The sequence below is a fragment of the Ahaetulla prasina genome, chromosome 2 (genome assembly GCF_028640845.1).
Source record: "Ahaetulla prasina isolate Xishuangbanna chromosome 2, ASM2864084v1, whole genome shotgun sequence".
NCBI classification, from domain to species: domain Eukaryota; kingdom Metazoa; phylum Chordata; class Lepidosauria; order Squamata; family Colubridae; genus Ahaetulla; species Ahaetulla prasina.
The window spans coordinates 165,198,161-165,421,067 of NC_080540.1; the positions used below are offsets into that span (position 1 = coordinate 165,198,161).

A 222,907-nucleotide genomic window follows, 5' to 3' on the forward strand; every position below is an offset into this window, starting at 1 on the left:
TTGAGGAGAAATGCCAAAGGATATTTCTCATTTTCATTGCCTCATTTCATGCTTCTTGCTCAGAAGTGAGGAAGCATTGTTAATCCCAAAGCACATTCCATGCTGCTGCTGAAGACGTATTGGAAGGAGATTTCTTGGAGAAACAAGTAGCTCAGAAAGGTTATTTGCAGAAGCCATGGAATGCTCTGGTCCTTTGAGATGCTTTCCTTAAAATCCTTGCTTTCTCTGACAAGCATCTTTTCTTCCAGACATTTCTCATGCCTACCCATTAGACCAGAGGAAATATTTTTGGGAAAGTCTGAGGTTAGTTTGCAAAGTCATTTTTGACTTGTGTTTCTCAAAAAGACAGCAGGGGAGAGGAGACAGTTTTGCACTTGATGAAAAGTTTAATTGCCACCTGAACTCCTTGGTTGGTCCACCTTTCAATCAAATATTATTTGTAGAATTTTTTTACCCCTTGGGCGGGGTATAGGAGAAGGGCATTGTGGAGGCTTTAAACCAGGGGTCTCCAATCTTAGTAACTTTAAGGTTTGTGGACTTCAACTCCCAGAGTTCCTCAGCCAGCAATGCTTCAAGTTGAAGTCCACAAGCCTTAAAGTTACTAAGGTTGGAGACCCCTGCTTTAAACAAAGAAATGTGTGCCTGTGTGAAAAACGGGGAAAGGAGAATAGGAGCTCACATGCCTGACTCTCCAGTGGAAGTCCAATATTTCCAATAAAGATAGTCCTCAACTTATAACCACAAATGGGACCAGATTTTCCACTGCTAAGCAAGATGGTTGTTAAGAGAGTCGCATTCGATTTTATAAACTTTTTTTTTTTTGCCATGGCTATTAAGTGAATAACTTCAGTTGTTTTGTGAATCATCCTGTTGTCCCATTCTGAATCCGGCTTCCACATTGACTTTGCTTGTTGAAGGCTGACTGGGAAAGTCACAAATAGTTATCACATGATTTCTAGAATGGATGATGTTACCTAGTTTGGATAATTCTCATATTTTGGGGAGTATAAGACGCACCTTTTTCCCCAAAAAAAGAGGGTGAAAATCTGGGTGCATCTTATACTCCAAATGTAGCCCCACCCAGCTTCTCAAATGGAGGTTTCAGAGGCTGAAAGAAGCTTTAGTAAAAAAGCTCCAAAACAGAGCTTCAAAAAAGACGCTCCCAAACAGAGCTTCAGAGGCTTTTTTTCTGAAGTTCTGTTTTGGAGGCTTTCAGAGGCAGGAAAAAAAAGCAAGGCACAGAGCTCACAACCAAGGAACCTGTTGCTAAAATTCACCTCTGGGAACAGCTGATTGGGAGTATTCCGGGAGGTCAGTCCACCTGCCAATCAGCTTTTTTCTTATTTTTCTCCCCAAAAACTAAGGTGTGTCTTATACTCCGGTGCGTCTTATTCTCCGAAAAATACAGTAAATGTCTGCAAGAAAATAACCCAGCTCAGAGAGCATCAAGGTCCCCCTGAGTAATCTCACGACCCTGAGATACCACAACTGGCATAAATACATGCTGGTTGTCAAGCACTCAAATTTTGATCATATGACTATGGAAATGCTGCAATAAGTGTCAGTGGGGGGAAGTGTAAGTCATTTTTTCAGTGCTGTTGTAACTTTGAACAGTTGCTAAATAAATTGTTGTAAGTCAAGGACTACCTGTATAGAAGAAAGGAAGGATGAAAATACTTTGCTGCGTCATTGGTGGCAGAAGAATTGTTGTTGCTTGGGCAGGGGATTGGACTAGATGACCTGCAAGGTCCCTTCCAACTCTGTTAATCCGGTACAGAGCAATGGTGAAATCTGAACAAGTTTGCTACTGGTTCGCTGGATGTGCATGTGCGCTGCTCACTGAAAGCATGCTCACGCATGGTGCATGCCAAACACATGCTGTGTGTGCATGCAAAGTACACACCAAAAGGAGGCTTGGGAAGGTAAGTAGAACAGCATGGGAGGGATCAGCTCTGCTGCACGATTTAGATTTACTAGAAAGTAGGATTTCCTGCTTTCTAGCAACTTTAAATTGCGAGGCACAGCTGATCATCAGAAATACCGGTTTGGAGGAACCAGTAGCTTTTTTTTTACTACCGGTTCACTCGAACCAGTAGTTTTTATCACTATCAGTTTGCCTGAACCGGTGCGAACCAGTAGCATTTCACCACTGGTACAGAGCTATATATTTCTTGGTACATCCGTGTTAAGTTTTTCAGCTTTTATCCATAAAATGCTAAATATTTATCCCAGTCTTCTGCAAGCGTAAGTGGCTTCAGATAGCACAAGTGATCCAGCTACATAGGAAAGAAAGTAGAACAGGAGGTTTAGTATGGTGTATTATTTATATTTTTTAAATATTAATAGTCTGCACAAATTAAGATTTAAGGAAAATTAATTCACTATATGGGGAAAATGCTGTCCAGTTATGGATAGGCCAGACAGACCAGAATGTTTTTCTTTCTCACATTTTTGAAGTTTAGGACAGGGGTTCCCAACCTGAAGGCTGCGGCTCACTACCAGACCGTGGCTTATTCGCAACCAGGCTGTGTTAGTCCAGCCCAGCTCACACAAGCAGCAGGCGCGCCAGTGCTCACAGTCCTACTTGCGCAAATGGGGGTGCCGGTGTTTGCAGCCCATCACTCCCACGAGCGGTGGGCACTCACACAAATGAAGCTGTGCGTGCCTGCCCCTTGCACAAAACCATTAGCCTTCCCCCACTCTTCCCCTATGCTGTGCTGCCAACCCAGAAAGGTTGGGGAATGCTGGTTTAGGGAAACTAGAGTTAGGGCATAATATTTACTGACAGCTCTTGGTGGCTAATTTCCCTTACTATAGTGTTCTTCATGTAAGATAGAGTACCAACCAGGGGTGAAATGCTCCCGGTTTGGACTGGATCGCCCGATCCGATAGCAATGGCAATGGGTGGTTTGGAGAACCGGTAGCAAAAATCCCTGCCCCACCCCACCCCAGCTGAGCCGCGTGATCATCAAAGGTTTTTTTTTTACTTTTACTTCTGAAAAAATGCTTTTAAAAGTAAAAAATAAATAAATCAGGAGTAGGAATGGCCCACGTAAACTCATCATGGCTCATGGCTCTTCCTTTGAATCACTAAGACAGGGGTGTCAAATTCAGGCCCAGGGGCCAGATTGGGCCTGCAGGATGCTTAGATCCGGCCTGCAGGGCCACCCTGGAAACAGTGAAAGACTGGCCCATAGTGCCTCTGCCAGTGAAAATGGAGGTCGTGAGGGCTACGGGCAGCCCTCCCGAGCTCCGTTTTCACTGGCAGAGGATTGCAGGAGGCTGTTGTGGGTGAAAATGGAGCTCAGGAGCCTGTTTTCACTGGCAGAGTGCTCAGGTCACCACAGATGCCCCCGACATGAGTGATGTTGGGCTTGCCCATCTTCACCCTGGCCATGCCCACTCGGGGCCCCGAGGTCAAACACAACCCTGATGCGGCCTTCAATGAAATCGAGTTTGACTTCCTGCACTAGGATGAGAACTCATCAGGCTAAGGGAGGATCATCTGCTATGATTGGATCTTAGACCCAGTATCTAAACATACTGATCACGGCCATCTCACAATACCTTGCTTTGAGACCTGTTTAAAAAGGTCCCTGTGGGGGTTCTAGGCAGCAGAGTCAGTATCTCTACGTAGCTGCACACTTTAGTCACAATGAAACTGCTACTTGGAATTGGTAAAGAAACGGGAACGCAGAGGGAAGTGATTTGGTCCAATTTGCCAACTTGTCTTGGTCCACCATGTGAATAATTCTTAACAGTTTCTAATTCTTGTACATTTTGCCTTTCTTAAAGTGACAATTATAAGAGGCCATCTGAAAAGTTGGCAACTTTATTCTTAAATAATAACACAAATACAGTAAACACCTCCTGTTCGTTCCAAATATCAGCTTGATCTCCTCTTCCTTTGAATCACTAAGAATTCCAAGTCTTATTTTATAGAACAGAATAGTATTTTTTTTATTGGCCAAGTGCGATTGGACACACAAGGAATTTGTCTTGGTGCATACGCTCTCAGGGTACATAAAAAGAAAAGATACATTAGTTAAGAATCATAAGATACAACACTTAATTGTATTTATTGGGGTCCAGCAAGCCATTTATCAGTATTTTTGAGACTTTTCTCTTTGTTTGAGTTTTGAGCCTGCTTTACACACTTCTCCAAAGCAACTTTGTCATTCAGAAATAGTATACAGAAAGGGTGGTGCCTTGCCAGAACACTCAAAGCAGTCAGTCAGCTAGACATCTGCTTCCTGTTCCTTATATGAAGGTGAACTCAACAGAAGCCTTACTATCTCTCTCAGGCCTGGACCGGACTGGGGATGAAAGGAAAGAGAGGTCAAATTTCATTCTGGAAAGGTTCCATTGATAGCTTTCAGCTCTGGGTTTCCATCTCTGGTCTCATGAATGGTGCACGCACATACACACACACACAAAATATTTATCTGTCTTTGTGTATACACACATGGGTTGTTCCACTCACTCACACACATATAATGGTGATTTAGTGCCGGGGTCTCCAACCTTGGTCCCTTTAAGACTTGTGGACTTTAACTTCCAGAGAGACTCTGGGAGTTGAAGTCCACAAGTCTTAAAGGGACCAAGACTGGAGACCACTGATTGAATGGATTTATTAATATTCCCCAGCAATTCCCTTCACCAAAAACCCGGAACTGTTCCAATTAAGTCCAGTCAAATGCAGGCCAATGCTAGTCCAAAGTTTCCCAAACAAGACAAACCCACCAGTCAAAATTAAATCCGCAACACAAGAGGATTCATGAGGCAAGAAAAGTCCAGAGTTCCCAAGGCACGATCCAAAGTCAAGGCACGGTGTTGATCCAAAGTCAAGGGAGGAATTACAACGACCAGGAAACATGCAGGTAGGAAATGAACACTAGAGGGCTCTGTCATATCTAAAGGATGTCCTCCTGCATCTACAGTTATGAGGGGAAAAAATTAAGTCATAAATTATTAGATTTAACGAACTAAACCTTAAGGCCCTTTTCTGCTGCTATTATTATTATGGCAAAAAAACGGCTCCTTTGACAGAGATTATACTTTAGATGTGACAATTTCACATCAATTTCAATTATCTGCAGGGCCTACACAATGCTTTGATGTCAAAGCCGAGGAGGCATTTGATGATCTGAGAAGATTTCATATAATGCCATGAACTATTTGTTTTGGGAAGCAAGCCAGATTTTTTTTCCCACTACCTCCCCATTTCCAAATAAGCAAGGGAATGAATGAATGAATGAATGAACACAGACACACAAACAAAGAGAGACACACAGAAAGAAAGACACACAGACAGAGAGAGAGATGCACATGCATAAACACACATACACATAGAGAGAGAATCGTTTTGGAATTTTCAAACTGTACGATTCTGAGGAAAGTTTTGTCTCCCTCTGTCAAGCAACAGAGACCAATAGCATTAAATTTTAGGAGGAAACAAGACAGATGTTTAACGATCATTTAATAGGGAAAATCCCTTTCAGAAAAAAAGTTCTGTTGTTATCTAAGATTATTCCTTTTCCCTTTTTATATAGAATGGAAAGACTTTTTAATTACTTAAAATTAATATTACATAAAGGATAACTTACAGACATGTGTGCACACACACAATTTGTTTATATGTTACCTTATGTTGTAATATAGTCCAAAATTCACTTTACGAAGTCCAACAATCCATCTCCATCAATGTCCAGTTAAGGCAATGCAGACTTTTTTCCTGCTGCAAAGATTGGGATTCAGAACCATTTTGCCCTATTTAACATTTGCCCAAGTTAACATTGTTCATTCCATTTTATTCCCTTCTCTACCGAGAGCCACAATGAGGGAGTACTTTTTCTGGGAGCAGTCAAGCATTGTAAAATTGCTAGCAAACTATTTGGACAATGACCCACATTGTAATATTTGAACAAGGGACAGGATTATTTTTCTCATTCAAATAAACCAGTCACCTAGAAACTATTAATATTATATATATGAAAATTTATGCATGTCTACTATTACCAAGATATGTAAAGTATACATTGAGATAAGTGTTCCATTAAAGGGATGGTCGAATATATACATGTCCATACTTGAATACACAAAAGATTTTACTGTATCTGGCTATTTTCAACAGCACATCAATTATTTGAAGTTAAAATTATCCTGTCCACTTTCCTTAACCATTCTAAATAGCCCGATAACTGAATACAAGTAATTCAATAATTTTAAAGCAATAAATATATTTCTGAAAACCAAATTAGTACTTAAAAATATTTCGTACTGCAGAAACCAGTAAAATAATTTAACAATAGTAATCTAAATAATTGTAAACAGTATATAGCTGTTTAGGCACTAACATTTTTTTGCTATTTTTCTCCCTGTAGTTCCCTAACCCATGGATGGTCATAAAATAAGTGAGAGATGTTCCACAGTGAAGCACAAAAACAAAACTCAAAGATAAATGTAATTCTTATGTTCCCATAATGTTGTCTTCTGTATCTCAAAACTGGATAGCAAAGAGTTTGCTAATACAGGTAGTCCTCGATTTACAACCACAATTGAGCCCAACATTTCTGTTGTTAAATGAGACATTTGTTAAGGGAGTTTTGCGGCATTTTACAACCTTTCTTACCACAGTTGTTAAGTGAATCACTGCAGTTGATAAGTTAGCAACACGGTTGTTAAGTGAATCACTTTTCCCCACTGACTTTGCTTGTCAAAAAGTTGCAAAAGGTGATTCCATGACCTGGGACAAAGCAATGGTCACAAGTATGAACCAGGTGCCAAGCATCTGAATTTTAATCACATGACCATGGGCTGCTACAAAGGTCATAAATGTGAAAAATGGTCATAAGGCACTTGTTGTAGTTTTGAATCTCACTAAATGAACTGCCGTAAATTGAGGACTACCTGTACCGACATTCAGTCAATTGATCAGTTAAATGATAGAGGAGGCATCAACTAAAATGGATTTACTGGGTTGACAGTCATACCTTAAATCAAGCAGGTTGAATCTTGCAGTCTCCTGTCAGTGGGCGGTGGGGGAGCAGGAGGCTCTGAAAAATCCAACAGGTGTGCACCTGGGCCTCTGTGTCAGATGTGATATTCTTCCACATCTTTTCCTGACTCTGGGCTTTTAATTATTAGTGATGAGCAGATATTTCTTCTGGCATAACTTAGCCCTGTGCACCTGGGCCAAAAATTCCTGTGTTGAAGCTACAATATGTTGGCCAGGGAGGTAGAAATTAAATTAACAGCCTGAGCTGACAAATGATAATAAGAGGGGAAATTGGCCTGGTTTGCTTTAATGCCTTTAGAGCAGTGATGGCGAACTTTCGGCGTTCTCGCGTGCTGGAAGTGACAGGCGAAACTGTCCCATGCCGAATGCACGGCCTCGCCGGCTCCTGACGCGTTTCTGTGCTCAAACACACACCGGTCAGCTGGCCGTCGCACGCGCGGTGCTGGCGACCCTGGAAATGCGGCGGTCCATCGCGCATGCGTGACCCGCCAACTCAGAAGGCCAGGTGCCGGCTCACGAATGCGCGATAGACCGCCACGCTTCCTGGGTCCGCCGGCACCGCACGTGCGACAGCCAGCTGACCGGCGCGCATTTGAGCTCAGGAACACGATGGGGAGCTGGCGAGGCCACGCATTCAGCATGGGATGGTTTCGCATGCCGCTTCCGGCACGCATGCCATAGGTTCGCCAACATAGCTTTACAGCAACATGAAGTCATCAAGTGGAAGCCCCATCTACAACATAGATGGGGCTTCCACATAGATGGGGCTATATCTACAACTTCTAGATCCGGGCTGTTAAACTTGCGGCGCTGGCCATGCCCATGCCCGGTTTCGCGAAAGGGAAAAAAGTCCCAATATTTCACGTGATGCTGCCATGACGATGTGAGTTTGACACCTCTGATATAGATAAAGTACAGGCAGTCTTCAACTTACGACTACAATTGAGCCCAACACTTTTATTGCTAAGTGAATTTTGCCCCATTTTACAACCTTTCTTGCCACAGTTGTTAAATGAATCACTGCAGTTGTTAAGTTAGTATCATAGTCATTAAGTGAATCTGGCTTTCCCATTGACTTTGCTTGTCAGAAAGTTGCAAAAGATGATCACATCACCTTGGGAAACAGCAATGTTCCCCAAGGTCCAAGGAACAAATACAAGTCCGTTGCCAAGTGTCAGAATTTTGATCGCATGAACATGGAGATTCTGCAGTGGTTGTAAGTGTGAAAAACGGTCATAACTCACATTTTTTTTACTTTGAACAGTCCCTAAATGAACTGTTGTAAGTCAAGGACTACCTGTAAGTCTGTTTATCAATGAATCACAGGGTTTCCCAGCTTGGTCTTCCAATGTAAGCTCAAGCATTTATTCCCTTCAAGGTTCTTACCCCACAGGCTGTGAATCTAGAATCTAACCTTATAGATAAGATAAATGCTGAAGAATGCAAAATGATAAATCAAAGATGAAGGCTCTTTAAATCTTTAATGTGAGGTCTATGACAATGAATGGATTTGTAAATTAGTTTGATATGCACCCTATTTGAATTCTTTCCAGTTTAGATTGTCAGTAATATCTGATTTAAATGTCCCAGCGTTCCACACAATCTATACAGAATTGCACATGTATTTCTTTTGATATTCAAGCTGAAATCTGAAACACATCATTTGAAAAGGAAACCAAGTTCAATTCAATTAAACTTTGCTTACTAAAAAGCAGTATTCTGAAATCAAATCAGCTGTGCTAAAATCAAAGCAGAACATTTATTTTTATTTATTTATTTATTTTGTCACACAGTATATATAAGCATAAGCATGAAATAATTATACAATATATAAGCATATATATAAGTATGTAATAACTATATTAATCAGATATAACGAAAGGAAACAATAGGATAGGAACGGTAGGCACGCTTGTGCTCTTATGCACGCCCCTTACAGACCTCTTAGGAATGGGGTGAGGTCAATAGTAGACAGTTTTTGGTTGAAGCTTTGGGGATTTTGGGAAGAGACCACAGAGTCAGGTAGTTTTTAGTTTAGTTTTAGTTTTATTTAGATTTTTATACCGCCCTTCTCCCGAAGGACTCAGGGCGGTGTACAGCCAAGTAATAAAACCATACAATATACACATTAAAACAAAAAACTTAAAACCAAGCACAATTATATAAATGGCCGAAATTTAAAACAGTCAATTTTAAAACCCTAAAATTCATACATAGCCCCAATAAAATTTAATAAAACTTTTAAGCCAGTCCCGCTTGAATAAATAAATGTGTGTGATCTCAGAACCATTGAACTATATCTTTCAAAGATCCTGGAGCACAGGGGAGCTGCCAGAGGACTGGAAAAGAGCTGATGTAGTTCCCATCTTCAAAAAAGGAAAAAAAACAGATCCAGGAAACTACAGACCTATCAGTCTGACCTCAATACCGGGGAAGATTCTGGAAAAGATAATCAAGCAACGAATCACCGAACACCTAGAAGCAAACAAAGTAATAACCAAAAGCCAACATGGGTTTGTCAGAAACAGATCATGCCAGACTAATCTTATCGCATTCTTTGACAAAATGACAAAATTAGTAGACCAGAGGAATGCTGTCGATATAATTTACTTGGACTTCAGTAAAGCATTTGATAAAGTAGACCATAACCTACTACTAGATAAAGTAGAAAATGTGGGTTAGACAGCACCACCACCAGATGGATTCGTAACTGGCTGACCAACCGCACTCAACGTGTAGTCCTCAACGGAACTACATCCACATGGAGGAAGTATGCAGTGGAGTACCCCAAGGCTCTGTTTTAGGCCCAGTACTCTTCAACATCTTCATCAATGACTTGGACGAGGGATAGATGGGGAACTCATTAAATTTGCAGATGACACCAAGCTGGCAGGAATAGCCAACACTCCAGAAGATAGGCTCAAGTTACAGAAAGATCTTGACAGACTTGAACATTGGGCGCTATCTAACAAAATGAAAGTCAACAGTGAAAAAGTAAGGTTCTACATTTAGGCCAAAAAACCAAAATGCACCAGTACCGTATATGTGGTACCTTGCTCAATAGTAGTACCTGTGAGAGGGATCTTGGAGTCCTAGTGGATAACCATTTAGATATGAGCCAGCAGTGTGCAGCAGCTGTTAAAAAAGCCAACACAGTTCTGGGCTGCATAAACAGAGGGATAGAATCAAGATCACGTGAAGTGTTAGTACCACTTTATAATGCCTTGGTAAGGCCACACTTGGAATATTGCATCCAGTTTTGGTCGCCACGATGTAAAAAAGATGTTGAGACTCTAGAAAAAGTGCAGAGAAGAGCAACAAAGATGATTAGGGGACTGGAGGATAAAACATATGAAGAACGGTTGCAGGAACTGGGTATGTCTAATTTAACAAAAAGAAGGACTAGGGGAGACATGATAGCTGTGTTCCAATATCTTAGGGGCTGCCACAAAGAAGAGGGAGTCAGGCTGTTCACCAAAGCACCTGAGGGTAGAACAAGAAGCAATGGGTGGAAACTGGTCAAAGAAAGAAGCAACTTAGAACTAAGGAGAAATTTCCTGACAGTTAGAACAATTAATAAGTGGAACGACTTGCCTTCAGAAGTTGTGAATGCTCCAACACTGGAAATTTTTAAGAAAATGTTGGATAACCATCTGACTGAGATGGTGTAGGGTTTCCTGCCTGGGCAGGGGGTTGGACTAGAAGGCCTCCAAGGTCCCTTCCAACTCTGATGTTATGTTATGTTATGTTATGTTTTCAGCTCACGGCGAAAGGTCCGAAGATCAGGCAATTGGCGTAAACCAGGGGGAAGTTCGTTCCAAAGAGTAGGAGCTCCAACAGAGAAGGCCCTACCCCTGGGGGCCGCCAGCCGACATTGTTTGGTGGACGGCACCCTGAGTAGACCCTCTCTGTGTGAGCGTACGGGTCGGTGGGAGGCATAAGGTAACAGCAGGTGGTCCCGTAAGTACCCGGGTCCTAAGCCATGGAGCGCTTTAAAGGTGGTAACCAAAATCTTAAAGCGCACCCGAAAGACCACAGGAAGATTAGCCAAGATCAACTCGATCTGGGCTGTCAAAATCATGGCCTATAGGCCGGATACATCACACGCTGGTCAGACCCACACCCAGTTTAGCGAAGGAGGAAAATCACAATATGTCACATGACACCGCCGTGACAACGCAAGTTTGATACCGCTAAACTAGATGTTGCTGTCAAGCTGGGTAGGATTGTTGCGCAGACTATTCTATAAAATGTTTGCCTTCTGCTTTTAACATCCTGACTTTTCTCAGACCAAGAAATAGTAAGCACAATCATCTACTTTGCACTCTGGCTGCTGTTAAGTAAAACCATAGTATAATAGCTAAATTGAGTTTATTATAGATTTTTGTTGTATCTGTTTCTTTGCTAGTTTGGACGATTGCTGATTGTGTCTCAGAGATCTGAAGAGGCTACTAAAAATTGCTAAAAATGTTGCTTCTTAGCATACAAAGTGCTGCCTTGAGGGTCGATAGAAACAACCTAGCAGGGCATGAGTAAGTAGAGACAGTCTTTTTAGGTTCTAGCAAGGCTACCAATGTTGGTTTGGGAATATTTCTAATCTTTTGTTCTTATAATTGTCAGAAATTAGATCTTCAGAAATGGGTAGGTGAAGGTTTTCATAGCATGCAAAATAGGACTGCCACAGAGGCAACTACATAGGAACCTATGGGGGCAATTAAAAAAGTACAAAATTTCATCCCAGGTTAAGAAAAGTGTCATATCTAAGGGTTTTGGAATTTTTAATGGTTCTTGTAAGATTTCTCTTTGTAAATAAAAATTATAAAGCAACTGACTGAACAAAATCAAATAAAATTGAAGTCAAGGTAGGTCTCCTAATAGAATGAGGAATTTAAACTCAGAATCCAAGGTGTAAACGCATTCTATTTCAGCTCTTTTCATGCAGCAAAGATTAGGCAGTGAGCAGGCAATTGATGAAGAAGTTGCTAGTTGGTTGCAAAATGTGGATCTGTCACCTTACTGCAAGGAAACACAGAGGGTATTTAAAGTGGGTTTGTCTTAATGACAGGTTAAAAAAAGAGATAAAAATAGGATTCACAAATCCTCCCCCCTCCACACACACGTATTATCAAAATCTACTGTTGCATTCAGTGAGCACTGAGTTATTTCCAAGCCTCAGTGGAATAGCTTCCCTGTTTAAATTCAGTGGGGTGAGCAGAATTCATCCATTTCTGAGGTAAAAAGATGAGGGATCTCTGCCATTGGTTAATTGATGGGGCACATTTTTAGCATTCATGGCCAAACAAGGGCAAAGCTCACTGGCTCTTTTTACAACTGAGAGTATGAGTTATTTTTGGGGAAGGTTCATAACCACGCTGTGGCCATCTTTGCTACAAGCACACACTGTGGCTTTTCATGAGCATTGAAAATTTAGGAGCCTTCTTCAAAGAAATCCCTGATGCATTAATGAGCATCAAAATTACAATAGTCTTTTTTGTCTTGTGGCAACAATCATAAGAGATGATTGAAAGTTTTTGGTATGGAAATATTAGAGAAGGTGTCAAGTTACTGAAGTTTATACTTGTTTGGAGTCATCTTTTATATATGTTTATTTCTTTTAATTTTTTATATTTCTTTGTACTTCTCTTTTTCTCTTTATTTTTTAACTTTTCTTAGTTTGTGTTTGTCTTTAATCTTTGTATTTGTAAACTCTAATAATTATTATGAAAAAGAATATTATTAATCAAATTTATATGGCTGCCGATCTCATGGAAAACGATACCATACATACAACATTCTAATAAAATGATAAATATAAGAAAATTGTTACATAAAACCATTATAAATATTTTTTAAAATGTTTATTAATCAAATTTGGTATACATTTAAACTACTTTGTGTAAATGAAGAAATTTCTTTAAAAGTTTTGTCTGCTCCGATAGGTTTGCATTTGCAACTTATTTCTCAGTCTCTTTCATTTTGTTGTCTCTAGGAGCACTTTGTCCTGCTGGGTGACTTTAGGGCAGTCGCATGCTCTCTCAGCCCAACACAGGGTTGTTGTTTTGCGGGAAAAAGGAGGAAGAAGGGGTGTTGGTTCACCATCTTGAATTATTTGCAAAAATAATAAAGATGGGATACAAAATAAATAAAATAATAAACGAATTATCTCCAAGCTACAAAGAGTCATGTATTGATGTATTGCAAATTTAACTGATCTTAAGGTTCAGGAACGCCTTTGAATTAGTAGAATTCTACTTTGGAGTATTAATTCATAAATCACATAATTTTGTGTCCATTATGAACTCTGGAGCCCAGATTCTGCTTGGGGAGGAAATGGCAGGGAAGAAACATCCACTTTCCCATTCACATATGATCAGTTCCAAAGGCAGCTGCTTCTTTACAAAGAAATATAGGGACACACTAGTTTTTCAGCTATTGGTCAAAAAGCATCTGGTGAGAGCAAAGTGAGGATTGAATATTGTTCATTTAACTGCTGTTCTATTAAAAATGCAACACTTCCCAAGGATGCTTTGGACACTACATACAACTGTTTTGTATGATTTGAAAAAAAGTTTAGTCACAAAACTAGATCGATGCATCAAGGAAGGAATTGGAGAATTTGCCTTAAAATTCTGTATAGAATAGAATAGAATAGAATTTTTTATTGGCCAAGAGTGATTGGACACACAAGGACTTTGTCTTGGTGCATATGCTCTCAGTGTACATAAAAGAAAAGATACCTTCATCAAGAATCTTAAGGTACAACACTTAATGATAGTCATAGGGTACAAATAAGCAATCAGGAAACAATATCAGTATAAATTGTGTTGTGTATGATCCCATTGGTGGGAAATTCCGGCGGGAGATTCCAGCGGGAAAACATTTGAATTCTATTGGTGGCCAACTGATCCAGGTGTGTATATAAGGAGAGCATCCTGCCTGTATCTTTTGCTGAAGTCTCACACTAAATAAAAAGAGCTGTTGTTACGACTCCGGTCTCGGTCTCCTCACTCAGCCAACTTAACAGTAAGGATACAAGCAACAAAGTTACAGTCATACAGTCATAAGTGGAAGGAGATGGGTGATGGGAAATAATGAGAAGATTAATAGTAATGCAGATTTAGTAAATAGTTTGACAGTGTTGAGGGAATTATTTGTTTAACAAAGTGATGGCGTTCGAGAAAAAACTGTTCTTGTGTCTAGTTGTTCTGGTGTGCAGTGCTCTATAGTGTCGTTTTGAGGGTAGGATTTGAAATAGTTTATGTCCAGGATGCGAGGGGTCTATAAATATTTTCACAGCCCTCTTTTTGATTCGTACAGTATACAGGTCCTCAATGAAAGGCAGGTTGGTAGCAATTATTTTTTCTGCAGTTCTAATTATCCTCTGAAGTCTGTCTTGTTGGGTTGCAGAACCAAACCAGACAGTTATAGAGGTGCAGATGACAGACTCAATAATTCCTCTGAAGAACTGGATCAGCAGCTCCTTGGTGTTGTATGGTGCTGTATGGTGTTTGGTCTATTGGTTAAGGGCACCTGGCTGGAAAGCAGGAAACTAATCCCACCTTAGCCATGAAAGTCACCTGGGTGGTAGATATGCTAGATTCGTTCACTGCCTTGAGGTATTTGTGAAAGTAATAAATGCAGGATGAAAGTAAGTAGAAAAACAGAAATGTATCCTAATATTTGAACACTAACTCAACAAGTTACTACATTCCAGAGCTCAGGGTTAATTAATAGAGAAATTGGCCTAACCAATTTGAGGCAATAGTCAACAGTACACGTACTGATATCCCTTCCATCTGGTGAATGAATGCCTGCCAAGCATTTGTGATTTACTTGTAGGGAAATATAATACAATATGCCATTTTCTTCCAGTTTATGCCACTCAAAGATACTATTACATAAAATTCAATGCAATTTGAACCAACTCCCTCAGTCTAGGAATTGAAATTAAAGCATCCCAGACAAATGGCAGCACAGCTTTGTTTGAACACATCCATGAAAGCATGCTCACTACTTCCAATGAGCAATTTATTCCATTATTAAGACATTCATAGGCTTAAGAATCTTTTTCTAAGAATGTTGTAATATGCTTTCCTATAACTTTAATCAATTATTCTGCATGGAAAAAAACTTATAAATGGCATCCTTTCAGTTATTCTCTAGAACCAAAAATGTTTCCTTTTATGTTGAATCTCTAATATATGAGATTTAACTAAGGAGATAAATGTATCCTGATTTGTTTTTTCTTTCTCCTTTTCCTATTCATTCATCTGTCCATACACACACACACACACACACACAAGCACAAACCCTGAATTGATGGGTGCCAATTTTGTAATTGCTTATGTTTGACTGGGTCAACAGATATAACTTAAAACATTTATTTATAAAACATATATATATATATATAAAACTGTCCATCTTCTAAGAAACTCTGGGCAGCTTCTAATCTAATGTTAAAACAAAGAGAAAATCATATAAAACTATAAAACTAAAGTGATTAAAACATTAAAAACAACGAAGACCTGGCGTCAAGTCAAATTTCTAATGTCCAATCTTATCCCAGTGCTTGGGGGGAAAGCCAGGTTTTAAAGCTTTACAGAAGGGTGTAGGTCTGCCCAACTTAGGTAGCAATGTCTAAGGGAGTCTAGGAGCTCGCCCACCCTATCTGATCTGGTAGAATGGGTAGATGTCCTTAGGATAACGTGGTCCTGTGCCATTTAGGGCTTTAAAGGTGATGACTAGCACCTTGTATTGCACCCAGAATGAAACTGGAAGCCAGGGCAGCTCCATAACAAAGGTACTATGTGGACAAACCCATTACCGTGTACACTGCTGCATTTTGGACCAGTTGACGTTTGGAGGTGCCTGGATTTGACAATTACCTTCTTTGCAGGTTTTTTTTACCCCTAAACCAGGGATGAAATCCAGCAGGTTCTGAAGAACTGGTAGTGGAAATTTTGAGTAGTTCAGAGAACCAGCAAATACCACCTCTGGCTGGCCCCAGAGTAGGGTGGCAATGGAGATTTTGCAGTATCCTTCCCCCAGGAGTGGGGATTTTGCAGTATCCTTTTCCTGGAGTGGGGTGGGAATGGGGATTTTGCAGTATCCTTTCCCTGGAGTGGGATGGGAATGGGGATTTTGCAGTATCCTTCCCCTGCCACATCCACCAAGCCACGCCCACAGAACCAGTAGTAAAAAAATTTGGATTTCACCACTGCCCTGAACCCCTTCATAGGCACAAAATATGGAGTAAAAAATTATCCTTCCAGGCTTATTATTTTATTTTGGAGGGGGGGGGGATGAACTATTTTAACTGGTAAAAAACGACACTAAGCACAACACCGCTGACCAAAACTACACTGCAAGATAGGTAGTTATTTCATCGTTTTCAGAGTTGAGGCAGAAAGCTTGTATTTTGGACTTAAGTCCTATCGGATCTGGGCTACAACTTCGGAATGACTGTTCATAACCTATGAATCAGAATAACCGATGACTATTCCGAAGAAGCCCAAAGACACAAAACCTAGCTGGTCGCCCGGATAGCTGGCAAAGCCTGTCCTAGGTTCTCCGTTGGTTTGTCTAGTCCTGTTTAGGTCCTATTTCCCTCCCTCTTCGGAAATTTCCTCCATTTGGGAACTCCCCACCCCCACCCCCTATCCCCCCTCTCCCCGCAATCATCTGCCAAGAAAAAGGCGCTTGACAAAACGCCGCACAAACTCTCTGCCACTTGGGTTCTCTCCGCCTGCCAAGCTTCAAGCCACGTGCGCCGCGAAATCAGAGCCTGGCCAGCTAAGCTGCGCGCGCAGATGGACACTGTCCGTCCCGTCTGAGCCAATAGCTCCACCCTCTGCGCTCTTCCTTTGCTACTGTAGATCGCTTTGGGTATTACGTCTGAACCTGAGAATGGGTCTCTTCGGCCGGGACACGTCTCCCGGGACATGGGAGAAGGACTTAACGCTGGAGAAGGCGGCTCGCTATCAAAAGGCTTCTGGGCTGCCACCTAAACTTAGTTCGTCAAATATAAGCCTTGCTACATTTAGTGGGACTCACTTAACTGTTGAATAAGGCCAGTGGTGGGATTCAAATAATTTAACAATCGGTTTTCTGCCCTAATGATTTCTTCCAACAACCAATTTGCCAAACTGCTCAGAAAGTTAACAACCGGTTCTCCCGAAGGGATGCGAACTGGCTGAATCCCACCACTGAGTAAGGCTCACGCCCGGCTTTAGCAGCCAACTTTTCCTCCCGAGAGAGATCTTGGGCACTTTCGGTGGCATTTAAGTTTGATCGTCTTTTCTCTCCTTGGAAATGGCGATGCAGTAATGGGAAGGGGGACCAGGCAGAGCTTGGGACAGCGAGTGTCGTAGGGTGCGGCGGGGACGGGGGTGGGGTGGAGGGCGATCGCTCTCATTAGCCATTACGTTTCTCATACCCTCCTCCGAAAGGGAAAAAGGGTCAGGAAGGGAGAAATTGGATGAAATGAGGGGGAGGGGGTTTATTCTGCCTATTTGGTGGTTCGCGCCCACTCAGGTTCAGGAAACGTCACTCGTCATCTCAGCCATCGGGGTGTGAGGTAGTCAAAACTCAGACCACCTTCCCATGCCTTATGCACCAAGAAAAATTCCTTGTGTGTCCAATCACACTTGGCCAATAAAAAATTCTATTCTATTCTATTCTATTCTATTCTATTCTATTCTATTCTATTCTATTCTATTCCAATATTCTATTCTATTCCATTCCATTCCATTCCAGTATTTCTATTCTATTCTATTCTATTCTATTCTATTCTATTCTATTCTATTCTATTCTATTCTTCTATTCTATTCTATTCTATTCTATTCTATTCTATTCTATTCCATTCCATTCCATTCCATTCCATTCTATTCCATTCCATTCCATTCCATTCCATTCCAATATTTCTATTCTATTCTATTCTATTCTATTCTATTCTATTCTATTCTATTCTATTCTATTCTATTCCCCCAGAGCCCATTCAGAGTTGAGCTGGGTCATTAATGCTCTGTTGCCACCGTCTCCCTTTCGTTCACGTTAAGTGGCGGAGAGAGTGGCCCTAGAAAAACAACAACGGGGAAAATACATGGAAGATTCCTTGGGCCAAGCTGGGGAAAACGATTCGCGGGCTGAGGACTTAAACGGGACATCCGCCTTAAAAGTGGCGGGGTATATCTAGTAAGCCAGGGAAACAGTGATGTCGAAGAATCTTGAAAGGGGGAAGAAAAGGGAATGTGGCGGACTGGTTCTTGGGAAAAGAAGGCGACAGGTGGGGAGGGCAGAGCGCTCTCCGTCCGGACCTGACTGATGCTGCGCGTGTATTGTATAGGCAAGTTGCTTTAAGAATCCGGGTAAAGTAAAGTAGTCAGTCTCAATTCCCGATTTGTAGAAAAATCGGATGCAAGAAAAGTGGGAGACTCTGGAGAAATGGAAGTCACGCCGACCACGGTCGTCTTTCCCTTCTACCCCCAAAACTGAGCCGCTGCGCTCCCAGCCAGATTCCCAGCTCTGGGGCTCCGCGCGCTCTTCTCCGAAGTTGCTCCTTTGAGAGTGAGAGATGGACGGGGCTGATGATGGAGATTCGTATGAGGTCTGCCAGCCGCCGAAGCGGGAGGGGGAGATGGTATGAGTATGCATGTATATAGAGCGGGGCTGGAGAGGGAAGAGGGCCACCGACAGACCCCTCCCTCTTGTCTGGTTGCCACCCGTTTTGGCTGCAGGAGTTGGACTTGAGAAGATCGATCAGGAGGAGGGGTCTCTAACTTGGGGACAAGGCTGAAAGCTCAGGTTACAGCTCAGCTGGGGGCCAGGGGAGGACTAAGACCTGGGCATATACACGGGCTGCTAGAAGGCAAAGGGGAGCATCAGCCGCGGTGCTTCAGCCCAGAGCCCTCGGCATTAGCCGGGTTTCTGCTGGGCCTTTTGCTACTTTGGATTCTCTTGCTGTGTTTTTTTTTTAAAGACCGCGGAGGATCGACTGCATGAAGGCTCGGTAGCCACTGGGGAAACTACCACCACTTACTATCATCATCACCTCCTCCTCCTCCTTCTTTCTCATCCACACAAAGGTCCTGCATGTCTAACATTTAGACATGTTCAGCTTTCTGGATTCAAGGACTCTAGTGCTCCTGGCAGCTACTCAAGTAATTTTATTAGCAGTTGTCAATTGTCAGAATGAGGATATACGTAAGTTACACCTTTCTTTCTCTTTTTTCTGTCCAGAAAGCAGCGGAAAAGCCAAATTGATGGGGAACAATAAATTAGGAGAGGGAGGGGGAAAAAATCAGGAGAACAAGCAAACTTTTTGTTTTTGTTTTAAATTCACTTGTGGGTTTGTACAATTCAACTTCCTCCTTTGAGTTAATCTCCCTCCATCTCGTTCTTGCACTTGGTTTCTCTTCTTTCGGCTCCTCAAATTCTTTCCTGCTGCAGGGAGATGCTGTTCCACATCCTCATAATTAGTCTGAAATCCCAATCTGTTCTTTGTAATGCTTGGTTACTCAAAAACAAGAGCTGCACTCGGCACAATCTAATTCAAGTGCTGTACCATTTCTTCTCTGGGCCTTCCAAACAGTGGGGTGAGCTGGGGATAAGGTTTTATTATTATTATTATTATTATAAGTGTTTAAAGTGTTATATGCCTTTGTCTAAAGATCTCCAGAAAACAGTATGGTAAAAAAGTCATAATCTCAACTCACAGAGGATAAATGACCCCTCCAACCTCTTGTTGGTGGAATGAAAGGGTTAACTGAATGATTTGTATAGGGGCTCATTGGGGGGGGGGATCCAGACAAAAGAGAACATACCAGGAAGATTCGAGGAGTGGGGGAATCACAAAAAAAGATCTTTATCCATAAGATCTAGTGTCTCTCTCCCCTAGTTCAGTTAGTGATGTGGAGTAAGGTGCAGATGGAGTTCCTGGGGAATTTGATAGCTAACAGATTTTTTTTTTTTGGTAGCTGAAGGAGCAGAAGGAAAAATTTCCCCAACTCAAAAGAGGCCACCTGAGGGGTACAAAACATTCCAGAGGCACATCAGTCCATTTATTCTACTCTCACTCTTCACCCCCCTCCCCCCACACACTTAGAGGCATGGGAATCCTTCCTGTGTATTAGGGAATTGTGTATAACCATCCCCATCCCCCCACTTCTTCTCCCAAAGTTTTTATCAACTTTCCCTCCCAATCATTAAAAAATTAGAGCCAAGTTCTCCCTTTTCGGCTGCTCACTAAGAGAACCTTTGCCGGTCGCAGTATTTTATTCAAGAGTGGGAAACTTGAATAGGTGGTAACAATTCCTCCCTTCCTATATTTTGGGCAGGTTTTCCTCTGTTTGGATTCCATCCTTTCCTCTGTAATGCTCCAGTAATGCTATCATGGAAGTGGGGTGGAATTTCCTTTTTCCCCGCTCCTTATCTCAGACTTTGCTTTCTCCCAGTGCAAAATTTCAGAGAAAGAGTCTAATTCTTTTTACTATTAATATGCTATAATCTCTGCAGTTAGGTCTTCTGGGTTGGTAAGAGAAACCAGCCTTGCATTGATTTGTCTCAGGGTAGTTCAAGAAAGGGAACTGACATAGGTTCCTAGCCCTGCTGATCAAAAGGTATTGAGAGTCTGTTCTCTGCTCCTAAGAACCGTAAGAAACAAACTAGAAAAATATGGGAGGGCTACCAATGGAAAAGAGTAGAACTGTGTTAGCTTATGGTGACCAAAAAAACAAAACAAAACAAAACACCAAGCAAACACCAGGAGTCAGGAGTTGCACTTTTTCTGACTAACACCAAGGCACAAGCTTTCAGGGCAATTGCACACTGAAAGTAGCTTGGAAACACTTGGGAGATGATTTGTAATTCCCAATCACAATCGGGTGCTCTTTCTTGATTAGTCAGCTGGTTGTGCAGAGTGGTAAGTGTAGTCTTTCTAAGCTTAGTATCTTTTGTCACATCTTTTGCCATGATTAAAGCACCATGGCTTGGAGATTCAGAAACATGCAGGAGAAGCAAAGTGTTCATCAGCAAATACTATTTAATTGTGGGGTGGGTTGTTTTTTTTTAAATTTTCATAGTCTCATGAAGGGGAAAGTTTTTAATCCAGGTGCTTATTTGGAGAATATCATTTTCTTTTTCTTTTATACACTGATCCCCGCCCCCCCAAAGTGTTCTCCCAGGTTAGGGTGTAAACTGAATCCTTGCTCTATACAGGTTTATTTGCCTTGAGCAGCAATAGCTTCCAGATGCTGAAATGCTGCCCATATTTATTTAAAGTAGTCCCTACCGGAGCAATGTGAATTGCACTCTGTGTGCATTTGAGAAAAGGTCCATTCATGAGTGGAGGGTCCCTTGGGCTCCAACTGGCTCTGCTGACTTGTGCACAATAGCCCCCCTGTCATATCACTGCTGCTGTCAGGCCTTTGCTAAGAAGTTAAAGAAAAGGGGAGGAGGGGAGGGAAGAGATACAACTGCAAATGAGGTGCATTTTTAATGTACTTTTTTCTGATCTCTTCCCTATGAAGTACATTTTCTGTTTCACTAGCCTAAGTGAAGAGTGTCAGAGAGAGAGAGAGAGAGAGAGAGAGAGAGTTAATCTGATGTTTAAATTAAGAGCACCAAAGTCTTCCTCTACCTTCTGGTATGAACTCTCCTATCACTCTCCATCTGCCATATCCTTCACCGATCTGACTTTAGTTTGGTCTTCTGTTGCCTAATAAACACACACACACACACACACACACACACACACCTGGATTTTTAATTAGAAAAACATGTTTTACTCTTCCTTAGAGTTATCAAGAATTAACTCAGGTCACTACTGTTTGCTTAGATGCAGGTTCAAAGGGACTGGAGCAAATTGGGTGGCCTCTAATATCCTCCCTTCCCCATTATAGCCAAGAATTAGTCTTAGGGATTGCAAAGTGAATTAGTTATGTGGCCCAATATAACTGTCCTAAATCCTAAACCTCTTCCGCCAGAAATGCTATCAGTTCAGCCAAGCAACTCGTCAAACCACCATGAAAGGAGACTATGCTTGTTTATAAGAGAGAGTTTGCTAAGCGAAAAGGTCTGCTGAGTGAGGACTGAGGGAACTCTAGATCAGCAGTAGAGAGAGAGGGGGGAGCAACTACTATAACTGAGTTAAGACTTAGAATAAACATAACTTATACATCTGTGATTAGGTCTTAGATTTGCCGGGTATTTTTTATGAAGTTGGTATCACTGTACCCAAGAGGTAATATATAGCAAGCAAAATACGTTTGGTGTGGCAGGAAGTAATCAAGACAATGCAGGACCAATCTTGGGCAAGCAATCACTACTTTAGTGGTTATCCTGGAAGTAACTAATACTCTAGTAATATCTTATAGGAATCTATTACCCTAATTACCCTATAACTATCACTGGGTAATACATACTGTTGCGTACAAGTAAGCATTATCCTGCAGCCGAGGTAACTAAAGCCGTAGTCTTTATCTCACAAATACCTACTACTGGTACCCTAGTTATTACTTTGCAAGTAATTATTATCCTGGCTCTTACCTTGCAGGTAGCTATTACCCAAGCCATTACTTCACAAGTAAGCATTGTCTTGCCTCATGGGTAGCTATAGCATCCTAGCACACCTCACATAACTGATGGTCAGGATAAATGAAAAAGGTGACAAGCTAAATGTCTTGAGCCCACACACCTGGTAGGAAGGAACCCTAAAATATACTATATTTATTCAGCACCGCTAAAGATCACAACTGGGGTCCTATCTAGGATTTTGAGTAATACAATTCCAGAAGGGGTTTTCAGAGGAAGACAAAAATGATGATACAAGTATTTGCAAGACATTTCCTAAGAAGATATGCTGAAGGACCTTGGGATGTTCAGGCTGGAGAAACAAACTGAGGAGAGACACAATAACCGTGTTCAGGTACATAAAGGGAAACTAAAGGAAAGGGATCAAGACTGTTTTCCACAGCTATAGAAACTAGAACCAGGGATAATAGCCTAGAAATAAACAAAATGCTGCTACCTAGATTTGTTTTAAATATTTCCTGACAGTAAAATAACGTTTGTATCAGTGGAACAGTTTACCTGAGGGTTCTGGATTCTCCATCTCTGGTTTTTTTTATTATTATTATTATTATTTATTGAATTTCTAGACCGCCCTTCTCCCGAAGGACTCAGGGCGGTGTACAGCCAGGCTAAAAACATACACAATATACAATATTAAAAACTAAATTAAGAAACTTATTACACAATTGGCCGACAAATTAAAATAATTAAAATCTAAAAACCCCAATTTTAATTGTTGTTCCTGCATATTGCTAAAGATTGGACAGATGATCCTCATGATCCTTTCAGGTCTACCACTCCTAAGATTCTTTAATAATCCCTCCATGGGCCCGTGATTTTTGGAGTTTACATAGACTCCCAAGCCATGAATGTTATCATCATTGTTGTGAGGAACCTGAGATAGATTTACGGATGCTACTTATGTGGAGGTGGGGGGGTGAGATTGGGAGCAGCTAACTGAAGGCCTTTATCCTCTATTTGTGAAGAACAAAATGCCCTCATAACCTGTGGGAAGTTGATGAGATGTTCTTGAAGGGGGCTGGTTGGGAATAATGGAGGCCAATGTTGGATCACTGGGACAAATGCTGCTATTTCTTTCGCTCTTGGTTTTCTGCTGCATTTGTCTCTTAACCTGCTTTCTCCTTTCCCTTTCCTTCTGGCACAGAGGAGGCAGGCAGCTGTGTACAGGATGGGCAGAGATATAGTGATAAAGATGTGTGGAAACCCGAACCGTGCCAGATCTGTGTTTGTGACACTGGCACTGTCCTCTGCGATGATATTCTCTGCGAAGAAATGAGAGACTGTCTCAGGCCTGAGATACCCTTCGGAGAATGTTGCCCTATATGTCCAACTGATCAGCCCACCGCCAGTGGTTGTAATTTATTTATTTCTATTTCATATAAATAAATTACTTGAGAGATGATAGCACCAAAACAGAAAGATGAATAAGAGCCATGGATGTGACTCTCAGATGTTTTCGCATCCATGAAAGGCCATGGCTGCAAAAAGGCTACTTCTCACAATTCCTCAAACTGGGTTTATGACGTAGAAGAGATGGATTAATTGAACCATGAATGTATGACAAAAGAAGATGGGCAGCGTTGTTGATCAACTATTAACTTGTCTAAGGCAGCCGACACATTTATTAAAAGTGCAGGCATTTTAGAGCTAGACACATATCTAGAAATTTCAAAAGTTTTTCTCAGCAAGTAGAAGGTTTTTAACAACCATTGAACCAACTTTTTCTTTTGTATTTACTGTTGCTTTAAAACATCAAAGAAGTGGGAAGAAGCTTTATAATGCTAAATATGTCTTCCACTACACAATGTTGAACTGTGATTTCCGTGTCAGAATTTATAGGGTGACCTAGACAATGGGAGGGTTTTTAAATAGTCCTATAGAAATGGAAAAGACTAATCAAGTATTGATATCTGGTATTATCAGATGGCAAAATCTTTTCCATGGGATTTTTGAAGGACAGGGAATCTCATTCTCAATATCTAAATTTAATGATGTACAGAAATCACAGCTTGTGGCTACCCTTAAAAAAGTGATGCTGATGCTAAATGCATATCTATATAGTGCTTTATTGAAATACAATATTTTATTTGTACCCATGTTCAATAAAATTAAAGGAGTATATAAGCAGTTAACCTGTACATCCTATTAATGCCAATGTGTATTTGGCACACATTTTCTAAACAGTACCCATTGCCTTATGCTTTAACAGCTTTCACTTAGTATGTCAATCAAATTTGTGTAAAAAAATTATAAGGGCCAAGTATGACCAAAATTATAAGGGCCAACTGTCTTTCAGCTTTCCCGCTTTGATCAGCATTCCTGCTGAAGGCTAGTGTTGTTTGAAAGGAGGTAAAATGCTCTAGTAATTTTGGAGTTACTGAGCACATCAACGAAGAGAGAGAAGTAGATAGCAGTTCTCCTTTTGGTGAAATGTGTTTATGGTCACAGCAAAAAAACATGCGTATTTCAGCCTTGAGGGTATGCTAAAAAAAAGGGTAAGCTAAAAAAAAATGCCTAGATACTAGTTTTGATTGGATGATCACAGCTGCCATTTTTTACTTTTTGCACTCAACAGACACACACAAATAGAGAGAGAGAGACACACACACACACCCCTGCCTAGCAGATAGCTCTGGCTCCTCCCATATGTTATATCTCTCTGGAGCCTTAAAGTCCCTTCAGGAATTCCTGGTTCATTAATTGAGGGGTGCGGGGAGAGGCCTCAAGCATCAAGAGGTTAACCTTTCCCCTTGTGTGAACTTTACAAAAATGACCTAACTTTCATACCTCAAGATTAGGAGATGATTTATATGGCATCCCTGCTTCACCCTTGTGCTGCCTTAGGGTCCTGTTTTCCAGAGCAATGTCAGGAAAACACCCACCATTTTTCAGTTTCAAAAATAGCAAGTTTTTTTTAAAAAAGTCTTTAACAGTAGATGAGGAATTGTAACTAGAAGTGGCCTTTTTTAACCCTTTCCCCTCTTCTGGCTGTCTGAGGCTCCTCTAATTAAAAGGGAAGCATCAGAAGCAAAATTAACAGGGAGACTGCCAGAAGAAGTAAAAGGGTTGAGACCTGCAAAAGTTAACCCTGTTTTTTCTGTGCATTGTTTTTTGCAATTAAGCTGATTGTGGCTTTTAACCTCTGTGTTTTGCCTCATGCATCTGTTTTTTGTTTTTTTTTAAAGCCTATACTTCTCCCTCAAAGCTATTGTTTGCTTATTTGATTTATTTAACCATGTTTAATGGCGGTGACTTTTCACTGATTTTTTTTTTTAATATTTCATTGGGAAGTTGCTTGTAAACAAGCCATATTTTGGGAATTTGCAACTTCCTTCAATCTCAGTTCCTTCCTTCCAGCCTATGCGAATTTATTTGGAAGAAAGTCCTAAATGGACAGTCTTAAAACAGGGAACATTGCTTTGATAAAACTGGACTGCAATTCCTGCAGGCAAAGTGGAATTGAAGTTAGCCAGCCTGCTTTAGCATGGCTTGCAGTGAATTATTCAGAATACTATTATTCTCTCTACACTCCCTTGTTTTGTTACTTTGCATCAGCCCTTACATTCCCAGTGTAAAAAAATAAAAAATAGATCCTACGCCCGTTGTATTCCTGGGACATCAGCATCTCCCACAGAACAGTGATTTGAAACAGGGCAAGCACCGAATTAAGAAAGTTCTCCTGTGTTTCCTTGTCCCAATTACAGGTTAGCCTATGTTCGTCTTCCGTGTTGTCACATGCTTCATGAATGAACAGACTGAGGACATTTGTGAAAATGTTCATATATAGTTCTATTTTCAAAATAGTTCTGATGTTTTCTTCTTTTCTCTCTCTCTCTCTGTCTTCTTCATTCTTAACAGGGCAACCTGGTCCCAAGGTGAGACAACTGAATGCTATTAATGACCGCCATTGTCTGTTAGCACCCCAAGGTTTGCCAACTATGTTAGAGGCGCAACAGGGACTTGCATCATTGGTTGCTGTTCAGTTGGCAGCTTTATTAATTTAAAACATGTCATTCATAACCTTTGTCAAGCTGCTTAAAAAAGAAGTGTAGAAGTATTACTTATCACTCGGTCCCAGTAGTGAAATCCAATTTTTTTTACTACCGGTTCTATGGGCGTGGCTTGGTGGGCGTGGCAGGGAAAGGATACTGCAAAATCCCCATTCCCTCCCCACTCCAGGGGAAGAATACCGCAAAATCCCCATTTCCACTCCATTCAAGGGGAAGGATGCTACAAAATCCCCATCCCGACCCCACTCTGGGACCAGCCAGAGGTGGTATTTAGTGGTTCTCCAAACTACTCAAAATTTTCACTACCGGTTCTCCAGAACCTGTCAGAACCTGCTGGATTTCATCCCTGCCAGGTCCCCTAAAAGCTAATTTCTGCAGAATGAGATGCTATAAAAAGCACTGTTCTGGTTACACGTTCTTTGGGGTTTGACTTCAGCCTGAGGGAGAAGACAGCTCTTCAGAACCAAATGATGCAATAGATGGTTATCATGAATTATGACAGAATCTGGCTATGAACCTGAATGGCAATCTGACAGCCTCCAACTGAAATTGATGAAATAATTGCTTTGCTCCAACCAAATGAATATTTTACTGACTTTACTAAGTCTGTTCATGTTTTAGGTAAAGTTATGCATACCGTAGTTGTAAAATTGGAGGTTAGATACTCTCTAACACATTGAAACCTACAGTTCCCACAGGCTATCTGTTGCTGTAGTGTTAGAAAGTTAAGAATGTAGACACAGAATTCAAGATGTGGGAATTGACTGGCTTGGGATGTTTGGTTTGGTTCCCCCTCCCCAATTTTACATGTTTTGTATCTGGCAGGGTCAAAAGGGAGAACCTGGTGATATCAAGGATGTAAGTTTCAAATTTAATGCATCCCTTTCTAATTTTTTTTAAAAGCCTAGCTGTACAAAATATACCTTTGACTGAACTGATTTTCTGTCTGTTTTCTTCTTTTTCTTCTTTCTCTTTTGGTCTAGGTTGTAGGACCGAGAGGCCCTCCTGGACCACAGGTAGTGGCGTCTTCTGCTATCTTGTTTACATGTATTGAAAAAGAGGTTTTTAAGAAATGGGTTGTGAATGCTTTCATTACCTTCTGCAGGGACCTTCAGGTGAACAAGGACCAAGGGGAGAACGTGGAGATAAAGGAGAAAAGGTAAAACCAGCTATACCTGTGCAATGTTTAATGAACTAAACAGGCTGCAAGCCTATTTATACTTACCTCAGAGTAAGTTCTGAGCAAATTGAGTTTGCATCCAAATCAGGGTGTGTAGTTGTAGAATACCATTGTCTATGTCAAAGTAGTAATTTTTTGCAGAAGTAACTCATCAAACCCTCAAGGCAGGTCCACCAACATTAGATCTTACAGTTTGTATTAAAATCATAATCATCACAAGAAGCATGGAAGAAGATCACTTAAGACATGATTAGATGTAAAATGCGGGATTAATAACCTGACCGAATGAACTTCTAGACACCTCCCTTACCTGGAAAATTGTTGAATTTACTCAACCAGCCCAAGGCATTTAGTTGCATGTAGTTGAGCCTCTCCCATATGTACATCACTGCATTCAGCATCCAAGTTGAACTGACAATTGAATTCTACTTCAGTGCTTATAGTGCGATAACATTCTTTAGTGTAAACAGTTTGGGGGGCACAGGATAAGCTGCCTTAGGAATTGCAGGGCGCCTGGTATTGGGATGTTACTTGCTCTCCAAAACTTATCACTGGAGATAATTACCTATGGCTATTCTGCAATAGAACAGGCTTCCAAATTACTGGTAGTAGACTTGTATGGATAATACAGTATCTGGACAATGCCATTTTCCACTTAATATCCTTCCATTCCCAATGCTTTCATTCTCCTTACAAAATCTATTGGTGTATTTGTGTGAGAGATACATGACAATATAGCCATCAAATGTTTTGACTGGTAAGGTGAGGACTAAGCTTCTGGAAGTATTTTTCCTCTTGTAGCCTTTGCATTTAGCTGGATAATAATATATAGTTTCAATACTTTTTAAGCCAAATAGTGTAGGTTAGAATTCAATTGTAGAGTAATGAAATGGGAAAATTTGTGATCATCGTTTTATTCCTCTATGAAACTTAACTGGCTGAATTCGAGCCAGTTGCTATCTGTATACTTTACAGGTTTTTTTGTAAAGAGTATGAAAGGCATTTTAAATCTAAGATCAAAATGTTTCCCAATATTATTAAGAACGAAGAGGCACAATCTAATGGCATGGTATCCTATCCTATCCCATGCCAATTAAAATTAGGATTGACACACTAAAATTTAATTTAGTTATAAACAATAAACAACTTTTAATGCAATGGAACTTCCTTTTGTGTAGTTTTGAGTTATAACATTACTGTATTAATAATTATGAAATAAACTGCATTAGAAGTACTGGTTTTTAAAAATGATGTATAAGTGACATGTTAACGGGACATAAGAGTGGACAGTTTGATATTCATGGAAGATCTTCCTTCCTTCCTTCTTTCCTTCCATCTGTCCATCCATCCATCCATCCATCCATCCGTCCATCCATAGGGTGTTCCGGGTCCACGTGGCAGAGATGGTGAACCTGGTACACCTGGCAATCCAGGGCCCGCTGGACCCCCAGGACCTCCAGGCCCCCATGGCCTTGGTGGAGTGAGTATTCTTGAATTTAGGAAAAGTTTTAATCTCACAGCTTCTGCATATGAATGTTAACGCAAGTCATGTAAATACCTCTTTCACTGGGTCGCCTCTTGAGAATTCTTAATGGAGAAGTCTTAATTCAGAATAACATGTATAATGTGTTGCCTACATTTCAAATACCCCAAACAGCAAGTAACACTCGTGATTATTTTTTAATCAACTAACAAGGCCTTTGACCCACTCCCATTGCTTTGCTCTGTGAGTCTCTCTGCATGAAAGGATAACGTTCCCTTGTGTTGAAAAGCTCCCTGCATTGCTTGAAGGGGGGAAAAAAGCACCATCATAATCTATAAATAATACAAACAAAATTCCTCGCAGCATAGCTACTTCATCATTACTAAGTTTATTTTTCTGCGGGCTGCTGCAAAGAAGCATTGGTTTTTATGGAAGAACGCATTCTTAATTTTTGCCGGGTCAACAGAGGGGCACAACAGGGCGAGCCATTGTTCTTTGTAAATTCAGAGTGTGCCCCATGACCCAGAATCCTTTGTAACACTGGAGTCTTCGATGGGCTTCCTCAGCAGGCTGACTGAAGTGGGAAGAATTCCCTTCAAGAAGAAAACTTTAGAGACCAAATGCCTTTGTCAGTATAGTTTGGACCAATAGCCCAGCAGTGAATTAGATATGCCCTAACTGACTGATTTCAGTAGGCATAATTGCCTCTGTGTTTCGTTGTGTTACTAAGGTCCAACTGATAATACAAATGGCCTCTTATAACTGTGGGATCTGCTGACTTTGCTTACATTAACAGAGAAATTGCAAAACATCTCTACTTAATCTAGTAATTATCCTCTAGCTCAGGGGTCTCCAACCATGGCAACTTTAAGACTTGTGGACTTCAACTCCCAGAATTCCTCAGCCAGCTTTGCTCTAGCTCCTTTACAGGGAAATATTTAAAAGTATAAAGGCTAATCCTTGAATAAGAAAGCATAGAAAGATCTAATTGTTTTTACTTGGGGGGGAGGTTTTAGAATGATCAGGTGAGTGATGGCTAGGGACAAAAACATTTCCGCCATGGGGGTTTGTATAAAATCATTTATTAGAATCAATCACATGCTTTAATTTCTTTCGCTGTGAGTCATGGATTTTTATTTGCAGTGCCAAAACATGACCAGTGAGAGAAATGTTGAATAGCATTTCTGTAGAATATGTACCAAGTTCTTACTCCGTATCTGCAGTAATTATTTCAACTTTGGATATACTTTATTACACCATTCATAGGATACATTCACAAGGTCATATTCTTTTAGTCCAAATTAATATACTTTAACAACTAACTTCCACTTATCAGTAAACACTGACAATTCAGCACAGAAGATGCATTGAAAAGAACTGTAATTGTTTCCAAGCTATTCTTTTGTATAGGGTATGAGTAGTTCTTAGAATGAGAACTACTCACCTTGATGTTACCTCTTAGGATGTGAAATTTAGGATTGCTTTTCTGCTCACCCCTAAATGGTGACAGATTTTTCTTTGAAAATATACTTAGCAAAATCCATATTAAAGTTACACTTAAATTATTCTAAGCGCCTTTCTATAACTTTGACATCTTTCTACAACTTTCTATAACTCTGACATCAATACAATTGAACGTGTCCAGAAATATTTTACAAGAAGAGTTCTCCATTCCTCTGAAAACAACAAAATACCTTATCCCACTAGACTTGAAATTCTAGGCTTAGAAAACTTGGAACTCCGTCGCTTTCGACAAGACCTAAGTTTAACTCACAGAATCATCTATTGTAATGTCCTTCCTGTCAAAGACTACTTCAGCTTTAATTGCAATAATACAAGGGCAACCAATAGATTTAAACTTAATGTAAACCGCTTTAATCTAGATTGCAGAAAATATGACTTCTGCAACAGAATCATCAGTGCTTGGAATACTTTACCTGACTCTGTGGTCTCTTCCCATAATCCTAATAGCTTTAACCAAAAACTTTCTACTATTGACCTCACCCCATTCCTAAGAGGACCATAAGGGGCGTGCATAAGCGCACAAACGTGCCTACCGTTCCTGTCCTATTGTTCTTCTTTTCTTCTTCCTATATATGTTTATATGTGTATATACTATATAATCTTTTTGTATGATGTTGTGACAAAATAAATAAATAAAATAAATAAACTTGAGATTCATTTATTTATTTTACATTACAAACACCATGACTTCAAAAGTAGTTAAAAATCTCTTGTATTTATAAATAACTCTTGAAAAGTTGAGTACTATTACTTTTATTTCTGTCACTACAGAGTTTCTATTCATATCCAATAAATGTTAAAGCGCTTTTGTAGTAGAATAATCAATTGCCAAATAAAATCCCCCTTTTTTCTCTACCTGAAATTCTTTCCAGAAATACCTCCCAATAAAATATCTGCATGAGTTGCAGGGAGAGAGAAAAATGGTAAAAGAGAGCAAGCTTATCCAATTTCCCCCCCTCTGTAACACGGCAAAGACTGCCCATCAGATATAAAAGAAAGGTCTATGCTTTTAAAAGATCTTCTTATATTTCATATCGTACAAGTGTTCTCCATTTAATCACATCATATTCCGCATCTCACTGAAACTATGTTCCTTTTGTCTTTTGCAGAACTTTGCTGCTCAGATGGCTGGTGGATTTGATGAGAAAGCAGGCGGTGGGGGTGCTCAGATGGGAGTGATGCAAGGACCTATGGTAAGGATTAGTAGAGTGTATACATTCCTTGTGGCGCGTTACTTGGAACCCTGACACCTTGAATATTTGCACTACTCTACTGGTTTTATAAGGGACGCGGTGGCTCAGGGGCTAGGATGTTGAGCTTGTCGATCGAAAGGTCGGCAGCTCAGCGGTTCGAATCCCTAATGCTGCTGTATAATGGGGTGAGCTCCCATTACTTGTCCCAGCTTCTGCCAACCTAGCAGTTTTGAAAGCATGTAAAAATGCAAGTAGAAAAAATAGGGACCACCTTTGGTGGGAAGGTAACAGCGTTCCGTGTGCCTTTGGTGTTGAGTCATGCCGGCCACATGACCACAGAGACGTCTTCGGACAGCGCTGGCTCTTCGGTTTTGAAACGGAGATGAGCACCGCCCCCTAGAGTCGGCAACGACTAGCACGTATGTGTGAGGGAACCTTTACCTTTACCTTTACCTTACTGGTTTTATATCAGCTTATGGGTCTTGGCCTAATATCCTCCAAAGAATCTAGTCACAGGGGTGCAAACTGGCGGTCCATGGGCCGGATGCATCACGCACAGGCCATGCACACCCGTGAAGAGGAGAAACATCATGTGACGGCACTGTGATGCGGCGAGTTTGATACCCGTGATCTATAGAGTTGATTTTAGTGAGACTGAGAAAGTTGAGTCATGATGATGCACAAGGCAAGTTTGGTAGGCTGTAGCAACCTAATTTGAATTAAGAGTTCACAACAGTTTTGCATATGCAAATGCATTTGATCCAAAGCTTACATTTAATATAAAACAATTCAAAAATATTTTAATGTATATTTTGGTGAGAAATACGTTATTGGCTATTTTACATGCAAAAACGGAACAAACAAAAATAAACTTTCTAGGTGGGAAGTAATCACTGCTTTAATAAGGTGATCTACAGTGACTTCAAAATTGATTTTTAATAATTTGATTTTCAAAATGATGACTTTTCTGTAGAAAACAGATCATGTGCTTCTTATTGGGCTTAGCGGTGTCACTTGAGCCTATGATTTCATTGACAAATCATATTGAAAGGGGTGCAAATTGGATGTAATATTGCCCAAAAGTTTTTTTTTCCAATCTGAGGTTCCTTAAGAGCTAAATATTTCTTAATTGGGGGGGGAGGAAAGAGCTGGGTATCTAATCAAGCTTCATCTACCCTAAAAATGTGGCTGCAGCTTTTGAGTTTCATAGTTAATTTTAGACCTGCTCATCTAAAAGACTGTCTTAATGGCTGTTTTGGAGTTATGTGGATACAGGATTTTGAGGGTCCAAAAACAGAACCAGTCTGCTGAAAGAAATAGGTTCCTTGATGAGCCAGGAGTGTTTTTCCGCTTCTCATCTTTATGATCCATGTAAATATTGATAGTTATGGGGTGTTGGTTCGCTACAAAAGTTGGAACCTTAGCAAATATTTTAATTTGCCATTCTCTGGACAGTGTGAAGCATTTGCTAGGAGATATAGTATCTAACAGTATACTTTGAGCAACTTGGCATATTAAATGCCTATTTTTATATTAGAAATTATGCATTTTGACAAACTTAAAAAAGATCAGGAAAATTGGTTGGCTATTACAGTATCAGCAATGGCTGTGTTGGTCATTATATACAAATTATTTAATTAATTATTTTAATTTTAATTTTCACAATGATACAGTGTATGCAGATCTACAAAGTAGATAGATATATTAATTTCCTTCTTTTAAGAAGACATCAAGAGTACTATATGCTTGTTTTATTATTATTTAATTTTATTATCCTTTTGTTTTAAGCAAAACCTCAGAAAAAATATAAATATAGGTAATTAATGGGGTTGTGCAATTTTTACTCAATTTGACAGTAAAGATTCCAAGTAGTGTATTAAATTGATTTTATGCTATCAAAAAGAAATATAAGTCATATTATGGTATGAGCTTTAACCTTAAAATTTTTCAATATATTCTTCAGATGGCCTTAATTTGAGGAATTATTTATACATATATGATTCCTCCATCTTCTCAGTCAGTTTGCTTTACAACACTGCTTGTGTTTCTTTTGAAAATAAGATATGTCTCTGTCACATACTTTATCTAGATTATATCAGCCATTAAGAAATGGTTGATTAACTTTCATGGTGCAATCTAATAAATCAAGAATGGTTTTTAATCTCTTGATTGAAAATAAGATTATACTTCCTCTCCATTTATTTCTTTAAATCAAAAGTATCCTACAAATTAGCAAGCATTTTTAAAAAGTCTAAAGACCACGTTACTCAAAGGAGTTACACTCCTAGTTTAATAACCAGTCAACTAGCACAGGATCAGGGCAAAATTTGAGGTTTTGAAGTGATTCCATGAAAGTCATAGTAACACCAATTTTCCTAATAATCCTAGCAAAAATTGGTTCATTGTCAGGGTGCTATTCTATATTGCTTGGAAAGAATTACATGGACATAGGACCAATTGAACCTGTTGTTTGAAGAGCAAAGACAGAAGGGTGATCTCAGAATCTCCCTTCAGTTCCTGTGGAAACCTCTTCAGGCCTTCCATTTTCTGCCTTGGGAGCCTTCAGACAGAAGTGCCCTGCTGATTTTTTAAAAAAGATTTTCTTAGTTTGCATTATCAAATTACTCAAGAACCTGAGCAGATTGTTGTAATGTGGAAGTGGTTTTAGAAAATAGCCGTAGGCCTCTGTATTTTTTTTTAATTTTTGCCAAAAGTTCTTGAGGGCAGGTGCCAAAATCTTTGAAACAGACGATTATAGATAGGGAAGTAATAGAGACGGTTGTTTCAGGAATTCCCTCAGTGTTTCCCTTGGACCAAGGGCTGAAGTTATGCAGAGACAGACAGCAGCTACTGTTCTTCAGGATCCACAAAACTTCCAGCAGGAAATTTCTGCTATCCAGCATTTCTTGGCAAGCTGTAAATGAAATTCTGTCTTTGTCAACATGGACTGTTTCCAAGAGAAGCCATGTTTGTGTGTGTGTCTGTGTGTCTGTGTGTCTGTGTGTGTGTATGAGCGCATGCTTCTTTTTGCCTCAGCATGCCTTCCCTAAATAAAAATAGTTCTGTGTGATACAGAGGGAGAAAGAGAGAATTAAAGGAACCAACATTATAGCAATAGCCATGAGATTAGACCTACTCTCAGTCAGGCTCAACTCTGCTCTTGTGCTTCAATTATAAAACATAACAATATTAATATGATTGTTCCCCCCCCCTTTTTTTATTGTTATATAGGGACCAATGGGACCGCGGGGTCCTCCAGGACCATCAGGATCTCCTGTGAGTATAGAATTTGATACTTTCCTTAGATGACCTTGTATGTCCTGAAAATAATACAGTAGAAAAACAGAAAGATTGTTCTACCTTGAGATGGTCACTGATAGTGTTTCTACCACCATTTTTCAGGGCCCTCAAGGATTTCAAGGCAGCCCTGGAGAACCCGGAGAACCTGGCGCTGGGGTGAGTATCCAGGAAGCAGGGTTGTCTTAACCAAAGACAAAACGTGCATGACATTTTCAGCACAAAAAACTGACATATCACTGTATTTTAACTGCCACGTCTGCCTGCGGAGATTTCCCTTGAACCTTCAGCCCATAGGAGAACTGACTGAAATACCCAGTCTAAGAATTCATAAAAGGTATGAACACTGTGGAAAGATAAAAGCACTGTGCCTTCTTCAGTGTTATATACTGTATAGCACACTGAGAAAGTTGGGGATCTTGTTTAGGAGGAAAAAAATGGTATCCTTGATTGAATATGATGGTTGTGTGATACAGGTAGTCCTTGACTTTAAGACCAAATTGAGTCCAAAACCTCTGTTGCCAAGAGAAAGGCATTGTTACTTGAGTTTTGCCCCATTTTACAACCTTTCTTGCCACAGTTGTTAAGTGTATCGTTGCAGTTGTTAAATTAATAACATGATAGTTAAATGAATCTGGCTTCTCCATCGAATTTACTTGTCAGAAGGTCACAAGAGGTGATCACATGACCTGGGACGTTGCAACCGTCAGAAATATGGATCCATCAAGCGAAGGGAAGATAAGAAATCTGTCTTTTTTAAACACAGCTCAGTAAAACCCCTTATTACCTTAATAGTAACACAAGGAACAATGAATACTCTCAGGAAGAAATGGTCTTTTTCTCCTGTGTATATTTCCTCTCAGTCCTTTCCCTCAGAGCAATCTTCTCTAATGGCACTAATTTTAATCCTGGGTTCAAAAGAGAGGAATGGGAACAATAACAGAGCATAGGGTGGTCGCATCTTGAGGAGAGAGAATTGGGGATAACCATCCCAACTTCTTAGTTTGTTACTTTGCCTCACTTTAGCACTATGAAGCCAACAATTCCATTATGGAGGGTTTGGGGAGGTGGATATGCTATTTAAAGAGCAGAGGCTTATTACAGATTTACAGGACCTTAGCCCAATCAGCCAGATATTATGAGCCTTGGGACTTTTTAATCACATTGTCCACATTGATCTATTTGAATATTATAACCAGCATTCTTAGCCCAGTTTACATTCCTTAACTTGGTTTTCCTCTATTTCCAAATCTCAATAAAAGTTTATGCATTTTAGCAGTTACGTGTTCATGATTTGTACAGAATTCATTTTCAGATTTATCACATTCTGTTCCTAGTAACTTTATATTAAACCACTCTGCATTGTGCATATGGGAACCATTAAAATGAAAACTATCTGACTCTCTTTATATGTTAACCATTACTCTTTGGTTAGAGAGAAAGAACCATGTTTCTTGAGCTGAAATATTGAAAGCTCATCTTCAGAATAATTATAAGAAGCCTATGATCCATTTGGACCAGAGGTTCTATTTTTATTTGGGTTTTTTTATAGCATCACAAATTTCCCTTATTGTTATTGGTCCCTTCATTGTTCATCTTCAGGCATTTGTTGACTTGATAGATCTTGTTTCTTAAAGTATTCCTTTGTCCTTGCAAATGAAATTTCTTCTCTCTTAGATAGCATTGTATAGTATTATACTGATGAAAATTTCTTTCAATATTTATACTATTGATCACCGTAATTTTCTCTTTCTGTGATTTTAATTTTTTCCCCTTTTCTTTTCTCAGACATTTTGCTGAGTCAAAATTCCTTTTTGTAACAACATTCTATTTTATTTTCCCCTCTCTCTCACAATTAACATAGAAAGCTGACACTGTAGGAGTTTAATTTTCTGTGGGATTTTTCTCTCTCTCCAGAGATCTCATTAGTTTATTCTCTTTTATCTTTATATTTAGAATTATTGTATATTTACTTGTCTCTTTTTTGTTCAGTTTATTACTCTGTTGTATAAATTATTCTTCCATAAAGGCTTTGCAGTTTTTGATTTTTCTGAATCGAAAGTTTTATTTCTTGTACGGTTCTTTATTATATTTTTATACCTGGATATTATTTACTGGGCACCATATTTTAAACAGTTATGCTTTTTTAATTGCCCCAGTAATTAAAATAGGCATCTACAACTTTATCAATTAAACTATTGAGCTATGGGCTATGGCAGTATTTATCAATTAAACTATTGTGCTATGGCAGTATGACATACAGGTTATCTGAAAGTTGTGGGCATTTCCACACAATATATTTGCAACCCTTCTAGATTAGCTTGACTTCTAGGCAATTCCATGTCTTTGGCAGGTGAGCCGATTTGCGGTTGGTTTCAACTAGACTGTACAAAAGGAACCATTCTAAGGCCAGTTTCCAGATGGAAATGCTTGGTACTGAGGACAGGCCATTCCCGCTTTGGAGTGTACTTTTGCCACCAGCTCCATTGAGCTCTTGAGTTTTAGATAGCCCAGAATACCCTGTGAAGAGAATATTGGCTGAACAATTTCCTTGATCTCATAGTTTGCCCAAAATGAATAGGATGAAAATGACGAGACTTGAACATTCCAACTGCCTATAAAGACCTTCAGTCTGTTAGGTTCTTCTTTCCTTCCTTTAAAGAGGTGAATGGACTTTTTAAATTTTTTTGTAATTATGGTTGTTAAACCTGTAGCTGTTTGGGTAGGAGCAGCTATTTTCTTTCCATATTCTCAACATTTCTAAGATGGCAGAATTCAAATACAATTTTCAAGTCATGTACAGATCATTTAGAGCAGCGATCACCAACTGGTGGTCCATGGACCACTGGTGGTCTGTGAGAACATTTTAGTGGTCCGCAGAAACATTATTTGTGGTTTTTATATTGCACTAAATCAGGGGTTCTCAAACTACGGTCTCTGGGACGGATATGTACAATGAACGTTTGTATTGCTGCAGAGAGTCTCCCTCTTTGGGGTCTTTTTGTGTGGGTCAGAGGGGGGGCAGAAATTCTTGGGGTCTGCTTCAGCCTCCTGGTGCAAGGCTTTGGGCGAAGGCTGGAGGGAAGTGCTGCTAGTGGCGAAGAGCCAGAGGACCTTGTTCCAGTGGGACTGCATCATGGCCTGGAACTGGCTGACTATCTCAGCTCTCTGAGCCTCCAGGCGCTGGTACCTGGCCTTGCACTCCCGCAGGTCTTCCCTTTGCTTGGAAAGCCTATGCTCCTAGTCCTCAGTGAGATGCTTCTGCTGAGCCTCCTTCTCAGTCAGATCCAATTTGAACTGAGCTGTTTTGCCAATTCTTTCTTATGGTAGCTGCTTAGCTCCAGCAACTGCTTCCTACTAGGGCCCTAAGGAGCCTGGGCAGGCAGACAAGGAGAGGCTAGGAGGAGAGGGGCAAGTAGAGGCCGGTGAAGTGCGCCCCTCAATGTGAGTGACTTCAAGTTGACAATGCCCACCCAATGACATGACCACCTAGCCAGATCATATTAGTGGTGCACGGGATTTAAAATAATGAATTTAGTGGTCCCTGAGGTCCAAAAGGTTGGTGACCCCGATTTAGAGGGATCAGAGATGGGAAGTCACAGCAGTATGGAAGGGTCTTTTAGGCATTACCTTGTCTCATCTGGCTTTTTAAAAATCACTTCCCTAGTTTGTGATTGTGGGTTTACTATTTAAAGAATGCCTGAACAAATCCAAGAGGTGTCAATTCTTGAGACCTAAGGTTTGCTGTCAATGGTCACGTATATTCAAAGAAGTCGCAGGAAGCTTATGTATAAACATCAGTGAGCCTATATGAACACAAAGTAAATTTCCCACATGGACTGATCCAGGCTCAGATTAGTGGTAGGAAAGAAATTGTTGATCCAGGTGGAAATGGCTAAGGAGTCTTTTTTCTTTGGATCAAGGTGAGGAAGATATCAATAGAGAAGAAGCTAGGAATAGAAGATGAGGATTTGTGGTTTAAGTCTGGCATAAATACATTGGCACACCGTGAAACTACTTTACATTGTCGTTGTCAGTTGCCTCTGTGAATAAGATGATTTTGAAGGTTCATGCAGGATGTTGATGGAATTCTACATTAATAGCTGCTGAGATGGAATTGCTTGGGGGAAAAAAATTATTTATTTATTTTGTCACAACAGTATACACAAGCATCAAGATAAAATAACTACATATCATATGCATATATATGAGCAAAAGTATGCAATAACTATATTAATTTGATAAAATGAAAGGAAATAATAGGACAGGAACGGTAGGCACTTTTGTGCTCTTATGCACGCCCCTTATAGTCCTCTTAGGAATGGGGTGAGGTCTATGTTAGACAGTTTTTGTTTAAAGCTTTTGGGATTTTGAGAAGAGACCACAGAGTCAGGAAGTGTGTTCCAAGTGTTAATAACTCTGTTACAGAAATCATATTTTCTGCAATCAACATTGGAGTGGTTAACATCAAGCTTAAATCTATTGTGTGCTCGTGTATTGTTGCAATTGAAGCTGAAGTAGTCTTCGACTGGAAGGACATTGTAATAGATGATTCTATGAGTTAAACACAGGTCTTGTCGGAGGCGGTGGAGTTCTAAGTTTTCTAAACCCAGGATTTCAAGTCTGGTGGTATAAGATACTTTGTTGTTTTCAGAGGAGTGGAGAACTCTTCTTGTAAAATATTTCTGAACACGTTCAATTGTATTGATGTCAGAATTGTGGTATGGGTTCCAGACAGTCGAGCTGTATTCAAGAATTGGTCTAGCAAATGTTTTATATGCTCTGGTTAGTAGTGTAGTGTTTTTGGAGAAGAAGCTACGCCAGATTAGGTTTACATCTCTATTTATAACAAATTATAAATGTGTTCTCATTTCTTTAGGAAGACTATAAAATCCTGCAAATTATTGAGGGCAATTTATAGTTTTGTTTTGCATGTGAAAACAATTTCAGGATATGATGAAGCTTAATATGGATCTGCTTCTGGGAATGGAAGTCCCATGTAGCATTTTTGCTGCAAGCTGTCAATCAGAAAGAGCTCTGGGACATCAAAAAAAGCTTCAGAGGCCCATACTTTGGCCTTATTGATTTTAGAAACATAATTTCAACTTTTATTTGTTTGCTTAAGATAACTTTTTCAGGAACATACCGGATTTGCGGGTTCTTAATCTTTAATCTTTGTAGTTATTATTTCATTGCCGAGAAATTAGAGATGCTTTATGTGTGAACAATCTTCAATGGATTTTTATTGAAGTTTGGACTTGACTTGTAACTATATAAATATTACATATACTATAATATACTGTATACTTTATACTGTGCCTTATACTAGTTGCCTTAATATGTGATTAAATTTGCTTATTAAAATGTCCCCCGATAACTAACTGAAGGAAATATCAATTCAAAGCAGAACTAAGAAAGGTTATGAAAACCATGCAAGCTGCAATCCTATTCCTAAAATGATCCTTATTTATTATTATTATGATTGATTGCACAGTCAGCCAGGTGTTTAAACTGGATTTGGTATTTTTATCTATCTGTTGAGAGAATGAGGTGGCTGGATGGAGTCACTGAAGCAGCAGGCATGAACTTAAATGGACTCCAGAGGATGGTAAAAGATAGGAAGGCCTGGAGGAACGTTGTCCGTGGGGTCGCGATGGGTCGGACACGACTTTGCAACTAACAACAACAACATCTATCTGTTGAGTCCTTCCCAAGCATCTGGTATAGGCAGATGTTGATGTTTGAGGGTGTTGGTGGTGTAACCGAAGAACCATTCACCAGTGGGTTCAGAATATGACTGATCATCCTTAATCTGTTGGTGCACCTCTACAACGTTACATCTTTCTATCTACCAGGCATTAATTTAAAATGTTGCTTTGTCTTCCATGAATTTGGCTATTCCCCTTTTAAAGTTAATTTGTGGTCATTACAACTCCTGAGCTATGCATTGTCTACATACTAATCTTTATCTGTCTTGAATCTCCCACTGTTGGCTTTTAATGAATAATCCCAGGTCCTGTAATATAGCAAATAATTTTTTTTTTCCTTTTCCACACAAAGACTCCTCTATGGTATCCCTCTTATTAAGCAGTTGTACTGTGATAAACTAAAATGCTGGGGACCATAGAAGATTCCTCATTTAATACACATGGTAGATACATTTTCGCTTGGTATTGAAAAAGCTGTTTTCAAGGAAATCAGTGTTTAAACCCCTAAGTAGGAAGAAATAACATGAGGACTTTGGGAAGTCCTCAGATGAGGCAGAATTTGAACCCCATTTATGGTGGGTTTAATATACAAGGAACCAGGCTATGTGTCATGACCCACTCCCACTCCAACGAACGAGTCACGGAAGTCCGTAACAAACTTGGCAATGAAGCCTTTGCAGCTTGCCAAGTTCCTTCGAGGTTTATCAGGGCAGGCAGGAGTCCAAGTTGTGACTTCAGCGAAAGAGTCCGATATCAGCAAACTAGATAAGACTTTGCTTGACTCAAGGTTGGAATGCCAAAAGCAGGTCCTTTATATAGGCTGTGGGGTGTAGCTCCATGACTCAGCATTTATCCAGGCCTGCCCCACCCTTCCTTCTGCTGGCATCGCCTCTTAGATCTCCGGAAGCAAGGGTCCTCCTACTCTGAATTGTCTTCAGCTGGATCTGCTGTCAGTGGCTGGGAAAGGGAGGGGTCAGAGGGAGTAGGCCCGAGTAATTGCAGCACCTGGCTGGCTTCCTGCTCTGAAGGCTGAGCCAAAGGAACACACGCTGTATGAGTGAGGTTTATCAGGCTTGTCCTTTCACTCCTGGAATTCTCTCCGAGCATGGGGCCAAGGCCGGGGGCTGGAGGCATGACAGGCTGTTCATCTTCATTATCAGACTCAGAATCTGATAAAAGGCCCGGTTGGAGATGGGAGGGGCCCAGCTGAGGAAAGGAGGGAGGACGAGTCACAACACCATGTCTCCCACTGTCTCATTTGTTGCTCAATGCCATACCAAGTCTAGGGTGTTTCATTACAACCCTTTATTTCATATTTCATTCTTCTCAATTATATTTTTCCTTCTAGGGTCCAATGGGTCCCCGTGGGCCACCTGGATTACCCGGAAAACCAGGAGATGATGTGAGTATTATTTTCTTAAACATCCCAATATTGGGATCAGCATAGGTCAGGGATAGTCAACCTTTTTATACCTACCGCCTACTTTTGTATCTCTGTTAGTAGTAAAATTTTCTAACCGCCCACCAGTTCCACAGTAATGCGCTGTGTATCGTCATCTGCGGATGCCTCTCACGCATCGAGGATTGGGTTGGGGGGGGCGGCAGCTATCAGCTCTGCTTGTCTGTTACAGCTGGGTGGTGTGGGGGGAGATGCGCGAGCTATTCTGCGACGAGGCTTTTTGTTTGCAATCACATTATAGCGCCATTTAGTTTCGCTTACATAACATGAACTAAACTTATGCTTGGACGATACAAATAGTATACTTTCAGAAATTTAAATTGTCAGGGGGAATTTTATGAAAACCTAATGAAAATGTTTTTAAATAATGCTATGAAATTTTTTTTAAAAGTCAATTAAATTAAAAAAAAGGAAAGTGCTTCAGTATCAGACAAAATCCTTACCGCCCACCATGAAAGCTGGAACGCCCACTAGTGGGCGGTAGGGACCAGGTTGACTACCACTGGTGTAGGTGAATCAGCTTAGGACTAGGTGAAGGAGGAGTTTGCTAGAAACGTTAGGTTAAAATGTTTATTTAAAGACTTTATCTTGGTGTTTATATCAATTACCCTACTCCAATATATCATTTGTTCTCAGAAGGGAGATATGGATTCTAATATAATTTTGCTGAAAAGGAAGGCATTTGTAGAGTTTGACAGAAGCTAAGGTCTACAGAGGTATACCATTTAAAAGAAAGAATGAATTGTTGCATCACAACCCACTGAGAACAGAAATGCAGAATGACAGAACTGGAAGGGACCTTGGAGGTCTTCTGGTCCGACCCCCTGCTCAAACAGGAGACCCTCTACTATTCTGGACCAATGGCTGTCCAATCTTAATAACCTCCAGTGTTGGAGCATCCACAACTTCTGCAACCAAGCCATTCCACTGATTAGTTGTTCTCACTGTCAGGAAATCTCCCATTTTTTTCTAGGCAGGATCCATTACCTTTTATCTTGCCTTCAGGTGTTTTGGAGAAAAGATCAGCCCCTTCTTCTCTGTGACAGCCTTTCAAATATTGGAAGACTGCTATCATGCCACCCCTTGACCTTGTCTTCGTTAGACTAAACATATCCAGTTCCCCTAACCCAGGGGTGTCCAAAGTTTTTTTGGTGAGGGCCAAATACAGAAAAATAAGCAAAGGCCCGGGCCACACCATTGAACGGGGGGGGGGGATTTTTTTCGTACCAGTTCTGTGGGCGTGGCTTATTTTGGGGTGTGGCTTGGTGGTCATGTGACTGGTGGGCGTGGCTAACTGCTCATGTGACTGAGTGGATGTGGCTATGGGCATAGAAACTACTCAGAGGGCTAAAAAAAGTAATTTTTGACCAGTCCTCACACTTATGACCATCCTCACATTTATGCCCATTGCAGCATTTTTAACAACCATATCACTCATTTCACAACTGCTTCTCTTCACCACGGTTACAAGATAGGGTGCAAAATGTAAAGATAGTTGTAGGTGTGAGGACCAGTCAAAAGTGTGAGGACAGGTCAAAAATAACTTTTTCAGCCCTCTGAGTAGTCCTTATGCACAAAATGCTGCAACAGGCATAAATGATGACCGGTCATAAGTGTGAGGACTGGTCAAAAGTGTGAGAACCTGTCAGAAATCACTTTTTTCAGCCGTCTGGGTAGTCCCTATGCACAGTTTAGGCTTAAGTATACTATATGTGTGTGAGTTATATATATGTGCGTGTGTATCTCTATGTTTGTGTACGTGTGTGTTTGTGTTATGTTGATTTTAATGTAATATTTTTAAATATAATTATTCAGAAAGGCATGCGGCTGGACAACAAACAGTATATAAGCCTAGAACATTCATTTGTGTCCCGGTCAAGACACAAGAGGTGACATATTGACACATGATTACTGTGTGTATTTCTAACAGAGATCAAGAACTCTGTGTAGGACCAAACACAGTCTGATGTAGTCTGATGCCAAACTACACCCTCAATTTGCTGTGTCTGAGTCAAGACGGGCTTTTACGTCCACCCTGTTGCAAGCTGCGGACGTTGTGTTTTACAGGAATATGAAATGGGGGGGGGGTTACTTTCTGCAGTCACACAACCGCTTACCACGCAAAGACAATTTTGCCTGAGTTTTCCCGCTATCAGCCCTGTGTCAGCCTTACAAAAACCCATGTTCAGAGACCCTGGTGTGACCTCAGAAGGTGGCTTCTGTAGACCAAGAGTAAGAAGACACCTTCAGTGGCACCTCAATTGATCCAGTCACAAAATTGCACTACGGACTACTGTTTTATACTTTTTGATTATACTTTTCTTTGCAAATGTCAGCAAGGTGATTGATAAAGGAAGTAACGTACAATACTTTTTTTCTTGATTTTCTTGACCGCGCGCCCAAGTGGGTCTCTCCAGGCCGCTTTAGAGCGACCCTGGTCTGCGTGGGAAGGCGTCCCTGGCCACCTGGGCCACGTGACAGCTCCAGGCGGCAATCCGCGTCCCGTGTCATCTTTTTGCCTACGGGAAAACTTTTTTTCCTTGCTGCCTCTTGCGCGGCGCGTTCTTGACTGGCGGGGAAAAGTGGCGCGGGCTGCTAGCTGCCCACCCCCCTTCAGTCCCCATCCCCACCTCAAGCAAATCCTTTTGTTCTTCCACGCCGCGTCTCCCCAACTCCTTCCTTGCCTTGCTTAAGTCACCTCGCTCGCGGAGGCTCCGACCCGCCTCCCTTCCTCCCTGCCGGCTCCCACCCACCCCCTCCGGACGAGGCTGCTCCCAGTCTTGGTCCTGCGGGCGTCCCTTCCTCCTCCTCCTCTGCCCCTTCCTCCAATTCCCCCGAAGTCTCCCAACTCCGCGCAGGGATGCCCGCGGCCGAACTCACAGGTCAGATGCGGCGGGCTGGTACTGCTGGCTCCGGCCGAGGATGGTGTACCCAAGCTTGGCCCATCTCTCCTCATCCTCTGCCCATCCGGCACCGGCGAAGGGCGAGGGGGCGGCCCGCGGGAGGCAGGCGGGATGCCAGGTACTCAGCCGCGGCCGACACCGGCTCGCCTTCGCTGCTGCTTCGCGGCTAATGGAGCCGTTGGCAGCCGCTCCGGCTTTGCGCAGGGAGGGAGTTGCCAGGCTGTAACGGAGCCTAATGCGGGCGGCTGAAGCACGCCCGCCCGCCCGAGTGGGGTGGGGTGGGGGGCGGGGAGGTGGGTGGGTGAGGGCCGCGCCAGCCAGCCAGCCAGCGAGCATGTGGAGCCCGCGTGGGAATGCCAATCGCCCGCCCTGCGCGCAGACCCGACCCAGGCCGAGCGGTTGTGTAAGGAGCTTGCGGGGTCCGGGGGTCCCGCACAGGGGAGTGGGGCCCCTGCCCTGACCTTGCCCTGCTTGGGGAAGGGGGGGCAGGGCTGGCCAGCGTGTTCAGGGGATGCTAACGGGGTTTTACAGAGTTGAGCTCAAGCGCCATGTGCGGGCCATATTCAATTATATTTTCAGAATTTGCTGCGGGCCAATAAAAACTGACCCGCGGGCCGCAGTTGGCCCGCGGGCCATAGTTTGGACACCCCTGCCCTAACCGTTCATTAACAGAGAATGTTTACTGGCTGATCAGCTGTTGAGAAGAAAAAAACAACCCAGAAAGCTAATAGCGAGACAAGAATTAAGTGAAAAGGGACATGACTGTCCCCCACTCCCAGCCAGGAATCCCCCACATAGCACTATTTTGTTCCAGGTTCTGTTTGTCCATCATATGTACAGTACATACACAGGTACACTCATACTATGGAATTGACATTTAGAATGCCCCAATTGCGTGACCCTGAAATAGACAATTCCATGGCACTGATCTGCTTCTGAACATACAATATACATATATATATTTAAGAATGAACTGTTAAGCATATACAAAGGGAAAATATCCAGCCGAAACATTGAAGTGATGAGGGTCTAAATTTAGTTCTTTTTCATTTAAAAATGATACCTTATCTAATTTTGGGGCTCTTGAGACGGAGGAAGAAAAGTCAAGGGTTGTCTGATTCTTCTGTATTTCTCTTTATGCAAGGAAAAACATATCCCGTATTTTTAAAAATAAAGATTTTCTTTCTGTTTGCAATATTTTGACAATAGAATGCTGGACTTTATCATAGATCAGGCCCAGCCAAGCAGAGTCTTATCCACTTTTTTGGTGATATATTTTGTGTAAATGGGATCCTTCCTAATTAAAATTGCATCCATTTTGTTTTGTTTTTTTCAGGGTGAAGCTGGCAAACCTGGCAAATCAGGAGAGCGTGGCTTACCTGGACCTCAGGTATGGCTGTGTCCTCCATATCAGTATAGATAGTTAGATTCAGAAACCACAATCCTCCAATTTTATCTTACAGGTTATAAGAGGCACAGTATAAAATTATAGTCTTTGGAGCCAAAGTGTCTTTATTTTCTCTTCCTGGTGACAGGCTGAAAATTGCAACCTTCATGATGCTAAGTGGGCAGTACTAACACCCTGATTTTTGGGTACCTTTACTGCAGCACTGTAATTCTGTATATCCTAAAGTGAAAAGGACTGATGTTAAATCAGGATGCTAAAAGGAGGAAGTAAATAACAGAGAGCTAGTAAAATATTCCTACCTTCCCTTTAATGATGAAAATAATCAGATTGAGAAACAAACGAAGGATTATAAAGGCCCTTTTTTTGACAGACTTTGTTTTCTTCTATTATGATAAACATCTGTGGGTTCAACTGATCTAGGCTCTATGTAAATGACTATTGAATTAGAAACCCAGTTTTTCCTTTAGCTTTTGTAGATATTGTACTTTTATGAAGTTAGTAGCAATGTAGGAATCGTTGCATGTGTGTTTTAGAAAAGGTGTCTATTTTTTTTAACCAATTAATTTCTCATTTAAATTTAGGGTGCTCGAGGTTTCCCTGGGACCCCAGGTCTTCCTGGTGTCAAAGGTCACAGAGTAAGTTTGCATTTTGCAGATAAGCATTTTAAATTTTAATTTAATTCTGAATTGATCCCTATGTTTCTCTCTCTTTCTCTCTCTCTCTCTTCTAGGGATATCCTGGTTTAGATGGCTCTAAAGGTGAAGCTGGTGCTCCAGGTGCTAAGGTAGGACCAAGAACTCCCAACCTAAGATATGATTGGTGAAAACCCTACTATTTTTTAGCATATTGTTAAGCTTACATTTATTTATGCATTTAATTCATTTCCCTCCCATTCCCAAATATTAAATTATAACTTATCAATTCCTACTTTTTAAAAGGGAAGCTTCAATTACGTTGAATCCAATGGTTGCAGGCAGGAAAAGCAATATTAACCATTCCTAGATTGAAATTCATTTGATAGAAAAACAAGTTCTGCTGCCATTTTGCTTTTAGATTTTTTTCCCCCAAGGAAGTTCCATGAAAGGAAGCATATAAGGTTATTATAGAAGGGAGAAACACTCCCTGTTAAAAGGGAGTGATGCTGTTTTCTACTGATACAGATATCAGTTCACCAGATATGGCTAGTTTTACAAATCAGACACTATAAACAATGAGACTGGTAATCAACCTCTACTTCTATAAAAACATTTTTAAAAGAAATTTTACATTTGTTTTCACTTTTTAAACTATCCAGAAAAAACTGTTATTGGAAAACAGTTAAATCATGATTATATTACTTATGCCATATTGATACACTGCGTACTTATACTGTAGATGTATTACGGTATTTTATGGCCACCAGTTGGTGTTCCTTTTGCTAACCTCTGTGATGTCACTTACACATTGCATTATGATATCTCTAGCCATCCTATTCATCTTAATTGGTAGTGTATATTAAGACACCTGCATTATGAAGGAATATGCAGGAGGATTCCCAGGACACATAGGTCCTACTTTATACTGTGATAATCAGACAATCAATCAATCAATCAATCAATCAATCAATCAGAATAGAGCTGGAAGGGACCTTGGAGATCTTCCAGTCCAACCCCCTGCTCAAGCGGGAGACCCTATCATTTCAGACAAGTGATTTGTCCAGTTTCTTCTTAAACACCTCCAGTGATGAAGCACTCACAACTTCTGAAGGCAAGCTGTTCCACTGATTAATATTTCGAACAGTTGATACTTTTGAACAGTTGACAGTTGATACTCGTTTAATTGCTTATGCAAAATAACTGTCAGGCTCCAAAACCCAAGAAAAACATGCTGAGTTTCTTCTAAGCAGTTTCCCTTATAGTTCCTCATCTGCAGAAATCTCACCAAACTAAAGGAAACTATTTGCATCATCAAAAATATATTCTGAGAACTTCAAGGGAGGAGGAACTGTCTTGACCTCTTACCTCCCAACCCAACTATCTAAATTTTGCTCCTCTGGAATATAGAATCTCCCTCCAGGGAATCCAGAGCCCATTCCACCTCAGTAACTTCCAATTCTAGAAAACTGGAGTTCTTTTGCAGCAAGATAATTCACCTCAGGTAGCCCTTGTTTAGCAACTGCCTGATTTAACTACCATCCACAGTTCTGACTGTGATGAAAAAGTGACTTTGAAACCAGTGTTCACATTTACGATCTTAGCAAAGGAAAGCAAAGGAAAGCTGAAGTAAGATAAGCACCGCGTTGGTTTCACTTAGCAATTACTTTGCTTAATGACTGAGTTGCAGAACCCAATTATGATCACTAAAGAAAACTCCCTGTACTCCCTGAAGAGTGATTAAGTGTCATAAAAAGATGACTAACTTGGTACCAAGCTTTTGGTACCAAGCTGGAACTGATTCACCTCTTACAGAATCTAATAGCTATAGGGCATCCTCTAATGAAGATGTGTTGAAATGCCCAGCCATCAGTTAGCTATTGATGTGTTTTCCATGCTTGTGAATTGCCCTCTAGTGTTCCCTGGATGTGAAAGATAGTAATGATTTTGCAGCTGAGGCCAACCACGATGTCCCAATCTGTTTTACCTTGGACTGTTTGATGACACAGATGTCTAGTTTACCATTGTTTCTTTTTTCTCTAGGGTGAAGCTGGATCTTCTGGGGAGAATGGTTCTCCTGGTCCTATGGTGAGGATCTATTGCTCAGTTATTTTTAATCGTTATCACAACATCAACATTGTAGGTTGGCCATTGTCCATGTCTGATTATCCATATAGAGCAGGGATGTCAAACTCGCGGCCCGTGGGCTGGATGTGTCACAAGCTGGCCCCACCCCCACCCGGTTTAGCAAAGGGGAAAAAAAGTCCTGATATGTCACGTGACCAGTGGTGGGTTTCAAATTTTTTTACTACCAGTTCTGTGGGTGTGGCTTGGTGGGCGTGGCGTGGCTTGGTGGGTGTGGCTTGGTGGGCATGGCAGGGGAAGGTTACTGCAAAATCTCCATTTCCTCCCAATCAGCTGGGACTTGGGAGGCAGAGACTAGATGGGGGCGGAGCCAGTCAGAATTTTTACTTCCAGTTCTCCGAACTATTCAAAATTTCCACTACCGGTTCTCCAGAACTGGTCAGAACCTGCTGAAACCCACCTCTGCACCTGACCCTGCAAGTTTGACACCCTGATATAGAGCATACTTTGTCTATCTACATATCCCTTCTTTGCATCCCCATAGGTTAATGCAAACAAACTACATTTACATTTTGAGTTCCATGAAATCTAGATGACACAGGTTAGAATTCTCATGTAAAGTAGTTTCCTATCCATGTTTCCTTAGTCACCGCATATGTGTACTCATGCACAGTATCATTTGTGGAAAATGCATACACACAAACAGTAGAATCCGACAGTATTCAGATCTCTCTCACTGCATCTCTTGCTTGTATATCCTAGTAGGCATTTCATTGGTGAATTATTATTATTACTTATTGCATGGCCCTTTCACATCATATTTTGATAAAAACAAAAGAGATAAACATACAAAATACGAAATATAAAATCTAAAATATTTCTAGATTACAGTTACAATTTTTTTCTTCATTAGTCACAGCCAGGGAATCAGCAAAGTCTCCATTATAGACTCTTTTTGGGCACTCTGCCACTATATGTTGAATAGTTTGTGTTTTGGCCCCTCAGTCGCAATTCAACAATGGTATAGAGCAGGGGTCTCCAACTTTGGTCCCTTTAAGACTTGTGGACTTCAACTCCCAGAGTCCCTCAGCCAGCAAAGCTGAGGTACTCTGGGAGTTGCAGTCCACAAGTCTTAAAGGGACCAAGGTTGGAGACTCCTGGTATAGAGGGCGTTTGCACATCTACCATGGCCTGTGTGAATTCGGTCCAGTGTCGGTGAACTGGAAGATAGAACACACAGGATATTAGTTTTCAGATGATGTCTTGAAGGACAGTAGGGCTGTAATACCTTTTTAAATTTCGCTTCTACTATTCCTTAGGGTCCCCGTGGCCTTCCAGGTGAAAGAGGTCGTCCTGGCCCCTCTGGTGCTGCTGTAAGTATCAGCATAATTTGAACGTTAGAAATCTTGTCCCCTGGATATGTTGCTTGGACACTTTTTACACTACAGAATGTATACACATACCCATACCTTCAGCAGAAAATCCCTCCCCTCTTTACAATTGCCGTCTTATTCACTGCGGCCAATTCAGTCTCCCAGACTAATGGTATATCTTCCTAATGTAAAGGATGAAGGAAACTTAATGTAGGACTATGGTGGCTGTGCACACAAAGCACACATAATATACCTTAGGATAAGGATCGTAGTATTTACTGTGCCACGAATAGTGAAGCTGTACAAAAGCAGTGTTAATTAAAGGGAAACATTTGTGTAGTTTTAATTACCTTGTAGTCTGGACCTCAAATATAGGATTAAATTTTGTGCTAAACCTGTCTTGGGCACCTTCTAGTTGTGTGGACCTAAATTCTCAGAAATGATTGGGCTGTTTAGAAAGGACATCGGAAGTTGCCCAGACTGAGGAAGGCTGCAATAAAAGAAAAGCCAATGCATTGAGGTCTTCCTTCCTCTTCCTTCCCTTCTTCTTTCCACCTGCCTTTCCTTAAGTACCACGTAGCGCAAGATTATGGAAGTAACATGTAGTGAGGGTTGCCTTTTGAAGTACAGCTTCTAGGTTAATGATTCTAGAAGCAATTTCTGGAAGGCAGGAGAATAAAATAGCAATGTAGCTGTAAATTTGAATTTACCTGCAAATGCTTAATCTCAGATTTTACAGGATTAGTAGAGAGCTTATATAGTGGTTAAGGCATCAGGTTAGAAAATGGGAGACCATGGGTTCTAGTTCCACCTTAGGTACAAAACCAATTGAGTGACTTTGGGCCAGCCACTTTCTTTCAGCCCTAGGAAGGAGACAAGAGCAAACCATTTCCCAAAAACCTTACCAAGAAAACTGTTGGGACTTGTCCAGGCAGTTAGCAGGAGTCAACTTTGATTCAAAGGCACAAAAATAATATAGTTATAGGATTAACACATTGATTGGAGAATAGAAAAGATTTCTCTGTAAAAAGTTATTAGAACAGACTTATTTCATATATTTGCTTTTTTTGTTCTTGCCCTGTTCTTTCTCCAAGGAGCATATGAAGACATACATGGTCCATTCTTTTTGATCTTCTCAAAAACTTTGCCTAGCCAATTAGTTTGAGAAATTGTGATTTGTCTAATGTCAGTGGATAAATTCTGCAATGTACTGTAAGTACAATGCAAAACAAAGTTGAGTTTCAGGTGCACCTATTTTTACAGAGCTGTAAGTCAAATAAACTCTCCCCTTGGTCCATTTCACATCTCAAAAAGATGTGATCCCTCATTTGTCACTGTACTAAACATTGCTTGAAATCTCCTTTGGCTTTTTTTTTTAATCACATTGTAAAATTTCTCTAATGGCCATTATAAAACTCAGCAGGACTGTTTTTGGCTCTGGTTCCAGATTATTTATTTGTACAGATTTGAAATGTTGAAGAAATGAAGGAGCTGAAGTAATCAAGTTACTCAATAGTAGTAAGTCCAGATTTCCAGTAGTAGGAAAAAGTAGGATTTACCGTTTTCTATGATTAAATTTAAATCCATCATATTGAGGAGATGTAAGAGATTGAGGGAAAGTGAGGGACAAGATACTTGGTTCATCTCAGAATAAATGAATAGTCCTGATTTGAGAGAAGTTGGGGATGAAAATAGATTTTGTTTTTACTGACTGACTGCAATATATTTGAGGATGGGAGGTGATTCTTGAAAACCTATCCTGTTTTTACCCCAGTATAGCATTAAATATAGATTCCTAAAATCTATGTCATTCTTGTTTCCTTGGTTTTGCCACTACATGAGTCTTGGCAACAGGAAGGTAATTTCCTGGTGACTATTTTGTCATCACTGTAGTTTTTATAAGTTTCTTACTGCTCACCAAATATAGTTTACACTTGTGGTGGAGAGAAAAAAAAGATTTTTAATGGTAATTGTTAAAGCAACAACCAACACATTTTTAAAATAGTTCCACTTCAGAATAGGGGAACATAAACTTTTGAAGGAGAAAGCAAATAATTTTAGTCAAACTACAAAGTTGGGATGTTTAAAAGAGGTTTCAACTAGGCCTAAGCAAATCATTCAATAAGATGTTTTGTTTGCAATTGAGCGATCCTCTAGGTTTGCTCTTTGAAGCCACAGACAGAATGGTCTTATCAAAAGCTCTTCTGAGTTATCTGAGTGGTTAATCCTTTAAGGAGTTATGTTTGCACAAACTTAGTTTTTTACTATAATTGAAGGGGGGGCATGTGAAGGAGGCATGCTTTTCGTTTTGCTTTAATTCCTTTGATGGCATCCCCTTGAGGTCTTTGGATTGTGCTGAGGAGAGTCACGTGACCCTTCGGCTTCACCTTTCCATTTGTTTTCCTGGTCCATTGCCTGAGACAGGAGCAACAAGGCCAAGCAATTAGTCTTTAGTTACAGGAGGGCAGGAATGTCAACCCATTAGCTGCTGAGAAGGACTCCTCACAAGAGGCCCTGCTCAAGTTCTGGGATTGTGTGAGATTAGAACTATAGTCCTGTAGAAAAGTACATTTTTTTCTAAAACCCGTTGTTCAAGGAATAGCCATAGATATGACTCAGATGTCCTAAAATTGAAGGATGTTGTTGTTGCCATGATTTTTTTCAAGGGTAGTATGATCTTCCTATTTCTCTTGTGAACCAAAGACATAGATGATTAAAAACCAGAATTTTTCTAGAAGAATTATATAGAACTGTAGCATATCTAACTTGAAATTTAAAGAAAGCTAATTTAGACCCTTTTTATTCCAGCTGTTGCATGCCTCCAAAACTGGGAAGTTGTAGGAGCGAGCCTCAAATATCTTTTCATTACTAGTATTCTCATGAGCATGTACCCTGTTTCCCCCAAAATAAGACATCCACTGATAATAAGCCCAATTAGGCTTTTGAGCACATGGCAATAAGGCCAAGCGTTTATTTCAAGGTTCAAAGAAATATAAGACAGGGTCTTATTTTCGGAGAAACACAGTACCTTCTTACATACTCCATTTTGCCTTCAGGCAAAATGAGTTAGAGCAGTATATGAGCAGATTTCTCCTCATGTAGCATATTTCTTCTTCCTTTTTCTCCCCCTTGGTTTCCTGGCATGCCTCCAACTGTTCAGAGAAAGATGTTAGTGTACTGATGAAGAAAAAGGCAGTAGGGCAGCTATTAGATAGCTAAAGATTTGCTTGAAATTCCAAATCCATTTGGCAGCAAAACTCCAAATATAACTATACTGTTGTATGACGAATTATACTTTTCTGAGTCAGTATTTTGTTCACACAGGGTGCTCGTGGTAATGATGGTCTCCCTGGTCCAGCTGGTCCACCGGTAAGTAATTAAGTATTTTAATTTTTCCCCTTCTGGAAAATGATTGTGCTGTTTACATTTATCATTATTATAATCATATGATCTAACTTTTCTAAAAAAATAAAACCCTCTCCTCGGTTATACCAGTGATGTCATGAAAGACAACCACGTAATATTGTAAAACCTATCCTTTATATCAAAGAGTACAATCTGAATACAAATACTCATGCTTTGTTTCAGAATTAAGATGAAAGCTTTGCAAAAAAGGTGAAAAAAATAGGGTGGTATTTAAAAGATTAAAAAATATATATATGGTGTTTTCATAATAACAGCGATAATGATAGTAATAGGTGTCTTGGGTACAATTCCCAAAACAGACGGCACTTGAACCCCATCAAAATTACAAACTTACCATCCGTCAATTGCAAAAGGCAGCTTTAGTCAGAACAGCTTATATTCTGCAGCAATACCTTTAATGCCATCAAGTATCAACATCTGCCTATCCCAGCTCCTTGGGAAGGACTCAATAGTTGGATAAAAATGCCAAATCCGATCTGAACATCTGGCTGACTCCGTGACAAACTATAATGATTGTTAAAGGAGCAGGGAAACAAACTCTGAGGCATATATCTTTCACGCAAATTGTGAAAGCTGGAGGAAACAGGAGCAGCTCTCCCAGGTATAAAAAAAATGATGAGAAGTCCTGTTTTCATATGAATATTTTTATCTAACCCGAGAAAACAAGAGACTTCTGCACACTGATTGATGGTACAGTTAGAGAAGGAGAAGAGCCTGCAAAAATGGGAAACAGTGTAGGAAGACAAAGTAGGGCAAGGTTGAGGATCAAGTATAGGTATCTACAAGGATATCAAAATCTGTAAAATGGCCAATGTGGCATTGCACTTGAAGGCCTGCCCCTTTTATATATGCATGATGCAATACTGTGCCTATTATTGTGTCACACATTTACACACATGTACACCAGTGGTCACTGCAGCTGAGAAAAACTAGAATTGGGATGTGAGGAGATGGAAAACTACTGTAGATATCTGAGGAAGATGCCTGATGATCAAAGCAGCAACAATTTGGACATTTTCCTTTTGAACAGACACAGCGGGACTGAGGAATTTTAAGGAATATTAAGGCAAGCTGCAAAGAATAAGATTGCTCTAGCAAAGATTAAAGATACCTAATAAGATACCACTTCAGAGTGGTAAACGAAGGGGTAAAAACAGAAATAGATGATTTTTTGTTTGTTTTACAATGAGGAGCAGTTTGACTTGATAGTAGAAAGGGCATAGGGAAGAAAATGTGAATAATGACATTTTTTTCGAAGTGTAAAACATTATACTCAGATCTTCAGAATCAGGGACGGAAATGATTTTTGGAACAAATATTTGATTAAATACTATTTAATATTTTGAGCATTTAAATGGATTTATGTTTTTTACTCTCGCTTGACCTGTGTCATAGAAGCTTTTTAACTTACAGTCATCTTTTATAAAGTAGTTCTTTTACTGGGAAGAAGAAAGCATTATTACAGAATAAAGAACAGTTATAAAATGTTAATACTGCAGTAAATTAGTATTGAAGGAATATTATTTTATAATTACTTGGTGACCACCTCTGATTGTTCATGAGTCAGTCGAATTTGGCAACAGTTACTCGTATCAATTTCATTCTTCCTTTTCCCCAAATAATTTTATTAAGAATTATAAATGAAAGAAATAAAAGTAAATACAAACACAAAAGTACAAAAAGAAAATAGTGTGAAAAAGAAAGAAAGAAAAAGAACTGAAAAAGAGTACCCTCTCCCTTCATTCCAGCAAGTAAAAAACAATTTTAATAGCTTGTCACCATCTCTAAATATAACATAATCTCACTTCCCCCAAGCTTCATTAAATGTTCCTTGTCAACAAAATATCTGGGAATGGAAGCAGATATGACTTTTTTCCTCTTTTAGCCCTGATCAAATAAACCAACTTGATAAATCTTCCCTGAATTTTTATTGAAATATCTCATGAATAACTCATGAGAAGAAAAGAAGAAGCTGTCTTTGAAGGTAGCTTGTTAAAAACAAGGAACAACAACAATCTTATACTTTGAAACTAGACTGGATCTGACACAGATTCCAAATTCAAATTTCAATAATATCCAACCCTTTCAGTTGATTATGATAAATATATTACCCAGCTCTGGATTTGTGCTTTTCCCCCCTCCAGACAGCATCTATTACATCAACATTTTCCTTGTTGAACCTTTCTATATTATTATAAGCACCTTTTTTCTAAATACAAAAAAAAAAAAATTGGAACAGATGGAGAACTGGGAGAGTGAAGGATGCTGCATGCTCTTTTTGTTAAATCTAAGAGTAATTAAAAACATCAGGCAACTTTATTTCTTGTCTCAGTTTGACCAAAGACTTGTTTCAGCCACAATTACGGTATATTGAGAAGCTCAGTTCAGCTACAACGTTCTACCTCTACATTTAGATAATTCAGTTATTATATTTTAGGAGCGAAGTACACAACTGTTTAAACGAGCATCAAAATTCTAAATGTTTAAAAGAATTCGGTTCTGCTTTTTGTCAAGCTCATTAAAGCCACTTGTTTTGTTTCTTTTTTTTCAGGGACCTGTTGGCCCTTCTGGTGGACCAGGGTTTCCAGGAGCTCCAGGTGCAAAGGCAAGTCATGCTTCAAACCCAAAGTATTGTTTCTGCAATTGTGTAGCATAAATTGCATCCATTTCCCAGTGTTCTATATGCCACTATGCTAACTTGACACTGTGCCTCTTTCATTCTTTTTATTAGTTTATCCATCTGAAGAATAAGGAAAAGAAAAAAGATTTAATCTCCCTCAAAAAATTTTTTAAAAAAGAAGAAGGTATAGGTAGTCCTTTGCTTACCACAGTTCATTTAGTGACCATTCAAAATGACAACACTAAAAAAAATGTGACTTACAGTGCAGCATCCCCATGATCATGTGATCAAAATTTAGATGTTTAGTAATTGGTTCATATTTATAACCGTAGCTGTGTCCCAAAGACATGTGATTCCCTTTTGTGACCTTCTGACATGCACAGTCAATGGGGAAGCCAGATTCACTTAACAACCGGCTTACTAAATTATCAACTGCAGTGATTCACTTAACATCTTTAGCAAGAAAGGTCATAAAAGGGGGCTAAACTCGCTTAACAAATGTCTCATTTAACAACAGAAATTTTGGGCTCAATTGTGGTTGTAAGTCAAGGACTATCTGTATAGACTGGATTTATATTAATAGATCTCTCAGGACCCATTTTTGATTTTGTGGATTACTTCTTTTGGGGGCAGACAGCCTGAGAATTTTAAGGAATATGGATTATACTGGAAAATTTTGTGAGTCCATCTTGTCCTGTCTTGTTCTGTTTTATCTTTTTCTGTGGGTGCATAATTTGCTGCAGTGAAATGGAAAAGCGATGAGTCTAGCTAAGAAAACAGTACAAGGAGAAAGCAGGCATGGGAATTTTTCAAGACTTTTAGAAAATGTCTTGTAATAGTGGCTAATGTAAGGCTTGTGAATATCCTGTATAGGATAATGTGAAGACCTTTGAGTTGGTGACAGATGAACCAATTTAGACTTATTCTTTTTTTAGTAATGATGATTTTGTTTGTAGGGGGAATATCCTTAATAGAATTAAGGCCCATTATTTAATATGTTTAAGACGCTGAGCTTGTAGATCAGAAAGGTTGGCAGTTCAGCGGTTCGAATCCCTAGCGCTGCGTAATGGAGTGAGCTCCCATTACTTGTCCCAGCTTCTGCCAACCTAGCAGTTCGAAAGCATGTAAAAATGCAAGTAGAAAAATAGGGACCACCTTGGTGGGAAGGTAACAGCTTTCTGTATGCCTTCAGTATTTAGTCATGCCGGCTACATGACCACGGAATTGTCATCAGACAGCGCTGGCTCTTCGGCTTAGAAATGGAGATCAGCACCGCCCCCTACAGTCAGGAACGTCTAGCATGTATGTGTGAGGGGAACCTTTATCTTTTCCTTAATAATGTATTTTAAGACCACAGGTCAAAATAATTTGTTTTAAATCGAGGGAAATTCTCCCATTTGCTTCCTTATCTGGAAAGTTTGTTGAAATATTTATATTGCAATGATTATCAAATGGAATAATAATTGAGGCTGAAAAATACACTGGTGAAAAAAAATCTATCCATTTCCTGCTAAATTTTGCTCTTGCCATAGGTCTTCCCACTCACACATTCATTCACCATCAGTTTGAGAACAGACATAGAAATTGCTGACTGTGAATTTAGCAGATGCTTGGGCATTTCTGTGTTCAGATGGAATCAACTCTTGTAAGAGAAGACTCTGTTGTCTGTGTACTAGTGGCTCTGTTATGTGCACTACAATACTTTTTCAATAGTATCTTCATTCCTCAGTGTATTTCATATTCTTTTCAAGTATTTCTGAGTATTTGGCCCAGGTGGCCTTTTGAACAGAAATCAGAATTTTGCTAAAGGGGCAAGGCAATCAGAGAATCAAACCGGCCCGCCCCCAGACCTATCATAATGTTATGGGCCTTGGCTCAGCTTCACAGATTTCCTTATTGTAAGGCTCATTAGGGCGAGGGAAAACACAGAGACAGCCGGAGAGAATGGCCTTCCCTTGGGAACTCCCAAAACCACGTGGTTTCTGATTTTAGTGTGCTAATCTGCTAGTGGACTGGTTTCTAGGGTTACTAGACAGTGAAGGGGCCATCTGTATATGTGTGAGGGGAGCTGGAGATGGTAGGAAATGAGGCCCCTTGTGCAGTATCCCACAAGAAGTAACAATGGGTCTTCTTCATTAACAAAGTGCCCTTGTTACAAAAGATGAAGAAAAGAATCCTTCTGAAGGGAATGTCAGAGATAATAAGATGGGGTGAGGGAGGGGAGAGGAATATTAGCATTTTGCATTTTAGGAATGGTGCTTTCTTTGGGAATTGGGGGAGGAGCAAGAATGGAAAAGCCTAAAAACTTGGTACGAAATAACACGAGAGTGTGTAAGCTTTCAGATTCTCCAGAACTCTTTAGGAACTGAGCTAATCCAAAAAGGAGGGGTGGGAAAGAAGTGGACAAACCCAAAAAACAAGTTTCACAATTTGGGGTTTTGCAATTTAAGGAGTAAGATTTTAATTGTCCAAGTTACTCACAAAAAAATCAGGGTATTTTTTCCCCTCCCCAGCCTGCCTCTTATCTGAGGCTTGTTTTAGAATTCCTCTCCTTGGCCAAAATATCAGAGATCATTGTCCAGAAGCCATGGTAGTCTATTATGATTGCTTATTTTATTTTATTTCAGTAAAGAAATATTTCACATTGGGAGCATCACTGCTTATTTATTTATTTAGCATATGGCATATCATACTAGCAGTATAAACATTTCACTTAGATTAGTAAAGCACAATAAATATAAATAATATATATATAAAATAAAAGGATGTCCTGCTTTCTAGCAAAACTAAACCGCACGGCACAGCTGATCCCTCCCCCTCGCTGTTCTACTTACTTTCCCAAGCCTCCATTTGGTGCGTGCTGCACGCGAGCTTATGCACAGTACATGCCTAAAGGAGGCTTGGGAAGGTAAGTAGAACAGTGGGGGGGGGGGTGAACCAGCTGTGCCGCGCAGTTTAGCTTCGCTAGAAAGTAGGATTTCCTGCTTTCTAGCAAAATTAAACCGCGCAGGACAGCTGATCGTCGGATCGTAGCTTTTTTTTACTACCAGTTCACCTGAACTGGTAGTTTTCATCTGAACTGGACCGAACTTGTAGTATTTCACCCCTGCACTAAATGTATCTTATAGGGGAGAGTCCAGTCCAATATTACTCAAAGGTACTCTGGGTGGGATTACAGGGGAGTAAATTGTTGTTTCAATAGATCTTCGGGGCTTCATGTGCTAGCTTTTTGTTAAAGTGGAAGCGTGTCTTTACCATTTTGTTGGTGCTAGGAGTGAAGAATCTTCCCAAGGTTTTAAGATCTTTGGACAGGAGGCTGTCTGCCACTTCCATGAGTTTTTCTTACACTGCTATGGTCAAATCATCAGCGTATCCAAATTTGTGTCCCAGCTTTATATCACTTTATTCATCACAGCTTTATACCACTTTACAGAGGAAATGTGAGATCTGAGTGCGGTCTCTTTTACAGAACAATGCAACCAACGTAGGACAATTATGTAAGTTCTGAAAATAGGTGAAAATAGAAAGGAAAGCTATTGGCCCAAAGTTGCAATCAGCAAGCTCTTCTTATAAGATACAGCCTGATTATTCTTACAGGTCACAAAGAATCTAGTAGGTTTTTTTCCCCTGAAGATATTTAAATTCTTACTAGTAGTGTGACCCAGGAAAGCCTTTGATTGTCCAGCTGCAGGAAGTGTGTAACTTCCATCAGTTCCAGGGCCTATCAGTTCTATTGGACTATGCAAGCCACATGGAGGATTATACTCTAATGGTGGGTAACAGTAACAGAGTTGGAAGGGACCTTGGAGGTCATCTAGTCCAGCCCCCTGCTCAGGCAGGAGACCTGTACTAGGGATTTGAACGGCCGAGCTACTGACCTTTCTGATCGACAAGCTCAGTGTCTTAGCCATGGTGAGGCCATCGCCCATAGGAGGGAGTTTTTAGGTGTTTTAAGAAGTGCCTTAAACATTTGCAAGACTTAAGGCAGCCCCAAAGGTGCTTTTTCAAAAGGCAACTGGACTTTCTTTGCTTTTCCTTGAAGACGTTTCTCTTCTTATCCAAGAAGTTTCATCGGTTCTTGAACTGAGACAACCTGGATGACTAAGAATCTCCATAGGACCCCTTAAGGCAGTCATTCTGCCCCTTAAACTCTTCTCAACCACCCAGTGAAAAGAACCTCAAATGCTTACCTCTGCAACGAGAAGTTCTGAGTGGCAAAATAGGAATGGTGGTGGGTCATCTGAATTCCATGGTCAGCCCTTTTTGCATCCTTCTCTTTATTTTTGCTGTGTGAGGTGGGGTTTTTTTTTGTGGTAGTAAGTCATATTCCTTTCTTTGTACCTATTCAGGGTGAAGCTGGTCCCACTGGTGCTCGTGGCCCTGAGGGTGCCCAAGGCTCTCGAGGTGAATCTGGATCTCCTGGTTCTCCGGGACCTGCAGGACCTCCAGTAAGTACTCTGGTTCTTAAAATACGTTCAAGATCCAGAATCTTTAGATGATGTGAAGATGGTTTAGTTTACACATAGGCAATCTACAACCAATGGGTTGCATACAATCCTTGGCCATTTTCTATGTAAGCAGGGAGGAGATCACAATGTACATTTTTTTTCTTGCTTTCTGCTTGATTAGATATCAGCTGATGATTGGGAATAATGGCTGTTCCTGCTGCTGTTAGTATGTGAATGAGCATGCATATAGACTCAGACATAGTTTGTGGGAGAAATTACTCTGGTTTGTAATTGGCAAATGCTCCCACTTTTCATGGACCTTAGTTTAGTGGACTTTGGATGCAACATGAAAAAATCTGTCCATGCACTGTATAGCTTTAGGCGTGTATAAAGTCTCACCTGTCATTTTGCACATTTGTGCAAAATTTATAAAATGTGAAAAATACATATGCATAAAATCCTATTCCCATGTTAAGATTACATAAAATGTATACAAGATACACATCTAAAATTTATTTTGAATCTAACAAACATTCTGCTTTAACAGACCCTTCTTTGTTTCTATTAGTCTGCTAAAACTCAGGTTTACTGTATGTATCTAGAAATTTGTCCTACCATTTGCCTTACGATTCTGAATTCTAAATTCATAAGCCTCCAGCAGTGTGCACAACATTTCAATGCTGGAATGGTGCCTTGTTTTGTTTTGTTTTATTTTTTTAATCTGGTCCTTCAAAGCCAAATGTAGTATGCAGAGACTGTGCGACGTATTCCGTCCAGTTTCTGCTAACAGTTACCTGCAAAGGTTTGTGGAAAAGTCACAGTTATGTACACATTTGCACATTATCATCTTCACTTGCCCACGTGATCTGATTATAAGAAAATAAAACATGCCTACAAATGAGAGGCGACGCTCCCATTTGTACAACTATTAACAAGATACAAATCATAGTGTTGGCAAGAATTTTGAAATTTTGAAGAATTCAAGATAAGAACTGACAGGTTCACTCTTTTCATATTAGAAACTCCTTGAATCTTTGCAGGGACTGAGGTTTTAGGAACTCTGGGAACAAATTCTAATTTGTTTTATAAAACCATAATGGCAAATTAAGCTGTAATTGCAAATTAAAAAACTGTCCATTTGATATTGTTTATTCCAAATTACTTTGGCATATTTCAAAATCGGAACTTTTTTTTTTTTTTTTTTAATTCAAAAAGTTTTACAAAAATTTTTTTTCCCCCTTTCCCCCCCTCCTCCCCCCTCCCTTCGCAACCCCTCCCCGACTTCCCGGAACGAGCACAAGGTATAGTTAAAATAAAACAAACATATGCTAAAAGTTTTCGTCCCAACTTAATTATACCCTACAATCATCAATTCCTAACTTCCCCAAAAGCAATCAAAATAATACATCATAATCATTCAAAACAGTCTGATAACTCTTAGTCTGATATCTACGTTGAATATAGTCAATCCATTTTTCCATTCCTTTAAGTATCTTTCTTGCGTATTGTCTTTCAAAAGGCTGATATCTTCGCCATCTCAGCCAAATTGGCAACTTTCAATATCCATTCTTGTATTGTTGGTACTTCTTTTTTCTTCCAATATTGTCCTATTAGTAATCTTGCTGCAGTTATTAGATTTAAAATCAATTTAGTCTCAATTACTGTACAATCCGTAATAATTCCCAACAAGAAAAATTGCGGCAGGAACTTTATCTTCTTTTCAGAACATTTTGTAAAATCCACCAAATTTTTATCCAAAAGGCCTTTATGTCCTTACAAGTCCACCAAATGTGAAAATATGTAGCGTCATCACAATTACATCTCCAACATTCTGCTTGCATTTCTGGATACATACACGATAATTTTTCAGGATCTAGATGCCATCTATAAAACATTTTATAAAAATTTTCCTCAGATTCTGTGCCTGCGTGAATTTAACATTTCTAACCCAAATTTTTCCCACGTTTCCGATAATATTGGCACCTGAAAATTTTGTGCCCACTTTATCATACAGTCCTTTACCAAGTCCCTTTCAGAATCTATTTCAAGTAACACATTATACAATCTCTTTATATGCTCCTGAGACTGATTTCTAATTTGCTTTACCAAATTTCCCTCGTTCTGCTCTATACCAATTTTCTGATCTCCTTCCATCTAGCATGTAATTGCTCATATTGAAACCAAGTATAATTTTTCCTTCCTCTCTTAATACTTGCAGAGATTTTAACTGCAAATTACCTCTTTCAGTATACAAAAGATCTTTATATGTAATCATTTCCTGATTCTGTTCTATGTTTATATTTTCTACTGTATGTCTAGGACATGCCCATATAGGAACCTTATAATTTAGTTTATAAGAGTATTTTTCCAAACACATGAAGGGCATTTCTTAGCACATGATTTTTAAAGGCCTTATCCACTTTTTGTCATAAATTAAATATGCATGCCATCCATATAACAAATCATAACCTTCTATATTCAAAATTCTGTCCTCTGTTAAATTAAACCAATCACTTATTGCAGAGAGAGCAGCTGCTTCATAATATAATTTAAAATTAGGCATTTTAAACCTCCCTTTCCGAGAATCTTGAATTATTTTCATTTTAACCCTAGCTTTTTTACCTTCCCATATAAATTTGTTAATTCCCTTCTGCCATTCCTCAAGATTCTTATCTTTCTTAATTATTGGTATCATCTGAAAGAGGAATAAAAATCTAGGTAAAACATTCATTTTAATAGCAGCAATTCTCCCCAGCAAAGATAATTGCAATTTTTTCCAAACAATCAACTCCTTCTGAACTTTTTGCCATAAAACCTCATAGTTATTCTTATACAATTTCACATTTGATGACGTAATATAAACCCCTAAATACTTAACCTTCTTTACAATTTCAAATCCTGTTACTTCCTCTAGTTTTTCTTTCTGTTGTCTGGCCATATTTTTTATTATCTTTTATTGTCTTTTTCTGATTTACCTTAAACCCTGAGACATTCCCATATTGATCAATTATTTCCAACAAAGATTTACTAGAATTTATAGGGTTTGTTAAAGTAATCACCAAATCATCTGCAAAAGCTCTTAACTTATATTCATACTGTCTAACTCTAATTCCCTCTATCTCCTTTACTTCTCGTATTTTATCCAATAATGGTTCTAGAGTTAAAATAAACAATAATGGTGATAAAGGACATCCCTGTCTTGTTCCTTTCGCAATCTTAAAAGGTTCTGTTAAGCTACCATTGATTATAATCTGTGCTGTTTGCTCTCCATAAATTGCCCTAATTATTCTTAAAAAACCATCTCCAAATTGCATCTTTTCTATTAATTTAAATAAAAAATCCCAATGCAATCGATCAAAAGCTTTCTCTGCATCGAGAAAAATAAATGCTGCTGGAATAAAATTTTTCTTTTCTAAGTACTCCAGTAAATTAACAATCTGCCTAACATTATTCCTCATCTGTCTCCCTTTTATAAATCCAGATTGATCATTATGAATTCTTCGCTGCAGAATCAACATTAATCTATTAGCTATTATTTTAACAAAATCTTATAATCATTATTTAAAAGTGAGATTGGCCTATAATTCCCAGGTTTAGAACAATCCTGTTCCTCTTTGGTATCAATGAAATAAAAGAGGTTCTCCATGAGAATTCCCCTCCTAGTTGTATCTGATTAAATAATTCCTTAAGTGGACCTAACATCTCATCCTGTAAATTCCTATAATAACTAACTGTAAGCCCATCCGTACCAGGAGTTTTCCCATTTTAATTGTTTAATTACCAAAATAATTTCTTCCGAGGTTATAGGCCGATTCAATTCATCCGTTTGTTCTAAAGTTAAATTTTTAACCTTATATTCCTTCAAATAATTATCAATATCCCTATTCAATATATTATCTTTAAGATATAAATTTGTATAATATTCTAAAAAAGCTTTTTTAATTTTATCCTGTTGATATCTCTCTTTACCTTTATATTCTATTTTTTCTATAGTACGTTGTTTTTGTCTTTTCCTTAAAGTGTATGCTAACCACCTACCAGGTCTATTTGCGTTTCAAAAGTATTATGTTTGGCATATTGTATATTTGTTGCCACCTGATCAGCCATTATCATATTAAATTGATTCTGTAGTAACTTTATTGCATCTTTAAGTTTTTGATCATGTGGGTTATGTATTAATAATTGTTGTTTCTTATAAATTTCCTCTTCTAAATACCTACGCTGTCTTTGTTGCTTATTTCTCTGTCTATTATTAAGATATATTAATACACCTCTCATAAAAGCTTTACTGCAGTCCCAAACCATTTCTATCGATGTTTCATTATTCAAATTATAATCAAAAAATTCTTTCATCTGCTTTTTACATTGATTTACATTATCCTGATATCTAAACAAATTTTCATTTAATCTCCAAGTTCTTCTACCCTCTTTTCCATATTGCAATTCCATCCAAACAGGACTATGATCAGACAAACATCTTGGAAATATCTTAGTTTTCTTCACCCTAAAAAGCAAATCATTAGAAATTAAAATAAAATCAATACGTGAGAAGGATTGATGCCTATCAGAGAAAAAAGTATAGTCTCTTTCCTCCAGATTCCGCAGTCTCCATACATCTCTTAACTCAAAATCTTCTATCATATCAAAAAAGGATTTAGGCAGCTTTGCATGTGCAGGTATCTTCTTGGAAGAAATTCTCTTGTCCTTTCGTGTATCTATTACTCCATTCCAATCTCCCAATATAATACACGATTTATAATCCCATAGGATCAACTTATCATATAACATTCTATAAAAATTTTCTTGTTGCTGATTGGGTGCATATATACTAAGCAAGAGAGTCCTTTTTGTTTCTATTGTAAGTTCAATAGCAATATATCTTCCATAAATATCTGCCTCTATTAACTTGGCTGGTATATCTTTTCTCAAATAAACCACTATGCCATGTTTTTTCTCCAAAGCTGAAGCAACAAAATGTTTACCTAACTTTGAGTTTATTAGGTACTTTTGATCTGATAATTTAATATGTTTCTTGTAAGCAAATAACATCATTTTAAATTGTTTCAAATAATGAAATATTTTTCTTCTCTTCTGAGCTGAGTTCAAACCATTGACATTCCAAGTCAAGATTTTATTTGCCATTACTGGGCTGCTGAAGCCTTTGGGCAATCAACTGAAGATCGTCCTCCCGTATCTTGGCCGTGCTCCTCCACCGCTTCTGTAGCAGAGTCCTGAACTTTACTTTGAGTTTGTTGCTCCTTTTCTTTACGCTTAAGGGCTCCCTCGTCAGTCTTTGTTCTTGTGGTTGTTCCTCTGATGGTAACATCACTGGAATCACCTCAGCTTCCACACCCATTTGAGTCTCTTGAATTCTTTTTCTATTATTTCTATTTCAAATTTCAGCACTGTAGAAAGAAAATCTTTGGCCTTAAGCACTGTGTCAATACGATATCTTCTTCCCTGATAATACACTGTCAAGCCAACTGGAACCTCCCATCTAAATTGAATCTGGTATTTCTTAAGTTCTTGTGTAAAAAATGTAAAGTCTTTTCTATCCCTTAACATCTTGGGAGGATCTCTTTCAAAACCTTCAACTCCTGTTCCCTATTTTCAAGTTTTTCTGAAAAGCAACTTGCAAAATTTGATTCCTCACTGTTCTTTTCAAAAAATAAACCACGATGTCTCTAGGAAGTTTCTTTTGCCTAGCAATCCAAGAATTAACTCTATAAATTTTGTCAATTTGATAAGCAACCTCTTGTGGATCAAGTTCAATAAATTCAGCCAGAGCTTCTGATAAAATTTTTTTTAAATCTTCCCCTTTGTCTTCATTCAAACCTCTAATTCTCAGAGCTCCTTCCATCATTCTATACTGCATCACCACCACTTGATCTTCATTTTTATCCAATTTGATTTGCATTCCCCCCATTCTATTTTCTATTTGTTGATTTGACTGAACAATTTCTTGCACCTCCTCCTCCACCACATCCAGTCTTTTTGCCAAACCTTGAAAAGCCATTAAGATATCTTCTCTTATTTTTTTATTATTCTCTTTTATTTCTTCTCTTATTTTCTCATTATTATCCATAATCTCCTTAAACCTTTCTTCAGACACTCTCCCTTGCTCTTTAATCAGATCTTCTAAAGCTGGTTCAGAACCCCTTCTGCCCCCAGTCTTAGGTGGTTTAGTAGCCATTTCAGTCTTAAAATTCACAAAATATAAGTCTAGAAACTTCTCTTCTCCCCTTTAAGTATAGGAGAGCTCAGTTCACTTCATTAAAATCCACACATAACATTTCTTATCTTCTTAGTTGCACAGACTGTTTAGAATTCCATTTGTCATTTTCACTCCCGTTCAGGCGCCATCTTAGAGTCAATTAGAACAAAGGAAAAAAAAATTCTCTTTTTTAGAAAGTAGAAGTCAGGAAATCAAAAATACTTGCAATCCAATAATCGTCCGCTTGCACTCATTCCGTCTGCTTAAAGAGATCCATAAAGATAAGACAATTAGCAGAGATGGACACCTTCTTCTTTTCCTGCTTTTGCAGACACGCACTGAAGTCGGAGATGGCAGAAATATTTATGGGACCCATCGACCCTTCGAAGCTCTGCTTAATTAAAACAAAGCCTCTGGGGAGGTCTACCAACATTCCTGCGCTCTTATCTTTCCTCTTTCATCCAGAGAAAAAGATTAAAGCCGGCTTTTCCTGGCTTTTACGATGTTCAGTGCGGAGCCCCTTTAATTAGGGCTCAGCGAAGAGGTGGAGCCACCTGGAAGCCCCAAAATCGGAACTTTTGTATCCATTGCCGTTTTGAGTTTCTTCACCTTTATCAGACTATTAGTTATGGTGGGGGGGAAAAAACCTTATTTGATACAATATCCCTCCTTTAACAGCATGTCTGTGAATAACCTGGGAAAGAAAAAAATATGCTTGTGACCGATTTTGTGGTTTAAGCCACCTGTTTATAGTATGTTAGTGTAAGAGCCATTGCTTTCCTACAATATTAATCAAACATATTCTAATCAAAAGATACGTATAAGATAATTTTATGGGTTTCAATTAAATTGCATATTAGGAGTAATTAATGTGTTTGACACTTTGTATTTTATAATGACCTTTTATAACTTGACTAAAGAGAAATAACGTTTTACCAATAGCTTTGCAATTTAGTAAAATTAAGCAAATTATTTTCTTCAAATCTCTTAAGTAGCAGAAGGTGTTTTGCTCACAGATTTCTTCTTGCTTTTAGGGCAACCCTGGAAATGATGGGATCCCTGGTGCCAAAGGATCAGCAGTAAGTAGCACATTAGATGGATATAAAGGCAGAGCTAAGTGGAGTTTTTGGAAGACCTGAGGAACATTCACAGAATCTCTGGCCTAAGCTACCTATTAAAATTTTAAACATCAGCAGTGATCTTTCTGAATAGCTTGCTACAGGGGTGAAATCTATTTACCTTCCTTACCGGATCAGAAGTGCACACTACTGGATCGCCGAACTACTGGTCACGATCACTACTGGATCTTGTGATCCAGTCCGATCCGGGAGCATTTCACCCCTGTCTTGCTGTGTCTTAATCCACTTGCACTTCTCATTCCTAACTCTGGGTTTCTTTATTCGATTAACAGGGTGGTCCTGGCATTGCTGGTGCTCCTGGTTTTCCTGGCCCACGTGGACCACCTGGGCCACAAGGTGCAACAGGACCTTTGGGTCCCAAAGGTCAGGCGGTAAGAAACACATATAAGGATACTGTGAAACTGTGACGTGCCTGGTGCTCCAGATTGATTACTTCAGATCCTGCCTCTTGCATCTGTTCTGAGATGCCTTCATTCTGGGTGCTTCATTCTGAGCCTGTTTCTGGATGGCTCCTTCTCCTGCTGATCTTAATCAGGATTTGGCCATGGATGGTTAAAGAACAATGTCCACCTTTTCATCAACTTTGCCTGCCTACAGTAACTATTATAATGGTTGCCATTGGTCTATTATTTCCATAAAGTTCTATATGTGGACTTAAAAGAAGAGAGTGCAATTTTTCCCTATTTGATTGTTTCAGGGGCATTTGAAAGTGGTAAGAAATATGTCTGAGTTTCTCCAAAATCTGGCAAGGCATTATGATTGATTTTTTTTTTTTGCTATCCTTAGCAAAGGAGAGGGAGGGAGGGGAGAGAGAGAGAAAGAGAGAGAGAGAGAGAGAGATTTCCCTTAATCCTCTGGATCTCTGCAATTAATGGAGAATTTGGGGGTAGGCTGCGCATGTGGCCATCAGACAGAGAACAGAATATTGCTTTGCTTCAGTCATCTAGTATTGTAGTGTCAAAAAATGTGTGACAATATGAAGTATTGCTAAAACAGCACAAGGAGACTACAGAAAATGTAATTAATTCTCACAGTACGTGATTTACATTTTGGGAAGATGACCGCTGGAAAATTCAATCCTAAACAAACATACTAAAGAGGAAGTCTTCTTGCGCTCAAAGACTGACTTACTTCCGAGCTAACTCGCTTGGGCTGGCATTGCTAATCAATTAGAAGTGGTAAGAAATACAGGTCTATGCTTTTATAAACTAATAAAAAATGATAAGTTTTCGGGACTTGAATGGAAACCCACATGTTCCTGAAGAATTCTCCCATGTGAAATTATTGATCTTCTAGATATGCACCTTATATCTAAAATGGCCTCTTTACTGAAGAATCATGAAGTTCATGCAGTATCCGATATCATGATGGATTTAAGAAGCTGTTAAACAGGGGTGTCAAACTCGCGGTCTGAGGGCTGGATGCATCACATGTTGCAATGTACGGCTGTGAAAGTTGGACCATAAGGAAGGCTGAGCACCAAAGAATTGAGGCCTTTGAACTCTGGTGCTGGAGAAGACTCCTGCGAGTCCCTTGGACTGCAAGGAGACCAAACTGGTCAGTCTTAGAGGAGATCAACCCTGACTGCTCTTTAGAAGGCCAGATACTGAAGATGAAACTCAAATATTTTGGGCACCTAATGATAAGGAAGGGCTCACTGGAGAAGAGCCTAATGCTGGGAATGATTGAGGGCAAAAGAAGAAGGACGACAGAGAATGAGGTGGCTGGATGGAATCACAGAAGCAGTCGGTATGAGCTTAAATGGACTCCAGGGGATGGTAGAGGACAGGAAGGCCTGGAGGAACTTTGTCCATGGGGTCGCAATGGGTCAGACAAATTATATCCGAATAGGGAAATGAAGCCTATTTAATAATGGGATAAATAACAGTGAGTTATAGGATGGACTGAACAGGTGCTGTTACAAAACCATGGTTTGAAATTGATTCAGAAAACATGCAAGCAAAGCAACCTTCTGCTCTTCATCAAAGACTTTTCAGCCTTCCACATGAGCCCAAGAAGAAGAAAAATTGCCAATAGATGTTAAATTCCCATTCATGCAAGTTCTGAAGCACTTCTTATTTAAAAGAAAGAAAGAAAAGTACTCACAGCCCTATTTCAGGGAGGTCCTCCACCATGAGCAAGACTTTCTGGGTCACTGACCACATGAGCTTTGCCGGACTCTTCAGCCATAGCAATATTTTTTTTAAGAAAACTTCCTTATTTAAAAAATGTAGTAGGAGAAGATAAGGAAGGTCAGATTGGTTCAAAATAGGCTCTTAGGCATCCTTGTAACAAATCATTTGAAGACTTCCTGTCAGCAGATAATGCCTGTGGAAAATTTGCAAAGTTTTTTTTTTCTTTTTTGTGGACATAAAGGGGGTATCTTTATTTATTTTTATTTATTTATTTATTTTGTCAAGCATATATAAGATAACAGGTAAAAGAATAAACATAATTTGTATACATGAAAAGAGTAAGAGTAAAAAGGGATATTAGGACAGGGACAGTAGGCGCTGGTGCTGTTATGCACGCCCCTTACAGACCTCTTAGAAATGGGGTGAGGTCAACAGTGGACAGTCTTAGGTTAAAGTTTTGGGGGTTTTGGGAAGAAACCACAGAAGAACCACATTTTAGGGGGAATTCTTCCCACTGTTGTTGAAGGAAGATCATGTTCCTCCCAGTTCTCTATAGGAATTACGATTCTCTGCCCAAAGTTTGCTTCTTCTGTAGTAGAAAATTCCAGCTTTAGGGGTTTGAGGGTAGAGATGGAGTGATGGTTAATGTACAGGGATTATTGAAGATGTATAAATATAATTAATGTAGGGTCGGGTCTGCCCAGTTACCATTTTAGAACGGTGGGGAGGGAGAAAAGAGAGAGTAGGAGGTAGGAAAGAGGAGAAGAGGAAGGAAGAGGGGTAGAAGAGGGAGAAGGAGTGGAGGGTGGAGGGAGGAGAGGATGTAGATAAGAGAAGGAGAGGAAGGTTTGGAAAGTAAAAGAAGGTAGAAGAGGGAAGAGTGTTAAAAAGGGGGGTGGTGACTGGGCAAGCCCGACTAATTGTATATAACTGTACATTGGATGAATTATTTGATATGATTGTAAAAATAAAACTTAAAAAAAAAGAAAATTCCAGCTTTTCATCCATACTCTAATGTTTTCCTTGCTTCTTTGCGTCCGGTTCCTGCCTTTTCATCTAAGGACTGAGTACCTTCTTTATTGTTAAAGCATCCCCTGCATCTGATACTGCTTTAAAGGTTTTGCTGGTTTGATCAGTAGGTAGCCTAAAGTGATACAGATGTTGTTCTATTCTCTTAACATTTTTCTTTCTATCTCTGTAGGGAGAGCCTGGAATTGCAGGCTTCAAAGGTGAACAAGGCCCCAAGGGTGAACCTGTAAGTAATTGATCATGTGCATGTCATTTTACGCTAGACTTGAATGTATGCGCTTTTTTTTTTTACATTCTTTGTTAAAGTTTTGTTTCTACAGGAGTCCTCTGATCTGGCTAGGGAATTCTGAGAGTTGTAATCCCAGCCCATTTGAAAGGCAACCATGGAGAGGGGTGGGTGGGTTAATTCCATTGTTTAACATGCAGATATTACTGCAGCTCTTCTGATAATTACAAGACTCCTTTAATATGTTCAGAAAAGGCAAAGCATAAGTCATTGGAAATTAAGGCTCCAAACAGTTTATTTTCTTCCCTGATCGTCCACTTGCAACTGTAATTGGATTATTATTATTTTTCAAATCCAAACGTTTGAGAACTGTTGAATAATTTCTTCACTATTTTTTTTGTTCTAAGGGGATTTCGTGAACAGGTAACCTGATGTTCATAAACATTAATATCTGTATTTTCTCTGAGCTTGCTAGATTTTTATATAAGGATGTCTTGTTTTCATAGTCCCTGTGTAAAGAAAATCAGAACAGAACAGAATAACAGAGTTGGAAGGGACCTTGGAGGTCTTCTAGTCCAACCCTCTGTTTAGGAAGGAAACCCTACACCATTATCAAATCAAATAAGCTCAGTTAGGACCAAATGTACAATTGAAATCTTCTACAAAATCTGGAATTAACTGTGCAGTTTAGACTTATAAATCATCTGGACAAAAGAAATGTTACATTTAACACAAAATGGGAAATTTGCCAGCAGCAGATAGGTGACTGCAATCCCATTGTCTCCACTCAGCAATAATGTTTGCCTAACAAGTAGATTGAAACCAGTTTATGCCTTTTTATTACTAAAAAACTTTGGGTTGCTAGAACTGCGCTACAGAAATCTATAAACAGCCACTACATGGGAGCAAAGAGGTAGCGAGATGTTTGCTATCATCTACTGGTCATCCAGATTTTCACAGCCTGGGTCTGATAGCCACAGAATAAGTGCCTGGATGAAAAGGATCATTTGTTCCTTTAAAACCACAAGCTGGTTGCCAATAGGAATCTAAAGTTTTGATAGCAGAGAGGTGCTGCACACAAAAGGTCCCAGGTTCAGTTGTTTTATATACTCAGTTTAATTTCCAATTAAAAAGGTCTGAGGCTGCTTATAAAGATCACCATTTGGAACCCTTGTAAAATTCCATGCTTAAGGCATATAATAAGTTTGTTTGGTAGCAGAGCTGTATAAGAACCTTGTTCTAGGAAAGCACTAACAGTATTGGCCATGCATTGACTCATACAAGGAAGTTTCGTATGCTTCCCCTTCTTCTTTTCCCATTTGCTCACTGTCTGATTTCAATATATCTCCTTTCTGTGTATCTGAAGGTGGGCGTGGTGGCTCAGTGCTTAAGATGCTGGGCTTATCAGCTGGAAAGCCAGCAGCCCAGGTTCGAGACCTAAGCTCCATGTGACGATGTGAGCTCCTGTCCTCACCCCAGCTTCTGCCAACCTACCAAATCGAAAGCATACAAATGCAAGTAGATAAATAGGAACCACTTTGGTGGGAAGGTATCAGCACTCCATGTTGTAATGCTGGCCACATGACCGCGGAAATGTCTTTCGACAGTGCTGGCTCAATGGCCTTGAAACAGAGATGAACACCACCCCCCACCGCCCATAGCCAGCCATGAGTAGCGGAGTAAAATCCCAGGGACTCCTGTGTATCTGAATCTTTCCAGATGAATAGTTTTTCTGATTTCCAATCTTCTTAATCAGGTAGTCCTCATTTACTACTGTCTCTTTTCAGTTATGACAGTGATGAAAGAGTAACTTTGCGACCAATCCTTGCGTTTACAACTTTCGTCGGTCTGTAAAGCAAAGCACAGTTGCTTTTTTGCTTATCTCTGTGCTTAATGACCAGATTGCCAGACCCAATTGTGGTCATTAAACAAAGATTACCTGTATAGTTTAAACACAGGATGGATCCAGGATGTCTGGATATTTGAAAATATGTTGAGAATTAAGTTGCTTTGGGCCCAATAACAGGTATATCTTTTCAAGTCTAGAGTTCCCACACAAACAGCAGCAAAGTAGGAATCCTTTGACCAATAGCTGAGCTAAGAGAAGTGACAGGCTGGCACTATGTACTTATTTCCATCTTTTCAACTGGCCGCAGATCTTATCCTGCTTCTTAAGGTGTCACCTTAATCAGTTGCTTAAAAAAAGCATCCCTTTCATCCCTCAGCAAACATAAAAGAAGATTGCTAGTGTTTTTCTCTACTGCATCATGTTTTTCTATGCACGTTTCAGAACCCATCTCCTTTGTTTTTTAATAAAATCTCTGAGGTGAAACTGTGGAAGAAGAAATGTATTGTTTAAAAGATACAAATAAATGAATAGAAAACCCTCAAAATCTTCTCACCCCTTCCAAAACAAAACAAAAACCCCTCAGCTGTTTGGAAACCCCTAAATCAGTGATGAAATCCAAATTTTTTTATTACCACTTCTGTGGGTGTGGCTTGGTGGGGGTAATGTGGCTTGGTGGGCGGGGCAGAGGAAGGATACTGCAAAATCCCCATTCCCACCCCACTCCTGGGGGAAGGATATTGCAAAATCTCCATTGCCACCCCACTCTGGGGCCAGCCAGAGGTGGCATTTGCCGGTTCTCCGAACTGCTCAAAATTTCTGCTACTAATTCTCCAGAACCTGTCAGAACCTGCTAGATTTCACCCTTACCCTAAATCCTGCAAGTCTAGCATTTCTGCATTTTGTTTCTTAATCAGGTCACTATGTGGGAACTGGTAGACTAGGTGAACCCAAACTCCCTTCCTCTAAGAGCACAGGTCTAATAGTTAAGGCAACAGGGTAGAAAACAAGAGACTGTGAGTTCTAGTTCCGTCTTAGCTATGAAAGCTGGCTGGGTGACTTTGGGCCAGTCATTCACTCTCAGGCTGACTCATCCCTCAGAGTTGTTGTTGTGAGGAAAATAGAAGGAAGATGGAGTACTAGATATATTTGCCACCTTGAGTTGATTATAAAAATAATTAAAGGATACACACACATACACACACACATGCACACTATGTGTGTGTGTGTGTGTGTGTTTGTGTAGTAACATTTATTGCCTTGAGACAGCATTTCTCCATCCCATGTCACTGGCATGGGAATATACCAAAATAGCTTGAATTATAACATCATGGAGCTCTATTAATGGGACTGTACTTTGGCCTGCAAGGCTTTCCCTTTCCTTTATCACTCTCTCTGTCATTTTTTAAAGACAGAAATAAAGCCTAGCTTTTTTTTGGGAGGGTTACAAAATCTCTTTTGGGGTGCATGGGGAAAATCATGGTAATTTAATTGCATTGAACTCTGCTTTTTATTCTTGATGCTGAAGGTTTGTGCCATGATAAATTCATTCACCAATTTATATACTATTTTCAAATGGGTATATAAATGCAGGGGTGGGCTTGCTCTGTGAAGTTCTTTGGTGCCATTTATATAAAATGTTTATTATGTAGCTCATCAGGCTTCATAGATAAAATGCAGTTTTGGTATTCCAGCGACTTAAGGAATTGTCTGGGTTTCTCAGGCTATACTGAACCATATTTTTATGTCCTTTGTTCATTTTAGATAGAATTGTTTTTTTACTAACGACTTCCAAAGGATGGGACTTAATTTCTGTCTAAATTAAAAATGTGTCTTCTAATTTAAAAGCATCAGTGTTAACACTCTGTTCCATGTTTATCTGAACAGTGAGAAATGTTAAAATATGATGAGAACTTTCAAGGGTACCAGTTTCTAAGAAAGAAATCATTGGTATTTATGATAAAGTTATGATGCAAGTTTTATTTATATGAATAGATAGGGTGAGTGTAAGATGAAGGGCTCATAGTATTTATGTTTCTATAGATATTTATCCCCATCAGATAACTAAAAAAATTCAGAGCCATAAGTTTTGTGAGAATAAAGCAGCTTTTTCCATTTTCCCATTCTAATGTAGGCTGCCTTTTTGCTACGATACATGTATACCAGTGGTGAAATCCTCTGCCGTTCGCCACCGGTTCACAGCCTGTGCATGAGTGGTGCACACCAAATGTGTGCTGCGTGATGCATGCACAGTGCATGCCAGATGCACGCTGCATGTGCGTGCACAGTGTGCACCAAATGTGTGCTGTACGCATGCATACGTGCAGTGCGCACCAACCAGAGCTGCATGCGCATGCATGCGCACTACACACCAAACGCGTGCTTTGCGTGGGAAAAGGAGCTGTTTGAAGGTAAGTAGAACAGCAAGGGGGGACACCTATGCCACGCAATTTAGATTCGCTAGAAAGCAGGATTTCCTGCTTTCTAGCGAATATAAATCGTGCGGCACAGCTGATCGTTGGAAATACCAGTTTGGAAGAACCGGAACCTTTTTTTTTTAATACCGGTTTGCCCGAACCGGTAGTTTTTATCACTGCCGGTTCACCTAAACCAGAGCGAACCGGTAGCATTTCACCCCTGGTGTACATACACACACAGAGAGAAAGAAAGAAATATCACTCATCCCTTAGCTTTGATATTTAGGGATGAAGGCTGAGTAATTTCTACCCATCTCACAACTCCTTTTTCAAACTAATATCAGAAGGTTGGTGATGGCCATCACCATTATTAGGGCTATGGAAAAAAATACAATTATTGCCAATCCTTTGTTTAATCTTATGCAGCATTGCTTTAGAGTACCCTCTGGATGTCTTTACTGAAGCTTTTTACTCAAGCAAAGGTTTTAGCCCATAATTTAGAGCAAGGAGGGAATCAACTCTTGTCCTGCCCATCCATAATAATATTTTTAAATTTTAATCCACCTGGTACCAATGAAAATGGCATTTGAAATAGTGATGATAAAAATGAAAACTTCCAGAAGTTGCCTCTCTGCCTAGTTACCTTGCTACAGAGATTGGATCACCCGAATTCTGGGCGATGTTCAAAATGTTTTTCTAAAAATACAGTGACTGTTGATAGGCTTTTGACATTATTGGATAAAAGATAAAGGAATACGAAAGATGTAACTAAGCCTCTTTACTGTTTCTCATCCCCAGGGCCCTGGAGGACCGCAAGGACCCCCTGGCCCAGCTGGCGAAGAAGGGAAGAGAGGAGGTCGTGGTGAGCCAGGAGCTGCAGGACCAACTGGACCTCCCGGAGAGAGGGTAAGTGATCTCATTTGCAGGGAGTAGTCCTCTATGTGGAATGCCTCTAAGCCAGGGGTGTCAAACTCAAGGCCCACAGGCTACATCAGGCCCACGGAAGTGCTAAGATCTGGTCCGCTGGCCCGCCCTGGAAACAGCGAAGGATTGGTCCACGGTGCCTCTGGCAGCTAAAATGGAGCCCGGGCAGGTCGCACACACCCTCCCCAACCTCCATTTTTGCTGGCAGAGGGCTGCAAGAGGCCAGCAGGCCATGCATAGCCTTCCCGAGCTCAGTTTTCACTGGCAGAGGGCTGCAGGAGGCCATCACATTCAAAAATGGAGCCTGCAGGCAGGCCACACACAGCCTCCCCGAGCTCCATTTTTGCTAGCAGAAAGCTTCACAAGGCCATCGCAGCTGAAAATGGAGCCTCGATGAGTGACATCAAGCTAGCCACGCCTACCCTGGCCACGCCTACCATGGCCACACCCCCTAGCCCTCCCTGAGGTCGAACACAACACTGATGCGGCCTACAATGAAACTGAAATCACCCCTGCTCTAAACCATGTGGTGTGACTAGCGAACAACCAGACCCATATGTGTAGAGTTTAAACTAATTACTTTATTGTTCTATGCCTATTTCACAGGAATCATCCCAGACTAGTAGTTTATGCCTGGGAAAGACTAAATAAGGCTCACAGGCATTCAGGGGTTCAGATCTGGCCCTCTCGTGTTTATGTTTATATCTAAGTTTATTTCTTGCATGAACCCTTCTCCCAACTGGGGCAATGGCTCTCCAACAAGTGTCGTAAATTCCAAGCAAAGGATTAATTAAACTTAGGCTGGAAGTTGCCTAAGGTAGCGTCTTAACAGCTGATGGCCATTTTGATTGAAACTGTTCGAATAAAAGGCATCCCACCCAGTAGATAATACAAGATAATGTCACGTTAGTGACACATAAATTTTTGAGGCCATTGAATTCTGGACCCCAAAATAGCAGTCTCTTGATCTTTTAAAGATTGTAACACAATAGCCCCTTGTAGAGTGAACTCATGTTTAAGTGCAAAAAATGTTTGGATCCTTAATGTCACAGAAGATATAAAGATATAAAGAGAAAATCGTATTTGGTCAGAGCTCTTGGCCAGCGTATACGACCCTTTGTTGCTGTTACTTGTTACATTCATAGAAATATAGTTAATGTAACTTGCTCTAAGTGGCCATAGAACACATATGCCCACTCACACACGTATACTTCCATTTCTCCTCTAGAAATCTAGAGGCATGGTGGTGCGAGAGAAGAATTTTATTGTTTCCATCCTTGTTTAGTTTGCCTGGGCTATGGAAAGGGAGAAGTATGGTTGTCAGTTCAACCTTTGCTTTATAGCACCTGTCGGGATATGCAGGAATTGGGAAGAGGATAATGCCTAACCTCTTTCCAATGGGGAAATGGTCTGTCTCACATTCTGAAGAGTACTGAGTTTTCCAGTTTAAACCTTCTGTTGGAAAATAAGTTGGCTCTTACGACAAATGGTCTTAGGAGCACTAAGGCTCTTCCCCCTAGAACAGGTCATATCATTTAGATCCAAAACAAGATATTTCTTGTGTATAGTTGTTATATTGTTGGTGCACTCCCCAGCGATGGCAGCCTACAGAGGGTTCTTGCTTCTGCTGTGTCCTTCTTCTAAAAGAGCTAGAAGTGGTCCAGAGTTCCTGCTGAATCTTTGATGATGATGATTCTGTCCTTGACTTTGACATTATCATTTTTTGCTTTCAGGGTTCCCCCGGAAATCGTGGTTTTCCAGGTCAGGATGGATTAGCTGGTCCCAAAGTGAGTGATTCCAAAACAACTTGCTGCCTTTTCATAACAATTTAAAAAAATAGAAAGATGGTACTATTTTTTTTCTTTGTGTTCGTTCTTTGACTGTTTTTTTCCCCCCTATCACTATTGACAAATAGCAATCTGAAGTATGAAAATGGCATTCTGTGTTTCCTTTAAAAATCTCCTAGCTCATGCATGCTTTCATAGAAAACATACTATGCACATTTTGGACATGCAATAAGATATCTTTAGAATCAATTGATTAACATTTTTCTTTGGAAAAGTTTACCACCTCATCCTTTTCATAGATGTATAGTGCTTAAGATAGGGGTGAGCAATCCTGTGGAGTTTTACTTCCAAAATCCATAATTTACCAATTAGATTTTGGGTGCAGAAGACACGCACGTAGAAAGAAGAAACCCCAAATTCAGTATAAACTAAAGAATTAACTTCTTTTATTGTCCTATATTGTTTCATAAAGTTCTAAGTCCTTTCATAATCATTGTGGGAGAACTAGTGTGTGGTACAGGGGTGGGTTCTACATATCTTTACTACCGGTTTGCATTGTGCCCATGCGCACAAGTGCGAGCGGAGTGAGCATGCACATGTACTCTTCTGTGTATGCACAGAAGCTTCTGCGCATGCGCAGATCACTTTTGATGACATTCGGGTCAGTGGGCAGAGCCTCCCTCCAGTTTTACTACTGGTTCTATAGAACCGGTCCAAACCGGGGGCAACTCACCATTGGTGTGGTAGCTTAGCTACTGAAGTAGGATTGAAGATACCTAGGACCAGGCTCAGCCTTAGGGTCAGTTCATTGAGTAAATTTGGGCTGGTCACTTCCAGTCTATCTCACTATTTTGTTATCTTTTGGGGAAAAATTGGAGGAGATAGTGCTGGGTATACCAAGTTGAGCTCCTGGAAAAAAGGCAGGAGAGAAATTTAATGACTGAATAAATCCATTTGTGGTTACTACGGTCCTTTTAATTTAGCTTGAGGAGGAATTATTTTACTACAGGTGTAGGTAAATCATTAAGGGTTAGGATGCAGATATATTGCAAACTTAGTTCATCTTCTGCTCACCCCTTCTATTTTCTTTAGGATGTCAGAAAAATTAAATGAGTTTTAAACCTCTTTAATATATACAGGTAGCCCTTGACTTACAAAAGCTCCTTTAGTGACCGTTCAAAGTTACAACATCACTGAAAAAAGTGACTTATGAGCCTGACTGTTTTTCATACTTACTGCTGCAGCATCCCTTTGGCCACGTGGTCAAAATTCAGATGCTTGGCATATTTATGTTCATATTTATGACAGTTGCTATGTCCCGGGGCTACATGATCTGCTTTTGCAACTTTCTGATTAGCAAAGTCAATGGGGGAAGCCAGATTCACTTAACAACCGTGTTACTAACTTAAAAAATGCAAAAGCTCACTTAAAAAATGTTTCATATAGCAACAAATATTTTGGGCTCAATTGTGGTTATAACTCAAGGACTTACCTGTATAATGTAGGTATGTCCAGAGTGATGGTAGATTATTGAGCCAAATACTAGATTTTTCCTGGTATTCCTCAGAAAATCTTTGGCTAAGGCATTTCTTGCTTAAATCTTCTTTAAATAGGGTGCTCCTGGAGAACGTGGCCCTCCTGGCCTTGGGGGACCCAAAGGTGGCCCTGGAGATCCTGGACGACCTGGAGAACCTGGCCTGCCTGGTGCTCGGGTAAGAATGTGGAATTGAATAAGCCATATAAAGATGGTGCCCTTTACCAAAGAGTGAAGAACAATTAGTCTAGGGCCATGATGGCGAACCTATGGCACAAGTGCCACAGGTGGCATGCGGAGCCATATCTGTGGGCACACGAGCTCAGCTCCTTTTCAGGCCTTCTGGGCCCACAGTTTCCTGCCTCTGGAGGGCCTGAGGGGGTGAGGAAGGCCCATTTTTTGCTCTCCCCAGGCTCCAGAGCCTTTCTAGGAGTTTGGGGAGGGTGAAAAAGGCCTTCCCAAACTCCCTGGAGTCCCTCCAGAGGCCGGAAACTGCCCGTTTGCTGACTTCCGGTGGGACCTAGAAAGGCTCTGGAGCCTGGGGAAGGCGAAAAACGGGCCTACCGGGCCCACTGTGCCATCACGTGCCAAAAGCGTGGGGAGCTCAGGGGGGAGCACGCGCATGCACCGGAGGTGGAGCACATAGAATTATGGGTGTGGGCATGTGCACGTGCGACCCCCCCCACGCGACCCCCACTTTTGACACGCAATGGAAAAAAAGTTAGCTATCACTGGTCTAGGGATTCCCGCATCACTGTTGAAGAATATCACTGAGAAGGCCTGTCTTCTTAGTATTGGTACTATATATTTAAGTGAATCAAGCCTGCTTCTAAAGCATGTGCAGTAATACACCTGATACACAGCTGGTGTCAAATAGTAGAAGGCATTCTTTTTGTTTAGAGGAACGAAAAGCATTTAACACTGCTGTGGCTTCAGGTTGTGTTGTGGCTTCAGCCCCCACCCCCGGGCCTGGCCCCCTGCCAGGTTTATACAGATGGATTAAAGCATCTCTAAAGAATAGGGTACTTCGTGCGTTGAAGGGTGTGTTTTTTTTGCTTTGTTTTTTAAAAGAAGGGTGGTTATACAAACAGTCCTTGTTTACCACCTGCCTCGTTTAGCAACCAATCCTCACATTTATGATCTTCGCACAGGTCTGTAAAGCGAAGAAAAACTGAAGTAAGATCATAAGCATAGTTACAGTTTCACTTAGCGACTGCTTCACTTAACAACTAAGTTGCCAGTCTCAATAGTTATTGGTTAATGAGGGCTGTCTATAAGAGACAGTATGTGGAGGTGTTTTGCATTTTGTATCTGATTAAAAATATACTAGGGTATATTGCCTGGTGCAACTTCATAATGAAATAACGTCATGCCAACCTGTACACCTCATCTTTGGTTTATTTCATTGCATGCTACAGTTGATAGACACTGCAGTTATGTTCATTACCATCTGAAGTTATTATTATTAGAATTAGAGGAGAGAAGTGTATACATACTTGTAGTGTAGTAGAGCAATTTAGATATGAGGTGTAAGTAACCACTAGATGGCATCAAGTGGATACAGAAAATTCTTTTAATTTTCCATTTTTTGCAGCTCAAAATATGCTAAGCCAGTTTTGTGGCATCCATAATTCTCAGAACTTCCAGATTACCTTTTGTGTCCACAAAAGTCCCTGTTTGAACACTCAGAAAAGTTTTGCAGGAAGGACCAGGTTTAAATGTGTGGATCTGCCCCATTTTCAGTGCCAGGTGTGAGTTAGAAAGAGTGACTGTTTGAAAGAGACAGAAAAAAGTTATGAGTGGTTTGACTGTAGCAATTGCAGCTGAATCTGTATTTACAGCGGTAACAGGATCATTTTTATTTGTGGGTTTTTTTATTTTTATTTTTATTTTACACATTCTTACAGACACACAACATATAACCCATAAATATTTCCTATTTCTAAACAGCGTTTCTTAGTGGTCTTCTCTTGCTTTTATACCTTTCCCTCCCAATATTTGTGATTTCTTTTGATCTGTCACTTAAAATGCTACACTCTTTTGGCTAGACAAAGACGGCAAGAGTTGCTTTTGAAAGTGAGATGGGTGGCAGGATAGATGATTGATTGATGATAGATAGATAGATAGATAGATAGATAGATAGATAGATAGATAGATAGATAGATAGATATAATGGATGAATGGAAAGAGAAAGAAAAGAAAAGAAAAGAAAGAAAGAAAGAAAGAAAGAAAGAAAGAAAGAAAGAAAGAAAGAAAGAAAGAAAGAAAGAAAGAAAGGCTTCTGCAATCTTTCAGCTAGTTATATTGGGCATATTGCTTCAGCTATTGTTCCTAAGGCTTGAGACAATGAAAGCACTGGGTAAATTAACATCAGAATTAATTTTCTTGGCAACACTTGAAGAAGTCTGAAACTATCTTAATTTCCTTTTTTTAAAATAATCTCTTCTTACTAGGGCCTCACTGGTCGCCCTGGGGATGCTGGTGCTCAAGGCAAAGTTGGCCCATCTGTAAGTGAAATTCTGTACTTTTCCTCTTGTGGCATGCAGAATATTTGAGGACATGGTTAAGCTAGAAGAATATGATCTTGTTATTCTTAATATTCTTATTAGTGAGATGTGCATTCCATCTTGCTTCCAGGTCTCAGGATAGCTTATAGGGGATCTCCTATTTGTTTGATCCCCACAATAGCAAATTTATGGGTAGGTTGGGCTAAGAAAGAATTGCTAAGAAAATGCATTCCTTAGATAAGGGTGGCTTAAAACTTGCAACTTCGCAATCCTAATCCGACACTTTTACTTCTAGATCAGAGTTCCCAAATGTTTCCGGCTTTGTGGACTGGCGGGAGGGAGGGGATGGTTTGCACAAGCGGCTGGCAAGTGCGCATGTGCATGCACAGCTCCATTCCCACGAACGGTGCGCACGTGTGCCTACCGCTCACACAAATGGAGCACATACAATTGCTGTTGGTCGCTCAAGTAAGGATGCACATGCGTGTGCAATCACCTGCCGTTTCCATGACTCAGTTGCAAACCCCTCACGGCCCCCTACTGGGCTGCATCCCACAGTTTGGGGACCCCTGCTCTAGAACTTTCATAGGGGAATCGTCCCCATCACTGTACAACAAACAGCATAAAGGATGAATGAATATCATTATATAGACCAATTTTACACTGACCTATTAAAACAGGTTAATAAAGCAAACAGCCTCTTTTCCAGGCCAAGTTAGCATTTCTACCAAGCTAGGCCTATAGTGCTTGCCATTTACCAGTTTTAGCAGTGGATGCCTATACCTTTCTCCCTCTCTACAGGGTGCTCCGGGTGAAGATGGACGGCCCGGCCCACCTGGTCCTCAAGGTGCTCGTGGTCAGCCTGGTGTCATGGGTTTCCCAGGCCCCAAAGGTGCTAATGTAAGTAAAGCTGTATTTGACTCTTAGAAGCAGGGCCCAGGCAGTTTTGAAGGGAAATAGGGAGCAGGTATGACATTTGGGCAGCTAACTGAAAGGTCTCTTAAATTCTTCAACTTAGCCAACATTTCCCCTTATTTACCATACTTTTTCTGCTCCCCCCAATTTGGGTAGTTACTGTAGTCCTTTTTTTAAAATACGATTTTGTTACATTTTGAAAACACTAAGAAAAAGTAAACAAGCAAGAAAAAAGAAAGAAAGTAGAAAGGAAAGAATCAGACCAAATGCAAGATAAAAGTGTGGAAAAAGGAAAGGGGGAAAAAAAGAATAGCTTCTGACTTTCTTTGATACAGCTATTGATAAGAAATACAACTAATTTTTACTCTAAAATTAACATTAGCCTACATTACTTCTATCATCCCATATAATTTAATCATCAAATCCCAAAATCAAAATTAGGTTTCTCTTAATTTCTCGCAAAAATTAGTTCATTAACAACTCGCCATGGTTGCTTAAACTACAACCAAGTAACTTTTCATTACATGCCTCACCCTATTTTCTATAAACTCATGTTTAAATCTTCAGCTCTCCTTATTAATCAGCAAAGTTTTAATATAAATGAACAAAAATATCTAATAACATAAATGTATATCCCTCTTTCCCATTTACTCTATGTTTTCTTTCTCTCTCTCTCTCTTAACAATTAAACATTACAAAAAAGAAATAAAGGATTTAACATTACCAAAAAATAATCACTCCTTAGATAACAAAAACCCATTAGAGATCTCCAAAAAAAAGCGCACTATTCGGTCCAGATATTTATTCAACATCACCAGAAATAGGAATTAATTATTTAACCATAATCAGATGGTTTATCTGATTTTATATTTTTCTCCTTTTTCTCCCAACTATGCTTAAATCCTATAAATAAAAAATTGTCTCCTGTTTTCTTCCCGTTTCCTCTTCTCTCAGGTTCAGTTGTTATTGTAATTACAAATGAAGGCAAATAGTTACTGTAGTCCTATAAAATACTATATCAGTAGAGAAAAGGTAGGATAGGAGGACACAGAGTTAGAGGGTCTCCAGGTGGATCTTTTATTTTTAGTAAAATGTGCTTATAAGTTACTTTGTTCATCTTTCTATTTAGGGTGAAGCTGGTAAAGCTGGTGAGAAGGGGCTACCTGGTGCTCCTGGACTACGAGTGAGTTTATTTTCTGTCCCTACAGTTAAAAAGCCTTTTGCTGTTTGTTTATATACTTTCTCTAAAAAGTTAAATAACACAGCCCCACCTTGCAGTAAAAAATATCTCACTTTCTCCATATTTGTCTCAAAGAAGAGACCATCCTCTTATTGCATTTGTATAAGGCAGTGGTGAAATTCAATTTTTTTTACTGTGGGCTCTGTGGGCGTGGCTTGGTGGTCATGGTGTGGCTTGGTGGGCATGACAGGGGAAGGATGCTGCAAAATCTCCATTCCCTCCCCATTCCTGGGGGAAGGATATTGCAAAATCGCCATTCCCACCCGACTCTGGGACCAGCCAGAGGTGGTATTTGCCGGTTCTCCGAACTACTCAAATTTTCCGCTACCGGTTCTCCAGAACCTGTCAGAACCTGCTGGATTTCACCCCTGGTATAAGGCAGATATTAGCTGAGATCCTAAGTACTGAGATGCAGTGATGAGAGGTTTTGGGAAATAATTCTCATGACCAACTATGCAAACAAAACAGTGCTGGCACAGAAGCACATTAAAACTAGTTATACAAACTCAGTGTTGCATTTTTATCCATGTAAATAATTCTTTGTTCTTTAAGTTTCCCACAAATGTATTCACAAAGATGCTCATCAACCCAATTTCTAACAATGAAACATTAGTTTGCTAGAATTATCTGGAAAGGCATGCAGAACCTTGGACTGTTTGAAAAGCAATTTTGTTTGTTCAGAGTTGCAGTATTGGAGGACTTTAATAATTAAGTACATGCTTTAGAAGCCTCAAAATATAGATGCATGTCTCTGAGTCTCCTTCCTTTCTTGAACACTTCATTTATGTACAGAGCAGCTGATGCACATATGTATAGTGTTGAAGTGCATCGGTGCTACACTTCTATAATTGCTAGGTGCGCACACTGCAGTGCCTGCTACCTTCAGCAAAGAGGGGCAAGAAGGAGCAATCCTACATTTTTCCAAAAGTTAACACATTTTAATTCCATTTTGACAAACCTTGACGAATTTGTCTGACCGAACATTTTTCTCTTTGAGAATTATTAAAAGTACAGCATGAAATATGTATAAAAATCCCCAAAGGAGAGTGGTGGTGGTCTTCTTCTTCTTCTTCTTCTTCTTCTTCTTCTTCTTCTTCTTCTTCTTCTTCTTCTTCTTCTTCTTCTTCTTCTTCTTCTTCTTCTTCTTCTTCTTCTTCTTCTTCTTCTTCTTCTTCTTCTTCTTCTTCTTCTTCTTCTCCTCCTCCTCCTCCTCCTCCTCCTCCTCCTCCTCTTCCTCCTCCTCCTCCTCCTCCTCCTCCTCCCTCTCCCCCTCCTCCCTCTCCCCCTCCCCCTCCTTCTCAGAGCAAGGAATTATTTTATTCTGGGGTAATGGAAGGAGAGTTGACAGTGATCAATGAGGGCTTTTTGTCTGCACCTCTTTCTCTCAGGGTCTTCCTGGCAAAGATGGTGAGACAGGAGCAGCTGGACCACCAGGACCTGCTGTGAGTATTTCCTTTCTTTTTATTTTTTCGGAGTATGGCATCTACAGTTTACCTAGATACAAGTATTACAGAAAGGAGGCGAAATCAAAATTCTATCTTTTCCTAAGTTTAGGGAGGCTGAACCTTTATGAGGATTAGTGGGATTTCTTTTTGGCTTGTTATGATCAGAAAGTGATCACTCAGCAGATTATTTAAGCAAAGGTCACTGTCAAGGATACAATATTAGTTTCTCATTCGTTCTCTTTTATTTGCAGGGGGAGTATTCCGTATGATTTCTTTATTACATTTATAGCTATTTTTTTTCTTGTAAACATCTCAAAGGGTCTCATCTTGTTTTCTTCATACTCCACTTTATCCTTGCAAAAGGCTTGTGAGATAGATTAGTCTGAGACTGGCCCATGTTCTTTCAATAAGCAGATGAATTTTAATCCAGTCTCCATAGTTCAAACACTGTCACATTAGGCATTGAGCCGTCAGCAGCAGAACGTTCATTTCTATTACTCATTCTGTGATTTTGCTATGAAAAGTACGGGAAGAGCTCTAACTTATGGATAGAAGGTGAATTTTGCAGCAAAGTAGGAAACAAAGCTTTGGGAGAAAATGGGGGATGATCACAGCAAAACCATAGAATCCATTAGTAATGAGTAAAAGGATTTGGCGTCGTACTGTTGAGGGCTCAACACAATAGCTACACGAAGAACATGTAATTATATTGAAATTCAGGGATTTCCAATAGCTTAGTAGATACATTGACTGTGGGTGGTCCATTATGGAAGGGAGTATGAATCCATTTAATAAGACATAACTGTGGGTAATCTTTAGGTAATTTCTGATTTTTGCTTCCATGAGTTATACCTCTTTACTTCTTGTTAGGCTCACAGTGTTGTTGTTGTTGTTGTTGATGATGATGATGATGATATTTTCAGGGGGCTGTTGGAGAGAGAGGTGAACAGGGCACCCCTGGGCCATCTGGATTCCAAGTAAGTACAGAAATTCTATTCCAAGACTTTACTACCATGCTGGAGAACATCCCCTCCCCACATCCTAGCAAGTAAATCTGTTTGTGCAGGGGAGTATAAATAGATACAGGCAGAAGGAAAAGACTAGCCTATTCCTGCTGAAAGCACATGAAATCTGTCTATAATATTGAGTTTTATTTGTTCCTCAAGGATGTATAGATGTGTTCAGGGCTGCATTTGTTGACGATAACTTCCTGCCACATAATTTTATCAGGTACTAGGGTGCCAATAAGGAAAGTACTATTTTTATTTAGTTTGTCTATCACCTCTTTTCCTGGATTCCTGGCATATCCCAAAGGCCACAGGTCTCAAGGTTTACACAGAAAAATTCTCTCTCGGGAAGAGAGAGAATGAATGAATGATGCTGAATTGGGGTTATATATTAATCAGAAGTGCTCCAGGTCGGCAGATGTAGTTTTGTTGCAGATGTTTGAGACCCACAACAGGAATGTACCCATAGTTGTCCCATCATCTAGGTAGGGGGATACGATTGTCCAATCTAGTAATACTAGACTTAGGTCACGTTTGATGGTAAATTAATGATTGTTCCTTTGAATCTAAAAATCCTCTTTTCTGCACTGGATCCACTTAGCTGGGGCAGGATGTTACGTCTCAAAGAGGATGAAGTGAGACTTCCTAATACCAAAATAACCTCTTGATTTCAGGGACTTCCAGGCCCCCCAGGCCCTCCAGGTGAAGGTGGAAAACCAGGTGACCAAGTAAGTAATAAATATTAATCCCCATTTAGTACATACAACATAGATACTTACCAAGAGAAAAGGAAGGAGAGGAGGAAAGAAGGAAGTAGAAAAGGCTAGAAGAAGGGAGGGAAGGGAAAGAGGGAAGGAAAAGAAGGATTGTTGTAAAACAAGGGAGAAGAAATGGTAGAAGAGCAGCCCGAATATATATATATATATATATATATATATATATATATATATATATATATATATATATATATATATATATATATATATATATATATATATATATATATATATATATATATATATATATATATATATATATATATCTCCGTGTAAAATTGGAAGTGTCTTGGCGCGCTGACGAAGTCTCATTCGTCATCTTCAGGCTTCAGCTTCGTGCTTCTGGGAGCAATGTGTGATCGCATTCACAGTGTGAATTCACAGTGTGAATTCACAGTGTGAATTCACAGTGAATTCATATATATATACTTAAATTTTTTCTTAGGATGATGAATGAATTAATAATAAAATGTAAAGAGTATATGTACAATTAACAATGGATAAGAGACTGTACATTTGCAATATGTTTATGAGAAATAACAACCAAAGACCTATATACAAACACCGTGAAAACCTCAGAAAACACACATATATATATATATATATATATATATATATATATATATATATATATATATATATATATATATATATATATATATATATACTTAAATTTTTTCTTAGGATGATGAATGTTTTAATAGTAAAATGTAAAGAGTATATATATATACTTAAATTTTTTCTTAGGATGATGAATGAATTAATAATAAAATGTAAAGAGTATATGTACAATTAACAATGGATAAGAGACTGTACATTTGCAATATGTTTATGAGAAATAAAATAAAAAACATTTTTTTAAAAAAAAACTCAGATACTTACCAGTCCGACATGCAGTCTTTCCTACATCTTTTCTATAGGTTCAAAATAGCTTCTAGATGTGGAAGTAGATTGAATTTTCCATTGAGCTTGAGGATAATACCTGTACCTACATCTTTTAGAACGCACTAGTTAAATAGTCTTTAATCATTGAAAGGATAGTGGTCAGGTGCAACAAAAGAATTCTTCTGAAAAAGCAACTTTCTGGTGGGTGGGGTGGTAACTTGGTCCCTCCTGATCCCGATGGATTATAAATTATTCATTAGTAGCTAAGCCAAACAATAGAATTGCAGAATTCTGCAGTGACACTGAGAGGAGTTTCTTACAATATTATTTTTCTGATGAAAAAATATACTTCATGAAGAATCTTAGAGTAGAGTAGAGTAGAGTAGAGTAGAACAGAACAGAACAGAACAGAACAGAACAGAACAGAACAGAACAGAACAGAATAGAATTTTTTATTGGCCAAGTGTGATTGGACACACAAGGAATTTGTCTTGGTGCTTATGCTCTCAGTGTACGTAAAAGAAAAGATTTGTTCATCAAGAGTTCTAAGGTACAACACTTGATGATAGTCATAGGGTATAAATAAGCAATCAGGAAACAATCAATATAAATCGTAAGGATACAAGCAACAAAGTTACAGTTTGCACTGGGCATTCTATGTTTGCATGCTGAAATATTCCCAGGCTGATAAACTAGTGTCTGTAAGGGATAATATCATAGAGGTTGGAATGGACTGTAGAAAGAATTTTGTTCAATCACCTGCTCAATGCAGGGTCTACTAGAAAATCTCTGCTAGATAACCATCCAACTTATGCTTGAAGATCTCTAGAGATGTTAACTGAGTTTGAATGTAGACGCAGTGTGGGGTTTATCTGGCAGCAATCAGAAAAAGCCTGTGGATGTTATATCAGAAATTAAGATTTATGGGTAACATCAGTGATATATAATGCTTCCAGTTTTGAGTGTGGTAATGGAGAAAGAGTAATAATAATAGAGTAATAAAGCTCATCCTCATAATAACATCACCAGCAGAAGAATTAAGCAGAATGTTGACTGAAATGTCCCCTGAAAAGCTGCTTACATTCAACCAACAGATTTTCAGTATGAGAAGTAAATTAGATGTTTCAAGGTGGCCGAGGAACTCTCTGCTACTGCTAAATAGAAATTATGAATCAGTGCTGATATTTTCAGTAGGTATTCAGTGCTGGAAGCATTATATATCACACAGTGCGGATATTTGTCTTTCGGGTATTCATAGAACTGCTTAACTTATTTATAACAATAGACAGAAATCAACATATTGATCAAACTTTTCAACCATGGCCATCTGTGATCAGAAACACAAGCAATGTCTCCAGAATATAACTCTCATTATATATTGCCTTGTAGAGGTTTCCCCTCCCCCAATATGACCTTAAAAGTAATGTTTAAAAGTGAAAAAGCTGAAAAGATGTTCATCCAAATTAAAGAGTTAACGTGTGAGTTGAATTATTCTTCACCTGGATCTATGGATTTTGGTTTTTTTCAAGCTTGCCATATTTCTTAATGTCTAATAGGGAGTCGTGCAAGTTTTAGAAAGGTACGTTAGTAGCTTCTTCCCCTCTTCTGTTTTTAACTCTCTTGTTTTGGTTTCAGGGTGTTCCTGGAGAAGCTGGTGCTCCTGGTCTTATTGGTCCCAGAGTAAGTCACCTATAGTTCAATTTGAGCCCCCTGAACTTACTCATAAGTGGAGCTGCTGAAACAGCAGCTTGGCTCACTACTTATCTATATAGAACAGGGGTGTCCAAACTTGGCCACTTTAAGACTTGTGGACTTCAACTCCCAGAATTCTGGGAGTTGAAGTCCACAAGTCTTAAAGTTGCCAAGTTTGGACACCCCTGCTATAGAATCTCAATGGCACTAAGGAAGATCTTTCCTTTCTAGGGTGAACGTGGCTTCCCAGGAGAACGTGGACCTGCAGGTGCCCAAGGCTTGGCTGGTGGTCGAGGGCTTCCCGGTACCCCTGGTACTGATGGACCCAAGGTAGGCTGCTTCTTTGCCTTATTTTCTTACTCTGTAATGAAGCTGATGTGTTTTGCCACCTAGTGGCTGCCAACTCCCCCCACCCCTCCAAATGGCATTGATTGGACTCTTCCAGAAGAGCCTCCCCCAGCCTGGTGCCCACCAGAAGTGTTTACTCAAATCCCACAATGTTTTGGTCAGTGTGGATTGGACATTGAAATCCAGCACATCTAGAAAGCACCAGGTTGGAGAAGATCACTTCAGTTCTCTGCAAATTTTTGGCAAGTTTGTCATTGCTTCCCTTCTAGGGCTGAGACAGATAGACTGGCCCAGGATAACCTAGCTGGTTTTATGCCTAAGGCAGGACTAAAACTCCCACGTTTTAGCTTGTTGCTTTAACCACTACACCAAGCTGGCTCTCCTCTGACTATTATCTAGTGCAGTTCCATGTTGTGACCTATATTGTTTTTCTTGCCCAGGGTGCAGCTGGTCCTGCTGGGCCTCCTGGAGCCCAAGGCCCCCCAGGTCTGCAGGGAATGCCTGGTGAGAGAGGAGCTGGAGGTATTCCTGGACCAAAGGGAGACAGGGTAAGTAGTAGCGATTTTCCATAACATTTCATAGCACCATATTTTCAAGAGTTGGAGTTGCTGTTTTTTGTTTTAAGTATTGAGTTTTGTTTAGTTGCTTATAATGTTTTTTTTAATTCCCCCCCGGGTTTCCTGTGTATGTTTCCTCTTTAGTTTTTTTAAATTTTCTCTATAGTTTAGTGAAATGTTTTAAAAATTTATCTTCATTTAAAAAAAAGTTTAGGTTTTTTAATTTTGGATTTTTATTTATAGTAGCATTATAGTTGAATATAACAGAACAGAACAGAATTCTTTATTGGCCAAGTGTGATTGGACACACAAGGAATAGTTATATTGCTGTTTAGTTTGTATGTTTTTTGAAATAATAACACTATGTTTTTTTAAATAAATGTTGTCATTTTTCTTAAAGTTTCATAAAATTAAACAACAGACAACAGCAGAAAATCACAATCTAAGGGATCAGACTTCCAAGTTGATATGGGATACTTACAGTCATTATTTCTTTGTTATTTTCCCAACAGGGTGATGCTGGTGAGAAAGGCCCAGAAGGTGCTCCTGGCAAAGATGGCAGCCGAGTATGTCCACAGCAGAAATCAGTTTCTCTTCTCTTTAGGCTGCAACATTTTTAGTTAATGAAATAAGTGGATGGCTAGTGGGGAGGGGGAATATGTAACATATTGGTCTATAATCCTAGACTTTCATTAGTGCCAAGCTCCAGAGAACCTTGACAATAACTATTAATCTAACAGAGAGCTTAATTAAAATAGACTGCAGGATATACTAATACTGTTAAAACTGGAGTGTGCATGCATGTGTGTGTTTGTGTATGTTGTGATGAAGCTTCTCTTATTGAGTGAGATATTCTTACTGAGCAAGTCTTCTAGCCCTTTTCAGAGTCAGCCCTCCTTACCATCCAACCACTCTTAGATAATTTACTCCGGTGTTGTCCTGTGTTTTCTCTAGGCAAGAGGATACAGTCTGTGATGGTAGCGTTTTGTTTTCTCCAATAGAGAGAAGACCCAAATCCCCAATCAAGGATCAATAAAAACAAAGGCTTAGTTAAGGATTAAAGCTTTAGAATTAAGACATAAGTGCTTATCTTGCTAAACTGTAACCCCAAGTGTATTATGGGAGAAAGGCATAAGGGGTCCATTGCCCAGTGTGTTCAGTGAAGGCACATCAGCAATGGACCCAAGTATTGAATTGGGGCAATACTCCAGGAGGATACAGGCTGTGGTGGTAGCATCTCATTTTCTCCTTTATGGAGGAATGGCAGCATGTTGTTCTGACCTAGGCTTCCCAAGATCACGAAGCAAACTTCTCATCCCGATAAAAACTCTTTTATTTAGATTAAATGGAATTCCTCTCCAGCAAAGTCCCGGCGAACAGTCTTTCATGAGATTTCACAACTATAATCCTTTATCAGGCTTGGAGAGTGGCCAGGCCGATATCTTCCAAACGCCTGTAGCAGCAATTACTTGGCAAGAAGTCAGGAACAGATCTTCACCCTAATGAATTGAACTAATTAACTCCTGCAAACTCCCCTCCCCTTCGTTCCTCTTTATTCCTTATGGGAGGGACCACTCACCATCCACCTGTGCCTTTACTCCTAAGTCGGCCCTTGTTCCATAGATGTTCCCTTCTCCTGCTTCATGCGGACATCGGGAACAGGCTCCAGCTGTTCTTCTGCCCAACTGATATCCGACTCCAAAGGCAACTGATAACTGTCCGACGATCCTGCCCCCATCTCTGCCTCTGATGCAGAGCACTCATCAGAGCCTTCCCCAGACTCCAGGACTGGCCCATGTTCCTCCCCAACCTCCTCACTGTCTGAGTCTGCCACCAGCTCCGCTGGCAGGCCACCACACATGTTTTCCAATATGCTGAACTAGATGGAGGATTGAAGTTGGCCGTGAACAGGATTTAGTTCCCAAATCTTGTTCAGTATTTTACTGCCATGCTGGTGTTGCAGCTGCATTGCCTGTGTTCATTCCTTAACCGTATTAGATAACGCGATATGGAAGGACCCAGAGGCAGGAAGGAACCATGGTGGACTCAGACCGAGAGTCAAACCCACATACAGTGGTTGAAATGCTAACAGTATTAAATTAGAAAAAGGCTGTGAATAACTAGCTCAGAAAAATGTTTACCATTCTATTTTCTAGTGGGCCATTAGATCAGGCGGAGGAAGACTGATGGCGCTATAGAAAAACCAATGTAACTTAATTGAAGCATTGCATTTTGTGCAATTTACATGTGTGGAATGGCTTTGAATTGTAAAATAAATGGACAGATTCAAGGAAAAAGGGTGGAATAGATGAAGGAAGTCACTAGTTTGATTTGGACCTATTTTAATTCACTAGGTGAGGATATGAACACAAGGTTGGGATAACTTTGATCTTACTTTGTATCAGCACATCTAACACTTTATTTTCTCCGTTGTCAGGGCTTAAGTGGTCCCATTGGTCCTACCGGTCCTGCTGGCCCTAGTGGAGAGAAGGTAAGAAGTCCTGTCTCTTGTTAGGTCATGTGGCAGGTAGACCGCTAGAGGCCACATGTAAGTTCTCTAAATAGTTCTGCTTCGACCGTAATGTTTCCTATCACCCAGCGCTGAGAATTTGGGGTGTGACTGTGGATTAGCAATAGCAGACTGATATACAGCTTCACAGTGCTTTACAGCCCTCTCTAAGCTGTTTACAGAGTCAGCCTATTGCCCCCAACAATCTGGCTCCTCATTTTACTGACCTTGGAAAGATGGAAGGCAGAGTCAACCCTGAGCCGGTGAGAATCGAACTGCTGGCAGTCGGCAGAATTAGCCTGCAATACTGCATTCTATCCACAAGTCATTTTAGAGTGCCTTAATAGCTATTTCTATGCCTTTCAGGAGCCTTGGAAGCTATTTTGTATGACAAAAAAGTATACACGGAACAGTAAACACAATAGGAAATCACATTAGCTATGCTTTATGACCCAGAGAGCAGAGGAAAACATGGGGGATGAAGTATCAATTTGATTTCATAACTTTAGAGCTTTATTGATAACCCTGTCATGTTTACATTGATGGATTTATTGACTTCTTGTACATTTGGATTTCCTCGCTTCCTGGGGTTTAGGAAAAAAACCAGAGAATCAGAAGTTCTAGCAATGAGGAGTCTTCAGTAGGAAGAACACGTTGATAACGATCTATTTACTTTGCCTCTTTTGTTATCCTGCTCAGTGGCATCCATTTATCTTCTATCCTTAGTTAGTCTGGCTGGTCTCCACAGTCTATGCAACTCTCAGCCAGTTTCCCCCTACAATACCGGCACCGTTTACAATACAATCATGACATGAGCAAAGATTGTCTTCTTGTTCTTAATTCCTTGTGGTCCCCAATGGTTTAGTTGCTCCGTTAAGTAAATGAACTATCAAAATATTAAAAGTGTGATTATACAGTACAGGACATCCTCAAATTACAACTGCAATTCAGCCCAGAATTTATATTGTTAAGTGAGAAATTTATTACATGAGATTTGCTCCATTTGACCACTTTCCTTTGTCACTTTTGTTAAGTGAACCACTGAAGTTGTTAAATTAGTCACACGGTTGTTAAGTGGCTTCCCCATTGGCTTTGCTTGTCAGAAGGTTGCAAAAGGGGATCACATGATCCCGGGACACTGCAACCGTCATAAATAGGAACCAGCTGTCAAGCATCCAAAATGTAAATCACGTGACTGTGTGGATCTGCGACGGTCGTAAGTGTGAAAAACAGTCATAAGTCAGTTTTCCACAGTGCCGTTGTAACTTTGAACGGTCACTAAACAAGCCGTTGTAAATCGAGGATTACCTGTTATGTGCCTTCTCGTCGTATTAAGAAAACTCAGCGACAAACGCTTCGTGGTCTTACTTTCATCTTCTTTCTGTCCCTGCAGGGTGAATCAGGTCCCCCTGGCCCAAGTGGAGCTGCTGGTACTCGGGGTGCCCCTGTAAGTTTGCTCTCGTTGAGAAACCTTCCAGTGAAGTTTGTTGGGGTAAATGGGGGGAAGAGATTCAGGCTGGCCCACATCATTGTAGAAATCCTAATAGGAAGCTATTGAAACTCCTATGGGTAGCATAGGAACCTAGGCCCAAGTAGTTATTACCAGACACAATCAGTCCTAAACAAACATATTTTATTAGAACAGCTGACAATTACTTCATTCTCAGCTTAGTCCAAATTAATTCCAAAACAAATTCTTCATAAACAGTCCTTCAGCCTTATCACAACCCTTTGTCTTCTTTGGCACCCTGCCAAAGCCTTTTCTTGGCAAGAATCCCATGAAGTTCAGAAACAGGAGATGCCTACAAGAAACAATTGTAGCAATGTTGCTTTCCTACAAAGAACCCAAGAGCCGTTGCTGCTCTTTTAAGCCTTATGGGAGGGGCCAATCATCTCCTGGCTTTACTCCTGAGGCCTCCTTTTTGTTTTAGCTGCTCTTACCTTCTGGCAGCTCTTTGCATGTGTGCACTAAGAACAGGGTCCTCCTGTTCCTCTGCCTCTCTGCTGTCCACCTCTGAGGGCTCCGGAGTGCACGTATCGCTCCCAGATGGCCCTGGCCCCATCTCTGCCTCCGACGCAGAGCCGTCGTCTGGGCCTTCCCCTGACTCCAGGACTGACCCATTGTCCTCTCCAGCCCCCTCACTGTCTGACTCCACTGCCAGCTCCACAGACTGCTGGCGGACCACAACACAAATGTAGATATACTTTTATAGAATCTTTTCCCATATGAAGAGAAAATTGGCTACCTTCCCCCCACCCCCAATTGTATTACGTAGAGATCAACTCGGAAGGCCCCGGCCTTTTTTGATTAACATCTCCCAGTAGAAAAGCCCATTAGAGAGTAGCTGATAACTCATGAATTTCTCCAAGTTGTAGAAACGAAAAGCCGCTCATTCTTGTTATTAATGCAGAATAGCAACAGTGTTTAAAAAAAGAACACACAGTGCTGCAGAGCTACCCTGTGGGCTGTTCTGAAAAGATAATTTGCAAGATCTCCAAGAATATCTTAGGAAACAGTGTGTTCCTAAACAATTGTTGTATAATGACTGAGACGTAGGAAGCGTATCTGTTGGGTCACAGCAGCCTTATTACAGATCCTATTGTCTGTGGAACAGCTGGAGAGATCCTGTCCCTGGACTATCCTCTAAAAAACACAACTGCCCCTGTGGCTACAGAAATTGGCCAGCTGTGGGCAGTTTGAGATGTGTGACTTTGGCTCCTTTCCATTTCCAACTGCTCTTCCTGTTTCAGGGTGAGCGTGGAGAAACCGGACCTCCTGGCCCCGCTGGGTTTGCTGGCCCCCCTGTGAGTATTGCATGACAGTTCCAAGCTGTCAAACTTCTGTATTACTAAATGGTCCCCAATGTCTAATCATTGTGGAGTCTCACCCCCACGGCCTCTCCCACTTTTCTCTCCAATGCAGGGTGCTGATGGCCAGCCTGGTGCTAAAGGTGAGCAAGGTGGAACTGGCCAGAAAGGAGATGCTGGATCCCCTGGTCCACAAGGGCCATCTGGTGCTCCCGGTCCACAGGTCAGTGAAACCACTTCCTGAATTGAAAGTGTGTGTGTGTGTGTGTGTGTGTGTGTGTGTGTGTGTGCGTGCACACACAGAGTTTGTAAAGCAGGGATTTTCCAGCTGGTAACCCAAAAGTTAACACATTGTCCATGAAGTCCCATGAAGTGGCTTAGTGGCTAAGACGCTGAGCTTGTCAATCAAAAAGGTTGGCAGTTCAGCGGTTTGAATCCCTAGTGCCATGTAACAGAGTGAGCTCCCGTTACTTGTCCCAGCTTCTGCCAACCTAGCAGCTTCGAAAGCACATAAAAAATGCAAGTAGAAAAATAGGGACCACCTTTGGTGGGAAGGTAACAGCATCCGGTGCGCCTTCGGCATTTAGTCATGCCGGCCACATGACTATGGAGACATTTTCGGATAGTGCTGGCTCTTCGGCTTTGAAACGGAGATGAGCACTGCCCCCTAGAGTCGGGAACGACAAGCACGTATGTGCAAGGGGAAACTTTACCTTTACCATGAAGTTAATACTATGTCCAACAGCACCACAGGCAAAGCTTCTGATTGCTGGGAGGTCTATCAGAGGGGGTGGAAGGACTGGGGTAGTTGCTGCTGAACAAAACAATGATACATAGACTAATGATGAAAGGTGCATGAAAAACATCCTGATTTCCTGTTTTCATTCTGCTTTTCAGGGTCCAACTGGTGTGACAGGTCCAAAAGGAGCTCGTGGTGCACAAGGACCCCCAGTGAGTATTTGGTGAATCAATTGCTTTTCTTTTTTTTTTTTTCATGCAGCCAAAAAGCGTAGCATTAATATTCACCGTTCACAGCTTTCCTTTATGGCATCCCTACTACTAGTATGAATGAGATGTGCTATGACACCGTTCTTTAAAATGATGTGGGTAACAATAAGGGGAATTATCCGCTATGTAGAGGAACAGTGCGTATTGGAGAATTCAAGTCCATGGTTATTCCGCTTGGCTTTGTAGCCGGTATCTGAAGAATAACCTCAGGGGACACCCTTTCCATTTTTATCCTAACCTGTTTCAAAACAGATGTCTGAAGGTGAATGAAAATACGGCTTCAAGACAAAACAGGATTCCACATCCTATTGTTGACTCTTTATCTTATTGCATACAAAAATAATGGTAGCACAAAAAGATGCTTTACCAATGTCATGTCACAGTTGCCCGCTAGATGGCACTACTGCTCAATCTGGACTGAGCTATTAAAAAAAAAAATCTAAGCAGTGTTGGACTAAGTATTTAATCACTTAGGAGGAGGCTGTGGGCCTGTTAAAAACCATCGCAAAAGAAGATAATCACAAACTACCTGTATTGTGATTTAAAAAAAAAAAACACATACCATCAATATACCATCAAATGAGAGGTTTATCTTTAATCCTGCCTTTGGATTTTAGGCTACTGCAAGTTAATATAAATCAGCTACCCCACCCGCAATCTTTGTATTCCCAGCATGTTGAATCATAAATTCCATCATAGTTCTGATGGCTGGAATGGGAGTAATCTTTTTTCTTCCCCTGGAGAGGAAGGGGAAAGCTTCTTTTGGTGGCATTAATGCTCAGCATTTCATAGTGCATGTCTTACAGGACATGTCTTCATTATATTTTTCTTAAGAGAATAAAGTCACTGTCCTTGCTGATCTCCAGGCTGACTTTAGAAGACGCAAATGAGTCAAATCAATAGGAGATGCTTTTATTAATCCCTCTGTCTTGGGAAGTAGCAAATTATACCTTTACCTTGTAGAAAAGAGGAGATTGCAACTCAGTTTGTATCCATCTGTGAACTAATTGTCTTGCCTGATGCTTTTAGTGAATGTGGATGTTCTGATGGGCTGCAAATGGGTTGATGGGTTTGCAAATTAGAGCAAAAAAATATTCAATTTAATACCCATGTACAGTACAGTGCCCACATTTATTGCCTAAGGTTCTCTGCCTCATCTGGCTTCCAAATGTCCTTTTTTTTTTAATTAAAAATGAAGTGAAATGGGAAGCAGTCATGCTGCAAAGCAAACTGTCAACATAATATTTATTTCGAAGAGTATTTGGAAATACTCCATTAGCATTTTTAGGAAATAAAAATGTCTGGTAGCCAAAGGTTAATGCTTCTTTGGAAGTACACCCACCTCCCATTCCTTCAGGACAAAGAAGACCATGTACCATGCTCCTTCAGGAGAAACATAGAAGGTAGATGTGGACAGCTTCTCTTTTCATTAAAACTTATTTTGTAACTTATCCCACCTAGCAGGGCAACCTTTGTGTGAGACCACCTATGACCTACCCAGGGTGTCCATTCCAGCAAGCAAAAAATAAAAATAAAAATCTACCTGCTTCTGAATTAGAAAAATATTGGTTGGGAATTTGGGCAGTGGTGAAATCCTCCTGGTTCTGTCCTGATCGCACAAACTGGTAGCAGCAGTGGCGTGTGGTTCAGTGAAACGGTAGTGGCAGCCCATTTTTGACCTTCTGCACAGCACAGAGGGTCAAAAATCGGACCTGATGATGGCACACACGCCCTTCCAAACCGGTAGGGAAGGTAAGTGGATTTCACCACTGGATTTGGGATTAGGGTTCCTAAGTCTACTAGGAAATGGATTTAGTAGACTTTAGTCTGTTAATGAAATTAACACAAACAAGCAATCTGCCGTTTATATCTCCTAAAAGTGCTGGTCCCCTCCATCCAAATTCGGAAGGAAGCGCATCCCTTCTCCCTTATTGTAAATGCCAGGAGCTGGGCCATACATGTCTTCCTTAGAATATCTGCCCTCTGTCTAATCTTTGGAATCCAGAAGGATTTTTCCTTTTAAAAAGAAAAAAAAAAGAATGTATTGCATGTCCTTATTTATGAACGTCTTACATCCTGCAGTTCCTCTAAGGACTTAAGACAACTTTGGTTGGGATGACCCCTCGTTTTGTCCTCATAACAGCAACCCTGTGGGATCAGTTAGACGATTGGCTCAGAGTCACCCAGTGAACTCCGTGACTGTAGGGAGATCTTCCCATCTCTATCCCAACAGGATACGCTTTCCACCATATTTCTGAGGCATATTACTGAACTTAAACCTTATTTCTCGAGAAATGGGCAGAAAATCAAGAGGAAGTTCCTTTGCCATTACTCGTCAGTGTGTTAAATGCTGCCGTTGAGGTGTTCGCCTTATGATATCTTTTTTCTTTTCTAGGGCGCTACTGGATTCCCTGGTGCAGCAGGACGGGTTGGACCACCTGGTCCCAATGTGAGTTCTTCGTTGTCTGCCATTGTGTGGTGTGGTTTTTTTTTTCATTTTAATATCAGCAGTGTAGGAAGAAGAATGATATGTATATAAAAACACAAGCTCTCTTTCCCAGCTTCAAAATAGGAAACAAAATAAAACATAATTTAACATGCTTTAACAGAGGTGGCTCAGTGGCTAAGGCGCTGAGCTTGTCGATTGAAAGGTCGGCAGTTCAACGGTTCGAATCCCTAGTGCTGCGTAATGGGGTGAGCTCCCGTTACTTGTCCCAGCTTCTGCCAACCTAGCAGTTTTGAAAGCATGTAAAAAATGTGAGTAGAAAAAATAGGGACCACCTTTGGTGGGAAGGTAACAGCATTCCGTGCTCCTTTGGTGTTTAGTCATGCTGGCCACATGACCATGGAGACGTCTTCAGACAGCGCTGGCTCTTCAGCTTTGAAAGGGAGATGAGCACTGCCCCCTAGAGTTGGGAACGATTAGCACATATGTGCGAGAGGAACCTTTACCTTAAGTTGCTTATGAGGATAAAATTAGAATTCCATTTTTTTAAAAAACTTGCCATATTGCATAGGGTGGTTCAGATTAATACAATAAAACAAAATATTGAAGGAGGAGAAATTACCGTATATACTCGAGTATAAGCCGAGTTTTTCAGCACGTTTTTTGTGCTGAAAAGCGGCCCCCTCGGCTTATACTCGAGTCTACGTCTCGATGTACTTTTAAAAGATACTGTATTTTTGATAGATGTCCAGCAGGGGGCGCTGCATAATAAAAATGAGCGCCGAACATTTTGCACTTTTGCACTTTTATTGTTTTTCGTTCAAATAAATATTCATGTTATTTTACTTGGCTCTATCTTTATTTTTTACATTGACCAGTAGCTGCCTCATTTCCCACCCTAGGCTTATACTCGAGTCAATAGTTTTTCCCAGTTTTTTGTGGTAAAATTAGGTACCTCGGCTTATATTCGGGTCGGCTTATACTCGAGTATATACCGGTATATATTTATACATTTAAATGTATTGGTTGCAAAGTTCCAATTGACTCTGTTGAATTTCTTCTTCGCTGGCTTTTCTTCAGAGAGAAAAAACATTGTGGGCTTTATATCAGTAGAGGGCGCTGTAGCACTGGAAAAGAGTGCCAAATGCCATTGCCTGTCCTGATTCCTGTTACAAAAGATGTGCCTGCTAGCTGTGATCTCTCAGAGTTTCCAGTCATCTGAGTTCTGGTTGCACGGCAACAATGAAAGCTACAGAATACAATTCAGAAACAATTTCCACTGACTTTTAGATGAGCCAATCATAGAGAAGAAAAATGAATCCCTCTTCATGACCGAAGTAACACTTGCTGAATTAGCAGGATGGAAGAAGTTTCCAAGGTCATGTTATAAAAGAGAAATTGTAGGCTTCTGGCAAGAAAATGGCATTTCCAGGAATCCATCCTTATTTCTAGGCTCTGATGGGTTTTAGACAAATAGAGAAATACTACACAATTTTAAGAGAGTATTGTTCCTTCCTTCCTTTTGAAAAATCCCAATTCTCATTATAAGCCACCTCAAACTATAATGTCCCATAGACAAACAGCTGCTCATTCTTTTCTACGCAAGATAGACTTTGTGTTTTCTCTGGAAGGCATTTGTTTTTATATAAGCTATCAATCTTTGGGGCGGTTGCTTGATTCCTCAAACCACTTCAAATCATGTACTTTTCTTTTTTTTATTAAGATGATTTATGATTTAGAATAGAATAGAATAGAATTTTTATTGGCCAAGTGTGATTGGACACACAAGGAATTTGTCTTGGTGCATATGCTCTCAGTGTACATAAAAGAAGATACCTTCATCAAGGTACAACACTTACAACACAATTGATGATCAATATATCAATATAAATCATAAGGATTGCCAGCAACAAGTTATAGTCATACAGTCATAAGTGGAAAGAGATTGGTGATGGGAACGATGAGAAGATTAATAGTAGTGCAGATTCAGTAAATAGAATTAGAATGAATGAGCTGGAAGGGATCTTGAAGGTCTTCTAGTCCAGCCCCCTGCTCAAGCAGGAGAACCTATACTATTTCAGATAAGTGGCTGTCTAGATTCTTCTTAAAAACATCCAGTGATGGAGCGCCCACAATTTCTGGAGGCAAGCTGTTCCACTGGTTAATTGTCCTCGGTATTAAGCAGTTTCTCCTTAATTCCAGATTGCGTCTCTCCTTGATTAGTTTCCATCCATTGTTTCTTGCCTTGCCTTCTGGTGCTTTGGAAAATAAGTTAACGTCTTCTTTGTGGCAGCCCCTCCAATAGCGGAATACTGCTTTCATGTCACCCCTAGTCCTTCTTTTCTCAAGACTAGCCAAAACTAAATCCGCAGCCGTTCTTCATATGTTTTAGTCTCTAGGCCTTTGATCATCTTAGTTGCTCTTCTCTGAGCTTTTTCCAAAGCCTCAACATCTTTTTCATAGTATGGTGACCAAAACTGGTTCCCGTATTCCAGGTGTGGCCTTACTAGGGCTTTATAAAACAATGCTAATACTTCAGGCGTTCTTGATTCAATGCCTCTGTTTATACAACCCAGGATTGTATTCGCTTTGTTTTGCTTTTTTTCTAGGGTAACCCTGGTTCCCCAGGCCCACCTGGTGCTTCTGGAAAAGACGGTCCCAAGGGTGCCCGTGGTGACGCAGGGCCAGTTGGACGTACTGGCGATCCAGGTTTGCAAGGCCCTCCTGGTCCTGCAGGCGAGAAGGGAGAATCTGGAGAAGATGGCCCTCCTGTATGTATTCAGCTGGTGGTCTTGTGTAAGTTGCTGATTTGGCCCGTTGCTATTCCTAGTGCAGATTCATTCCCTTCCGTCTTTCTTTCCTTTTGCCAGGGTGCAGATGGCCCACCTGGACCTCAGGGTTTGGCAGGACAGAGAGGAATAGTTGGTCTTCCCGGTCAGCGAGGTGAAAGAGGATTTCCTGGTCTGCCTGGGCCTTCTGTAAGTACCTTGGGGGGCTAATGACCTTGAAAAATATACATTGAAAAGTCTATACAATGTTCACTCAGTTCGAGGACAGCCCATTTCCCAGCTTCTGAATTTGAGAGATGTCCAAGGTTTTTGTCACTTTTTTTTTAACGAAATCAATATTAGCTTAATAATCAATAATAATTTTTAATGTTTTGAGTGTTAAGCTAAAGGGGCCGTGGTGATTCATGCGGTTGGATGCTGAGTCAAAAGACCATTGAGAGGTCGGCAGCTCAGCAGTTCGAAACCCAAGAGCCAGCCGCGTGACGGAATAAGTTCCCATTACTTTGTCCGTCCAACAGTTCAAAAGCATGTAATGCAAGTAGATAAAGAGATACTACTCTGGTGGGAAGATATTGGGGACATGAAAGGAGCCCCCTCAGCCATTCCTTGGGAAATGATTTATTTATTATTTATTTATTTATTTTATTTTTATTTATTTGTCAAGCATATATAAGATAACAGGAAAAACTATAAACATAATTTGAATACATGAAAAGAGTAAGTAAAAAGGAATATTTTAATAATAATATAATATAATAATGATTATGTCACTGGCTATAATTCTTTCAATCCAGAAGCGCCTTGATAGCGCTTCCAACATGAATGTAGTGGTAGTATTAAGCTGCCACTTATCAAGTGTTCTGTTGATTTTCCATAGTTTGGCTTATTATCCCTTCAACACGGCGCCACAGCATCTATGAGAACTATATTGATTGCATTCTTTGCATTCGGCCTCTTGCGAATGAAGCATTTTAAAATGTTGAATAAGGAAAAAGAGAAATTCTATGAATGAGAAATACAAATTTAATATCTTCTGACTTTCTTAGTTTACCGAATATGAAAACAAAACCCATGTTTTGTCATGTCTGGACATCCAAGATACCAGAGTGCAAGGTTCAATTCTCATCTGTGAGATAAGTCATCTCTCATCCCATGTCGTGAAAATTACTGTCCTAAAGAAGATTGGAATCAGATTTTTTCCCCCATTTCCATTCCATTACTTAGGTTTGATTCTGTCAGCAGAATCAAGAAGAGGCTTTATTTTTTTCAGGTTTGCTTAACCGCACAAGTCGCTGCCTATTCAATCTCTTCTCTTAGACTGAACGGTTCTAACCCAGACACTGTGTAGAAAAGAGGAAAAAAATACTGGCTATGTGAGGGAATGATTTGTTGCCTGAAATAAATGGTGAGGAAATAGTATTTTATTGGGATATTAGAGATAGCTCAAATAAAAAGCATTATCAGTTGCTCACACAATTCTGCCAGCTTTTTTCTGGGAATTTTCAGTTCATCCGAGTTTTAAAACTCATAAACCGACCTTTCGCTAAATAGGTTTCTCGTCATCATGATTATGGAGTATAACTGGGCAAACAATTTTTAGCTCAACTACTTAATTCTAAGGAAAACTCTGCTTTGGTTTTTCACTTTTACCTTGTCCAGTTTACTGTTAAAATAGTCTTCTGCTTGCTTAAACTGGTTTTCTTCCCCCAGGGTGAGCCTGGTAAACAAGGATCTCCTGGAGGTCCAGGAGATAGAGGCCCACCTGGCCCAGTTGGTCCACCTGGTTTGACTGGTCCCTCTGGTGAACCTGGCCGTGAGGTGAGTCTAATTAACCTAGGCATGCTTCTCGACTGAAAAACAAAAGATGCATTTCTGGTTTCTCATACTGAATTTGTGAGGGACGCTTCCTCTCAAGAGAATGTATATTTAAGTCCTTCCCCATTATGCTGAGTTATTTAATGACTAGGCATGATGGCAGCCCGTAATGGGACCACAGCACGACACTACATCCAATATTTCAGAATTGTGTTTCAAGGAGTATCTGATATACGGTATTTTTCAGAGTATAAGATGCACCTTTTCCCCCAAAAAAGAGGGTGAAAATCTAGGTGCATCTTATACTCCGAATGTAGCTTCGCCCAGCTTCTCAAACAGAGGCTTCAGAGGCGGAAAAAAGCATCAGAAACTAAGCTTCAGAAAAAAAGCCCCAAACAGAACTTCAGAGGCTTTTTTTTCCTGAAGTTGTTTTGGAAGCTTTCAGAGGCAGAAAAAAAAGCAAAAAAGCAAGGCACAGAGCTCACAACCAAGGAACCTTTTGCTAAAATTCACCTCCGGGAACAGCTGATTGGGGGTTTTCCTGGGAGGCCAATCCACCTGCCGATCAGCTTTTTTCTTATTTTCCTCCCCAAAAACTAAGGCGCGTCTTATACTACGGTGCGTCTTATACTCCGAAAAATAAGGTACCCATCCCCAAGTTCTTGATGAGTATATGGCTGGTTTCCAAACATATTTATTCCTTGAGTCTTGGCCTTTATTGAAAGTTCCTCCTGGTGAATGGGGTTAATGCAGAATCAAACATTAATTAAAAGCCTATGGCTCCCCCTCTGAAAGGGGGCAGATGCCTTCCTCCCCATATTAGCAACCATATATATATATATATATATATATATATATATATATATATATATATATATATATATATATATATATATATATATATATATATATATATATATATATATATATATGTAGGTCTTTGGTTGTTCGGGTTTTCTCCGTGTAAAATTGGAAGTGTCTTGGCGGCGTTTCAACGAAGTCTCATTCGTCATCTTCAGGCTTCAGCCGTGCTTCTGGGAGCAAGAAGAAGCACGAAGCTGAAGCCTGAAGATGACGAATGAGACTTCGTCAGCGTCGCCAGGACACTATCAATTGGAGAGAACCCAAACAACCAAAGACCTACATATATATATATACATATATATATATATATGTAGGTCTTTGGTTGTTCGGGTTTTCTTCCGTGTAAAATTAGAAGTGTCTTGGCGGCGTTTCAGCGAAGTCTCATTCGTCATCTTCAGGCTTCAGCCGTGCTTCTGGGAGCAAGAAGAAGCACGAAGCTGAAGCCTGAAGATGACGAATGAGACTTCGTCAGCGTCGCCAGGACACTATCAATTGGAGAGAACCCAAATAGCCAAGGACCTACATATATATATACCTACATATATATATATATATATGTAGGTCCTTGGCTATTTGGGTTCTCTCCCGCGTAAAATTGGTAGTGTCTTGGCGACGTATATATATTACAATCCACAATCTCCTCAATGGAAATATTTTTGTTTTCTGATAAAATAGTTTTAGAAATGGTATAAAGCATCATCGAAGCAGATGCTCAGATTAATAGATGGGACTTTTCAATGTATTCCTTCGTCCATTACCATCAGTGGATAAATAAGATGACAAAGGTGATAGAAGCTGCAGTTATAGAGAATAGAGCTTATACAAAAATTTAAAAAGGGTGAATTTGGGAAGTGGGTTGCAGAAAGCTAGAAGATTGTGTGGGTTTGGGTTCAGTAGCAAATGGGAAATAGTTCTGGTTCTGTGCCATTTGCTATTGCTGGTTAGCTTAGGCCAGGGGTCTGCAACCTTAAACACTCAAAGAGCTGTTTGGACCTGTTTCCCACAGAACAGGAAACACTGGGAGCCACAAAATCATTCCCGTGCCTGACTATTTCTTGAGTGGCCACAAAACTAGCATATATAGTTGCATTAAATGTTCTGTTTTCTTCTGAAACTTCTATTTTCTTGGATTTATCCATGGTTGGCCTACCGGGGGTTGAAAAGCTCAATAAATCACGTGCCGGCAGGTGTCACACCTTGGTGATTGTGACGCATATATTGAGTGATAGGGAGCTGCAGCAGAGGGGTGAAAGAGCCACATGTGGCTCCAGAGCCGCAGGTTGTTGACCCCTGGCTTAGGCTAAAGCTTGGTAACTACAGCATGAGGAACCTTTTAATAGTATAACAACTGTATTTCAGATGAGCATTTACCAAACCAGAGTTTGCTCTAGTTTGATTCCAAGAGATAGAGGATACCTTCTGTTTAAGATGAGTAGGTGGTATGGGACAATTCATCCCATACCATCCCAGGTCATCATAGAACATATGTAGCTTTGTATTAGTAGAAGCTGCTGCTACCAGCCCCTAATTAATTGCCAGACCACCCCCTGCTGCACAAGCACCTTCCTGGCTTTCTCAGAAATAACTACCCCCTTTTTGTTCTCAGGGTAATCCTGGTTCAGATGGTCCTCCAGGCAGAGATGGTTCCTCGGGACCGAAGGTAAGTGTATTGGAGGAGTTGATTAGCTCCAGGCATCTATTTTAACTCGCCCCTTTTATTTGGTTAGTGTTTCATCACTGCTTTTGACTAGGAAGTTGTAAGAGATAGTAATTTACCCATACAATCTCAGACAGGATACCCGCTCCTTATATGGCTTTCTTTCTCCATTCATATTCTCAGCCCCCATCTTCTGACTCTTAAATGTCCCGTTTTGTCCCATAGGGCAGCATAGATTTCATGATAGAGTGCAGTACTAGACAACCCAAACTGCTTCCCCCTGTTAGAATGGAATGTATAGGAGAAGAGCAGGCAGAACTGAGGGGTGGCGTTAAGAATAGATAGATAGATAGATAGAATAGATAGATAGAATTTTTTATTGGCCAAGTGTGATTGGACACACAAGGAATTTGTCTTGGTGCATATGCTCTCAGTGTACATAAAAGAAAAGATACGTTCATCAAGGTACAACATTTACAACACAATTGATGATCAATATATCAATATAAATCATAAGGATTGCCAGCAACATGTCATCAGCTTAGAATCATTGCGTTCCCACAAACAGTTCAAGCCCAACTCCTCTTAAATTTTGTTGACCCTTATGTGGCGGCAATTTAATATCGAACTGTAGTTAACTAAATTCTTGTATATAGGCTTCAGCAATAAATTTTCTGCAAACTGCAAATTAACATGTTGTCTTGATCCTTTGTGCCTGACAGGGAGGGCAGCATGGATAGAATAGGTGATAGTTTTAATGTGACATTTTTGCTTTTATGGGTAATCCATATAAACCAGGGGTCTCCAACCTTGGCAACTTTAAGATTTGTGGACTTCAAGTCCCAGAATTTCTCAGCCAGCTTTGCTTAAAATTAAAGTCTTAAAGTTGCCAAGGTTGGAGACCCCTGATATAAACTATCCAAAATCATTTATGAGTAGTTGGCCTTAGACAGTCAAATAATAAATGTGAATAAATAACATAAAGGGGGAACTTTTGCAAGGAATTTCTGGATAACTGTGCCCTTTTCACACTGGGACGGGTTCTAAACAACCATAGCTAGCTAGTCCCAAATGGCTTATTCTGCTCTAGCATTGACTATGGTATGCTTTGTCTCCTAATAGCATAGACCTGAATTGGGGCTAGTAATAATAATGATGATGATGATGATATTTCATGTTTAATTAATAAAAGAATAATAATAATATGTGTTACAAATGAAAAGGCAGTTTCTACTGGGTGGTTGTCTCTTACTCCATCCTTCATGTATGTGGCATTAAATAATTGAACTTTGTGTCTTTCCTCTCTCTCTCTAAACAGGGGGAACGTGGTGAGACCGGTCCTGTTGGAAGTCCTGGTGCTCCTGGCTCACCTGGTGCTCCAGGTCCTGTTGGTCCAACTGGCAAACAAGGAGATAGAGGTGAAACAGTTAAGTAACAAGGAAGAAGCCAGAATGAAACCAACTCTTCAAATCCATTCTGAGAACTATAGTCTTCAATCTTCTCATTGACAGAAGACTAGGTCAACATCTCATTGTTTCCTTTTGTTTTTCTAGGGTCCTCAAGGTCCCATTGGCCCTACTGGCCTTGCAGGAGCAAGGGGCTTACCTGTGAGTACTTTTTCCCTGTGTCCCGCTCCATCTTCTTCTCCTGACTTCCTGTAAACATTGTAGAATTACCTCAGAGCCAAAAGCAATCAAGTCAACTTGCAGCTATACCATTTCTATATCTAGCCGGGCTAATTCATTTTCAGTTTGTGCGGTTAGCACAATGACTCAATGCCATGGGGAGCACTTCATGTTTTGCAAAGTCAATCGGTAAAGTAGGTCTGGCTCTTAAAAATGTGAACCCTGCCATCTGAACAAAAATAAGGAAATAAATAAATTACAGGAACGCAGACCAAGTGCAGCACAGACGGTATAACACGTGTATGTTTATGTGATACTTGAATAGATGCCTCTTGGGTATAATAACCGCATGTTCCTTGTTCCGGAGCACTTCGCGCATTTCTCTGAGATGGGATAGTCTTTCCTTGCCTCTGCTTTCTAAATGGAATGACAGTCATCCCTAACATTTAAAGATGTCTCAGAGCCTTGAAGCTCCTTCCTCTCCTGGAGAAAATTGAGAAGCAACACTGGATCTCCAAAAAAACAGAGCTGTATCTCGAATGCTCATTTTCTTAAAATGATATGTGTTACAAACGAATAGGTTGTTTCTAAAATTGAAATAACGTTTTACCAGATAGCCATAAAACACATTAAAGATCTACTAATTATTTCACCCCAGAAGAGCGAGTAAATGGACATCTTTCTCATTTATCATTCGAGGTCATCATGAGTGAGTGCCGGACAGCATTCTAGTACTCTCAGCCTGTGGCTAGAATGCACTAAAACAAAAGGTTGAGAGCATGCCATATTTCGTCTAATCATAGAATTTCTGCCAGGGCGTATATGGCCAAATGGAACAGTAGTTCCTTGCCATCTTGTTTAGCTCCTGAGATACTTTCTACTTGTTCACTACCACCTCCCCAGTTTTCCTTTATTTTTGTGTATTTGTTCCTCAGAAAGTGAGTACACTTTCAAACAAATAACTACAGCCATCATTTCCCCCTTAACTATGCTCACAAGGCTCTCTTTTGGAGGCATTTTTTGTAGGTAAAAATAATGCTGGAGGGTTTTTGGTTTTTTTTGGTTTACATTGTGACATACTAGTTTCCATTTTTATTTATTTTTATTTTTTAAATTGAAAAGTGACGTTTGTGGACATATTGAGGCACAGGAGCATTTAATTGCTTTTTTCTGCTATAAGCATTTACCACTAAAGAAAGACCAAACTACTATAGTTTTCTATTTGACTTGTACATTTCAAGGTAATCTGTCTGTTTCTGCCCAAAAGATCCAGATCTAATGCTCATAGAAATTAATACTAAATTCAGTGGTATAAACATGTTCCAGTACCCTCAAACTAAGCTCAAAGTAACCAACGTTTTTCTAATTTAATCACTATAGGTAGCATTGTATCAAGAGAGACTATGGGAATCTTAGGGCCAGGGTTGATGTCATAATATCCTTTGTGAGGAACGCAGGAGCTTTGTGACATCAGAACGTAACAACCAGAACTATGAAACTCACTTGCCAACTTTGACATAGAACTCCTGTCAAAATGAAAGTTAATTATTCTCCTTTTCTGCTGGGCGAATGTATAAAGCATTGTGGAGTAACAACACCACAGTCTCCTGTATTCTGTAGCAAGCAAGCTTTTCTGCGATTCTATAGTCCTTCTGAAGGTGGCTTGTGTTTTACGCTTCTAGGGTATACAAGGTCCTCGTGGCGACAAAGGTGAAGCTGGAGAGGCAGGAGAACGAGGTCTGAAGGGTCACCGAGGATTCACTGGCCTGCAGGGTCTCCCTGGGCCTCCTGTAAGTTTTGATTTCAGCACGTCCTGGATAGGATTCAGCCCCAGAGGCTCCATTCTAGGCTTGCCACAGATTGGGAATGGTCATCTGGGTATGGTATGGCCAGTCTAGAGAAAAGAAAGACTAGGGGGTGACATGATAGCAGTGATGATTCCAGTACTTGAGGGGCTGCCACAAAGAAGAGGGGGGTCAACTTATTTTCCAAAGCACCAGGGGGCAGGACAAGAAACAATGAATGGAAACTGATCAAGGAGAGAAGCAACCTGGAATTAAGGAGAAACTTCCTAACAGTGAGAACAATTAACCAGTTTCTTTTCATAACTTGTGGGTGCTTCATCAATGGAGGTGTTTAAGACAAGACTGGACAGCCACCTGTCTGATGTGGTAGAGGGTCTCCTGCTTGAGCAGGAAGTTGGGCTAGAAGACCTCCAAGGTTCTTTCCAGCTCTATTCTGATTGATGATCTGTGCCTCTGTTGTAACAAGGATAAGAATCAGTTTGTACAAATTTATGCTGTATGCATTCTTCTCTACAAAGATTTCATAAATACAGTATCTCTTAGTAAGACCTGTGAACTGAAATTCTGTATAGTAAGTAACCCTTATTAAGGCTGGGGAATTTAAATTATCTCCCAGCCAACGGATCTTTGAAAACTGATCGAAGAATCTTCAGTCCAGGATATAGTTATTATTTGACAATTCTGTCCCCTACTAACGGCCTCCTCCAAAAGATAACAGTTGCAAGATACCTATACTATAGGATGAGTTTGCACTTGTGTAATCAATTTCTCCTTCGACATGAAGGTGCACAGAGGATCACTGGCATGTTAGTCCATCCAAAAAGGTCAACGAATCAGAGATCACAAGGGGAAAGGCTCTGTGTTGTAGAGACTACTTGGGCTCTTCTGTGGAGAAACTATAAGGCACAAAATTCAGATTTAACTATGCAGCTTTTTTTCCTTTCTTCCTTAGGGTCCTTCTGGAGATCAAGGTACATCTGGTCCCGCCGGTCCCTCTGGTCCCAGAGTAAGTACAATGAACAGGGTACTTCAGAAAAGCTAATTTTCCTGAACGCTTAAGTCACCAGTCATTTGATGGGTATACCTGCCACACGAACTCTTGATTCATCAGGCGTGATCAGTGGTGGGTTGCCCCCAGTTCAGTCTTGTTTTATAGAACCGGTAGTTCTATACACCAGTGGTTACTACACTGACTCAAACGTCATCAAAACTCTTCTGCGCATGCACAGAAGAGCGCGTGCATGGGCATGATGCAAACCGGTAGTAAACGTAAGTAGAACCCACCCCTGGGCATGATGATGCAGAATTTCATATTTTTTTCCTCCAAGGGTGACAAAATTTGATTGAAACGTAAAATCGCAGGCTCCGAATCCTTGATGTTGTTTAGTTTAGGGAGAGGACAGAAGCAATTCCTACTGAGTCGAAGAGGAACGGTAGAACATCTCTTGTTTCCAAATCCCCTTCTGGCTCACATTATAAGGGCTGGGAAGTTTTCCACCATATGTGGAGCAGGTCAGATTGGGGAAGGCTCTCATACTGCAATTTTGTTGTAGCAGAAACTTGAGAGCATCAGTGTGATTGATTGATTGATTGATTGATTGATTGATTGGACAAATTTATATTGCAGCCCCAAAGTTCTTTCCCTGCACATTTCTTATTTGGCTGCATTTGTGAGCAGCTGATTCTCACCAGTGGTGGGTTTCAAATTTTTTTACTACCGGTTCTGTGGGCATGGCATGGTGAGCGTGGCATGGTTTGGTGGGCGTAGCAGGGGAAGGATACTGCAAAATCCCCATTTCCTCCCAGCTGTGATTTGGGAGGCAGAGAATAGATGCAGGCGGGGCCAGTCAGAATTTTTACTACCGGTTCTCTGAAATACTCAAAATTTCCGCTACTGGTTCTCCAGAACTGGTCAGAACCTGCTGAAACCCACCTCTGATTCTCATCTGTATTTTTTGTTTTTGGCTTTCTTCTAGGGTCCCCCAGGCCCTGTTGGTCCCTCTGGAAAAGATGGCTCTAATGGAATGCCTGGGCCCATTGGCCCTCCTGGCCCTCGTGGTCGTAGTGGAGAAACTGGTCCAGCTGTAAGTAACTCAAAAAAAAAAAGCTATAAATACAGGCTAGACTGAACTACCATAATTAAGCCCAAAATTTCTGTTGCTTAGCGAGACAGTTGTTAATTTTGCCCCCATTTTACAACCTATCTTGCCATAGTTGTTCAGTGAATCACTGCAGTCGTTAAGTTAGTAACAGTGAATCTGAATTCCTCAATGACTTTGATTGTCAAAAGATCGCAAAAGGTGATCATGTGATCTCAGGACACTGCAACTGTCATAAGTTTGAGTCAGTTGCCAAGTGTCTGAATTTTGATCGCAATTTTTGATCATCGGGGTGGTTGTAAGTGTGAAAAACGGTCGTAAGTTCACTTCTTTCAGTGCCGCTTAACTTCGAACCATTACTAAATGAACGGTTATAAGTCAAGTTCTGCCTGTAATGGAAATAAAGAAGTACAAGATATTACAAAAAGGATATTGGCATTTGTTTCCTTGGGCAATTAATTGAAGGACAAGATATTTTGTATGAATGTTATTCTATCAATAAAAAAAATCAAAAAAAGTGGAAAACCACCTGTCTGAAATAGTATAGAGTATCCTGCTTGAACAGGTGATTAGATTAGAAGACCTCCAAGGTCCCTTCCAGCTCTATTCCGATAGATAGATCAATAGATGATAGATAGATAGATAGATAGATAGATAGATAGATAGATAGATAGATAGATAGATAGATAGATAGATAGATGATAGATAGCTAGATAGCTAGCTAGCTAGCTAGATAGATTGATTGATAGATAGATTGATTAGATAGACAGACAGATAGACAGATAGATTTCTGTTCTAAGGAAAATCTGTTAGCATGGTCTCCTTTCCTCTTTGACAGGGTCCTCCTGGCAACCCTGGCCCTCCTGGCCCTCCGGGCCCACCTGGAGCTGGGATTGATATGTCTGCCTTTGCTGGCCTTGGCCAGACTGAGAAAGGCCCTGATCCAATGCGCTACATGAGATCCGATCAGGCTTTCAGCAACTTGCGGCAACATGATGTTGAGGTTGATGCCACCCTGAAGAGTCTCAACAACCAGATTGAAAGCATCCGAAACCCTGAGGGCAGTAAGAAGAACCCAGCTCGAACCTGTCGTGACCTGAAACTATGCCATCCTGACTGGAAGAGTGGTGAGTTTCCAGGCGAGGTGCACTTGCCTGATTTGGGGTGGACCAGAGTTCTGTCAGCTCAATTATGTAAACCTTACACCTAGAGAGAACCAAATTGTTCTGTCCCCCTCCCCACCTCACATCAAAGAGCGTAGAAGTGAGCGTCTAACAGTCATTCATTCTACAACCGACCTGAATTTCCTTTGTGGATAAAAGACTTGGCAGCTACAGTTCAAATGCCTGCCAAGTTCCTTATCCCTGGCAGAGACAGGAGTCACTTGTCCATAGACCGTTGCCGGGGCAGCCAAGAGTTCACAGAATAATTCCTTCACACAGTCCAGGCTTTAACTCAAAAACAACCAATCCGAAGTTCATGCTTTGCAGTTTTTGTCCATCACAGAGGCTACAGAGCAACTCCACCCGCTTTTATCCCCGTGGGGTGTGGCTCAGTGACTCAGCACTCTCTGGGCCTGCAACACCTCTTCCTTTGCTGCGCACGCTTCTCCTTGCGACGCTGTCTGGGATCAATCCAAGATTGATCCTCCTCACCCTCTTTTGGTGGGGGCTCCGACACGCCTTCTTCCTGGCCTTCAGCTGGCACCTGAGGCGTTGCCAGAAAGGAGGGACCTGGAGAGGGAGGCCTTGTCGGCTCCTCCCCCTCACTCTCAGAGTCATCCTCCTCCATTGGGACAGGCTCGGGAGCTGGAGTCACAACACAAATGATTCCCACTCAAAGCATAAATAAATGTCCCTCACAGCAAGAGTAGTTTGGATATTTTTGATTCCTGACACCCAAATGGCTTCTTCCACCATTTTTTATTCCTGCCACCAAAAAATGTGGGATTCTAACAGTAGTTAAAATGCAATATTGCAGGCGAACTCTGCCCACAGCCTGGAGTTCAATCCTGACTGGCTCAAGGTTGACACAACCTTCCATCCTTCCGAGGTCGGTAAAATGAGGAGCCAGATTGTTGGGGGCAATAGGCTTACTCTGTAAAGTGTTTAGAGAGGGTGGTAAAGCACTATGAAGTGGTATATAAGTCTCAGTGCTATTGCTATTTGATCCACTTCATTGAAGCTATTAGAGATACTGTGGCTTGTAAATCTGGGCATATTCTTTTCCCAGAATGTCACTGGAAATCACACTTTATTAAATGATAAAATGTAATTCTTTTTCCCTAAGCCTCAGATGCAACTTCTGTTATCAGAGTAAATCCAGTAACACAACTTGAAAATGATAGACTATAGTCCAAAATATTAACATGTAATATGAAATCTTTAATCATTGAATATGGTAGCGGTGATGCTCATACTGTTTTCTCCCATATATAGTCAGTAAACATTAGAGATATGTTTATAAGCTAAACCTTTCAAAAACCTTTAAGATTTAGCCTTCTTCATAATTTCTAGAGTAGTTGATATTTCATCTTTTATTGTTTCACTTTTTATATTCATATCTGGATTACTAATAAATGTCATTCTGTGAAAATTATAATTCCATTCTAATATGATTAATTAGACATCTGGTGCATTAGTTAGACATTCAAGGCTACCCCTTAGATGGGAAAATGTCCAGTGCAGGAAAAAAATTATGAATAGAATAGAATAGAATTTTTTATTGGCCAAGTGTGATCGGACACACAAGGAATTTGTCCTGGTGCATATGCTCTCAGTGTACATAAAAGGAAAGATACCTTCAAGAATCATAAGGTACAACACTTAATGATAGTCAAAGGGTACAGATAAGCAATCAGGAAACAATCAATATCAATATAAAGCGTAAGGATACAAGCAATGAAGTTACAGTCATACAGTCATAAGTCATAAAAAATTTATGGCCAAGTGTGATCAAAAAATTGGAATATATACAGAAGTGGGCTGCTGCCAGTTCAGACCAGTTCGGGTGAACCAGTAATTCCGATCAATGGCTGGGCCCGCCCACGCTATCCCATCCTATATAATCGCCATGTTTGATGCCGCATGCGTGCACGGACAGCGCATACGCTCACATTTTTGGTTCTGGGTGAATTGGTGGTTACATTAGGTGACGCCCACCTCTGAATATATATGAACGAGGACCCAGATTGTTGTGGGCAATATGCTGACTCTCTAAACCACTTAGAGAGGGCTGTAAAGCACTATGAAGCAGGGGTGAAATCCAGCAGGTTCTGACAGGTCCTGGAGAACCAATAGTGGAAATTTTGAGTAGTTTGGAGAACTGGCAAATACCACCTCTGGCTGGTCCCAGAGTCAGGAGGGAATGGAGATTTTGCAATATTCTTCCCCTGGAGTGGGTTGGGAATGGAGATTTTGCAATGTCCTTCCCCTGCCACGTCCACCAACCCAAGCCCACAGAACAGCTAGTAAAAAAATTTGGATTTCACCACTGCTGTGAAGCAGTATATAAGTCTGTTGCTATTGCTGTGCATGTAAAAACAGAGAGAGACATAACATACACTTGTCAGTGACTTTGTTTCCCTTTTACAGGCGATTATTGGATTGACCCCAACCAGGGCTGCACTTTGGATGCCATAAAGGTTTTCTGCAACATGGAGACTGGCGAGTCCTGTGTCTATCCGAAGCCAAAGAGCATTCCCAGGAAGAATTGGTGGACAAGCAAGAACAAGGAGAAAAAGCACATCTGGTTTGGAGAAAGCATCAATGGAGGTTTTCACGTAAGTAGTCATAATCAATAACTGCCTTTGCATTGGTTAGATGGATTTGGAGAGAGGGCCAATGTTCTGTGAACATCCCAGGTCCCTTTCTCAGCTTTTCTGAGTTAACAAACACAACTCGGTTTAGTAACTGCAGTTTTTCTGTAACACTGTCTGAAGGAAGAGTCCTGAATCACATAGCCTTGATTCCATGTTCAACCCTGAAGTGATCATGGCTGAGGCCATCTTGGAGGCTTCAGGGCTGCCACACAACTGGGGGTGGGGGGGGTGATATTTAGATGTTTATTGTTTTGTAGCCAAAACAATAAAACTTTCCTGTGGGAACCCAAAGACATTCCCACAGGTGGCTGGCCAGAGGAGGGGTGAAGTAACCAAGCAACCAGCCAGTTCCTGGATTGGACAGCATGATCAGTGACTTGGGGGTGGGGAGAGAGGAAATTTTACTTTTAATTATGGTAGGTGAAAGCCATGGGAACTTTTAGAGTCGGCTTTCACCAGTTGTACCAATATTGATCTTCCCAATAAAAATGTCCTTTGAGGAATCTGCCTGCCTCGGAGTTCTAATATTCCAATATTAGAATATTAGTAGTAATATTGTACTAATAACTAGAGCATTCAAAACATTTGCTAGACCAATCCTTGAATACAGCTCATCTGTCTGGAACCTGCACTGCATATCGGACATAAATACAATCGAGAGAGTCCAGAGATATTTCACAATATCTCCTCTGCTCGCAATAAAATACCTTATGCCACCAAACTCCAAATTTTGGGTTTAGACCACTTAGAACTACACCGACTTCAGTCTGACCTAAACATAGTACATAAAATTATCTACCACAATGTCCTACCTGTCAATGACTAGCTTCAATCACAACAATACACGAGCAAATAATAGATACAAACTCAAGGTAAACTGCTCCAAACTCGAATGCAGAAAATAGTGGTCAATGCCTGGAATGCACTACCTGACTCTGTAGTTTCTTCCCCAAACCCCCAAAACTTCAAGCTTAAACTGTCTACTGTTGACCTCATCCCATTCCTAAGAGGTCTGTAAGGGGCGTGCATAAGTGCACCCCCGTGCCTTCCATCCCTGGCCTAATATTCCTTTTTACTTATCCCTGTCAATTATCCAAATTATGTTTATACTTTTACCTGTTATCTTACATATGATTGACAAATAAATAAATAAAATAAATAAATTTCTATGGGTGAATTACTTGGAACACTGACATCACGCTTTTGTCCACTTGGCCATCATGTGTGCTTCATGTTCCTTCTCCCTTGGCCCTTTTTAAGGTTTTCCATGTCCTAATGGCTTTGCCTTGTCCTTTTCCAGTTTAGCTACGGAGATGACAACTTGGCTCCTAACACTGCCAACATCCAGATGACTTTCCTGCGACTCTTGTCTTCTGAAGGCTCACAAAATCTTACCTACCACTGCAAGAACAGTATTGCCTACATGGACGCAGCATCCGGCAACCTTAAGAAAGCTCTCCTGATACAGGGATCCAATGACGTGGAGATGAGAGCCGAGGGCAACAGCAGGTTTACCTACACTGCCTTGCAGGATGGATGTACTGTAAGTAGAAAGAAAGCAATCGTGATTTATCGGGGGTATTGATGGAAGTACTGTAAGTAGAAAGAAAGCAGCCACGTTTGAAATGGTACAGGGTTTCCTACCAGAGCAAGGGTTTGGACTAGAAGATCTCCAAGGTCCTCTCCTTATCCCCATTATTCTAAATTATTTATTGGGAATTAGGGTTCTGCCTAATTGGGTAGCATAATACCCTCATGCCGGAGAGCATAAAATGGGAAGAAATTGCAGCAGTATTGCCTACATAGAGCAAATTTCTAATCATAGTTTTACACATTTCTAAAATAATTTTTGAGCTTGTGATCTTGATGGATGTTGGGTTGTTTTATTTACTTAACATTGGGCTAATTGCTACCAAGAAGGTAAATGCAAATACCACACAATTGTTTGATTTAAGGGCAAGAGATCCTAGTGATAGTACCAGGCTTAGCTTGCTGATCAAAGAGAGTAGCAGAGATTTCCATTTCAGCCAAGTAGCCAGTTATATTTTAAGTATGAGAGCATACCTGAGTAGGGTTGGTTTTTTTTTTTTTTTTAGTGATGCAAGCTTTATAGCTAAAGCAGAATGATGGTTTTAATCCCCTTAGGAAATTCATCCTAGGGTAGGGAAAGCCTCGCATCCAGCACACCCACCAAGAGGAGTTGAAAGAACATGTGCACACTATATACAAGGGAAAAAGTCAGAAGGCGGTAATCTCAGATTAGACGTTTCTTAGATAAAGAGTGACAGACATGGAAACGACACAGAGTAAATCTTAAATCTAGGTCTACACTCTGTTGCCTGCTTGTGGTCAGGTAGGCTGAGGTATCAGTGTCCCTGAGTTCACACTTCCAACATAACAAGTTGCATTTCAAAGAGACAAAACTTAAACTGCATGCCTGGTCTGCTGTTATGGGCGATACTGCCGGGTTAATATTTGAAATAAAAACGCTAAGTAGCTAGTCATTTTTGACAGAAACCACCCCAAAAGGTACTTACAACCTAGTTCCAGGGTACCAACTGCTGCGAACAACCCTCCGCAGTCACCTGATCACAGTTTGGTTGCTCGGCAACTGCCTTGCCTTTGCAGCCAGTTGCAATGTTCTTGCACATGTGGTCACATGACATAATTTATGATGGCTTTTGCCAGAAACTAGTCTTTTCAGCAGGTATCTGGTGGAAAACACCCATAGGAAAGCACTGGCTTGTTTAATGACCACAGTGTTATTCACTTAACAACTGCCACAAAACAGGTTGTGAAATTGAGCAAGTTTCATAGGTGCCTTGACTTATGACTTTCATGATTTATGATGGAAACCAGGCTACCATTAACGATTGTAACCGTATTGGGCAAGTTATACTAACTAGACCAGGGGTCTCCAACCTTGACAACTTTAAGACTTGTGGACTTCAACTCCCAGAGTTCCTCAGCCAGCAAAGCTGGCTGAGGAATTCTGGGAGTTGAAATCCACAAGTCTTAAAGTCGCCAAGGTTGGAGACCCCTGAACTAGACAATATTAGATTGAAAGGAAGAAGAGAGACAATTCTGAATCCAGTTCTGTAGGGAGGTCTTCTGTTGACCATATTACACACTCTCTCTTGCCCAAGTTACCAAAAAGGAGTCAAAAGTATATAAAGGAGTCAAAAGTATATAAAGCCAGAGAGATTTGTTCTAGTATTTGAAATCTGCCACAACATTATTTTATTCATCAGAGCAGACAGGGTATAGGTGTTCCATCACCCCACCCTGTCTGAAAATATAAGTAGTCAAGAGAACATTAGATTCTGATCTTCTAGAATCCCATAATCTTCTAGACTCCCACACCTGATCCATGAGCAGGTGGTATGATGTCACCCTTCAGAACTACATTGCAAGCAAAACAGGACATCATAATTCCCCACTCGGATTTTTGAAATATTGATGCTGTCATAAAAGTCAATTGCAGAAGACATGACTTCAGTAACAGAGTGGTCAAGGCCTGGAATGCACTACCTGACTCCGTAGTTTCTTTCCCAAACCCCCAAAACTTTAAGCTTAAACTGTCTACTGTTGACCTCACCCAGTGGTGGGATTCAAGTAATTTTACAACCGGTTCTCTACCCTAATGATTTCTTCCAACAACCAGTTTGCCAAACTGCTAAGTAAGGTAACAACCGGTTGTCCCGAAGTAGTGCGAACTGGCTGAATCCCACCACTGACCTCACCCCATTCCTAAGAGGTCTGTAAGGGACATGCATAAGCGCACCAGCGTGCCTACCGTCCCTGCCCTGATATTCCTTTTCACTCTTACTCTTTTCAAATTACGTTTATACTTTTACCTGTTATCTTATATATGCTTGACAAAATAAAAAAAAAATTCCACTGATTTGAAGTAGACCCAGCCAGTCTAAGCATGCCATGCCTATCCAGGTGTATTATATTATTATCCAAGCACCTCACTGAAACTGGGGTACAAAGTTCTTGATATGTGTGTGTCTGTTTTCACCATTCCAGAAACATACTGGCAAGTGGGGGAAGACAATCATCGAGTATCGATCTCAGAAGACTTCGCGCCTGCCCATCATTGACATTGCGCCTATGGACATTGGTGGCGCCGATCAGGAATTTGGTGTTGACATTGGCCCCGTGTGCTTTTTGTAAAAGAAGAACAAACCCTAAAATCAATATTTTTTTACCAATCCAAGTACTTCCCAATCACTTTTAGGACTTCTGCACTGAATGGCTGAACCAAACTCCTCCCTTTCCCCCCCAAAAAACCTTTTTGCTTACATTTCTGGACTCTTATCATTTTCTGTGGCCACCATTGCTTGAATAGATCACAAAGCCAGTATAAGAAAGGAAGGAAGGAAGGAACAACTAATAATGGTATTATTTATTTATTGTCTTCCTAGAGGGCCTTTCTTGGGTCAGGTGGTGATAGGAAGCTCACAAGCATATATGAAGGGTCCTTCCCTCCAAGTTGCTAATGTCCCCAATCCTGGTTGTAGCCAAGTCTTCTCCCCACTCCATTCTGAGTGTGTATCAAAGCAAGATTACTGTGTACGATACTAAAGATGGTGCTATTATTGTTAAAACAAGTCTGTATTTTTTAACATCAATTGATATAAAAACCTTCGTTGGAAAGTAACAAGTTGATCTGATTATTCTTGTTTTTGTCTACGAGTCTGAATTTTATCGACCGGTGCCTCAACTTTCTATTTTCCTTTTGTAAAATCAAATCAGCCGTAGGGTTAGTGTTTAAATCTCTCCAGTATTCATGCTAACTTGCATTAGAAAACAAATGTAACCCCTCCCCTCCCCCAATGATTAAGCCTTATATACCGGATAGGAGATGTGCGTTTTGGAAGAAAGAATACTGAATTTACACTCCCACAGATAAGTGACAATTTTCTCCTGTTGACAGCTCCCTTGTTTGGTAAGATTTAGTTGAGCACCAACATTTTCTTAAAAGCATCGCTGATGTTAGTTTGTAAAGTGGTGTTACCAGTTCTAGCTGACTGTAAGCTTTTTTCCCCCCAATTATATAGTTCTTAAGTCCTTGGCTTCCCCCCCCCCCCCAAAAAATCGTAAAGCTAAGGATTTTAATTCTCCTTTAAAAAAAAAAATAAGATGAATCATACACTCACCATTCCTATATGAATAATATATGTGTGCCACGGATTGTGATTGCGGACAGAGCACTGTTATATGACTAGAAGAAAATAGATGATGGTCAAAATTTCTAGCATTGAAATGCATAGCAAAGGGCACCGTGAATATTTACCTCCCTCCTAAAGGTCCAATATGTCACTCTCCAGCTTGGATAGGGTTAGGCAGTGGTGAAATACAATTTTTTTTACTACTGGTTCTGGGGGCGTGGCTTGGTGGGTGTGGTGTGGCTTGGTGGGTGTGGCAGGGGAAGGATACTGCAAAATCTCCATTCCCACCCCACTCCAGGGAAACGGTACTGCGAAATACCCATTCGCACCCCACTCCTGGGGGAAGGATATTGCAAAATCTCCAGTCCCATCCCACTCTGGGGCCAGCCAGAAGTGGTACTTGCCGGTTCTCCAAACGACTCAAAATTTCCGCTACCGGTTCTCCAGAACCTGTCAGAGCCTGCTGGATTTCACCCCTGGGGTTAGGGAAATGCACTCAAACGGTTAGAGTCTAACTTTGTGTTGACATTGAAACAAACAGAATTTTAGTTCCATATGACCAACGGTTCCATTTATTCCAATATACAAAAATGGCTAATTTTAATTCCAACCTGTAAATAGGAACAGATACTGTACAATCCCCCCTCCCCCAGAGCCTTATACAAACCAATAGAATAATATATCATCATCCACCACATCAGAAAGAGTTAAAAAGGAATAGGACAATCTATCAACATCTCTTAAGTCCTGAGAAACTTTCACAGTTATTAAATATTGAGTCTGGTCCACCACCTCAACTTATCAGGATGAATTCAAAACTCACAGCTTTGGCAGCGTATGGTCATAGAGTGGGAGTGGGAGTTTCATTAGCTGCCTGCTCTAATTTCAGACCTCCCTTCATGAAGAGACTTGGATGCTGGGCATCTCTGCATCTCCATATGGGTCTTTTCAGCACATTACAGGAAGGACCGATCAATGCTTTAGTCCAGTTTCTGGGAGATTCTGGGAGTTGAAGTCCGCCAGGCTTAAAGTTGCCAAGGTTGGAGACCTCTGCTTTAGTCATCTCTGCCTTCCAGAAGGAAGTCAGATGAGAAGCAATAGTTGTTACATTTCCCAGAAGATTCTTTTTGGCTACAGCCTTGTTTTGGATATCGGTGGAAGTGGACGTACTTTCCATTCTTTTTGGACTTCTAAAAATATGTTCTAATTTTTCACAACACGGATCAATTTATCAAAAATAGAACTCCGACTATTATAGGTCAATAACTGCCAGTGGGGATGCTTGGAAGCATCAGATGTTTCCCAGTTAGAAAACTGAAAAGCACTTGGTTATTACTTCAGATTGAGCCCGGTATCAGGGATGAGTAATACTCACACAAGGTGGGCATCTCCTGTCTCCAGAACTATCTGTTACTGGCATAAACAGACTCTCATAGTGTGAGATTAACTCTACTGCAGAAGCTTCACACGGACGGGGACTCATATAGAAAGTTAAAAAGATAAAGGTTCCCCTCACACATATATGCTAGTTGTTCCCGACTCTAGGGGCGGTGCTCATCTCCGTTTCAAAGCCAAAGAGCCAGCGCTGTCCCAAGACGTCTCTGTGGTCATGTGGCCGGCATGACTAAACGCCAAAGGCGCACGGAACGCTGTTACCTTCCCACCAAAGGTGGTCCCTATTTTTCTATTTGCATTTTTTACGTGCTTTTGAACTACTAGGTTGGCAGAAGCTGGGATAAGTAACGGGAGCTCACCCTGTTACGCGGCACTAGGGATTTGAACCGCTGAACTGCCGACCTTTTGATCAACAAACTCAGCATCTTAGCCCCTAAGCCAGTGGTTCTCAACCTGTGGGTCGGGACCCCATTAGGGGTCGAATGACGATTTGCCAGGGGTCACCTAAGACCATCGGAAATATGGGAAGTATACTTGCAAGTCGAAGAATCGCGCTCCAATGGTTGACTCCACAAGCCAGCTGCAGGCTCTTCAAATCGCTAGCCGAATTCAGCTTCAGGCGCGATGAATTAAAAAAGAGAGAAATCTTTGCTCTGATGTCTCCCTCTCAAGCCAGCTGCAATCACTCCCAATCGCTAGCCTAATCTGGCTTCAGGCGCGATAAACTTAATAGGGGAGGAGTCTCCGCTTTAATGCCTCCGTCCTCAAGGCAATCGCAAGCAGTTCAGATCGCTAGCCAATACGGCTTCAGGCACGATAAATTCAAAATGAAAATAATTTTATGGTTGGGGTCGCCACATCGTGGGGAATTGTATTAAAGGGGTCGCAGCACTATAAAGGTTGAGAACCACTGCCCTAAGCCATCGTGTTAGCCTTCAATAGCAGGCATGGGAGTACAGGCAATAAGGAGGCTGAAGACATAACTAACTGCGGGATTGGTTGCTGCCTGCATGCTAGTCAGTTGTTGGGCAGTCAGGGGTGATGTAGGGAAAAAAAACCTGTCCAAGTCAATTTTGATTCTTGACAAATGCCCCTGCAGTCTTTTTGGCAGCATTTTCCATTGCTTTGTTTCCATTATCTTCCTTTAAACAGAAATCCTTGTCACTGCAATTCACCCTGGATCATGAAAAAAACCATCGGCGGAATGTCTTATTATAGGCTGAATCCTTCAGTGGACTGGAACTGCTGATGTCGCATTCGTGTGACCTGGTAGACTTAATGCCCTATTTCTAGCTTGTCTCTCAAGTGTCCAGACAGGGTTCTGACTTGTTCCCAATAGCCAAATACTGCCTATTGTATGATATGGTACCTCTTTGCTTATGGTGCAGTTATGTTTGGATAGGGAAGACATGAAACGATCCCACTTTCCAAGACGTTCCTTCCATGCATCTTCACAATCTTCTTCCTTGTCACTCAATGGCAGGAAATTCCGCCCCACTGCTTAAAAAGCCAAACTCTCGGCTTTTTAACCCAGCACACACCATGTACAGGGCGATAGGACTGGTTGGTTGGCATCAGAAACAAGGGCAAAGAAGGAATGGATAAAAGCAGCATCATGTTTGGCCAAATTCTGCCTTCTTCTCATGCCCTTTCAGGAACAACAAAACAACAAAGCTTCTTCAATAACATCCTTCCTTTTGGCTAGTGGGCATATACAGAGATTAAAAAGGTAAAAGTTCCCCTCGCACATACGTGCTAGTCATTCCTGACTCTAGGGGGCAGTGCTCATCTCCATTTCAAAGCTGAAGAGCCAGCGCTGTCTGATGATGTCTCCGTGGTCATGTGGCCGGCATGACTCAACACCAAAGGTGCACAGAACACCATTACCTTCCCACCAAAGGTGGTCCCCATTTTTCTACTTGCATTTTTTACGTGCTTTCAAACTGCTAGGTTGGTAGAAGCTGGGACAAGTAATGGGAGCTCACTCCGTTATGTGGCACTAGGGATTCGAACCGCCGAACTGCCGACGTTTCAATTGACAAGCTCAGCGTCTCTTACCCACTGAGCCATCGCGTCCCACAGAGATTAGCAACAGAGATTAGGGAATGAGAAAATGACCCGATCTTGGGACATATTTATTTCTCTCCTTTCCAGGAAGAAGGCACTTACTTTACTATAAAACACGCTATAAACCATACAGGCCACCAGGATTGAGGCACTGACAAGCCTCACCATCTGCAAAAGCCTGGATGGGTTTGCTGTGAACTTGCACTCGGTTCTTACAACTTTCCCTGCTCAGAGGCATTGCTGTTTCTCTTAGGGTTTTCCCCCAAGGGTGGATGGGGCTGAAGGTGAGTGGCATTCTCAGGCAAAGGTGGCTGGTAGCGGTAGCGGTAACCATAGGCACGCAGATGGTAAGTGAGGTATTCCAGGGTGTACATCCACTCTGAGTTCACATAGTGGAAAGAGACAGCCAGGTCAGAGCAGCACTGAGGTCCCTGAGGAAGGCAAAAAATAAAAAATAAATGGGGGTTAATTGCTAAGGCTAGACTACAGACCTACCTCTGATCACTGTAAGCTGGGTTGAGGACTGTGTGAAGCTTCCAGCTGCCTTTTGAAAAAGCGCCTTTGAGACCCAACGCACTGGGGTTGTAGAAGTCACTCCGTTATCCCAAATCTCTATTCCCCCGAATCTTTTCATTAGATGACCTGTTCATATGAACGCGGTTGCTTCTCAAATGATCAGGCAAAAATGGAAAAATAACAACAAAATACGGCCCCTGTATCAATGGAACTGAGAAATTATGGGCCACTCGGTTTCAGGACCACTTTGACATTCCCGCATGAATTATTTCAGCAATGTCTTACAAGTTTTTGAAAGCTCTCAGGAGAGCAAGCTAAGATCTGATGAGATTTCTGCAATCTGAAGTAGGAGGGGGCCCTGCTGGGAGTCGTAGCAGACTCTTGATTCTGCTTGTTAAAAAAACCAAAAAGTCACAAGAAACTATTATGTTAAGAAGAATGCAAATAAGAGTGAGGAACCTATGACTTCACTAGTTATTTCATGAAAAGCCTTGCTGGTTTGGGCCTAGTGGCCCTTGAGATATTGAAGAATCACAAGTTCCCTTATTCTGATATTACAAAAACATTTTTTAAAAGAAACTCTCCTTCATGCACACATGCATACATACAGTCAAAAGTAATCTGCTTTGAAAAGTTTCCTGAAAGAGCAATTACAGTTGGCGTCTTTCCATTTCAGCTCACAGCAAGCATTAGCTAATCTCCAGTTAATCACTTAATCCTAGGGTCACTGAATCCAAATTCCCCTACTAAGGTTAAACATATTTCTGACACATTTGTCTTCCAATTCCTGACTTCAAATTATTCTTTGGTCAGACAGGGTTATCCATCCTTGTTTCCCGTTTGCCCATTTATACGGGACCCTTTTGCTCATCCAGTGTAACCCCCTCCTAGCCATCCCCATCCGGCGGCTCAGTATGGCATCAAGCAACCCTCCTAAGTCTACCAGCTTCCAGAGGCAACATCATTGCCGAACCTCGGGCTTGAAAAATAGCAGCTGGGAATGAAGCAAATGCAAGAGAAAAAGAGCATTTACTCCTTCTCCTATCCCTTTGTGGGAGAAAAGGTTTGTAGTGTAAAGGCTATCTGCTGAAAAATTATTTTCCTAGGCAAGTACAAGAGTACGTAAGCCTCGCCTTCTCTTTCATCTGACCGCCCTACACAAAGACAGGAACGTGTCCCATCCACCACAGACTAGCCAACAGCTGGAGAGGCATTTTGTCATCACCAAGAAAACCTTATGTATAGAAATGGTTGACTTAGAGGTAAGCAGAGAAAGCTGCTGAAGAACCCACGATCTTCAAATTGTGGCTGTATATTTAACCCCATTGGTCTCAGCAGCATAGTCTAGGATTAGAAAAATGGGGATTGTAGCAGGTCCATGTTCATGGTTTCTAGTCTGTATTGTACAACTACGCTCAGCAATTTACAGGGGTTCTAGGGAAGGCAAAAGGGTCTGCAATAGCCATCCACATCCAAGCGATCCCAGATTCAACCTCAGGCACCTCTGAGAGGGTTTTACGACGACTTGCCTCAGCTAACTCACCATGGTCAACTCCAGTGGTGGTATTCAAAATTTTTTACTACCGGTTGGTGGGCGTAGCAGGGGAAGGATACTGTAAAATCACTATTTCCTCCCGATCAGCTGGGACATGGGAGGCAAGAATAGATGGGGGAGGGGCCAGTCAGAATTTTTACTACCGGTTCTCCGAACTACTCAAAATGTCCACTACCGGTTCTCCAGAATTGGTCAGAACCTGGAGAAACCCACCTCTGGTCAACTCGCCATGGACAACTCACCGCAGGACAACTCACCATGGCCAACCTGCCACAGGTTCAACAATTCAATTTGATTATTTTAAATAGTTAACAAAATATTTTAATTTTTGTCATTCACATTTCATTTTGTCCCTCCTTAGGCATCCTTTCTTTAGTGATACTATTCCACTATTTTCTTCAATATTAGTGTGACTCTTGTCCCGTGATGTCCCATGGAGAGTTGGCCATGGTAAATTGTCCATGGCAGGTTGGCCACAGTGAGTTGGCCATGGCAAGTTGGCCATGGTAAGTTTGGCCATGGCAAGTTGGCCATGGCAAGTTGGCCATGGTAAGTTGGTGGTGGCAAGTTGTCCCATTCCGCCTCTGAGCAGCACCAAAGAAAGTTCTTGATAGAAAACCCTAAAAGAAACTGCTTCACCCTTGCAGGAGAAAGCTTAGTGTGCCACCTACCTCCATAATAGGATAATAGCAATAAGCCCAGTACCAGGAGCTTTTTGAGACCTTCCCTGTCAAGTGCTGCTCGGGCACAAAAGGATGGAAGGTCTCCCTCTTTCTCGTGTCCCGGGAGTCGCCAGCTTCCACGCCCATCTTCTCCATGCACTGGCCCAGAGCCAGGTCCTCTACTGACGACGTGTGACTGCAGACCTTGGTGGCAAAGCCCGCAATGAAACGACGCAGGGCCTCCTTGCTCAGGACGTAGCCCCCGCCCCCACTCATATAGCCTTGCTTGGCAAAGGGCCGGAAGCGCTTCCCAAAATAGATGGGCCTGTCGGAGGAGTAGTTGGAGAGGAGCCATCGGAGGTTTTCGAGCACCACAAAGGTATCGTCGTCTGCTTTGAGGAACCAGTCGGCCTGCTCAAAGTGATGTGTGTGCACATAATGGAAAGCCTTGATGGTTTTCCAGTAGAGGTGGTCCCTGCCTTCCTTGGTATCCAGTCCTACAGCGGGAAAGTCTTTGTCTTCCACTGAACTCATGAAAAGGACCACGTTGCAATGACGGGTCCAAGAGGCCTTGACGTGGGAGGCTTTCTTCTCCAAGTTTTGGGGCCCTGTCATCACCCAGCACAGAATCCGCACCTTGTCATACAGTTCATCTGCCACACTGTTATACTCACCTGAGGAAGAGGGAACCAAAGAGTTAGCATTTTTTCAATGATTGGTCATCTTAGGAACCTAAGATTTATATCTACTAGGTTCAGGTAGTCCTCGACTTACAACAGCTCATTTAGTGACCATTCAAAGGTACAAGGTCAGTGGAAAATGTGACTCGTGACTGTTTTTTTCCAACCTTGTTGCAGCGTCCCCATGATCACCTGATCAAAATTCAGATGCTTGACAGCTGTATTCATATTTATTCATATCTCTTCATATTGATGAGGGTTGCGGTGTTCTGGGCTGATGGGACCATCTTTTGTGACCTTCTGACAAGACAATGGGGAAGCCGGATTTACTTTACAACCATGTCCCTAACTTAACAACTGCAGTGATTCACTTAACAACCATGGCAAGAAAGGTCGTAAAAATGGGGCAAAACTCCCTTAACAAATGTCTCACTTAGCAACCAAAATGTTGGGCTCCATTGTGGTCGTAAGTCGAGGACTACCTGTATTGATTTCAAGTTTAACTTGTTCTTAGACCACAGGAGTTCAACGGCTACATCAGCAGATGCTCCTAAAGCCCGGGCCTCAAAATCCCACTTCAAAATTCTCAGATTCCGTGACCACAAATGCCCCAATGACAATACGGTACACACAATTATATCGTTTTACATCTCATTCATCAGCTGCAAGGTAAAACTGTTCCTTGCAGCCAAGACTAGCTGACCGAGAAACACACTGTACATCTCAGTAGCACTGCAGAATATAATTCATTGCAAGATGTTCCCAGACATGAATCATTTAGCGTGGTCCAGATCATCAGCCAGCACAATCTGCTTGACTGCAACCTCTTTTGACTGGACCATATGGAGCATTTAAAGTCGGGCAAAAGGTTAAATTAGGGACCCACACTCCCTATTTAGTTTGGTAAGTGTGATAGGGCAAAAAAGCTTCCCCAGCTAACTAATCTGAAGTGAAACTTTCCAGCAATCAACACAAAAGAAATCACAATACATCAAACCTACAAAAACACATTGGACGTTTTACAAGTATTTTCAACTATTCATTTAGGCAAAAGCTTAATATTGGTCTAAGTGAAAAGGCACATAACCAAAGGTGGGTTTCACATCATTTTACCACCGGTTCGCCATGCACTGAAAGTGTGAGCACGCTCACTTCTCTCGTGCATGCGCCTTCTACGCATGCACGTGACCTTCTGCACATGTGTGGTTTGCACGCATGCACGTGGCTTAAGAAAACATGGCTAAATAGGACAGCATGGGGGGGCGCACAGGTCGCCACTACCAGTTCACCCGAACTGATCCGAACTGGCTGAATACCACCACTGCACATATCCATACTTATTCCTTTCTAATGTACTTTCCTTTCCCAATCTGGAATACAACAGGGGTGAAATCCAATTTTTTTTCCTACTGGTTCTGTGGGTGTGGCTTGGTAGCCGTGGCAGGGGAAGGATATTGCAAAATCCCCATTCCCTCCCCACTCTGCATCCAGCCAGAGGTGGTATTTGCCGGTTCTCTGAACTACTCAAAATTTCCGCTACTGGTTCTCCAGAACCTGTCAGAACCTGCTGGATTTCACCCCTGGAATACAACCTCTATTCCTTATGACTGCTATGGCAATCCTGAGGACACCAGGATGGGGGAAAGGATTCTGCTGGACCTGTTCTCTTCTGCTCTTACCTGCTTTGAGTAAATGTGCAGAACTGACAAGACCTGATTTAGCTAACACGCTTTCTAGATCCTTGGAGCCATGTGGCATCTGGAGGCCATGACGCAGGGATCCTTCCCATGTCACATTTTGCACAAGGTAGAAGATGCTAAAAAAGCCAGAAATGAGGCCCAGGAGGAAAGCCGCAAAGGAAGACTTGGAGCCTGATACACCCATGCCAGGTTAAAAACCTCAAGTGAAGATGCGTCACGTAGCCTGTAATGGGGGAAAAGCAGAATTAAGTGGAAGAAGCCTCTGTTGACCACCAACATTATTGCTACATCCCAAGGTCAGGTGTGGAATCCTATCTTCATTTTATTCCAAATACCACTGGAATCAAGTAAATTGGGTGGGAAGTGTACACACATCTAATGCGGAGATGTATGGACTGTTATATGGTGTTCCAAAATCTATAACATAAAGTTAACAGAATAATTGGAATAATTCGAATCGGAATATTTGGAAGGAGCCTTCTAGACCATCTAGTTCAACCCCCACACCCAAGCAGGAGACCCTACACCATTTCTGACAGACGGCAGTCCGGCCTCTTCTTGAAAGCTTCAAGTTATGACTAGGTCACCAGATTTTCTCAGTTTTAACATCTCTACAGCAGAGGTGGGTTTCAGCAGGTTCTGACCAGTTCTGGAGAACCGGTAGCGAAAAATTTGAGTAGTTCGGAGAACCGGTAGTAAAAATTCTGACTGGCCCCGCCTTCATCTATTCTCTGCCTCCCGAGTCCCAGCTGATCGAGAGGAAATGGGGATTTTGCAGCAACCTTCCTCTGGAGTGGGGTGGGAATGGAGATTTTACAGTTTCCTTCCCCTGCCATGCCCACCAAGCCACACCCACAGAACCGGTAGTAAAAAAATTTCAAACCCACTACTGCTCTACAGGCTGTGGATATATCCCAGGTTCTTCCTGGACCCTAGTAGAAAACTCTTAGAAACAAATAAATGCCAATAAAAATACCTATTTTGGACCAGAGACTATAGTTCTACAGACTGCGGAAGACTGTACAGCTTCCCCAACTTTCCCCAACCTGGTGCGCTTCGGATGTGTTGAGGTTGCAACTCCAGCTAGCTAACCATAAATAATACATCTGAGGATGCAATTTCCTCATCTAAGAAGACACAGATCAATGTGTCTCCTTCTTCAAAGAAGAGGTATCTTACCTGGTTTGGTCTGCTAGATAAAAAGTCCACAGCAATCACTACCACACCACTGCCTGCAACCTTTTGTTTCCAAAAGGTTTCATTTCTTTAAATTGCCTTAGCATAACTGGTTGTTTTTTTTAAATCTAGATAGAAATATCTCATAGTGAAGGGACTGTGACTGCTATTTCTATCACTGTTTCTATCACTTATATATATATCGTCTATTTCTGCGTCAATATTGATCACCAAATATACTATACACACCTGTGCTGTTTGCAGCTTTAACAGTCAAGCCTGCAATTGGGAGAATAGGTTGGGTGAGAGATCTCACGGCATCAAACTATTTTGTAGGTAGCAGGCGGAAGGCAGATGTAGTGATTAAAATCCAATTCCATTTCTTCCTAATCGGATTAAAATATTTGCCCTTTAATCCCTCTGTTGCTGAAGATTTACAGAGTTGCCTAATTCTTAATGCGTCGACACAAGTAGGGCTGTGGGGACAAATTAAAGGCAAGTCCTAACTAGTGCTATCCAACCTATTAGAAACTGGCTGGAAACTGGGAGATCATGAGTTTAGTAGTCCCGCCTTGGATGCTAAACCAGGTGGTAACCTTGAGTCAATCACTCCGAGTCCTAGGAAGACAACAAGGGCAAACCACCAGAGGAGGTGAGGGCTTAGCTTTGCTTTGGGCCCAGCACCCTTCCTGGTTTTACAAGAAAGGAACTGCTGGGACTTCCCCTGCTTTGGAAAGTGACAGCCTTGAATTGATCTCTGTTCGAAGACAGTCAGAAATGGCCAGCCCATTGTTTGCTCAGACAAGCTAGATCTGGTATTTGGGCTATTCTGGATCCCCCATGAACTGCATCTCAAATATCATAGGAAGGCACTTATGTGGGCGGGAAGTAGGATCAAAGGCTGATTCCCAACATATTATCCAGGGGATGGACAAACAGTTGGCCCTAACATTTCCTCCTGGAACCCAAAAACCCTGGCTGCTCATCCCCATGACTGAGGCCTCTCTCTTTTTTATATAAAATATAAAAAACATTCATATCCAACAACTCATCCAATGTACAGTCATATACAATTAGTCGGGCTTGCCCAGTCACCACCCCCTCCTTTTAACTTTCTTCCCTCTTCTACCTTCTTCTACTTTCCAGAGCTTCCTCCCCTTCTCTTATCTACATCCTCTCCTCCCTCCACCCTACACCTTCCTTCTCCCTCGTCTACCCCTCTTCCTTCCTCTTCTCCCCCTCTTCCCCTCTTTCCTACCTCCTACTCTCTCCTCCTTTCTCCCTCCTCACCATTCTAAAATGGTAGCTGGGCAGACCCGACCCTACATTAATTATATTTATACATCTTCAATAATCCCTGTACATTAACCATCACTCCATCCTCTACCCTCATCCCCCCACAGTTCCCCTCCCCCTTATCCCCCCCCCACCGACTTCCCAGAACAAAATGCAGGGTATCAAAACTAACAATCATAATCCAAAATAAATCTTAAATTATAATCTCTAGTCACTCCACACATAATCACACTCTCAATTCCCCTCTCCTTCAAAAATATATCTAATACAAAATATTTCCTAAATTTACTCATATGCTATTCGATATTTTTTTATCTGATACTTATTTTGAATATAATCAATCCACATTTTCCATTCTAAAATATATTTTTCTTGTGTATAGTCTTTCAAATAAGCAGAAATTTTTGCCATTTCTGCCAGATTTGATACTTTAAGTGTCCATTCTTCAATTGTAGGTAATTCTTCTTTCTTCCAATATTGAGCAATCAAAAGTCTTGCGGCTGTTATTAATTATAATTATGGATTGTATAGCTATAGCGACTAAATTGATTTTGAACTTGATTGAGGCCTCTCTCAACCAGTGGTGGGATTCAAAAAGTTTTACTACCGATTCCTTCCCCTGCCACGCTTGGTGGCCGTGGCAGGGGAAGGATACTATAAAATCCCCGTTTCCTCCCAATCAGCTGGGACTCGGGAGGCAGAGAACAGATGGCGGCGGGACCAGTCAGAGGTGGTATTTACCGGTTCTCCAAACTACTCAAAATTTCCGCTACCAGTTCTCCAGAACTGGTCAGAACCTGCTGGATTTCACCCCTGCCATCCCCCCTCTCAGTTTCCCACATCACTAAATATGGCACCTCCTGTTGATGCCCTTTCTTAGCCTAGAGAATAAGCTGGTTTTCATTGCTAGAAATTAGTTGGCCCTGGAGCCAGAATGCTATGCCCTCATCAGTTGGGTCTGTTTTACCAAAACAACCTTCTTTAAAGGGAGGCGCTAACCCTTCTACTTATTCTGGTGCGAGGGAATCTTTCTCAAAGTCCTGATGCCATTGGAACCCTTATTTGCAGAGGATGGAGGGAGAGTCACCAAGATAATAGTCCTTTGTGTTAGTTAGAACAAGGGACCAGTCTTCAGCGAGTCCTATGAAGAAAACCCACCCCGGCTAAACTCTGGCCTTTCAAAAAACTCTGAAAACATGTTTTCGGCCAATGGGCAAGGAGATCAGGAAATAGGGTGGAGTCAGCACAGAGGTAGAATATTACTGCTAAATGCAATTATGTCAACTGTAAATCTTATTAATCTTTAGGATGGTTTTAATATATTTATATGTTGTTGTATCTTATGATTCTTGATGAATATATTTTATTTTTTCTTTATGTACACAAGAGAGCATATGCACCAAAGACAAATTCCTCGTGTGTCCAATCACACTTGGCCAATAAAAGAATTCTATTCTATTTCCACACTGTTTCCTTCCTTTTGTTTTTCCTGTTCTTTAAATTGTTCTTTTTGTATTGTTTGTCACTTTTGTTTTTATGTTGGCTTTTAATTATTTGTAAATCCCCCAGAGTCATACATATGAGACGGGCAGCTATATGCGAATAATAAAGAAAGAAAGAACAAAGTATACATAAATAAAGAACAAAAGGCATCATCTGAAGCTAGGCTGGAAGATCAGGATAAGTTCATAATTGGGAAAAGGCAGTGAATTAACTGTATGATCTAATAGTTGAGAAGTTGGACTAGGAAAACCCCGTGCGAACTTTGGACCAGCTGTGTTCTCTCTCTGCCAAGGGACTTCACAGGGTTGTTATAGTGAGGAAAAATAGGAAGAGGGAGCAGTATAGAGGAATTATTGAGTCTGTCATCTGCACCTCTTTAACTGTCTGGTTTGGTTCTGCAACCCAACAAGAAAAACACAGACTTCAGAGGATAATTAGAACTGCAGAAAAAAAAATTGCTACCAACCTGCCTTCCATTGAGGACCTGTATACTGCACGAGTCAAAAAGAGAACTGTGAAAATATTTACAAACCCCTCGCATCCTGGACATAAACTGTTTCAACTCCTACCCTCAAAACGACGCTACAGAGCACTGCACACCAGAACAACTAGACACAAGAACAAGTTTTTTCCTGAAAGCCATCATTCTGCTAAACAAATAATTCCCTCAACACTGTCAAACTATTTACTAAATCTGCATTACTATTAATCTTCTCATCTCCTTCCACTTATGACTGTATGACTGTAACTTTGTTGCTTATATCCTTACGATTTATATTGATATTGTTTCCTGATTGCTTATTTGTACCCTGTGACTATCATTAAGTATTGTACCTTATGATTCTTGATGAAGGTATCTTTTCTTTTATGTACACTGAGAGCATATGCACCAAGACAAATTCCTTGTGTGTCCAATCACTCTTGGCCAATTAAAAATTCAATTCTATTCTATTCAAACTGTTTTGGGGGCCCCTGGCACAGTGGTTAAAGGCACCAGGCTAGAACCTGAAAGATTGTGAGTTTAGGGCTTTAAACAAAGGTAGGTTACATAGAGATACATATGTTTACTTTCCAAAGTTTGCACAATTATATTTTACTTGGCAAAATTTGAACTTATTTGTATATGTTTTCTCCTCCCTTTTTAAAGGCCATATAAACTAAGCTGCATGTACAATCTGTTCAGGAACTTTTCTAAGAATTTTTCTATCTGTATTATCACAATTTCCCCTGTGCAGGACATGCAAATTAGCACCATTTTGGAATGTACACCTGTCCATTTGTACCTCCGTAAACTGACAGCCAATATTAAATTCTTCATATTAAGAATATTAAATTCATACTATTGATTAACATTAAGAATTTAATTATCTTCATATTAAGTTCTTATTCAAATTATTTAAAAATTTAAAATTATATATTGTAATCAATATTCTTAATATTGATTAATATTAAGATATTGAAGAATACACAGCCATCTTACGTCCGGTACTCTTCAATATCTTCATAAACATCTTAGATCAGGGAAAAGAAGGTAAACTCATCAAATTTGCAGATGACATTAAACTGGCAGGAATAGCCAACAACACTCCAGATCAGGGGTCTCCAACCTTGGCAACTTTAAGCCTGGTGGACTTCAACTCCCAGAATTCCCCAATTTGCTTCATTGGCTGGGGAATTCTGGGAGTTGAAGTCCTCCAGGCTTAAAGTTGCCAAGGTTGGAGACCCTTGCTCCAGTTGACAGGCTCAGGATCCAAATGGATCTTGACATACCTGAACACTGGCCCTATCTAACAAAATGAAATTTATTGTAGAGAAAAGTAAGGTTTCACACCCAGGCAGGAAAAACCAAATGTGTAAGTACTGACTGAAAGTAGTAACTGTGAGAGGGATCTTCAAGTCCTATTGGACAATCATTTAAATATGAGCAAGCAGTGTGCAGCCGCCGCCAAAAAAGCTAATACAATCCTTGGTTGCATAAACAGAGGGATAGAGTCAAGATCATGTGAAGTATTAGTACCGCTTTATAAAACCTTAGTAAGACCCCATCTGGATTACTGCATCCAGTTTTGGTCATCACATTATGAAAAACATGTTGAGACTTTGGAAAAAGTGCAGAGAATAACAATGAAGATGATTAAGGGCCTGGAGACTAAAACATATGAAGAGCGATTGCAGGAACTGAGTATGGCTACTCTAGAGAAAAGACGGACTAGGGGTGACATGATAGCAATGTTCCAATATCTGAGGGACTGCCACAAAGCAAAGGGGGGTCAACCTATTTTTCAGAGCACTTTTTCAGAAGGCAAGACAAGAAACAATGGATGGAAACTAATCAAGGAGAGAAACAACCTAGAACTAAAGAGAACCTTCCTAAGAGTGAGAACAATTAACTAGTGGAACAGCTTGTCTTCAGAAGTTGTGGGTGTTTCATCACTGTTTTAAGAAGAGACTGGACAGCCACTTGTCAGGTGTAATATCGGGTTTCCTGCTTGAGCAGAGGATTGGACTAGAAGACTTCCAAGATTCCTTCCAATTACATTATTTCTGTTTTCTGCATTCTGTAAATCCACCCAGATAGATCTTCAGGTCACAAGAGATATTTCCTACATGATCACTGAGAATAGTGAAAAGGTCTCTCAAGTTCCCCATGGGAAAATCGTGATGTAAACATGCATAGCTGGGCACTGGCTCCTGTCCACAACAATGGCTTAGCTGAACAATATTATATGAATAATATATGAATAATATTGAACTGCAAACTAGGGCATACTAAACTGTTGCCAGACCGATTCTTGAATACAGCTTATCTGTCTGGAACCCACACTGCATATCGGACATTAATACAACTGAATGAATCCAGAGATATTTCATAAGAAGAGTCCTCCACTCCTCTGCTCGCAATAAAATACCTTATGCCACCAGACTCCAAATTTTGGGCTTAGACCACTTAGAACTACACTGACTTCAGTCTGACCTAAGCATAGTACATAAAATTATCTACCACAATGTCCTACCTGTCAATGACTTCTTCAGCTTCAACCACAACAATACACAAGCAAATAATAGATACAAACTCAAGCTAAACCGCTCCAAACTCAATTGCAGAAAATACGACTTCAAGAACAGAGTGGTCAATGCCTGGAATGCACTACCTGACTCTGTGGTTTCTTCCTCAAACCCCCAAAACTTTAACCTTAGACTGTCTGCTGTTGACCTCATCCCATTCCTAAGAGGTCTGTAAGGGGCATGCATATTATTATTATTATTATTATTATTATTATTTAAATAAATAAAATAAAAATAAAATAAAACCCACTCCAGGATCCAAACACTAAGAGAAGCAAACACTAAGAGAAGCCAACTAGAAACCTCGGTGATGCTACAAGATGGAAAGTGGCGGTGGAAGAAGAGAAAGAACAGCAAGCAGCACAGCCTGAAGAGGATGATTCAACCTGGAAATGAAGGGAAATTTTCTGACAGTGAGAACAATCAGCCAATGGAATGCCTTCAGGAGTTATTGGAGCTTCATCACTGGAAGCTTTCAAGAAGAAACTGGACTGCCATCTGTCAGAAATGGTGTAGGGTCTCCTGCTTAGCAGGGATGGGGGGGTTGGACTAGATGACCCTACAAGGTCCCTTCCAATTCTCTCAAATCTGTTACCTCCGCTGCTTCGGGACGTCGCCGCTCAACGCAAGACCCGCAAGAAGGCAAAAGACAAGAGGCGACTCCACGGTCCTATAAAGGGGAGGCAGACTATCCCACCGCCCGCCTCCACCCTACTTACTTGTGAAGCCGGCCGCCGGTTAGGCGGCGGCCAAGCCTGGATGCCAAATTCAAGCGGCTCTAAGGCACACGGCCGGCCCCCGGGTGCACCCATTGGCTGGCATCCCGCAAGTCCTGCCCCGATTGGCTCCCTGACCAGTAAGGCTAAAGGCGAGGGTGGGGTTTTAGGGCGGAGAAGGCACGTGGAGGGAGAGGGCGCTGAAGCCGGAGACGGGATGTTTGTTTTGTGCTCGCTTCTGTACTGGACGGTGGGAGGTGGTGGTGGAAGGGCCGAGGGAGCAATAGGGAGCCCCGATCCATGTTTTCGGCTCCCAAAGCAGATTTTACAGCAGGTTAAGGCTTTTTTAAAGCTTGGGGGAGAGTAATCCTTGAACCCATATATATATATATTTTCTTCAAGATATGTTGTTTTATCTATGACAATTGTTTGTGTATACTGTTGTGACAAAAAGAAATAAAAATAAAAAAAAATAAAAAAAAACCTGAAGAGCTGCCAAGGATTTTAAGGGGTTGAGGTAAAGAGCAAAGCAGGATCCAATGGCTGCTGTTATGATAGCCCTGGATCGAAGGGCTGGTGTTTTCTAGACCAGTCTAGACCAGGGGTCTACAACCTTCGCAGCGGTAAGCCTGGTGGACTTCAACTCCCAGAATTCCCCAGCCAGCAAAGCTGGCTGGAGAATTCTGGGAGTTGAAGTCTCCAGGCTTACAGTTGCTAAGGTTGGAGACCCCTGGTCTAGACCAATCTTCATCCAGGTTGGCAAATTCCTCTCGGAGATTCTTGTATTTTAGGACAGTAAATGAGAAATATTTGTCATTGGCTGTTCACCAGCTATTTGGCACCATCAAAATATTTCCCTGTGACCAATCTGTTAGCGAGACATGAGAACCAGGGTTAGGATAGCTTATTGCTATTCTGGCAGGCCGACTTACATTAAGGACCTGTGAGTGTGTGTGTGTGTGTGTGTGTGTTTGTGTGTGTGCATAGGCATACGCACACACTGTGTTTATGGAAAAATGCTCCATAAACTGGCTTTCTTTCAGGCCAAAGTTGAGAGAGAGTTGCAGAGAGTTTTTCCCTCCATGTAAGGGGAAAAAAATCAGTTAAAATATAATTAATATATAACTAATTATTAGTTCATTGTTTTAAGGTTCCAGTTTACCAAGTCAGAGATTTGCCTTTGGTTGATTATGGGGGATGGATTTTAATTGGGACATCCTCAGCCAAATTCAAGAAAGACAGTAACTGTGAATATGTAAGACTTTGTCTTCTGAACATTCTGGCGAAAGGGTTCAATTTTAGCAATCTTGCCACCCAAACATCCAATTTGATATTTTTTTTTAGGATTTTCTATAAATCTTTGCTTCATATCTGATGAAATGGTAGATTACTCATACTGTACTCATACTGTAAACCAAATAAAAAAAAAATTAAATGAGCACTTCCTTGTAAGAGCAGCACAACACCTGGACTTGGGGAAAGGAAAGTCAACAGAAGGAAAAGTAACAAACAGGGCATATAAAACAATTCCCGACCAAAAAAATCCACCACCCTACTATGTAAATAAGCATTAAGGAGTGGCTTTATAGATGTACTTCTTATTTACATAAAGCCAGGGCAATGAGAACCAGAAAGCATGCTTCAATCCTCTGGAACAGCTTTCCTAAAGAAGCTAAGCTGGCCCTTCAGTAATGCTTTCTAGGAGACATTAGAGTTGGAAGGGATCTATAAGATCATCAAGTCCACCTCCCTGCGCATTACGGGATTTACTATGCCACCCCTAATAGATGAATATCTAGACTCTGTTTAAAAACCTCCAAAGAAGGAGAAGAAATCACCCTGTTCCACTAATTGACAGCTCTTATTTTCAAGGAAGCTTCTTCCAAAGGTCTCATCTGCATCTACACACCCTTGAAGTTGCATCCCATTAATTCTATTCTTACCTACTGTGGAGCAAGTGAGAATAGGTCTGAACCTATTCAATAATTGTCTTCATTATGGTGTCCAGAAATTAGGCTTGGACTGCCGCACTGTAGCAAATTGAGGTGGCAGTTGCATCTGGTTGAAGCTATCCTCTGTAGCAACATGCTTGCTCTGGATTACAAAACCCAGATTATATTGCAGCAACTAACACATTTGTCTTTCCTTCTGGAGAGGCTCAAAATACAGATCCCACTCAGTGCCCGTGAGTCTAAATCAGTAGTGGGTTTCATTTTTGTTCACTACTGGTTCGCTCACGGGCATGCATGCCCCCGCACGAGTGACGCTTCTTCACATGCGCAGAGACATCTGGGTGGATGGGCGGAGCCTCCCGCCGCTGCCACTATTGGTTCGCTGCTGAGGGGCAAACCGCTAGCAGCCCACCACTGATCTAAATCATTCATCTGCCCAACAATTAAGAACAAATTGAAGAGCTCTCTTCATCTCTGTGAGATCAGTGGCCAAGAAAGAATATCTGATTCAAAATCATCCAGTGACTTTCACTGGCTAAAGACAGTCTTAAAACTTGGTCTCCCTCAATCCTAGTCTAACCCTTTAATGCAACTATCTGTACTCCATCTCCTTTATTTCCAAGGAAAGAGACATCACAGTCCACTCCCCTCTCCCATTACCCAGCAATGGAACATTCCTTCCCACCTTCACTCCATCTTCAAGATGAAGCCATCCACAAGGAAGGCGACTGCACTCTGGCCAATTCCTGCCCAGCAATAGGGTGGCACAAGCAGTTTTACGGCTTGGTAAGCTAAAAGGAAACTATTAAGTTTCAAGGGAAACTCAAGGACAGCCGGTTCAAACAGACTTCTCGTTTATTCAGGCTTAACACAACGGAACATTCAACTGCTCTAACGGAGCCGAATACAATACTGAAAAACCTCTGACAGAACTTCTTGCAACAACACAAGGCTAGCTGTCAAAACGCCAGACAATAGGAACTTCCTTGGCTTCCCGCTCTTGCTGTTGCCGGCTCTTCAACCACTCCAATTGGTTGTTTGTCATCCTGGCTGCGGCCGGTCATATGTGCGAGGACACAACACCCCTCACCCCTCGGATCGCGCAGTCATAGTCAGCCAAATAAGCTGGTGGACGACGGCTACGACTTGAACGTCTGAGTTCAACAAGCGGCGTGGAACTGGAAGGCACCTGACTGTCCTTGTCCTGAATAGAAGTCTCCACCAACGGATAGCGATCATCGGCAGCAAGGCCTGGAGTATATTCAGGTAAGAGTTCCGACGAGAATGAATCGGTGGGGTGTGAAATGTTGTGTCTGCGTTGACTTGTGTCTTTCTGGATTGCTGGGAACCCTGGTGGAATGCTCCGAGATGTATTTTCAGCTTGTAATGCCAAATCGGGCATCGGTTTATCACTATTGGCTGTGGGCCCCCTGGGAACAAAGGGGTCAGTCGTGAGGTCTGCAGGTGTCTGCCTCAATAGCTCTGTCGGCCGGGGAAGGACGTCTTGTCGAGGCCTCACTGTTGATTGGTCTTCCCCATCGGTGGCCAGGCGATGCCTTAGTTGATTAATGTGGCGTCTCCAGATGCGGCCGTCTGCCAATTGGACCCTATAAGAATACGGCCCAGATAAGTGAACCACGTGACCAGGTAGCCACTTCTCTGTTCCCCCAAAACACTGCGCATATACTGGGTCCCTCAGGGTAAACTGCCTAGTCTGGCCACCCAGTCCTGGAACCCTTTCAGGGGTGTATGAGGGGTGTAGCCTATCTAGTATGGTTCTAAGACGGTGACCCATCAGCAACTCTGCGGGAGTCTGGTTTGTCACTTGGCAGGGGGTGGTGTGTTGGGCCAGCAAATACTGATTGACTTTCTGCTGTCAATCAGAAGTACCCAATCGTCCCAATGTTTCCTTCGCTGACCGTACGGCTCGTTCTGCAAGGCTGTTTCCGGCCGGGTGGAACGGCGCCACGGGAGCATGTCGGATGCCCAAACCCGCTAAATACACTTGAAATGCTGCCGCAGAAAATTGGGGCCCATTATCCGTCACTATTACATCCGGCAGCCCATGGGTAGTGAACAGTTTGTCTAATATTCTAATAACGGAATCAGCCGTGGTGGAGGTCATTATGAACAACTCCACCCACTTAGAGTAAGCATCTACTATAATGATAAAAGTCCGGCTTTGGAAGGGGCCAGCGAGATCTACGTGGATCCTTGCCCATGGCCCTCTGGGGGTCTCCCAGTCTTGGACCGGTGCCCCAGGGGGCGCCGCCCGGGACAGCTGACAAGTGTGACATTGACCTACCCAGGTCTCTATTTCCCGGTCTAAGTTTGGCCACCAAACGTAGCTTCGTCCCAGGGCCTTCATGCGTCCAATCCCCGGGTGAGCTGCATGTAGGCACGTTAGTATTTGTGGCCTTAGGGACACTGGAACTACGACCCGGCTACCCCACAATAAACAACCGGCTTGGGTAGACAGCTCGTTCCGCCTGCGAATGTATGGCAGGTGCTCTGGTTGCACATCTCTATCCGGCCAACCCCTGCGAACCCAATCCAGGACTTGCGCCACCACGGAGTCCTTCCTCGACTCCCTGCAGATATCTAGTGCAGAGAGCGGGCAGCCGGACTCTTCTATCAGGAGAACGGGCCAGGACGGGGCCGGGTCGGAAATTGAGATGGGCAAAGGACAGCGACTCAGTGCGTCAGCATGGCTAATATCCCTTCCTGGTCTATGTAATAGCCGGTATGAATAGGCTGCCAGGAATTCGATCCAGCGTGACATTCGGGGGGACAAAATTTGGGGAGATGGCCGGTCACCGGCCAGCAACCCCAAAAGGGGCTTATGGTCCGTGACCAGCAAAAAAAAACGACCATAAAGGTAATCATGGAAACGCTTGATACCAGCTACTATGGCAAGCGCCTCTCTATCCAGCTGACTGTAGTTGCGTTCAGCTGAGGAAAGGGTGCGTGAGTAAAATGCCAAAGGAGCTTCTCTTCCATTCGGAAGAACATGGCTGAGGACAGCCCCGATGCCGCAGGGCGAGGCATCACATGTTAACGACAAAGGTAGGCGCTCATCGTACTGTACTAAGATGGTGGATGAAGTGAGGAGCTGTTTGACAGTGGCAAAAGATGCTGCTGCAGCCCGGTCCCAGACCCAAGGTGCCTCAGCGTCTAACAGGCGGTGGAGTGGCTCTGCGATAGTGGCCTTATGGGGCAAAAATGTCGCGTAAAAATTTAGAAGCCCCAAGAATGATTGGAGCTCTGTCTTATTGGATGGCGTAGGAGCATTTTGGATTGCTGCTATTTTGGTGGGTGTGGGGTGGATGCCCTGAGCATCCACTAAAAAACCCAGGAATTCTACTTGTTGTACCCCTATTTTGCACTTGTTTTTTTTTAGTTTCAATCCGGTTCTCCGGAAACGGAATAATACTTCCCTTACTTTGGTGACCAATTCGGGCATGTCAATAGCTGAAATCAATACGTCATCAAAGTAAGGGACGACCCCCGGGATTCCATGGAGCAAGCGTTCCATGAGACTCTGGAATATTCCTGGTGCGACCCTAACTCCGAATTGGAGTCGTGTGCATTTGAAAGCTCCCCGGTGAGTGACGATAGTCTGCGCTAATGCAGTCTCATCATCCACCGGAAGCTGTTGATACGCTTGGGCCATATCTAATTTGGCAAACACACGGCCCCGCCCCAGTGAGTGTAAGAGGTGCTGGACCACCGGCAGTGGATAAGGATTATGCTGAAGAGCTTTGTTGATCGTCCCCTTATAGTCCGCACAGATCCTCATGGATCCGTCGGGCTTAAGGGGAATTACGATAGGTGTTTCCCATTTTGAGTGGTCTATTGGAACCAATACCCCTTGCGCTATCAATTTATCCAGCTGTTCATCCACCTTGGGCCTCAAGGCCAAAGGAACTCGCCTCGGTTTGAGGCGAATGGGTGTAACCTGCGGGTCTAAACTTAGGGAAATAGGAGATCCCTTGTATTTGCCCAGATGTTCGTTGAAAACATCAGCGAACTCGATAGCCAATTGGAAAGACACCTCCTGGCTCGTGCTGTGGATCCCGGTAACATTCAGATCTAGGGCAGCAAACCAATCTAGCCCCAAAAGGCAGGGTAGGTCACTCTTAACAACAATAAGGGGCAGGCGGCCATCAAAGTTGCGATATGATACCCTGAAGGTACCAACCCCCATCGTTGGAATTGCCCCCCCTTGATAGTCACGTAAGATGACAGAGCAGGGTTGCAGACCGGCCTTGGAGACATTTGGCAAAAGGCGTTTCAACGTGGCCCAGGAGATAAGTGACCGGGATGCCCCTGTATCCACTTCCATGGTGCACGGTGCTCCCTCCAGACGAACAGAGATGTATAATTTATTAGCGGGAGCCACAGAAAAGGCGTAGTTAACGAAGACTTCCTCCTCATGGGCCATGGAGGCAGAATTCCCCTGGCGTGGAGTTTGTGGCCGGAATCCTCCCCGCGGCTTGGCCGGTTGGCGGACAGAACCTTGGGCTGGCGTGGTGGCCCTGCAGACCCTGGCCAGGTGACCGCGTCTCCCGCAGCGACGGCAAACAGCCGTCCTGAACTTACAGTCATCCCTGGCGTGGTCGCCGCCGCAACCCAGGCATTGGGAGGTCGGGCAATACTTCATGGGACCGCCCCGCCATCTAGGCGTAGTGTTAAGGCGACGGACGTCCTCGTCATCCTCTGAAAAATCGCCTTGAACGGAGTCCCCGTAATGCACAAACAGTGGCTGTCCACTGCTCGCCGGCCTCATTTGGGAACGCTGGAGCTCAGTGGAAGACCTCTCTGCCATCTCAGCCGCTTCCGCCTCTTCCACAGCAGTCTGGAGGGTTAAATCCCTTCGCGCCAACAGACGGCGCTGGAGCTTTAAGTCCTTGAGGCCGTATACAAATTGATCCAGTAACATGTTCTCGAGGTCCCCAAAACCACAGTGAAGAGCGGCAGCTCGCAGCGAAGCGACAAAATCGGTGACAGTCTGTCCCTCCTTTTGTGCGCAGCGACGAAAGGCATGTCGCTGGGCAATTCGGCAGGGCGCTGGGGCGTAATGTCCACGCAGTTTCTCTATTAAAGTGTCCCAGGAGAGATCGGATACCAGTTGGGGAAAGGCAAGGGTACGCGCCGTGGAAAAAACGTCGCTGCCGCAAGAGCTCAAAAAGTAGCCACGCTTTCTGGCTGGAGAGAGATCGGATAGATTGTTCGCAAGGAGAAAGCATTCGAAACATTCAACATAAACGTCCCACAATTCAGCTGATGGAACAAATGGCGAGAAAACCGGCAAATTGTTTGCCATGATGAGAGCCGTGAGGTGACAGATCCGAACGTGAGCGGCAAAATAAAATAGCTTACGAGTGGCAAAAGTTCGAGTTTGCATTCCCCAACCCTCGTCGCCAGTATTAAGTTTCAAGGGAAACTCACGGACAGCCGGTTCAAACAGACTTCTCGTTTATTCAGGCTTAACACAACGGAACATTCAACTGCTCTAACGGAGCCGAATACAATACTGAAAAACCTCTGACAGAACTTCTTGCAACAACACAAGGCTAGCTGTCAAAACGCCAGCCAATAGGAACTTCCTTGGCTTCCCGCTCTTGCTGTTGCCGGTGCTTCAACCACTCCGATTGGTCATCCTGGCTGCGGCCGGTCGTATGTGCGAGGACACAACAGAAACGGCACCTTCTCCTTCAGGGAGTGTCTCTTGCACATTCTGCTCTGTATCCTCTTCCTCTTCACAACACGAGGAGAAGGAAGAAGAGAACAGACTTTCCTTCATGAGGAAGTTTGAAAAAGGAGAACCTGGCAGCAGCCAAGTCCACTCAGGCATGCAGGATTGATGAATCAAGCCTTGCCTTTCTTGCCCCGCTCCAAAATTGCTCAAGCTCTTTCAAAAGTCCAAAGTCTCAGATGCTCCCTGGGTCAGACAGCCATAGCCGAGTCCAACAAGGAAGAGGGTAGAGGAAGATGATCTCTCTACCTCTAAATTGGGGTTTCAACTCAGGACTTACTAAGAAAAATTTAGTAGAAATTGTGGATGCTCCAACACAGTTAAGTTTTAAATAAGAGATTGGACAGCCATTTGTCTGAAATGCTATGGGGCAGGGCAGTGATGGGATTCAAGTAATTTAACAACCAGTTCTCTTCCCTAATGATTTCTTCCAACAACCAGTTTGCCAAAATGCTCAGAAAGTTAACAACCGGTTCTCCTGAAGTGGTGTGAACTGGCTGAATCCTGCCACTGGGGCAGGGGTGTTAAACTCAAGACCCAGTGCTTAGATCTGGCCCGTGGGGCCGCCCTGGAAACAGCAAAGGACCGGGTCACGGTGCCTCTGCCAGCAAAAATGGAGCTCGAGAGGACCATTTGACCTTAGGGGGCTGCGGTTAGCGTGGCCAGGGCGGGTGTGGCCAGCTTGACATCATTTGTGTTGTGGGCACCTGTGGGGGCCTGAGCACTCTGCCAGCAAAAATGGACTCCCGAGCTCCTTTTTCACTGGCAGAGGATTGCAGGAGGCCGTTGCAGCTGAAAATGGAGTTTGGGAGCCTGTTTTTGCTGGCAAAGTGCTCGGGCCCCCACAGATAACTCTTGACACAAGTGACATTGAGCTGGCCACACGCATCCTGTCCCCCCAAAGTCAAACATAGCTCTGATGTGGCCAAAATTGAATTTGACACCCCGTATAGGGTTTTCTGCCTAAGGAGGGGGTTGGATTAGAAGACCTCCAAGGTTCTGTTCTGTTCTGTTCTGTTCTGTTCTGTTCTGTTCTGCTCTGCTCTGCTCTGCTCTACCCTACCCTACCCTCTACTCCATTTACTATTCTATTCACTATTCTATTATTCTGTTAAGTGGCAAAGATTCTCCATTTGTAACAGACAATGCCAGATACTAAATCCAGCATCAGCCTTCCAAGGAGCTTCTGAGTATTCCCAGGGAACACAACAGTGGCTAGTGTAAGAGCCCTTTCCTGCAATGTTTTCTTCTACAGTTTGCTTAGCAAAGGATGGAGGGCCCAGACCTGCTTCACTTTTCCAGCTCTAGCTAAGTTCCAAAAGAGTTTGCTTAGTTCCAAAAGAGACAACATGGTACACAATACAGTCCTACCTTTCATAGATCCATCTGGTAGGCTAACTGAAGGAACTTGTGAGGTGCCAGCATAAGGTGTCAGCTTTGGTGCTAGTGATAACTGTAACACTTTCATTTGGTATGTGCTTAAAGTGCAGAAATAAAAACCGTTTTATGATCTGAAGTAGTATCACCAAGAACACCATATAATAATCAATGTAAAGCATTTTCTACCAGTTCAAGGGTCAATTGCCAGTTCTCCCCTGGCAACCATTATTGTGATGGGCATTGGAGTTGAAACGGAAGCGTTCCCTTCTCTTCATGAGGAATAACTTCTGGAATGGCATTCTGCTGAAGGAGTGGTGGAAGGACCAGGAAGTAGATTCCCGCACCCAAAGCTAACCTTGCCCCTCACCGTTCCTTAGGAGAGACACTGTTGGCAGAGTGGTGCTACCACCTTACTCATACATCAAGAGATGGTTTTAAATATCATGCTCCTGATCAGCACCACTTCAGGCTCCTCCCATTTTCTGCTTTGTGAGGTAGGTATGACCTGTCCAGTTGTAACAAATGAAGGCCCACCACATTATCTCTGGATTAGCAAGTCACTTACAAGGACACAACTATACCATATTCTATATAGGTAACTTCAACGTGGGGAAATGATTGTTTAAGCAAGGTGTATATTCAATCTTTGTCTTATACAGTAAGATAGTAACATACATATAGCCAATGAAAAGGATGGATTGTGTTATGCCTGCCTTTGAACTATAAATTCTGTAACTCTTTTAAGCCTAAGATCTGTCCTGCGGGGGAGGCAGGTCCTATAATATTCTACCTTTTCTCTATATTGGTTACTCTCCTTTATTCATTGGGCAAGGAATCATTTTTCACAATGTAGTTTTTATTTTTTTTAAAAAACTATATACTAAAATCATAAGAGCCAAGGTAAAACCAGTTCATCTAATTCTGTGTCCCATTTCCAAAAGTGGATAATAAGAGGTCACTTGGGAAAGGGAGGGAGGGAGGAAGGGAGAAAAGGAGGGAGGGAGGGAGGGAAGGAGGAAGGAGGAAGGAAGGAAGGACGGATGGAGGAAAGAGAGGGAGGGAGGGGAGGAGAGGGAGGAAGGGAGGGAAGGAGGGAGGGAGGAAGGAAAGGGAGAGAGGGAGGAAGGAAAGGGAGAGAAGGAGAGAGGGAAGGAAGGAAGGAAATGGAGGGAGGGAGGGAAGGAGGAAGGAAGGAAGGAGAGGGAGGGAGGGGAGGGGAAGGGAGGAAGGAAAGGAAGGAGAGAGGTGAGGAAGGAAGGAAGGAAAGGGAGGGAGGGAGGGAGGGGGGAAGGAAGAAGGAAGGAAGGAAGGAAGGAAGGAAGGAAGGAAGGAAGGAAGGAAGGAAGGAAGGAAGGAAAGGGAGGGAGGGAAGGAGGAAGGAAGGAAGAAAAGTCTCAAACTGTGGAAACACTATTTCCCCTATTTTCCCTGTCCAAATAACAAGTGGATATTGTGATCCCATATACCTAGACAGCAGTAGGCTGGAGAAGGATGAAGTTACATCAGTACCTATTGCACTCTAATTGCCACTTGCAAGCAAATAAGTTTTGTAAGTAGGCCAATACTGTCTTCAAACTGTTTTTCTTTTTCACCAACTTCTCTATTTCTTTATCTTTTTGTCAGCAAACTCTGCTGATTTAAGCCTTTCTCATGAGGCCAAAAGTATCCATTTCAGTCACTCTGATGGAAAATTCACTGCCAAAGCACCAGCAATTGATGGTTGGTTTATGGTTTATAAAGCCAGCCAGTTACAGGCAGTCCCTGACCTCTTGCGGATGCATCAAGAGGAAGAGCCACAAAATTATACTGGGCTTATATTTAATTGATCAAAAACAGTTTAAATATGAACTAGCACAAGCCTCAAATACAGATAGAATTGCTTTATAATTGATTCAGAAAAAGGAGAACCAGAAAGGAACTCAGGCACAATATGCTTCATGATGTAAAATAATTAAAGGCACATTCCTGAAATGGAAAGATAGATTAATAACTTTGATGTGTGAGTTTATTTCTGTCAGATAGACACCCCACCGCAATAGAAGAGAAAAGGACATATAGGAACTTACACTCTTGAGGCCTGTCTCCTTACAAGGTAGGAATCCTCTAATCATAGTCCTTACTAGGCACTGATTGACATATTAATAAAAATAGCATTTTTAAAGCACATTAAATGAGAGATATATCAAAGGGCATCAAAGAAATATATACAATACACATAGTGGTGGGTTTTAATTTTTTTTTACTACCGGTTCTCTGGGTGTGGCTTGGTGGGCGTGGCATGGCTTGGTGGGCGTGGCTTGGTGGGCATGGCAGGGGAAGGATACTGTAAAATCTCCATTCCCTTCCCCAATCCAGTGGAAGGATACTGCAAAATCCCCATTTCCTCCCAATCAGCTGGGACTCAGGAGGCAGAGAATAGATGGGGGCGGGGCCAGTCAGAATTTTTTCTACCGGTTCTCCGAACTACTCAAAATTTCTGTTACCAGTTCTCCAGAACTGGTCAGAACCTGCTGAAACCCACCTCTGAATGCACAGTAGTATTATAAGAAACAAAAACTTGACTCTGTACTGATTCATCTCGAGTTCCAACCATCATCATTCACACACCTTTCCAATTTGGCTATAATTTTTTTTTTTTTATGTTTGGCTTTTGCCAATAACCTTGAAAATCTAACCTTTGTTCCAAAGTGGGTAAACTAGAATTACTTGAATTATTCTGGCTGCTCCCTGAATGGTTTTATATATATTTGTAAATGTTTAAACCACTCCATTTGTCACGTCATCCTGTTTCTCCTGCATTGTTCAACAAGATTGTCATTGACTTATTCTAACTTGTTTTTTTTAAAAAGGAAGAGAAAGAATAAAGTGAAAGTTATCTTAAAATGGAAGCAGATAAGTGCTATGTAATTAGTAATTAATTACTGCGCTGCAAGTCAATTTGAAATAGGAAAGTCTTGATTTCTAGCCATTTAATTGGATAGCAATTTGTATGATCTTGAAAGCCTTTGATCATGTGGATCACAACGAATTGTGGCAAGTTCTTAAAGAGATGGGAGTACCAGACCATCTTATCTGTCTCTTGAGAAACTTGTATGCAGGTCAAGAAGCAACAGTGAGAACTGGACACGGAACCACTGATTGGTTCAAAATTGGGAAAGGAGTCCGGCAAGGCTGTATACTGTCGCCCTGCCTATTTAACTTATATGCAAAGCACATCATGAGAAAGGTGGGGCTAGATGAATCAAAAGTTGAAATTAAGATTGCCGGGAGAAATATCAACAACCTCAGATATGCAGATGATACCACTCTAATGGCAGAAAGTGAACAGGAACTAAAGAGCCTCTTGATGTGGGTGAAGGAGGAGAGTGCAAAAGTTGACTTGAAACTCAATATTAAGAAAATTAAGATCATGGCATCCGGCCCTCTCAATTCCTGACAAATAGATGGGGAAGAAATGGAGGTAGTGATATATTTTATTTTCCTGGGCTTCAAGATCACCGCAGATGGGGACTGCAGCCAAGAAATTAAAAGATGATTGCTCCTGGGGAGGAAATCTATGGCAAATCTAGACAGCGTACTAAAAAGCAGAGACATCACCCTGCCAACAAAAGTGTGTAGTCAAGGTTATGGTGTGATGTATCGCTGTGAAAGTTGGACCACAAGAAAGGCTGTATTGAGGCCTTTGAACTATGGTGCTGGAGAAGACTCCTGCGAGTCCCTTGGGCTGCAAGGTGATCAAACTGGTCAGTCTTAGAGATCAACCCTGACTGCTCTTTAGAAGGCCAGATCCTGAAGAAGAAACTCAAATATTTTGGCCACTTAATGAGAAGGAAGGACTCACTGGAGAAGAGCCTATTGCTGGGAACGATTGAGGGCAAAAGAAGAAAGGGACAACAGAGAACGAGGTGGCTGGATGGAGTCACTGAAGCAGTAGGCATGAGCTTAAATGGACTCGAGGATAGTAGAGGACAGAAAGCCCTGGAGGAACGTTGTCCATGGAGTCACGATGGGTCGGACACGACTTTGCAACTAACAACAACAACAACAATTTGTATGAAGTTTGATCTAGCCCTGTCCTTAAAAAAGGACAGTATGGAAACAAGCATACTGTTGGGTATGAATACGGTACCGATTTGTAACTTCCTAGTTTCATAATTCTAAAATAGCAGTGGAGGGTGTGGTCCCATCTCAGATGTCAAAAACAAGCCTCAACAGCCAAGCCAGATAACTCCAGCCAATTTAATGATGGGAGAGTTATTAGTCTCACATCTCTGGCAATCAAAATGATGTGAGCTATGCTGAGCTGATTTATGTGGCTCTACAGAACTCTCTGGAGAAGGTTCTAATGCTAGGAAAGGTTGAAGGAAAAAGAAGATGAGGACAACCAATAGCAAGATGGGTGGACTCAGTTACAGTGATGATGACTGCACTGTTAGAAAATTTGAAAGACTAAATTAGAGATACGTCACCCAGGAGAAAATTTATGTGGCCACTAAGAGTTGACACTGGCTTGATGGCACATATTAGTCAATGTGTCTTGTTGCTGTGAATTCATAAGCTGCAGTGGAGTGGTACAGAGGTCCACATGCTGCAAGCATGCACCATGGAGCAGTTTATCATTTTTAAATTTTATATTATTACTAGCTGATTACCTGGCGCTGCCCGGATATTTATTTATCCCAATCCTCTATTAGACAGGAAGAGCAACTTCACCCTAAGCCCTGATTTTGGCGAGAATTAAATTAAAAATGTTTGACCAAACGTAGTTTCTAATGTTGGATTTTCCCCCATACCAGGAGTCCCCTTGTGGAGTACTTCAGACTGTTGATGGCTGCGTCGATTTCGTCCACAGAGAAAGGGTGGGTGAATTCAGAGTGTGTTAGAGCCGACTGTCGAATGGCTGAGAGCGCTTTCTTGATGGTAGTTGAGTGCTCTTTCACTCTTGGGGCTTTAGAGAGGGAGACAACTCGGGAGGCAACTTGGTTGGCAGTTACGCTGGGTGTTTGTCGAGCAGGTTGTCTGGGGAGGTGATGCTAGTTTGCCTGCTGATGGTGCACCCTGGATAGCACGGAAGTGTTAACCAAACGACTAGCAACAACTGGCAGCCAGGCTACATTGAAGAATTGGCAGTTAACAACAGTTGGCAGTCAGACATCTTTGTAGAACTCCTGGCTCTCTAAATACATGGCAACCAGTTCCCCACTTTTGTTCTTCGTTTCTCTACAAGGACTACTTAGATGTGCACTCTTCCTCCTACAATAACCCATAACTTGTGTAGGAGCCACGTCGTATGGATGTACCATGACATGCTATCATGTTCTGGACTAGCTGAAACCACTTTGTGATCTTCAGAGATAGTCCCATGTACAAGCACAATACAGTAGTCCAGGTGTGAAGCGATCAAGCCATGTAGGACCATGAAAAGTGACTTCTGGTCCAGGAATGAGGGCAACTACACAAGAAAAGTATGTGAAAGTCTTCATTGAGCAGAACTGAGTCAAAAAAAAAAATGCTCCCAAACTGGAGAAGTGCATATATATTCCAAATTAAAAATGGGAAGTGCCTGGGCCAGAAGGTCCATAGTTACTTGGTTTTGCCAACTTAAATCTGCTTTCTCCCTCACCCTTGACCTAAACTGCCTCCAACAATTTGGACAAGATCTTGATAGCATCACTTGTTGACCAGGACCAAAATATACGAGTACCATCATCATTTGAAGAAGTTGATATTTAATTCCACACCAATGGATTATCTCATCCAATGATTCATGTAGATGTAAAACAGAAGGAATGAAAGAAGGGATGAAACTGCCTCTGTGGCATCCTATAAATCTGGGACTTTGGGTTCAACTCTCCCCTTTTGCGAAAACCTAATGCAAGTGACCACAGAGAAATGAGATACTATGTCCTCTACTCCCAATCCTTCCCACCAAGAATACCATAATTGATAGCACTGAAGATTGTATTACCTCCATCCCAGCTCCACCCAGGGTCAAACAGAAGTGTGATTAATGTGTCTTAGGTCTCCCAATCAGAGGTGGGTTTCAACAGGTTCTGACCAGTTCTGGAGAACAGGTAGCGGAAATTTTGAGTAGTTCGGAGAACCAGTAAAAATTCTGACTGACCCCACCCACATCTATTCTCTGCCTCCCAAGTACCAGCTGATCGGGAGGAAATGGGGATTTTGCAGTAACCTTCCCCTGGACGGAATGGAGATTTTACAGTATCCTTCCCCTGCCACAAACACCAAGCCATGCCATGCCTACCAAGCCACACCCACAGAACCGGTAGTAAAAAAATTTGAAACCCGCCACTGCTCCCGATGCCCTCTGAAGCTGGAACTTGACAAATTTCTCAACAATCTTTATTACAAGCAATATAGTTGGAGACCAGAGGAAAATTCTCCAGGACTATTCAGTTCACTCAAATGATCTTGAAGAGGGAACACATCACCATCTCCTTTAAGGCAGGGGAAACCTTCCCTCTCAGAGGAAATCATTATCACCAATTCTGGAACAAAGCTGAGTTTGGGCAGAAGTGTTGCTGCACAGACAGTACTGCACATCCGTAAAAAAAAGCAAGCCAACCGTTCTTTGGAGCCTAACAGCTTCTGTGGTGCGATACCTTTCAAGCTGTTAAGGCTTCTCAGATTAAAACTGCTGTCCACAACCCACCCCAGGGTGGAGCTGCTACCAGAGCTGAAGCACAGGTGGGCATCTTTCAGAGAGAGAAAGCCATCCTCTGGGTCACTAAAGTCCCCCTCAGGTTTTATGCCTCATCCGCAATGGTTGGCATTTAGTGGCAATATCCAGTATTACAATTCGTAGTTATTTTTTGTTTATTAAATTGCAAAAGAATCAGTTCCTTTCCTATCAAGATCTTTTACAAAAACAACCTTCGCCGAAGTTCCATAATGCAGCATTTATTGTACCAGCCTAAAAAATAAATTAGAGTGATCACGGATTCCTACAGCAGACGCCTATCTGGATGTGATGCTTTGTTTTATAAGAAGGAAAGAGAAGCCACCCTATTTATTTTAATAGAGAAATGACTTCATGCTCTGCTCAGAGCACTTCTATAGCCAATACTACCCACTCAGAGTCACATAAGCAAACACCAAACTCTAATTGGGTTCATCTGGATTTATTGATAGAAAAATGAATTGCGATTTGTCCTGGATGTGTCAAGGAAGGCGACACTATTTCTTCAGCCTTGCTGCTTCCCTTGAGCCGCAATTCCTCACCTCCAGTCACCCATGCAGCAGCCCAGACTGTTCAACGGCATTGAAAATAAATCACAAATTTCAGCTAGCTTCACTTCTTGAGACTTCACAGAAGGAACAGCCAGTCCCATACCTCCATGAATCTTTGTTACAAAGGAAGCATTTTTTTTAATGCAGTTCACAAACTCCTATGTCTAAGACCCTTTAGTATGTGAAACAATGTGGCTAGGAAGATCAGCCTAGAGTAGCTTTTCTCCCAACCCTCCACCGTATTTCTTTGCTGATTTCAGCAGACACAGGATGTGTCCTAGCTTTCTGCTCCAGAAATGAAGATAGTCAAAGGGACAGCCTGTACGCTGGAGCAGATCTGCTCACAATTCAAACATTCAGACCTAAAGAAAAATAAACTGCTGGGAGGCGATCAACACCGCACAAGGAAAGAGTGTCCTCTCCTCTGATTTGACATTTCAAGGCACACAGGTGAGACAAAGAAACATGAGATCCTTCCAATTTATGAGGGTTTTAGAAACAGAAGGGCACCAGTTTTAACCTCTCCAACTTGATTCACACCTGAGATGAATTGGCAGGGAATTTTTTTTATTTTTTACTTTTTGTACGGGGCTCCTCTCTTTCATTCTCTTTTGTGCGCGTCTTTAATCATTTTGAAGCCAAGATTTGGGCACCGAGGCTGAGGCCAATAGTTTGGGGGGAAAAGGAGGAAAAGCTTGGAACCTGTCTTCATCTGAGGCAACCTTACAAAAGCCATTAAGGTGCGGGAGGAAATGTCACAGTGGATGCCTAGAGAAACTCACTTGACAGCAATAGCTTTAAAGGAGACAATTCACAGCTCTGAGTGGTGCTTGCCTTGGGCTTGCCAATGTCTTACGGGCATTCAACGCAGATTCTAGCAACAAAACAAATTGGTCCTCCTGATGCACATGGGGGAAACGGTGGCTGCCAAATCCTGCAAAGGAACTTCCATGGATGCCAGAGTTCTGAAGATTGGCAAAAGATCAAAAGTCTAAGTCATCCGATTCGGTCCCGCCAGTGCTAGGGAGCTCTTCCTGGTTACGCCCCCACACAAAACGGTAGTTGTCTTCCAGTTGGCGTTGCCGCCGTTGCTCTTTATGTGCTTCCTCTGTGCCCTGGATCTAAGAAACAAATACCAAAGCAATCAGACAGATAGACCCCACCCCCACGTATAAGGCAAAAGGGAAGCTAATTTTTGGGCGAAGCTCTTTGCCGCTCTAAGAGGGAAAAAAACCTAAAAGCCATGGAGCTCCTTCCCATTCTTCCTCAAAGGGCTGAGAAATGCTACCAGTATTTCACTGGGATTAATTTATAGCAACACACTGAAATGCAGGGGAGCACTCCAATTCCACTCTGAAATCTGATTTGGTTTTTCACCTTTGCCATCTTCAAGAGCATTCTAAACTTCACCAACTGGTTCCCTCTGCCAACAAGCAAGAAGTGGAATGCAACATTACACAAAGGGAATTTTTCTCACACGATGGGACGTCTCACTTTTCTTCCTTGCTGTCCCACCCTTGCCCCTCAAACTTGAGGAACTCATGGTCAGAGTTGTGCCTCACTGCCACAACGCACACGAAATGCTGCTCTCCTAATGAAATCCCTGGAGCCATCCTCCTAGCTTTTTATGCTCTAAGCAATTTCACAGTTATACTGGGATGATAGGAAGGAAACATTTCCTCCCGCTATATTAGTGTGAATGTAAGTCCTTACCAAAATATTGAAGAAAATGTCTTTGAGGTTCTTGGTGTCTTCTTCTGAGAGCCAGTGGGTGTCATCGTCATCTCCAAAACCACCAGTTGTCACAATCTTGATTTCAATTTTTCCTGCCAATCACAGAGAATCAAGCATTAATGACAGCCCCAAAAGCCTTGCTATAATTTACTGCCAATGTAAATTATTCAAATGTATTAAAAACTACAATTCTTAGAATTTCCCTCTTGCTATTGGGAAAAACAAGGCAGCTCCTAAATAAGAGAAGCAATGGAATGGCAAAAGATAAAACCACTAGAAGACTCTGGCCTCATGCCCAAACTCAATGTCATATTAAATTTGTGACTGTCATTGACTCTGCTTCTCTCACTATAATCTGGCAGAAGAGGAAATGTGACCTGCTACTACTGCCAACAAGTTGAATGGATACAGGCAAATACTGAGCACACCGAAATCGTGTCTGCTAGAACCAAGAAATGAGTTGGCACATCCCGGACGCCTATGCTTACTCTGACCTTACAGCACCTATGGAAAAAAAAATCAGTTCAGGGCAAAATGAGATTGGTTTAATACCCCTCTCAATTCTGTTAGCAAGGTCTTTAAGACCCATTTAATAATGAGTTTGGAGGTGAGGGAGGGGTTGGTAGGATCAAGGAAGGCTAATCCAATATCCTTAAGCCTTTCTAACAAAAGCAACCAACATAAAAAGCTACTGTCTCAGGTCATAAACTAGTAGGAAGTGTCAATGATTAGGATAAAAAAAGCACCCAAAAGTAACAAAAAAGTATTGTTAGACGTTAGAAGGGCAAAATGGATTCTTGGAAAACTATGAAAAAACGGTTATTTTTCCTCAAGAGATATAATTTTCCTCAGAGAAATAGATTCCACACAGCAAACAGTTATTGTAACACAGGATACTTATACATTGTGACAAATATTTTCATGGGACGAAAAGCAGTATTACTTCATGATCCAGAAAACTACTTTATCGGCAACCTGAGGCTCCCGAGTGCTTTATTTGTGGCTCCTGGAAATCAGCTAAATCTGCTAAATCTCAGTGCTCAATTTTTCACTATTGGAAGGTGGAATATATATGAAGTAGAGCGCAGAATACATGAGGGAGGGAGGGAGGAAGGGAGGGTGGAAGGAAGGAAGGAAGGAAGGATTTCTCTGCAGAAATACCCTACAAAATTCTAACCCTGCATTACCCATATGCATGGCATAGCCCTTTCCTCATTTTACATCTTTGCCCTTCTGCTGCAGCCCTTCATCCCACCTTGTAAGTGCCTCAGTCTAGATCAGAGTTTCCCAAACTGTGAGGTGTCTCCTGTCTCATTGGGGGGTGCAAACAGAGTCCAGAGCAGATGTAAATAACATTTTAGTTGTATATTGTGCCAATAATTCCACCTTTCCCACCTCTCATTGTTCATTTGCATTCATTTTATTGTTTGGAGTTTTAGAGGCGTTGTGTGCATTAAAATTATAGTAAAGGGAAGTGTGATGGCAAAATGTTTAGGAACCTTTGGTAACATTATGCAAAATGTACAGTCAATATTACATGATTTCATTTACTAAAGTATAATATATATAAGAATGGGGATATATGTAAGGACAATTATTTTTATGTTTGATAAAACCTGCTTCTTTCCAGCATTATGAAATAGGTAAACTCCTGTCACTGGAAGAAGGCATTATCATTATTCTTCAAAGATCTTTTTATTTCCTTTATGAAATGGAATGTAAGCTTGTGTTTATATGTCTGTGATGTGTCAGAAATATATATACATATATTGTACATACACATGTACACATTTGTGTGTTTGTGTATGTATGTGTGTATGAGTGTGTATCAGGGGTGAAATCTAAAAATTTTCCCTACTGGTTATGTGGGCGTGGCTTATTTGGTGGGCGTGGCTTGGTGGTCATGGCCAATAACAATAAATAATAAAAATAATAAACAAAGTATATAAAACAATAAGAGGTACCAAAAACCAACTTTCACACTTTACCCAAACATAACACAACACAACTGACTCACACACAATGTAAAAGCAGCTGCACTTCACCCAAAATGGCCCCTGCAACAAGCAGAAACCTCACACTTTCACACTTTACACATACACAACACAACACAACACAACTGACACACACACACAAAATGCCACATATAGCTTTGTGAGATTTTGTGTGTTTGTGTAGTTAGAGTGAAACACTACAGAAACACACCAAATCTCAGAAAGCTGCACAAATATTTTATTTTATTATTTTATTTATTTATTTATTTATTTTAGACCAGGGCTCTCCAACCTTAGTAAATTTACGGTTTGTGGATTTCAACTCCCAGAGTTCCTCAACCAGCAAAGCAGGCAGATTGATTTGCTCAGGAGGAGATGGATTTTAGGCAGGCAGAGTCAGTTGCTAGCTGATGCAACTGATTACAGTAGCTGAAGTAAAGCATGGCTTTGCCAGCCCGAAAGGAGCAGTAATTATAGGTAGGTGAGATGGGGGGATTGGGTGGGCATGGATGAGGACTGTTGTAAGAGGTTGTTTAAAAATGATTTTAAAAGCCTATGATGATCAGGAAACTCATCTGGGATCGCCAGAGGAAAAAAAGATTTTAAAAGGCTCCTCTGACGATCCCAGCTGAAGTTCCCTCATCAGCCCAGAACCTCTTAAAAGGATTTTTTCTACAAGCTCTTCGGCTGAAGAGCTTGTAGTAAACATGTTTTTTAAGGTTCTGGTGATGAGGAACTCAGCTGGGATCACCAGAGGAGCCTTTTACAACCTTTTTTTTTCAACATCTTCGGCCGAAGAAGTTGTTTTAAAAAAGAGTTTAAAGGCTCTGACGATCCCAGCCAAGTCGCGGGATCATCAAAGTCTTTTTTTTTTACTTTTAAAGGCATGTTTTCAGCTGAAGAAAAACTGCTTTTAAAAGTAAAAAAAAACCCTCTGATGATGGCGCGGCAGGGGGCAGGGCCAGGGATTTTTGTTACCAGTTCTCTGAACCACCAGCCACCATCGCTACCGGATGGGGAGAGCCGGTTGGAACTGGGAGCATTTCACCCCTGGTGTGTGTGTGTGTGTGTGTGTGTGTGTGTGTGTGTGTGTGTGTGTGTGTATGAGTGTGTATCAGGGGTGAAATCTAAAAATTTTCCCTACTGGTTATGTGGGCGTGGCTTATTTGGTGGGCGTGGCTTGGTGGTCATGGCCAATAACAATAAATAATAAAAATAATAAACAAAGTATATAAAACAATAAGAGGTACCAAAAACCAACTTTCACACTTTACCCAAACATAACACAACACAACTGACTCACACACAATGTAAAAGCAGCTGCACTTCACCCAAAATGGCCCCTGCAACAAGCAGAAACCTCACACTTTCACACTTTACACATACACAACACAACACAACACAACTGACACACACACACAAAATGCCACATATAGCTTTGTGAGATTTTGTGTGTTTGTGTAGTTAGAGTGAAACACTACAGAAACACACCAAATCTCAGAAAGCTGCACAAATATTTTATTTTATTATTTTATTTATTTATTTATTTATTTTAGACCAGGGCTCTCCAACCTTAGTAAATTTACGGTTTGTGGATTTCAACTCCCAGAGTTCCTCAACCAGCAAAGCAGGCAGATTGATTTGCTCAGGAGGAGATGGATTTTAGGCAGGCAGAGTCAGTTGCTAGCTGATGCAACTGATTACAGTAGCTGAAGTAAAGCATGGCTTTGCCAGCCCGAAAGGAGCAGTAATTATAGGTAGGTGAGATGGGGGGATTGGGTGGGCATGGATGAGGACTGTTGTAAGAGGTTGTTTAAAAATGATTTTAAAAGCCTATGATGATCAGGAAACTCATCTGGGATCGCCAGAGGAAAAAAAGATTTTAAAAGGCTCCTCTGACGATCCCAGCGGAAGGTCCCTCATCAGCCCAGAACCTCTTAAAAGGATTTTTTCTACAAGCTCTTCGGCTGAAGAGCTTGTAGTAAACATGTTTTTTAAGGTTCTGGTGATGAGGAACTCAGCTGGGATCACCAGAGGAGCCTTTTACAACCTTTTTTTTTCAACATCTTCGGCCGAAGAAGTTGTTTTAAAAAAGAGTTTAAAGGCTCTGACGATCCCAGCTGAGCCACGGGATCATCAAAGGCTTTTTTTTACTTTTAATGGCATGTTTTCGGCTGAAGAAAAACTGCTTTTAAAAGTAAAAAAAAACAAAAACCCTCTGATGATGGTGCGGTTCAGCAGAGGCAGGGGGCAGGGCCAGGGATTTTTGCTACTGGTTCTCCGAACCACCAGCCACCATCGCTACCGGATCGGGTGAGCCGGTCCAAACCGAGAGCATTTCACCCCTGGTGTGTGTGTGTGTGTGTGTGTGTGTGTGTGTGTGTGTGTGTGTGTGTGTGTGTGTAATATGGGATTTTTGAAAAAAAGATGTTGGAAAAAAAAAGGTTGTAAAAGGCTCCTCTGGTGATCCCAGCTGAGTTCCTCATCTCCAGAACCTTAAAAAACATGTTTACTGTATATATATATATATATATGGCCATGATGACGAACCTTTGACGTGCCCGCATGCCAGCCTGTGTGCCCAAAGTGGCACACGAAATCATCCCGCGAGGTATGGCCTTCGCACATGTGGGAGCGCTGATACCCGGAAGAGCAGCGGTCTATCGCGCATGCACGAGCTGGCCCCCGAACACCCGGATACCGGCATGGAAGCTCACCCAACGAACAGCTGGCCATCGCACATGCACGCAACAGCAACTTAGAAGGCTGGGTGCTGGCCTGCGCATGTGTGACGGAACACCGCTCTTCTGGGTTCCGCCGCTCCCCCGCACACAACAGCCAGCTGACCACCGCACATGTGATCACAGGAATGCAGAAGCCAGCAAGGCCGCACATTCTTTGCGAGATGGTTTCGCATGCTGCTTCTGGCACACGTGCCATAGATTTGCTGACACTGATATATAGTTTGATAATTAGTTCACTGAAATTACTCCTCGACAGCTTTGTATTTTAGGAAAAAGATGGATGTTATGTTTTGGGTTTAGGGAATTATTTTCAGTGTACATCTGTTTACGACAAAATACTTAAATGGGCAAATTTGTTTAAAAACAAAAAAGGTCATAGATGACAAATTCTTGGAGCCCTGGGAATGATGGTTTATCTTTTCCTTTCCAGTTTACCTGCACCTCAAAGAGCTAATCAAACAAGACTCTCCATCATTAATGATACAGCTTTAGAAAACGCTGCCTGGTCATTAATCATATTTTAAAAAGAATAGTGTAAGGTACACACAGCTCTTACACTAGGGTGATATCTTACACTACTCATTTCATGATTTCCTCCCTAGTAATTAACAGGACTCATTCTATCTTGAATGTTCTTTGTTTCTTTTTAAAGAAGGACTGAACATAAATGATGAATTGTATATCCTGGTTATTCATAGGTACCGAATGTGTACTATCATCATCTGTGTCCTTTTAATTCTTTTAATGAGAACCTCTCATTGAAAATTCTGTTCTACAGTCAATTTCCAACCAGAGGCCTTTTCTAGCACTGGTACCTAAAATCATGGAATCTGAAATGCAAGGATGGAACTTTGGATTGTTTGTACATGGGAAGAAAGCTAATACGAGGAGCTAAAAATACTTGTTCTACCAGTCAATAAAAGGCTCTCCCAACTAACCTCATTACAGAAAAAACATGGGCAACCTGAAAAACTTTCCTAGAAAATAAATTAACCAACCAACCAACCAACCAATCAAAATAATGGAGTAACCATGGAGTAACCAGCTTAGCATCCAGGTGTTCATGACATTATGCAGACTGCAATTCTGGGCTGCTGGCAGCCTCGTGCCCTTGACCACTAGAAAAGCCTGTGACAAATCATATAACCTCCACCCCCCCCCCCAGCCTAAACATGGGCTGCTATTATGACACACACACACCCAATCCCAGGGACCACAACTGCATTACCTTCTGCCTTCAGGCCTTCCTTCTCCAAGAGGTCCTTAACCACACTCTCTATGTGGCGCAGCTGTGGGTTGTCCCTGCTCATCTCTTGGACTCGCAGCTCCTTCTGCTGAGCGCTACCTGGTTTTACTTTAGTGACCCTGACATTCACGCGCCCGTCTGGGTCGCCATCTGAGATAAAAAAAGGGGGACAGAGGCATGTCAGCCTGCCAGCATTTCTGAGAGAGAAGGAAAGTGCAAACTGCAAGGGGTCCACTAGCAAGGCTGGGTACAGTCTGCCCATAAAATTAATTATATTCTAGTTACCCAGTAGCTCCAGTAGACTCTGGGCAGCTTATAAAATACAAATACAATGAGTGGACGGAAGCTTCCACATGCCAATTTAGTTACACATTAATAAAGTATTATTATTATTGGTTATGTAATGCGTCTGAGCAGAAGACTGAGGTCTTCAAAGCATTTCAACACTTTTGCAAAAGCAGAAGGTTTCTGGACAGCAGAGGAAAAGGAAGGCAAGAAGTCCCAGGAGGTTGGCCAGCTGACCAAGACTATCCCACTTCTGACCATTAAAACTGAATGCAATTTCCTAGGAATACCTTGTTCACAGCTCATAAACCCCTTAGTTCTAGTGCCTGCCCAAGAATACATAAATCTGCCCTGGTTCTTAAACACGAGAAAGACTGCAGACTCTACCAGATAGGCTGCAATCAGCTGATAGTTCAGAAGCCATACAGACCTTAATAACAGAGATGAGAAGCCAGGGATTCTGGACAAATGCTAATTCAATAATAGCATTGTGCAAAACCCAGCTGAAGAACCAAAAATACATTCTTGCCCTCAAGGTCCATAAATGTCTACATGATAGAGTATCAAAAAAGGAGAAAGAAAATAGGAGCATTAACTTGGGTGACCCCAAACTTCGTTGAGCTGCCTTGTCCCTGATTAGAAGGAACAAAATGCTGGAAGGGAGGGGGGAAGCCTAAATAGAAGCATTTATGCAGAGCCAAGCCAAAATCAAATTGAAGAGAAGAAAACAAAACAAATGTTGGGAACATTTACCACAAACAAAGGTCAAAATAATTTTAAAGCAAAGAATTATTCCCCTTGGAATGGAGAAGAAGCAAGCCATTAACAGTGTTTTAGAGAAAGCAATTTCTGAGGGAGTTGATACTTCATTGGGAACTGCATGCAAATCTCATTCATATGTATCTTCATTCCCACAACTATTATGCTCTTCCTTATTCAAATCTAGACTAATGGTTAAATAATAAAACCCATCTTAATTCAAAGAAAACTGGCAACAATCAAAGATATAGATACAGACATGACCTTCTCCTGTGCTAGGTGGAACAACTAGGTCTTAATTGCTCTCCTGAAATTCAGGAAGGAAGCAGATCTTCCATGGGAAAGGTCTATGGGAGTGGGCAAGGGAAAATATCTGCTTTCAAGGCCCCATCAGATGACAATCTCCTACAGAGAGGACATGGAGAGAGTGGACCCGTATTCAACCTGAATGGGCAGGCAGATGAATTTGTAGAAAAATATTCCCTCAGAAAATTGGGTCTGGAGCCACATTAGGGACTTAAAGACAATAAGTAGCCCACTAAATCATCTCCAAAAGCCAAGTGGCAATCAATACAACTCCTGAAACATTGGGGCATGGAGATACACTCATTACTGTGCAATCCACTGTATTTTGTACCCAGTGTGGTTCCTGAAATTTTTTGAAGGCAGCCCCATTTAAAATGCATTACAGTATGGAATGACTTGCAAGTCCTCCAAATGGTCACAATTGGCACAAATGTAACTTGTACAAGCCCTCTTAGCTGCAGCTAAGAACCACCTCTGAATAAGGGCATACTACTTACATATAATATAAATATTTATAATATAAATATGCTGTACATATGGCATATATAGCTAATACCCGAAGATGGGCAATATTTGACTAACAAGAAATTATAGATCAATATTGCTACTTAATAATGACTACACAATGACCTTAGCTCAAATATTGAAAACAATTTTACCAGAACTTATTCATGAAGATCATGTTTCAGAACAAAAACTTAAAGGACAATTTTAGAATGGTCTTGGATATTTTGAAATACCATACTTCGAACCGCACAACAAAAAACAAGTTGCATTAATTTTTTGGGATACAGAGAAAGCTTTTGAAAATTTGAATTGGATCTTTTCATTTAAAAATTTGGAAGATATGGACTTCAGGGAAAATATAAAATGGATAGAATCGATTTCACAGAAGGCACCCAATAACAGTTAATGGAAATTTCTCTAAACCATGTAAAATAGTAAAATTGTATTGTCCATTGTCTCCTATGTTGTCTATTTTAGCTTTAGAAATATTAAACAGAAACATAAGAGAAGAGGATTAAGGTTTTAAAGATTAAAAAAGAAACTTCTAAATTAAGAACCTTTGTAGATGACCTGGTAGTTGTCCAAGAGAATCTCTTTAAAGGGAATTGAAACTTTAATTAGAAAATTAAAAGTATTTGGTGCACTTGCAGACTTTTTTTATGTTCAATAAACATAAGAAAAAGATGACAAAAACTATGAAAACACAAGATCAAATAGAGTTGATGAATAAAATGGGTTTTAAGATTGAGAAGAAGAGAAAGGTTTGGGTATTAATATGACAAATATGAACTTGTATGTTGTTTCAAAATAATTATATTAAAATTGGAATGAAATGTAAAAAGACATGTTAAGATGGGAGAAAACACAACTGTCATACTTGAGGAGTTTTTGTGATTAAGATTAAGTCTTGCTTAGAATGTTATTTTTCATTTCACACAATACCAGTTTTGACATTTGAGGTACCATTTAAACAATGGAAGAAAGACCTATCAAGATTTGTTTGACAGGGGAAAAAAACCATGAGTTAAATATAAGGTGTTGCAAGATACAAAAGAAAGAGAAAATTCAGCTTAACTGATTTTAAATTATATTTTGTAGCTTATTGTTTCGTCAGGATGAAAGAATGGATATGCTAAGAAACAGGAGGCCTTTGGAATTAGAAGGGCATCATTTAAAATTTAGGTGGCATGGATATTTATGGTATGATAAAGTTAAGGCTAATGTAGATTTTAAAAGCCATTTTGTTAGACATTCCATATTGAGAATATGGAGCACATAGAAACTTATGCTGTGTCCAAAAATATCTTTGTGGCTGTCAGCACAGGAAACATTTTATAGAAGAGAAACAATTACTAAACATAAAATGTCTTAACTGTGATGTATTAGAATATTGTCAACGAGAACATAGAATAAGAGCAAAAGAACTGGTGGTAGACGGTTATTCATGTCAATGCTTTTGGTATATACAATTATTAGAAAGTTGGGTTGGGTTTGGACAACATAAGGCTGAATTTGAAATGGAACTGTATACAAATGATAATCATATTACTGCTAAAATGCATGCTTATTGAATACGAAATAGAAGAAATGAAAGAATGTATGATACTAATACTAAGAATGTGCTAAACACTTTGGTATACACATACACACAAGGATCAGTGGGAGAATACCTGGTTAAAGGATTGAAATTTACACTATGTTATACAGTAGTCTTAAAGCAAATTTTATAAAGCAATATATCATCGGTACATGTCACTGGAAAAGCTTTCTCAAATGTTATGGAAATGTAATCAACAAGAAGGGACATTTTATCATGCTTGATGGATGGGTAACAAGCCAGAAAATTTTATACTCAATAACATACAATAGTATAGAAGATTTTAAGTTTGCAGTTGAAACCAGAGACTTTTCTTTTGTAATTAATGGATAAAAGCACCTGGAAAAAAATAATGGAGCTTTGTTTTTATATACAATGACTGCAGCGAGACTATTATATGCATAAAGATGGAAAGATTTGACTTCATCCACATGGAAGAATAGATAGGGAAAATACTGGAACTTGCAGAGATGGCCAAATTGACTTCTTTAAGAGACAGGACATTGTCTAAACTTAACAATGCTTGGAAATCGCTTATTGATTTTTGTAGTAAACAGTAAAAATGACATTATAATGTATGGTTTTGAGGATTAGAATAAAAGTAATAGATTGCAGGGAGAATGTAAACAATGCTGCAAGCAGAGTAAGAGGTTATTTTATATTTATATTGATAACTGCTATAAAAAAATCAGAAGTCACTTCTCCTAATATAATTTTTCTCTTTTGTTTTCTGCACCTTTGCTTTGCACTTGGCTTCTTTAATTTTTTCCCCCATTCTAAGAAATTAGCTCTTGTTAGTTTTTATTTTGTATTTAAAAAATTAGCAAACCATTTTAAAATGTGAGAAGGAATATTATTCCATTGAGAGTCAAAAATGACATTTCTCTGGAATCCTTGGCCTCTAAATACAAACCCTTCACCTTGAAGAGAAGCCTCTGGATGTGTTCCTCTCCATCTAACTCTGGTGGCTTCCAAACCCTGGACCCTGGACCTCTAGCACATTACTTGCCTGGCCTAAGCCGAAATGTATAGCTGATATGTCAGCATACTGATGATTCTGGACCTATGCAAATGTATAGCCACCTCCAGTAGTTTGTCAGTTGCTACTAAGAAGTGAAGAGAGCCCAGAATTACTTCACAAAAGAGATGTCTCTGGACAGATCTTTCTCCTCACTGCCAGCTAGAACTATACCTCAGGAAGGAGAAGTACTGCAAAGCAGTGCCCCCCAGCTCCAATCCAGCAGAGGTGATTGGGTAATTTCAATGAAATGAAACTATTAGGAGGGTTCACAAAGGTGCTTTTTCAAGAGGCAGCTGGACTTCGTTTTTCTTCGAAGAGGCTGCTTCAGCTCTGAGCTGAAGAAGCTTCTTGGATGAGAAGTGAAACATTTTCAAAAGAAATAATAATAATAATAATAATAATAATAATAATAATAATAATAATAATAATAATAATAATAATAATATTTTAATTTTTATACCGCCCTTCTCCCAAGGACTCAGGGCGGTTAACAGCCAGGTAAAATACAGCACAATATAATACAATAAAATCACTATTAAAAAACTTATTCAATATGGCCTATAAATTAAATTAAAAAATACATAATATAATATAAAACCCCATTTTAAAATCCAATTTAAAAACCCATTTTATGCCATTCCTGCTCGGAAGAATAAATACGTCTTCAGCTCGCCAGAAAGTCTAGTTGCCTCTTGAAAAAGCAACTTTGGGACAACCATGACCTGAATGACTGAGAATCGTCACAGACGCTTAGGGATGAACTTTGGGATGAACACCCTTTGAATACAGAACTGAAGAAACTTCTTGGATGAGAAGCGAAACGTCTTCAAAGAAAAACCAGAAAGTCCAGTTGCCTCTTGAAAAAGCACCCTTGGAACAATCATGCCCTGGATGACTGAGAATCTCCATACACTATTAGGAGGACTGTTAACTACCTTATCTTGATCTGTGATCAGCTCAAGGAAGCCATCACTTGGTGCAGTTTATGGCAAATAATGCCCCCTGCTGGTTGATAAACATTAACCAAATTATCAACGCTCAAGATAAGATTGATTTTGTGGCTTCTGGCTCATACCAGGGGCTGGCTTGGGTGGGTTTTCTTGAGCAACGTTGCTTTCCTCCACTGCCGCCTCCTGCTCCTCCTCTTCCTCCTCTTCTTGCTGCTGCTGCTTTTGAACCTTTTCTTCTTCAGGTGGGGCTTTGCCAGGATCCAACTTGTCAATGAGTTTGTTGAGGGTGGAAGCCAAAGACTTGGAGGCCTGTTTTCGGTCAAACTCACCTTTCAGGCCTTTTGTTCCCAGTTCATCCTCAACCTGTTGGTAAGCAGTAATGTACTAGATCAGGGTTCTTCAGAAGTACCAGAGCTGAATCTGATACAGGTAGTCCTCGACTTACGACCACAACCGAGCCCCAAATTTATGTTGCTAAGCAAGGCAGTTGCCAAATGAGTTTTGCCCCATTTTACGACCTTTCTTGCCACAGTGGTTAAGTGAATCACTGCACTTGTTAAATTAACAAGGTCATTAAGTGAACCTGGCTTCCACGTGGACTTTGCTTGTCAGAAGGTCGCAAAAGGAATGCTGCAGCCGTCATAAATACGAGTCAATTGCCAAGCATCGGAATTCTGATCGCCTGACTGTTGAGTTGCTGTTGATGGTTATTAAGTGTGACAAATGATCATCATCAGTCACTTTTTCCAATGACGACGTAACTTCAAACGATCACTAAACGAACTGTTGTAAGTCAAGGACTGCCTGTACTTGTTTGTTTGTTCAACAGGTTCTATTACTTTCAGCAATTCCTGGATTCATGAAGCAATTTAAAGGACCGCTTAAACACTGTGATGATACACATCACCCTTTTAAAATACATCGCAAGGTGGCAAGAATACGGGAGAAGGAAAAAAATGTGGAACGTGACTACACCTTTACCCAGCGCATACTTAGATGTAAGGAGGGAAAGGTACAAGAAGTGCAATGTATACGAGAAGTACAATGCTTGCTACCCTTCCTGCTGTGAGCTCATCAAAATCCTTAATATATTGAAGAGAGATAATAGGGGCAGTGAGGCTTTTTGTGTGCAGTTCTCATCGTAATATTTTAAAATCCTCTGCAGTCAGGGTTGAAAATCATGCCATCAGCCAATCTCAACTGAGTAGGTACTCATCTCCCCCCCCGCCCCCCAGAATTAGAGGAAAACTAGCAAACAAACAGAAAGGAAGAGAAAGAACGGGACCTACTCTTCTCCCTCAGGCAAGGTCTGGGAAGCTTGCAACGTGAAAGGAGCATGTTACTGGACCAACCTTGAATTCATTCATTATTTTATAGAATCTTTTTGCCTTTCCTCTCCAATCTTTTCCTCTCTCCTGTCCAATCTAGGATTTCATTTTCTAGTCTATTCTCTTCCATCAGGCAAGGCTAGGGAATAATCAGTAATGGCCCCATCGCTTTTTTGGGAGGGAGAGATCAGAAGGTCGGACTGAAAAATGGAGCTTATCCAAGGGATCCTGACCTCATCAATGATGTTGTCAAACTCCTTCTCCATTTCGGTTTTCACTTCTTCCTTCAGCTTGGCCATTTCAGACTTAGGTAGCAAAATGTCTTCCAATTCCTTCTCAAATTTCCCTATCAGATCTTCTTCTTCTTCATTCTCCAGAGCTCTTTCTTCAGGATATCCCGTTTCTGGGTCTGCCTTAATTTGGGGTGAGTTTTCTTGCACCACGTCTTCAGATTCATCAGCCTTCTCTTTGTCCTAAAGAGACATGGGGGGAGTTCAGAAACTGTCAACGGGGGGGGGAGGGGGGGGAAGAGACAGCATTTTGTCAACCCACCCAGTCTGACTGCGAGCTATAGATAAGAGGTAGAATGCTTTTTAAAGCTACAAGCAGGGGAAAAAAAGGGCTTGCAGGCATTGGTGAGAACATTCAGAAAGGACTTTGGGCATATAAATCAGCTGCTCTGAGGAAACAAGGTCAATCAAAAAATATTTATTTATCTATTAATGTTTTTTGGCCACCCATCTTACCACAGGTAACGCTTTACAAAAATATTGCAAATTCCCCCTCCCCCTTTCTATGTGCATTGGTGTGAGTGTGAATCAGGGGTGAGCTGCTGGGGGTTTGGGAGAACCTCTAGCTAAGATTCTGTGCAGTTCGGAGAACCCCCAAATCCCACTCCTGGCTGGCCCCGCTAACCCCACCCTGCCACTCCCAGGAGTCCCCATGCAGCCCGTTTTGGATGCAGATAAGTGCAGGATACGTGTGGAGGCTTGTGAGGGCAAAAAACGAGCCTACGGGAAGTTTGGGAAGGCTAGAAACAGGCCCGTTTCAGGCCTCCAGAGCCTGGAGAGGGCATTTTCGCCCTCCCGGAGGCTCGAAGAAAGCCTCCAGAGCCCGGGGAGGGCAAAACGCCTCCCCCCCGCACCATGGTGCAGGAGGCCAACTACCACCATGCCCATGCCCACCCAGCAACCAGGCAGAGAACCCCTTGCTAAAAATTTTGAAGCCCACCCTTGGTGTGAATCTATGGATAGCTGGTATCATACTGATTGGAACTTGTAGAAATTAAAATCCAACACATCAGCAGAGCACCAAGAATGGAAAGATTGCTCAGTGTAGCTACAGGGGCAAAAGAGATGCTTTTGTCATATAGTAAACTTGAGTCAGTTTAGGAAGTCCGACTAAAAAGCCTCACCTTCCGGGCATTCGCCTTCATCTCCTGAATAAACTGCACCAAGTCCCCAGGGTTTCGAATAACTTTGAAATGTATCTTTTTCTTAAAATCTGGAAAAATACAGGCAAAATGAATTCAATTTATTTGGAGGCCAGATAACCGCAGGAAGTCAGATAATCTTCAGAATATGTACTCAGCATCTAGTGATGTTCTGTCCTGTGACCTGTATCAACTCTATGCAAATTTGGATGTATCAATTTGCATAATTTATTCTGTGTCTGAAAAGAGTTGGAAGCCCCACATTTTCATTAGGCTTCCTTCACTGCACCGGGTAGAGTTTACATCTGCTAACCAGGTGCCTCCACTGGCTTCCTTTATGCAAAGAAATGTGGTGCAATTGTCACTCTGCATGTTCTAGTTGCCTCATGGTTTCCTATTCCTAAAATAAAACATACTATGCTGTTGAGACAGGAGTTCATATATTGCCTTTCTCTTTATTTTTTTTCCAGCCAACATGAAGCAGTGATTGGAAGCTTTCATTTCATTTTCGGTAACTTAGGTTTAATGACAAAAACGTTACCGCCAAACAGAAATGCAGAAAGATTTCATTTACCCGTAACATTAAACCAGTATTTTAAACCATGGTTTGCTCAATTAAACTGTGAAGAGGTGGAGCTCACATATCATGGTAGATCAAACAAAATATATAATGGACAAACTATAGCAGCAAAATGCAGTCAATTAAAAAGCGAAGGAAACACTTCCCTTCTTGGTCCCAACTTCCTTGAGCTGGGAAAATGGAACATGAGCACAAAATGTTATAGCTTTACAGTATACCAAAGCCAAGCCCAGCGTGTGCCAGTTTTACTGCAGCAAGTTGTTTTACTTTTATCAAAGATTAAGAGAACATTTTTACAGATGACACATTGATCTGCTAATAATTTCCAACATAGACAAACGTTATAGCAAAAAATCCTGGAAATTGTATGACAAAAAAGAGAACATTTTGATGTATGCGGTGGTTATGTAAAAAGAACCCAAAATATTGGGAAGAAATAATCACAAGAGTCACAAAGTTCGAAAGATAAATTTTTAACTGAAATCACAATCTGTCTATTGAGCATAATCTCAGAAAACATAAATGAACAGTCACAATTCACTAAGATAGATGCTGATAGTTGCAAGAACAAATTTGGCATTACGCTGGAAAAGAGAAACTTTACCATCGATACCGGATTGGAAGATCAAAATGAGAAATTACGCAGCCCTGACAAAAATGTAACTCAATGTAAGCAAGGATAGTTCCCTTCTGTACTAACACATTTGCACAGCAGAGTAAATTTAAACATTTGGAACATGGCTTTTAAAACATAAATTATGAGCCCAGTAAAACAAAAATAACAAATGAAAAGACTTCAATAGATATTAGAATAATCTTCAATGTTCAATTAAAAGTATAAATGTCAAAGTTGTGGTCAGCAGCTGCGGAAACAACTGAAAAGGAAGCGGAGAATGAGAGTTTTCCCATCATGTTTTTAATTATGCTTAATAGTTATGCACTGGAGAAAAATTCCTCATGTGTCTAATCCAGTGGTGGGTTTCAAAAATGTTTACTACCGGTTCTGTGGGTGTGACTTGGTGGGCATGGCAGGGGAAGGATACTGTGATATCTCCATTCCCTCCCCACTATGGGTGAAGGACACTGCAAAATCTCCATTCCCTCCCCACTCCAGAAGAAGGTTACTGCAAAATCCCTATTTCCTCCCGATCAGCTGGGACTCAGGAAGCACAGAATAGATGGGGGGGGGGCGTCAAAAATTTTACTACCGGTTCTCCAAACTAGTCAAAATTTCCACTATCAGTTCTCAGAACTGGTTAGAACCTGCTGAAACCCACATCTGGTCTAATCACACTTGGCCAATAAAGAATTCTAATTCTAATTGCTTCTCCTTGAGTCATTTCATTATCTATCTAAATATAGCTTTCTTTTTCCTTTATATTTTACTATTTTAACAATTAAAATACCGGGGGGGGGGGAGATCAAGAGTCAGTGTTGCTGTTGAATGGGCAGTTTAATTACCACAGAGGTAATTAAAGACATAAATGTCCTATATGATTACTGTATTGTCAGTGCTGAAAGCTAATTGGGAAGCCTGAGGGTCAGTCCCTGTTGAGAAACAGAGAGGATACACTGAAGTCCCAAATGTTCTCTTGGCTGATCTCACACCCATGGCATCCATTCACACAACTCTCTCTAGATCCATCCACAAAGCACTTTACATTTACCTGCTAGGCGACTGTCTGCTGTCTTCATCCCTAGTTCTTCCTCCTACAAAAAGGAGAAAAAACGAATGGTTTCATTTTAAGCACTCCACATTAAAAACACTGTGTTCTGACCCAGCCCCCCCAAACACAACAAAACATCTGTAGTTAACATCCTTTATTAAGAGTCCCAGCAGCCCCGGCAAAAAGTTACTCTCTCACAGCCGGCTAATAAGTCCGTCTGGCAGGGAGATAAATACCCTGTTTCCCCCAAAATACTGTAAGACATCCCCTGATAATAAGCCCAATCGGGCTTTTGAGTGCATGGCAATAAGGCCAAGCGCTTATTTCAGGGTTAAAAAATATATATAAGACAAGGTCTTATTTTCAGGGAAACATGGTAGTTGTCTGCCACATCTATTCATCTCCACCCCCTGCCTTTTACCCCCAGAGCTAGGGTGGGACTTTGTTAGCAGTTGTGGCTCTTCTGTCCCAAGGATCAGCCCACAGATTTCCACTGCTCTCCTCTCCTCTGCCTTCTGCGCAGCCGTGCGTCAGGCACTGGACCCAGCTGTTCCTCCTCTTCCTCATCAGCCACCTCCAGACCTAGGGGCTGTTGACTCTCCATCTGAGGGCTGATGGGCAGCCCAGGCTCCGCCTCTGTCTCTCTCTCTGACAGCCCCATTCCCTCTTCCCCCTTGGGGCTCTCAGGTTGCCTTGGTGTTGCCCGACTCCCACGCCTCCTCCTCTGATTCGGCTGCTGGAGGGGCTAGTGGCCGACAGGCCACAACACACTGCTTCAGAAATGAACAGGGCAGGATTTCCAAGTGGTACATCTTTGAGCTTTGCCATACATTCTGCCCAGTGGATTTCTGATCTGGATAATTCTTCCATCCCCAGATGATATACTCAATTCAACATACTGGTTTTTTCCCCATAAATGTTGAGGCTGTTCTATGTGTGTACCATTGTGTTTAATTCCTAACGGCACTATTATTAGTCCAGGAACCTCTAAAAGTCTGTAGAGATTCTCAGTCATCCAGGTCATGGTTGTCCCAAAGGTGCTTTTTCAGTAGGCAACTGGACTTTCTTGTTTTTTCTTTTGAAGACGTTTTGCTTCTCATCCAAGAAGCTTCTTCAGCTCTGACAGGATAGTGGGGAATGGAAGGATTTATATTCCTTGCAGACAGTTAGTTATCTGCATCCTTTTAGAGCAGGGTTGTCAAACTTGCAGCCCACTGCCCGGATGCATCATGCAATGGCCACACCCATGCCCGGTTTAGCGAAGGGGGAAAAAGTTGTGATACGTCACGTGATGCTGCCGTGATGCCACAAGTTTGACACCCCTGTTTTTGGAGGGTTGTTGAAGCACTTGGGGGTTTATCTGTGTCCTTAGGGTCACCTGAGTAGTGCTCCTACTCTTTTCAATGACCGTCTAAAACCGGGGTTCCAACTGGGGTGCTCACATCCCCTGGGGTTGTGAGACGATATTCCAGGGGGTGCAAAACCTTGAGTTTAGAAGTTTCAAAATTATAATGTATATGCATAATTATATGCATACAATTATTTACTTTTGTAAGGGTGCAAGAATATATCAGAAGCGTTCTAGGGGTGCAGGGAATAGAAAAGGTTGGGAAGCCCAGCTCTAAAAGGATGCAGATTACCAGCTGTCTGCAAGGAATATAAATCCTTCCATTCCCCACTACCCTGTCAAAGCTGAAGAAGCTTCTTGGATGAGAAGTGAAACCTCTTCAAAAGGAAAACCAAGAAAGTCCAGTTGCCTCCTGAAAAAGCACCCTTGGGACATCAGGAACTTCTACTTTTTTTGGACTTTTCTTTAACTAAGGCTGCTCTTAATGGGATGGTCATACAGAATGATATTTAACCACAGAAACCCATCTAATCTTCAAAGGATGTATCTTTGGCCTTCTCTTTTTTAAAATAAAAACTGCCAAGTAACAACAAAAAAGGTTTTTACACCACCTAGATTATGGAATTCCCTTCTCTGTTCAAATGTGACAAGCTTTAAAAGTTTAACTGCACTTTATAGGAAGCTGTTGTGGCTCCAGCCCCCGAACCTGGCCTCATGCCCGAAAGTGACTCTGAGAATGAGGGGGAAGGGCCAGTAAGGCTTACCTCAGGAGCACCAATTCCTTTGGCCCGGCTCCAGGAGCCAGAACCAGGCCAGTTGGAGGACGTAATGAGGCCGACATCCCCTGATTCCTCCCTTCCTCAGGCTACGCCTACAGATGCAGCTGATAACCATACTAATCAAGCCTGGACGACCCGCGCTTCAGAAGATCAGAGAGGCGGCGTCATCAAAGGGAAGGGTGGGGTAGGACCCCACCCCACAGGATATATAAGGAGCTTTGGGACTGCTCTCACTTCTACGGGAAGCAAATTAGCTGAACCGTGTCGAAATGAGCTGAAGTCTTAATCTGTTTGAACTTTTTAGCAGGCAGCTGCGTTTTCTCGGCCAGGACTGATAGGAGCCGTGTAAACACTGGCTGTAGGCCAGTTCGTTACTCCAAAGTGAGGATGGAGACAGAACAGAAGCCCTCAGGAAGCCCTCTTATAATTAAATTTGTGCCCACCTATTTCCCTAGAGACATTTGCCTGATGTGCGTGCTGTTATTTTTTTCAGCATGAACGGTCTTTCAGTTCTCCTTTTAATTTCTTGCACTTCTACTGCTGGTGGCATTTTAAATAATTTTAGTTGTGGTATTTTTAGTCTCTGCTGCTTTCAGTAGCTTTAACAGAATAATAGAGTTGGAAGGAACCCTGGAGGTTTACTAGTCCAATCTCCTGCTCAAGCAAGAAACTCTATATCTGTCTTGGCGAACCTATGGAACACGTTCCGGAAGCGGCACGCAGAACTATCCTGCAAGGGATGTGCGGCCTCGCTGGCTCCTCGACCACGTTCCTATGCATACACGTGCACCGGTCAGCTGGGTTTCGTGCGCAGGATTGCCAAAATCTGAAAGAACAGCATTCTATCGCCCATGCGCGAACCAGAACCTGAACGTCCAAGATTATGTTGCACGCATGTGTGACGGCCAGCTGTTCGTCGGGCGTGCGTCCATGACGGGAACTTTGAGTGCTGGCTCATGCATGAGCGATGGAACGCTGCTCTTCCGGGTTTCGGCACTCCCGCGTGCTTGATGGCCAGTAAGCCCGTGCGATCCAGGTGGATGGTTTTGTGTGCCATTTCCGGCACACAGGCTGACACGTGGTGACGTAAAAGATTAGCCATCACTTCCCTGTATCATTTCATACAAATGGCTGTCCAATTTCTTCTTAAAAACCTCTAGTATTGCAGCATCAACAACATCTGGAAGCAAATTGTTCCACTGATCAATTGTTCTAACTATCAGGAAATGTTTAATGATGCTTAAATATAACGTTTTAGGAAGTTTTTACACTAATTTTAAGCTACCTTCTGCTATATTTACAGTAAGTGTAACTATAAAGTATAAGTACATTCAAACCTTAGAAAATAGACTAAAAAAGGCAGGATACCTAGGCATGCCAAATTAAATGAAAATAGATCATCGAGCATAAACTAAATCAGATGCCAGGAGAAAGATGTACAAAATAAAAGGCGGGATCATCTTCCTCCAGCAAAAAGAAAACCTCATGGTCCAAAAGGTAGCATGCGCAGTTTTGAGATAGGAATCCATGTTTAACATCACCGGCTTTGGAATAACTGAAGTTGGAATATGGTGATAGGAAGTTACCTTTGTTTGGTCTGGAGTCTGAGCTGCTTTCCCTTCTCTGTGCAACACCATTCTCTCCCAGAACTCAGATTCATCCCCAGGTTCACTCTCAAGAGGAGGAGAAGGGGCCGGGGCCACTGATCAAAGAAGCAAAAAGCACAGGGCATTAAGTGAGAAGGAAACATCCAAGCTAAACATATCTATAATGCCCTTGGACCAGGCATTTGTGAATCAAGATGACAGCATGTGGAGAATTTCTAAAAAAGCATTAAAGAGTAAGAGAGATACTCTGCGAGTCACTTTGGTTATGGACTTAAATTCTTCCAAAAAATCAGATACATACCTGAGTTTTATTTCAATACCAAGATAAATCCAGGCTATTTCTCCCAAGCTTTTGAGATTTAGTGATTATAAAAATAGTGGATTTTTTTTTTACAATTTAGTACTTCAAAACCTTACGCTGATCTGTTTTACTGACTGGTATCATCGTAAGATCTATAGTTCAAATACTGTCTTTATTATTTAATTGATTTTAATGGGTAGGTATGTTATATTTACCTACTGCTGCTTTTAAGAATTTCTATTGTATTATTCACTTAGCCCTGTGAAGCCACCTATCCTGTTCCTTCAGAGCACTTGGTATTGTTCACATACAATGAAGAAGGCAACCAAGTAGATCCCCTATTTCTCTCTCCTACATCCAGAGAGTCTTAAGGACTACGGAAATCATTCTGTTCTTTAAGGGTTTCTTTGGGAAACCCTTTGAAATAAAAATAAATTACTCCATTGTGCATCTGTTTAGGACAGGGGTGAAAACAGAGTTTGGGAGGGCTGTGGGTGGAGGGTTGCAGAAAACCATCGCAACCTAAAATGGAGCTTGAGAGGGCCACACGCGGTCCTCCCGAGCGCCGTTTTCGCTGGCAGAGGGTTGCGGAAGGCCGTTGCAGCTGAAAGCGAAGCTCGGGAGTTTGTTTTCTTTGGCAGAGCGCTCAGGCCACCACAGGCTCCCCCGACACAAGTGACGTTGAGCTGGCCATGCCCACCCTGGCCACACTCACTGTGGCCCCCCAAGGTCAAACACAACCCTGATGCAGCCCTCAATGAAATCAAATTTGACACCCCTGGTTTAGGAGGTTGATATTTTTGTCCATTCTCTCTTCTCTTTCTGCCTACATGTACAAGTTGTTGCCATTCTTGATGGAATTTGGCACTGAAAACCATCTATGTTAACTAATTTCAGTGATACTTTTAGGAGTGTGATTTAGCGTTTCCCAATCTAGTGCCCTTCAGATAGTCTCAGTAACATCACACTGGCCGTGCTTGGGTTGATGAGAACTTTGAAGGCCCCAAATTAGGGAAAGGTAACCAACAGTAGCTTACCATTCTCATTGGAATCTTGAGTAGCAGTGCTGGTATCTTGCTCAGTCCACAGCTGTGTGTCTAGAGTCTTCAGCTCTTCAGAAATTTCCTCCACTTTGCGCTTGGTATCAGCTGCAGCAATTTAAGACATTAGATACTCTATAAAACTCTACCCTCCCATGAAGATATTCGATCACTGAACAGGTCATCATCATAACATCAAGCTTTTTTCTCCAAAGAAATTACTAGTAGATTCTTTGTTGCAAATATTGCACTGGGTGTAGCTTTACTTTTTACAATCTACTGTATTTTTTTGCAGTATAAGATGCATCGGAGTATAAGACGCACCTTAGTTTTTGGGGAGGAAAATAAGAAAAAAGCTGATTGGCAGGTAGATGCCCTCCTGGAATACCCCCAATCAGCTGTTCCCAGAGGTGAATTTTAGCAAGAGGTTCCTTGATTGTGAGCTCTGTGCCTTGCTTCTTTTTGCTTTTTTTTCTGCCTCTGAAACTCCATTTCAGAAAAAACTGTTTTCTGCCTCTGAAAGCCTCCGAAACAGAATTTCAGAAAAAAAGCCCCTGAAGCTCTATTTGGGGGCTTTTTTCCCGAAGCTTCGTTTGGAGCTTTTTTCCTAAGCTCCTTGAAGTTCTGTTTGGGGCTTTTTTTCATACTCTGTGAAGCTCCGTTTGGAGCTTTTTTTCTGAAGCTCCATTTCTGATGCTTTTTTCAGCCTCTGAAACCTCTGTTTGAGAAGCTGGGTGGGGCTACATTCAGAATATAAGACGCACCCAGATTTTCACCTTCTTTTTGGGGGGAAAAAGGTGTGTCTTATACTCTGAAAAATACGGTAATCAGAACTAAAGGAAAGCTGAGAACAGCAGCAGTGGCTGAGGGACCTTTCAAATGGGCAATCACTGATATCACCCCACCCCATGGTCCTCAGACCTATAGACTATTTGCCCTGCTTGCACAAGGTCGCCATTCAATATATCTAAGCAGTATGGATATCCCATGCCTTGCAGTTCTATTAATTCTTTCTCTTAAATGTCATGTGGGTGCAGGACCTTATTGTACCTCGTGTTTCCCTCTAACGGGAAATATAAATACATTCCCCCACCACTACTAAGCAAATCTCACAAACATGAACCTAACGTAATAGTTACACTAAATCAATCTCCAAAACGGAATCATTCAATGACTTCATGGCTCAGAGAAAATTTGTAACCTGCTCTCGCTTCCCTATATTGGCCTCATCACTCCGTCCTGTCATCCATAGAAAATGGGACAGAAAGACAATCCTTCCCCCCCACTTTCAACCTGAGTGTAATGAATTGGAATGGTCTATATTCCAATTTAGATATAGGGATATGGGAGGATGTAGGGAGCAGAATCTACCAAATCCTGCACCTATCCTACGTAACTATCAAAAATAAGAAAAAAGATGATCTAAGCCAGCATATGACTGTACAAAAAGCTTCTACAGTCACCTTTTGACATTGAATTTGGGAACAATTTCCAACAATATATGAGGACTTGAGTTTTTACCCTCACTAAGGGAAGTGTGGAACGGCCTTCTCACTTTTTACTGACAGGGTATACTTACATACTTGGGCCTTGACATATTCCACGTACTCAGCAGGGCTGAGGGCTGGGTGACAACGGATGGACTGAGGGGTGGCTGTGGATGGCGGCCGCAGAAATGGGTGGTGGCAGATGCGGGTGGTATGGATCGTCAGCACATAGGTACAGGACTGGGGCTCATCAACACGGGCAATGTAGTCTCCCGAACCTTCCTCACACAAAAACTGGAATCAAGGTAAGGAAAAAACCCAATGATGCTATCTTATGAAAGTTCAACCCATTGGGACCCTGTAGACACCTGTCCTCTATTCTATGCGACTCTCACAGGCAGCATTTCTGTAGGGGTTCAAGCATCAACATTTCCCATCCTTCTCCCGGAAACTCTTTAAACTGAAAATGCCCCGGAATCTATTTTGGACTCTTAAAGTTTGCATCTTCTTGGAGCTGTAACATGAAAGCTATCCCGAGATTGCTTTCATGAATTGGGGAAAAGGGAAGCAAAGGGAAGAGCAGTTGGATTGTCTCGTTTTGAAAAGAGCAAGCAAAGAACTGAAATCCTTCCAAAAGAGATTCTGTGCTTGTTAGAATTTCAGCCTAGATCAACCACTAGTTTAGTGGCCTGTTAAGTTCTTCCCCCCCCCCCTAAAATGCAGAACTACAAATGAAAGAAGGGCTCTGAGAAGAAAAGTAAGGCTACCACAGAACAAAAATAAGTCATTCAGTCAAGCAAGCAAGCAAGCAAGCAAGACTTTCTCAAGTCTGCCCTACAGACACTGATATATACCTATGTAAGAAGGGATATTGCTCTGACAATATCAATAGCCTTCTTCTCCCATAGCTTTCTGCCCAATTCCGCACCCCGAGGTCCCTTTCTTGTTACCCTGACTTCGGTCTCCCTGGGCTTCCCATTCAGGTTACACTTGGATCCATTGACATAGGTCTGACTGTGATACCGCTTCAACTTGTGTTGCTTTGATGCCTGCAGTTGGGGTGAGAAGCAAAACCAGAAAACTCTCAAGACCACATTTCTGGGTTCATAATTTAGAAGTTATTTACTTCAAACTAATGGCATCCTCCCCCTCCCCTACACAGTTGTAAAATATAAATCCATTTAAGCCAGACTTATTTGGGGGTGTGGGGGAGAGGATACACTCCAAGAATTCCTGCAATTTGTCTCTAGCAAAACACAAGAGATTTTTCTTGTGGTCCCCCCGATATATGCAAGGGTAATTATCAATAAATAAACAGTATGAAGAGGATAGGGAGGGGAAGAACAGGATTACTGGGGATTCCTCATGATACAACAAGTTAGAAGGCATGCTGAGGTAATCCTTGGAGTAACACATCAAGACCTGAAGAGATCCCAGCCCATTTTGTTGCAGATCGTTCAGTGAAGGAAACCTCTGGCCCCAAACTCACTCTATCATGAGGCAGTAGCCAATGAAAAACCCAATAACCCTCCTAGCCAGCAGTCCCACAGAGGAAAGAAAAATTAAACAAAGAACATATCTGGACTGCACAACCCATTCCCTACAACAGGAGATTTCACTCCTCTATTTTGTATTATATATTTCTTGGCCTCCTTCCAAAATCATTACCCTTAAGGCCTTTTACAAAATAGAAACAACACAATTTAGTATCAAACTATAAATGCACCTTACATTTCACCAATTTTAAATTAGGTATTTAAAATTTTTAAAAATACTATTTTAGATACCATAAAACAAACTCTGTGCAATTTAATTACACAGAACATAACCAAGTTCATAAATTTACAGAACCGGTAAATTTCCACTAAGCTGGAAACGGTCACTTAGAATACCTGAATTTAACCTTCTGTTTCATTCAGAGACGTACATAATAGAAATTCAGAGCATTTAATGACTCCTAGACATGCTGTGCTTCTCTATAGTAGATCAATCTTTGGTATCAAGGCACTTAACATTGGCAGATAGGGAGAGAAAGGGACAACTAAGAAAAAGTGAAGTAAAATGTTCTAACTTAATTCCAATACTGACGTTAGGAGTCTGTCAAAGCTCTAAGTATTAATCTCAGAAATATCTTATCAAGACCAGGTGGGTGGGGGCTAAAGGTCTGGGAAACACTCACCTTTGCTGTTTCATTGTCCCAATCAAATGCAGACTGGTAATACCCAAGATAAAGAATATCACCTTTGACTTCAGATTCTGGAAAATATAAGTGGAGTTACAGAGTCAGTAAGCAAACGGAAACCTAGAATCTCAAGAGAGACTCCCCCACCCTATGTCCAATGATAGGCATGTTAGCCTGCAACAACAAAACAGTTTTGTGGTACCTTAAACACTAGCTATTTGTGTATGAATCAAGTCTGAGATTCTCGATTAAGAAACATAACACAAATTGTGAAGTTTCATTTCTGCAAAAAGAGAAAGCATGCCAAACAGGGCCTCTGTGGCTCAGGCTGCTAATGCAGTCTGTTATTAACAGCAGCTGCCTGCAATTACTGCAGGTTCTAGTCCCACCAGGCCCAAGGTTGACTCAGCCTTCCATCCTTTATAAGGTAGGTAAAATGAGGACCCAGATTGTTGGGGGCAATAAGTTGACTTTGTATATAAATATACAAATAGGATGAAGACTATTGCTAACATAGTGTAAGCCGCCCTGAGTCTTCGGAGAAGGGCAGGATATAAATGCAAATTTTTTTAAAAAAACCAGACTGCGCAATTCCACCACCACCAAACATTTGGCAAACATTCAAATTAGGCCTTATCAGTTGTACAGATGTTATTAGGCTGCACCAAGCATCTTCCAAAAAATATCCTGATCAATTGTTGCTCTCCCCACCCCCCAAAATTTCTGGAAGCTTAAAATTGATTATTACAGAATGCATTTTTCCAAACTTAGGCACAACACAGATATCTCACAATAGGTTTCATTTTCCTATAAAAGTGAGTTTTTACTAAGAATGGAAACTTGTACAGTGAGATTTTAAGATTCTAGCAAGTATGTGGAGGCACAATTGTCTGCATATATTTTCATTCAAGGAAGCTGAGGGAGTCCTGGATTTGATCAAATACCTCTGCAATTAAGACTAAGAGACATCTTGCCTTGTGACAAGTCCTTGAAAACACACATCTGATTTTAATAACAAAGCACAATAACAAATAACAAAATAACAAAAAATATATAATAATGGATTTTAGTTATGGATCTGGATCAATACTCCCTTTCACTTCAACCACAAATGCAATAGAGGAGAAGATCAGTACCTTCTATGTGGTATTGCTGGATGTGTTTCCCGTAGCAGAATTCGTATGTCCACCAGTCTTTAGTCTAAGAGAAAAGGGAGAAAGTAAAGATCAAATTAACCGATTGAAATGAGAATTCAATCAGAATTCATCTACAAACAAAGGTCAGAAACCTGGTGCCTTCTTGATCGTTTCACTTCAACTCCCATAACACTCAGCCCCCAATCAAGTTCAGAAAAAAACATCCTAAACTAGCAGCATCACCAAATTCTGCAGTTAGAAAACACTAGGCCATGTAAAAAAAAATAGAGTGAACATAATGCACTGGGGAAATTTTTTAGAATTAAAAAGTCAAGCTCCACTTGGAATAGGAGAAATGAAGTTATGGCAGTGAGTTTGGCATTAGGATGCAACTGGCATATTCAACCCTTCAACTGAATAATGGGTAAGGGTAGTGCTTAAAATAGGTAAATTCCAGCATCAGTTTGTTTAAATGGTATGATTTTTGGTAAGTTTTCTAAGTGCTCTTTTTTTCCCCCCCAGGCACTATTGTTATAGATGCAGGAAAATATCAAAAAGATCGCTTCTGTCTATATCAAGCAAATCTCTTAGTCAGAAACGATTGTGGGGGAAAGATGTAATAATATGGCATAAAGGAAAAAAATGATTAGTTTCGTATTAAGCTGTTTACTAAATAAGATGCAAGAGTCACATTTCCACAACATGCTTACCAAGGACAAATAGGCTGCATAAATTTCTATGATGTGTGAAGTCAGTTACTGTTGGGTTTGGACATTGGAAAACAAATGTATGGTCCCTGCACAGATTCAATGGGTGGCCTTTGCCAAGTAACTTTTCATTTGAGCAGTCAATTTATCCATCAATTAAAAAAAAAAGGGACATCAAAGATTTATTCCCAAAGATTTGGGAGAGATTAAGGAAATAAGAACTGTAAAAGCATTTCACATTACTATAATGTGATCAAGAATAATGACAGCTTTTACTAAACTGACCTTGTCTTCTGTGTTATTAGGGATCAAGATTATCACTAATCTCCAGGAGAAATATGAGAAAGCAGATCCTTTAACAAAGCCCATTCAGGAAATGTTTTCCAAGTCTTTTGTTTGTGCCTAAGTCTCCCAATGCCCCCTTAATTTCAAACCCATCCTAAAGTTACTTTAATAAGGCACGGAGCCGCTTCCATTGGTTTCAGCAGTTCTGAGATCCCAAGTCCAGTATAACTCTGTGGATCCTCCTCTTTGTCTTGATGGATCTTCATTGCAGCAGCTGGTAGTCGGCACTCATATTTCTGCTTGTATTTGGAAGAGATGGTTACTACATCGGTGGCCTTACTCTAAAGAGAAATAAAAAAAAGGGAGGTAGATAGAAATGAGAATTAGCTATCAGATAACAAGAGGGTAAGGGTAGCAGCTGTCAAGGGCATAGAAAGAATGAGACTTGAGGGGAATTTTGTAATTTGGGCTTTCTCTTTTTTTTCTCTTTTTATTTTATTTTACACAATCTGACAAACACACATTATATAAATATTTCCTATTTCTAAACAGTGATTCTTAGTGGACTTCTTTCGCTTTTATACCTTTCTCCCCATATCAGATTTATTATTTTATTTTCTTTCTTATCCCCTTTTCTTTATTTACATTAAATTATCTAATATTAATAGCTTTACTTTTCTAGATTCTTATATATTTATTATTTATATATTATACATTCCTAATACATTCCGCACATTCTAATTTCTAATTGTAATTTGGGCTTTCTCAGTCCCTTTTAGAATAGAATAGAATAGAATAGAATTTTATTGGCCAAGTGTGATTGGACACACAAGGAATTTGTCTTGGTGCATATGCTCTCAGTGTACATAAAAGAAAAGATACGTTCATCAAGGTACAACATTTACAACACAATTGATGATCAATATATCAATATAAATCATAAGGATTGCCAGCAACAAGTTATAGTCATACAGTCATAAGTGGAAAGAGATTGGTGATGGGAACTATGAAACGATTAATAGTAGTGCAGATTCAGTAAATAGTCTGACAGTGTTGAGGGAATTATTTGTTTAGCAGAGTGATGGCCTTCGGGAAAAAACTGTTCTTGTGTCTAGTTGTTCTGGTGTGCAGTGCTCTATAGCGTCGTTTTGAGGGTAGGAGTTGAAACAGTTTATGTCCAGGATGCGAGAGATCTGCAAATATTTTCACGGCTCTCTTCTTGATTCGTGCAGTATACAGGTCCTCAATGGAAGGCAAGTTGGTAGCAATTATTTTTTCTGCAGTTCTAATTATCCTCTGAAGTCTGTGTTTTTCTTGTTGGGTTGCAGAACCGAACCAGACAGTTATAGAGGTGCAAATGACAGACTCAATAATTCCTCTGTAGAACTGGATCAGCAGCTCCTTGGGCAGTTTGAGCTTACTGAGTTGGCGCAGAAAGAACATTCTTTGTTGTCCTTTTTTAATGATGTTTTGATGTTAGCTGTCCATTTGAGATCTTGCGATATGATAGAACCCAGAAATTTGAAGGTTTCTACTGTTGATACTGTGTTGTCAAGTATTGTGAGAGGTGGAAGTATGGAAGGGTTTTTCCTAAAGTCTACCACCATTTCTACGGTTTTGAGTGTGTTCAGTTCCAGATTGTTTTGGTTGCACCACAAGGCTAGTCGTTCGACCTCTCGTCTATATGCGGATTCGTCATTGTCTCGAATGAGACCAATCACTGTTGTGTCATCTGCGAACTTCAGTAGCTTAACAAATGGATCATTGGAGATGCAGTCATTGGTATACAGAGAGAAGAGAAGTGGGGAGAGCACACAGCCTTGGGGGCCCCTGTGCTAATTGTACAGGTATTTGATGTGATCTTGCTTAGCTTCACCTGCTGCTTCCTGTTTGTTAGGAAGCTTGTGATCCACTTACAAGTCTGTTCCGGTACCTGTAGCTGGTTTAGCTTAGTTAGAAGAATGTCTGGAATGATGGTATTGAATGCTGAACTAAAGTCTACAATAAGGACCCTTGCATAGGTCTTTGGAGACTCAAGATGTTGTAGGATGTAGTGCAGAGCCATATTAACAGCATCATCTGTTGATCTATTTGCTCGGTATGCAAATTGCAAGGGGTCTAAAAGCGGATTCGTGATGGTTTTCAGGTAGGAAAGCACTAGCCTTTCAAAGGTTTTCATGACTACAGATGTTAGAGCAACTGGTCTGTAGTCATTCAGTTCCTTGATGGTGGGCTTCTTGGCACTGGGATGATGGTAGGCGTTTGAAGCAAGAAGGAACATAGCACATCTCTAGTGATTTATTGAAAATATGGGTGAAGATGGGGGCCAATTGGTCAGCACAGACTTTTAAGCAAGAAGGAGTTATCTTGTCTGGGCCTGGCGCTTTTCCTGGCTTTTGTCTGTGAAATAGGTCCTGCACTTCCTTTTCTGTGATCACTAGGGGTTGTGAACCCAATGAAATGGGGTCAGTTGTAGGAGGCTTGGCTGTTGTTGCTGTGTCTGAGATGGGGGTTGTGGAGATAGGTGGCTGTAGTTTCCTTTCAAACCTGCAGTAAAACTCATTCAGGTCATCTGCCAGTTGTTGATTACCTTCAGCCTGGGAAGGAGGTTTGCCATAGCCGGTGATATTTTTAAGAGTTTTCCACATGTTTGCTGGTTCATTTGCTGAAAATTGATTCTTTAGCTTTTCAGAGTAGCTTCTTTTTGCTACTCTGTAGCTTCTTTTAAAAGTAGCTTCTTTTAAAAGTTATACCACAAACCTATGAAAAGCTAAATGTGAATCTGTTCCCTTTTGGGTATTTTTCCCCTCAGTGTATTTATTTGTTTTCTAGAATCTTAAAAGCCGGTCATCCTACTCATCTGCTTGCTCTTAGAAGTTCTGATATTATTTCTTTGGCAAGGGAAGACCCACTGTGAGAATTCTGGGAGGGGCAAGAATAGACTTTATCCTTTCCAAATTCTGTGGCAAAGGCTCCAGAAAAATTCCATCTAATGGACCGCTAGGCTCAAATAGCAGCACTAAGCTGTTTCTTTCTGTCAGTTTTCATTTCACAAAATTAAAGAACGTACACTCTGTAAATGCAGTTTGTCTATCAGATTGCAGACTGAGGACTCAAACATGCAATCCACATCCAGACAAACAGGTAATGGACAGAGTTAGCACCACCGATTATTGAAATAAAACAATTTGGATTATATTAGGAAAAGCAAAGGTAAAGAACAGAAGCTTCTATCCCCGCCAATAACCTCTAAGGGAAATCTAGGAAACATGGAGCTCTGAAGAAAGTGACAAAATCCAGGAACGCTCAAAAGGGATCGTTTTGCTTCAGGAAGTCCTGCAGAAATTGGACGAGGTTTGACTGATTTTCTATGTTGTGCTACATTTAATTTCTCTATGCCACATGTGTTAGGGAACGGTTTTTTATCAATATTTCAAACTGGTTTCTGGAAAACGTATTTTCCGTGGTAAGGCTTGTAATTAATAATATTAAAGTGGAACTGTCATTATGGAACAGACCAGTATCAACTTATGAACTGTCTGGAGAACTGGATTTTCTTTTATATCAAATTGGCCTGTAGTGTCATCATGATTTGGATAGGTCTGTAATGTATCTTTTTCAATATCGAATGTTTCATTTTTAAAGTTAAGAAAGCTGTGAGAGCCCTGTTTCTCACACCCACTATGGATACAGAGTGGATGCCAGGTGAGACACTCCCTGCAAGACCGATGATATAGCTACAGCAACTATGAAGCCATTACTCCTAGACAGTCGAGATAAAGGCAGAGTGTGAACATCTCAGATGGGATTCTGGGAGAGATGATTTGAGACCTTCAGCATTTAGCCTATGAGCTTGGCTATTCTGCTACAGTACATTTTTAATAAGTGTTATGTTAACTTCTTTGCATAGGTTCTTATCCAATGCTGTAAATCAGTTACCAGCATTTCAATTTATCAAATAAATTAGGTTGGGAAAAGGCTCTCATGTACTTTCTGAATGAGTAAGTACAAGAGTTAATTATCATAATTTTGAAATCTGGATTTATACTAGTTTGATGATTAAACCAATATATAAGTTATGGGATTCTAACTGCCATTTTGGAACCTCTCAGCTTTTATATAAACTAAATTGAATGCCTGTACAATATACTGTACTAAGACACAGTTAGCAATAGCAATAGCACTAAGACTTACATACCACTTCATAGTGCTTTACAGCCCCTCTAAGAGGTTTACAGAGTCAGCCGATTGCCGCCAACAATTTAGGTCCTCATTTTAATGACCTCGGAAGGATGGAAGGCTGAGTCAACCTTGAGCCTGGTGAGATTCGAACTGCCAAATTGCAGGCAGCCGGCAGGCAGCAGAAGTAGCCTGAAGTACTGCATTCTAACCACTGCACCACCGTGGCTCTAATAAAATATTGCATTGGGTATAGCTTTTTTTTTTTTTTTTTTACAATCTAATCAGAACTAAAGGAAAGCTGAGAAGCAGCAACAGTGGCTGAGGGATCTTTCAAATGGACAATCCCTGACACTACACCACCCCATGGTCCTCAGACCTATAGATATTCACCCTGCTTGCACAAAGTGGCCATTCAATAATAATAATAATAATAATAATAATAATAATAATAATAATAATAATAATAATAATAATAATAATAATAATAATAATATTTTAATTTGTATACCGCCCTTCTCCTGAAGGACTCAGGGCGATGAACAACCAAGTAAAATACAACCACAGTCAAATACAATATTAAAAATAGCCCTTAAAAAACTTATTCAATTTGTCGAAAAATTTAAAATACAAATTACACCCATAAAATTACATAAATTTAAAACCCAATTAAATAAATTAAAATTTTAAAATCAAGCCAGTCCAGCCATATGAAATAAATAGGTTTTAAGTTCGCGGCGAAAGGTCCTAAGGTCAGGCAATTGTCGGAGTACAGGGGGAAGCTCGTTCCACAGGGTAGGAGCCCCCACAAAGAAGGCCCTCCCCCTGGGGGCCGCCAGTCGACATTGTTTGGCTGACGGCACCCTAAGGAGTCCCTCTCTATGGGAACGCACTGGGTGCTGGGAGATAGAAGACAGCAGTAGACGGTCCCGTAAGTAACCCGGTCCTAAGCCACGGAGCGCTTTGAAGGTGGTAACCAATACCTTGAAGCGCACCCGGAAGACAACAGGTAGCCAGTGCAGTCTGCGCAGAATCGGTGTTATGTGGGAGCTCCGACCCGCTCCCTCTATCACCCGCGCAGCCGCATTCTGGACTAGCTGAAGTCTCTGAGTGCTCTTTAAGGGGAGCCCCATGTAGAGAGCATTGCAATAGTCCAAGCGAGAAGTAACGAGAGCATGAGTGACCGTGCATAAAGCATCCCGGTCCAGGAAGGGACGCAACTGGCGGATCAGGCGAACCTGATAAAAAGCTCTCACATCTAAGTAGCAGTGAGAATCAAACTGCCAAACTGCTAGCAGCCGGCAGTCTGCAGAATTAGCCTGCGGTTCTGTATTCTAACCACTGTGCCACCACAGCTCTTTTAGCTCAAACTACTGCTGAAGGAAAGAAAACTGCAAGTTATGGGATCAAACCACCACAGGTAGTCCTCGACTTATGATCACAACTGAGCCCAGAATTTACGTTGCTAAGTTAATGTGTTCATGTGTTAAGTGAGTTTGGCTCCATTTTACGACTTTTCGTGACACAGTTGTTAAGTGAGTCATTGTTAAGTTAGTCACACGGTTGTTAAGTGAATCTAGTTTACCCATTGACTCTGCTTGTCCTAGGATACTATGCAACCATCATAAATGTGAGTCAGCTGCCAACTGTCTCAATTGCGATCACATGACAAGGGGGAGGCTGCAACGGTTGTAAGTGTGAAAAATGGTCGCAAGTCACTTGTTTCAATGATGTTGTAACTTTGAACGGTCACTAAGTGAACTGTTGTAAGTCGAGGACTACCTGTACTACTGTACATTTTAATGAAAAAACAGATGTAGGGCAAAAAGTAGACTCTGTTCGCCTTTCAGAAGTATCTTAGGGCAGCAAAAATAAAAGTAAGTATAAACTGAAACCCAGCTAGAGAATTACTTAAGGTGAAAAAAGAGAACCTGTTCATTACTTAAATGATATTTGGGGGGTGGACAGACTCCAGGAATTGGGCTTGGAAGGTGTACTTATTTATCAGAGCCTCATTATTTATACGAAAGGATATTGGACAGAAAGGGGGCTATTGAACAAATTTTGTAAGGAGAGAATCTCTCCAAACGTAGTTTTCCTTAATCCCTTTTCATAACACTTCAGGTTAAGTAATCAAGTATGCATCAACAGGGCCAAGTTTAATACGTGGCATCTCTGTGCAGCGCTACGTGCTACCTGAAACAACATTTTTAAAAAAATGATATTGAGTCTAAATGTTTTCAGGTAAGGCCACGTTAATCCCTCACCAAATGACATGTCCACAACTTCCTCAAAACTGAATCCAGGAGGAAGCGAGGGATTGACTCTTTCCTATCCGAAATATTGGGAGAATGAAAGGAAGAAAGGAGGACCGGACTCTGAGCACTCTCTCCTAATGGGTTTTGTTTAACACTTTTTAAAGGGGGAAAAAAAACCTGCAGGAAGTTTCATGCTAATTGCCACATTCTGTGGGTTGTTAGAATAACTTAAACTTTATTGTTAGTTTAAATGTACATTAGTGGTCTAACATTGAAATGAAATTTTGTTGCATGCAGTTCTCAAAAGGGTCACCACCTCCAATATATACTACATAAACATGACATGCATACATACATACATGCATGCATGCATACATACATACAATAAATACATACAAATTATGCATGTACTCACATGTACTACTGTATTTTTCAGAGTATAAGATGCACCTTCCCCCACCCCCCCAAAAAAGAGGGTGAAAATCTGGGTGCGTCTTATACTCCAAATGTAGGCCTGCCCAGCTTTTCAAATGGAGGTTTCGGAGGCTTTCAGAGGCAGAAAAAAGTTTTTTCTGAAACAGAGTTTCAGAGGCAGAAAAAAAAGCAAAAAAAAAAGCAAGGCGCAGAGCTCACAACCAAGGAACTAGACTGTGATGTTTCTCCATGTCTTATACCGTATTTTTCAGAGTATAAGACTCACCTTAGTTTTTGGGGAGGAAAATAAGAAAAAAGTTGATTGGCAGGTGGATTGGCCTCCCAGAATACCCCCAATCAGCTGTTCCCAGAGGTGAATTTTAGCAACAGATTCCTTAGAAATAATAGCAACTTATCCTCAGTAGATTAATATAGATACCCACTGTACTGCAATCATTATCTATGGCTAAATGGAGGCTCTAACAATCTCTTCAATGCTATATTAGCATGTAATTCCCGACGTAGAATATCAGATGTTGTATTTTTCTTGTGTGTTAACCATAACTGTATTATTATTTCGTGCTCTCTGCAGAAAACTTACATGAAATATCAGAAGCAAAACAAATTCAGAATAGCTTTTATATTTCTATCATTTAATTTCAAAGCATACCTCATCCACTTTAGGATCTCTAGTAAAGTCAAAAGAACTGAAAAATAAACTCTGTTCCCCATGTAAGTCTGTTAGATTCAGTTATTTTCACAGAAAAAAAATGCAATTGCAGGCACTTTTTGATTTACTACCATTAACTGATACCTGAACTTCCATCTCTAAGCAATATGTTTGTTAGGCAAGTCATGCCCGATTTTACAAACTTTTTGTTGTTGTGGTCATTAAATAAATCATGCAGACATTTAAGTGTCTTAAATGAGAACCCATTAAGTGTCTTAAAATGACACTTACCGTATATACTCGAGTATAAGCCGAGTTTTTCAGCACGTTTTTTGTGCTGAAAAACGTCCCCTCGGCTTATACTCGGGTCTATACGGCTTATACTCGAGTTTTGTTTTTTTTTAAGCCCCTCGGCTTATACTCGAGTATATACGGCTTATACTCGAGTTTTTTTTTTTTCTTTTTTTCACATTTTACCGGCGCAAACTTGGCGGGCTTTTGCATTAGCGCGGGGAAGCCCTGCCGGTGCAGTGAGAGGCGGGCGGGAGCCGCCAGCCTTCTCAGCTGAGGGAGGAGGTTTCAACCGGTAGGTGCCTCATTTCCCACCCTCGGCTTATACTCGAGTCCCCAGTTTACCCCAGTTTTTGGGGTAAAATTGGGGACCTCGGCTTATACTCGGATCGGCTTATATTCGAGTATATACGGTAAATTAAGTTTTAATTAAAAAAATAAATTAAATTAAATTAAAAAATTAAATTAAAAATTAAAAAATTAAAAAAAAAATTAAAAATTAAAATTAAAAAATTAAGTGTCTTAAAATGAGAACCCAGATTGTTGGGGGCAATAAGTTGACTTTGTATATAAATATACAAATAGAATGAAGACTATTGTTAACATAGTGTAAGCCGCCCTGAGTCTTCGGAGAAGGGCGGGATATAAATGTAAAAAAAAAAAAAAGTGAATCCAGGTTCCCCACTGACTGCTTGCCAGGAGCACCCTGGGAAGGTTGCAAATGGCGATCACATGACCTTGGGATGCTGCAACCATCGTAAATATATGCCGGTTGTCAACTGTCCAAATTTTGATCACATGACTGTGGGGAATGCTGTTGACAGTTGTAAGTGCAAGGACCAGTCATATATCACTTTTTCAGTACCGCGGTAACTTCAAACCGTCATTAAATGAATGGTTGTGAGGACTGCCTGTATGTCTCCCCACTCTGCTCCATCTGCAGTGGCACGAGGCAAGGGAATACACATAGTCCTCGACGTACGACCATAACTGAGCCCAACATTTTTGTGGCCAAGTGAAACATTTGTTAAGTGACTTCTGCCCCATTTTGCGACCTTCCGTGCCACTGTTGTTAAGCGAATCACTGCAGTCATTACGTTAGTAACACAGTTACTAAATGAATCTGGTTTCCCCATTCACTTTGCTCGAAGGAAGGTCACAAAAGGCGATCACATGGCCCTGGGACACTGCAACCATCATAAATATGAATGCCAAGCATCCAAATTTCGACCACGTGCCTATGGGGATACTGCGATGGTCGTAAGTGTGAAAAACGGTCATAAGTCACTTTTTTCAGTGCCATTGTAACTTTGCTAAATAAACTGTTGTAAGTCGAGGACTACCTCTATTGCTGAGGGCAGGCAAATTGTTTTGAGGGAAGCATTCAGGATTTTTCTAAAAAAAAAAACCAACCAAAAACCCTGATAATCTTTCTAACATTTCCTGCTCATTGAGTGCAAAGGCCTTGTATCAGCTGAAAACTGAGCAGCTGTTTGAGGCCTGCTTCAAAGGAACAGCCTACAAAATAAAACTTTGATTCTCTTCTTTCAACAGAAAGGGAGCAAAAATGCTCATATATGCTCGATTGCTCAGGAAAAAACAATCTAAAGCCGCCAACCCCTGCATATGTAAATGCGGAGAAAAATCTCACAAGGCAAATTGTTATTCACATGCCTGCATTAAGTTGGCATGATTTACATCTTGGAGGAACCTTGTTGTTTTTGATGCACCACTCACTAATACGAATGGCTGCCAGCATGCCATTGCTTTTCAGAACACAACTTATGCCGCATCCCAAGGGTCCCCATTTAGCATAGTAGACACACAGCAATTTCAAACGTCCCAGAAGGCCCTATCAGCAAGTCAGTGTCTGTGAGTTAGTTAATTAACATTTTCCTTTCAGAATGTCCTCTGAAACACTACTGAGAATTGCTATAGGTGCCCATTACAATTAAGCGCTTCAGAGTCAAAGAAAAAAACATGCCTCAGATTATGGAGGAAGGGGAATGGAAGGAGAGTTATATCACATAGTACATGCTGTCAAATCCTTAAAAACAAACATACAGTAAAACATAATTTTGGGGGGAAAAATGCCACAACTTTAAGTTACTGCTAATAGGTGAGGTCATTTAATCCAAATTATTCTTTTCCCTTTCAAAGTGAAGTACTACATAGCCCTAATATTTATGGCAAATAGCTGTATTAAATAAATCCTATCAGTCAGGTATTTTACCAAATGATTCAGGATCACAATGACAAAAATTAAAAATCCTCCAAACATTCTTATCTCTTCATGCAACCGGTTTAATAATCAGTAACCACAGTAAACTTCACAGCCTGTCTATTAAATGGCACCTGTTACCAGAAGCATCTCTCTCTACAATGCCATTAGGAATAAAATATTAGGATCACTATAGCATTAGAAAAACCAATTCATGTAATAATCAGATGCTTGTTAAAATAAAATATCAAAGAAGAGCACCCAATTCTTCCACAATTCTCTTTGATGCTGTTGGGGGACTACTTTAGCAGACATATCGCCTTTCACCAATTATGAAAATATCTGAAAAACACCTGTGTTGTAAACAAAAGATCCACACTCGTTGCTTATCGACATAAGAATGTAATCTAAACATTACTAGGGCAGTTTGGCAAATGCAGAATGTCTAAACAGCAGGTAGGAAGCACTGCAGCAAAATATGATGGACATAATAATAGTGGAAGAGGGACTCAAGATAATAAAAGATTTAAAGCATACAGCAAGCAAATTAAAACAAGTTTGCGAGGATGGGAGTTTCTAAGTCCTTGGCTGGATTTCTGGATACTTGGTTTCCCAAGAAACATTAGCCTTCAAACAGCAGCAGATTGACATTTACAAATGCACTTAACTGACAAAACTGGATTGAAAAGTTGCCTACTTCCATGATTCTTAATTAAAGTATTGCAGAGAAGATGCCAACAGCTAAGTTGCAGCAAGTTCAGGAAAACATCTGTGCCAGCACAGCAGAAAGAGTCACATGTTTCATTCAAAATTTACTGGCCACTTGATTTTTTTTTTAATAAATATTCTTCCTTCCCAAAAATCCCAAAACCGAACTGACCCTCTAATTCCAGCCACCTGAAGTTCTTTAGTTTATCTTACCTCAATCAAGTATTTCCAAATGGTCTGAAAATAACACCCCAAATATCCATGGCCAATGGTCATGGATGATGGGAGCTGCAGCTTAGGTTGCAGATGGCCACCTTACTAATATGTAACAGTAAAGCAGAATGGGCAGTATTTGTGTGTGTGAGCACCCCCCTTTTACTGTCGAAAAGTAGGCAACTTTTCAATCCAGTTTTGTCAGTTAAGTGCATTTGTAAATGTCAATCTGCTGCTGTCTGAAGGCTAATGTTTCTTGGGAAACGAAGTATCTTTCCTCTCTCCCAAGCAGTAAGCCAGATAGAACAGTATTGTTCAGCAAAACTCTGAATTTGCTAAGGGCATTTGAAACAAGGCTGACCAGTATGGGTAGCCAAGAGTGGTAGGTGGCCCCACCTGGATGTAAAGTAAGAAATGACGATTACAAACATTAAAAGCTCTATGCCTTCTCCTAGAGTAAGACAGCAAATCAAGAAGCAAGCTAGTATAGAAACCACTTGGCTTCAACAGATTTAAGGCAAGTCTTTTCTAAATTACAAAGGAAATCAATGGCAATAGTGCTCAAGCTACCTCTAGTAATAAATCTTTGATTTTTCGTGGGTTATGTATAACACAGATGGTGCAATTCTCAGGTATGATGATGCAACTCTTGCCGGTGTAATAAACATAAACCCATTGTGACACATTGCTTAAGTAAGCAACTATTTCCCATAAGGGCAAGGTTACATACTATAAAAAGTAAAGAGAGCACCGAAAGGGTTGATAAGGGCCTGAAATGGCCACCGATAGCACCTGACAACGCTCAGTAGGTATAAGAATGGCTTAAAAAGTCTAAAAAACAAAGCATTAACAAGATTCTGGCAGCTTCTGCAGGTACTGGAGCAAAAAATGTACAAACATACCCACACCAAGGGGAAGGCACCATCATATTAAAACAGGACTGTATTTTAAAACTTCCTCTATTAACAATTCTAAATAAGCCCATTAAGTGGTTTATTTAATTGTGTGATGTCACCATGGGTGGGGAGTTACTTTTTTTTATTTTGTTTCTATATTTTGTTTTTATTGTTTGTAAGCCTCCTATAGTCTCTTTTTTAGGCAGCTATATAAATTTTCTAAATAAATACAAATAAAACTGCATTACCGTACTAATATTCCCTATTTGGGCTAAATATAGATAATTCAGACAACAACTCAAGAGTAGCTTGCTGTTCACCATTAATATTAAGCAAAGATAAAACTATTTTTAAATGTTATTAAGAAATAATTGTGCTTTGAAAGTTACCAAATAAGATAGTGTCTTTAGGTTAGGCGCTTCTCTTCAACACTTTGCTACACTCCTTAAATTGTTTATTCACTATGTATCTTAGACATTGCTTTAAACTCAAAAATGTCTAATCCAATGCATTGTTTTAATTCTCTTTAAAACACAGATCATGATTTGAGTTAGACAGTTCCATTTACATGGATATGGTTTGGACAAACATTGAATTTTTAAAAGAAAAATTTGCATTCCGATTTAATCTACTGTAAATCCAAGGATATTGAATGTCCAGACATTATACTCCTTGTATACACATTGCAGCATTAAATATTTGCTAAAAGCGTTTTAATAAATTCTTTCATGGTTTTAACTTAATATTTTTTTCTAATCCAACAATGAACCAAATACTAAAAAGCATGGTGTAAAGACCTGTTTGGAATAAATTTGTTCCAGCAATTGTTTCTCTCCCCATTGCAATATGGGAGGCTGTTAAGAATATTGTACATAGGAATTACTTGTATCTCCCCTATCCTGTAAGTGGCCCAGTGGGAATTTTATTTATTGTGAGAAAATAAATTGCAGGTACACCAGCCATGTCATTATCATTTCTGGAACATATTATTGGATAGACTCTGTCTCTATAAATAACTAGCCATATATTACAGATGCAACAGTTTTCAGAAGCACTTATTTACCAATGTATCAAAGTGTCTATATTTTTAGGAAACTCTGTAAATTGCATTATATCCTGCAGTATTTTTACAAGGTGGTGTGTGATTCTAACATTGGAAATAACCCACTTCAGCCTTATTTCAGCCCCAATTACTTTATCTGTGACTGTGACACAACTATGAATATGAAAGTTGGTCTTTAGAGAAGATAGAAAGAATATTGATTTAAAAAAAAAACTTTGGTGTTGGAGAAGCCTCCTGGATACTGTAAACAGCTAAGACAACAACAGATCTCACCTGAGGCACAAATGATACGCAAATTATCCTACTTTGGGTACATTGTGGAAAAAGCTAGGAAAAATGAAAAGAAAGAGGATGATAGGCAGCAATGCAGATGGACTCAGTTACAATGGCAATGATTGCACCATTGAGAGACTTGCAAGCATAGGTTAGAGACAGATTGTCATCTTTATTTCTCATCTCTCTATGTGATCGGTTGGGTGTCAAAAATGACTTGATGGCACAAAAACCAATCCATTCAACCAGGTTTAAATTTGAGAGGCTTTCTGTATGTAAAGCATATCCTGAACAACCCATGCTAAGAAATGGACTAGGACTAAGACTAGGACTTAGAATTAGAATTAGGAATTAGAATAGAATATTTTATTGGCCAAATGTGATTGAATACACAAGGAATTTGTCTTGGTGCATACGCTCTCAGTGTATCAAGAAAATCAAGAATTTAAAATAATTAAATACCCCGTAAATCCTGGTTTGAGGAGAGACTTTTACAAAGGCAACAGGGATGTGTGTGTTGCAATAGCATATTTCAGAGAAGGAACTACAAATTGCTAACCAATGACACCATCACCTAAAATTTCACAATTTTCCTTCTGAATAGAATAGAATAGAAATTTATTGGCCAAGTGTGACTGGACACACAAGGAATTTGTCTTGGTGCATATGCTCTCAGTGTACATAAAAGAAAAGATACCTTCATCAAGGTACAACACTTACAACACTTAATGCTAGTCATAGGGTACAAATTTAATACTTAATGATCCAACACTTAATGACAGTCATAGGCTACAAATAAGCAATCAGGAAACAATAAATATCAGTATAAATCGAAAATAATTTTCCTTGTTTGGCACGGATTGCAATGCTCTGGACACAATTAACCATTCCAGGTTTCTCCCCCTCTTCATTCCTACATACAAACATTTCCTGATCTTGGAGAGGGGGGAAAAAACAAAAACCCCAGAGGCACAAATTTGCCTTCTGAATAAAAGGGGGCAGGTTGGGTCCTTTCGAGCCAGCTGCTTACAAACCCTCGTTTTCCCTTCAGCAAAAGGTTAGGGTGTCCGTGAATCACGGAGGATCCGGCGGCACAAGGGCCGAAGCCACAACAGGCGCGTCACAAGGCGCTTCTCTGGGTCCCGCTTAACGACCGCTTCGGATACCTGACATTCCGCCGGGTTTCCGCTTTCCAACCACCCCAATTCGGCCCCGAATCGCTTTACCTGCCCGGCCATCACAGGCTCCGCGCCGATCTCGATGCCGTATTTCAGCTCGCTGAGCTCATGCAGGTTCAAGGTGCCAAAGGACTCGCCCTGCCGCAGCACCGAAAACGCCGCAAAGAGCCCCAAAAGGCCGCAGGGGGCCGACAACCGAGGCACCGCTACCGCCATCTTGCTCTCACGGCTCCGTCCTGTTATTGACCTGACTGACGGTGGCTTCGGTGACTCCTTCCGCCCGTTCTTTGGAACGCCATCCATCAATTCCTACGGTTCTGGGACGTGTCAGTTATCCCATTGAGGGTTTCCTATTGGTTGTAGTAAAGGAAGTGACTACGACAGGGCGGGTCTTGGGGGGAAAAAAACTTTAAAAACTGGATTGGGTCGATCCCCCAACCAATCACGACGGCGAGCGCCAGTACACGCGGCGGTTGAAAGCATCTGTTCGGTAACAATTGGCCAAAGTCAAGTCCATCGGAGCAACCAATCCGGACGACGAGCGCTAGCAGACAAGCGCGTGCTGCTATTTTATTTGAAAAATCCTGAATTTTAATATTTGCGTTCTAATCTATGCGACTTCTTCTGTAAGAATCGCGTCCACGAATATATTTATGCGTTGAAATTATTCGGAAAATCCCATCGCACAGCGTAGGGCAAGAATACCGGCTAGGAATTAATCTGCATCATTTAAATTTGAACAAAAACTAATGTGCTAGTGACAGCTAGTGCCGTCAGTTGTCATTTTACTGAAAGGACGTCTTGTGCGGTGTTGTGGTGTAGCAATTGTTTTATATCACAGCTGTACTAAATTATTACTCAAGTATTCATCCCTACTTACCAGATAACAATCATAGTGAAATTGGACATGCCTGCCAGCTACGTAAATACGAGCACGGCTATGCAAATACATTCTATAGGTTTCTATGGGACTAAATATGCTTCAGAAGAACTTGCATTTTGTAATTGCTCTGCTTTGAACAAAAAGAAAAAAGAAAAAAAAACTTCAGGGGAGTTTACCCGTTACTGTATTCTATATGTAACAGTTCCACTATTTTTCCCATCTCTTTTTATGGGCGTGCGGTTCCCTCATAAGGAATGAAATATGAATGGGAGCTGTGGTAGTCAGCAAATGGAAGCGCACTTTAACAAGTAACATATCTTTTGACCAAGTTTAATTCCTGGTACCCACGTGACCCTGTGACTGAATTCTGACACTGGTAGGCACCACATTGAGGAAGACTGGTTGGAGTCTATTACTTGTCAGATCTCAGTGTCTGGCATAATTACTCAGCTCAGAGTCCCACTATATTGCTTCAATATACCCTTACAATGGTTTTTGTAGAAGAGTGCCCCAATGAGTTTAATGAAGTTTACTCACAAACAAGTGTGCATACAGTTTTATCCATGGCTGACATTAATTTTTGGTATAGAAATAGAGTAAGGAGTCTCAAGAAAATTCTGGATTGCGCAGAGATGGATAAATTAACAAAAGAAATAAAAGAAAAGGAAATAGAAGAGACAGAATACTATCAAGTATGGACCAAGTGGTACGATTGGTTAGAGAATAAGAAAAGTAAATATGAATAAATGATGGAGAAGAGAAGGTGACAAATGTATAAATTATTGTAAATGAATAAAACTAGATATAAAGGGACGATAAAGATAAAGATAATAAAAGAAGGGAATATATAAAGCAGAAGGTATGTGGAACGAAACTGACATGTAAAAAGAAAATACGTATTATGTGTCTGTGTTATGTATGTTTCTGTTGTTGTAAAATCAATAAAAAACTTTTATAAGAGAACGAGTCTACGGATAATATATTAGTGAATCTACAGATACACTGTTAGTAGTATTATCTGTATTTTAAACCTAGTCAGGATGACTTTGAAGGAAGCAAAATTAAAATTAGATGCTTTCAGGATCAGAATTCAGGGCTTCTTGAATAACTACTGAATAAGCTAAATTCTCTCTTTAAAATTAAGCAGAATTTCATAGTCTAAAATTTAACAAATTTAACAAATTTGCATATGGGAGTTAATTCAGAATTCAAGCTAGGTTTATTTATATAAAATAACAATCTTTATTACATCAGTTTTCACTTGTTCCCTGGCACCGAAGATACATTTCCAGCAGTACTAGATTTAACTTTTGTTTTTTATTGTTAATGACTGATAGATTTTTCTAAATAATGCATTTTATTTATGCATGATTTAATTATTGTAAGAACCAATAATAGCAGATGCAAAAAACCAACAACAAAATAAGACACTAACATAGTAGGAAAGACTGGAAGTTGAATCATTGCAACTGGATTTCTTTTCTTTGAAATACAAGTAGTCCTCAACTTACAACAGTTTATTTAGTGACTATTCAAAGTTATAACAATACTGAAAAAAGTGACTTTTGGCTGTTTTTCACACTTATGACCATTGCAGTATCCCCATGATCACATGATCAAAATCCAGATGCTTGGCAACTGGTTCATATTTATGATGGTTGCAGTGTCCTGGGGTCATGTAAATAGCTTTTGTTCGACCACGGAGGCACAGTGGTTAGAATGCAATACTGCAGGCTACTTCTGCTGACTGCCGGCTGCCAGCAGTTCAGCAGTTTATTTATTTATTTATTTATTTATTATTTAAATTTGTATACCGCCCTTCTCCCGAAGGACTCAGGGCGGTTCACAGCCAAGTAAAAATACATAATACACTATAAATACAATTAAAATACAATTAAAAAAACTTATTAAATTGGCCAGAATTAAAATTTAGAAATAAAACCCATTAAAAACCCATAAACTTAAAAAACTAACCCAGTCCAGCGCAGGTGAATAAGTGAGTTTTAAGCTCGCGGCGAAAGTTCCCACCAGCTCAAGATTGACTCAGCCTTTCACCCTTCCAAAGCCAGTAAAATGAGGACCAGTGGTGGGTTGCTCCCGGTTCAATCCAGTTCTTGTGAACCAGTAGTATTCCACCCACCTGTTGTGTCTTGCCCGCCCTCAGAGCAGCCGGGGCCTTCTTACCTGCTCCCCAACACTGAGGAATGTATGCCTTCCGGCCCAAGTCCTGGCTCCATGCCCCCACAAACTGCAGAAGAAGGAGCATCTCCCTGCCCCAGCCCTGACTCCATGCCCAGGCAAACGGAGCAGCTAGACCCCTCCCCCTCCTCCACAGCAGGTGAGCCTGAGGAGGGTTTACTCCCAAGAACAGCTGATTGGAGTGACCCTCGCATCAGAAGATTGGAGAGGCGGAGGCAACAGAGGAAGGAGGCAGGCCTTAATGAGTGCTGAGTCATGGAGCCACACCCCATGGCCTATATAAAGGAGCTACTTTCTGGCAGTCTCTGAGTCAGGCAAAAGTCGAACTTATCTTGCTGAAGTCACTTACTGGTCTCCTGCCTGCTCTGAGGACTTTGCTAGGACTTTGGGCAGAGCTGCAGAGGCAAGCCTGATTCGGATTTCCCGGACCCAGCCGTCAGCGGAGGAGTGGGACACGACACCACCTGCCCGGACGTTAACATTGATGATCTGAGCATGCACAGAAGCGCATGTACGCTCCCATTGCGAACCGGTAGTAAAGGTAAGTAGAACTCACCCCTGATGAGGACCCCGATTGTTGGGGGCAATATGCTGACTCTGTAAACCACTTAAAGAGAGCTGTAAACCACTGTGAAGCAGTATGTAAGTCTATGTGCTATTGCTATTTTGTGACTTTCTGACGAGCGAAGTCAATGAAGAAGCCAGATTTGCTTAACATCCATGTTACTAACTTAACAACTGCAATTATTTAGTTAACAACTGTGGCTAGAAAGGTCATAAAGTGGGGCAAAACACACTTATCAGATGTCTCATTTAATTTTGGGCTCAGTTATGGTTGTAGGTCGAGGATTACCGGTATTTTGCTGTTTTTCGAAGTAGCTTCTTTGAAATGTTTCAAACAAACAAACTAAAAAAAAAGAAAGAAATCCAGTTGCCATGACTCAGCTTCTAGACAATTCTATCTGGATGACTGAGAATCTTCATCGACATATAGCAGGAAAGAAAAAGGAAAGAAAAACCTAGAAATTGACTAAGAGAGTTGTAAATAAATAAATAAACCTGGGTACATTTAGAGTATTAAGCCTTGAACTTTCTTATAGCAATCACACTCAAACAATATTTGACCAACTTCCTGGATATTTCTACAGACTGAACTGGAGGCAAGAATAAAGCATTCTGTCTAGTGGTTAATCAGGAAAAAAATTATGGATAAAAAGGAGGACCAGCTTCCTGGAGGGTGTGGTGAACAGAATAATTGTACAGATATGATTGTACAATTGCACTGAACAATTGTACAATGGCACAGATATAAAAGAATAGGAACTACTGCACAGATTTATAAGAATAGTCCTTATTCTTATCTACCTACTTGTTTCTAAAAAGGTAAAGGTAAAGGTTCCCCTCGCACATATGTGCTAATCGTTGCCGACTCTAGGGGGTGGTGCTCATCTCCGTTTCAAAGCCGAAGAGCCAGCGCTGTCCGAAGACGTCATGTGGCCAGCATGACTCAACGCCAAAGGCGCACGGAACGCTGTTACCTTCCCACCAAAGGTGATCCCTATTTTTTCTACTTGCATTTTTACGTGCTTTCGAAACTGCTAGGTTGGCAGAACTTGGGACAAGTAACAGGAGCTCACCCCATTACACGGCAGCACTAGGGATTCGAACCGCTGAGCTGCCGACCTTTCAATCGACAAGCTCAACGTCCTAGCCCCTGAGCCACCGCATCCCTACCTGTTTCTAGTGCTTGTTAAATTTAAAAAAAAAATGAAGACAGCCAGTTTGGAAATTAGCCAGCCAGCCAAAAGGGATCGCTCTGTGGTCAGAGATCCTACTGAGTTTGTAAGTTTTGGGTTATGAACCAAGTTGATAGCCTCAGAAACAAAGAACCCCTTTGTTTAGGAAATGGGAAAATCTCAGATAGAGGGAGGAAGTCTCTGATATTCTAAAGAGATTTTCTTCATTTGAATAGGCTGGTGCCCTTTGCAATCTTGCTAATTTCAACCCTGGTCTTAAATCTCTTTAAGTGTAATTTCTGATCTTTTAACTTGCCTGAAAAATTGGGTGAAGAGGACTGGGAGAAGATTGAATTGCTGAACACTGAATGGTGGGGAACGGAGGGTTTGATTATCTTCCTACAATAGGTAGCCAGATCTTGGTCCAGTCCATGTGTCAAACCTAGGAAGGACACAAGGACAAACCACTTCTAAAATCTTGCCAAGAAAACTGTAGAGATCTATCCAGGCAGTTGCCAAGAGTCAAAACTGACTCCAAACCGCACACACACACACACACACACACACAAATCAAATCAAACTAAATTAAACTACAGGTTCCCTATTGCCTATTAGCATTCTCCTTAGTGTCTGCCATGTTACCCACCTTATCTAATTAACTTTGAAATTTGTTTTAAGCTTTTAAAAAATGAACAGGAAGTCAACATATTGCAAAATGAGGGGGCCACCTTCCTGCCTTTGAGCAAATCAGTTAATTTGGTGGTGAATGAGAACGAGGTCTTAGAACAGTGATGGCTAACCTTTTTTTCCTTGGGTGCCAAAAGCACACGTGCCCACACCCATAATGCAATGCCACTCCCACATGCCCCGCCCCCCTGCATGTGTGCGCAACCCCCACATGTGCACACAACCCCCTCCCCCCATGCATGCGCAACCCCCCCCTTTTGGCCCCACATCCCAAAACAATGGCTGGCGGGAGAAGCCTCCAAAACGGCTGGGGAGCAGGAAAGGCCGTGCCTCCCAAAACGGCTGATGGGGGGGGAAGCCTCCAAAACAGCTGGGAGTGAGGAGGGAAGCCTTTGCCTCCCAAAACAGCGGGGGGTGGGGAAAGCCTCACCTCCCAAAACAGCGCTGGGAGGGGAATCTCCAGAGATCTGGGAAAGCACAGGCAGCAGAAAGTGAGGAGAAAGGTAGGTTCCCCCCATGTGTCTCCCACTTGCAGGGCAGACCCGAAAATCAGCTGATGTCGTGTCCCACTCCTCCGCTGACGGCCGGGTCAGGGAAATCCGAATCAGGCGTGCCTCTGCAGCTCTGCCAAAGTCCTAGCAAAGTCCTCAGGGCAGGCAGGAGACCAGAAGGTGACTTCAGCAAGATATGTTTAGACTTTGCCTGACTCAGAGAATGCCAGAAAGCAGATCCTTTATATAGGCCATGGGGTGTGGCTCCATGACTCAGCACTTATCTAGGCCTGCCCCTCCCTTCCTTCTGTTGCCTCTGTCTATCAAGTCTTCTGACGCGAGGGTCACTCCAGTCTGCAGCTGTTGGCAATTGACCTCCCTCAGGCTCACATGCTGTGGAGGAGGGGGAGGGGTCTAGTTGCTCCGTTTGCCTGGGCATGGAGCCAGAGCTGGGGGCTGGAGATACTTCCTCCTCTTCAGCCTGTCTGGGCATGGAGCCAGGGCTGGGGCCGGGAGGCATACTAGGACATTCCTCCATGTTCGGAAGCAGATAAGAAGGCCCCGGCTGTGGTGAGATCGGACGAGACACAACAGCTGGCCGGCGGGAAGCCTGAGTGCATGCGCAATGGAGCTGAGCTGGGCAATGGCTCACGTGCCCGCAGAGAGGGCTCCGCGTGCCACCTGTGGCGTGCGTGCCATAGATTCGCCATCATGCTCTTAGAAGATAATCAGATGGGCCTCCTGTAGACAGCAGAGGTTGCAGCAAACATCAGTGCTGTCAGAATGATATAAATTATCATGCAACAGCAGTTATTACTTATTTCTCAATATATGACGCAGGGATGTAAATCACAGTATTTGCATGATGGTATCATCACACACATGTTGTAATTTGCCCTCCTCCTCACTTTGGTCTTCCAGAAAACACCCACACCTCCAGCTATCAAGATCATCTTTTCAGCCTGGTGTTGGAGAAAAATCTTTTAGAGGAAACTCCAGAAACCACAAACAAAACTGATTTGTTGCATAATAGCTTTTTGATCCACAGTGGTGAGAAGAGCTTTCTGTTTAAAAATACTTGAATCCAGGGGTGAAATCCTCCTGGTTCGGACCGGATCGCTGATCCAGTAGCGATGGCACCGGATGGTTTGGAGAACCGGTAGCAAAAGTCCCTGCCCCACCCCCCACATGCCCAGCTGAGCTGGGGGATCATCAGAGGGGTTTTTTTTACTTTAAAAAGCATTTTTTCTTCAGCCAAAAAATGCTTTTAAAGGTTAAAAAAAAAAGCCTCTGATGATCGTGCGGCTCAGCTGGTATCGTCAGAACCCTTTAAAAGCATTTTTTTACAATCTCTTCAGCCGAAGAGGCTGTTAAAAAAATGCTTTTAAAAGGTTCTGGCAATCAGGCAACTCAGCTGGGATCGCCAGAACCCTTTAAAAGCATTTTTTCTTCAGCCAAAGAGGTTGTATAAAAAATGCTTTTAAAAGTAAAAAAAAAAAGTTGGCCACGCCCATCCAGTCACATTACCACCACCACCAAGCCACACCCACAGAACCGGTAGTAACAAATTTTACATTTCACCCCTGCTTGAATCCAACTTTTCAAGGATTTCCTCATTCTGTGTTGCATAATTTGAAAAGATCCTCAGAGTTGAACTGGGTTCAAAATGAGTGGAAAATCTTTAGGTGATAATCTTTGTTCTTAGATAAGAAAAAATGTATCCCGCCCCCCCCCCCCCCCCGCAAAAAATATATATTTTTTCTCAGAGGATTGTGGAAATGGGTATTAAACTTATCCTTTTAGAATTCTGCACAATGAAGTTCACAGTTACAGTTTTCTTCGTACATAAACCGACAGAGATTCAGACCAACTTGAGATATAATTTTTCCCTGCAAAGTTTTGTAAATGAAATCTTGATTGTTGTTAACATAACATAACATCAGAGTTGGAAGGGACCTTGGAGGCCTTCTAGTCCAACCCCCTGCCCAGGCAGGAAACCCTACACCATCTCAGTCAGATGGTTATCCAACATTTTCTTAAAAATTTCCAGTGTTGGAGCATTCACAACTTCTGAAGGCAAGTCGTTCCACTTATTAATTGTTCTAACTGTCAGGAAATTTCTCCTTAGTTCTAAGTTGCTTCTTTCCTTGATCAGTTTCCACCCATTGCTTCTTGTTCTACCCTCAGGTGCTCTGGAGAACAGCCCAACTCCCACTTCTCTGTGGCAGCCCCTGAGATATTGGAACACTGCTATCTTGTCTCCCTAGTCCTTCTTTTGTTAAACTAGACATACCCAGTTCCTGCAACCGTTCTTCATATGTTTTATCCTCCAGTCCCCTAATCATCTTTGTTGCTCTTCTCTGCACTCTTTCTAGAGTCTCAACATCTTTTTTACATCGTGGCGACCAAAACTGGATGCAATATTCCAAGTGTGGCCTTACCAAGGCATTATAAAGTGGTACTAGCACTTCACGTGATCTTGATTCTATCCCTCTGTTTATGCAGCCCAGAACTGTGTTGGCTTTTTTAACAGCTGCTGCACACTGCTGGCTCATATCTAGATGGTTATCCACTAGGACTCCAAGATCCCTCTCACAGGTACTACTATTGAGCAAGGTACCACATATACGGTACTGTATATGTTGTTGTATCATCATGGTGTTGCAATAAAAATCTGGTCTGGTTCCAAGCCGGAAGAAAGACATTGGAAATAAAATGGAGGCTGGCTGCAGGAAAGAAGGCCTCTGATTATTTGTTTTTTCCAGAAACTTCAGTGAAAGCAGCATGTTTCTGGGGTGGTTGACAAAATGGGGTTGAGACGCTTAAAGTAAATAAACTTTCAAAATTATTTCTAAAAGACATATGAACATAGACTTGCTATATTCGTGCTTAATATGACATTGATAAGAAGTTGCAAAGTGCAAGGAATTATTTTGTAATATAAAAATGTTTATATCCTTGAGTGTAATACTAAATTTCTATTGTATTATTATTGATTATTATTTGAGTATTTTAAAAAAGCTGGGAAAGAGAAAAAAAGACCAGCTGGGAAAATAGGTATTTCTCTCTCTAACTTTCCCCTTCTAGACTCTTGACCAATTTGCAGTGTTTATAAACATTTAAACTTCTTTTAAAATCATACCGTAATTTACCTTGCTGCATGATGTATTTTTTGTTCATGTATTTATTAAATTTATATGCCACCTAGCTCACTATCAAAGGGAGTCTGGGAAGCTTACAACGCAAAAACAAAAATATGGAAGCCGTTCTTGTTTAAATTTAGGTAAGCTTCTGTTGTGGATAGGTGCTCCAAATTTATTCCCAATCAGAAACTGGCTGGCTCGGATGAAAAATTAATAACCAAAATTTATAATTATTTACTAGAATTCGACAGAGCTGAAGATATAGTAAAAAGAGCTATGATAGCCTGGGCTAGAAATATTGGGCATAATATCGAATTAGAGTATTGGGAAACAATTTGGAACAAAAATTACAAACTAACCAGATCAGCAAAATACAAAGAAAATCAATATAAAATGTTTTACCGTTGGTATTTGGCACCTTCTAGATTGGCAACAATATATCCAGATTTAAACCCCAATTGTTGGAAATGTGGACAAAAGCAAGGTACCTTCTTTCATATCTGGTAGTTATGCTCCAAAATAAAAAAAATATTGGATGTAAATACATAGTTGGATACAGGAAGTAACAGGCTTCCAGATAGAATATACACCAGAACTGTTTCTTCTAGGAACGATAAAAACAAAATATGAAAAAATAACAACATATATTATTTTACATATGATAACGGCGGCAAGATTGGCATTTGTGCAATGTTGGAGAAGCTTAAATATACCCTCTGAAGAGTTAATAATTAGAAAAGTATTGGATTGCGCCGAGATGGATAAAATGATACTTGAACTGAAAGGACTGATGATTCAACTTTTTATGTAATATGGGAGAAATGGTATAATTGGGTCGAAAATAGAAAAAGGGGGAAATAACAGATAGTAGATTTATATCTGTTTATATATATTTATATAGAGTATAGGAGAACACTAATGGGATGATATATAAATGGTCACAGTCACGCACAAGACTTGAATAGAAATTGTTTAATTGTTAAAATTCAATTTTTATTTTTATTTTTAATTTGAATTTATATCCTGCCCTTCTCCGAAGACTCAGGGCGGCTTACATTGTGTTAAGCAATAGTCTTCATCCATTTGTATATTATATACAAAGTCAGCTTTTATTGCCCCCAACAATCTGGGTCCTCATTTTACCTACCTTAGGATGGAAGGCTGAGTCAACCTTGGGCCTGGTGGGACTTTAACTTGAAGTTATTGCAAGCAGCTGTGTTAATAACAGACAGACTTAGTCTGTTGAGCCACCAGAGGCCCAATTAAATAAATAAAACTCAAATTAAAAAAAAACAGAAACTGTCACTATTGTATCTTTCTTCCTATGATGGGCAACATTGTATTCTGGGATTATACCTAGTTATAATTTTTAACAAGTGATTTCATTTAACATTTTCTCAGTCTTAAGTAACGAAAGAGGATGAGAATGCTCTAGAATGATTCTATAATTCGTAGATAGAACCTCAGAATATGAACCCTAGTTTTTGATGGGCATTGCATTCTTCCAGAACATTCTTCCAGAACAACAAAACAACAGATACCTACATATATTGTTGTGACAAAATAAATAAATAAATAAATAAATTATTTCCATCTCTGATCCAGAATGTAAATTCTAGGGCCTTCATGCAATTGCTGAGTGACCTTTTTAAGATAGGTGACATGCCTCTTTTCCTTTGTTGCCACTAAAGTGCTGACAGAGCCAGCCTAAGTCCCATGCTGTGCTTTTTTTGTGTGACATTGACAGGATTCATTGACTCCCTTTTCTCTGCGCATCCACACAATGCCTTTGTTATAATTCCCTGTTTGTCCTTTCATTTCTACTCAAAGAACAGAAAGGGCAGCTTTTTTTTTTCATTAGAACAAGAGGAACATGATCTTCACTGATACAAATATACATTGTACTACAGTACTCATCATTCTTTTTCAGTTGAAATTGTGATGTATAAAAAAAAGTAAATCTATCACAACTTAGAATCATAATTACCCAGCAGGGCACTTCTGTGATCCCAAATAAATATTTATATTTGTCCTGTAATTCACAGGTTTCCCTCATTTTCTTTCAAAAAAGTGAGAACTAAAAGTCCACAATCATAAAATGTAAATATCTGAAATTAGGTTTCTTGTAATATTAAGGATATTCCTAAAGGGACACTATATATCCTCAGATGTCTCAAAATACAAATGTTTTAATATTTAATATTTAATATTTAATATTTGTTCTGTAATTCACAGGTTTCCCTCATTTTCTTTCAAAAAAGTGAGAACTAAAAGTCCACAATCATAAAATGTAAATATCTGAAATTAGGTTTCTTGTAATATTAAGGATATTCCTAAAGGGACACTATATATCCTCAGATGTCTCAAAATACAAATGTTTTAATTAGCATCATTGCAACACTCAATGACTTGGTGCTCACAGAGAATTGTTCATTTTTTTGGACCTTTAAAAAGTATCTGTTCCTCTCTCAAATAGCTAAAGTCAACATCTCATGATATCTCATGTAAAATGTGTGTGTGTGTGTGTGTGTGTGTGTGTGTGTGTGTGTGTGTGTGTAGGTCTTGCCATATTCGGGTCTTTTCCTGTGTAATGTTGAGAATATCTTGGCGACGTTTTGACGAGGTCTCACTCGTCATCTTCAGGCTGATGCTTACGGCTTCATGCTTGCGCGAGCAAAGCGTGGTCGGAGCTGCCGTCTCTCTATAAATACTGGTGGGGAGGTGTGGAGTGTTGGCTTTGTTGCTGTTAGTGGGTTGGTTGGCTGTGTGGTTGATTGGTAGGTGGAGTGGGTATTTGCAGATTAGTCGGCTGTTTCGTAGCATCCTCTGTGGGTGTGGTCCTAGTTGTGTGCCCATTAGTCTTCTGTGTTGTAATGACCTGGTAATGGGCTGTGTAGAAATGTCCTGAGTTCTGGGAATGTGACCTCCTGTAGTGGTAATGGGCTGTGTGTTGCGGCATCCTGAGTTCTGTGATATAATGTCCTGAGCAGATGGCTGTGATGCAGCATCCCGGGTTTTGGTTTGGCTCCGAGTTTGAGGTCTTGTCATGTGTTCATGGTGTGTGTTAGTTTGCTTTATGTGGGGATCGAAGCGGGCGCAGAACTCAGGAGGCCACAACACCAAAGCTCAGGACATTACAACACAACCAACCACCCAGGATATTACAGCACAAGACTCAGGAGGTCACATTCCCAGAACTCAGGACATTTCCACACAGCCCATTACCATTACAGGATGCCACATTCCCAGAACTCAGGACGTTTCCACACAGCCCATTACCCAGGTCGTTACAACACAGAAGACTAATGGGCACACAACTAGGACCACACCCACACAGGATGCTACAAAACAGCCAACTAATCTGCAAACACTCACTCCACCTACCAATCAAGATGCAACCATACAGCCAACCAACCCACTTATAGCAACAAAGCCAACACTCCCCACCTCCCCACCAGTATTTATAGAGAGACGGCAGCTCCGACCACGCTTTGCTCGCACAAGCACGAAGCCGTAAGCACCAGCCTGAAGATGACGAGCCCTATTGTTTCCTTTCGTTATATCCAATTAATATAGTTATTACATACTCATACTTATATACATGCTTATATATTGTATAGTTACTTCATGCTTATGCTTATATATACTGTGTGACAAAATAAAATAAATTAATTAAAAAAAAAATAAAACGTCACCAAGATACTCTCAACCTTAAATGGGAAGAGACCCAAATATGCCCAGACCTACATATCTATACCTGTAAAAACCTAAGAAAACACACACACACACACAAACACACACACTTACACAGATAATTTCAACAGGTATCAATATAAATAATACAAATGTGAAAACTGCAACCCCCTTTTTTTTTAAAGCTCCATTCTATACCTCCATCCCCAGTACATGTGAATAGACATTTATGAGACTTTCAAAAATATTTGAGCATTTGATAAATGACCTAAGTGATAAATGAACTATGTTGTCCTGCAATCATAATTATATAAATTATTTAGATGTGTTCCTGCCATGAACACAATTAATACATACGGATTGTTTCAAACTTCCTTGTGGAATTGTTTATATCCCAAAATGCCATTATGCATTCTTCATTAATATGTTAGCCCAGAGATGATGATATAGATATATAGATAAAGATACACACATCGATGTCTTGGAAATAAAAGGTGCTGAGTTCTGGGGGAGGCATGGTGCACTGAAGACATCTCTGCTGAAGCAGAATGAATGACCAAAGAACAGATCTACTCTACAGTTCTTCAGAACTTCTTCAGGCAAGGAACAGACAGGAGATTGTCCACCTGGGTTCCAGATGGCTGCTCCTCTCAAGGAGATCACAGGATAGCACTTTGTAGGCAGTGGTGGGTGGCCCTCGGTTTGGACCGATCTATAGAACCAGTACTAAAACTGGCAGGAGGCTCCACCCACTGACCCAAACATCATAAGAAGTGATCTGCACTTGTGGAGCGCGCGCGCAAGGGCACGATGCAAATGAATAGTAAAGGTAAATAGAACCCACCTCTGTTTGCAGGTTTGAGTGCTGGGAGATGAAGGTATTAGCCATTTTGCTTGTCACTATGATGGAACCTTTTAAAGTCCGCAAACCTCATTTTCAGAAATTGCCTCCTGTGAGAATCAAAAAAAAAAAAAGGCCTATTGCTCTATTAGATTCAATAAGTCCTATGGATGATAGCACGCCCCAGAAGAAAGAGATAGGAACCAAAGTTTATAGCTAGGATGGTTTCAAAATGCACCAGAACTATTTGTAATCCTTGCTAACTGTGAAACATGTAAAACAGGAAGAATGAAACTGTTGAAAATGAGGAACTGAAAGTAATGTACATAGGTGTTTATGGGAAGTTACAGTGAAGCTGTGAAGCGTGAATGTGGTTAGAAAAAGGGTATAAAGGATAAAGTTACAGATCAGGTAGGAGCTCTTTGATTTACAGCCGCTTCCATGTAGGAGCTACTGTATATCATTGGACCCCATTGCAATGGCTTATTAATACAAGTGTATTAATATATATAGAATTATTGCTTATGTTGTCTTTGTTTCCTATTGGAATTTTCTTATGACATTTTTTGGCGTGTTGGCCGGGAAAAGGACGGTTGCTGGAAGAGACTTGCTGTCCAACTAGGATTTCTGACCACTTCCTGACTTTTGGCCTTCAGGCTACCAGCCAGCTCCTTCCACCCAATAAATCTACTTTGAATCAGAGGTAAGCTGGAAGTTCCCTCTTTGGGAACATAGGATAGTCAGATAGGAAAGTTGCCATGGTTTAGTTAGCTTGTGTGTGTGTGTGTGTGTGTGTGTGTGTGTGTGAGTCAGTTGTGTTGTGTTATGTGTGTGTGTAAAGTGTGAAAGTTGGTTTTTGAGCTTTTTGTGGCTGTGTGAGGTTCCTGTTTGTTGCAGGGGCCTTTTTGGGTGAGGTGCAGCTGCTTTTACATTGTGTCTGAGTCTGTTGTGCTGTGTTGTGTGTGTGTAAAGTGTGAAAGTTGGTTTTTGGTACCTCTTATTTTTTTGTGTACTTTGTTTATTATTTTTATTATTTATTGTTATTGGCCACGCCCACCCAGTCACCTGACCACCAAGCCACACCCACCAATTAAACCACGCCCACAAAACCAGTATGGAAAATTTTTATATTTCACCTCTGGTAGAGGACTAATCATATTATGTCCTGAGGGTGAAGATATTTTGTGTTGTAGATAAGCTGGCCCAGCCTTTTGTCTTGTAAATAACCAAAGTATCTGCTGGGGGCAGGGAACTGGGGCTGAGTTTCTGTCTTACGATTTCTATTTCTCTTTTAGGGGAAATATTCTGCCTTTTTAATATTTCCTAGAATATTTCATTTTTCTAGGAGAGGGCTGGGTGCTAACTTCCTACTTTACTTTGATGAAACTTGTGCCTCAATCAAGGCAATTAAGTGTTATTTGAAACAACAAAGAGCTTTTTAAAAGTATAATAGTAGAATACATTAGAGAAAAGATGTAGCAAATCTATTCAGTCTCCTCTTATAATCCATAACATTGTTACAACTTTATACAGTTAAATTAAATATGGTGGTAAAGTCCCATGAGAACGATACATTGAAAACCAAGAGAGAACCGCATAAAAAAATAATTTATCTTACTATTTATCAATTCACTGGACAACCTGTGCTCTTTGGTTCATTATTTCAGAGATATTTCCTTCCTTAAACGGAGAAACAAAATGACCACAGATGTGCAAAAGAACAATAAGTGCAAGAGAAACTTCTGATTTCATGTCAACTTCCCCAATGAGTTTCATGATCAGAAACTGGCAGGGAACACCTCCTCTTTGCCCTTTCTCTTCCGTTTTCAGCAGGCAGAGAAGTGGCTACTGCTGATTGGGGGAGGGAGCAAGTCGGGATTGCAAGATTGGCTGACAAACTGTCGCAGGATGTTGAAGATAGGAGATCGTGACTATAGCAGCAGCCGGTAGTATTGAAACAGCCACAATTTCCCCAAATTTCAGAACCTCTGGATTCATGGGTCACCAATTATGGGCATAATCTGTAAATCTACAGAAATTGCTGATTGATTACGAAGTTACATGAGAGTCATATATGTGCATCAAGCAAAGCTATCCCATAACACGTTATTAATTAGCTTTACTTCATTATCATGACCACCCATGACCACTGGAAGGAATGGAAAGATTAAAATGGTAATTGACGGTGAAGAGATGGAATGAGATCATTCCTGGGATCAAGTATCAATGCAGCCCAGAAATGAAACCATGGGATTGCACTGGGTTGCACAACAATGATGAATACGAGCTGAATACGGAAAAGCAAGGACATCAGCCTGGTAACCAAATGTAGGTTAGTCCATTCTACTGTGTTCCCTGTAGCTACCTATGGTTGTGAATGTTGCACCTTAAAAAAGCAAGAAAAGGAAGAAAATCAACTCTTTTCAGCTGTGATGCTGGAGAAGCCTCACTATTATCAGCCTCTGGAGGCTCCGGAGTCTGCACCTAATTCCCCGATGGCCCTGGCCCCACCTCTTCCTCTGATGCAGAGCCCTCCTCCGGGCCTTCCTCAGCCTCCAGGACTGGCCCACGCTCTTCCTCAGCCTCATCGCTGTCTGACTCCATTGCCAGCTCCGCAGGCTGCTGGCGGACCACAACACTCGGCATCTTTAACTGCTGAGCCATCGCATCCCTCACAGCAACGGTACCCATGCCAAAATTACTTTTGCCATCTTGAATGGCACCACACACAATGGTAATGATCGGCAACCCAATTTAGAAAGTCATTCAACAATTCTGTTCCGCAGACTGAAATTCTGAAAGGCATTCATATCTTGAGAGCACAGGTAGTCCTCGACTTATAGTCATTCATTTAGTGACTGTTCAAGAAGTGACTTGCAAGTTAAAAGACCTTACACTTATGGCTGTCCCAGCATCCCCAAAGCCACATGATCAAAATTTGGGCACTTAACAACTCGCATATGTTTACAATGGTTGCAGCATCCTGGGGTCATGTGATTACTATCTGCAACCTTCCCATCCAGCTTTCGATCAGAAAAGTCAAAAGGGGAAAGCTGGATTCGCTTAACAACTGGGTAATTCACTTAACAGCCTCAGCAGTTCACTTAACAACCATGGCAAGAAAGGTTTTGTCGAATGAGGTGTGAGCATTGGAAATTCTGATCCCAATTGTGGTTGCAAGTCAAGGACCACCTGTAAATATTTTCTGCATCAAAATCAGGCTTCTTTGCAACATGTTTGGTTGCATGGTGCAAAAACAAACTAGATCAGGAGTGTCAAATTCGATTTCATTGAGGGTCGCATCAGGGTTCTGTTTGACCTCGGAGGACTGGGGGGGTAGCATGGGGCTTGGCTGGGGGGGCGTGGCCAAGGTGGGAGTGAACGGGACTTGTGTTAGAGGAGGCACCTGTGATGGCCAAGTACTAAGGCAGGACTTCTCTCAGACTCTCCCTCACTCTCATTATACTCTCCTTCCTTCCTTCCTTTTTTCCCCCTTCCCTCTTCATTCTGATTTCTTCTTCTTTCCCCTATTTCCTTCTTCTTTCTTCCTTGCTCTCCTCCCATCTTTTCTTCTTTTTCTTTGTCTTTCCTCTTTCCCTTTCTCCTTTCCTGCCCCTTCTTGCATGCTCAAATGCAAAAGGGAAAATATTTCTCGGTTTGTTTTGTTTTTAGTTTTGGCAGCCCTCTGGCAGCCAAAACATTTTTGGCCTGGACGGCCTTCTGCAGCACTCTGGCAGCCAAAACAGTGTGCAGGGAGTGGATGTTAGTCAAACTGAAATAAGAATGAAACCATCAGGAAAAGTCAGCTTGCTCATAGTTTGGCTCTTTCCTCAAGAAAAGCGTTAGTAGACGTCAACTCCATCGATGAACAAGGAAACAGAAAGCAAGTGCAGCAATTTGACTTTAGTTGAATTATGTGCATAAAAGCTGGGGAGGAAGATAATGAGCTCAGTAATGTAATGTATCTTTAAATGGTTTTGGCGGGAAACAAGCACGTTGCGGATTGGTTAAAGCCGCCGGTAGAACTGTATATAAGGAGAGGTTTTTCCCCAGCCTGTTTGCTGGGTTCACCATATATTAAAGAGCTGTTGTCACTACCCTGGTCTCCAGCCTCGTTACTTCCCGAACTTAACACTGGCGACGAAGGTGGGATCTCGAGGCTAAGAGCACCAGGAACGAGCTGAACGCACGGAGAACCGAACCCAGCAAACCCAGGGCAGAAACGCGGAGATGGCCAGCTACACTCCGCCCGCACCGTTTGACCCAGCCAGGGAGAAATGGGGAACGTACATGACCCGTTTCGAAAGCTTCCTAGAAGCAAACGAACTGCAAGGAGTTCCAGACAACCGCAAAAGGGCATATTTCCTGAGCCACTGCGGTCCTGAGGTCATCGACATTGCGGAAGCCCTGGCAGAGCCAACGCCGGTACAATCGGTACCGTGGCAAACTCTGCAAAATCTATTGAAGAACCATTTCGCGCCAACACCGTCCAAATACGTACGGCGTTTTGAATTTGGGGAGCGCAGACAGCAAGAGGGCGAATCCATCAGCGATTACATGGCCGCCCTGCGAAAAGCCTCCAAGGACTGTGGGTACCGAGACTTGGATGAGGAGCTGTTAGAGCAACTCATCCGTGGGGTCAGAGACATGCGTTTGCGGAGGCGGCTGCTATCAAAAAGCAATCTAACGCTGGCAAACGCTCTGGACGAAGCCAGAGCTCATGAGATGTCCACCCAAGCGGCGGAAACCCTGCAAAAGCCACTCTCGCCAACGGCGAGCACAAGCGCGAAATCAACCCCGGTCCATAATGAAGAAATCCAGCCCGAATCAGACGGCGAGGATGAGGAAGGAGTTTGCCTCACCGAGAGAAGGGGAAGAGAAGACCGGGATGAATGCGGAAGTTGCGGAGGGCAACACCAGCGTCAACGATGCAAGTTCAAGGACGCTACATGTCGGCGGTGCGAGAAGAAGGGGCACCTGGCTCAAGTCTGTCGAGCACCCCAACCTTCCCGCCGAAAATTCAAACCAACCAATCAGAGCGCGGGATCGGCAAGGCGACCCGCGATTGGTCAAAACAAAAAGGGCGCGAACTCAAATCGAACGACCGTGATCATAGGCCGTGCAGCAACCTGCGTCGAGAAGAAAATTTTCACTAAACCGAAAATCGAAGGAGTGCCGTGCCGACTAGAAGTGGACACCGGGTCAGCGATCACAATCATGTCCTGGGACACTTTTGCAAAAGCTTTGCCGAGAATCGCCAAACGCAAACTGCAAACACAACGGCTACGAGTTCAAGATGTCTTCAAGGACTGCCTGGGCAAGTACAAGGGGACCCTGCCAAGTGTGTTGGGACTAGACTGGTTCCGTGCATTGGGCATGGGAGTGACTGGCATCTACAGAAGTGACTTTAACCTAAAAGACACACTCATGAACGAGTTCGAAGATGTCTTCAAGGACTGCCTGGGCAAGTACAAGGGGACCCCTATTTCCTTCAATTTAGACCCCCAGGTAGCCCCCATTAGGTTAAAGGCAAGGAGAGTCCCTTTTGCCCTTAAACCTAAGATTGACAAGGAGATAGACAAGCTCATCAGTCAAGGGATTCTGGTGCCAGTCGATCACGCAAAGTGGGAGACGCCAATCGTCACCCCAGTAAAACCAGATGGGTCAGTTAGAATCTGCGCTGACTACAAGGCAACGTTAAACAAAGCCTTGCAGAAAAGCGCTTACCCGGTCCCCGTGGTACAACACTTGTTGCACTCGCTGGGGCAAGGACACGTCTTTGCCAAGTTAGATTTGGCTCAAGCCTATCAACAACTACCCGTAGTGGACGCCAAAGTGGGAGACGCCAATCGTCACCCCAGTAAAACCAGATGGGTCAGTTAGAATCTGCGCTGACTACAAGGCAACGTTAAACAAAGCCTTGCAGAAAAGCGCTTACCCGGTCCCCGTGGTACAACACTTGTTGCACTCGCTGGGGCAAGGACACGTCTTTGCCAAGTTAGATTTGGCTCAAGCCTATCAACAACTACCCGTAGTGGACGCCAAAGTGAACAAATGCCAGATAGGGTAGAACTGTATATAAGGAGAGGTTTTTCCCCAGCCTGTTTGCTGGGTTCACCATATATTAAAGAGCTGTTGTCACTACCCTGGTCTCCAGCCTCGTTACTTCCTGAACTTAACACTGGCGACGAAGATGGGATCTCGAGGCTAAGAGCGCCAGGAACGAGCTGAACGCACGGAAGAACCGAACCCAGCAAACTCAGGGCAGAAACGCGGAGATGTCCAGCTACACTCCGCCCGCACCGTTTGACCCAGCCAGGGAGAAATGGGGAACGTACATGACCCGTTTCGAAAGCTTCCTAGAAGCAAACGAACTGCAAGGAGTTCCAGACAACCGCAAAAGGGCATATTTCCTGAGCCACTGCGGTCCTGAGGTCATCGACATTGCGGAAGCCCTGGCAGAGCCAACGCCGGTACAATCGGTACCGTGGCAAACTCTGCAAAATCTATTGAAGAACCATTTCGCGCCAACACCGTCCAAATACGTACGGCGTTTTGAATTTGGGGAGCGCAGACAGCAAGAGGGCGAATCCATCAGCGATTACATGGCCGCCCTGCGAAAAGCCTCCAAGGACTGTGGGTACCGAGACTTGGATGAGGAGCTGTTAGAGCAACTCATCCGTGGGGTCAGAGACATGCGTTTGCGGAGGCGGCTGCTATCAAAAAGCAATCTAACGCTGGCAAACGCTCTGGACGAAGCCAGAGCTCATGAGATGTCCACCCAAGCGGCGGAAACCCTGCAAAAGCCACTCACGCCAACGGCGAGCGCAAGCGCGAAATCAACCCCGGTCCACAATGAAGAAATCCAGACCGAATCAGACGGCGAGGATGAGGAAGGAGTTTGCCTCACCGAGAGAAGGGGCAAAGAAGACCGGGATGAATGCGGAAGTTGCGGAGGGCAACACCAGCGTCAACGATGCAAGTTCAAGGACGCTACATGTCGGCGGTGCGAGAAGAAGGGGCACCTGGCTCAAGTCTGTCGAGCACCCCAACCTTCCCGCCGAAAATTCAAACCAACCAATCAGAGCGCAGGATCGGCAAGGCGACCCGCGATTGGTCAAAACAAAAAGGGCGCGAATTCAAATCGAACGACCGTGATAATAGGCCGTGCAGCAACCCGCGTCGAGAAGAAAATCTTCACCAAACCGAAGATCGAAGGAGTGCCGTGCCGACTAGAAGTGGACACAGGGTCAGCGATCACAATCATGTCCTGGGACACTTTTGCAAAAGCTTTGCCGAGAATCGCCAAACGCAAACTGCAAACACAACGGCTACGAGTGCACGACTACCAAGGGAATCGCATCCCTGTTCGAGGGACCACCTCCGTCCGCGTCGAGTACGGACCACACAAGAAGACCCTGCCCATCACGATAGTCGAAGGGACACTGCCAAGTCTGTTGGGACTAGACTGGTTCCGTGCATTGGGCATGGGAGTGACTGGCATCTACAGAAGTGACTTTAACCTAAAAGACACACTCATGAACGAGTTCGAAGATGTCTTCAAGGACTGCCTGGGCAAGTACAAGGGGACCCCTATTTCCTTCAATTTAGACCCCCAGGTAGCCCCCATTAGGTTAAAGGCAAGGAGAGTCCCTTTTGCCCTTAAACCTAAGATTGACAAGGAGATAGACAAGCTCATCAGTCAGGGGATTCTGGTGCCAGTCGATCACGCAAAGTGGGAGACGCCAATCGTCACCCCAGTAAAACCAGATGGGTCAGTTAGAATCTGCGCTGACTACAAGGCAACGTTAAACAAAGCCTTGCAGAAAAGCGCTTACCCGGTCCCCGTGGTACAACACTTGTTGCACTCGCTGGGGCAAGGACACGTCTTTGCCAAGTTAGATTTGGCTCAAGCCTATCAACAACTACCCGTAGTGGACGCCAAAGTGAACAAATGCCAGATAGGGGTAGAATCCGTAGATTTCTTGGGCTACAGAATAGACAAGGAGGGAATTCACCCCACTGAAAGCAAGGTCAGGGCAATACGAAAGGCTCCAGCGCCCAAAAACAAAACAGAGCTACAGGCATTCCTGGGTCTAGTGAATTTTTACGCGGTCTTTTTAAAAAATAAGGCAACCGTTGCCGAGCCGCTACATAAGTTACTGGGAAAGAATACTGCTTGGTCTTGGGGAAAGTCGGAAGCTAGGGCTTTCGAAGCAGTAAAAAACCTACTCTCGAGCGATAGCTTACTAGTTCAGTATCATAGCTCATTGCCATTGGTATTAGTCTGCGATGCTTCCCTTACGGGTGGGGCTGTGCTCAGCCACAGGTTTCAAATGGCACAGAAGCCCCAATAGCCTTCTACTCTAGAACGATGTCCTCGACAGAGAGGAACTATAGCCAGTTGATAAGGAAGCTAGCTATTGTGTCAGGGTAAAAAGTTTCACGAGTACGTTTTGGTAGAGACTTTGAAATTGTGACAGACCATAGACCACTGTTAGGATACTGGCTGGCGATCGCCCAACGCCTGTGGCACTGTCGCCACGATTGACCCGATGGACTATCTTCTTAGCCGCCTATTCCTACAAACTGCAGCATCGGCCGAAAAGAGTTGGGGCATGCGGACGATTAAGCAGATGCCCACTACCAGGAGCGATCGAAGACCCCACTCCGGGGACGCCCATACTGTTAATTGACTCTCTGGACTCTGGCCCAGTCACATCTAAGGAGGTGGCTCGGGCATCATACCGGGACATTACTTTGAGAACTGTACTCGGTTGGGTACAAAGAGGGTGGCCCGCTGCGCCGGGCGAGAGTTTTAAAGAATTTGTAAAAAAACGTGGGGAACTGTCGGCTCAAGGGGGGTGCCTGCTATGGGGGGATAGAGTGGTGATCCCAGAAAACCCCAGGGCCCTGAAACCCCAGGGCCCCTGGTCTAGAATACACATTGATTTTGCCGGCCCCTTCCACGGCCAAACCTTCCTGGTCGTAGTGGACGCCTACTCCAAATGGCTGGAAATCATTCTCATGAGATCCATGACAGCCGAGGCCGTGATCTCAGTCCTAAGGCACCTATTTGTAACCCATGGGTTGCCCGACACGCTAGTGTCCGATAACGGTCCACAATTCACGGCAACCCAATTTGAAGAATACTTGGCAGAGGAGGGCATCCGACATGCCCTCTCGGCGCCTTTCCACCCTGCGACGAATGGCCTTGCAAGGACTGCCCGTCCGGAGCGCTAAAGAGGCATTGTCCAGACTTAAGCCAGGCGACTGGCAAACAAAAATCGATGTTTTCCTGGCAGTCCAACACAGAACCCCTGTGTCACAACCGCAGAAGCCCAGCCAATTGTTAATGGGCCGAAGCTCAGGTGCCCCTAGACCGCCACATCCAAACTATACGCTGAGGGTTACAAGGGGAAATAGGAAAACAAGAGAAATGGACAGAGCGACGGTGCACAGTACACAACTATGGTGAAGGCCCAACCTGGATAGCAGGACAAATCCTAAACAGAACAGGTCCCAAATCATACTTAGTAGAATTAAGGGACGGCCGAGTATGGAGGCGCCACATAGACCAAATACGAAACAGAGCTACAGGCATTCCTGGGTCTAGTGAATTTTTATGCGGTCTTTTTAAAAAATAAGGCAACCGTTGCCGAGCCGCTACATAAGTTACTGGGAAAGAATACTGCTTGGTCTTGGGGAAAGTCGGAAGCTAGGGCTTTCGAAGCAGTAAAAAACCTACTCTCGAGCGATAGCTTACTAGTTCAGTATCATAACTCATTGCCATTGGTATTAGTCTGCGATGCTTCCCCTTACGGGGTGGGGGCTGTGCTCAGCCACAGGTTTCCAAATGGCACAGAAGCCCCAATAGCCTTCTACTCTAGAACGATGTCCTCGACAGAGAGGAACTATAGCCAGTTGGATAAGGAAGCGCTAGCTATTGTGTCAGGGTAAAAAGTTTCACGAATACGTTTTGGTAGAGACTTTGAAATTGTGACAGACCATAGACCACTGTTAGATACTGGCTGGCGATCGCCCAACGCCTGTGGCACTTTCGCCACGATTGACCCGATGGACTATCTTCTTAGCCGCCTATTCCTACAAACTGCAGCATCGGCCGGAAAAGAGTTGGGGCATGCGGACGATTAAGCAGATGCCCACTACCAGGGCGATCAAGACCCCACTCCGGGACGCCCATACTGTTAATTGACTCTGGACTCTGGCCCAGTCACATCTAAGGAGGTGGCTCGGGCATCATACCGGGACATTACTTTGAGAACTGTACTCGGTTGGGTACAAAGAGGGTGGCCCGCTGCGCCGGGCGAGCGTTTTAAAGAATTTGTAAAAAAACGTGGGGAACTGTCGGCTCAAGGGGGGTGCCTGCTATGGGGGGATAGAGTGGTGATCCCAGAAAAATTGAGGAAAAGGGTGTTGGACCTCCTCCACGAGGGTCACCCAGGGATCGTTAGGATGAAGGGTTTAGCGAGAAGCTATGTGTGGTGGCCCTTAATGGACTCAGAAATTGCTGAAAGGGTAGGGAAATGCCAGGCCTGCCAGGAGTCCAGACCGCTACCCCCAACAGCCCCGGTTCGGAAATGGGAGAAACCCCAGGGCCCCTGGTCTAGAATACACATTGATTTTGCCGGCCCCTTCCACGGCCAAACCTTCCTGGTCGTAGTAGACGCCTACTCCAAATGGCTGGAAATCATTCTCATGAGATCCATGACAGCCGAGGCCGTGATCTCAGTCCTAAGGCACCTATTTGTAAC

General features: G+C 41.4%; 3 protein-coding genes and 1 long non-coding RNA gene across 8 annotated transcripts; 2 read left to right on the forward strand and 2 right to left on the reverse strand.

Annotated features, from left to right (window-relative positions):
• The first annotated feature begins 19,125 nt into the window (after positions 1-19,125).
• COL2A1 (collagen type II alpha 1 chain) lies at positions 19,126-122,182 on the forward strand. Its single transcript, XM_058167985.1, has 54 exons — positions 19,126-19,219; positions 23,751-23,957; positions 26,465-26,481; positions 27,442-27,474; positions 27,600-27,632; positions 27,722-27,775; positions 29,175-29,276; positions 31,913-31,996; positions 35,228-35,272; positions 35,399-35,452; positions 42,350-42,403; positions 46,700-46,753; positions 47,353-47,406; positions 47,502-47,555; positions 49,447-49,491; positions 50,808-50,861; positions 54,186-54,230; positions 56,839-56,892; positions 61,257-61,355; positions 68,604-68,648; positions 68,981-69,079; positions 72,045-72,098; positions 77,160-77,267; positions 79,019-79,072; positions 80,686-80,784; positions 83,060-83,113; positions 83,915-84,013; positions 85,158-85,211; positions 86,657-86,710; positions 87,637-87,690; positions 88,395-88,448; positions 91,017-91,061; positions 91,305-91,403; positions 91,862-91,969; positions 92,491-92,544; positions 94,416-94,469; positions 95,881-95,934; positions 97,239-97,292; positions 97,411-97,518; positions 98,193-98,246; positions 100,699-100,752; positions 103,359-103,520; positions 103,620-103,727; positions 105,249-105,356; positions 107,824-107,877; positions 109,193-109,300; positions 109,428-109,481; positions 111,182-111,289; positions 112,257-112,310; positions 113,281-113,388; positions 114,242-114,530; positions 116,997-117,184; positions 118,524-118,766; positions 121,256-122,182. The coding sequence occupies exons 1-54, from the start codon at positions 19,126-19,128 to the stop codon at positions 121,400-121,402; spliced, it is 4,479 nt and encodes a 1,492-aa protein (XP_058023968.1). The 3' UTR covers positions 121,403-122,182.
• A 577-nt stretch (positions 122,183-122,759) lies between these two features.
• Positions 122,760-138,838, reverse strand: LOC131190643 (glycoprotein-N-acetylgalactosamine 3-beta-galactosyltransferase 1-A-like). Of its 3 annotated transcripts, XM_058167990.1 has the most exons (5): positions 138,736-138,753; positions 132,401-132,537; positions 130,955-131,198; positions 128,605-129,269; positions 122,760-126,293 (listed from the first exon to the last, which is right to left on the reverse strand). In XM_058167990.1, the coding sequence occupies exons 3-5, from the start codon at positions 131,157-131,159 to the stop codon at positions 126,075-126,077; spliced, it is 1,089 nt and encodes a 362-aa protein (XP_058023973.1). In that variant the 5' UTR covers positions 131,160-131,198; positions 132,401-132,537; positions 138,736-138,753; the 3' UTR covers positions 122,760-126,074. The 3 variants fall into 3 exon arrangements, with proteins under 3 accessions (XP_058023973.1, XP_058023974.1, XP_058023975.1); XM_058167991.1 differs by lacking the exon at positions 132,401-132,537 and having other exon boundaries at positions 122,817-126,293; positions 138,736-138,838; XM_058167992.1 differs by lacking the exons at positions 132,401-132,537; positions 138,736-138,753 and adding an exon at positions 138,612-138,699 and having other exon boundaries at positions 122,817-126,293.
• A 16,110-nt stretch (positions 138,839-154,948) lies between these two features.
• OS9 (OS9 endoplasmic reticulum lectin) lies at positions 154,949-198,706 on the reverse strand. 3 transcript variants are annotated; one of them, XM_058169825.1, is made up of 15 exons: positions 198,508-198,706; positions 184,260-184,436; positions 183,104-183,167; positions 181,965-182,041; positions 180,736-180,834; positions 179,878-180,079; positions 178,296-178,406; positions 176,937-177,052; positions 173,224-173,266; positions 170,959-171,047; positions 169,778-170,017; positions 168,342-168,579; positions 162,774-162,941; positions 156,787-156,899; positions 154,949-156,194 (listed from the first exon to the last, which is right to left on the reverse strand). In XM_058169825.1, exons 1-15 carry the CDS (start codon positions 198,673-198,675, stop codon positions 156,057-156,059), a joined length of 2,043 nt encoding a protein of 680 aa, XP_058025808.1. In that variant the 5' UTR covers positions 198,676-198,706; the 3' UTR covers positions 154,949-156,056. The 3 variants fall into 3 exon arrangements, with proteins under 3 accessions (XP_058025808.1, XP_058025809.1, XP_058025811.1); XM_058169826.1 differs by lacking the exon at positions 162,774-162,941; XM_058169828.1 differs by lacking the exons at positions 184,260-184,436; positions 198,508-198,706 and adding an exon at positions 184,096-184,242.
• A 3,076-nt stretch (positions 198,707-201,782) lies between these two features.
• On the forward strand, positions 201,783-205,477 carry LOC131190795 (uncharacterized). The gene is made up of 3 exons (XR_009153316.1): positions 201,783-202,082; positions 202,925-203,092; positions 205,377-205,477. It is a non-coding gene; the product is annotated as an uncharacterized LOC131190795 (long non-coding RNA).
• The last annotated feature ends 17,430 nt before the right edge of the window (positions 205,478-222,907 follow it).

Coding starts and splice junctions, on each gene's coding strand:
- COL2A1 (XM_058167985.1), top strand. CDS start 19,126: ATGTTCAGCTTTCTGGATTCAAGGACTCTAGTGCTCCTGGCAGCTACT. Junction 77,268..79,018: donor CTGGACCTCCCGGAGAGAGG/GTAAGTGATCTC, acceptor TTTTGCTTTCAG/GGTTCCCCCGGAAATCGTGG. Junction 95,935..97,238: donor CTGGTACTCGGGGTGCCCCT/GTAAGTTTGCTC, acceptor TTCCTGTTTCAG/GGTGAGCGTGGAGAAACCGG.
- LOC131190643 (XM_058167990.1), bottom strand. CDS start 131,159: ATGGGTGTATCAGGCTCCAAGTCTTCCTTTGCGGCTTTCCTCCTGGGC. Junction 129,270..130,954: donor TGCACATTTACTCAAAGCAG/GTAAGAGCAGAA, acceptor CCTCTTCCTCAG/GTGAGTATAACAGTGTGGCA. Junction 126,294..128,604: donor GCTATTATCCTATTATGGAG/GTAGGTGGCACA, acceptor TGCCTTCCTCAG/GGACCTCAGTGCTGCTCTGA.
- OS9 (XM_058169825.1), bottom strand. CDS start 198,675: ATGGCGGTAGCGGTGCCTCGGTTGTCGGCCCCCTGCGGCCTTTTGGGG. Junction 184,437..198,507: donor AGCCTGTGATGGCCGGGCAG/GTAAAGCGATTC, acceptor ATTTCTCTTTAG/AGTAAGGCCACCGATGTAGT. Junction 156,900..162,773: donor GGAAGGCCTGAAGGCAGAAG/GTAATGCAGTTG, acceptor TGTGATTGGCAG/GAAAAATTGAAATCAAGATT.